Here is a 288,358-nt window from a genome sequence, read left to right as displayed (position 1 = left end):
CCCTAGTGCTAACCGGTTTAATAATCCCTAAAATAAAAGTAATTAAAAATAGCGGCCTTATTTCAACTTTAAGCATAATAAAAATAAAATAATCCAATTAAAGGCTAAACTTCTTTAAAATCGGCAATTAATCCTCATGGCCACTCTGAATCCCCTTGACTCCAAGTCCACCAATTCTAGGGCTCATCTGCAAGGATGGAAGAGGAAGGGGTGAGTTTGGGAAAACTCGGTGTATCTGAAACCCATCCAAAGCCCAATTCAGCTCGAGCCCATTGGGCTGAGCCCTATTCAGATAACAAGATACAGAGGTCAAGCCCTTTTAGAATCTGAGCAAGGCCTTAGCCCTTTTACATAACAGTGTGGCCCATAGGCCCGTTCAAGAACATGAGTAACATCGGTAATAATGAATGCAAGCCCATCCGGGAGACTACTCAACCCACCAACCGCTACACTGACCCGTACCAACCCTACACACCATGTGGGAATATCTCAACCCACCCAGCCCTACACACCACAGTTGCAGCAATGCTGCTCAAATTTCAGTCAGTTGAGGCAAAGCCTCCAGTACGTGGATGAACCACTTTCAGTACTTCCTCCATTAATACCCCAACCCCATGCAACAGATATTAATAAAAGCATATCATGTAAAATACAACATTGATCAATCATGCAGTTCAGACAATTTAAAACCCTAGGGGTATATCGGTAATTTTGCTCTTTAGGGGTAATTTCGTGATCTACGCTGCTACACAAGCTAATTCAGTAATTTTTATCAGTTTTATGCAATTTGATTCCACCATCTACCTAACAGGCTAATTTGCCCATCTCTTACCCATATTGGTCCGTAAGCCCATTGGGCCCAGTTTTGGCCCGTCGAGCCCCTTTTTCCGAAATACGCTAAAACGTCACGAGAACGTGCTTACCACCTTGCGGTGCCAGATCTAACAATTACCCTATGACTTGAGAGCATTCGCATACTCACATGACCATGAAATGCGGAATTTGGCATTTCGCTTTTTAATTGAACTAAGAAAGGGTGTTCGGTACACACCGATTTGCGATTTAACGCTTTTGAGATCCCTTTCGATGTCATACAATTTATTAGCACAGTTCTTATTTACAAACCATAATCACTAAACCCCCAAAACTTACTTATCCATGATCGAACCATATCCCTAAAAAGCCTTCAAAACCGATAGCTAGCTCCGAATCCGATTGCTCCAATGATTCACGCTTTTCACACACTCCTCGATTGGTAGCCTTTAATCCTCACTAGCACCAACAAACCAAATAACACCAAAAACCCTTTTAGCCTTAGTCGACAGAGGGGTTTTCAGCTTTTCTTAAACCACAAGATACAAATGGAAAGAAGGTTCGAATACTTACCAAGAGATCTACTCATTGAAGAACGTTCCAAATACCTTCCTACCCCATATCCGTTGTGAATCCAACTTAAACGTGCGTAGAAAATAGATCTAAATATTAATTCCCGAATCACTAAAATATGAAGCTTTCGGCTTTTCAGAAAATATTAATCTAAGCTATTTAGAGGGTTAGTACACACCTGTTATGGGTTGAAGTTGAAACATTTCCAAAATCAATCGCCTACGATAACCACCACCTGTCACTCAAACTTAACTAATCCAATATCAATATATGTAAATCCTAAGCACATCAGTCATACGGAACATAAGGGCATATTCGTCATTTTACCATACAGGGGTATTTTGGTAGTTTTACAAATTAAGGGTATTGCGGTAATTTCACAAACCAAGGGTATTTTAGTAATTTTGTAAATCGAGGTAAAACAAGAATTTCAGTAAATCAAGGGTAAAACAAGAATTACGTAAATCGAGGGTAAAATGGTAATTCTATAAACCGAGGGTAAAAGCAGTAATTACGTAAATTGAGGTAAAACGATAATTATGTAAATCGGGGTAAAATGGTAATTATGTAAATTAGGGATAAAGCGGTAATTCTATAAATCGAGGGTAAAATAGTAATTACGTAAACCGAGGGTAAAAGCAGTAATTCGTAAATCGAGGGTAAAAGCGGTAATTTTACAAATCGAGGTAAAGCAGTAATTCTATAAATCGAGGGTAAAACAAGTAATTTTGTAAATCAAGGGTAAAACAATAATTACGTAACCGAGGGTAAAATGGTAATTCAGAATCGAGGGTAAAGCGGTAATTTTACAAATCGAGGTAAAGCGGTAATTCTATAAATCGAGGGTAAAAGCGGTAATTTTACAAATCGAGGTAAAACAAGAATTCTATAAACCGAGGGTAAAAGCGGTAATTACGTAAATCGAGTACTTTGGTAATTTTACAAGTCGAGGGCATTTCAAGAATTGGTAAACTAAAGTATTCTAAACATGGATAACAATACGAATGGGCCTAAAGCCTATTCTCTACCCAAATGGGCCCACACTCGTGTGGCCCTTTTAGCCCAAACCTAGCCACGATATGCGATTCACCTAGCCTAGTCCAATATTTACTACACAATCAAACAACTTATCCAATTGGGCCGTGTAGGCCCATTGGGCCCATATGGCCCCTTTCACCCATCGCGCCCAAGTAGCCATCCAACAACAAGGGTAGTGATAAATACACACCGATAGGAGATGGAGTTAATCCACGCTCCGAGCACTCTTAGCCGACGCCCAACCCAAACGAGCACGCCATACAATGAAAGGGATCGACCAAGAAAGGTACATTTACTCTCCTCATGGTTCCTCTATTTAAAGCCGACTTTGTATCCACTCTTATATTAGCTTCGATGTGGGATCCTTCCAACATTAGAGTTTAAATTCAACACCAAGTCTTGCCACCGTTAGCAAAATAAATGCTCTTTGCTTGCCATGGGATTCAAACCTATGCCTCCCTTAAATGCTCCACACGCTACTTGCCACTAAGCCACAAGGCTTTTTGTGTCATTTATTTAACACAATAATTTAAAACCCTCATCCAAGCATCCGTGTTTTTTTTCACTTAATACCAAAATTTTTGCTAAAGCCCAAGTTTGAACCCAAGATTTCTCCAACACTTCTCAAAGCCATTAACCACTAATAGCAAACATTTAATTGTTTCATTTCATTGCACAATTAAATACCTATATACAACCTCCTTACGGACCCCCACTCAAGGCCCAATACTTCTAGGCCCAAATTCGGGGTGTTACAGACTCGGGGATCGTCAGCAACTAGTCACACTATCACTATCCACTGCTTGTTACTGTTATGTTTTGAATTATTTTATGGCATGTATAGAATAGACCGTTGGTCAAGAATATTTTGGTTAATGTATATAAGCCATGCGAAAATGGCATCTTTTGAATGTGTACTTATAGAAGTTTAAATTTGTATCCCTGACTGTCTTTAGTATTTATCTAAAGGAATGTTCTCAAAAAAAAAAATACTGTTCTGATATGAGTTTCAAGTTTGGTAATGCCCCTTCACCTATTCTTGCGATAGATACGGGATAGGGGTGTTACACCGGCATTTAGCCTGCTAGGTTTTAAACCCGAATTCATCACCGACACGAAGCCTGTTAACTTTAAGTCTGAACTCATTCACCAACATTTCGCCTGCTAGGCTTGAAGCCCGATATCATTTCACCGGCATTATAGCCTGCTAGGCCCAAAGCCCGATATTATCTCACTGGCATTATAGCCTGCTTGGCCCGAAGCCCGATAATATTATTCACCAGCTTAAAGCTTGCTAGGCCGAGGCCCAAATATCACATTTCGATAAACAATTCACCTATTCTTTCATACTTTCATAACTTATACTTCAATTACGTATAATGAAACACATATCTATGAACAAATATTTTCAACCTTTCAACCACATAGGGTTTAATTTCCACATTGGAACACATATCTTAGTACATCATTTTATATTATCAAAGTCGACTAGATATGCTAGTCACATACGGCTCATAACTTTAATTTAATATTCATTCAACACAAAGAACATATGTATATATATATACAATCAAACATCTTCTTAATTATGATTATTCAACTCTTAAGCATATAACATGATCAAACACAAAGACTTAAGAACTTACCTTAAATGTCGTCGGACAACTACGAATCGACTATTCCATTTGTTTCGCTTTTCCCTTTTCCGAGTTAAGTTCCTTTTTCTCTTGAGCTAGGTAAAATAAATTGGTTTGTTTAATTACTTAACTAATTTATTTAGATTCAGACATTAACAATTTTTCTTAATAAGAAACATACGACAACTCATTAACAACCATTCATTCACATCTTCATTCTTGATTACAATCGGCCATTATAACATATACAAATGCATATTAACCACTTTGACCGAGTGTCCATTAACCACTATGACCGAGTGTCCGTTAACCACTAATTCATATACATAAATTTTACAACTCAACTCATCCTTCTCCACATTATTTACCTTAATTCACATTCGGAAATCATAGAACACATACTAACGATTTAACGTTACAATTCAAATTTTCACACACCAATAAACACATTCGGCAAAACTTCATTTCAATTTACTTTAAAACACCAACAACTAAATTATTTCTTGGCACCTTTATCACATTTTCACAATCGGCATAACGATGTTACCAATCTAATACATCAAAATTTACTTATCCAAGACTACATTCAGCATATATATATATATATATATATATATATATTCACATAAATACAATAGCCGATTGTTATTTATCATCTAATTCGACTTTCAATAACCTCAAATTATAAACAATATTCAATTCCCTAATTAAGATATCAATTGAAAACTTCACAAACAAAGATTAACAAGCTTAGGGCTCATCTAATAACCATTTATAATTTAAAACTTCAGACATTCGAAATCTAACATTTTACTTACATGGCCGAATACATGCTTTGCCCCAACTAAGGAAATTTATACACTTACAACTCCATCAATTCATTTTCCACTTAATTACATCAATTCAAAGCTCAATTTAATAAGAACATGCTTAATTTAAATAAAAAAAAAACAAATTTCCTTTCCCAAAAGCATATATATACGACAACTTCAACTTCATACCTCTCAACAATGAATTCAACTTAATCATTCATTAACATTACACTTATTCGGCCATTATATAAGCAAATTTAACATGTAAACAACACCTTCCAAAAGCTATCAAATTATCACAATTTAACAAATTACCGAATGCACATATATTCAATAATTCATGAATTTAAACCATGGGTTAACTATACAATGCACTTATCAATTTAATTTCATAAACAATTACATAAAAATCACATTAACATACCTTTGATTTAAGAAATAACCATGGCCGAATGCCTTGGCTTCTTCTTCTATTTTTCTTTCACTAGTTACGGCAATGGGGAAAAGAAAGATGAACATACCTTGTTTTTATCACTCTTTCCTTATTTTAATTATTCTTTATTTCATAATATAAAGCCATTAACTATTATAATGCTAAAATAAAATGAATATATTATCTATCAACCATCATTATGGCCGGCCACTAAATTAAAAGTGGTCCATTTGACATGCAAGTCCCTCATGTCAATAATTCATGCATTATTTGGCCACTTTAAATTTCACCTATCACATTTTCAAGTCTTATCACATGAGTCCTTTCTTATAAATTAACACCTAATTGATAAAATCAAGGCACGAAATATTCACACATACAAATTCCACATACAATAAGCACAGAATATAACATCTAATTATTTTCGTGACTCAGTTTTGGGGTTTCGAAACCACTTTCTGACTAGGGTCAAATTAGGGCTGTCACACTTCAAATCTTTTGAAACCTTTTTGAAACAATTCTTTCGGAAATCCAATTTTAAAACTCATTCCACAGTCGAGTTTTACAACTTGGCTGTGATACCACTAAATGTAACACCCCAAACCAGGCCTAAATGCTATGGCCGAAATCTGGCGTGTCACATTGAAGTATTTTTCAAAATATCACGTTTCCGCAAAACTTTAAATTAAGCTTCCGCAGCAAATAAAGTGTTAAAGGTAATAATGTTTTACAAGAGAATGACTTTTAATAAACCAACGAAAACTGAGGTTTTCACAAGTTTTAAAATGGCCAGAGGTTTTAAATAGTAAGAAGGGTTTTCAATGAGAGGATGGTTTTCGAAAAATACTTCAATGTGACACGCCAGATTTCGGCTATAGCGTCTAGGCCGAGTTTGGGGTGTTACAAGTTTTCCATGAAAAAGATATGTGTATCTGTATGTTAAGAAGGGTATCTGTTATGATGATTTGTAAGTATGAAAAGTAAAGGGTATCACATCTTTTTCTAAATTTATTCTGAATCTGAAAGGGGTATCACATCTTTTTCTGAATTTATTCTGAATTTGAGTCAATATTATTTTGAATTATGAGATTCTATTATAGCATGATATGGAGTTCATCTAGATGTTATACACAGTGAATTATCAATTTGGAGATGTGTAGAGAACTGGATCAGGGTATGTTTGAGTGTGGACCAATAGTATGAAATTATGTGTAAGTATCTGCCATATATATGTATTTACCAAATATAATGTCAATTTTTTGAACTAAGAACATGGGTTAAAATATAGATGGTTAGAAGTAGTCTATAAGGGTATGTTCTATTAGGTAAGTATCATGCGATAAAAGATTCATGAAATGATTAGAAGGATTCCTCAGTTAACAAAATATGGAAGATTAAGTACGATAAGGCATGGCATATAAAAGAATGATAACACTGTGATGGTATCAACTGAAGTCAATGGTGCAGTTTATGGTTGACTCTTAAAAAATTCATACAAGATTGCAAAGTATCTATAAAGGTATGGTTATAGAGGGATTCACTAAGTACTCTTGTACTTACAAGGATTGTTATTGTTTTTCAGAGTTGTTTAAGAAGATTCACTTGAAGGGATAGTGCCAAGAGTACGCCAAGATGGTGGCGGAGTCGGCTATTATGCATACAATGGATATGTGGTGTAGTCTTGAATACGCCTTTGATTCTGTCTTAAAATAGCTTCTAAATTTTAAATATCTGTATCAAATTTGATGTAATGAGTTATTTATCATATATTCTATTTTCAATCTCCAAATGTTAAGTGTTTCTTTTGGAACTTCTAATAATAGGTTCAAAATAAATGAGAAAACATAAACTATTTTTGTTAAATGTTCTGTATCGATTAGTAACACTCGAGATCCGAAACCGGTGAATCTAGTCGAGTTGAAGGTGTTACATTTTTACCACTTATGTTCATTTGAACATAATTGTAAATTTATAAATTTGTTTTGATGGATACCTATATGTAATATTCTTTTATTTATTTGCTTTGTAATTTATTGAACTAACCTATCTAATTTTAGAAATTGTGAGTCAATTGTGTATCATGCTAGAGTTATATGTTTACTTACATTATCTTGTTAATATATTTCTTGTAACACCCCTAACCGTATCTGTCGCTGGATTACGGTTACAAGGCATTAGCTACCAAAATATAACTTAGAACAGTCTTTCAATTTAAATTATGCACAAAATTATATTAACTCAATCTGGAAATTTTTAAACTCGAATAGTAACCAGCAGCCCAATCATATAAATCACATTCGCACATATGGATCACTTAACCAACTAAAAACCAAACATGTTTTAAAATTTAAACATATTAATATTATTTATTTAATCACCTATTCGACCCAACTAATACACATCATATCATAATACATATACTTTATAACTCCAATAGCAGAATCTTATGACCAAATATCATGGCATTCGGACTCCTAAATAATCATCAAACATGTTTCCTTTTGTACACACAACATACATCAATCCATCCATTTGTAAACATCTAATTCATTAGTAAATTACCAAACATACCAACCTATGTACTTATGCACATTCACTCATTAAGTCAAAACAAGACATATCATTTAGCTTATTAAATATCCATACATGAAACATTAGCAAACATTACCAATTAGTCGAATAATATCTTGTTTCTTACCAATTCATATGCATTTTACTATAATATTATTAATCATATTCGGTCACAAATAGACAAATCATATTACACCCAACTCACATGCTCAATAACTGATCCAAAATTACCTGTACCTGACCATTCATGACTTCATCTATTCAGCTATCAAATTACCTATAAAATTTATACCCATTTCATTAAAATAAAATTTACCCTCTTGAACACAATTGACTATTCAAACATACCTATTTTGCATGCAAATTATCATGTTTAAACCTTATATGTCCAACCTATTCAGTCATCAAATCTAACCTCAATAGGACACGCCATTATCAAAATCACATGCTTATCAAAATGAACCAATTACCAAAGCCAAATTTACTACCACATATATAGCACATTTCGTAATCAATCATATTTACTTCACTTAAGCCGAATCATATCATACTTATCATTTCTCATTGCAAAATCATATAACCAAACAGCACAAACATATATACCATGAAACATACTTCCAAAATAAACTGAAGGCATGACCGAATACACACAAGCATTAACATTATGATCAAGCCATTTTTCGCATGGCTATATATATACAAATTCAAAACCAAACATATCAAAACTAGCTTATACATGCCATATGTCATATTTACATATTTCCAAAAGTACCGAATATTGGTCAATAGTGTGACGCTTTTTCTTGACGATCCCCGAGCTCGAAGCTAGCTTTATAAATCTATAAAATAGAGAAGGAATGCACAAAGTAAGCTTTTAAAGCTTAGTAAGCCATAAGCAAATAAATCATCACATAAACATATATATTTCAATTCGAATAGGCCAATTATAGCTAATCTCTTATACATAAACATTCAACTAGCTCATATAAATTCATATTACCACATTAAATATTACACATGCATTAATTCTTCATGAATATATATAAACTTTATACATACCTGATTAATTTAACTCACATTCACATTCGATTTTACTTTGACATTTCCCGTTGAACCGTTCGGAAGTGACAAGGATAGTAAGATAACACACATAGCTCGTACAATGCCATATCCCAGATATGGTCTTACATGTTATCATATATCGATGCCACTATCCCAGACAGGGTCTTACACGAGTCATATACGATGCCAATGTCCCAGACATGGTTTTGCACATTTTATCACTTTGATGCCAATGATCCAGACATGGTCTTACAGGAATTCACACATCGGAAGTCCAAATGTTATGACACCAGTATCCTGTACAATTCCTAAGGTTCGTTTGGAGCTTACGACTTCGTTATTCAATCAACTCAAGCTTGAAACAAATCATCAAATACCTAAATTAATTTGGCAATATGAATATAAATAGTAATCAATTCGGCAATAGATATAAACATATACAATTGAATTAAAAAATATTTATTTGCTTACGAACTTACCTCGTACGAAAACGAACGGATCGGAACGACTATTCAACAACTTTCGACTTCCCCCGATCCAAATCCAATTTCTTCCTTTCTTGATCTAAATTAATACAAATTTAACTTATTTAATGCCATATTCATTCAATCCAATCCACAAACACATAAATGGGCATTTTTCACTTTAGCCCCTAACATTTTACATTTTTTTCAATTTAGACCTTATTTCAAAATAACACAAAATACTCAAAATTTTAATAAACTCTAGTTAGGCCGAATTCTCCCTAGGTCCATAGCAGCCCATTAATTTCATTTATTTCACATTTTGACCCCTAACAATTTTTACAATTTAATCCTAAGTAAGCATTTTTATGAAAAATCACTTAATTAAACATAAAAATCTATCAAAAATATTTATTTTTCATCATCAAACCATAAAAACATCAAGCTATCAAAAATGGTAAATCATGAATACATCAATAAATTCAGAAAATCAAGCTTGGGCTAGCTAATATTCGAAGCAACCATCTCAAAAGCATAAAAATCATCAAAAACCGAACAAAATCCATACCTCAATTTGAGCTTCAAAGTGCCGAACTTTAAAAGCTTTCAAATGGTTCTTTTTATCTTCAATATTTGGCCAAAATATGAGCATGCATGGCCATTTCATGTTTTATTTTATTTTATTATCATTTATTAACATAATTACCATATGAACCTAAATATTTAAATTACAAAACACATAATGGTTGTCCATTACTGTCCATTAGCTTTAATAGTGGCCTAATTTCACTTTAAGGAATTGACAATTAAATAACCATAGTAAATTAGTACTTCAACAAATAGAATGTCACTTTTACATTTTACGTGATTAAGTCCTTTTTATCAAATTAAGCATACAAACAGTAAAATTAAATTATGAAATTCTCACACATATCAATTAACATGCTGTAAAAACCAAAAATAATATTAAAATAATTCTACGACTTCAGATTTGTGGTTCCAGAACCACTGTTCTGATTTAGCTAAAACCGGGCTATTACATTTCTATCTAATTTCATTCATCATACTAGTCCAAGTACATTTTTTTCTTGCATGTTTATTTCCTATTTTATATTTGTTTTTTTAGATTATTTTATTTTGTTTTTGTTTTTATTAGTTTGCTTGAGGGTATGCAAAGACTTAAGTGTGGGGGTATTTGATCTGTCGTCAAATGTAGTAGTCATTTTAGTATTTTTTGCATTTAAGGAGTTTTTTTTTCTAACCAATTTAGTATTAATTATTGTATTTTTAGTAGTAAGGTAGTAAAAGTTCATAAAATAAGTGTTTTTAAAATGTTTTTTAGTGTTACTGACCTATTAGGTCTACACGAGCCATAGGTAGTTCTAGTTTATTAATTTGAGTGTATAAGATGCTAAATTTAGGGCCCAATGGACATAGGAACTAGGAACAAACGTGGCACAAGCTTCCTAAGCTGCTAAAGTATGGCACAGACTCAAGAGCCCATAATTTTAGTGTTATGTCGTGCCATGCAATGTCTATGGTGCGACATAAGACCAACGTGGAGCCTAAGCTTTTCAGTTATATTTTTGTATGCATAATCAACCTTTTATGAAGATCTAGGATGCTCTAAAGACCTAATTCAAGCTGCTAACACTTCTATAAATAAAATCTTAAGGGTTTGATGTAACTAATTTGTCTTAGATGCATCCCAAAACCCTCGTATTTTAGTAGGATTTAGATTTAGTTATCTTTTCTTCTATTAAATGATTTTTTCTTTTCTCTTAGAATTGATTTCAATCCAATATTTCTTTTATAGTCGAAGTTATTCAGTTTACTTTCCTTTGCAAGCAATGAGATTGGTTTTCCCAATCAATAGATTTGTTTTTCCACTCTTAATCGATACAAATCAAGATTATTCTAAATCTCTTTTCTTTTTCATTTTATTCATGTTATTTACATGTTTATATCAATAGAGTTTGAGATTATAAATACCATGAGCAGCTAATTCCCTTAGAGCAGATTAACAAGTGGATGGGAGTGATTAATGGAGGATTAAGGGTTTCTTACTATAAACTCAAAATTATATAGGATTTTTCTATATATTTTACCACATTTTGACTTAATAATTATATTAATTTTGAGTAATTGCTAATAAATTAAGAGGATTTTGCTTAAATGTTAATATTGGACATGAATTTATGAAGTATGCGAAATAATGTTTTATTACATGATTTTTATGCATAATTTATATTATTTTCATGTTAATTATTAATATGTTAATTTTCACTATGCAATGAGACCATAGTAGATGAGATTAACATAAATGTTGCATGGACATGCACACATCCAATCTGTTTGGACAGTAAGACCATACAAAACTGGGTCATAAGGATGTTAATTTGACCCAGTAAAAGTACCGCTACATGATGGACATGTTTGATTAATTATTGGACTAAGAAACCATCCAACAAGGAGGATTCAAGCCCAATTTCAGTACAAGCATATGGCTACCCAAAAATTAACTTTGGGATATTTTATTGGAGGTCCCTGTAGTTGGAAAAATATTAGAAATCGACACACTAACTTTATCTTTGAAACCGTCCACTTCATGGCTAATAATAACAAGGATTTGAATTCAAAATGAGCAACCAAACCACCTCTTTCACCATAAATTGTGGTCGGACAAGCATGAGAGAAAATGAAGGATTTTCAAACTCTATTTTTAGTAAACTTTACCCTACCTTCACCTATAAATACCACACCTTTCACTTTTCAAAGCATCCTGTAATCTCTCATCACTCATCCATCATTCTCTCTTCATAACATCCTTTTATTCTCTCTTGCTCTTTTCATTTCGATTCATTTACCCTTTCGTTTTAGCCAACAAAACCCTTGTCAAGATCATCTCATGGCTAGCCATCTTAAGAAACCCTTAGCAAAGAAGCAACGGGTGGATCGGAGGAACACCTCAGTCACAAAGATCTGAAAGGCTGCTGAATTGAATTACAGTTTACTCTTTTCTCCTTGTTGTTTATTTTAAACATGTTTGCTAAGTTTTTATTGATCTTGCAATCAACAATGACAGCTTAATTCTATTTAGCTAGGATTATTATGTTAATTGAATAATATTTGTTTGATTCATGTTTTACGTGCTTATGCCTCAATTGATCATGTTTTTAATTAAAATCAAGATGTATTTCATTCATATGTGATTGGATGCATTCAGATTAGCTAAGCAATCCTAACCAGATGATGGCTAGTAGACACATAATTGAAATGTGCAATGCTCAATTTAGATCATTAAACCCGACTAAATTAGAGGTTCATAATATATTTAGTTAGGTCTATTATCTTGCATAGTTTTTTGGTTTATGTGAGAAAACTGTTTCAAACGTAAATGTCGCTGTTACCTCGCATAAATGCTAAGAAACCCTTAGTTTAATATGATCAGTAAAATGCATGTTTCACTAAGTAAAAGATTCTGAGAGGACTTAATTTGGTTTCCAAACTCATAAAAGATCGAGTTGCCATGGAATGTTTTCTGAACACTGTTAAGCATGATGAAAATGAATTGAGTTTATTAATATAATTATCTAAGCCTATTTTATGTTGATTGTTTTTGTTACTAAAGTCTATCCATTCATTCATTTAGATTGTTTGCATAGTTAGATTAAAATTGCATTAGGGATCAATTTTGCATCTAGATAATTTCATCATCACTATTCAATTTATTGTGTTTTTTACATCAAATTTGTTAACTATAATTTTACAAATAATCAATTAACATACACAGTCCCTATGCAAATGATAACTCATTTTACTAACTTATTACTTGAACGACTATGTACACTTGCATAAAAATCTCGTTACAAGTTTTTGGGGCTATTGTTGGGGACTGTTGGCTTAATCATTCTTTGTGAGATTACTCTTTGAAATTTCAATTTTTTTATTTAATTTCTAACTTTACTAATTAATTCTTTAATTTTTTCTTTATTCTTTAGTTTTTTTTGTGATTTTCTTTTTAGGTCTTTATAAGCATAGATCAAATCATCAATTTACTCCCTATAGACCCTGAAATAGAGCAGGCATTAGAAAAAGAAGATGAGAAAGACAAGCCACAGAAACGGACCTTGAAAATCAAGATGATGTTCAAGGGAATAAAACCGCAAATGCTCAAAACCCAATCCTTATTGCTGAGGATAGGGACCAACCCAAAAGACAGTATGTCATGCCACTTCTTAACGAACTAAATCCAAGAATTAGCAGATAGGAGATTGAGGCATCGCAGTTTGAATTGAAGCCTGTGATGTTTCAGATGCTTCAAACAATAGGCCAATTCAATGGAATGCCCAAAGAAGATCCAAATCTTCACCTTCGATTGTTTATAGAGGTGAGTGATTCCTTTAAAATAGCCAATGTAACTAAAGACGCACTGAGGTTGAAGTTGTTTCCATACATATTGCAAGATCAGGCATGAGTATGGATTAATTTGTTGCCATCCAACTCAATTTGTACTTGGAAAGAATTATTTGAATGCTTTCTAGTAAAGTATTTCCCACCAAGAAGCGAAATGAGATCACCACTTTTCAACAATTGGATGATAAGTCCTTATACGAGGGATAGGAAAGGTTCAAGGAGTTACTATGTAGATTCCCTCATCATGGGATTCCATATTGTATCCAATTGGAGACATTCTATAATGGTCTCAAAGCACACACAAGGTTGGTGATAGATGCTTCTATGAATGGTGCTCTCTTGTCGAAGTCTTATAATGAGGCTTATGAAACCATCAAGAGAATAGTCAGAAATAATTACTAGTGGTCGACAAATCAAGCAGCTTCAAGAAGATGAGTAGCCAGAATGCATGAAGTTAACTCCCTTACTTCACTCCCAGCTCAGTTATCTCATATATTTTCAATGTTGAAACAATTAACTACTAACGGTTTAAATTATGTTGTAACTCAGCCACCAATCCACTACTAAGGAGGTGGACCGAACAAAACTTACATGTAGTATAGATCAAATCAACCTCTTGGTTTCAATCAACAAGTTCAAAAACCACCATAAGTTGAACCTTCAAATAATTTGAAGAATTTTTTGAAGGCATACATTGCTAAAAATGATGCCTTGATTCAAGGCCAAGCAACAACATTGGAGAATCTGGAAAATCAAGTGGGACCATTAGCTAATGAGTTTAGAAATGGACTGTAAGGTGCTGTACCAAGCAACATAGAAAATCCTCTATCATTGAGTCTTCTAATCCTGAGAACTTATTAAGAGTATACATGGTGAAGAATGATACAACTTTGGGAAATTTGGAGAACCAGATGGAGCAGCTAGCCATCGAACTTCGAAATAGGCCACAATAAGCTTTGCCCAGTGACATAGAGAACCTAAGAAAATTGAGCAAGGAGAATTGCAAAGTGGTCAATTTACAAAGTGGAAGGACTTTTGAACCCAATGAGGTTGAGGTTGAAGATAAACCTCCCCAAAAATAGGAAAATCAACCAACAATTGAAATTCCTGCTCCAGAAAAGCCAAATTCTAAAAATTCTAAAAAGGTAAAATTTAAACTAGTGAATTCTGATAAGCTAACCTCTTCATTAGATATAGATATATTACCTCAGAAGAGCTGTCCAATCCAAGCCAAAGTTCCACAACCTCCATATCCTCAAAGACTCCAGTAACATAAATAGGATACACAATTTAGGAGAATGCTGGATGTGTTGAAACACCTATTTATCAACATTCCGTTGGTAGAAGCTTTGGAGAAAATGTTGAACTATGCTAAAGCTATAAAGGAATTTTTGTTTAAGAAGAGAAGGTTTGGGAAACTTGAAACTGTAGCCCTGACTATAGAATGTAGCCTATTTTTTCAGAATAAGTTGCCTCTTAAGTTGAAGGATCTAGGAAGTTTCATCATACCTTGCAATATTGGAGAATCCTATTGCGGTAAGGCTTTGTGCAATTTGAGATCGAGTATCAACTTAATGCCTACGTCTGTGTTTAGACGATAAGGTATTGGTAAGGCCAGACCGACTACAATTACACTCCAATTGGTAGATCAATCTTTTGCATGCCGAGAAGGAAAGATCGAGGATGTCTTAGTACATGTTGATAAATTCATATTTCATGTTGGCTTTATTATCTTAGATTTTGAAGCAGACGAAGAAGTATCAATCATCCTAAGAAGGCCTTTCCAAGAAACCGACAGGACGAGAATCGATGTACAGAAAGGTGAACCCACCATACAAGTTCAAGATGAACAAGTGACCTTTAATGTACTCAAGGCCCTAAGATCTCCTGATATGGTTAAAGATTGTTTTACCATCTTCAAGGAAGATTTGTTGGTTCCTATAAAATTAGAATACAATGATCCATTGGAAGGTATTTCATCTGACTCTTCACATCAAGATGAGGATGATAAATGTTTGGAAGCTTGTAACGCCCCAAATTTGGGCCTAGAAGTATTGGGCCTTGAGTATGGGTCTATAAGGAGGTTGTATATAAGTATTTAATTATGCAGGGAAATGACACAATTAAATGTCTGTTTTGGTGGTTAATGGCTCTAAGAATTGTTGGAGAAATCTTGGGTTCAAACCTGGGCTTTAGCAAAAATTTTAGTTTTAAGTGAATAAAACCCTGGGTGCTTGGATGAAGGCCTTTTAAATTTTTTTGGTAAATAAATGACATAAGGAAGCATGTGGTCTAGTGGTTGTGGCGTCATTAAGGTTGCAAGGGAGCTTGGGTTCAAGTATTGGCTCTTGCAATTTATTTTGGTTTTTCTTTTAAAGGAACCTAGACTTTGGCCTAAAGACCTTATAATTAATTAAGGCTAAAATGGTAACACAATGAGCCTTGTGCTGTAGTGGCAAGGTGGCGTGTTGTGTAACTATGAGGTCTAAGGTTCAAGTCTTGGGATACGGAATGGGGTATTTATTTTTCTGTTTGAGCTGTGTAGGAGGTGGAGTTGGAGGTGGAGTGTTGTGTAACTATGAGGTCTAAGGTTCAAGTCTTGGGATGCACAATGGGTATTTATTTTTCTGTTTGAGCTGTGTAGGAGGTGGAATTAGACTAGAACTTTGTGGTTGAAGTGGTCATATAAAAATGAGGAATTTTCCTAATGGTTGAAAGTAATCCCACATCGGGAAGCTAACATTGGAATTGGAGAGAAGCTGGCTTTAAAGAGAGCGAACAAGATGAGTTGGTGATCGTAGACTTCGACGCGTTCTCAATAACATGTGTGTATTCAAGCCCTTTTTTGTTGGAAGTCGAAAAAGGTCGAAAAGTCGAAACCTCAGCATTTGAGGCCTCACGAGTGTGCGAACGCACGTGGGGTGAACCAAGCCCACGAATCATGGGTGGTAGACTGTAGAGGTCGCCACGAGCATTCTTGTGTGCTGGGGCTATTCTGGGCCTTGATGGGCCTAATGGGCCCATGGGCCTACTTGTGTAAACTTCACTATTAAGTAGGATGTAGATAGACTTGTCATGTTGCGCACACGACTTAGGTAGTTCTCGGCCACATTAGGCCTAAATGGGCCGTGTGGGCCCAATAGGCTCATGGGCCCCACACGAATTGAATCTGCAACTTGTGATAATTATTGGACTGGGCTATGTAGGTCACATAGCCATATCTAAATTTGGGTTAATGGGCCACACGAGGGTGTGGGCCCACTTGGGCCGAGTAATGGGCCTTATGCCCATTTGCACCATTATGTCTGTTTAGGTTACTTAAGTCGCTCGAGGCGAAAGTGGACCTTCTATTGGGTCGTTAAGACCCTGATTTGTAAAATCACCGAAATACCCTTGTAGTGTAAAATAACCGTAATACCCCTATATGGTAGAATGACGATTATGCCCTTATGTTTCGTATGACTGATGTGCTTATGATTTACATATATGATTGTACTGAGTATGACTTTACATACACGTAATATTTATGACATGACATAATGTATGGGGTTGGGCTATTGTTGACGGAGGAAGTGTACGGCCTGTAGCCATTCTGTACAAGGCTTTCAGCCTTTCTACGATACTTATGACTTATAGCTGTTCTGTTAACTGCCATCGTTGCTGTGATATTTACGGTGTTGAGTCGTCCTGTCTACGGTGTTGAGCCGTCCTGTTGACTTAGTGCCACAACCGGTGCTAAGCTTGGTATGTTGGCTGGGTGGGTTGATTTTATCCCCACATGGGGTGTTGGTTGGTACGAGTGGTGTGTTGTTGGACTGGGCTGGGAATCTGTCTACATATCTACATCTGATACTGATTCTGTACTGGGCTTAGGCCCACCTGATTCTATTAGTGGGCTAGGCCCAACTGTTACTAGTTTTGAGAATGGGTTAGGCCCAATTTATTCTGATGAGGGCTGAAACCCAAGTGAAATTGTACTGGGCTTTGGCCCAAAAACATTGTTCTCGCTATCTTGTAAGGGCTCCAACCTGCATCGATTTCAGATTACATGCATTTACTAACTGTTTTAGTTTAGGAGGGGATTACACACTGAGTTTTCATAAACTCATCCCGTTTATTAACTGTGCAGGTAATCCCCAACATTAGGAGGATTGGTGCTGCGAGGGACTCGGAGGTGGCCACACAACTACTATTGTTTCCTATTTTCTTTTAAGTTAACTATTTACAAGTACTTATATTTGATCTGGGTTGTAACAAGGCCTCTTTTAATTTCTGGTTCTAAATTTGGAATTTTATATATTGTTTTATAACTGCTGGAGTAGAACACGGTTTTCTTTTCCAAAACAATAACTGTTTTTCAAAATATCACCTTTCCACAAAACTTTAAATTAAGCTTCTGCAGCAAATAAAGTGTTAAAGGTAATAATGTTTTACAAGAGAATGACTTTTAATAAACCAACAGAAACTGAGGTTTCCACAACTTTTAAAATGGCCAGAGGTTTTAAATGGTAAGAAGGGTTTTTAATGAGAACATGGTTTTCAAAAAACACTTCGATATGACACGTCAGATTTTGGCCATAGCGTCTAGGCCGAGTTTGGGGTGTTACAAAGCTAACTTGGAAGATTTCAATTCAAAAGTTTAGTTCAAGTCATTTGACCTATCATCACATGAGTACAAGCAACCCAATCCATCAAGAGAATAGCCATCCAAGTTAGACTTCACTATTTTGAAAAGGCTCAAGAAAGGAATCGAGTGGACTATTACAAATGCTGAAAAGGGATCTATCAAGGGAACAGAAGAGTTTGATTCATTCTCGAGTATTTGATCCTGGGAAACTCAAGTGTCAATGGTTAAAAGCAAGGATCATGGATCCCATCAATGACATTCAGTGGGTGGGACTTGTACCAGAGAAAGAAGGTATAACAGAAAATGAGTAGATTTCTTTAATGACCATCACGGGTAGGCAGATTTGCATGAATGACAGAAAGTCGAGCAAAATAAAATAGAAAAACCATTTCCTGCTGCTATGTTTCGAGCAAATATTAAATATAATTGCTGGGAAACATTACTTCTTCTTTCTAGATGGATACAATTGGTATGATAAATGGTCGTTAGACATTGCCTTTGTCAGTGACAATCATTAATAACATTGAGGGAGTCCTCTTCACACTCTCTATAGTTAACTTATTCTCATTTTTTCTCTCTCATTTGAATAAACGACTTGCTTTGTAACTCCTCGTACCCGAGACCGTTGCCGGAGTCGAACACGAGGTGTTAACGGACTTATTTCATTTACTTACACAGTTCATTTTTAAAATTTCCAGACAAGCTGGTTAACTGCATCACAGTCACTTTAAAAATCATATCTCGAGTTCCGAAGCTCGAAAATTGATTCCGTAAATTTTTCCTGAAACTAAACTCATTCATCTATCTTCAAATTTGTTTCTAGAATTTTTGGTCGGGCCAATTAGTACAGTTTATTAGTTAAAGTCTCCCCTGTTTCAGGGTTCAACTACTCTGACCTTCATGTATTACGACTTAGATATCTCCCTGTACAGGGCTTCAATACTTATGCCGTTTGTTTCTAAAGAAACTAGACTCGAAAAGGAATCTTTACATATAGGGAATGACTTCTAATTATCTCTGATTAATTTATATTGAATTTCCAAAAGTAAGAACAGGGGATCCAGAAATTGCTCTGGGCCTGTTTCACGAAAACTTAAACATCTCATAAAATACGGCTCATATGATCGTTTCATTACTTTCATATGAAATTAGATTCATCAAGGTTTGATTACATAATTTATTCACTATTTAATTCCATTCCTACTATTTTTATCGATTTTTCAAATTCACATCACTGCTGCTGTCAGCATCTTTTTTTTTTCTACCCATGACCGAAACCTCCAACAACACCAAATAAAAATATACTTCATGGGTTTAAGGTAGAACCAAGAAAGGAACTCATAAATATCAAGATATAAGCAAACTATCATTGTTCATCTAGATTTAGCATGAAACAACAACCATCACCCTTGTTAATTACCATAGCTGAAAACCTTACTCATTCCAAAATCAAAATTTCAACATGGATTACAAAAATAACTTGATATCTCACCCAAGATCAACTAAAATTTCAAGAACTAGTATAAACTCCTTACCTTAATATTAACCTAAGATGACCGAATGCTTCCCTCCCTTCTTCCTCTTTTCATTTCGGCCAAGAAGAACCGATTTCTCCTTTTCTTTTCATCACCCTTTCATTCTTCTTTTCTTTTATTATCCTTATTATTTCTTTTATTTATTTCCTTTCTTTTACATAAAATAATAACCATTTAATTAAGATTTTCTACATATTTTAATATATGTACCATCATGGCCGGCCACTATGTATATAAAAAAGGAGTATTTGACATGCAAAACCATTGTTTTCACTACATGCTTTAATAGATCCTTATAGATTAACCTATCACATTTCAAAAGTGTCACACATAAGTCCTATTAACTAAATTCACATGCAATCGACTAAATCGAAACTTAAAACTTTCACATATTCATATTCACATATTTTAGACAATAAATATCATATTCAAATACTTCGGTGACTTGGTTTAGCGGTCCCGAAACCACTTCCCGACTAGGGTCAATTTAGGGCTGTCACATGCTTAGAAATTATTTTTCTTGAATTAGTACTTCAAATTAATTTTGTCTAAGGAGATTGGAGCTTAAGCGGGACTATTTGTGACCCCTCCAACCTTTCCTGAGGATTTAATTTGATATAATTTTTCGAGAAAAATTTTTCTAAGTAGCCCAAAAGAATTTTTTCATTTTCATTTTCATTTTAATTTTAATTTTAATTTTAATTTTAATTTTAATTTTAATTTTAATTTTGTAATTTTAATTTTATTTTTCTGTTTCATAAGAGGGTCAAGCTGGCCCATTGTTTAGTTAAGCTTTATTTCAGTACAAGTAATAAAAAGCTTGTAGTTTTGGGCTCGAGGCTTAGAATAGTGATAAGGACAAAAATATCCAACACTTGCTACCCCTTTCCTTCGCCCTAGCATCATTTGCCTACATTGCAGCAATTTCGAAAAAAATGGGATGACACAAATTAATAAAAAGGGGAAATTTCTTTTCTTAAGTATCTAAATTTATCTTCTTAATTAGTATTTTTCTTTCGCATAATAAAAAAATTACAAGCATGAATAAATTAAGCTCAATGTCTCCTCTCTAATAAAAAGCTAAGTAGTGTGGTAATGTGAATGAACATGTCTATGATTGGATTGTTGAGGAAGACTTGGTAATTAAGCAGTCTTCATGACTCACATCTCCTTCTTGCTATGCTACCTGGTGTTTAGTTCCCATTCATTACTTTGCTTACACAACAAGGACATTGCTTCTTTTTAAGGTAGGGGTAAGGCAATATTTGCACGAATTTTAAATTTTTTTCTTAAGTATGCTTCAATGATTACACATAAGTATAAAATGATGTTCAAAGAAAATTTTTGTTCATAAGTTAGCTTACATGCAAGTATGATTTCTGATTTTATCTGAGTTTTTTATGTTATCTTTAGTTATGGAATGCTTGTATGTTCTTAGCTCTTATGCAACCTTTTGCCATGAAAATTGAATTTCCTTAGAAATAGACATGCATGAAGGTTTAAGTTCTTAGAATTGACTTAGTAACTTTCATGAGGAGAAATCCTAGGAGACATAAGAATCTAAACATGATTTAAGCACTTTTTTTTTGAATCGTTTGAGCCTTTCGAGCCTACCATATGAATTTGACCCTTGTAACCTAATTTGAGCCTTTGAGCCTATTTTTGCTATGTACCTACATGATATGCCATGCTAACATCTTTTTAAATTTTATCTTATTTTTTCACTTATCTTAACTATACTTGTTGTAACACTCTTTACCCGTATTCGACGCTGAAATTGGGTACGACGCATTACCGGACTTATCACACAAACATTCATATAATTTTGAGTCATCAATTTGCGTCCAAATTAAAACTTTTTGTATTTAATCATAAAGTCCCTAATACGAGCCTACGAGACCCAAAACATGCTTTGGAGATGGTTCGGGACTAAACCGAGAACTTTAGAAAATTTTACAAAACTTAGAAAATTTTTCACTCAACAGGGGTCACTCACCCGTATGGATATGGGACATGCCCGTGTGGGCAGGTCGTGTGGTTACACACGCCCGTGTCTCAAACCCTTGTAACTCACTATTTGTCACCCAAGAACAAATTGAAGGCACACGGCCAAGTCACACACCTGTGTGCTAGGCCGTGTAGTTGATTTAAAATTTATGATTTTTCATAAAATAGGTGCAGACTTCACATGCTCAGGACACACGACCGTGCCTGAGGCATTGTCATCCACACAGCTAAGACACACGCCCATGTCTCTGGTCGTGTTCTCAATTTTGAGCATTCTATTTCTCAAAATTTAGGGTGCAGAGGACACAAGGCCTAAGCACATGCTTGTGGGGCAAGCCGTGTGTCACACACGGCCTAGACACATGCCCGTGTGGACAAAATAAGGCTATTTACCAAGCCATTTTGCCACCCTTTGAGGCACACACCTACACAACACATCATAGTACCAATTCAAGCATTTACATACAACCAAATTAGCCACAACCAAGACATCAACTCATCATTCACATGCTACCATCCAGCATACACAAACATCACATACTTATCAACTCAAATCAAGTAAAATCCCACATCCATGAAAGGCATCATTGGAAACACAAAAATTTACACACTTTTTCATACCCTTTTTAACTTAAATTCATGCGAATTCAGTTAAATTCTTGTCGAAAAATAATTAGTTTTTATAAAATAATTAAAGTGCACTTAAATATGAACATGTTAAAATTTAGTTAATTTTATAATTATTTTTGATAAATTTTGGTTATTTTCAACAGATTTGCACAGAGGGTGAAAAATGGCTCGGCAGATACTGCCAAAAGCACAAAACCAAGAAGCAATTTGAAGTATCGAGATGAATTAATTTCCAGCCTAAGATGGTCCAATTATGTGTATTAATTCATAATATAATTAATTTTAATTTATACCTAATTTAATTTGGGCTAAATAAATTATTATTAATTAATTATGGAAAAAGTGGTCCAGTTGAACCGAACTGATTGAATTGAACCGACCAAGGATTGGGCATCCCAAAACCATCCATATGCTGACCCAAATCATCTTATTAGCTGATTAATTAATCTTGCAAAGAATCCCTTGAAGACTTGTCAAAGTTGCATTCAAGCCTCTCCACAATTGGTGGCTTTATGGATTTGCCCCAAGCCATATTTAGCAAAGTTGAAGCCATCAACTTTGCCACATAGATGGTCGGCCAATGGGTGGCTCTTTGGCTGATATTTTTAGCAAATTTTAGCTGCCATATTCAGCTATAAAATTGCCCCTTGGCTGATCATTCAAAGTACACCTTAATTCATTCACATCTCTTCTCTCCTCTCTCACTTTCTCCTCTCATTTTTCCATTTCAAGTCCCTTGCTCTTGTACCATTTCTCCCCTTGGAAAAAGGTTCTTCTTCAGAAATTTTGGAGCAGAAACTGAGTGTTCATAGAAGCCTTGATTGGCGAGGACAACAAAGAACGAAGAACGGAGCAACTTTGTCAAAGCCTCGAAAAAACACCAGATTTGATTCTTGTTCCCTATCTCTTTAATTTTTGTTGTTTTTATGATGAACATATCTATGAATATTTATGTTGTTGGAATGGTTACGTTAATCAGTTTAGCTTGAATTTAATTCGTGTTGGTTTTATTGCATTTCATCTGCTTAAATTATTAAATTTGTGTTTATGCTGTTATAGGCCTCGGTAAAATGCTTGATTAAGTAAAATCATGCCTAAGTTATTCTTGCATTACAATTGTGAGGTAGCTAATGAATTAATTATTTAAACGGATTGAAATTGTAATTAATGGACACAATACTTAATCAGTGCATGTTCATTCTCCTAACGTAACTGAAGGTTAAATTAGCAATGTATCTGGCGATACACTTGCCTTGTATAACTTGAAAGATTATTGTGATTAAACTGTTTCAAGGTAAGAATACCTTGTTACCTCACGTAGTCTTTTATATGCTCTTTAGATTTTATTAATCATTTGAATTGACATAGGGATATGCAAGAGATTAGTTCAATTTAATGAGTATGTATGTGCCATAACATGTTTGCTTATTAAAATCTATTTAATCGTTTGAATTAACATAGGGATATGTTAAGAGATGAATGGATTTGTGTAGGTGAATATGTTCATAAGTTAGCAAATTGCGGAGTTGCCGTGAATTTACTCGTAACAGCATAAGCATGAGCTTAATAATTCTATGTTAAAGAAATGTAATTAAATCAACACAATTATGTCATCTTGATTAAATCATATTTTGAAATCATACATTTGAGATTTATTTCTTTAGCTACTTAGTTTAAAATCTTAGTTTTTAATCACCCTCTTCAATAAAATATTATTCTTCACCAAAGTGTTTTAAATTGCATTCACAAACAATTCTTTTCGCAGTCCCTGTGGGCACGATAACTCGACATTTACTTGTCACTTTATTACTTGTTGCGATTGTGTACACTTGCACATTTTCGTCATTCCAATCATCGTATAAATTACTTATACCAATAGTAGCCAATTTCAAAATGAATTTTCAACCAATATAAGCCAACACCTTTGGCCAAATCAATTATGACACATAAAAACATGACCAAGTCCCCTATACATGCCATAATTCAAAATGTTGAAATCATTGATGCCAAAATAATTTTTGATAGTGTGAATGGATCATCGACGGTCTCCGATCCCCGAGCTAGCTTGGTGACACTATATGACAAGGGAAAGGAAGGGGAGTAAGCTATAAAGCTTAGTAAGCTCTTATGCAAATAATAAGCATCATAACCACACATTTAACATACAATTAACATGATGAAAATTGACATAAATGTTATTAAAATCTTAGAGTCCTAACTTACTCAATCACAACCTTACCAAAGGTTCATCACATATCAAGTTCATTACGTATGAGTTTTACATACATACCTGTACCAACTCGCAACATAACCATAGTCTTTCACAACTTTGACATTATCCTTGAACACTCGGAATACTAACAGATACTCGAAAATCTTGCACATAAGTGCCACATATGTAGCCAAAGCTACCTCATATCTCATAATACATATAGGCTTGTTTTCGAGCTATTCACGGGCCTGCTCACACAAGCTGTCAGTCAGGACATAGCTACACAGTGCTGCTCACACAAGCTGTTAGGTATCCGCAACTCATGCCGAACTACCCAGCCACTGGTAGGACATAGGAGAACAGCACCCGGATCACATGAACACATGGTTTCCTGGTGACATGTCACTCATATCCTATTCTATTCTTAAGGTTTAACCGAGATTTCTCGCTTGTCAAAATTTTGTCGTATACGCCCAAAGAGTCGATCACAATTCATACAATATCAAAGCATTTAAAACATTACTATAACAATGCATTATTTACATACGAACTTACCTCGATACAAAAATAGTAAAATTTGACCTAATCGTCAAACACTTTATTTTTCCCCCGATCTAGGTCCGAACCTCGTTTTTCTTGATCTATAATAACAAATTTAGCTCGTTCAATACTCACATTATTCAATTTTTCCAAAAAATCATATTATGGAAAAATTACATTTTTTCCCTAATGTTTCACATTTTTACAATTTAGTCCCTAGGCTCGTAAATTGAAATGGATTCAATTTCTTCAATACTCAAGCCTAGCCGAACCTTTTTCATACTTATACCAGCCCACATTTTTCATTTAGTCACACTTTTACTACTTATTTTTTGTAACTTTTACAAATAGGTCCTTTTTTACATTTTCACCAAAAATCACCTATCAAAAGTTGTTTATCTTACATCTAACATACATTTTCTACCATTAGGCATCAAAATACTCAAATATTTATCATGGGTAAAAATTTAGACTTTGATTATTTCTTAAATTAGTGGTAGAAATAGATAGATCGGGTTACAACGACTTCAAAAATGTAAAAAGCAATAAAAACAGAGCAAGAACAGACTTACAATCGAGCTTGGAAGATGAACAAACCCTAGCTATGTCCTCTCTTAAGAATTTCAGCCATGGGGTAGAAGATGAACAAGATTTTGGCTTGATTTTTCCTTTTTAATTCATTTAATTTCCAAATGACCTAAATGCCCCTAACTTAAAACATAAAAATTCTCTTACTTCATGTCCATTTTTGTCCACTAACTTAACAAATGGTTTAATTACCATCTAAGAACCTCCAATTTAAAATTTCATAGCAATTAGACACCTCTAGCTTATAGAACTCAAGTTTTGCACTTTTTGCAATTTAGTCCTTTTTGTTAAATTAAGTGCTCAAACGTCAAAATTTTTAAACGAAATTTTCACAGAATCATTCCTTAAAATTGCAGACCATAAAAATATGATAAAAGTAAGTCTTTCTACGTTGGATTCGTGGTCCTGAATCCACTGTTCTGACTAGACCCAAAATCGGGTTGTTACACTTGTCTTGGTAAGCAAAGATTGAGGAAAAATTCAAATAGATGTACATGTTCTTCGTAAATAAAAAAAGAAAAGCTCTACTCAAATATCAAAGAAAAAAGAGCAAAATAAATACTCAAGACATTGAGAAATCTTGTTAGGAATAAAGCTTCAAATTAAGTTTGGGGGTGGTAATGCTCGTTAGTAGGAAGGATGAACCTTGAAAAGATCCAAGGAAAAACTAGCGTTAAGATTACTAAACCTAAAAATTCACTTCTCTTTTATCCCTACCTTGAGCCTAGCCCCATTACAACCATATAAAATACCTATTAATTTGGATGATTGTGCCGACTACATTAGTAGAGAGGAATTGTTAAGTTCAACATATGAGGACCATTAATTAAACCTTGTAATTGTTTTGTTTGATTGATAAAGAGACTTTGATTGAATAGTGAATGGCATGTATGACCTTGAAAAGCATGCACTCTATGACTTATCCTAGCATTTTTCTGCACTTAGAATAAAGTTTTGAAATAACGTTTGCATATGAGTGACTTATCATTAAAAAGGGTTAGTGAGCATGATTTTGTTGATGTATGCTAATGTGCAAAAGTTGATGCCACTTAATGATGTTATTTAAACTTTTTGCAAGAATGTTCTATCTAAATTTGCATTACTTGGGACGAGCAATGGTTTAAGTCTGAGGGAGTGTAAAATCAAAATTATATAGCATTTTTCTACATATTTTTACCAGATTTTAACTTAATAATTATATTAATGTTGAGTAATTATTAATAAATTAAGTGGATTTTGCTTAAATGTTAATATTGGACATGAATTTATGAAGTATCATAATTATGCTTTATTACGAGATTTATTATGCATAATTTATATTATTTTCATGTTAATTATTAATATGATAATTTTCCCTCTGCAGTGGGACCATTAAAGATGAGATTAATATAAATATTGAATGGAAATGCACACATCTTGTAATAGCCCAAAATTGGGTCTAGTTGGAACAGAGGTTTCGGGACCACAAAATCCGAGATAGAAATAATTATTTTATGATTATTTTGAGGTCTATGATATGATTGCATGATTTTGTGAAAATTTCGTGAAGAAATTCTATGCATAAAGTGCTCAATTTGAAGTTAGGGACTAAATTGAATAAGTTGCAAAACTTGCATTCTAGAAGTTTCTAGTATGAAATTGCTTTGAAATATTCATTAGGAGGTATTAAATAGAAATTTGACCAATTTCTAAGCTATGGACAAAAATTGGACATGGATGGAATTTTTGAAAGTTTAGTAAGGAAGGGCATTTTGGTCATTTGGTAATTAAAAGAAATAAAAAGGGAAAATAAAGCCAAAATTGACTCATCCTTTTCATGGAGGCCGAAATTAGCATGGGGGAAGCCATGGCTATGGTTTTCAAGCTTTCCAAGCTCAATAGTAAGTCCGTTCTAACCCCATTTTCAAGTTCTTTACGTTTTTGGAATCCCGGTAATTTGATTAAGCTTATTCTAGCAATAATTTAAGCTAGGGTTCATATTTGGAAAAATACCCATAGGTGAAATGTGTTTATTTTGATGTTTTATGATAGAATATGAGGTTTTAAATTATGTTAGACAACTTGTGCTACTCAGTTTTGAGTGAAAACCAGTAAAAGGGCTTAATCGGTAAAAATACCTAATAGTCATAAGTATATGTTAGAGTGAGAATTTGATGTTTCCATGGGAGGGAAAAGTGATCAGCATGTCATAACACATAAGAATAAGGGATGAAGTTTAATTCCCGAGCCTGGGGGCAAAAGTGTAAATATGCAAAAGTTTAAAGGCAAAATTGTAATTTTCCAAAGTTTGAGTTAAGGACTGTTTTGAATAGTACATTAATTAAATAAGTAAAATATGATGTTTTAGATCTCAGAAAACGAGATTTGAACCTAGAATGAGAGAAAAATCGAAAATTGGGAAAGTTGGTAAAATGGCCGTTTTAGTATCGAGGTAAGTTCATATGTATAATAAGTATTAATTTATGCATGTTTCCATGTAAAATTGATATATTTACTATGATTGTCAAGGTGTTGAAAGTATGTAAGTTGGTGTGATAATAATACTGACAATAATGTTGTAATTTATATTTGAAAGTTAAATTTAGTGAATTAATTGAATTATGTTAAATTAAATGTTTATGGTGCCCGGTTTATGAATTGATTTAAAAATATGTCTATGGTACATGAAGTGCATTGAATTATCATACATAAATGTGATTTCTATGATTATGGATATTATGAGAAATTGTAAGTTCATATGATTTTTAATAAGGCAATGTGTAATTTAATGTTATTACCTTGATATTAAATGAGATGCAAGTTTATATGTAAGTAATACATCAATTTTACTTGTATTATGATATTTTATAATAATGTTGGAAATATGTTTGTTGATAATTACTTGATTGGTGAAATTGTTGGAAAAGAGAGAAATCCGGTTGAACCTTGGAAAGATTGGATGATCTGAGATGGTATGTAGCTAGGTCACATGTATGGTCTTGAGTGCACATCATGTGTACAAGAGAGCTACAAGACATTATGATGTAGCTAGGTCGCATGGGTGATACTATGTGTACACCATGTAGACAAGAGAGCTACGGATATATGTAGCTAGGTCGCATGTGTGGTTCGGTGAAGGACACCATGTAGACAAGAGAGCTACGAGATAAGCTAGCTAGGTCACATGGGTGGTACTAAGTGTTCACCATGTGTACAAGAGAGCCGAACTATATGATGGGTGGAGCTATGTGCTGAAACCACCAAGTATCGAGGATTGATCCGAAGTGTTCAACGGGAGACTCTCTATGTATTGCTTTATGAGTTTTGTGATGAATAAGTGCAGGAACTTGGTTATATGAATGATGTGTACATTAAGTGACCGGGATGTGGTAAGGTTATAAACAAGTAAATTATACATGAGGATGATTTTATGGTGACCTTGTAATCATGGACCTATACTTGTGATGTATGAAATGTGGTGAAAATGATTTGCGATATGTATGTTAAAATGAGGTTAATACAAAGAAAGTGTGAAAGAGTGAAAGAGTGAATTAGCAATAAAACTGTTTTAGACAGTAGCAGTAATGTGATTTTTAAAAATCACCAAAAATAGTATAAATTGAATCAGAGACTGAATGAGATATCAAATTAAAACCTGATGAGTCTATTTTCATATAAAGGAAACAGAGCAAGAAAAGGAGTTCTATATTGTGAGATATTTATGTTTTTGTGAGACTGGTTCAGAATGATTACGTGATCCCCTGTTCTGACTTTGGAAAATCACAAAAATTTGGAAAAAAATAATTAGAGGCTAAAAATTATATTTTTAAAATCCCTAATGAGTTTATTTTCAAGATAAATCAACAAAAACATTATCCGAGTTATGTACTATGAGATAATTAATTTTTAGTGAAGAGAGATCAGAACTGTCAGAAAGTGAAATAGAGGAAAATTTAATGAATAAACTGTACTAATTGGCTAAACCGAAAATTATGAAAATTTTAGGGTGGAAAGATATGTGAGTCTAGTTTCAGGGGAAATTTACGGATCTTAATTTGGAGCTCTGTAGCTCGAATTATAAATAAGTAAGTGACTATGGCTCGTGTGGATAGTTTGTTGTGAGCATTTATTAGTAAATTGTGAAATCGTACTTACAAGAATGCTATATACATTAAGGATGTGGAATGGAGAGGAGGAGGAGGAAAATAAATATATGTGGAATACATGGAAACTATGGTATATGAAATATTGATATAATGAAATAAATGATATGTGTTTATAAGAAAACAGAAAGAGAATGATATGTATCATGACATGTATATATATATATATATATGACTAGTCTCAAAGTAATGCTTGTTGGGTATGGAGTTGAATTGAAATGTTTGAGCAAACATGTTATTCTGCATGATCTGAATTGTGGTATTTTATAAAGATATGATCTAGCTTTAAATATGAATGCTTGATGATTAAGCTAAAGATATTTGGTAAGATGATAATCTTGGTATAAATGTATAAGTGTGTAAGAGATTAAGGTTGACCAAAGCTTGGAAAATAGCCTAGGTATATTCCACAGCAGAGACACGACCATGTGTCTCGGTAGTGTATGGAAATTTCGACTTTCGGACATGGGCGTGTGGAACCTTAAAGCATGAAATTTCCAAGATTTTTGTAAGTTCTCGGTTTAGTCCGAACCCTTTCTAAAGTATGTTTTGGGCTCCGTAGACTCAAATAAGGGACTATGTGTAAGTGAATGAACGTTTTGAAATATGAATGAAATTTTATGGCCTGTATTTTAGTTTAATGTTTGTATGTTTGTCCAGTAACGCCTCGTACCTTATCCCAGCCTCAGGTACGGGTAAGGGGTGTTACACATCCAATCTGTTTGGACGGCAAGACCATACAAAACTGGGTCATAAGGATGTTAATTTAACCCAGTAAAAGTATTGCTACATGATGGAAATGTCTGATTAATTATTGGACTAAGAAACCATTCAACAAAGAGGAGTCAAGCCCAATTTCAACACAAGCATGTGGCTGCCAAAAGGTTAGCTTTGGGATATTTTATTGGAAGTCCCTACAGTTGGAAAAATATCAGAAATCGACACACCAACTTTATCTTTGAAACCGTCCACTTCATGGCTAATAAGAGCAAGGATTTGAATTCAAAATGAGCAACCAAACCACCTCTTTATCCACAAATTGTGGTCGGCTAAGCATGAGAGAAAAGGAAGGATTTTCAAACTCTATTTTTAGTAAACATTACCCTTACCTTCACCTATAAATACCACACACCTTTCACCTTTCAAAACATCCCTTACTCCCTGATCATTCATCCATCATTCTCTCTTTATAACATCCTTTCATTCTCTCTTGTTCTTTTCATTTCCATTCCATTTCCCCTTCCATTTTAGCCAATAAAAACCCTGTCAAGATCATCTCTTGGCCAGCCACCTTGAGAAACCCTTAGCAAAGGAGCAACAAGAAAATCAGAGGAACACCTCAATTAGAAAGATCCAAAAGGCTGCTAAATTGAATTACAGTTTACTCTTTCCTCCTTGTTGTTTAATTTAAACATATTTGCTAAGTGTTTATTGATCTTGAAATCAACAATGATAGCTTAATTTTGTTTAGCTAGGATGATTATGTTAATTCAATAATATTTTTTTGATTCATGTTTTACGTGTTTGTGGCTCAATCAGTCATGTTTTCAATTAAAATCAAGATGTATTTCATTCATGCATGATTGGATGAATTCAGATTAGCTGAGCGATCCTAACCAGATGATGACTAGTAGACACATAATTAAAAAGTGCAATACTCAACTTAGATCATTAAGCCCAACTAAATTATAGGTTCACAATATCTTTAGTTAGCTCTATTATCTTCCATAGTTTTTAGGTTTATGTGATTCAACTGTTTCAAACGTAAGTTTCCTTGTTACCTCGTATAAATGCTAAGAAACCCTTAGTTTAATATGATTAATAAAATACATGTTTCACTAAGTAAAAAATTCCGAGAGGACTTAATTTGGTTTCCAAGCTCATGAAAGATTGAGTTGCCATGAAATGTTTTCCAAACACTGCTAAGCATGATGACTATGAATTTAATTGATTAATATAATTATCCTAACCTATTTTATGTTGCTTTTTTTGTTGCTAAAGTCCATCCATTCATTCATTTAGATAGTTTACATACTTAGATTAAATTTGCATTAGGGATCAATTTTGCATTTAGATAATTTAATCATCACCATTCAATTTTGTGTTTTTTTACATCAAATTTGTTAACTATAATTTTACAAATAATCGATTAACATACATAGTTCTTGTGGAGATGATAACTCATTTTACTTACTTATTAGTTAAACGACTGTGTACATTAGCACAAAAATCTCGTTACACCCACAAAATTAATTGGTATAAATTACGTGTTCCTAAACCATAGGCTTGACAACCCTAGGAAGTAATCAAAGGTTAAATGAGGTCAGGAGATAAGTTTGCTGAGAAAATCATAATTTTTCCTGGTCGAGAAAGTAAGGTCGAGAGATAAGTGACTTGCCGTCAAATGTAGCAGTTAATTAGGGCCAATTCTACACTTAAGGATCTTGTTCTCTATGTAATTTAATAGTTTATATTATGTTTTTAGTATTTAGAACTTAGGATTAAATATTTGTAAAATAAGTGTTTCTTAACACATTTAGAAGTGTTGTGACCTAATAGATGTTATGCTAATATGTTTAATTCAGGGTGTAGGATAAAGAATTAAAGGGCTAACTGATATGAAAGCAAAGGTCAAGTGATGCCCAAGCTTCAAAAGATGTCAAAGCACAAAACGAGTAACACAAGGAATATTTTGTAAGTCATTTTGCGCTATAGACATGATGTGGCGACCCCTTACCCATATTCAACACCGAAACAAGGTATGAGGCATTATTGGACTCACATAACCAGCAATCGTACAATTCCAACCCATAAATTTGCGTCCAAATTAAAACCATTTGTAATAAATCATAAAGTCCCTAATGCGATCCTACGAAGCCCAAAACATGCTTTGGAAGTGGTTCGGGACTAAACCGAGAACTTTAGAAATTTTTACAGAAATTAGAAAATTTTTCCACTATACAGGGATCACATGCCTGTGTGAATATGGGATACACCCGTGTGGGCAGGCCGTGAGGTCATACACATCTGTGTCCTAACCCTGTGTAACTATCTGACTTGTTGTGACAGCCCAAAATAGACCCTAGCCGGAATGTGGTTTCGGGACCACTAAACCGAGTCATAAAAATAATTAATTGTTATATTCTATGCTTACTATGTGTGTGCATGCATATGTGGAAATTTCATTCTCTAATTTTACCCATTTGTATGAGAAAGTATTAAATAGGGATCAAAGTGAAACATGGTGAAATATGATAGGCTAATTTTAAATGGCTTGTTAGTACATGTTAACAAAAGGTGGAGTTGCATGTCAAATAATCCCTTCCTAAGGAGGAGTGGCCGGCCATGACAAGGTTATGGGCAAGGAACATGTTTCCAACATGTTTTGCTAGTGGTGTATGTAGGAAGTCATAAAATAAAGACTAGCATTAAAGAAAAAAAAATTGTTCATCCATTCTAAACACTTTGGCCGAATGTCCTAAAGAAAGAAAAGAAAAATTTGTTCATCCTTTCTCATCTTCTTGGCGAAAATACTAAGGGAAAAGGGGAGGATTTTTGCTTCATGCTTGGGTTGGAAGAGACCTAGAAGGAGATTTGGCTAAGTTTGCATCAAGATTAAGGTATGTATGAGGTTGTGTTGGGAGTTTCATGCATGGTTTGGTTGCTAATTTGATGTGCATGTTAGCCATGGCTCAAATCCTTGTTATGCCATGGAAATGGTATTTGGCCAAAGTTGTTATGGTGATAAAGCCATTGCATGCTAAGTGTGAAGCTTGATGATGATGCATGCAATGATGGATTGTCTACTCTTGAGTAAGATTTTGAGTTTTCTTTTGTGTTTAACCATGATTGAAGTTGAATGGAGCATGATTGTCATATCCGCCATGATGCATTCATGAGCATGGTTCATGCTTCTTGCATGATAGTTAAAATTTGTATTTTGGATGGCTATGGACACCTTGAAATTGCCATGCTCATATTGTATATATATGTTTGCACATGATGTTTTGGCTATGAAGTAAGTGATGAATATATTGGTTTAAAGAAGAAGATGTGGAAGAATGCTTGTGAAATTGCAAGCACAATTGACCTAACACACATATAAGTGCTTGATGCTATATTATAAGTTTTGGGCCACAATGTGCAAAGCATTAACTAGTAAAATGCATGCTGTTTTGTGAGGTATTAAGTGCAAAATTGGCCTCAACATGTACATGAATATTCGCCTTGGGTAGCCTATTGAAGGCCTTAGCTTTTCCTTGATGCTCAAATAAATTGTATTGAATTGCTTGATGTAGTATAAAATGTGCATGACCATTGTGTATTCAAGCTAAAGAGTGGCCATATGACCATTTAAACTCCTTGTCATATTCGCCATAAGCAAGCACAATGAGGTTTTAATAAATTGAATTTGTTTGAATTAGCTCAAGAGCTAAGAGGGCCACAATTGGACAAGGGGAAGGAAAAGGTGATCGAATAGCCGAAAAAGCCGTTCGACAACATCCGAGGTAAGTCCTCAAGAAGTGACCTTACTTGAATTATGTGAGATGAAGTATGGATGTGTATGATTATCGATTTATGTGTGTATGAGAAATTGAATGATACGGGCTAAGTCCCAAGGCGAATATGCTTGTGAATATATGTGCGTTTGAGCCTTAGTAACGAAAATGAAATATGTATGTCCAATGATTATTGATGTATGTGTACATGAGAAATTGAATGATATCCGGGCTAAGCCCGAAGACAATTATGCTGGAAATTATATCCGGGTTAAGACCCGAAGGCAATTGTGCTAGTGGCTATATCCGGGCTAAGACCCGAAGGCATTCGTATGCGAGTTATTCTATCCGGGCTAAGACCGAAGGCATTTGTGCGTGATTATATCCGGTTATATTCGAAGAATCTTGGGCTGGAGGTGAGTGTTGGTTGCTGTAATGAATTCAATTAGTACACTCGAAAAGCCCAAAGGATAAGGTACGTTATATGTGCATTGGAAAGTCGACATGTTTGAGCAACATTCGCTCAATCGACTAATGAATTTCAGTTATTGAATTGATTGATACTTTGTGAAAGTATATAATGATGGAGTGTGAAGTAAGAATGTGTATTAATGAAATGATGCATTTGGCTATGTGAATTTATTGCTGTAATTAGAGTTGATTATATTCCTTGAGACTTACTAAGCATAAAAAAAATGCTTACCCCGTTACTTTGGCTCTCTGTTTTATAGATTTCGCTCGATAGCAATCGGATTCGGGATCAATAAAGTCGAAGTCATCCACACTATCCACGCCTCTATTTTGGTATAAATTTTGGTTGAACTTTGAAATGGCATGTATAGGACTACCCTTGTTGGTTGAATATGTTGTGATGTATATATATACGGCCATGCGAAAATGGCTCGTAAAAGTGAAGTATCGACTTAGACTAATTGTGGTTTGTATGTATATATTTGGTGTCATGATGTGGCCATGGCTTGGAAATGGGAATGTTGGTCATATGATCAGCCATTGGCATGGTTAAAATGATCATATATGAACCTATGTATGGCAAGACTAGTTGGTTCATGGAGACTACCAAATAGGTAAGACCTACCCTAAAAACAGATGCTGCCAGCTGCAGTGACGTGAATGTGAAAAATCACCAAAATTCGTAGGAATGGAATTAAATAGTGAATAAGCTATGTAAATGAACCTTGATGAGTCTATTTTCATATGGAAGAAACGAAATGGTCATAGGAGTTACATGTTAAGAGATATTAAAGCTATTGTGAGACAGGGCCAGAACGGTTTCTGGGTTCCCTGTCGCAACTTTAAAAATTTACTATAAATTATCCAAAAAGAAGTAGGAGACATACCTTATATGTACAGATTCCATTTTGAGTCTAGTTTCATTGGAAACAAACGGCACCAGCATTAAAGCCCTGTACAGAGAGATATTCAAGTTATACCGCGCTAAGGTCAGAGCAGTCGATCCCTGTAACATGGGTGACTTTAACTAATAAACTGTACCAATTGGCCCAACAAAAAATTCTATAAATAAATCCATGGATGGATATATGAGTCTAAATTCAGGGAAAATATACGAAACCAGTTTCCGAGTTTTGAAACTCGAGATATGATTTTTAAGGCGACAGTGACGCAGTTTTCCAGCCTGACTGGAAATGTCAAATGGATGGACAAAACAAGTGAACTTGGCTTGTTAACCCCTCGTGTCCGACACCGGCGATGGTATCGGGTTCGGGGTGTTACATTTTTATTGGTATCAGAGCCATGGTTTAGTTGATTCTAGGACTACCGTGATGTGTTTGGGGTCTAGCTATACATGCCATTAAATGATGAATCGATAGTGTGGTGATTTACGACAATTTGACTTTGTGTTTGTTTATAGCAATGGATCCGATCCCAACCGAAGCGATAGCTGATGATGTGGAGAGTGTGGCGCTGCTCCGCACAAGGGACAACGCCGCGGACTCTCAACCTATGGCCAGCAATCCTAATGACGAGGCTAGGCAAGCCTTTTATAGTGTGATGAGCGAATGGTTTAATCAATACATTCGAACCAACACGGTTGTTCCACAACCTCCATTCCCGACAAATGCAACCCCGCACCTACAATACCTCCGTTCTTGACCAAATAAGGTCAAGTAAGCCCCGATCGATAGGATTAGAAAACATGGGGCCACTGAATTTAAGGCTACGGATGATGATGATGCCGAAGCGAGCTGAATTTTGGTTAGATAACACTATCCGGGTGCTTGATGAGCTATCCTGTACACCCGATGAGTGCTTAAAGTGTACCATCTCCTTGCTACGCGAGTCCGCCTACTATTGGTGGAGTACTCGACTTGTGGTGCCTAGAGAGCAAGTGACTTGGGAATTCTTTCAAACCGAGTTCGAAAAAAGTATATCGATCGAGATTCATCGACCAAAAGCGGAGGAATTCCTTGATCTTAAGCAAGGTTCAATGTCGATTCGACTACGAACGAAAATTTGTGAGGCTTAGCAGATGCGCACGAGAATGCATTTCGTCCGAAGCTATTATGTGTATGGCGCCGAGGATGGGCTGAATGATGATATAAGGATGTTTGTTGGCATCCTCGAGATCGAGAGTTAAGTAGTACTTGTTGAGCGAGCTTGTAAAGTCGAAGAGCTTAGAAAGGAGAAACAAAAAGCTGATGTGGGGCTGGAGAATTCGAAAGAGGTCCTCGGAAAGTCTCTTCAACAAGCATCGAAGAGATTTTGAGATGATGTGAGCCGGACTAGAGGCGTTTGGGCTTTTCTAGGCGAGGACGCGATCGACCCCTGTGACCACACGAGTCATCTCGATCGCCGGTGGTGGAAATGATCACGAGAGAGGCGGAGTGTCCACATTGTGGCAAATGGCATTCGGGAGCTGTTGGTTTCGTGATCGCTCCTGCTATAAGTGTGGATCGGCCGACCACTTTATGAAGGATTGCGAGGATGCATGAGCAGAATGTAAGTCGAGTGCAAACCGGGTGCTACCATCGCTCGAGGTAGGCCACCTAGAAATATGGGCAATGTCGTTGGCGGTCGGAGAGGATCTAGAGATGCTACCATCGATCGAGGCTCGTGCTCTGCTAGGACTTATGCCATACGCGCACGCGAGGATCTTGCCTCTCCGGATGTTATTACGGTACTTTCACTCTTTTCAATACAAATGTGATTGCTTTGATTGACCTGGTTCTACCCATTCATATATATGTGAAACCTTAGCATCCAAGAAGACTTTTCCCATTGAGTCTCTGAGTTTGTAATTCGGTGTCAAACCCCTTGGGTCATTACGTGCTTGTCAACAAAGTGTGCAAGAAAAGTCCCTAGTGTTCCGAGGTTCTTGTTTTCCGCGGACTTGATGCTTTTGCCGTTCGATGAGTTCGACGTTATTCTTGGTTTGGATTGGTTGACCATGCGACGATGGTTGTAAATTGCAAGAGCAAGACTATCGATTTGAGGTGCGCGAATAATGAAATAATTCGGGTTGAGTCTACGGACTTAAAGGGGTTGCCGGTTGTAATATCGCGATGTTGGCCCGAAATATGTAAGAAAAGGGTGCGAAGCGTACCTTGCGTCGTGCTTTCGATGACAAGGAATCGAAAAGAAACCGAATCTGTGCCCGTGGTTTGTGAATACCGGATGTTTTCCCGAAGAATTGCGGGTTTACCACTGTTCGGAAATAGAATTTGGCATCGAATTGGTACCGGTACCACTCCAATTTCGATAGCTCCGTATCGTATGGCACCAAAGGAATTAAAGGAGTTAAGCTCGGTTGCAAGAATTGGTGGATAGAGGTTTTGCTCGCTTGAGTTTTTCGCCTTGGGGTGCGCCAAGATTGTTCGTGAAGAAGAAGGATGGAACCATGCGGTTGTGCATCGACTATCGTCGACAATAAGCGGCGATAAAGAACAAATATCCATTGCCACGTATTGATGACTTGTTCGATCAACTGAAGGAGCCTCGGTGTTCTCGAAAATAGATTTGAGATCGGGCTATTATCAATTGCGAATCCGAGATTGGACGTACCCAAGAGGCGCCTTGAGCGAGATATGGCCACTATGAGTTCCTAGTGATGCCGTTTGGGCTCACTAATGCCCTGCGGTATTTATGGATTTAATGAATCGGATCTTTAGACCATATTTGGATCGATTCGTAGTCGTGTTCATTGATGACATCTTGGTCTATTCAAGAAATGAGACCGAACATTTGAACACTGCGGTTAGTCTTGCAAATTTTACGGGATAAGCAATTATATGCTAAGTTCAGCAAGTGTGAGTTACGGTTAGAGAGGTTAGCTTCTTGGGTCATGTGGTATCTGCATCGGGTATTCGAGTCGACCGAATAAAATTTCAGCCATACTTAATTGGAAGCCTCAGAAATATTCTTGAGGTTCGACTTTTTGGGGCTTCTTAGGTTATTACCGACGATTTGTAAAGGCTTCTCAACGATAGCCACGCCGATGATGACGGCTACTCCAAAAGGATGTTAAGTTCGAATGGACGGAGAAATGCCAAAAAGTTTCGATCAATGAAAACTTATTTGTTGAAGCCCCAATTCTAGTGCAACCCGAGTCCGCAAGGAGTTTGTCATCTATAGCGACGCCTCTCTACTTGGGTTAGGTTGCGTATTAATGCAAGAAGGTCGAGTTGTGGCCTGTCGTCGAGGCAATTAAAGCCACATGAGAAAAATTATCCGACTCATGATCTCGAATTGGCGCCATCGTATTCGCCTTAAAGATTTGGCGGCATTACTTATTTGGTGAAAGGTGCCATGTATACTCGGATCACAAAAGTCTCAAATATTTGATGACCCAAAGAGACTTAAATCTGCGACAAAGACGTTGGCTCAAGTTGTTAAAGGATTATGAGTGATCATTGACTATCACCGGGAAAGGCGAATGTGGTTGCGGATGCCTTGAGTCGTAAATCGTTATTCACTTTACGAGCGATGAATGTGCACTTATGCGTCCGATCCGACGGTGTGTTAGTGGCTGAATTGAAAGCCAAACCATTATTGACACACCAAATTCGAGAAGCTCGAGAAAGTCGACGACGAGTTGGTTGCAAAAGCGGGCTGCGTGTGTTCGAACAAGGACTCGGAGTTTCAAATCGGCGATGACGATTGTTTGAGGTTCAAAAGTCGTCTGTGTGTCCCAAAGAATTGAACTCATTTCGATAATTTGAATGAAGCCCATTGTAGTCGAATGGCAATCCACCCGGGAGTCGAAGATGTACAATGATTTGAAACGACGGTTTTGGTGGCATGGTATGAAGTGAGACATCTCCGACTTTGTTTGAGATGTTTAATATGTCAACAAGTGAAAGCGGAACATCGGTGCCTTGAGATTACTTGACCAATCACGATACCCGAGTGGAAATGGGATCGAGTCACAATGGACTTTGTATCCGGACCGCCATTGTCGACAAGTAAGAAGGATGCGGTTTGGGTCGTGGTAGATCGATTGACTAAGTCGGCCCACTTTGTCCCCGTCGTCACGGATTTTCAATGGACAAATTAGCGGAATTGTACGTTTCTCAGTTGTGAGATTACACGGGTGCCTATTTCCATCGTGTCGGATAGAGATCCGAGATTTACCTCGCGATTTTGGAAAAAGTTGCAAGAAGCTTTGGGTACCAAGTTGCATTTCAGACCGCCTTTCACCCCCAAACCGATGGTCAATCCGAGCGGATAATTCGGATACTTGAGGATATGTTAAGATGTTGCGTCCTCGAGTTTAGTGGTTCATGGGAGCGGTATTTGCCGTTGATTGAATTCGCTTACAACAACGACTTTCAATCAAGTATTAAGATGGCACCCTACGAGGCCTTGTACGGTCGTAAATGCCGTACACCATTGTTTTGGACCGAGCTCGGTGAAAGCAAGATTTTCGGTGGATTTGATTAGGGATGCTGAGCGAAAGTGAAAGTAATCTGTGAAAGTCGAAGATAGCCTCCGATCGTCGGAAGTCGTGCGCGGATCTGAAGCGTAAGGATATCGAGTATCGGTGGGTGATAAAGTGTTTCTCAAGGTATCGCCTTGGAAAAAGATACTCGAGTTGGTAGTAAGGGCAAGTTGAGCCCGAGGTTCATTGGGCCATATGAGATATCGAGCGAGTCGGTCCGGTGGCATATCGCTTGATTTTGCCCCCGAACTCAAAAGGTTCACGATGTCTTTCACGTTTCGATGCTTGACGCTATAGATCCGATCCATCGCACGTGATTAGTCCATCGAAATTGAAATTCAAGCTAATATGAGTTATGAGGAAGAAGCGATTCGTATCCTATCACGAGAAGTGAAAGAGTTGAAACAAGTGGGTTCCGCTAGTGAAAGTGTTATGGCTCAAGCACGGGATAGAAGAAGCTACTTGGGAGACCGAGAACTCTATGAAAGAGCGATATCCAAACCTATTTACGGTAAGATTTTTGGGACGAAAATTTCTTAAGTGGGAGAGAGTTGTGACAGCCCAAAATAGACCCTAGCCGGAATGTGGTTTCGGGACCACTAAACCGAGTCATAAAAATAATTAATTGTTATATTCTATGCTTACTATGTGTGTGCATGCATATGTGGAAATTTCATTCTCTAATTTTACCCATTTGTATGAGAAAGTATTAAATAGGGATCAAAGTGAAACATGGTGAAATATGATAGGCTAATTTTAAATGGCTTGTTAGTACATGTTAACAAAAAGGTGGAGTTGCATGTCAAATAATCCCCTTCCTAAGGAGGAGTGGCCGGCCATGACAAGGTTATGGGCAAGGGAACATGTTTCCAACATGTTTTGCTAGTGGTGTATGTAGGAAGTCATAAAATAAAGACTAGCATTAAAGAAAAAAAATTGTTCATCCATTCTAAACACTTTGGCCGAATGTCCTAAAGAAAGAAAAGAAAAATTTGTTCATCCTTTCTCATCTTCTTGGCGAAAATACTAAGGGAAAAGGGGGAGGATTTTTGCTTCATGCTTGGGTTGGAAGAGACCTAGAAGGAGATTTGGCTAAGTTTGCATCAAGATTAAGGTATGTATGAGGTTGTGTTGGGAGTTTCATGCATGGTTTGGTTGCTAATTTGATGTGCATGTTAGCCATGGCTCAAATCCTTGTTATGCCATGGAAATGGTATTTGGCCAAAGTTGTTATGGTGATAAAGCCATTGCATGCTAAGTGTGAAGCTTGATGATGATGCATGCAATGATGGATTGTCTACTCTTGAGTAAGATTTTGAGTTTTCTTTTTGTGTTTAACCATGATTGAAGTTGAATGGAGCATGATTGTCATATCCGGCCATGATGCATTCATGAGCATGGTTCATGCTTCTTGCATGATAGTTAAAATTTGTATTTTTGGATGGCTATGGACACCTTGAAATTCGGCCATGCTCATATTGTATATATATGTTTGCACATGATGTTTTGGCTATGAAGTAAGTGATGAATATATTGGTTTAAAGAAGAAGATGTGGAAGAATGCTTGTGAAATTGCAAGCACAATTTGGCCTAGGACACATATAAGTGCTTGATGCTATATTATAAGTTTTGGGCCACAATGTGCAAAGCATTAACTAGTAAAATGCATGCTGTTTTTGTGAGGTATTAAGTGCAAAATTGGCCTCAACATGTACATGAATATTTGGCCTTGGGTAGCCTATTGAAGGCCTTAGCTTTTCCTTGATGCTCAAATAAATTGTATTGAATTGCTTGATGTAGTATAAAATGTGCATGACCATTGTGTATTCAAGCTAAAGAGTGGCCATATGACCATTTAAACTCCTTGTCATATTCGCCATAAGCAAGCACAATGAGGTTTTAATAAATTGAATTTGTTTGAATTAGCTCAAGAGCTAAGAGGGCCACAATTGGACAAGGGAAGGAAAAGGTGATCGAATAGCCAGAAAAAGCCGTTCGACAACATCCGAGGTAAGTCCTCAAGAAGTGACCTTACTTGAATTATGTGAGATGAAATATGGATGTGTATGATTATTGATTTATGTGTGTATGAGAAATTGAATGATACCGGGCTAAGTCCGGCGAATATGCTTGTGAATATATGTGCGTTTGAGCCTTAGTAACGAAAATGAAATATGTATGTCCAATGATTATTGATGTATGTGTACATGAGAAATTGAATGATATCCGGCTAAGCCCGAAGACAATTATGCTGGAAATTATATCCGGGTTAAGACCGAAGGCAATTGTGCTAGTGGCTATATCCGGCTAAGACCGAAGGCATTCGATGCGAGTTATTCTATCCGGCTAAGACCGAAGGCATTTGTGCGTGATTATATCCGGTTATATTCGAAGAATCTTGGGCTGGAGGTGAGTGTTGGTTGCTGTAATGAATTCAATTAGTACACTCGAAAAGCCCAAAGGATAAGGTACGTTATATGTGCATTGGAAAGTCGACATGTTTGAGCAACATTCGCTCAATCGACTAATGAATTTCAGTTATTGAATTGATTGATACTTTGTGAAAGTATATAATGATGGAGTGTGAAGTAAGAATGTGTATTAATGAAATGATGCATTTGGCTATGTGAATGTATTGCTGTAATTAGAGTTGATTATATTCCTTGAGACTTACTAAGCATAAAAAAATGCTTACCCGTTACTTTGGCTCTCTGTTTTATAGATTTCGCTCGATAGCAATCGGATTCGGGATCAATAAAGTCGAAGTCATCCACACTATCCACGCCTCTATTTTGGTATAAATTTTGGTTGAACTTTGAAATGGCATGTATAGGACTACCCTTGTTGGTTGAATATGTTGTGATGTATATATATACGGCCATGAGAAAATGGCTCGTAAAAGTGAAGTATCGACTTAGACTAATTGTGGTTTGTATGTATATATTTGGTGTCATGATGTGGCCATGGCTTGGAAATGGGAATGTTGGTCATATGATCAGCCATTGGCATGGTTAAAATGATCATATATGAACCTATGTATGGCAAGACTAGTTGGTTCATGGAGACTACCAAATAGGTAAGACCTACCCTAAAACAGATGCTGCCAGCTGCAGTGACGTGAATGTGAAAATCACCAAACTTCGTAGGAATGGAATTAAATAGTGAATAAGCTATGTAAATGAACCTTGATGAGTCTATTTTCATATGGAAGAAACGAAATGGTCATAGGAGTTACATGTTAAGAGATATTAAAGCTATTGTGAGACAGGGCCAGAACGGTTTCTGGGTTCCCTGTCGCAACTTTAAAAATTTACTATAAATTATCCAAAAATAATTAGGAGACATACCTTATATGTACAGATTCCATTTTGAGTCTAGTTTCATTAGAAATAAACGGCACCAGCATTAAAGCCCTGTACAGAGAGATATTCAAGTTATACCACGCGAAGGTCAGAGCAGTCGATCCCTGTAACATGGGTGACTTTAACTAATAAACTGTACCAATTGGCCCGACCAAAAATTCTAGAAATAAATCCATGGATGGATATATGAGTCTAAATTCAGGGAAAATTTACGAAACCAGTTTCCGAGTTTTGAAACTCGAGATATGATTTTTAAGGCGACAGTGACGCAGTTTTCCAGCCTGACTGGAAATGTCAAATGGATGGGCAAAACAAGTGAACTTGGCTTGTTAACCCCTCGTGTCCGACACCGGCGATGGTCTCGGGTTCGGGGTGTTACACTTGTAACTCATGAACAAATTAAGATCACACAGCCAAGTCACACGCCCATGTGCTAAGCCGTGTGGTTAATTAATTTAATTCAAATTAGGTGCAGGTTTCACACAACCAAGACACACGCCCATGTTCTAGGCCGTGTGGCACACACGGTTGAGACAAATGCTTGTGTCTCTGCCCGTGTGCCCAATTTTAAGCATTATGTTTCTCAAAATTAAGGTGCAGGGGACACATGGCCTAACCACATGCCTGTGCTACCAGGCCGTGTGTCACACACGGTCTAGACACATGCCCATGTGTCTGTCCGTGTGAACAAAATAAAGTCATTTCCTAGCTTCATTTCTCACCCAAAATCACCCAAAAAACCTGCACATGAAACACTCAACCATTTCCAACCATTTCAAGCATTAAATTTGGCAATTTCATCATTCATCAAGGCATACCATTTCATGCATACATGGTTACCAACTCACCTTAACTTAACTTAGGCATTAACAACATTTGATCACATGAACTTAGCATAACACATGTATATATATATCACAATAGCTTACTAAATAATACCCAAAATGAACCATCACTAGCCATTCCAATGGCTAGGTTACAAAATAACATATCAAGCCACCATTGGCCAAGTTGTCCTATACATGCCATTATACCAAAATGATTCTACTATATATACCGAAGATAGCTAGTTGATAGTGTAACGATGCTCCAACGATTGATACCTTGAGGAACTACAAGGATCAGTTGGGGAACAGGCGGGGGTGGAGGTTGTGGAATGGCTGAGTTCATACGTATGTACTGTGTGAACCACTCATTTAATATCTGAAAGAAGGCTTCTTTAACCTCACCCCTGTGGCTACTCGTCAAAGGTCTGGATTCAAAAGGCGTTATCCCTTGAGCGGGAGCTGGCACGTTACTTTCTACATCATCTGCTACAGCCCATTTAGGATCCAATACTATATAAAAACACATTTGGAAATGTCAGGAGTCATCACACTATCACAGTTTTATATATGGCATGTATAACTAGACTCACATACGCTATGTTAGTCCTAGAATCGACTAAACTGTAGCTCTGATACCAACAAATGTAACACTCCCTAACCCGTAACCGTCGTCGAAATAGGTTAAGAGGCATTACAGGACTTATAACTCAATTCAGAACAATAATTTATCAAGTAACATTACATTTCAGTAAATATCACTCATTCACATCCATTATATACTTAAATTAAGCATACAAAGCCTTAATCATGCATTTGGGATTGAAATGATAACATATAAAAATTTTAAAAACTTATAAAATTTTCAACATTTCAAATATCACACACTTATGTGAACAGGTTGTGTGCCTCACACAGTTAATAGAAACGCCCGTGTCTTAGACCGTGTGGAAATAGGGCATACATACTGACTTGTGTGCTAGGCCATGTGAAAACTGGAAAGGTTACAGAATTGGGTCACACGGCCAACCACATGCTCGTGTGTCGTTCGAAATGGCCTCACACACCTGTGTGCTAGGCCATGTGTCATTTAGGGGGTATACTGACTTATGTCACATGGTCAATCACACGCCCGAGTGTGAATCCATGTGACACACACGGCCAATAGACACGCCCGTATGTCTAAGCCATGTCAAACCTGTAGGGTATACTGACTTAATTTGTAGTGTACCCTAGGGGACACATGGCCGTGTAACTTAACCCTGTGTCACACACGGCTGAAACACACGCCCGTATCTCTGCCCGTGTGGACAAAAATAGGCCATTTGCAAAGTCATTTTCCATCCTATAACATAAGCATTTACAATCATTTTTTACCACATTTCATAACCATTTCATATACAATATGTACCAATTCAACTTGTTATGCAATTACCTATTTAATACCATGCAATATCCATTCATCTAAGAAATACATATCAATAACTTACTTGCATATTTTCATTCAAACATTTTCATACCAAAACTTATCATATTCAAACACACATATATACAACGAAAACATGATACCAAAATAAGCGACACATGGCTTAACTTATATACAAAATCATTCTCAAATCATGATACCAAAACATAACTACTTCTTTCAAACTAGCCTATACATGCCATATTTACATACATTTACAAGTTCAAAATACCAATTGGAATTTGGATAGTGTGATGTGCAACCTCGACTTGTCCGGAACGAGCGAGCTAACGAACCTCTATAAAACATAGAACAAGAAACAGAGTAAGCTTATAGCTTAGTAGGCCGTATAATTCAGAATTAAACTTACCATTTATACATAATCAAAATAATACAAATACGCAACTAATTCAATTAATCAACACCTAATCACAAGTAATCATCAAATGTTAGTCATTGTAAACATACATGAAATCATCTATTAATACAATGCTTCTCATCATTCTAGATTCAATTTTATGTATAACATTAATAACATTTAAAAACCGTAACTCGTCAATATAACATTATTTAGGCCCGTTGAACCTATTAGAACTTTAAAGGATAGTCGAGTGAACAATGTCAGTAATCCGTCAATTCATCATCATACATGCTCTTTCGAGTCATGGTCAGTAAGCTCTTCCTGAGCTAATAAACAGTAAGCTCTATTAAGCTGAAAAAGATAAGCTCTATTGAGCTGAATAGTAAGTTCTTTCGAGCTAAATCAGTAAGCTCCAATGAGTTGAAATAGTAAGCCCTTACGAGCTGTAGTGAGTCCGCAACAAATGCAGGAGCTCAACCACTACGGTAATCTCAGTAATACGTCACTAATCTCAGTAATACGACACTCGTATCCAATGAATTCATACAGTTCAAATGGGACTCGGTAATGAATGCAATATATCATTAAGACATTTTATATTTCAAGTATTTCAATTATATACATTCAATTCAACAATTACAAGTATAGAAAAGTTCGATTCTAATTATATAAACTTACCTCTTATTAACTCGTATAATTGTCCTCTACTCGTCTACCTTTTGTTTCCCCCGATCTAATTTTGGTAATTGTTTATCTTGATCTAAATTACACATTTGCCCCTATACTTTTGACTACTATGCAATTAAGTCTTTTTTACACAAAATGGCAAATTTATGCAATTTATCCTTAACCCATGTATAGCCAAATTTCTCTTAACCTCATAGCAGCCCATATTTTCATTTTATTCACATTTTCAACCACAACATTTCTATCTTTCATAATTTAATACCTAATTCTCATTTTTGTCAAAAATCACGTTATAAAACTTGTATATCTAATAAAAACCATCAATAATCTAACAATAAACTTCAAATTACCTAAGTATTCAACAATGGAATATCTCAAAATCTTTAGACATTTCAAAATCTAAGGTACGGGCTAGCTAGATTAAGCTGTAACAAGCTCGAAAACATAGAAATTATTAAAAATCGAGAAAAAATCGTACCTAGATGAGCACAAATAGCTTGGCCGAACCTTAAACTCTCCAATGGCTATTTTCTTTCTCTAATTTCGGTGATGAAGAGATAATGGAAGAAGATGATTCAATTTGTTTAATTAAAAATTAACCTTATTTACTAATTTACTATATTAACCTTTAATAAAACATTAGAAAACCAACTATAACATGTCCAAGATTGTCCACTTACATTATAAATGGACTAATTACATGATAAGGACTTCTATATTAATAAACTATAGCTATTTAATACTTTTACACAATAGAACTCAAATTTTACGCGTTATGCGATTTAGTCCTTTTTACCGAATTAAGCATTTAAATAGTAAAATTTCTTTACGAAACTTTCACATAATTAATCTATCATGCTGTAAACCTTATTAAAAAAATAAAATAAATATTTTAACTTTAGATTTGTGGGCCCAAAACCACTATTCTAATTTGACCTAAAAACGGCTGTTACACTATGATTACACCATCATCAGACAACAACAATCGAGTGTTCATTGCTCGCAGAACATATAGGGATTTTCTGCTTAAAGCATCTGCAACTACATTGGCTTTCCCCGGATGGTAGTCAATAACAAGATCATAATCTTTCAACAATTCAAGCCATCTACGCTGTCTCAGATTCAAATCTTTCTATGACATTAAATATTACAGACTTTTATGATCAATGAATACGTGACATTTTTCACTAAACAAGTAATGCTGCCAAATTTTCAATAAAAACACAATGCTGCTAATTCAAGATCATGTTTCGAGTAGTTCTTTTCATTTTGTTTTAGCTATCGTGAAGTATAGGCTACTACCTTACCATCTTGCATCAAAACATAGCTTAAACCATTCACTGACGCACCACTATACACTGTAAATTCCTTACTCGATTTAGGCTAGACTAACACAAGTGCATCTGTTAATAAAGTTTTTAATCTATAAAAACTCTGCTAGCACTTATTTTTCCACTCGAATTTCACATCTTTCTGCAACAATCGGGTTATCGGAGAAGCTATTATCGAAAAACTTTTTACAAATCTCCGATAGTAACTAGCTAGTCCCATAAAACTTTAGACTTCAGACACATTCTTCGATGGCTTCCAATTAACAATGTCTGAAATTTTGTTTAGGTCTACTCTGACACCTTCAGCAAATACTACATGCCTAAGGAAGCTAACTTCCTGTAACACCCCGAACCCGAGACCGTTGCCGGTGTCGGACACGAGGGGTTAACAAGCCAAAACCACTTATGGCACCGACCAATTTGACATTCCAGGCAAGCTGGAAAACTGCGTTGCTGTCGCCTTAAAAAGAATATCTCGAGTTTCACAACTCGGAAACTGATTCCGTAAATTTTCCCTGAATTTAGACTCATATATCCATCCATGGATTTATTTCTAGAATTTTTGGTCGGGCCAATTGGTACAGTTTATTAGTTAAAATCACCCATGTTACAGGGGTCGACTACACTGACCTTCGCGTATTACAACTTGAATATCTCTCTGTACAGGGTTTCAATACTGATGCCGTTTGTTTCTAATGAAACTAGACTCAAAAAGAAATCTGCACATATTAGGCATGACTTCTAATTCATTCTGGATAATTTATGGTAAATTTTCATAGTCGCGACAGGGGACCCAGAAACCGTTCTGGCCCTGTCTCACGATAACTTTAATATCTCTTAACACGTAACTCCTATGACCGTTTCGTTTCTTCCATATGAAAGTAGACTTATCAAGGTTCATTTACATAATTCTTTCACTATATAATACCATCCCTACAATTTTTGGTGATTTTTCACATTCCCGTCACTGCAGCTGGCAGCACCTGTTTTTAAGGTAGGTCTTACCTATTTTGTAGTCTCCATGAACCAACTAGTCTTGCCATACATAGGTTCACCTATGATCATTTTAGCCATTCAATGGCTGATCATGTGACCAGCACTCCCATTTCCAATCCATAATCACATCATGAAACCATATATATATACAAATCACAAATGGTCTAAGTTAGTACTTTACTTCTACGAGCCATTTTAGCATGGCCGTACACATGTACATCACAACACATTTGAACCAACAAGGGGTAGTCCTATACATGCCATCTCAAAGTTCAACCAAAATTATACCAAAATGGAGGCTTTGATAGTGTGGATGACTTGACTTCAATGATCCCGTATCCGATCGCTAACGAACAAAATCTATAAAGCAGAGAGCCAAAGCAGCGGGTAAGCATTTTTATGCTTAGTAAGTCTCAAGCAATAAAATCAGCTTTAACTAAAGCATTACATTCACATAGCCAAATGAATCATTTCATTAATACACATTCACATAATCATACTTACTTCACACTTCATCATTGTATACTTTCACAAGATATCAACCAATTCAATAGCTGAAAATTCGTTAGTCGATTGAGCGAATGTTACTCAAACATATCGACTTTTCCAATGCACATATAAACATACCTTATCCTTTGGGCTTTTCGAGCGTACTAATTAAATTTATTACAGCAACCAACGCTCACCTTCAACCCAAGCTTCTTGAATACAACCGGATATAACCACATGCACGAATGCCTTGGTCTTAGCCGGATAGAACGACTTGCACAAATGCCTTGGTATTAGCCGGATTTAACAACTTGCACGAATGCCTTGGTCTTAGCCGGATGTAGTCACTAGCACAATTGCCTTGGTCTTAACCGGATATAATTACTAGCATAAATGTCTTGGGACTTAGCCGGATATCATTCAATTGCTCATGCACACACATACATCAATAATCATTACACATCCATGTTTCATTTTCAGTTACTAAGGCTCAAACACAAACATATCACTAGCATAATTGCCTTGGGCCTTAGCCGGATATCATTCAAATACTCATACACACATAAATCAATAATCATTATACATCCATATTTCATTTCACATAATTGAGTAGGGTCATTTCTTGAGGACTTACCTCGGATGTTGTCGAACGGCTTCAACGGCTATTCGATCACTTTTTCCTTCCCTTTATCGGATTTAGCTCCCTTTTGCTCTTGAGCTTAACGAATACAAGTAGAAGTATTCAATATTTCTATCAATAATGTTTACTAGTAAATCACATTCGGCATCTCATATCATCTCACTTTATTATAATTTATCATTCAACCTTTGAACCAAAACGCCATTATATGGCCACATATACATACATCCATATATTTAAGCTCAAGAATTTTAACATAACATCAAGTGCTCAAATTACTCATGTGGCCGATTACACATGGTCATAAATACACAAAATCAAAAATAATTTCAAGGTTTTTCACACTATACATGTACTAGGCGAATGTACATGCAAATTTCACAACATTCTTCAACAAATTTCTTCTTTAAACAAACATATTTATCACTTTCTTCATAATCAAAATATCATGTGCAAACATATATACACATATAGGTGCATGGCGAATCTCAAGGTGTTCATAACCCTCTAAAACACAAATTTTACCAATCAAGTAACAAGCATAAATCATGCTCATGAATGCATCATGGCGAATACATCACAATCATACCCCATTGAACTTTGGTCATGGTTAAACAAAGAACTCAATGTCTTACTCAAGATTGCTACAAAGAAATTTCAAGAGTAGTCAATCCATCATTGCATGCATCATTAGCAAGCTTCACATTTAGCATGCAACGGCTTTAACACAATATCAACCTTGGCCAAATACCATTTTTCATGGCATAGCAAGGATTTGAACCATGGCTAACATGCACATCAAGTTAGCAACCAAAACAAGCATGAATCTCATGACACAACCTCATACATACCTTAATCTTGATGCAAGTTTAGCCAAATCTCCTTCTAGATCTCTTCTAAACAAAGAAAATGAAGCAAAAATCTCTTCTTCCTCTTAGGAATTTAGGCCAAAGGAAGGAGGGGAAAAGATGAACAATTTTTTTTGTTTTTCTTTCTTAGTCTTTGCTCAAAGAAAGGATGAATGACAACTTTTTTTCTTTCTTTCTCTCTAGCTACGGCACCATGAGGGGGCATCCATGCTCATTTTTTCTTTTTTTTTTCATTTCTTAATTCTTTCTACATAATGCACTAACTAAACATGTTGGAAACATGTCCCCTTGCCCATCATCTAGACATGGCCGGCCACTCATCCAAAATAAATGGAGTATTTGACATGCAACTCCATTTATTTTGCTTCATTTCTTTATTAACCTCTTAAAATTAGCTACATATTTTTAAATCCTTTCACATGAGTCCTTTTTCTTTCAATTCACAATCAAATTAACTAAATCAAAGAATTCAAAATTCACACATGCATTTTCCCATATTCTAGACAATAAATATTACGTTCGAGCATGTCGGTGACTCGGTTTAGCGGTCCCGAAACCACTTCCCGACTAGGGCCAATTTTGGGATGTCACACTTCCCTTAGCTAAAATTCACATTTACTGAATTTGGCGTATAGTTGTTTCTCTCATAGAGTTTGCAACACTATTCTCAAATGCTCAGCATGTTCATTTTCATTCCAAGAGTAAACCGAAATGTCATCTATAAATACCACTACAAATCTTATAAATATGGGCTGAAAATTCTATTCATCAAGTCCATAAACACTGCAGATGCATTTCTCAAGCCAAATGGCATCACAAGAAACTCATAGTGTCCATACCTAGTTCTCAAAGATATCTTTGGCACATCCGATTCTTTTACCTGTAGTTGTTAGTAACCAGAACAGATATCAATCATAAAAAATATGATGGCACATTTTAAATAGCCAAACAAGTCATCAATAGAGGCAATGGATACTTGTTCTTTATTGTAACTTTGTTGAGCTGTCTGTAATCAATACACAGCCTCAAGGACCCATCTTTCTTCTTTACAAATAGAACCAGTGCACCCGAAGGTGAGTAACTAGGTCGGACAAAACCTCTGTCAATAAATTCTTGCAACTATACCTTCAGCTCTTTCAACTCAGTAGGAGTCATTTTATAAGGTGCTATGGATATCAGTGTCGTTCCCAGAACAAGATGTATAGAGAACTCCACTTCTCTATCCAGGGGTAAACTAGATAATTCTTCTGGGAATACATTAGGAAATTCACATACTACTAGCATTTTAACATCCCTAACCTGTAACCGACATCGGATTATGGTTACGAGGCATTACCAGACAGATAGACAGAACATTTCAGACCAATTCAAAATCATAGATATCAAATAGCAGTAATAAATGAAAATCATTTCTTATGATGGTCTACGAGACCTAAAACATAATTTTAATGACAATCAGAATTAAACTGAACACATTCATAAATTTCAGAAATCAAAAAATTTTCAATTCTGTAGAAGTCACACGCCCGTGTGACCAGGCCGTGTGCCTCACACGGGCATCAAACACACCCATGTGAACCAGCCATGCCAAAACAGAGCATGTATACTGAATTTTAACCACGGCCAATAGACACGCCCGTGTTCTATAGCCGTGTGATACTTAGCTAGCTACTGACTTTCTTACACGGTCACAAGGCATGCCCGTGTCCCCTGACCGTGTGGCATAATGCAGGCTTGGTTTAAGCTAACTTGCCACCCTTATATGAGTCTTTCCTACTAGAAATGTTAAACAACATTCATACAAAAATTTTCAGCCAATTCCATGCTAAAAACATGCTTCATTACAACTAAATTATCATAATTCAATAACCCATTCAAAACCATATCAAAACTTAACACATTCATACCATTTACTAGCCAACTCTCATGGCATAACATATATTTACAAATCAAAAACTTAATACATAGACCTTCTAGCTTATACATGCCATACTTTAAAATATTTACACTTTCAAAAGTACCAAAATGAGTTCAATAGTATGGTGACGATCCTCGACTATCCCCGAGCCTTCAATAGCTACGATAATTGTAAAACGGGCAGGAATCACATAGAGTAAGCTATAAAGAGCTTAGTAAGCCAAATACAATTGGTCTAACCACTAAAGCATATAAGTATAATTCAACCATAAAGATTCATAGCCATTTTATTGAATAATTCATAAGCTTAACCGTGCTCCTTTGTTTGCATTTATGTCATGCTTCATTTCCAAATTCCATACATATTTCACAGAGACAGAGTCTTTCATATTCAGAATTCTAGTAGGATTCATACATACTTGTATAGGTTATACATTTCATAAACTCATTCTCATATTTCGTACTCTATCATCAGACAATTCAGAAATGATACAGATACTCGTAAACTACAATGCCGACGTCCCGAACATGGTCTTACATGTAATTCAATATCGATGCCTCTATCCCAGACAAGGTCTTATACGAAATCAGATACGATGCCGATGTCCCAGACATGGTCTTATACATAAATCTCAATCGAGGCCGATGTCCCAGACACGGTCTTACACGATATCTCAAATAGATGTCAATGTTCCTTTAGAAGTATACAGAGCTTTTCGGATACTAACATATTATCAGACTTTACTCAAAAGATATTCATCAGGCTCTCAAGGCCATCCAATATAGATTACAATTTATATATATGTAGAAATTAGTCAATTTAACACATAATTGTAATTTGACTTACCTCGTACGGATTTCAGATGAAACGAGTCGATTCTTTAACTATTTTGGACTTCCCTTGATCTAAGTCCGATTTTCTTTGTTCTTGATCTAATAAATTCAAATTCAACCATTCAATCATTCACTTCATTCAAAATAATCCATGAACACATATTTAGGGCACTTTGCATTTTAGCCCTTTTATTTCACACTTTGACAATTTAGTCCATTTTTCACAAAATCACAAATATGCAAAATTCACCAAAACTATAGCTTGGCCGAATTTACATAGCTTCCATACAAGCCCAAATAACATATTAAATTCACAATTTAGTCCTTCAAAACCTCATTTTCACAATTTAGCCTAAATAGCTCTATTTTATCAAAAATTCAAGAACAAAGCATGATAATCTCACACATATCTTTCATAATCCATATAAAAACATTACAAAGCTCAAATAATCATCAATGGAACATTTCATAATCTTCAAAAGAAACAGAAATTCAAACATGGGTTTTGAAGAACACGAAGCAACGATCACAGAAATGTAGAAATTATCAAAAACCGAACAAAATTCACTTACCAAATCAAGCTAACCTTGGCCGAAGATTCAACAAGCTTTCATCTTTTCCTTTCTTTTGATTTTCGGTAACAACATGCATGAAATGGCTAATTTCATGCTTTTAATTTTATTATAATAACTTTAATAATCATTTTCCCATTCTGCCCTTGGCATATATCATTAAAAATCCATGTAACATCTTGATTTTCGGATTTATTCGCGGTTTTCAATATTTTCTAAAGATTTTAAAATTTTGTATTTGGATGTGAAATTAATATTTTGAGTAGGTAAATGGGCTTATAGAAGGCCCATGTGTTGGCCAAAACCCGGTTGAATTTTTGAACTTTTGGACTTAGGAGTTAGGGGTTCTGGCTAGATGGCCCTTGTATAGAGATATGGGCAAATTGCATCACAAAAAGAGCCTTAGTAAAGTGGCAAGGGTGACGCCACTAGGCTCCTAAAAAGGTAGCGTGTGGAGCATTGGGGAAAGCATGGGATCGATTCCCTGTGTTGACAAATAGATGCATTTATTTTTAAGTGCTGGAGGGGTAAGTGTTGGAGTGTGTTGGAGTTCAGGTGGATTCTGCTAGAGGAGAGTTTGAATCAGTCTAAACGCTTGGATTAAGGAGTGATAAGGGGAGAGATTTAAGGGATTTGGAGAGAGGCTAGGAGTTGGCCGAATTAGGGGAATTAGAAAGGAGATTTCGGCAGAGGGGTATTAGGTTAGTATTTCGGCACTTAAGGTATTGAGTGGTGCCGTTTTCTTCTACTTAAACACCTTAGGGTTGTTCTTTTCTCTCTTTTTTCCTCTCTAGCCGAAACCACCATTCTCTCTATTCTTCTTTCTTCATTTTTCTTCTTCAAAACCGTTCATCAAACCTGCTGTTCATCAACACTTGTGCCGAAACCACAAAAGTCGAAACCTCGAAAAATACTTTAGTTGTGCCGATTTCTTCCAAGCCAAATCCTTCGATATTTTTGTGCCTAATAAACGACAATCATCTTTTCTAAACCCTAGATACCATCGCAATTCTACATCAAGGTTATAGCCCCACATTGTCATCTCCTTCATCACCCAAAAGCCGAAAAACCATAGATTTGGGGGCTTATAGCCGAAACTTCAAAACTCCAGGAGTCGATTTCTACCGTCGTTTGAAAGATAAATCTACACCAGATTGCGTGGAGATCAAAAAGGAGTAAGGGGTAAGTGTTCATCATCTCAGATCTGGTCCTATTTTACAAAGTTAGGAAAAGCCGAAGTCCCTAAAATCTAGGGAGGCTGTCCATTTGGGCATGTGGCTTTAAGGGTTTTTAACTGACATTTTCTGTCAATGCTTAGTGTCTTCTTAAGTGTTGGATTGAAGGCATGGGTTGTTGGAGCAATCGGATTCAGAGCTAGCTATCGATTTTGGCAAAAAGGTAAGGTTTCAAAGGCTTTTAGGGACATGGTTCGGTCATGGATAAGTAGGTTGTGGGTTTAGTGATTATGGTTTGTAAATAAGAACTGTGCTAATCAATTGTAGGACATCGAAAGAGATCTCAGTAGCAATCGTCGCGTATCAAGTGTGTACCGAACACCCTTTCTTAGTTCAATTTGGCAAAAGCCGAAATGCCGAAATTCTGGCATTTCATGGGCTTGTGAGTATGCGAATGCTCTCAATGTGACAACTCGAATTAGGGCCTAATCGGAATAGTGGTTTCGTGACCACAAATCCGAGATAGAAATAATTGTTTTATAAATATTTTGGGGTTTATGATATGATTGCATGATTGTGTGAAAATTTCGTGATGAAATTCTATGCCTAAAGTGTTTAAATTGAAAGTAGGGACTAAATCGAATAAGTTGCAAAATTTGCATACTAGAAATTTTTAGTATGAAATTGTTTTGAAATATTTATTAGGAGGTCTTAAATAGCAATTCTACCAATTTTAAGTTCATGGACAAATTTAGGACATGGAAGGAATTTTTGGAAAGTTTAGTAGTAAGGGTATTTTAGTCATTTTGATATTAAATGAAATAAAATGGGAAAAATAACACAAAATAGTCATCTTCCCATTTAGTTGCTGCGAAACTTCACTCTCTCCATAGCTAGGGATTCTTCAACTTTCAAGCTCCATAGTAAGTGATTCTAAGCCCGCTTTTAATGTTCTTTACGTTTTGGAATCCGGAAGCTCGATTAAGCTTATGCTAGTAATAATTTAACCTAGGGTTCATATTTGGAAAAATACCCATAGGTGAAATTTGTGTATTTTGATGTTTTATGATAGAATATGAGGTTTTAAATTGTGTTAAATAATTTGTGCTACTCGGTTTTAAGTGAAAGCGAGTAAAAGCAGATAATCGGTAAAAATACCTAATGTTCATAACTATATGATAGAGTGGGAATTTGATGTTGTTGTAGAAGAGAAAATGTTCAGCATATCATAAAACATAAGAATAAGGGCTGAAATTAAATTCCGAGCCTAGGGGCAAAATTGTAATTTTGTAAAAGTTAGGGGCAAAATGTAATTTTTCTACAATGTAATTTTTGGATTGAAATAAATAGTATGAGTATTAAATGAGCTAAATGTGTTATTATAGATCAAGAAAGGCGCTGAACCGACCTCGAGCAGGGGAAAGAAAAAGTTTTGGACTAAATTGCAAAATTTCAGATTTTGCACCAAGGTAAGTTGTATGTAAATATTACAATAATTTCATGTACATTCTTATATTTCAGCCTATTATATAAATATACTAGCTGATGTTAAAATATAAATTGACTATGGGAAGAATGGAAATAAATCAGAGAGAGAGATCCGGTTGAACATTGGAGAGATCGAATGAAATAGAGGAGTGTAGCTAGGTCACATGTATGATCTTGAGTGCACATCATGTGTACAAGAAAGCTACGAGACACCCTGTAGTAGCTAGGTCACATGCGTGATACGAGATGTATCCCATGTAGACAAGAGAGCTACGTGAAAGATAAATGTAGCTAGGTGCATGCGTGATTCCAAGTGAAGGACACCATGTAGACAAGAGAGCTACGTGAAAGATAAATGTAGCTAGGTCGCATGCGTGATTCCAAGTGAAGGACACCATGTAGACAAGAGAGCTACTGAGACAAATCGGCTAGGTCGCATGAGTGGTACTAAGTGTTCCCCATGTGTACAAGAGAGCCGAACTAAATGAAGTATGATGGTGGGTTGTGTCTTTGAAACCGTTAAATATCGAGGATTGATCCGAATTGTTCAACGGGATGGTTTTGTGGTGACATTGTGGTTTGGACCTACACTTATAGTGAATGAAATGTGGTGAAAATGAATTGTGGCATATACATATATACGATAAAATGAGGTTAGCATAAAGAATGTGTGAAAGAGTGAAATTAGTATTAAAACTGTTTTTAGATGGCAGCAGTGACGTGATTTTGAAAAATCACCAAAAATAGGAGGAATATAATTAGAGGTTGAATGAGATGTGAAATTAAAGCTTAATGAGTCTACTTTCATATAAAAGAAGCAGGAAAGCAAAGGAATTCTATATTTTGAGATATTTACAATTGTAACTGACTTGCTCAGGATGAATACGTGATCCCCTGTTTCCACTTTGAAAAATCATTAAAATTGTACAAAGCAAACTAAGAAATATAGTTTACATGCCTAAATTCCTTATTGAGACTAGTTTTAAATACAACAGACTTCAGGGTTGTTTTAGTTATGTACTGAGAGAAATTCAATTCGTAGTGGACAGAGGTCAGGCCAGTCGAGCTGTGTAACAGGGGAAACTTTAACTAATAAACTGTACTAATCTGCTGAACCAAAAATTATAAAAAAAATTTAGCAAGAAGCTTTATGAGTCTAGATTCAGGGAAATTTTACGGATATGAATTTCGAGTTTTGTAACTCGAGTTATGATTTATTTAGTGAATATGACACAGCAGAGACAACTTAATCGAAGTGGAATAAGTAGTGAAGTTAAAGTAGACATACTTGAATTGTTGTGTAAACATGTTAGATTCTTAAATTAGTATTTACATACTACTTACTAAGCTATAAGCTTACTTCGTTTTCTCTCTTTTGTCTTATAGTGTTCTCCAGCTTGCTCAGGAGTCAAGGATCGTGAAGATCTACCCGCACTATCATACTTTGGGTATTTGAACTAAATGTTTTGAATTATGGCATGTATAGTAGGCAAAAATTATTTTGTTATGTGTCATATTTGTCTAGGTTTAAAATATTAGTTACTGATTGCTCGACCAGTTACTTTGTACAAGCCATAAAAGTTGGCTAATATTGTTCAAGATATATGTTATCGATGCATTATCAAATGGGATGACATATTTCTATCTTGGTATATGTTATGTTCGGTAATACCTTGTATCTGTTAAACGATTTAACGGGTAAGGGGTGTTACACTCAAGACGTAGAGTAATTGTTAGATCTAGCACCGCAAGGTGGTGAGTAAGTTTGTGTGACGTCTTAACGTACTTCGGAAAAAGAGGGCCTCGATGGGCCAAAACTGGGCCCAATGGGCTTACGGACCAATATGGGTAAGAGATGGGCAAATTAGCCTGTTAGTTAGATGGTGGGACCAAACTGCATAAAACTGTTGAAAATTACTGAAGTAGCTTGTGTAGTTGCTAAGTTACGAAAATTACCCCTAAAGAGCAAAATTACCAATATACCCCTAGGGTTTAAATTGGCTAAACTGCATGATTGATTAATACTGTATTTTACATGATATGCTTTTATTAATATCTATTGCATGGGATTGGGGTATTGATGGAGGAAGTATTGAAAGTGGTTCATCCACGTACTGGAGGCTTTGCCTCAACTTATCGATATTTGAGTGCGTTCTTTGCAACTGTGGAGTGTAAATTTGGGTGGGTTGAGATATTCCCACATGGAGTGTAGGGCTGGTACGGGTGCAGTGTAGTGGTTGGTGGGTTGAGTAGTCTCCCCAGATGGGTTTGTATGCATTACTACTATTGTTACCTATGTTACTGAACTAGGCCTATGGGCCACACTGTTGTGTAAAAGGGGCTAAGGCCTTGCTACTGTATTCTGAAAAGGGCTTCAGTCCACTATGTACTGTTATCTGAATAAGGCTTAGGCCCAATGGGCTCGAGCTGATTTGGGCTTTGTGTAACGCCCCCACACCCGAGACCGTCGCCGGAGTCGAGTATGAGGTGTTACTAAGCTTAGTTTAACATTTTTAGAACTTTGAATTATTTGTTTCTACATTCACAGCTTTTAAGCTACTTGCGTCACAGTTACAAGAAAAATCATATCTCGAGTTACGAAACTCGAAATTAAGATCCGTAAATTTTCCCTGAATCTAGACTCATAAAACTATTTACTAATTTTTTTTCAAGAATTTTTGGTTGGGCCAATTAGTACAGTTTATTAGTTAAATTTACCCCTGTTTCAGGACTCGACTGGTCTGACCTCTGTTTACTACGAACCACATTTCTCTCTGTAAAAAATTCATATGACTATGAGGTTTGTTTATAATAAAACTAGACTCAATAAGGATTCTGAGGATATAAAATACACCACCTAATTATATCTTTACAATTTATGGTGAATTTCTAAAGTAGGAATAGGGGATTCAGAAACTGCTATGACTCTGTTTCACTAAAATTAAAATATCTTCTAACATATACTTCCTTTACTTGCTTCATTTGTTTCATGTGAAACTAGACATAATAAGCTTCAATTTTATATGTATTTCACCACCAAATTCAATTTCTATGATTTTTAGTAAATTTTCAAACTCGAATTAGTGTTGCTACGGTATTCTGTTTATGGTAAATTTCATCCTTTTTATGAGTTTTTATGCACTAAGTATCTTAATAGTTTTCCTTAACATCAAACATAATCTAAACTAACCATTTTCATAATTTATCATTATCAAGCATTTCCTCAACCATTTCACAACCATACCATAAGATCATTTACACAAAATGGGTATATTGCTATACATGCCATACTTAAATTTACAAGCCATTTACCAAAAATCTTACGGATAGTGTGGTGAGCCTTCGACCTATCCCGACTCTCGAGCTGGCTTGTCCAAAACTACAATGAGTAAGAAGGAGGAGTAAGCATAAATGCTTAGTAAGTTCATATGCAAATAATCAAGTAACATAACAAGCAGTTATACCAGTCAACATTAGCATACATCACTAAAACACATATCACATTTTAATCATTCTTCATCATCTTATTACCTTATCGTGGTTGTATCAATACTCAACCCGAGGGTTAAATACATACCTGTCCAAAATATCCATTTCATATCACTTACCAATCGTCTCTTTACATCTCGAAATTTTCCTCCATTTGAGTAGAACTTTACCCATTGAACACATCGAATATAATTTGGATACATGGATAACTTGCACATAAGTGCCACATATTCAATCAAGCAATCATGTAACCCGCCCATAGCGAACTCGGACTCAACTCAACGAGCTCAGCGTTCGCATCCATAAGTGAACTCGGACTCAACTCAAGCGAGTTCGGATGCCTAGTTACATCTCACGAACTCGGACTCAACTCAACGAGTTCGGACATTCGCATCCATAAGTGAACTCGAACTCAACTCAACGAGTTCGGATGCTCAACCATTCTAGTGACATGTCACTTGTATCCTAATCTATTCCTAAGGTTCAAAGCGGGATTTTTCTCGAACACTTATCCTTTAGTCTTCCGTAGAATGCCGAAATCAATACTCGGTAACAATTATATTTAACAAGTAGTTCACATAATTTACATATTATTTGAAATTAACCACAAAGCATACATTTCATAATAAAATTCAGCATAACATATAATTAACATCAATAACTTAAAATAACCATTATGCTACATTATTTACACATGAACTTACCTTGGTACCAAAATACAAAGATTTTGCAATTTAGTCCACAATCTTTTCTTTTCCTCGATTGAGGTCGATTCCACGTCTTTCTTGATCTAAAATAACACATTTAGCTTATTTAATACTCACATTATCAAATTAATCCTTAACTCAAATTTTGGCAAAATTATAATTTTACCCCTAAACTTTTGCATATTTACATTTTTGCCCCTAGGCTCTGGATTAAACTTTATTCCTTATTCTTATGTTTTACAACATGCTGATCACTTTTCTCTTCTATGGCAACAGCAAATTCTCACTCTAACATGTACTTGTGACTATTAGGTATTTTTACCGATTAAGCCTTTTACTCGTTTTTGCTTAAAATCGAGTAGTACAAGTTGTCTAACATAATTTAAAACTTCATATTCTATCATAAAACATCAAAATACACAAATTTCACCTATGGGTATTTTTCCAAATATAAACCCTAGGTTAAATTATTGCTAACATAAGCTTTATCGAGTTACGGATCTCAAAAACGTAAAAATCATTAAAAGCGGGCTTGGAATCACTTACTATGGAGCTTGGAAGCTTGAAACAAACCCTAGCTATGGATAACCCTTGAAATTTCGGCCTAATGAAGAAGATGGACAAAATTGGCTTTTAATTTTGTTTTTAATTCATTTTAATAACTAAATGACCAAAATACCCTTACTACTAAACTTTCCAAAATTCCTTCCATGTCCTAATTTTGTCCATGAACTTAAAATTGGTCAAATTGATATTTAAGACCTCCTCATTAATATTTCAAAACAATTTCATACTAAAAACTTCTAGAATGCAAGTTTTGCAACTTATTCGATTTAGTCCCTACTTTCAATTTAAGCACTTTAGGCATAGAATTTCATCACGAAATTTTCACACAATCATGCAATCATATCATAAACATCAAAATCATTGTAAAATAATTATTTCTATCTCGGATTTGTGGTCACGAAACCACTATTCCGATTAAGCCCTAATTTAGGATATTACACTTTGGATGGGTTTCTGTATGCACTGAGTTTCCCAAACTCACCCCTTCCTCTTCCATCCTTGCAGTTAGCCCTAGTTGGTGGACTTGGAGCTGGGCGAGATTCAGAGTGGCCATGAAGATTGATTGCCGGATTTAATAAGTTTAGCATTTAATCTGGATTATTTTTATTATGCTTAAAGTTGTAATAAGGCCGCTCTTTTTAATTAATTTTATTTTGGGGATTATTAAATTGGTTAGCACTAGGGTTCGTTTTATAAAAACTACTTGTTTTTAAAAGATCACGATGACGCGTAAAGTTTTCGGAAAGTAAATGTTTTTCCAAGAAAATAAATATTTTAAGCAGACTTAAACTTGTTTTAATGTTCGTAGACACGTTACCTGCTTAAAGTGTGGCAATGGATGTCTGCATGTCTAGGATTGGATCCGGGAAGAGCTTGGTACTTAAGCGGTCCTAAAAGCCTCACCTCCTCTTTTCTGGCTTCCTGCCTGGTGCACAGCTTCCATTTCACTTTAACTTAAAACAAGAACAGATTTTTGCTAAACTCTAAACAAAGAATTTAGATAAACACATGTTTTTTTGAAACATCTCCATGTGACATACTAAATTCGGCCGTAACGTCTGGGCCGAGTTTGGGGTGTTATATTTAGTGGTATCAGAGCCTGGTTGCAACAACTCGACTGTGGATTGGGTCTGAAAATCTTTTAAAAAAAAAGGGTTTTTCTATAAGTTTTCGAAGATGTTCAAAGTTTTTCTATGGTTAAACGGGGTTAAATCAATAGTTTTAAAATAAAAGTGTTTTCAAATCAAATCTTTTTATTTTCGGTAAAAGAAAACATGGGTATTAAAAAAAATTTTAAATGGACTGATAAGGAAGTGGCACACTGAATCCCCGGCACCAAGTCTGTAAGTGTTCTTTTTCTGCTTTAAATATTTATATAGAACTGGACTGGAAATAATATCGTAAATAATCTTGAGCCTTAGAGATAGTGCTATTGATAATGTAGTATTAGGGCTACAAAGCTGGGACCGTAGCTAAATTGTGATTGCTTGAAAATAACTCGAAACTCTATCATTCATAAGACATTACAGTAATAAGCAGTGAAACCAATAAACTAATGTCATAAAATTAAGTAAGCAGATAAGTCGTTATGAGTACAAGGGTTACTCGGGGAAGAGGCCGTGGTCGAGGCCGAGGTAGCACCATTTGGATCTGCATCATCGAACACATACCGGTTGGTGAGGCGCGTCCACCACCGGTTAATGAAAATGGGCCGTATGATCGGGCCGCAGAGGATGACGTTTTGTCTCAGGCCATGTTGAGGGTTTTGGAAAGGGTGGTCGGAGCTAACATCGGGCCCATGAATAGGGGGTCCATTTCTGAACGACTTCGTGCCAACGGATTTGAGATTTTAAGGCGTATCTAGAGTGGCCCCAAATGTGGTGAAATCTTGGTTGGAAGCCACAGAGCGGATCATGGATGACCTAGACCGCTCAAGAGAACGAAGTTGAAAAGGCGATGTCGTTCTTTGCGGGATGAAGAGTATCGTGGTGGATTACTGTGAGAGAGGGTACCCCAGCTGAGAGGGTAACATGGGAGCTGTTCAAGCAGACCTTTAAGGCAAAATATGTTGGAGCTAACTATGTGGATGCACGCAGAAAGGAGTTCTTGAATCTGACTTAGGGAAATAAGACCATTGCTGAATATGAGGCGGAGTTTCTACGATTGAGTCAGTATGCTAATGGCATCATTTCCACTGAATATGAGCGCAGCGTTCGTTTTGAGGATGGCCTCAGAGATGAGTTAAGGGTGCTCATAGCTCCGCAGAGAAAGCGAGATTTCGCTGCACTGGTAGAGAAGGCTAAGATAGCCGAGGAGGTGAAGCAAATCGAACGGAAGAATCGTGATAGGGATCGGAATCGGTTCGGAAGGGATCTTTGGACCGGTGGTCTTTGCAAATCAAAATGTTAAGAGAGCTAGGATGGAGGAACCGGTTCGAGCAGTTCCGGTGAACACAGGTAGACCGCAAGCTTGTGGGGATTGCGGCAGAATGCATCAAGGAAAGTGTTGGAAGCATTTTGGGGCTTGTCTTCGTTGTGGGTCTAAGGAGCATAGGATTAAGGATTGTCCTAGGAGGGCCACTCAGGCTCAGGGGGGCGAACAAGGGGTCAGGCGACGGCTCAACTCGTGAGGATGGACCGCCGCCAAGAGGTCGTGGACAAGGTCACGGTGGTAATGGCCGTGGGACGTGGGGCACCCCCATAGGGTATTGGTAACGCGGATGCTCGTCGGCCACTTTAGTGTATCTTGCTCGTCGCCATGAGGAGGGTGACTCACGATGTCATAAGCTGATACGTTTTTATATATGGTGTACCTTATCTTCGCTCGATTGATGTGGGATCAACCCATTCATATGTGGCATATAACATTTCTGGGGCACTGGGTGTGCACTTTGAGGAGACTGTATGTGGGGTGTCTGTGATAAGTCCTTTAGGTCATTCAGTTAAGGTAGAGAAACTCTTCAAGGAGGTGCCTTTGGATATTCAAAGCGGGGTTTTCTGTGGGGATTTGATGGAGTTACCGCTTAAAGAATTCGATTTGATAGTAGGGATGGATTGGTTGACCAAGCATAAGGCAACTTTGGATTGTCCAGCTAAGAGGATGGTGTTAAGGACTGTCAATGATAAAGAGGTAATGATGATTGGAGAACGGGGAGATTACTTATCCAATGTAATGTCGGCATTGAGGGCTGAGAAACTGATGCGCAAGGGGTGCGAGGCATATCTGGCTTTCGTAAGCCAAGCTAAAACTGAGGATCTGACTGTGGAGACCATCAGAACTGTTAGGGAATTCCGAGATGTTTTTTCGGAAAAGCTTCCTGGATTACCTCTGAATCGGGAAGTTGAGTTTGGAATCGATTTGTTGCCTAGAACAGCTCCAGTATCTATTACACCCTATAGGATGGCACCGAAGGAGTTAGTGGAACTGAAGGCTCAAATTCAAGAGTTGTTAGATAGAGGCTTCATTAGGCCTAGTGTGTCTCCTTGGGGAGCACCGGTCCTGTTTGTGAAGAAAAAGGACGGAACAATGCGCATGTGCATCGATTATCGCCGATTGAACAAAGCGACGATTAAGAATAAGTATCCACTACCAAGAATTGACGATCTGTTTGATCGCTTAGGGAGCTTCGGTATTCTCCAAAATCAATCTTCGATTCGGATACCATCGCTAAGGGTAAAGAAGGAGATATTCATAAGAATGACATTTCAAACTCGATATGGACATTATGAGTTTGTGGTCATCTTGTTTGGGTGATTTAACGCACTGCAGACTTTTATGGATCGATGAATCGAGTATTCCAACCTTGCTTGGATCGGTTCGTAGTCGTCTTTATCGACGATATCCTGGTATACTCTGAAACAAAGGCGAAGCATGATGTGCATCTCTGTATTGTGCTGCAAGTGTTAAGGGAGAAGGAGCTCTATGCAAAATTCAGCAAGTGCGAATTCTGGTTGAGGGAGGTAACCTTCCTAGGGCATGTGGTCTCTGCCGAGGGGATTAAGGTGGATCCTCGTAAAATTGAAGCGATTTTGGAATGGAAGCCACCGAGGTCAGTATCAGAAATTTAGAGTTTTCTAGGGTTAGCAGGTTACTACAGAAGGTTTGTGAAGGGTTTCTCGGTGATGGCGGCACCCTTGACAAAACTCATAAGGAAAGGAGTACCATTTGTCTGGACCGAGAAACAACAAAAAGCTTTTGATCGGTTGAAAAAGGTATTGACTGAAGTGCCAGTGTTGATTCAATCGGTGTCCAGGGAGGACTTTACTGTATACAGCGATGCGTCGCATGTGGGGTTAGGTTGCGTACTGATGCAAGAGGGCAAGGTGGTCGCTTATGCATCGCGACAGCTTAAGGCTTATGAGGTGAATTACCCTACGCATGATTTGGAGCTAGCAGCGGTGATTTTTGTGTTAAAAATTTGGAGACACTACCTATATGGGGAAAAGTGCATCATATACACAGATCATAAGAGCCTAAAGTATTTGTTGACTCAGAAGGAGTTGAACCTTAGGCAACGAAGATGGGTGGAGTTGCTTAAAGAATACGACTGTTCGATAGAGTACCACCCAAGAAAGGCTAATGTGGTGGCGGATGCGTTGAGTCAAAGGGTTGTTACTGATTTGAGAGCCTTGTTCGCATGATTAAGTCATGACGATGATGAAAGCTTGTTGGCGAAGCTGCAGTAAGGCCTACTTGGTGAAAGATTAAGGAAAAAGCAGTTGAAGGGCGATTCATTAGCTCTTGGTTCCGACAAGTTAAGAGTGGTGAGAACGAGGATTTTGGGTTAAACACTAAAGGAGTTACGTGCTTTCGTGGAAGGTTTATATTCCAAAGGACCACGAATTGAGGCGATTAATTCTAAAGAGGCTCATGGTGGACTCGTGCCATGTATCTTGGGGAATAAGTTATATCGAGACTTACGAGAGGTGTCTTGGTGGCGGATTAAAGCGAGAGGCTGAATTTGTTGGGAAATGTCGGCGTGCGGCGAGTTAAGGTGAGCACCAATTGCCTTCGGGATTACGCAACTTGTGAAAATTCCGTTATGGAAGTGGGAAAGAGTAACAATGGACTTTGTGAGTGGGTTACCTTTGACACCCACCAAGAAAGATTTGGTGTGGGTAGTTGTGGATAGGTTAACAAAATCTGCTCATTTCATACTGTTCGCACCGACTACTCCTTGCAAAAGTTGGCCAAGTTATATGTGGCGAAGGTAGTGCGTTGCATGGGGTGGCGATGTCGATAATTTCGATCGAGACCCTAGGTTTACATCTCGGTTTTGGCGAAAGTTGCGAGAAGCGTTGGGTACGATTGGATTTTAGCACCGCTTTTCACCCACGCGGATGGACAATGAAAGGGTTATTCGAGTTCGGAGGATATGTTGAGAGGTTGTATCGTTGATTTTCGTGGAAGTTGGGAGGACTACTTGCCACTGGCGGAGTTTGCTTACAATAACAGCTATCAAGCAAGTATTCAGATGGCACCATATGAAGCGCTCTATGGGTGAAGATGTCGTACGCCGACGTGTTGGACAGAGTTGGGTGAACGACAAGTGCTTGGACCGGAATTGTTGGCAGACACTGAAAGCAAGGTTAGGCTGATAAGGGATCGGTTAAAGGAGGCATCCAATAGACAGAAGTCGTATGCAGATCTGAAGTGCAAAGAGATTGAGTTCGCTATTGGGGATATGGTTTTCTTGAAGGTTTCCCCTTGGAAGAAAATTTTGAGATTTGGTAAGAAGGGTAAGTTGAGCCCACGGTTTATTGGGCCTTACCGAATTGTTAAGCGGGTTAGACCAGTGGCTTATCAGCTAGAGTTACCACTAGAACTACATCGTATCCACGACATTTTTCATGTATCCATGCTGAGGCGGTATCGATCTGACCCAACTCATATCATACCAGTTGCAGAAATCGAGGTAGAGTCAGATTTAACTTTCGAAGAGGAACCTGTGCAAATACTTGATCGTGACGTCAAGGTGTTGAGAAGGAAATCAGTTCCACTAGTGAAAGTACTTTGGAGGAACCATGGCAAAGAAGAAGCTACTTGGGAGACTGAGGAGGCTATGTGTCAACAGTACCCTCAACTGTTCTAATAAGGTAAAATTTCGAGGTCGAAATTTCTTTAAGGAGGGTAGAGTTGTAACATCCTGATTTTCGGATTTATTCGCGGTTTTCAATATTTTATAAAGATTTTAAAATTTTGTATTTGGATGTGAAATTAATATTTTGAGTAGGTAAATGGGCTTATAGAAGGCCCATGTGTTGGCCAAAACCCGGTTGAATTTTTGAACTTTTGGACTTAGGAGTTAGGGGTTCTGGCTAGATGGCCCTTGTATAGAGATATGGGCAAATTGCATCACAAAAAGAGCCTTAGTAAAGTGGAAAGGGTGACGCCACTAGGCTCCTAAAAAGGTGGCGTGTGGAGAATTGGGGAAAGCATGGGATCGATTCCTGTGTTGACAAATAGATGCATTTATTTTTAAGTCTTTGGAGGGTAAGTGTTGGAGTTCGGTGGATTACGCTAGAGGAGAGTTTGAATCGGTCTAAGCGCTTGGATTAAGGTGTGATAAGGGAGAGATTTAAGGGATTGGGAGAGAGGCTAGGAGTTGGCGAATTAGGGAATTAGAAAGGGATTTGGCGGAGGGTATTAGGTTAGTATTTGGCACTTAAGGTATTGAGTGGTGCCGTTTTCTTCTTAAACACCTTAGGGTTGTTCTTTTCTCTCTTTTTCCTCTCTAGTGAAACCACCATTCTCTCTATTCTTCTTTCTTTATTTTCTTCTTCAAAACCGTTCATCAAACCTGCTGTTCATCAACACTTGTGCCGAAACCACAAAAGCCGAAACCTCGAAAAATACATTTGTCGTGCCGATTTCTTTCAAGCCAAATACTTTGATATTTTTGTGCCTAATAAACGACAATCATCTTTTCTAAACCCTAGATACCTGTCGGCAATTCTACATCAAGGTTATAGCCCCACATTGTCATCTCCTTCATCACCCAAAAGCCGAAAAACCATAGATTTGGGGGCTTATAGCCAAAACTTCAAAACTCCGAGAGTTGAGTTCTACCGTCGTTTGAAAGATAAATCTGCACCAAATTGCGTGGAGATCAAAAAGGAGTAAGGGGTAAGTGTTCATCATCTCAGATCTGGTCCTATTTTACAAAGTTAGGAAAAGCCAAAGTCCCTAAAATCTAGGGAGGCTGTCGATTTGGGCATGTGGCTCTAAGGGTTTTTAACTGACGTTTTCTGTCAATGATTAGTGTCTTCTTAAGTGTTGGATTGAAGGCGTGGGTTGTTGGAGCAATTGGATTCGGAGCTAGCTATCAATTTTGGCAAAAAGGTAAGGTTTCAAAGGCTTTTAGGGACATGGTTCGGTCATGGATAAGTAGGTTGTGGGTTTAGTGATTATGGTTTGTAAATAAGAACTGTGCTAATCAATTGTAGGACATCGAAAGAGATCTCAGTAGCAATCGTCGCGTATCAGGTGTGTACCGAACACCCTTTCTTATTTCAATTTGGCAAAAGCCGAAATGCCGAAATTCCGGCATTTCATGGGCTTGTGAGTATGCGAATGCTCTCAAGACGTAGAGTAATTGTTAGATCTAGCACTACAAGGTGGTGAGTAAGTTTGTGTGACGTCTTAACGTACTTCGAAAAAAGAGGGCCTCGATGGGCCAAAACTGGGCCCAATGGGCTTACGGACCAATATGGGTAAGAGATGGGCAAATTAGCCTGTTAGTTAGATGGTGGAACCAAACTGCATAAAACTATTGAAAATTACTGAAGTAGCTTGTGTAGTTGCTAAGTTACGAAAATTACCCCTAAAGAGCAAAATTACCGATATACCCCTAGGGTTTAAATTGGCTAAACTGCATGATTGATTAATACTGTTTTTTACATGATATACTTTTATTAATATCTGTTGCATGGGATTGGGGTGTTGATGGAGGAAGTATTGAAAGTGGTTCATCCACGTCTTGGAGGCTTTGCCTCAACTTATCGATATTTGAGAGCGTTCTTTGCAACTGTGGAGTGTAGAAATTTGGGTGGGTTGAGATATTCCCCACATGGAGTGTAGGGTGGTACGGGTGCAGATGTAGCGGTTGGTGGGTTGAGTAGTCTCCCGGATGGGTTTGCATGCATTACTACTATTGTTACCTATGTTCTTGAAGCTGGGCTATGGGCCACTTTGTTGTGTAAAAGGGCTAAGGCCTTGCTCTGTATTCGAAAAGGCTTGATCCCTGTGTCTTGTTATCTGAATAGGGCTTAGGCCCAATGGGCTCGAGCTGATTTGGGCTTTGGATGGGTTTCAGATGCACTGAGTTTCCCAAACTCACCCCTTCCTCTTCCATCCTTGCGGTGAGCCCTAGTTGGTGGGCTTGGAGTCAAGGGATTCAGAGTGGCCATGAAGATTGATTCTTTGGATTTAATAAGTTTAGCATTTAATTTGGATTATTTTATTATGCTTAAAGTTGTAATAAGGCCGCTCTTTTAATTAATTTTATTTTGGGGATTATTAAACCTGGTTAGCACTAGGGTTCGTTTTATAAAACTACTTGTTTTTAAAAGATCACGATGACGCGCAAAGTTTCCGCAAAGTAAATGTTTTTCCAAGAAAATAAATATTTTAAGCAGACTTAAATTTGTTTTAATGTTCGTAGACATGTAACCTACTTAAAGTGTGGCAATGGATGTGTGCATGTCTAGGATTGGATCGGGAAGAGCTTGGTACTTAAGCAGTCCTATAAGACTCACCTCCTCTTTTCTGGCTTCCTACCTGGTGCACAGCTTCCATTCACTTTAACTTAAAACAATAACAAATTTTTGCTAAACTCTAAACAAAGAATTTAGATAAACACATGTTTTTCTGAAACATCTCTATGTGACATACTAAATTCGGCCGTAACGTCTGGGCCGAGTTTGGGGTGTTACTATCCACTTACCAATGCCCATATTTGTCCACCATTAAAACAAATGGTGAATTTGACATACAAGGACCTTCACTTCAATAAGCCAAATCAAATAGGTACTTTTAACATCTTTTACACAGCTTTTACACTTTATGCGATTTGGTTCTTTTTCATAATTAAGCACAGAAACAGAAAAATTAAATCATAGAAACTTTGCAGATATAAATTCACATATCACAAACACAAAAAAAATATTAAAATATTTTTCGAACTCAAATTTGTGGTCTCGAAACCATTGTTCCGACTAGGGTCAAAACCAGACTGTTACAATTCTCTCCCCTTAGGGCTTTTAGTCCCCGAAAATCTTACCATTAAACAGATTCAGATATTGTTGTTTCATAGCATCTTCAGACTCCCAGGTGGCCTCTTCAACACCGTGTCGATGCCACATCACTTTAACTAATGGAATTTTCTTGTTTCGCAACTCTTTAACCTCACGAGCTAAAATACGGATCGATTTTTCTTCATAAATCATATCGAACTGAATTTCAATCTCAAACGATTAAATTACATGCGAAGGATCAAATTTGTATCGTCGAAACATTTATATGTGAAACACATTATGAATCTTTTTTAACTCAGATGGTAGCCTCAATCTATAAGCAACCGACCCAACTCGTTCGATGATTTCATACGGTCCGATGAACCTCGGATTCAACTTGCCCTTTTTGCCAAATCGGAACAGTTTCTTCCACGGAAATACTTTCAAAAAAACTTTATCACCGATCTCAAATTTGATATCTTTTCATTTTAAATCTGCATAAGATTTCTAACTATCAGAGGCAGCTTTCAGACTTTTTCAGATTATTTTCACTTTCTCTTCTGTTTCTTTTGTCAGATCAATACCGTAAATCTTATTCTCACTGAGTTTAGTCCAGTATAACGGAGTTCTACAGTTTCTACCATATAAGGCTTCGTAAGGTGCCATTTTAATGCTCAATTGAAAGCTATTATTATAAGCGAATTCAATCAAAGGTAGATATTGTTCCCACGCACCTTCAAACTCAAGAATGCAACATCTCAACATAGCCTCGAGTATCTGAATAATCCATTCAGATTGACCATCGATTTGCAGATGAAAAGTAGTGCTAAAATGCAATTTAGTACCCAAAGCATCTTGCAACTTCTTCCAAAATCGCGAAGTAAATCTCGAGTCTCTATCTGACACTATTGACAATGGCACACCATGCAATCTCACAATATCAGAAATATATAACTCAGCCAATTTATCACGTGAGAAATCAGATCACACTAGAATAAAATGAGCTAACTTCGTTAATCTGTCAACTACAACCCAGATCGAATCTTTCTTTCTCGGAGATAGGGGTAAACCCAAAACAAAATCCATGGTCACTCGATCCCATTTCCACTCCGGAATCATAATTGGTTGTAATAACCCAGTTGGCACCTGATGCTTAGCTTTAACTTGCTGACAGATTAAACATTTAGAAAAAAAATCAGAGATATCACTTTTCATTCCGAACCACCAATAATGGTTCTTCAGATCATTATACATTTTCGTACTTCCCCGATGTACAGAAAATCTACTACTGTGAGCTTCACTCAAAATCATTTGAATCAACTCCAAATTTCTAGGAACACAAAGTCTATTTCTGAATCTCAAACAGTCATCAACATCAATTTGGAATTCAGAATGAGAATCAGAATTACACTGAGTTCGTTTAACTATAATCTTATTATCCCTTTTCTGAGCCTCACAGATCTGTTGTAAGAACAAAGGTCTCGCTTTTAATTAAGCTAAAACTGAACCATCATCAGACAGAACTAAAATGAGCATTCATCGTACTCAAAGCAAATAACAATTTTTGACTCAAAGCATCAGCAACAACATTTGCGTTTCCTGGGTGATAATCAATCACAAGTTCGTAGTCTTTTAGCAGTTCTAATCATCTTCTCTATCGCAGATTCAAATCTTTTTGCGTCATTAAATACTTCAGACTTTTATGATGAGAAAATACGTGACATTTCTCACCAAACAAATAGTGACGCCAGATCTTCAAGGCAAACACAATAGCAGTTAACTCAAGATCATTTGTCGGATAGTTCTTCTCATGTGGCTTCAACTATCTCGAAGCATAAGCAACAATTTTTCCTTCTTGCATTAAAACACAACCTAGTCCATTCAATGAAGCATCGCTGTAAACAACGAATTCTTTACCTGACTCAGCTTGTACCAACACCGAAGCTTTAATTAACAGAGCTTTTAACTGATCAAAACTTTTTTGACATTTCTCAGACCATTCAAATTTCACATCTTTCTGAAGCAATTTTGTCAACGGAGTTGTTGTCACAGAGATATCTTTTACAAATCATCTGTAGTAGCCGGCAAGTCCTAGAAAACTGCGAACTTCAAATATATTCCTCAGAGGCTTCCAATCCAGTATAGTTGAAATTTTTCTTGGATCAACTCGAATACCAGATGTTGATACAATATGACCCAAGAAACGAACTTCTCGCAACCAAAATTCACATTTACTGAACTTTGCATACAACTGTAGCGCCCCAATTTTCGAGATTTTTGGGATTTTTGTGTTTTAACTGTTTGATGTAGGTCTGAGTATGTTAGTGGGCCTTTAGAAGGCCCAAGAGTAAATTTAATTCGAGGCAATTTCTAAATTTTAAATTTTAGAGAGAGAGGGTTCTGGCATTATGGGCTTTTAAATTAAAGGTGGTAAAATAAGACACAAGAAGATCTATGGTAAAGTGGCATGTGACGCCACATAGGTGTTTGGGAAGTGGCGTGTGCATGTTTAGCGGGAGCCAATGTTCAAGTCACAAGGTAAGTTAAATAGGGTATTTATTTTTGTAAACAGAAAAGGTAGGTATTGGAACATAGGTGGAACTTTGTTAGGAAGAGTTTGAGCTGTTCAGGGGATTGGGTAAGGGAGAGATAAGGGAGGAAATTTAGGAGCTAATCAAGGAGCTTGGTGTTGGCTGAATGTTGGAGTCTTGAGAAGCAAGAGTTGGCCGGCCAAGGGTCTTTAGTATAGGCAAATATGGCTAGGTCATTTAGTATGGGGAATGTCGGCATTTGGACTTGTGGCTGCCGAATTCTTTTTGTATTTTCGGGACTAGGTTGGTCATTCTGCTGTTTTGCCGAAATAGGGTGGTGTACCTAGGGTTTTCTCTTTTTCTTTCTTTTGCTAGAAGCTGAACCTACACCCTACACTTGTGCCGACTTCTCTTATTCAAGAACCGAATTCTCTCATCTCCTCCCCTCTTCTTTTCTCTTTTCTTTTCTTGTCGACTCTCATCTTCTTTTCCTCTGTTTCCTCTCAAAATTAAGTACCTGCTGCCGATTACCCCTTGGCTGAACCTAAATCCTTCATATTTCTCTTCTTCTTTCCCCTCATAAACCCTTGTCAAGAATTGGTTAGCCGAAACTCCATTAAAGCCGAAACCTTCATACCTATGGTGTAGGAAGCCGAATCTTTGGCTACTTCAACCTTTTTCTTCTAATTACGAGAGATCAGGATTAATATCATAGATAGGAACACTCTTTTTGCTAGAACAACGATTAGTAAGTATTCGAATCACTTTCGCTAGTTACTCATGATTTAAAGTAAAAGCCGAAACCCCTTAAGGGTGGCTAACGTTGGGACTAAAGGCATTTTTGCCCCTTTCTTTTGGTTTTGTATACACTAGCATGGAAAAGGGGGTGTACAGTGAAGGGTTTGAAGGCTAACTCGGTTGGACATCTAGATCTAGTCCATATTTCGACAGAAAGGTAAGAATTTTAGGGTCCAAGGCAATGTTGGCCGAATATGGTAAGGGGACTAGTGCGTAGTTTGTTTTTGATATGTAGACTAACATTTTAGTAACCCAATTGTAGGAAACTTGGGTGTGGATCTCGCCAACGTATCATTACAGATTAGGTGTGTAAACGACACCCACTTGTAGACTAGATCGGCAAAAGCTGAAAAGCCAAAATGTCGAAGAGCCGGCATTTTGTGAACTTGCGAGTGTACGAGCACTTGTGAGATAGTTTGTTTGATAATCCTGGTAATGTCAAGCGGTCAGATTGTAGAGTGCACAATTTTATGCACTTCGGTATTTGGGCTTAATGGGCCGAAATCGAGTTAATGAGCCAACGGGCTCAATTCGGTAAAAACGCTCGATAAGTGTTTTTGTTAATACGTTAATGGCTGTAACATGCATGAAAACCCTAAAATAGTAAATTTACTAAAATACCCCTAAGAATGAAAATTACCATTATACCCATAGGTGCAAAATAACCATTATACCCCTAGGGTTAATTTTGACTGAAATGAATGATATTCTAATTCTGTTTGTTGTATGCCATAACATGTATATCTGTTGCATGGGATGCAGGTTATATTGATGGAGGAAGCTTTCTGGTGGCTATGCCACAAATATCTGTTTCTAGTGGCTACGCTACAAATATTTGTTCTAATGGCTCTGCCACAATATCTGTATCTAGTGACTCTGTCACAATATCTGTTCTGGCAGCCATGCTGCAAATTCTGTGGCATGTAACGGATGGGTGGGTTGGGTAGTCTCCTCACATGGTGTAAGCTTGGTACGGGGGTGTATACGGATGGATATGGGTTGGGTTTTGTGCATACATGATATATCTATTTTGTATCTGTTATGGGCCTATGGCCTTCATTCTGAATTCTGTATAGGGCTAAGGCCCAACTTAATCCGCTTCTGTGGTTTGACCTGATTTGGTCTATGGTTGGGTTATTTTACACACTGAGTTCCAAACTCACCCCTTAACTTCATCCATGCAGGAAATCCCCAACATAGTGGACTTGGAGCTGTGAGGGATTCGGAGTGGCCACATGTTCTGTAAATTTAGTTTTCTTTATGTGTTTTGATCAGCACTTATTTACTTTAATTGTTTTGGGTTTAAGTTGTAATAAATCCGCATTAATTATTTTTAATTGTTTTAGTATGTTTTGCTAGCTTAGGCATGATATTGCTTTAATTGTTTGAAAATGAATAGCTTTAGGGCGCATTTTAAAAAGGTTACTTGATTTCAAAATATCGTGATAACAAAGCAAAGCTTCCGTAACGAAAAAGTTTTCAAAATTAATAACCTTACTCAAATGGTTTTAAACGAACTGGTTTTACCCTTGAACAACCACTCAGTTAAAGTGTGGCAATGGTTGTGGGCATGTCTAGGATTGGATCCGTGGAGAGCTAGGTACTTAAGCAGTCTAATTGACTCATGTCCTCTTTTCCGGCATCCTACTTGGTGCACAGCTTCCATTAACTTTAATCTATAACGAAGATTTTTTTAAACACTAAGAAAGACTTTAGATAAAACATGAACTTTTTAGTAACGCTTCAATGTGGCACGCCGGATTCGGTCATAACATCTGGGCCGGGTTTAGGGGTTACATTTAGTGGTATCAGAGCCCGATTGCAACAACTCAGCTATGGAATAAATTTTTTTTTTCAAAAAAATATTTTTAAAAATTACTTTGGGAATTCGTTTTTCTTTTGATTTTCTTCCTACAATAAATGATTTCAAAGGTTGCATATCTGGGTTTTTTTTAATGTGGACTTTGAGAAGGTGGCACGCTGAATCTCTGTCCCAAGTCTGTAAGTATCATTCTGAATTTTTTTGAATGTTTCTGAATTATCAGCTATATGCCTGCACTGAAACCCTATTATGATACTCTAGTTAGGGTGATATTGGAACTGTAGGAATTTTGATAAGTAGACTAAGACTGTAATTAGGTTACAATTTCGTGAAAACCAATCTCTGAATTACTGCCTGTTCATAAAACATCTGTAATAAACACTGGAATATTTAATTGAAAAATAAAATTCGTAATCAGATAATATGACATGAGTACAAGAGCAGCTCGTGGAATGGGTCGTGGACGTGGCCAAGGTAGTACACGGGCTAGATCTTCGTCTTCAGGACATATGCCAGTGGCAGATGCACCGATACCACTGGCAGCAAAAGTGAAGTCTGATGATCGAGGTGCCGGAGATAACGCTCTACCTCAGGTAATGCTTCGTGTTCTAGAAAAGGTTGTCGGGGTAAGTACGGGAATAAAATTCGAGGATCCATTTCCGAGCGACTCCAGGCTAATGGAGCAGAGATCTTTAGGGGTGTTGTGGCTGAATATTGGTTAGAGGCCATGGAACGAATTATGGATGATTTGGACTGTTCCGTAGAGCAGAAGCTGAAGGGAGCCATATCATTGCTACGGGATGAGGCTTATCAGTGGTGGCTCACTGTGAGAGATGGGACCCCAACTGACAGGGTGACTTGGGAGCTATTTAAGACGGGCTTCAAGGGAAATTATGTTGGGGTGAGTTATGTGGATGCCCGCAATAAAGAATTTTTGAATCTGGTTCAAGGGGGTAAGACAGTTGCTGAGTGCGAGGCTGAGTTTCTGAGGCTGAGCCGATATGCCATTGGGATAGTCGTTACAGAGTATGAACATAGTGTGCGCTTCGAGGATGGTCTTAGGGATGAACTTAGGGTGCTAATTGCTCCGCAGAGGGAGCGTGACTTTGCTGCTTTGGTGGAGAAAGCTAAGATAGTTGAGAAGGTGAAGCGTATTGAAAGGCAGAATCGTGAAAAGGATCGGAACCATTTTTGGAGGGATTCGTGACCCTCGGCGGTGCAAGTAGGAATGTTAAAAGAGCAAGAGCAGAAGAGCCTATTCGAGCAGTTCTGGTGGCTGTTGTTAGACCACAAGTTTGTGGGGATTGTGGTAAGGTACATCTGGGCGAGTGTAGGAAACGTTATGGTGCTTATTTTCGGTGCGGATCAATAGAGCATAAAGTCAAGGACTATCCTCAAAAGACAGTTTAGGTGCAAGTTGTAGAGCAAAGGGTCGAGCAACCAGTGAGAGGTGGACCACAACCACCGAGAGGACGTGGGCAAGGTAGGGGCAGTAATGGAAATTTTCGGGGTTGAGGAGCACTTGGCAGGGGGGCCAAAAATGCTGAGGCTCGATAGCCAGTGTTGGTGTATGCAGCTCGTCATCGAGAGGAGGGTGATGCACCCGACTTCATAACTCGTACGTTCTTGATTTCTAGCATGCCGTACACTACTTTGATAGATGTTGGATCCATTTCGTAAGTTGCATGTGCCATATCTGGGTCGTTTGGTGTGCACTCTGAGGAGAATGTGAGTGGGGTTTCGGTACTGAGTCCTTTAGGTCACTCGTTAGGGTAGACAAACTGTATAGAGATGTGCCTTTAGAAACTCAAGGTAAGATTTTCTCTGGAGACTTGATGGAGTTACCGTTCAGAGAATTCGACCTCATTTTGGGAATGGATTAGCTTGTTAAGCATAGGGCAACTCTGGACTGTGTAGCTAAGTGAATGGTGTTAAAGACAGCAGAGGGTGAGGAGGTTATGATGATAGGTGGGCGAAGGGATTATTTGTCCAATGTGGTGTCGGTGTTGAGAGCTGAGAAGTGGATTCGTAAGGGTTGTGAGGCTTATTTGGCATTTGTAAGTCAGTTGGAGACTGAGGGTTTGGCGGTGGATAAAGTTAAAACCGTTAAGGAGTTCCAAGATGTTTTTTCAGAGGAGCTCTCGAGATTGCCTCTAAATCGAGGTGTCGAGTTTGGAATTAAGTTGTTGCCTGGAACGGCACCAGTTTCCATCGCACCATACAGGATGGCACCAAGGAGTTAGTGGAGCTGAAATCACAGATTCAAGAGTTGTTGGATAGAGGCCTTATTAGGCCGAGTGTGTCTCCGTGGGGAGCAACGGTGTTGTTTGTGAAAAAGAAGGATGGGACGATGCGGATGTGCATCGATTATCGGCAGTTGAATAAACTGACGATTAAGAATAAGTACCCTCTGCCGAGAATTGACGATCTATTTGACCAACTTGGAGGAGCTTTGGTATTCTCCAAGATTGATCTTCGATCCGAATATCATCAGTTAAGGGTCTAAGAGGTGGATATTCATAAAACGGCATTCAGGACTCGGTATGGTCATTATGAGTTTTTGGTTATGCCATTTGGACTGACGACCGCTCCTGTAGCATTCATGGATCTGATGAATCGTGTATTCCAACCAGTCATTTTTATTAACGATATTCTAGTATATTCTGAAACTGAAGAGAAGCATGTTGAGCATCTCCGCATTGTGCTGCAAGTGTTGAGAGAGAAGGAACTTTATGTGAAATTCAGTAACTGTGAATTCTGGTTGAGGGAGGTAACCTTCTTAGGTCATGTTGTCTCTGCTGTGGGGATCAAGGTGGACCCTCGAAAGATTGAAGCAATTCTAGAGTGGAAGCCACCTAGGTCGGTGTCGAAAATTCAGAGTTTCCTAGGTTTGGCAGGGTACTACAGAAGGTTTGTGGAAGGTTTTTCTGTGCTGGCAGCACCATTGACAAAGCTTATAAGGAAAGGATCATCGTTTGTTTAGACCGAGAAGCAACAGAAAGCTTTTGAGAAATTGAAGGAAGTTTTGACCGAGGCACCTGTATTAATTCAGCTAGAGTCTGGGAAGGATTTTATCGTGTATAGTGATGCATCGTATGTGGGTTTGGGCTGTGTGTTGATGCAAGAGGGTAAGGTGGTTGCTTATGCATCGCGACAGCTTAAGCCTCACGAAGTGAACTATCCTACTCACAATTTAGAATTGGTAGCAGTAATCTTTGCACTTAAGATTTGGAGAAACTACTTGTTCGGAGAAAGGTGTGTCATATACACGGATCATAAGAGTCTTAAGTACTTGCTGACTCAGAAGGAGTTGAACCTTAGGCAACGGAGATGGATAGAGTTGCTTAAGGATTATGACTGTTCGATTGAGTATCACCCAGGCAAGGCTAATGTGGTAGCCGATGCCCTAAGCTATAGAGCTGTATCTGATTTGAGAGCAACGTTTGCTCGTTTGAGTCTGTATGATGATGGCAGTCTGTTGGCTGAGTTGCAAGTAAGGCCAACCTGGGTGGACCAGATTCAGGGAAAGCAGTTGAAGGATAAGTCTTTAGTTTCTCGATTCCAACAAGTTAAGAAAGGGGAAACTTCTGAGTTTGGGTTGAATAGTAAAGGAGTTCTGTGTTTTTGATCTGAAGAACTCTGATTTAAGGCAGTCGATACTGAAAGAAGCTCATGGAGGACTTTGTGCTATGCATCCTGGAGGGAATAAGTTGTATCACGACTTGCGAGAATTGTATTGGTGGCCTGGGCTTAAGCGAGAAGTAACGTAGTTTGTGGAGAAATGTCTGACATGCCAGCAAGTGAAAGCTGAGCATCAGCTACCTTTCGAACTTTTTCAGCTAGTTAAAATACCACTTTGGAAGTAGGAGAGGGTAACCATGGACTTTGTGAGTGGGCTACCCTTGACACCGATGAAGAAGGACTCGATTTGGGTGATTGTGGATAGGTTGACCAAATCTGCACATTTCATACATGTCCGCACTGATTATTCACTTCAGAAGTTAGCCAAATTGTACGTGCCGGAGATTGTGCGACTTCATGGAGTGCCAGTATCGATTGTTTCTGATTGGGATCCTAGGTTCACATCTCGGTTCTGGCAAAAGTTACATGAGTCGTTGGGAATGCGTTTGAACTTTAGCACGGTTTTTCATCCTCAGACTGATGGTCAGTCGAAAAGGGTTATTCAGATTTTGGAAGACATGTTGAGGGGATGCGTTATTAACTTCCGAGGTAGTTGGGAAGATTACTTGCCGTTGGTAGAATTCGTGTATAAAAAAAGTTATCAGGCGAGTATCTGAATGGCACCATATGAAGCGCTGTATGGACGTAGGTATCGTACACCTAGTTGTTGGATTGAGTTGGGAGAACGATAGGTTCTTGGACCTGACTTGGTAGCAAATACTGAAGATAAGTCAGAATAAACAGAGATCGGTTAAAAGAAGCATATGATAGGGAAAAGTCGTATGTAGATTTGAAGCGTAAGGAGATTAAGTACTCAGTGGGTGATATGGTCTTCTTGAAGGTTTTACCTTGGAAGAAGATATTAAGGTTTGGTAAGAAGGGCAAGTTGGGTCCGCAGTTCATTTGGCCTTATCGGGTTCTTAAGTGAGTAGGTCCAGTGGCTAACCAATTGGAATTACCTCCGGAGTTAGACAAGATTCACGATGTTTTTCACGTCTCCATGTTAAGGCGTTATCGCTCTGACCCTACTCATGTCGTGCCAGTTGCAGAGATCGAAGTGTAGCCTGATTTGACTTTCGAGGAAAAGCCTGTGCAGATACTGGATCATGATGTTAAGTTTCTAAGAAGGAAGTTAGTTCCCTTGGTAAAAGTGCTTTGGCATAATCATGGCAGAGAGAAAGCTACTTGGGAGCCAGAAGAGGCGATGCGACAACAATACCCTTATCTTTCTGAAACAGGTAAATTTTGAGGATGAAATTTCTTTAAGGAGGGTAAAGTTGTAGCGCCCCAATTTTTGGGATATTTGGGATTTCTGTGATTTTCAATCAAATTTAAAATTTTTGTGTTTTGACTGTTTGATGTAGGTCTGAGTATGTTAGTGGGCCTTTAGAAAGCCCAAGAGTAAATTTAATTCGAGGCAATTTCTGAATTTTCAATTTTAGAGAGAGAGGGTTCTAACATTATGGGCTTTTAAATTAAAGGTGGTAAAATAAGACACAAGAAGATATGTGGTAAAGTGGCATGTAATGCCACATAGGTGTTTTGGAAATGGCGTGTGGATGTTTTGGGGGAGCCAAGGTTCAATTCGCAAGGTAAGTAAATAGGGTATTTATTTTTGTGAATAGAAAAGGTAGCTATTGGAACATAGGTGGAACTCTGTTAGGAAGAGTTTGAGCTGTTCAGGGGATCTGGTAAAGGAGAGATAAGGGAGGAAATTTAAGAGTTGATCAAGGAGCTTGGTGTTGGTCGAATGTTGGACTCTTAAGGAGCAAGAGTTGGCCGGCCAAGGGTCTTTAGTATCGGCAAATTCGGCTAGGTCATTTAGCATGGGGAATTTCGGCATTTGGACTTGTAGCTACTGAATTCTTTTTGTATTTTCGGGACTAGGTTGGTCATTCTATTATTTTGCCGAAATAGGGTGGTGTACCTAGGGTTTTCTCTTTTTCTTTCTTTAGCTAGAAGCCGAACCTACACCCTACACCTGTGCCGACTTCTCTTCTTCAAGAACCGAATTCTCTCATCTCCTCCCCTCTTCTTTTCTCTTTTCTTTTCTTGTCGACTCTCATCTTCTTTATCTTTCTTTCTTCTCAGAACAAGTACCTACTGCCGATGACCCCTTGGCTGAACCTAAATCCTTCATATTTCTCTTCTTCTTTTCCCTCATAAACCCTTGTCAAGAACTGGTTAGCCGAAACTCCATTAAAGCCGAAACCTTCATACCTGTGGTGTAGGAAGTCGAATCTTTGGCTACTTCAACCTGTTTCTTCTAACTACGGTAAATCGGGATTAATATCATAGATAAGAACACTCTTTTGGGCAGAACAACGATTGGTAAGTATTCGAATCACTTTCGCTAGTTAATCATTATTTAAGGTAAAAGCTGGAACCCCTTAAGGGTGGCTAACGTTGGGACTAAGGGCATTTTTGCCCCTTTCTTTTGGTTTTGTATGCACTAGCGTAGACAAGGGGGCATACAGTGAAGGGCTTGAAGGCTAACTTGGTTGGACATCTAGATCTAGTCCATATTTCGGCAGAAAGGTAAGAACTTTAAGGTCCAAGGCAATGTTGGCCGAATATGGTAAGGGGACTAGTGGGTAGTTTGTTTTTGATATGTAGACTGACGTTTTAGTAACTCGATTGTAGGCAACTCAGGTGTGGATCTCGCAAACGTATCGTTACAAATCAGGTGTGTAAACGACACCCGCTAGTAGACTAGATCGGCAAAAGCTGAAAAGCCAAAATGCCGAAGAGCCGACATTTTGTGAACTTGCGAGCGTGGGAGTGCTCATGCGATAGTTTGTTTGTTAATCTTGGTAATCTCAAGCGGTCAGATTACAGAATGCACAATTTCGTGCACTTCAGTATTTGGGCTTAATGGGCCGAAATCGGATTAATGGGCCAACGGGCCCAATTCGATAAAAATGCTCGGTCAGTGTTTCTGTTAATACGTTAATGGCTGTAACATGCATGAAAACCCTAAAATAGTAAATTTACTAAAATACCCCTAAGAATGAAAGTTACCATTATACCCCTAGGTGCAAAATGACCATTATACCCCTAAGGTTAATTTTGACTAAAATGCATGATATTCTGATTCTATTTGTTGTATGCCATAACATGTATATCTGTTGCATGGGATGTGGGTTATATTGATGGAGGAAACGTTCTGGTGGCTATGCCACAAATATCTTTTCTAGTGGCTACGCTACAAATATCTGTTTTGGTGGCTCTGCCACAATATCTGTATCTGGTGAGTCTGTCACAATATCTGTTCTGGCAGCCATGTGCAAATTCTGTTGCGTGTAGCGGATGGGTGGGTCGAGTAGTCTCCCCACATGGTGTAAGGTTCATCCGGGGGTGTATATGGATAGATATGGGTTGGGTTTTCTGTATACATGATATATCTGTTCTGTATCTGTTATGGGCCTATGGGCTTCATTCTGAATTCTGTATAGGGCTAAGGCCCAACTTAATCTGTTTCTGTGGTTTAACCTGATTTGGTCTATAGTTAGGTTATTTTACACACTGAGTTACCAAATTCACCCTTTAACTTCATCCATGCAGGAAATCCCCAACCATAGTGGACTTGGAGCCGTGAGGGATTCGGAGTGGCCACATGCTCTGCAAATTCAATTTTCTTCACGTGTTTTGATCAGCACTTATTTACTTTAATTGTTTTAGGTTTAAGTTGTAATAAGGCCGCTTTAATTATTTTTAATTGTTTTAGTATGTTTTGCTAGCTTAGGCATGATATTGCTTTAATTGTTTGAAAATGAATAGCTCTAGGGCGTGTTTTAAAAAGGTTACGTGATTTCAAGATATCGTGATAACAAAGCAAAGCTTCCGCAACGAAAACGTTTTCAAAATTAATAACCTTACTCAAATGGTTTTAAACGAACTGGTTTTACCCCTGAACAATCACTCAGTTAATGTGTGGCAATGGTTGTGGGCATGTCTAGGATTGGATCCGTGGAGAGCTAGGTACTTAAGTAGTCTAATTGACTCACCTCCTCTTTTCTGGCATCCTACCTAGTGCACAGCTTCCATTCACTTTAATCTATAACGAAGATTTTCTTTAAACACTAAGAAAGACTTTAGATAAAACATGACTTTTCTAGTAACGCTTCAATGTGACACGCCAGATTCAGTCGTAACGTCTGGGCCAGGTTTGAGGTGTTTTATTTAGTGGTATTAGAGCCCGATTGCAACAACTCGGCTATGGAATGGATTTTTCTTTTAAAAAAAAAGATTTTTGAAAATTGCTTTGGGAATTCGTTTTTCTTTTGATTTTCTTCCTACAATAAATGATTTCAAAGGTTGCATATCTGGATTTTTTTTTAATTTGGACTTTGAGAAGGTGGCACCCCGAATCTCCGTCCCAAGTCTGTAAGTATCATTCTGAATTTTTCTGAATGTTTCTAAATTATCAGCTATATGCCTATACTGAAACCCTATTATGATACTCTAGTTAGGGTGATATTGGAACTATAGGAATTTTGATAAGTAGACTAAGACTGTAGCTAGGCTATGATTTCGCAAAAACCAACCTCTGAATTACTGCCTGTTCATAAAACATATGTAATAAACACTGGAATATTTAATTGATGCATAAAATTCGTGATCAGATGATATGACATGAGTACAAGAGCAGCTCGTGGAAGGGGTCGTGGACGTGGCCGAGGTAGTACACGGGCTGGATCTTTGTCTTCAGGACATATGCCGGCAGCAGATGCACCAATACCACCGGCAACAGAAGTGGAGTCTCATGATCGAGGTGCTAGGGATGACGCTCTATCTCAGGCAATGCTTCGTGTTCTGGAAAGGGTTGTCAGGGCAAGTACGAGTAACAAAATTCGAGGATCTGTTTCCGAGCGACTCCGGGCTAATGCAACGGAGATCTTTAGGGGTGTATCTGGTATAGCCCCGAATGTGGCTGAATATTGGTTAGAGGCCACGGAATGAATTATGGATGATTTGGACTGTTCCGTAGAGCAGAAGCTGAAGGGAGCCATATCATTGCTACGGGATGAGGCTTATCAGTGGTGGCTCACTGTGAGAGATGGGACCCCAGTTGACAGGGTGACTTGGGAGCTGTTTAAGACGGCCTTCAAGGGAAAGTATGTTGGGGCGAGTTATATGGACGCCCGCAAGAAAGAATTTTTGAATCTGGTTCAAGGGGGTAAGACAGTTGATGAGTACGAGGCTGAGTTTCTAAGGCTGAGCCGATATGCCGTTGAGATAGTCGCTACATAGTATGAACGTAGTGTGCGCTTCGAGGATGGTCTTAGAGATGAACTTAGGGTGCTAATTGCTCCGCAGAGGGAGCGTGACTTTGCTGCTTTGGTGGAGAAAGCTAAGATAGCTGAGGAGGTGAAGCATACTGAAAGGCAGAATTGTGAAAAGGATCAGAACCATTTTCTGAAGGATTCTTGACCCTCAGCGGGGCAAGTAGGAATGTTAAAAGAGCAAGAGTAGAAGAGCCTGTTCGAGCAGTTTCGGTGGCTATTGTTAGACCACAAGTTTGTGGGGACTGTGCCAAGGTACATCTGGGCGAGTGTAAGAAACGTTCTGGTGCTTGTTTTCGGTGCGGATCTATGGAGCATAAAGTCAAGGACTGTCCTCAGAAGACAGATCAGGTGCAAGTTGTAGAGCAAAGGGTTGCGCAACCAGTGAGAGGTGGACCACAACCATCGAGAGGACGTAGGCAAGGTAGGGGTGGTAATGGAAATTGTCGGGGTCGAGCAGCACCTGGCAGGGGGGCCAGAAATGCTGAGGCTCGATAGCCATCATTAGTGTATGCAGGTCGTAGTCGAGAGGAGGGTGATGCACTCGACGTCATAACTGGTATGTTCTTGATTTCTAGCATGCTCAGATTCATCACGTGAATAAATCAATATATCATCAACGTATACAACAAAAAACTTATCTAGATATGGTCTGAAAATTCTATTCATTAAATCCATAAATACAGCAGGTGCATTCGTTAATCCAAAAGGCATAACTAAAAATTCATAATGCCCATACCTTGTTCTGCAAGCAATTTTTGGAATGTTAGAGTCCTTTACCTGCAACTGATAGTAACCCGATCTTAGATCAATCTTTGAAAATACAGTAACACCTTTCAACTGATCGAATAATTCATCAATTCTGGGTAGAGGATATTTATTCTTTATAGTCACTTTGTTAAGCTGACGCTAATCAATACACATTCTCATTGTGCCATCTTTCTTTTTCACAAATAGAACCGGAGCACCCCATGGTGAAAAACTCGGTCTAGCAAACCCTCGATCAGTCAATTCTTGCAACTAAGATTTTAATTCCTTTAAGTCGGTCGGAGCCATTCTATATGGAGCTATCGAAATTGGAGTAGTACCAGGTACTAATTCAATGCCAAACTCAACTTCTCGAATCGGAGGCAAACCAGGTAGTTCTTCAGGAAACACATCAGGGAATTCACAAACAACAGGCACAGATTCAACTTTCCTATCATGCATTTTCGAGTCTAACACATAAGCTAAGTAGGCTTCACTACCTTTCTTCACAAATTTCCGTGCTTTCATTGCAGATATCACAGCTAGTAATCCATTCAGATCGCTAGACTCAATTCGAATTATCTCATCATTCTTACACCTCAAATCAATGAATTTTCATTTACAATTCACAATAGCATCATGCAGAGTTAACCAATCGATTCCCAGAATTATATCAAATTCATCGAAAGGTAAAAGCATCAGATAGGCAGAAAAATAGATATCTCGAATCATTAATGGACAATTCTTGCAGACTTTATCAACCAAGACATTTTTGCCTAAGGGGTTCGATACTCTAATTGTGAATTTAGTAGACTCTACAGGCAAAGTCTTAATGTGTACTAAATTCATACAGATATAAGAATGCGTTGATCCAGGGTCTATCAATGCAATCACAGAAGTATCATAAAAAGTAAAAGTACTAGTAATCACGTCTGAAGACGAAGCTTCCTCACGAGCTTAGATAGCATAGGCTCTAGCAGGTGCTCTGGCCTCAGATCTAACAGCAATATCCCTAGAAGCTCTTTGATCACTACTAGCATTTCCCGTATTTCTGGAAGGTCTACCTCTAGTTGAGGTGTTATTCTGTCTTGGATTCTATACATTCTCTTGCTCAACTGGTTCAGAACAATCTCTTACAAAATGGTCCAGAGATCCACATCAAAAATAGGCTTGATCATTCAATCTACAATTTCCCGGATGTCTTTTACCACAGTGTTTACATTTAGGTCTCTTAGACCGAAAATTCTCGACACTTGCAACAAATGTAGCAAGAGCTCTGAAATTCAAATGCGATCTAGCTCGATCTCGGTTTGAATGTCTCACATCAGCTTTTGAACAGCTATGATCATCTCAGAATTTCTTTGACACAGATTGAAATGATCTACTTGAAGATCTCTTTCTAACATCTCTAGCTTCAGAATCTGCTTTTTTTTTTTCTTTACTTAATTCTTCAGCTTTACAAGCTCACTCAACGAGCACTGCCATTTCTTTAATCTCCAAAATCCAAACTAACAGACGAATATTTTCTTTTAGTCCATCTTTAAACCTTTTGCACATTATTTCTTCATTCGATACACATTCACAAGCATACTGGCTCAATCTCACAAATTCACGTTCGTATTCAGTAACAAACATACGACCTTGTTTAAGCTCAAGAAACTCTTTGCGTTTCTGATCATTGAATCTCTGACTGATATATTTCTTCTGAAATTCAGATTGGAAGAAATCCCACGTAACTCGTTCACTTGGAACCACAGATATTAAAGTTTTCCACCAATGATACGTTGTATCTCTCAGAAGTGAAGCGGCACATTTTATACATTCCTCAAGACTTAGAGACATTTCATCAAACACTCGTATTGTATTCTCTAACCAAAATTTGGCTCTTTCAGCATCATCATTTGTTGTAGCTTGGAACACTTCAGCCCCATACTTTCTAATCTTATCACCCGGTGGTCTACTCAACTGTACCAGATTCACTCGTGGCATATCATAAGTTTGAGAAGGATTAGCCGGGGGTAGAGGTTGTTGTATAGTTGAATTGGTTCTAATATACTGAGTGAACCAATCATTCATCATCTGATAGAAGGCTTACTTAGGCTCACAATCACGGCTACTAGTAGTCGATCTAGAATCAGCTTGCACCGTCCCTTACGTAGGAGCAAGCGCATTACTTTCTACATCGTCAGCTACAGCTCTATCGGGATCCATTTGCTATATAAAAGCACATTTCAATGTCAGGAGTCATCACACTATCATAGATTCAAATATATGGCATATATGGCTAGACTAACATACGCTATGGCAGTCCTAGAACCGACTAAACCATAGCTCTGAGACCAATAAAATGTAACAACCCTAACCCATAACCGACATCGGATTAGGGTTACGAGGCATTACCAGACAGATAGACAGAACATTTCAGACCAATTCAGAAACACAGATATCAAATAGTAGTAATAAATAACAATCATTTCTTTTGATGGTCTATGAGACCTAAAACATACTTTTAATGACAGTCGAAATTAAACTGAACACATTCATAAATTTCAGAACTCAGAAAATTTTCAATTCTGTTGAAGTCAATGTCCGTGTGACCAGGCTGTGTGCCTCACACGGGCATCAAACACACCCATGTGAACCAGCCGTGCCAAAATAGAGCATGCATATTGACTTTCACCAATGGCCAACAGACACGCCCGTGTGCTACAGCCATGTGATACATAGCTAGCTACTGACTTTCTTACACGGTCACAAGGCACGCCCGTTTCCCCTGACCATGTGGCACAATGCAGGCTTGGTTTAAGCCAACTTGCCACCCTTATATGAGTCTTTCCTACTAGCAATGTTAAACAACATTCACACAAAAACTTTCAGCCAATTCCATGCTCAAAACATGCTTCATTACAATTAAATTATCATCATTCAATAACCCATTCAAAACCATGTCAAAACTTAACACATTCATACCATTTGCTAGCCAACTCTCATGGCTTAACATATATTTACAAATCAAAACTTAATACATAGACCTTCTAGCCTATACATGCCATACTTTAAAATATTTACACTTTCAAAACTACCAAAATGAGTTCGATAGTGTGGTGACGATCCTCGACTATCCCCGAGCCTTCAGTAGCTATGATAACTGTAAAACAGGCAAGAATCACATAGAGTAAGTTACAAAGAGCTTAGTAAGCCAAATACAATTGGTCTAACTACTAAAGCATATAAGTACAATTTAACCATAAAGATTCATAGCCATTCCATAGAATAATTCATAAGCTTAACCGTGCTCCTTTGTTTTCATTTATGCCATGCTTCGTTTCCAAATTCCATACATATTTCACAGAGACAGAGTCTTTCATATTCAGAATTTTAGTACGATTCATACGTACCTGTATAGGTTATACATTTCATAAACTCATTCTCATATTTTGTACTCTATCATCAGGCGGTTCAGAAATGATACAGATACTTGTAAACAAGTACAACGCCGACGTCCCAGACATGGTCTTACATGTAATTCAATATCGATGCCTCTGTCCTAGACAAGGTCTTATATGAAATCAGATACGATGTCAATGTCCCAGGCATGGTCTTATACTTAAATCTCAATCGAGGCCGGTGTCCCAGACATGGTCTTACACGATATCTCAGATGGATGTCAATGTTACTTTAAAAGTATATAGAGCTTTTCGGATACTAACATATTATCAGACTTTACTCAAAAGATATTCATCAGGCTCTCAAGGCCATCCAATACAGATTACAATTTTTATATATATGTAGAAATTGGTCAATTTAACACATAATTGTAATTTTACTTACCTCGTACGGATTTCGAATGAAACGAGTCGATTATTCAACTATTTTGGACTTCCCTCGATCTAAGTCCGATTTTCTTTGTTCTTGATCTAATACAATTCAAATTCAACCATTCAATCATTCATTTCATTCAAAATAATCCATGAATACATATTTAGGGCACTTTACATTTTAGCCCTTTCATGTTCACACTTTGACAATTTAGTCTATTTTTCACAAAATCACAAATATGCAAAATTCACCAAGACTATAGCTTAGCCGAATTTACATAGCTTCCATACAAGCCCAAATAACATATTAAATTCACAATTCAGTCCTTCAAAACCTCATTTTAACAATTTAGCCCAAATAGCTCTATTTCATCAAAAATTCAAGAACAAAGCATGATAATCTCACACATATTTTTCATAATCCATATAAAAACATTACAAAACTCAAATAATCATCAATGGCACATTTCATAATCTTCAAAAGAAACAAAAATTTAGACATGGGTTTTGAAGAACACGAAGCAACGATCACAGAAACGTAGATTTTATCAAAAACCAAACAAAATTCACTTACCAAATTAAGCAAACCGTGGCCGAATATTCAACAAGCTTTCATCTTTTCCTTTCTTTTGATTTTCAACAACAACATGCATGAAATGGCTAATTTCATGCTTTTAATTTTATTATAATAACTTTAATAATCATTTTCCCATTTTGCCCTTGGCATATATCATTAAAAATCCACCTACCAATGCCCATATTTGTCCACCATTAAAACAAATGGTGAATTTGACATGCAAGGACCTTCACTTCAATAAGCCAAATCAAATAAGTACTTTTAACATCTAGCACACAACTTTTACACTTTATGCGATTTGGTTCTTTTTCATAATTAAGCATAGAAACTGACAAATTAAATCACAGAAACTTTACAGATATAAATTCACATATCACAGACACAGAAAAATATTAAAATATTTTTCAAACTCGGATTTGTGGTCTCGAAACCACTCTTTCGACTAGGGTCAAAACTAGACTGTTACAAGCATTGATTGAATCTTTGACTCAGTTACTTCTGTCTCCATCACATACGCAAGATAAGCGTCATACCCATTTCTGACAGATTTCTTTGCTGATATTGCAGAAATCACGTTAGGTAATCCATTCAGTTTATCATATTTAACATGAAGTAATTCACCATTTCTACTTACAACTCACCACTGCATCATATCCCAAAATCACATCAAATTCATCAAATGGAAATGACATCAAGTTAGCCAAAAAACAATTACCTTTTACCACCAATGGACAGTTCTTACAAACTTTGTCCACCATAACACACTGGCCCAAGGGGTTTGAAACTTTAACAACAAATTCAGTGAATTCAGCAAGTAAATTTTTAACAGACACTAGATTTGTGCATATATATGAGTGTGTTGAACCAGGGTCAATCAATACAGTAATATCAGTATCGGTTAGAGAAAATGTAACAGTAATGACGTCAGTGTAGAAGCATCTTCTCCAACATGAATAACATATGTCATCGCAGGCACTCCCGCCTTAGATCTAACTACCATATCCTTAGTAGTACCTCGACTATCACTAACATTATTAGGGTGACGGGGTGGTCTGCCTCTCGCAATAGGATTGCTCGGCTTTGGAGTTGGTTCTATCTTCTTTTCAACTCTTTCGGAACAATCCCTGAGAAAATGGTCAAGTGAACCACATCCAAAACAAGCTCCACGTCTAGACCGAATTCCCCATAATGAAACTTGTTACAATATTTACATTTTAGTTTGGGATTACCAACACTACCCACACTGGTCACAGATGGGGTTGAAGACCACAATTTAGATCATTGAGAACCCTGCTCCCTACCAAAATATCCCGTGAAAGTGGTCACACGATCATAATACTTCTTTAATTCTTAGAAGCAAATGATTGTGACTTACTTATTGCATTTTTTCCAGAAATCTGAGCCTCCCTTTTGGCTTGTTTCTTTTCTTTACTCAGTTCCTCAGCTTTGTGTGCTTGGTTGACTAAAGCCGCAAATTCTCTTATCTCGAGAATCCCAGTCAATAACTTGATATCTTCATTTAGGCCCTCTTTAAAACGTTTACACATTTCAGCCTCGGTTAAAACCCATTCTCTAGCATACTTACTCAGTCAAACAAATTCCTGCTCATATTCAGATACAATCATGTGTCCCTGCTTAAGTTTTAGAAATTATTTCTTTCTCTGATCCATGAATCTCTGACTAAGATATTTCTTTCTAAATTCAGTCTAGAAGAATTCCCATGTAATATTCTCTCTTAGTACAACTGAAGTTATGGTATTCCACCAATGATAAGTCGTATCATTTAGTAGATATACTGTACATTTCAGGCACTCAACAGGTGTACAGGATAATTCATCAAAAACCCGGATAGTGTTTTTAAGCCAGAACTTGGCCCTTTTCGGATTATTATTTGTAGTAGCCCTAAACTCTTCCGCCCCATGTTTACGGATCTTATCTATCAGAGGCTTACCAATCCTAATAGGTTCAGTACCCTACAGTACCTCAAGAACCGGTTGAGGAGTAAGTGGGGGAGGTCGTTGTACAACGGGGTTTGTTTTTAAGTATTGTGTAAACCATTCATTTATCATTTAAAAGAACCCTTGTTTTGCGTCCTCGCTTCGAACCTCAGACACAAGACTTTCACTACCAGACGCAGAGGTGACTCTTTGCAGTGAAGCTGAAGCATTGCTCTCAGCTTCCTCGGATTTAGCTCTAGCTCGGTTGGATGACATTACTATATGAAAACACATTTAAAAATGATCAGCAATCATCACACTATCACAATTTATATAATGGCATGTATAGCTATACTCGTATTTGCTATGTGAAATCTGAGAATTGACTAAATCGTAGCTCTAATACCACTAAATGTAACACCCATTACCTGTATTCGACACCAGAATAGGGTACGAGGCATTAACAGACTCACATAACCAGCAATCGTACAATTCCAACCCATAAATTTGCTTCCAAATTAAAACCATTTGTCATAAATCATAAAGTCCCTGATACGAGACTACAAGGCCCAAAACATGCTTTGGAAGTGGTTCGGGACTAAACTGAGAACTTTAGAAATTTTTACAGAACTTAGAAAATTTTTCCACTATACAGAGGTCACACGCCAATGTGAATATTGGACACGCCTGTTTGGGTAGGCCGTGAGGTCACACATGCCCGTGTACTAACCCCGTGTAACTCTCTAACTTGTAACTCATGAACAAATTGAGATCACACGACCAAGTCACACACCCTAGTGCTAGGTCGTGTGGTTAATTAATTCAATTCGAATTAGGTGTAGGTTTCACACGGCCAAGACACACGCCCATGTTCTAGGCCATGTGGCACACACGACTGAGACACAGATCCATGTCTCTGCCCGTGTGCCCAATTCTGAGCATTCTATTTCTCAAATTTAAGGTGCAAGGGACACACGGCCTAACCACATGCCCGTGTTACCAAGCCGTGTGTCTGCCCGTGTGGACAAAATAAAGCCATTTCCTAGCTTTATTTCTCACCCAAAATCACCCAAAAACCTTCACATGAAACACTCAACCAATTCCAACCATTTTCAAGCATTCAATTTGGCAATTTCATCATTCACCAAGGCATTCCATTTCATGCATATATGGTTACAAACTCACCATAGCTTAACTAAGGTATTAACAATATTTGATCACATGAACTTAGCATAACACATGTATATATATATCATAAGAGCTTACTAAATCATACCCAAAATGAATCATCACTAGCCATTCCAATGGCTAGGTTACAAAATAACATATCAAGCCACCATTGTCCAAGTTGTCCTATACATGCCATTACCAAAATGATTCAACTATATATACCCAAGATAGCTAGTTGATAGTGTGACGATGCTCCAACGATCTTCCAACCTTCATGAGCTTCCAAGCACTATAAGACAGGGGAAAAATAAAAGGAGTAATCATTACATGCTTAATAAGTTCGTATAACAAAAATTAAACTTACCCATCTTGATTATTAAATCTAAACATACAATATCATGTTTCCATCCATTTGGCTAAATTTGCCTAAGCACATACATTCAATCAACCATGTTAGTCACCAAAATCTTCATATAAATCGAGTAACATAGATGAGCTCATTAAGTAATATTCTATCTAGTCATTATTATTTCATCTCAAGGATTTCATGCCAAGTCAAAAGTTATATGTCCTTTGAATCATTGAATTCCAATGAATGCTCAAGTAGTATACTCAAAGTGTACGATTCAACAATTCGTCAATTTCTTATTCAAGGGTACTCATTAGGGCACTTAACCAAGAAACACTCTCTCAAGCCACACATGATTTAATAGGATTACCAATCCAGAATAAATCCTTTATATAACGTACGCTCAGGGGACCTCAATTACAATTATCAGTCTAGGCTAAACCCTAATCACAACGTATGCTTTAGAGGTATTACATTGGGATTACCCGTCTGGGCTAAATCATTTTTATAACAATGTCAATGGGAGTACTCATTCGAGCTAAATCCCGTCTGCAGCAAATGCGAGACCTTATTCATTTTGGGAGAGCGTATATATTCATCGGAATTCAACATTCAATCGGGACTAACCTCTTTGTCATCATTTCATGCACATATAAATTTTCCATCATAACATACATATAAGGCACATTATATAAATCACATTACATACAGTGTAACATTCAATTAACATAATTGCACACCCGATTAAGTTACACGAATTTACCTCGACACTTGTTCGTGTAAAAGTCTACTAATGCAAAATCTTTTCTTTTCCTTGATTTAGCCTCGAGTTTGTGTTTTTGAAATCTAAATAAATGAATTTTATCATAAATTTCATACATTTCATACTTAAAGGACTGAATTTACATCATAGGAAAAGTTATATTTTGCCCCTAACTTTTCCAAAAATTCCATTTTCGTCCCTAGGCTCGAAAAATGAAACATGTGCAAATTACTCCCTATTCCAAGCCTAACCAAAGCCCCATTACAAATTTTCCAACACATGTATACCTAAGATTTTAGAACTTTTCTTCAAATTTTACAAATTTTCATTTTAGTCCCTTATCAAATTTTCATCAAAAATCACCTTGTAAAAGTTGTTTATCTATCAATAATCTTTCATTTTCTACCATTAAAAATAAAAATAAAAACTTATTCATCATGGGTAAAATTTTATACTTTTTCTTTCTTTCAAATTAGTCCTTGAAGTAGCTTAATCAAGTTACAACATCTTAAAAAGATAAAAATCATTAAAAATAGGACAAGAACGGACTTACAATCTAGCTTGAAAGCTTGCCAAAACCCTAGCTATGGCTTCTCTTCAATTTTCGGCTAAGAGGGGACTAAATTGAGAAGATGGACACTTTTATTTGATTTATTTTGTTTTTATTTACCAAATGACCAAAATGCCCTTAATGCATAACCTTCAAATTTTGCCAAGCCATGTCCATTTTTGTCCATTATGAACTATAATGGTCTAATTATCATTTAAGAACCTCCAATTTAAAGTTTCATAACAATTAGACACCTTTAACTTATAGAATTCAAGTTTTGTACCTATTACAATTTAGTCCTTCTAGACAAATCGGACACTCAATCGATAAAATTTCATAACAAAATTTTCACAAAATTATTCTGTCATACTGTAGACATTAAAGAAATAATAAATTAAGTATTTTTACTTTAGATTTGTGGTCCAAAACCACTGTTCTTATTTTACTGAAAAATGGGATGTTACAACGACACATGTCGACTTCCTGCCTAAGTATTTTGGGGTTATTTTCATCTGTATAACAAAATTTATACGAAGGCCTAGGATGTTTTGAAGACCTACTTTGGGTTGTTAACACTTCTATAAATAAGACATTAGGGATTCGATCTAACAAAGTTGTCCTAAACACATTCAAAAACCCCAGTAGTTTAGGAGTAGATTAAATTTCTTTCGACTTTTCAATAACTTAGTTGTTTTTTTCTCTTGGAATAAATTTTGATCCAAGAGTTTATTTTTATTATTCAAGTATTTCAATTTATTTTCTTTTGCATTGGATTTAATTCTTTATTCCAATCAATCGATTTTCCAACTCTGTTCCCCATTCAATATTCAATCCACGATTATTTAATTCTTTTCTCTTTTTTGAATCAATCATGTTCTTCATATGATTTTTTCAATTTAGATTGAGATTATGAATAACATGAGTGGCTAAATTCCTTAGGGGAGATTAACAAGTGGATGATGAAGTGGTTAACAAAGGATTTAGGGTTTCTCGAGAGGGGTTAGTTGGTATGAATTACGTGTTCTTAAACCACTAGGATTGACAATCCAAGGAAGTTATCATAGGCTGGACGAGGTCAGGAGATAAGTTAAACCGAGTAAATCATAATTATCCTAGTTGAGAAAGTGAGGTTGGGAGATAAGTGAGTGTCAACCTATCGATTAGTTAATCAAAGGTCAGGAGGTAATAATTGGTTAATCAATAGCTAATCCACGATAAAACCCTAATCTAAAGTTAGTTACAAACCATGAAGTGAGTTAATTTTTCTAATTGGTTTATTGAATTAGTTCATTTTTTTATTTTTTTCTTGTTTATTTAGTTTAGTTATATAATTTTCTCTCAATTCTCTATTTTATGGTTCATTGTAATATAGGAATTAATTACTTCTAATTTTTTCCCGATTAGTCAAACCATTTAGTTGAGGCGAGAAATGGCCAACTTCAAACAATATGAAGTTGAATCATTATACGAGACATAAGAACATTTCAAGACAATGTTAAGAAAGTGCCAACATCATGGACTGCAAGCATGGCTCCAAATATAGATTTTCTATAACGGTGTTGACGAATACATTAAAGATTGTAACGCCCCAAAAATCTTGAAACCCAAAAATCCCGAAATCCCGAACTTTCTTTGTTTTCGGTTTTGATAAAAATTGTGTTTTATGTTCCTAGCCATGTGATAATTATAGTTGGTCTTAATTAAGGTTTGAATTTGAACTTAGGAATAAATGAAATTATAGTTTAATTATTAAAAGAATCAGGGTTGGCAAGTAGTTGGGCTTTTAAATAAAAATACGGGGAAAATAACATCAAAAAGCCTTGTGGAGGAGTGGCTAAGTGACGCCACTTAGGGAGTAGGGAGGTGGCGTTAGTACCTAGCAAGGAGATCCAAGGTTCAAATCCTAGCTTAGTATTTTTAGAAGTTTAATTTTGGCCTTCTAGAAGGATGGAAGTGGCATGAAGATGGACTCCAAGGGGAGTGCTCAGAAGAGAAAATTAAGGAAAAGATCAAGGGGTTATCAGGGAGAAAAACGAGGAGATGAGAAGGAAGAAGTGATGGAGCCGAATTGGGAAATGGGCAAGGAAAATTCAGCTATAAGGGTTATAAATAAGGGTCGAATCTTCACCTTGTTTCCAGAAACCCCTTTCTCCAAAAGCCGAAAACCCTTTTCTTTTCAAGATCCAAAAAGCCGAAAACTCTTTTGTTTTTCTTTCTTTTTTTCATACCGATTTCTATTCTTCTCTACACAATTTTCTTTGTTTCACTTAGCCAATTTCTTCTTGTACTCTTGTTCTTTAATCTGTACCAAATAAACCTTATTCACCATACTAAGTTTGAAAAGCCGAAAAGCCGAATCTCTCAAGGGCTGAATACTCTTTGACCAAATCTAGTGTAAGTGTTGCTCTTCCAATCAGTTTTCTTTGCTAGGTATCGATTATTGTCCCTCACTCTTTCAATCAAATTTGGTAGGGAATTAGTATCGAATCTCGGATCTTAGCTCTCTGCCAAATTGCTCTTTAGGTGTTTGTGGTTTTGGTAAGTATTCCTCATCCATTGGCTAAGGTTGGCCGAATAGCCATAGTAAGGTAAGGGGACCTATGTTGGATACGTGTCACCTATTATTATGGTTTTAATAGTTATGATTGGTGCAGATCTAGGAGTTGATCATGGTTAGTGAAAGGGTTGTTATACTTATCGCGCAAGGTAAGGTTAAAGTGAGATTCTGGCTTTTGGTAAAGTATTCGATAAGTATGTAAGATTATTCTTTGAGTGATATCGATTGTAGGTTTGGGCTAAGGAGATTGCATCACGCTTGCTTACCAGGTGTGTACATACACTGCACACACACTATGAATTGGCAAAAGCCGAAATACCGAAATGCCGAAAAGCCGAAATGCCAAAAAGCTGAAAGTTTGGCTACGGTAGACCTACGAGTGCGCAAACACTCGTAAGAGGGTGACCAATAAGTTTCCTGAGACCCATGGGCGATTTTGTGGACTTAGGTTGTGATTTGGCCATATAGGCCAGAATGGGCTAAATGGGCCCGATGGGCTGTTGGGCCCATAATAGGCAAAAACTGAATAATGATGCTATGTGATAGGAATTTGTATGTGAGCATGAATATGAATGTGACTGGGCCTAACGGGCCATATAAATGTGATTTGGGCCTAATGTGCCATATATAGGTGATTTGGGCCAAATGGGCCATATGAATATGATTGGGCTTAATGGGCCAGATACAGGTATGTGAAATTGTTTGGGCTTTGTAAGGGGTTTTGGGCCTAGTATATGATATCCGCATAAGACTTAATTAATATATTGCGATCGTGGACAAGTCGAAGGGTTAAGCTGTGGCAACAAGCATATGCATGTCTAGGATTAGATTTAGGGAGAGCTTGGTCCTTAAGCGGTCTTAATGACTCACCTCCTCTTCTCTAGAATCATACCTGGTGCATAGTGTTTGTTCATCTTAGCTCATGGGACTCGTTAACGGGCCAAGGTAAGTGAAAACCGTAATTAAGGGAAAATTATCGAAATACCCCTAAAGGCAAAAATGACCAAAATACCCCTAGGTGTAGAATGTAAGTTTTATGGATGTGACATGCATACATATGATATTCTGCTTAGGTTTCATATGGGTGGGAATTATGGAACGGAGGAAGTATACGAGGATCGCATAGTTGCTTGACAATCGTGGATTCACCGACGACTTTTAAAGCCCAATATGTAAATGAAGGTAGTTCCGCAACTGGGCTACCATGGTGTGTGGGCTGGTTGGGTCGATATTTATATCCCCACATGTTGTGACGGGGGACGGAGCTAGTGTGTAGCGGATGGATAATTTGGATGGGATTGCATTGCATGATTGATGAATGATGTTTTTTTTTAATGCTTGTTTTCCGTCGAGGGTTGTACACACTGAGTTTGTGAAAACTCACCCCCTCTTTTATTTTATTTTCAGGTGATGCTCAATAGAATGTTTGATGTTTGGAGGGACTCTAGGTGGCCGGCTAGTAAGATAATTCGGACTTGGTTTTCTTTTCTAAGCATTTAAGTTTTTATTTCTTTTTAAGTGTGTTTAGATCAGATTGTAATAAGGTTTTCATTATGTTTACTTGAATTATTGTTATTATTTTCATTGTAATCACACGAAGTTGAACATGGGTTTCCTAAATTATAGTATGCTTTCTACGTTTCTGCAATTAAACTTTTAAATGATAAGTTTTCTTAAATCAAATGTTTTAAAGAAGGTTTTCGCAACTGGAAGGGTTTTTTAGTTTCTTTTATTTTAAGAAGGGTTTTCAATGAAAATACGGTTTTAGCTAAAAACTTCAATGTAACACGCCAGATTCGGCCATAACGTCTAGGCCAGTTTTTGGGTGTTACATTTAGTGGTATCAGAGCCCAAGTTGCAAAACTCGAGCTGTGAAGTGGGCCTTATTACTTGGTTCTTTTTGTGTTTTAAAAAAAGTTCGAATTACAATGTTTTTGGAAAAGGGGAAATCTTGCTGAGTGGCGCATCGAGTCTCCGATGTCGAGCCAAGTAAGTACTTTTATTCTTAAATTTGTTTAAATTGTTATACAGTAGATAGTTAGAGGGCTACTTTAGATAATTTTGTTAGAGTGAAACTGAAGCCCGTAAGACCCTCAAACTGTAGAGGATTTTTGAAAATAATATTCTCTTTAAATACTTTCATAAAACATCGGGTTAATTATTGAAACTAACTAAAACTTCATAAAATTTTTTAATCCAGAAAATACGTGAAATAATGATGAGTGCTAGAAGAGGTGCGAGAGGCTGTGGCCGAGGCAGCGAAAGTGTTAGGGCTGAATCGTCGGTATCAGGCCATATGCCCGGTATTAGAGTAGAAGAGGCTCTGACTTCACCTGTGGCTAGTAATAGATAGTATGATCGGGCCGCAAGAGAAGATGCATTGTCCCAGGCAATGCTGAGGACTTTAGAAAGGGTTGATGGGCCCAATAATGGCAACGAAAATTAGGGGTCCATTCTAGAATGACTTCGATTGAACAGGGCTGAGATCTTTAAGGGCATGGCTGGCTTGGCTCCTAATGTGGTGGAATATTGGTTGGAGGCCATTGAAAGGAGAATGGAGGACCTGGACTGCTCACCTGAGCAAAAGTTGAAAGGAGCAATGTCATTGCTTAGGGAAGAAGCCTACTAGTGGTGGCTGACAGTGAAAGAGGGCACCCAACTGGAGTGGGTCACTTGGGAGTTTTTCAAAGCTGCATTCCAAAGGAAGTATGTGGGTGCAAGCTATGTGGATGCTAGAAGGAAAGAGTTCTTAAATTTGACCCAAGGGAACAAATCGGTGGTAGAGTATGAGGTGGAGTTTTTATGCCTTAGTAGGTATGCGAGAGTAATGATGGAAATGGAGTATAAGCGTTGCGCTAGGTTTGAGGATGGACTAAGAGATAGCCTCAAGGCTTTGGTAGCTCCACAAAGGGAGCGAGTTTTCTTGGAGTTGGTGGAGAAAGCAAAGATACCGAAGGAGGTGAAGCGTACGGAGTGCCTAAATCGAGAAAAAGAAAGGGGTAAGAATAAAAGGGAGGCTAAGACTCCAGGTGTAGGACAGATGCCTAGGGCTAGGGCCAGATAGAGCAGGGCCCCCTGCTGTTAATCCAGGTATGCCACTTTGTGCTGATTGTGGGAAAGGTCATGTAGGCCAGTGTTGGAAGAGGACGGGAGCTTGTCTAGCTTGTGGATCTATGGAGAATAGGATCAGGAATTGCCCTAGAATGTCAGCTCACGTGCCAGTCATGGACCGAAGTGGTGTACAACCACCGAGGGGTGGCCAGCTACCGCCGAGAGGCTGTGGTCAGGCCAGGGGTGGAAAAGATTTAGGTCGTGGAGCACCAGGCAGAGGTGTTGATCATGCTGAGGCAAGGCAGCTAGCTTTGGTCTATGCAGCACGTCGTCAAGAGGATGGAGACGCTCCAGAGGTGAATAATGGTACGTACTTACCCATAGTGTGCTATTTACCTAAGTTGGAATTAAAGTGCGCAACGGAAGTGTAGTGTGGTAGTCTGTGCTAGTAGTTGGAAATTTCGAAGACGATATTTCTTTTAGGGGGCAGAGTTGTAACGCCCTAAAAATTCTGAAACCCAAAATCTCGAAATCCCGAACTTTCTTTGTTTTCGGTTTTGATAAAAATTGTGTTTTATGTTCCTAGCCATGTGATAATTATAGTAGGTCTTAATTAAGGTTTGAGTTCGAACCTAGGAATAAATGAAATTATAGTTTAATTATTAAAAGAATCAGGGTTGGCAAGTAGTTGGGCTTTTAAATAAAAATAAGGGAAAATAGCATCAAAAAGCCTTGTAGAGGAGTGGCTAAGTGATGCCACTTAGGGAGTAGGGAGGTGGCGTCAGTAGCTAGCAAGGAGATCTAAGGTTTGAATCCTAGCTTAGTATTTTTAGAAGTTTAATTTTGGCCTTCTAGAAGGATGGAAGTGGAAGATGGACTTTAAGGGGAGTGCTCAGAAGAGAAAATTAAAGAAAAGATCAAAAGGTTATTAGGGAGAAAAACGATGAGATGAGAAAGGAGAAGTGATGGAGCCGAATTGGGAATTGGGCATGGAAAATTCAGCTATAAGGGCTATAAATAGGGGCCGAATACAGGGTTGCCAGGCTACTGACTAAATTCTTCTTCACCTTGTTGCCAGAAATCCCTTTCTCCAAAAGCCGAAAACCCTTTTCTTTTCAAGATCTAAAAAGTTGAAAACCCTTTTGTTTTTCTTTCTTTTCTTCTTGCCGATTTCTATTCTTCTCTACACAATTTTCTTTGTTTCACTTAGCCGATTTCTTCTTCTACTCTTCTTCTTTAATCTGTACCAAATAAACCTTATTCACCATACTATGTTTGAAAAGCCAAAAAGTCGAATCTCCCAAGGGCTAAATACTCTTTGATCGAATCTAGTGTAAGTGTTGCTCTTCCAATCGATTTTCTTTGCTAGGTATCAATTATTTTCTCTCACTCTTTTAATCAAATTTGGTATGGAATTAGTATCGGATCTTAGATCTTAGCTCTCTACCAAATTGCTCTTTAGGTGTTTACGGTTTTGGTAAGTATTCCTCATCCATTGGCTAAGGTTGGCCGAATAGCCATAGTAAGGTAAGGGGACTTGTGTTGGATACTAGTCACCTATTATTCTGATTTTAATAGTTACGATTGGTGCAGATCTAGGAGTTGATCGTGGTTAGTGAAGGGGTTGTTATACTTATCGCGCAAGGTAAGGTTAATGTGGTATTCTGGATTTTGGTAAAGTATTCGAGAAGTATGTAAGGTTAATATTTGAGTGATATCGATTGTAGGTTTGGGCTAAGGAGATCGCATCACGCTTGCTTACTAGGTGTGTACATACACTGCACACACACTATGAATCGGCAAAAGCCGAAATGCCGAAATGCAGAAAAGCTGAAATGCCAAAAAGCCGAAAGTTTGGCTACGGTAGTCCTGCGAGTGCGCAAACACTCATAAGGGGGAGACCAATAGGTTGTCTAAAACCCATGGGCGATTCCTTGGATTTGGGTTGTGGTTTAGCCATATGGGCCAGAATGGGCTAAATGGGCCCGATGGGCTGTTGGGCCCATAATAGGCAAAAACTAAATAATGATGCTATGTGATAGGAATTTGTATGTGAGCATGAATATGAATGTGACTGGGCCTAACGGGCCATATAAATGTGATTTGGGCCTAATGGGCCTTATACAGGTGATTTGGGCCAAATGGGCCATATAAATATGATTGGGCTTAATGGGTCAGATATAGGTATGTGAAATTGTTTGGCTTTGTAAGGGGTTTTGGGGCTAGTATATGATATCCACATAAGACTTAATTAATATATTGTGATCGTGGACAAGTCAAAGGGTTAAGATGTGGCAACGGGTATATGCATGTCTAGGATTGGATCTAGGGAGAGCTTGGTACTTAAGCGGTCTTAATGACTCACCTCCTCTTCTCTGGAATCCTACTTGGTGTATAGTGTTTGTTCATCTTAGCTCACGGAACTCGTTAAAGGGCCAAGGTAAGTGAAAACCATAATTAAGGGAAAATTACCGAAATGCCCGTAAGGGTGAAAATGACCAAAATGCCTTTAGGTGTAGAATGTAAGTTTTATGGATGTGACATGCATACATATGATATTCTGCTTAGGTTGCATATGGGTGGGAATTATGGAACGGAGGAAGTATATGAGGATCACATGGTTGCTTAACAACCGTGGATTCACCGACGGCTATTAAATCCCAATATGTAAATAAAGGTAGTTCCGCAACCGGGTTACCATGGTGTGTCGGCTGGGCGGGTCGATATTTATATCCCCACATGGTGTGACGGGGGACGGAGCTAGTGTGTAGCGGATGGATAATTTGGATGGGATTGCATTGCATGATTGATAAATGATTTTTTTTTTGAATGCTTGTTTTCCGTTGAGGGTTGTACACACTGAGTTTGCGAAAACTCACCCCCTCTTTTATTTTATTTTTAGGTGATGTTCAATAGAAGGTTCGATGTTTGGAGGGACTCTAGGTGGCCGGCTAGCAAGATAATTCGGACTTGGTTTTTTTCTAAGCATTTAAGTTTTTATTTCTTTTTAAGTGTGTTTAGATCAGATTGTAATAAGGTTTTCATTATGTTTACTTGAATTATTGTTATTACTTTCATTGTAATCACATGAAGTTGAACATGGGTTTCCTAAATTATAGTATGCTTTCTACGTTTTCACAATTAAATTTTTAAATGATAAGTTTTCTTAAATCAAATGTTTTAAACAAGGTTTTCGCAACTGTAAAGTTTTTTTTTAGTTTTTTTATTTTAAGAAGGGTTTTCAAGGAAAACACGGTTTTCGCTAAAGCACTTCAATGTAACACGCCAGATTCTGCCATAACGTCTGGGCCGGGTTTGGGGTGTCACATAGATAGAGCATCTGGCGGATCCCTCATGTTCCATGTGTATGAACGACCCTACAAAATAATTGAGGACATGGCCATGAATTCGTACATGTGGCCTAATGAGAGATTTATGTACCAATCCAAGCCTCCCACACTAAAAGTTATGAAGGAAGAGGATGACGATAATCGAATCCAATGAATCCTAGAAAAGCTTAACCGCTTAGAGACACCAATCAAACCGATGAGAGTGAAACCACATTATGAAATCCAAACGGAGGAAGCAAGCAACATAAATAATAGGGGTCAAGATCCTTATTCAAATATCTATAATCCTGGTTGGAGGGATCATCTAAATTTCAAATATGGAGGAAATCAGTGAGGTGCAGATCAAGCAAAAACCTGATCAAAACCTCCATACTAACCTCCACCATTGCAACAGACAGCCGTGGGGAACAATCATGTTTCTTGTGGTCAAAGATTCGATCGACTAGAGGGGGAGATGCAAACAATGAAAACAGACATTCAACAAGTCCAAGCTACATGTGGACAACTTGAATATCAAATGGATAACCTCTACGACCAAATGATCCAATTAATGTCTCTGTTCCAAAAACAAAATGGTCAAAATCTCCCTAGTAATATAGACAACAACCATCGAAGAAATGAGAAGGAGCATGTAAAGGCGATCGCATTACGATTGGACAAGGTATTGAAGTCGCCAACCACACCCATCTATGAAGAGTAGAAGCTTCTCGAAGATGTCGATGAACCCACGAAGAAGGAGGAAGAAATGAGCATCATGAGCCAACAAATGAGATAGTTGAATCTATGTCTAATACAGTAATCTCAACTCACAACATAATAAAAATACCCTCCGAAATTAAATGATTTGGGCAGCTGTACGATTTTTATAGAGATAGGGGATCAATATTGTACCAAAGGCCTTTGCGACTTAGGGGCTAGCATAAATTTGATGCCCTTATTGATCTATTAGAAACTCAGACTCAGGGAGTTAAAGAATACCTCAATAAAGCTACAATTAGCTGATAGATCCTTAGTACAACCAAAATGTGTACTTGAGGATGCATTGGTCAAGGTATAGGAATTCATAATCCCCGTAGACTTTGTAGTCCTCGACTCTGAGAAAGATCGACAAATCCCATTCTGTTGGGTAGGTCATTTCTGGACACTTCTAAATCAATTATCAATCTCGAGCGAAATGATTTAATTATAAAGATCGATGATGAAATAGAAGTGTTCAAATGTGGTTGTGATTCCCAAAGTAAGGGATTAGTTAGGGAGGAATATTATGTATTATTCAATTTAACCCCTAACAACCTCGACTGGAGGTATCGCTTTAGTTGTGTTAGTCTAAGAAACCAGATTACGAAGGAACAAGACAAATGGCGAGACTTCTATGGAAGAAGGAGAAATTGGAAGGGCCGAGATGGGTGAGACTGACATCTGAAGTACATGGTAAATTTCAAGGAATTATCGGACAAGTTATGTAGCATAGATTAAATTCTACCCATCGAACTTAATCAACTTGTAAATATTGTATATTTACTTTGTTTTGATTCGTTAGATGTAGAAATTAGACTTGTTGCTTTGTGTTAGAATTAGAAAGAGATATGTTTCCAATGACAACAAATGAGCTAGACATTAGTAGGGTGTACATACGGGCAACCAAAGACCTTCTACAAGTCCTGGAGACACCAAACTGAAGCCATGTTGTCACATAACAATCCAATGGAGTGACACAACCCCTATGAGCCTAAGAATGTCAAATTTTCTCATTGTGTCGCACCACATTCTACCTATGGTGCTACACATCATTAAATTTAATACAAATAGGGGAAAAATTAGCGTCGGGTCATGCCATGCAATCCTTGTGGCATGACATGCAAGTCATTTTTGGAAACTTTTCATTCTTGATTCAACATGACCTTCAGAGATTTTCACCGAGTTTGGACGACAAGTAAAGCCCTAAATGGCTTCTATATATTGCCCTTACCAGCTACTACACCCTTTAAGTTGTCATAGACACCTAAATCAACGATTGTAACCCTTTTCTTCAATATTTTACCAATCCCATGCCTCTTTTTTTCTTTTCAACCCCAAAACCATGACCAACTATCAGGACAACGAAGAATCAGTAGCTTATAATTTCTAAAATCTTTGAGAGCGGAAGAAGGAAACACACTTGATAAAGATTTAGCGGAAAACTCCACTTCAAGAGAGAGGTTTCAAACTCTTAGCATCTTTGATGAGTAAAACAACAGACATAATCAAATCACTTAGTTGGGAAAACACTTTTATGACCCCTAAAGAACCCACATGTATCCTAGTTTTCCAAGCATTTTACATCGCTATAAAAGAAGATAAGATGAATCAAGAATGGGACATGCCATGGCATTAAGTAATTATTCGAGGCAAAGAAGTTTTGATAACACCATTGAATATCAAGGTATTATGCCACTCACATATCTCTTTATGATTCTTTAAAAACAACGGATCTCATGAATTTCTAAGAGAGAGAAAAGGATGTGTAACAACCCTTATTTGTATTAAACATCGGAATAGGATACGAGGTATTACCAGACTTACAAAGCAAGCAAATATACAAATCGAGTCATAAATTTGCATCCAAATTAAAACCATTTGTATTCAATCATAAAGGTCCCTAATACGAGCTTACAACGTCCAAAACATGTTTTGGAAGTGGTTCGGGACTAAACAAGAACTTGGGTAATTTTCACAAAACTTAGAAAATTTTTGATATGAACAGGGGCCACACGTCCGTGTGGTTTGGGACACGCCCGTGTGGGCAAGTCGTGTGGTCACACACACCCGTCTCCCTAACCCGTGTAACTCTCTGTTTTGTAAAGCATAAACAAATAGAAGTCACACGGCCAAGTCACACACCCGTGTGCTAGGCCGTGTGGTTAATTTAATTTTCATAAAATAGGTGTAGACTTCACACGGTCAAGACATATGCCCGTGCTTGAGGCCATGTCCTTTACACGGCTGAGACACACTCCCGTGTCTTTGCCCGTGTGCTCAATTCTGAGCATTCTATTTCTCAAAATTAAGGTGCAGGGGACATACGGCCAAAACATATACCCATGGGGCAGACCGTGTGTCATACATGTCTAGACACACGTTCATGTGTCTACCCATGTGGACAAAATAAAGGCCATTTACAAAGCCATTTGTCAGCCTCATTTACACCTACACACACACAAGTTCAATGGCATAAATCATGGTATACTTAGGCAATGAAAACATCCATGATCATGGTTAGAACATGTCATTTCATTATCACACATAACATACTTACAACATCATATTCTACCAAGCCAAATCATACCAAATCCACATCCACAAGTACCACCACAAATACTTTTATCATGCATAATTCTTCTTAGATTTCCTAGCATACCAATGAGCCAATCTCAACCATTCAACAACAAAACCATTAAGTCACATTCAACCATTCACCAACCATTTATAGACCACATCATAAAGGAGATAATTGCACATGTACGAATATACTTAAGCTTACAACCAATTTAATCAAAATGATCCAATTTACATGGCCATATACCAAATCAAGCCTTTGACAATTACAAGCCAATACATTTGGCTAAAATCATGATGACACATATAACAAAATGACCAAGTCCCTATACATGCCATGTACTCAAAATGTTAAGATCATCAATACCCAAAATGACAGTTTGATAGTGTGATGTGATCTCCGACAATCTCCAATCTTACACACAAGGTGTCACATATGTAGCCATTGCTACCTCTATCTCATAACACATATATGCTCACTCTCGAGCCATCAACGGGCCTGCTCACACAAGCTGTCAGTCAAGACGTAGCTACCCGGTGCTGTTCACACAAGCTGTCAAATAACCGCAACATATTCTAGTATACTCAGCTACAGGTAGGACGTACAGGACCAGCACCCGAATCACATAACATAAAACCCTAGTGACATGTCACTTGTATCCTACTCTATTTCTAAGGTTCGACTGGGATTTCTCGCTTACCAGAACGTCGCCAAATGTGTCCTTAAAGTCGATTACACAATTCATGCATAAATAAAAGCAATTAAAAAACAATTTTAACAAAGCTTATTAACATACGAACATACATCGGTTCCAAAAACAACAAAAGGATCTATTCGTCAATTATTTTGTTTTCCCCCGATCTAGACCCGAACTTCGTTTTTCTTGATCTATAATACCACATTTAAATTATTTAATCATCACATTATTCAATTCAGCCCAAAAACACATTATAGCAAATTTTACATTTTTGCCCCTAACTTTTCAACATTTTACAATTTAGTCCTTAGGCTTGTAAAATGAATTTCTTTCAATTTCATCACAACGCAAGCCTAGCCAAATATTATTTGTACTGATAATAGCCCACATTTTTCATTAATTCACACTTTTTACACATTTTATAGACTTTTACAAATAAGTCCCTATTTAATGTTTTTATCGAAAATCACTTTACAAATGTTGTTTAACTAACAAAGAACATGCATTTTCTACTATCAAACATCAAAATACAAACATATTCAAAATGAGTAAAATTTTAGACTTTAACTTTCTTTCAAATTAGTCCTTGAAATAGCTAAATCAAGTTACAACGATCTCAAAAATATAAAAATCATTAAAACGGGACAAGAACGGACTTACAATCGAGCTTGAAAGCTTGAACAAAACCCTAGTTATGCCTTCCTTGTGAATTTCGGCTATGGGGGGATGAAATTGAGAAGATGAACATATTTTATTTAGTTAATTTTGTCCTTAATATCCAAATTACTAAAATACCCTTAATGCATAACTTTGAGATTTCACCTACCATGTTTGTCCTTATTAGCCAAATTACTAAAATACCCTTAATGCATAACTTTGAGATTTCACCTGCCATGTCCATTTTTGTCCATCCTATGGTATAATGGGATAATTTCCATTTAAGGACCTCGAATTAAAAGTTTATAACAATTAGACACCTTTAACTTATAGAATTCAAGTTTTGCACCTATTTCAATTTAGTCCTTCTAGTCAAATTGGGCACTCAATCGATAAAATTTCTTTACAAAATTTTCACACAATTATTCTATCATGCTGTAGACCTTAAAGAAATAATAAAATAAATTTTCTACTTTAGATTTGTGGTCCCGAAACCACTATTCTAATTTGACCCAAAAACGGGCTGTTACAACTCTCCCCCCTTAGGGATTTTCTTCCCCGAAAATATTACTGGAAAAAAGGTTTGGGTAGTATTTTCTCATAGCTTTCTCAAGTTCCCACGCAGCATCTTTGACCCCGTGTCGTTGCCACAAAAATTTCACTAGAGCTATACTTTTATTTCTCAACTGTTTAACCTCTCGAGCTAACACTTTGATCGGTTCTTCATCGTATGTCATATCGGTTCGAATCTCAATCTCTGATTATGAGATTACATGCGATGGATCTAATCGATATCATCACAACACCAACACATGAAATACATTGTGAATCCTTTCTAGCTCTGACGGCTAAGCTAATCGATATGCCATTGGCCCTATTCTTTCAATAATCTCATACGGCCCAATGAAACACAGACTCAACTTGCCTTTGTGACCAAATCTAAGAATTTTCTTTCATGGAGACACTTTCAGAAACACTTTATCGCCAACTTGAAATTCGATATCCTTCTGTTTCAAACCCGCGTACGATCTCTGTCGATCCGAAGCTGCTTTCAAACAATCACAAATTACTATCACTTTCTCTTTGATTTCTTTAACCAAATCAACCCCATGAATCTATTTCTCACTAAGCTTGGTCCAGTACAGCAGAGTTCAACACTTCCAACCGTACAATGCTTCATAAGGTGCCATATTTATACTTGATTGATAACTGTTGTTATAAGCAAATTCGACCAACGATAGATATTTCTCCCAACTACCTTCGAACTCTAACACACAATAGTGAAGCATATCTTCAAGAATTTGAATCACTCTCTTAGATTGACCATCGGTTTGCGGATGGAATGTGGTACTAAAATTCAACTTCGTACCCAATGCTTCTTGTAATTTCTTCCAAAATCACAACGTAAACCTCGGATCTCTATCCAAAATAACAGAAATAGGCACCCTATGCAATCTAACAATCTCAACAATGTACAATTCAACTACTTTATCAAGTGAATAATTAGTATGTACCAGAATGAAATGATTCAATTTTGTCAATCTATCAACAACGACCCAAACAACATCTTTCTTCTTTGGAGTCAGAGGTAACCCTAATTCGAAATCTATCGTAACTCTATCCCATTTCCACTCGGGTATAGTCACTGGCTAAAGTAAACCCTAAGGTACTTGATGTTCAGCTTTCACTTGTTGATAAATCAAACATCTCGTTACAAACTCTGAAATGTCTCGTTTCATGCCTGACCACCAATACAATTCCTTCAAATCATTATACATCTTTGTACTTCTAGGATGAATAGATAAACAAACATTATGTTCCTCATAATGAATTTTTTGAATCAGTTCAATACTTCTCGGTACACAAATCCTACATCAGAACCACAAACAATCATCCAATCCAATCTGATATTCTGAATCACTATTCGATTGGCACTAAAACTCTTTTAGCTTACAACTCATTGTCATCTTTCTGAGCTTTGCAAACTTGTTGAAGAAATACCGGTCTAGCTTTCAACTCTGCCAAAATTGATCCATCATCAGATAAGGTTAACCGTGTATTCATCGCCCTCAAAGAAAATAAAGTCTTTCTACTTAAAGCATCTATGACTACGTTTACTTTCTCCGGGTGATAGTCGATCACTAATTCATAATCTTTCAATAGCTCGAGCCATTTTCGTTTTCACAAATTCAAATTGTTTTGAGTCATCAAATACTTTAAACTCTTGTGATCAGTAAATATGTGACACTTCTCACCAAATAAATGTTGTATCCAAATTTTTAGAGCGAACACAATAGTAGCCAATTCCAAGTCGTGCATCGGATAATTCTTTTCGTGTGATTTCAACTGTCTCAAGGCATAAGCTATCACTTTACCCTCTTGCATCAACACACAACCAAGACCGTTCAAGGACACATCCTGAAAATCCCAAACTCTTTCCCCGACTCAGGTTGCACTAATACTGGTGCCTCAATCAACAATGCTTTCAACTATTCAAAACTCTTTTGACATTTCTCAGACCACTCAAATTTCACATCTTTTTGTAACAATCTGGTCATAGGTGTAGCAATCTTTGAAAATTCCTTAACAAAACATCGATAATAACAAGCCAAACCCAAAAAGCTTTTGACTTTGGATACATTTCTCGGTGGTTTCCAGTCAACAACTGCCGAAATCTTACTCAGATAAACCCGTATACGTTCTACTGAAATGATGTGTCCCAAAAATCTAACTTCTAGGAGCCAAAACTTACTTGTGCTGAATTTAGCAAACAATTTCGTATCTCTCAAAGTCTATAATACAATTTTTAAATGTTCAGCATGCTCAGACTCATTTCGTGAATAAATCAGGATGACATCAATAAATACAACCACAAACTTATCTAAATATAGTTGAAATTTGATTCATCAAGTCCATAAAAACTGCAAGAGCATTTGTTAATCCAAAAGGCATAATAAGAATTCATAATACTCGTACCTTGTTCTGAATGTGGTCTTCAGCACATCCGACTCTTTAACACTCAACTGATAATAGCCTAATCTCAAGTCTATCTTCAAGAACACTGTTGCCCCTTTCAACTGAACAAAAAAATCATCAATTCTTGGTAAAGGATAATTGTTCTTTATTGTAACCTTGTTAAGCTGACGATAATAAATACAAAGTCTCATGGATTCGTCTTTCTTCTTGATGAATAACACAAGTGCACCCAAGGTGTAACACCCCGAACCCGAGACCATCACCGGTGTCGGACACGAGGGGTTAACGAGACAAATCCTCTTAAAGTACCGACCAATTCGGCATTTCCAGACAGGCTGGAAAACTGCGTCACCGTTGCCTTAAAAATCATATCTTGAGTTTCAAAACTTGGAAACTGATTCCGTAAATTTTCCCTGAATTTAGACTCATATATCCATCCATGGATTTATTTCTAGAATTTTTTGTCGGGCCAATTGGTACAGTTTATTAGTTAAAGTCACCCATGTTACAGGGGTCGACTACGCTGACCTTTGCGCGTTACAACTTGAATATCTCTCTGTACAGGGCTTTAATACTGGTTCCGTTTGTTTCTAATGAAACTAGACTCAAAATAGAATCTTCACATATAATACATGACTTCTAATTCTTTCTGGATAATTTATAGCAAATTTTTAAAGTCGCGACAGGGGACCCAGAAACCGTTCTGGCCCTGTCTCACAATAACTTTAATATCTCTTAACAAGTAACTCCTATGACCGTTTCGTTTCTTCCATATGAAAGTAGACTCATCAAGGTTCATTTACATAACTTATTCACTATTTAATACCATTCCTAGAAATTTTGGTGATTTTTCAAAACCACACCACTGCTGCTACCAGAATCTGTTTTCAAGGTAACCTTTACCTATTTCATGATTTCCACGATTCAATTGGCCCTTTTCGCATACATAGCACAAGTGTGATCATGATTAACCATTCCAATGGCTAATCTTTTCAAAACCATTCCATACCCCATAATGATCATCATACAAACGATTATAGAATCATACTAACAACGTATATAAGCCATTTTCGCATGGCTATCCAAGCTTACATAAAACCGAAAGGTACATGACCTTCTACAATAGGGTAGTCCTATACATGCCATTTCAAAGTTCAACCAAAATTATACCCAAAATGGAGGCTTTGATAGTGTAGATGACTTCGACTTTAATGATCCCGAATCCGATCGCTAACGAGCAAAATCTATAAAACAGAGAGCCAAAGCAACGGGGTAAGCATTTTTATGCCTAGTAAGTCTCAAGCAATAAAATCAGCTTTAACTAAAGCATTACATTCACATAGCCAAATGAATCATTTCATTAATACACATTCACATACTCATACTTACTTCACACTTCATCATTGTATACTTTCACAAGATATCAACCAATTCAATAGCTGAAAATTCGTTAGTCGATTGAACGAATGTTACTCAAACATATCGACTTTTTCCAATGCACATATAAACATACCTTATCCTTTAGGCTTTTCGAGCGTACTAATTAAATTTATTACAGCAACCAACGCTCACCTTCGGCCCAAGCTTCTTCGGAATACAACTGGATATAACCACATGCACGAATGCCTTCGGGTCTTAGCCCGGATAGAACGACTTGCACAAATGCCTTCGGGTATTAGCCCGGATTTAACAACTTGCACGAATGCCTTCGGGTCTTAGCCCGGATGTGGTCACTAGCACAATGGCCTTCGGGTCTTAACCCGGATATAATTACTAGCATAAATGTCTTTGGGACTTAGCCCGGATATCATTCAATTGCTCATGCACACACATACATCAATAATCATTACACATCCATGTTTCATTTTCGTTACTAAGGCTCAAACACAAACATATCACTTGCATAATTGCCTTCGGGACTTAGCTCGGGTATCATTCTAATACTCATACACACATAAATCAATAATCATTACACATCCATATTTCATTTCACATAATTCGAGTAGGGTCATTTCTTGAGGACTTACCTCGGATGTTGTCGAACGGCTTCGACGGCTAATCGATCACTTTTTCCTTCCCCTTATCCAATTGTGGCCCTCTAAGCTCTTGAGCTAATTCAAACAAATTCAATTCATTAAAGTCTCGCTTGCTAGCCTTGGCGAATACACATATCATTGACTCAACATCACATAACTAAGCACTTTAGTCAATTTTCTTTAATTACGCACACATTCGGCCTTAGCTCACAACAAGGTAGCCGATTACCTAAGTCAAGAATAGGCATCATTAAGCTTGCCTCTAACCGAATGCATGCACAATAATTCCCCTCATGTGGCCGATTATACTTAGTCATACTTGCACAAAATCAACAATAAGTTGCAAGATTTTCACATCATATGTGTACTAGGCCGAATGTACATGCAAATTTCACAACATTCTTCAACAAATTTCTTCTTTAAACAACATATTTATCACTTTCTTCATAATCAAAATATCATGTGCAATCATATATACACATATAGGTGCAAGGCTGAATTTCAAGGTGTCCATAGCCATCCAAAACACAAATTTTAACTAACATGCAAGAGGCATGAACCATGCTCATGAATGCATCATGGCCGAATACATCACAATCATGCCCCTTTCAACTTCAATCATGGTTAAACAAAAAGAAAACTCAATGTCTTACTCAAGATGGCTACAAAGAAATTTCAAGAGTAGACAATCCATCATTGCATGCATCATCATCAAGCTTCACATTTAGCATGCAATGGCTTTATCACAATATCAACTTTGACCAAATACCACTTCCATGGCATAACAAGGATTTGAACCATGGCTAACATGAACATCAAGTTGGCAACTAAAACATGCATGAATCTCATGACACAACCTCATACATACCTTAATCTTGATGCAAGTTTAGCCAAATCTCCTTCTAGATCTCTTCTAAACAAAGAAAATGAAGCAAAAATCTCTTCTTCCTCTTAGTATTTTCGGCCAAAAAGGAGAGAACAAGGATGAACAAAATTTTTTGTTTTCTTTCTTAGTTACACGGCAATGGGGGGAATGCTACACTCTCACACACATTTTTTTTTTGTTTCTCTTCCCACATCTAATTATTAATCATTTCTTTCATGCTCCATTAACAAAACATGTTTCAACATGTTTTTTTGCCCATAAACCATGTCATGGCCGGCCACCACCTATAAAGGGGAATTTGACATGCAAGTCCATTATTTTGCATGCATGCTTTAATTAGTCATCACACATTTCCTATCGTACTTTCAAAGTTCACTACTAAGTCCTTTCTTGTGGAATTCACCTTTATAACACTAAATCAATCATCATAAAATGTCATACATGAGCACACACATATTATAGGCATCAAAATAAATTTTTAATTATTTTTATGCCTCGGTTTTGTGGTCCCGAAACCACATTCCGACTAGGGTCAATTTTGGGCTGTCACAACTCTCTCCCACTTAAGAAATTTTCGTCCCCGAAAATCTTACCGGTAAATAGGTTTGGATATCGCTCTTTCATAGAGTTCTCGTCTCCCAAGTAGCTTCTTCTATCCGTGCTTGAGCCATAACACTTTCACTAGCGGAACCCGCTTGTTTCGCAACTCTTTCACTTCTCGTGATAGGATACGAATCGGTTCTTCCTCATAACTCATATTGGCTTGAATTTCAACTTCTGATGGACTAATCACGTGCGATGGATCGATCTATAGCGTCAAGCATCGAAACATGAAAGACATCGTGAATCTTTTCGAGTTCAGGGGCAAAATCAAACGATATGCCACCGGACCGACTCGCTCGGATATCTCATATGGCCCAATGAACCTCGGGCTCAACTTGCCCTTACTACCGAATCGAGTATCTTTTCCAAGGCGAAACCTTGAGAAACACTTTATCTCCCACCGATACTCGATGTCCTTACGCTTCGGATCCGCGTCGACTTTCGACGATCGGAGGCTATCTTCGACTTTCACGGATTACTTTCACTTTCGCTTAGCATCTCTAATCAAATCCACCCGAAAATTTTGCTTTCACCGAGCTCGGTCCAAAACAATGGTGTACGGCATTTACGACCGTACAAAGCCTCGTAGGGTGCCATCTTAATACTTGATTGAAAGTGTTGTTGTGGCGAATTCAATCAAAGGCAAATACCGCTCCCATGAACCATCGAACTCGAGGATGCAACATCTCAACATATCCTCAAGTATCTGAATTATCCGCTCGGATTGACCATCGGTTTGGGGGTGAAAGGCGGTGCTGAAATGCAACTTGGTACCCAAAGCTTCTTGCAACTTTTTCCAAAATCGCGAGGTAAATCTCGGATCTCTATCCGACACGATGGAAATAGGCACCCCATGTAATCTCACAATCTGAGAAACGTACAGTTCGGCTAGTTTGTCCATTGAAAAGTCCGTACGTACGGGGACAAAGTGAGCCGACTTAGTCAATCTATCTACAACGACCCAAATCGCATCCTTCTTATTCACTGACAATGGCAGTCCGGATACGAAGTCCATTGTGACTCGATCCCATTTCCACTCGGGTATCGTGATCGGCTGAAGTAATCCTGAAGGCACATGATGTTCCGTTTTCACTTGTTGACATATTAAACATCTCGAAACAAAGTCGGAGATGTCTCGTTTCATACCATGCCACCAAAACCGACGTTTCAAATCGTTGTACATCTTCGTACTCCCCAGGTGGATTGCCATTCGGCTACAATGGGCTTCGTTCAGAATTATCGAAATAAGTTTCGAATTCTTTGGAACACACAGACGACTTCTGAACCTCAAACAATCGTCATCATCGATCTGAAACTCCGATTCCTTGTTCGGAACACACTCGGCCCGTTTTGCAGCCAACTCATCGTCGACCTTCTGAGCTTCACAAATTTGATGTATCAATAATGGTTTGGCTTTCAATTCAGCTACTAACACGTTGTCGAATCGAACGGACAAGTGCACATTCATCGCTCAGAAGCGAATAATGATTTACGACTCAAGGCATCCGCAACCACATTCGCCCTTCCGGGTGATAGTCAATGACCACTCATAATCCTTTAACAGCTCGAGCCAACGTCTTTGTCGAGATTTAAGTCTCTTTAGGTCATCAAATATTTGAGACTTTTGTGATCCGAGTACACATGGCACCTCTCACCAAATAAGTAATGTCGCCAAATCTTTAAGGCGAATCGATGGCGACCAATTCGAGATCATGGGTCGGATAATTTTCTCATGTGGCTTTAATTGCCTCGACGATAGGCCACAACTTGACCTTCTTGCATCAATACACAACCTAACCCAAGTAGGAGGCGTCACTATAGATGACAAACTCTTTGCAGATTCGGGTTGTACTAGAATTGGGGCTTCAGTCAAATAAGTTTTCGATTGATCGAAACTCTTGACATTTCTCCGTCCATTCGAACTTAACATCCTTTTGGAGTAAGCCGTCATTGGCGTGGCTATCGTTGAGAAACCTTTACAAATCGTCGGTAATAATTGGTAAGCCCCAAAAGCTCGAACCTCGGTAATATTTCTGAGGCTTCCAATTAAGTATGGCTGAAATTTTGTTCGGGTCAACTCGAATACCCGATGCAGATACCACATGCCCCAAGAAGCTAACCTCTCTTATCCAGAACTCACACTTGCTGAACTTAGCATATAACTGCTTATCCCGTAAAATTTGCAGCACTAACCTCAAGTGTTCAGCATGTTCGGTCTCATTTCTTGAATAGACCAAGATGTCATCAATGAATACGACTACGAACCGATCTAAATATGGTCTGAAGATCCGATTCATCAAATCCATAAATACCGCAGGGGCATTAGTAAGCCCAAACGGCATCACTAGGAACTCGTAGTGACCATATCTCATTCTGAAGGCAGTCTTGGGTACGTCCGAATCTCGAATTCGCAATTGGTAATAGCCCGATCTCAAATCTATTTTCGAGAACACTGAGGCTCCCTTCAGTTGATCGAACAAATCGTCGATACACGGTAACGGATATTTGTTCTTTATCGTCGCTTTATTAAGCTGACGATAGTCGATGCACAGCCTCATGGTTCCATCCTTCTTTTTCACAAACAACACTGGCGCACCCCAAGGCGAAAAACTCGGGCGAACAAAACCTCTGTCCACCAATTCTTGCAACTGAGCTTTCAACTCCTTTAATTCCGTTGGTGCCATACGATACGGAGCTATCGAAATTGGAGTGGTACCAGGTACCAATTCGATGCCAAATTCTATTTCCCGAACAGGTGGTAAACCCGGAAATTCTTCAGGGAAAACATCCGGGTATTCACAAACCACTGGCACTGATTCGGGTTTCTTTTCTGACTCCTTATCATCGAGCACATACGCAAGGTACGCTTCGCACCCTTTTCTTACATATTTCCGGGCCAACATTGCTGATATTACAGCTGGCAACCCCTTTAAGTCCGTAGACACAACCCGAATTATCTCGTTATTCGCGCACCTCAGATAGATAGTGTAACACCCCGAACCCGTGACCGTCGCCGGTGTCGGACACGAGGGGTTAACGGGCCAAATCCTCTCAAGGTACCAACCAATTTGGCATTTCCAGACAGGCTGGAAAACTGCATCACTGTCGCCTTAAAAATCATATCTCGAGTTCCAAAACTCGGAAACTGATTCCGTAAATTTTCCCTGAATTTAGACTCATATATCCATCCATGGATTTATTTCTAGAATTTTTGGTCGGGCCAATTGGTACAGTTTATTAGTTAAAGTCACCCATGTTACAGGGGTCGACTACACTGACCTTCGCGCGTTACAACTTGAATATCATCTCGTACAGAGCTCTAATGCTCATGCCGTTTGTTTCTAATGAAACTAGACTAAAAGGGGAATCTACTCATATAAGGCATGACTTCTAATTATTTCTGGATAATTTATGGTAAATTTTAAAAGTCGCGACAGGGGACCCAGAAACCGTTCTGGCCCTGTCTCACGAGAACTTTAATATTTCTCAGTATACTGCTCATATGGTCGTTTCGTTTCGTCCATATAAAAATAGATTCATCAAGGTTCAATTTCATAATTTACTCACTATTTAATTCTACTTCTACTATTTTTAGTGATTTTTCAATCTCATCTCACTGCTGCTGTCTGCAACAGTTACTGCAGTAGACTATGCCAATTTCATGAATCTTTCCTTGGCCTTAATCATCCATCATACATGACACAAATTATGGCCACCTTATCAAAATTAAAGTTTCTAAGACTCGTGGCTATAGGTTCTAGCATCCCACTCGACGACCACATAGGCCATTTTCACATGGCTTAAAGTTTACAACCCACAGTTCAACAAAATATAATAGTCTATACATGCCAAATGTTCTTCAACAACGAAGACAATACCAAAAGATTTCAGCCGGTGTGATGACTTCAACGACGGTTCCGATCACGCAAACAATACGAGTCCGAGAGACCTAAAATGGGTGACAAGAAAACACCGAGTGAGTTTATAACTCAGTAAGTCATAAGCATTCATCAATCCACTGATAAAGTTACTACAACATGAACAATAAACGAGGCTAGGTACTCATCCATATCGAATCTATACCATAATTCCTTGGACCTTTTGGTCCAATCTCATACCAAGTCATACATCCACATTTCATATTCTACACAACAAGATATTTGAAGCATTTTCACACACTAACTCATTTCCACCACAATCATACAATTTCAATCATCACATAGATTTAAGGCTTACCAAATTCAACCCCGAGCATGAACGTATTTTCTATTCGTCATGAGCTCGAGGTACTTACCGATCTGCTGTCCATACTCAACTCGATGGAGACACACCCTCCATATATATAGAGTACGCACACACGTGCTTAATACTCGATTTCGCACACTTAGTGCCACGCAATTTAAGCCCGCACACATAGTGCCATACCCTTCGAGCTCGCACACCCAAGGTCAGTATTTTTCCAGCATGCACACTTAGTGCCATATATTTCCAGCATGCACACTTAGTGCCAATCTCGTCACCGTATACACGTATTGTTCAAGACACTTAGTGCCGAAAGCAAACTTTCTACACATTTCACTATTTCTTTTACATTCAACAATTGTCATCACTCCATACACATACAATTTCATTTATATATATATATAGCATCTCATTAAATACAATTGCATAGATTTTACAATCATTTAAGCAATATCAAACATATGTGCTTAATGACTTACCTTGTGTTGGGCAAAATGGTTCCAACTCGGCTACTCGATGTTCTTTCCTTTGCCTTTGCTTGTTTCTCCACCTCGAGCTTCTTGAGCTTAGTCAATAAATTAACTAGTTTAACCGTCTTGCCAAATATTTATACATATATACATGACATCAACTATACTATCATCATTAATACATCAATTCACAAAATTTTATCTCATGAGCATATGACCCATTTTTACCCCATATGGCGAATGCTTCATTCATTACCCAACTAGCCATTCAACAATTTTCAACCTCATTACCACCCTTTTATGTCTAATTGTCTAAATGAGATTATCAACATGCCTATCTATAGCGAATGTGCTAAAATTGATCTAACATCACCTACACACTTGATTAAATGGCGAATACCTATACTATCAATTATGGCATCATTTTTTATTCTTTCAAACACTTAGTTTTCCTCCCATGAACACTTGGCGAATTTCTTTTCTCTTCTAGCATAGCTTCACACCTATTTGTAACATCCTATGAATCCACATACATCACATTTCTACATAAATTTCTTTTACTTTTCTTCTACTTCCATTCACAACATCAAAGACACCATACACATATATCATTACAAAGCTTGACACTTAGCATGCAAATGACATCCACACAAACCCACCTTAGCGAAACTTAACTCATCTTCATGCCTCACCACCACAACATCAAACATCAAACATCAATGATACCAAGAAGACAACACCCATGGTCGAATATCATCCCCATTTCATGGTAAAGGTTTAGACCATGGGTTAGGTGGAACTCAAACTATCAACTAAAACATGCATGAATCTCATGGATAACATCAACATACCTTAGTCTAGCAAACTCCCATGGCTGATTTTCTCAAGCTTTCCCCGCTTTCTTCTTAGTACGTTCGCCAAGCAAGGAGAAAATGAGAGAATGAACACTTTTTTTTCCTTTTCTTTGTTTTTCTTCATATTCTCTTTCTTTTTTTTTTCATTTCTTTATTCTTTCTACATAATCCACTAACTAAACATGTTGGCAACATGTTTCCACTCATAGCATGGCCGGCCATCATGCTTCATTTTGGCTAATTTGACATGCAAGGACAACACTTTCCACATGTATTAATAGGCCACCTTACATTTGCCTAGCACATTTCTAAATTTTCTCACATAAGTCCTATTTGATAAAAATTCACTTACAATTAACAAAATCCAAACATGAAATTTTCACACATGCATATATGCATATAATGAGCATCAATTATGATGGTTAATTATTATTATGACTCGGTTTAGTGGTCCCGAAACCACTTTCCGACTAGGGTCAATTTAGGGATGTCACAACTCTCCCCCACTTAAGAAATTTTCGTCCCCGAAAAATCTTATCGGTAAATAGGCTCGGGTATCGCTCTTTCATAGAGTCTTCAAGTTCCCAAGTGGCTTCTTCCATTCCGTGTTTATGCCACAACACCTTCACTAACGGGATTTTCCTATTGCGCAATTTTTTTACTTCACGCCTCATAATGCGAACCGGATCCTCTTCATAGCTCAAATTAGGCTGAATCTCAATCTCAGATGGAGCAATTACGTGCGATGGATCAGACCTATATCGTCGAAGCATCGAGACATGAAAAACGTTGTGAATCTTTTCGAGCTCAGGGGGCAAAATTAATCGATATCGATCGCCCAACTCGTTCGGATACTTCATATGGCCCGATGAACCTCGGACTCAATTTGCCCTTACGACCAAATCTAAGCACCTTCTTCCAAGGTGAAACTTTGAGAAAGACCTTGTCTCCAACTTGATATTCAATATCTTTTCTTTTCAAATCCGCATACGACTTTTGGCGATCTGAAGCAGCTTTCAAACTTTCACGAATTACTCGAACTTTTTGCTCGGCATCCTTAACCAAATCAACCCCGAAGAATTTACCTTCACTAAGTTCAGTCCAGAATAATGGGGTACGGCATTTACGACCGTATAAAGCCTCGTAAGGCGCCATCTTAATACTTGATTGAAAGCTATTGCTGTAAGCGAATTCAATCAAAGGCAAATATCTTTCCCATGAACCACTAAACTCAAGGATGCAACATCTCAACATATCCTCCAGATTTGAATTATCCGTTCGGATTGACCCTCGGTTTGGGGATGAAAAAGTGCTAAAATGCGACTTGGTACCCAAAGCCTCTTGCAATTTCTTCCAAAATCGCGATGTAAATCTTGGGTCTCTATCCGACACGATAGAAATAGGCACCCATGCAATCGAATAATTTGGGAGACGATAATTCGCCAATTTATCAGCGAAAAATCCGTGCGGATAGGAATAAAATGAGCGAGACTTGGTCGGTCTATCAACAATGACCCAGATCGCATCCTTCTTACTTGTCGACAATGGCGGTCCGGATACAAAGTCCATGGTGACTCGATCCCATTTCCACTCGGGTATCGTGATCGGTCAAGTAATCCCGATGGCACTTGATGCTCCGCTTTCACTTGTTGACATATTAAACATCTCAAACAAAGTCAGAGATGTCTCGTTTCATACCATGCCACCAAAACCGACGTTTCAGGTCATTGTACATTTTAGTACTACCCGGGTGGATTGACATTCGACTACTGTGAGCCTCGTTCAAAATCATCGAAACAAGTTTCGAATTCCTTGGAATACATAATCGACCCTTGAACGTCAAGCAATCATGGTCGTCAATCTGAAATTCTGATTCCTCCTTCGAAACACATTCGGCTCGCTTAGCGACCAATTCGGCGTCGACCTTCTGAGATTCAAGTACTTGTTGAATCAATAACGATTTGGTCTCTAATTCGACTACTAGCACCTCATCGGGTGAAACAGATAGATGAGCATCCATCGCTCTCAAAGCAAATAGTGCCTTGCGACTTAAAGCATTAGCCACCACGTTGGCCTTTCCCGGGTGATAATCAATGATGAGTTCGTAGTCTTTCAACAACTCAAGCTAACGTCTTTGTCGCAGGTTTAAATCTCTCTAAGTCATCAAATATTTTAGACTCTTGTGGTCCGAATAAATGTGACACCTTTCTCCAAACAAGTAATGCCGCCATATCTTCAAGGCGAACACTATGGCCGCTAGTTCAAGGTCATGGGTCGGATAGTTTCTCTCATGCGGCTTTAGTTGTCTCAACGCGTAAGCCACAATTCAACCTTCTTGCATCAACACACAACCTAACCCAAGCAAGGATGCGTCACTGTATATGACAAACTCTTTATCGGACTCTGGCTGTACTAGCACTGGGGCCTCGGTTAAACAAGTTTTTAGTCGATCGAAACTTTCTTGACAGCGTTTCGACCACTCGAACTTAACATCTTTTTGGAGTAGTTTCGTCATCGATACAGCTATCATCGAAAAACCTTTCACAAATCGTAGATAGTATCCAAGCAAGCCCCAAAAGCTCCTAACCGGTAACATTCCTTGAGGTTTCAATCGACTATGGTCGAAATTTTGTTCGGTCAACTCGAATACCGATCTGAGATATCACATGACCCAAGAAGCTAACCTCCTCAACCGAACTCACACTTGTGAACTTAGCATATAATCGCTTATCCCGTAAAATTCGCAACACTATCCTCGGTGTTCGCGTGTTCGGTCTCATTTTGCGAATAGACCAAAATGTCATCAATGAAGACAACTACGAACCGATCCAGATATGGTGCGAAGATCCGATTCATCAAATCCATAAATACCGCAGGGCATTAGTAAGCCAAATGGCATCACTAGGAACTCGTAGTGACCATATCTCGCTCAAGGCGTCTTGGGTACGTCCGAATCTCGAATTCAAGAATCGATAATAGCCCGATCTCGGATCTATTTTCGAAAACACCGAGGCTCTTCAGTTGATCGAACAAATCATCGATCTGTGTAACGGATATTTGTTCTTTATCGTCGCTTTATTAAGTCGACGATAGTCGATGCAACCTCATGGTTCCATCCTTCTTTTCACAAACAACACCGGCGCACCCCAAGGAGAAAAACTCAGGCGAGCAAAACCTCTATCCACCAATTCTTGCAACCGAGCTTTCAACTCCTTTAATTCGTTGGTGCCATACGATACGGAGCTATCGAAATTGGAGTGGTACCGGTACCAATTCGATGCCAAACTCTATTTCCGAACAGTGGCAAACCCGCAATTCTTCGTGGAAAACATCCGGGTATTCACAAACCATCGCATGATTCGGGTTTCTTTTCGACTCCTTGTCATCGAGCACATACGCAAGGTACGCCGCGCCCTTTTCTTACATATTTCGGGCCAACATTGCGATATTACGGTGGCAACCCTTTAAGTCCGTAGACTCAACCCGAATTATCTCGTTATTCGCGCACCTCGATCGATAGTCTTGCTTTTGCAATTTACAACCGCATCGTGCATGGTCAACCAATCCAACCCAAGAATAACGTCGAATTCGTCGAACGGCAAAAGCATCAAGTCCGCCGGAAAACAAGAACCTCAAACACTAGGGGACTTTTCTTACACACTTTGTTGACAAGCACGTAATGACCCAAGGGTTTGACACCGAATTACAAACTCAAGAGACTCAATAGGCAAAGTCTTCTTTGGATGCTAAGGTTTCGCATATATAAGAATGAGTAGAACCAGGTCAATCAAAACAATCACATTAGTATCGAAAAGAGTGAAAGTACCTGGGTGATAACGTCGGGGAGGATGCCTCCTCTCGTCTTGCGGATGGCATATGCTCTAGCAGAGCGCTGGTCTCGGATCGAACAACCAGTATCGGTGGCTCCTCTCGATTACCACCCCTACCTCCACGAAATCCTCGGGGTCTACCTCTAGTCTGTCGCCCCACTAGATCTTGCACCTTGCATCTTATTATTCTCATCTAGTTCCGTGCAATCTCTAATGAAGTGGTCCTTGAACCACATCCGTAATGTGAGGCAGGTTAACGGACTTACCCCAACATTCACCTAGGTGTCGTCTTCCACATTGGGGGCATTCAGTCGCTCTTGACGATTATTGCCCACACTAGCTACCGATGTAGCTCGGAGTCCGTCAATGGTCGGGCTCGATGGAAATTCCTTGATCGCCTCGACTTACTAGTGTCCTCCCCGAATTTCTTTACGATCGAGAACGGAGCTTTACTCACGATCTTTTACGATAATCTCTTGCTTCAAATTCAGCCTTCTTCTTCTCCTTTCCAAGTTCTTCCGCCTTGCGTGCTCGTTCGACTAGTGTTACGAACTCCTTTATCTCCAAAATACCCACTAGTAGCTTTAAATCTTCATTCAATCCTTCTTCAAATCTTTTGCACATAGCAACCTCATCAGCCACACACTCCCGAGCATACCGACTAAGTCTTACGAACTCATGTTCGTATTCAGATACTGTCATACGGCCTTGCTTGAGCTCTAAAAATTCCTTACGCTTCTGATCGATGAACCGTTGACTAATATATTTCTTCCGAAATTCGTTTGAAAGAAATCCCAAGTAACTTGTTCCTTTGGGACTATGGAAATCAAGGTCCTCCACCAATAGTAGGTGAGTCTCGTAACAAAGATATAGCACACTTAAGACATTCATCGGTGTGCATGATAGTTCATCAAACACTCTAATGGTGTTATCAAGCGAAATTGCCCTTTCGGCATCATCGGTAACTATGGCCTTAAACTCCCCCACGCTTCCTAATCAAGTCCACGGTGGTTTACTCAGCCTCACAGGATCGAATCGATGGCATCACGGGCTCTTGGGGTGGATTATTTAAATTCGGGAATGGTTGGACAGTAGGATTAGTTCGGGCATCTTCTGCGACCCACTCATTCATCATGGTGAAGAAGGCTTGTTTCGCCCTTCATTTTGATTATTCGCGAATGATCGAGGCTCAACAGCGGTGTCCCTAGCGCAGAGCAACCGCTACACTTTCAACGTCATCCGCCAAGGGTCTCTATCCGGGTTCCATCGCTAATCAAAACAAAAATTTCAACCGTCAAGTCATCACATTATTAAGCACTAACAATTTGGCATGTATAGCTAGACTCACACGCCTATGGTAGTCCTAGAACTGACTAAACCATAGCTCGATACCAATAAAATTGTAACACCCGAACCCGTGACCGTCGCCGATTGTCGGACACGAGGGGTTAACGGGCCAAATCCTCTCAAGGTACCAACCAATTTGGCATTTCCAGACAGGCTGGAAAACTGCGTCACTGTCGCCTTAAAAATCATATCTCGAGTTCCAAAACTCGGAAACTGATTCCGTAAATTTTCCCTGAATTTAGACTCATATATCCATCCATGGATTTATTTCTAGAATTTTTGGTTGGGCCAATTGGTACAGTTTATTAGTTAAAGTCACCCATGTTACAGGGGTCGACTACACTGACCTTTGCGCGTTACAACTTGAATATCATCTCGTACAGAGATCTAATGCTCATTCCGTTTCTTTCTAATGAAACTAGACTCAAAGAGGAATCTATTCATATAAGGCATGACTTCTAATTGTTTCTGGATAATTTATGGTAAATTTTAAAAGTCGCGACAGGGGACCCAGAAACTGTTCTGGCCCTGTCTCACGAGAACTTTAATATTTCTCAGTATACTCCTCATATGGTCGTTTCGTTTTGTTCATATAAAAATAGATTCATCAAGGTTCAATTTCATAATTTACTCACTATTTAATTATACTTCTACTATTTTTAGTGATTTTTCAATCTCATCTCACTGCTGCTGTCTGCAACAGTTACTGCAGTAGACTATGCCAATTTCTTGAATCTTTCCTTGGCCTTAATCATCCATCATACATGACACAAATTATGGCCACCTTATCAAAATTAAAGTTTCTAAGACTCGTGGCTATAGGTTCTAGCATCCCACTCGACGACCACATAGGCCATTTTCACATGGCTTAAAGTTTACAACCCACAGTTCAACAAAATATAATAGCCTATACATGCCAAATGTTCTTCAACAACGAAGACAATACCAAAAGATTTCAGCCGGTGTGATGACTTCAACGACGGTTCGATCACATAAACAATACGAGTCCGAGAGACCTAAAATGGGTGACAATAAAACACCGAGTGAGTTTATAACTCAGTAAGTCATAAGCATTCATCAATCCCCGATAAAGTTACTACAACATGAACAATAAACGAGGCTAGGTACTCATCCATATCGAATCTATACCATAATTCCTCGGACCTTTTGGTCCAATCTCATACCAAGTCATACATCCACATTTCATATTCTACACAACAAGATATTTGAAGCATTTTCACACACTAACTCATTTTCACCACAATCATACAATTTCAATCATCACATAGATTTAAGGCTTACCAAATTCAACCCCGAGCATGAACGTATTTTCTATTCGTCATGAGCTCGAGGTACTTACCGATCCGCTGTCCATACTCAACTCGATGGAGACACACCTCCATATATATAGAGTACGCACACACACAGTGCTTAATACTCGATTTCGCACACTTAGTGCCACGCATAATTTAAGCCCGCACACATAGTGCCATACCCTTCGAGCTCGCACACCCAAAGGTCGTATTTTTCCAGCATGCACACTTAGTGCCATATATTTCCAGCATGCACACTTAGTGCCAATCTCGTCACCGTACACACGTATTGCCAAGACACTTAGTGCCGAAAGCAAACTTTCTACACATTTCACTATTTCTTTTACATTCAACAATTGTCATCACTCCATACACATACAATTTCATTTATATATATATATAGCATCCCATTAAATACAATTGCATAGATTTTACAATCATTTAAGCAATATCAAACATATGTGCTTAATGACTTACCTTGTGTTGGGCAAAATGGTTCCAACTCGGCTACTCGATGTTCTTTCCTTTGCCTTTGCTTGTTTCTCCACCTCGAGCTTCTTGAGCTTAGTCAATAAATTAACTAGTTTAACCGTCTTGCCAAATATTTATACATATATACATGACATCAACTATACTATCATCATTAATACATCAATTCACAAAATTTTATCTCATGAGCATATGACCCATTTTACCCCATATGGCGAATGCTTCATTCATTACCCAACTAGCCATTCAACAATTTTCAACCTCATTACCACCCTTTTATGTCTAATTGTCTAAATGAGATTATCAACATGCCTATCTATAGCCGAATGTGCTAAAATTGATCTAACATCACCTACACACTTGATTAAATGGCGAATACCTATACTATCAATTATGGCATCATTTTTTTATTCTTTCAAACACTTAGTTTTCCTCCCATGAACACTTGGCAATTTCTTTTCTCTTCTAGCATAGCTTCACACCTATTTGTAACATCCTATGAATCCACATACATCACATTTCTACATAAATTTCTTTTACTTTTCTTCTACTTCCATTCACAACATCAAAGACACCATACACATATATCATTACAAAGCTTGACACTTAGCATGCAAATGACATCCACACAAACCCACCTTAGCGAAACTTAACTCATCTTCATGCCTCACCACCACAACATCAAACATCAAACATCAATGATACTAAGAAGACAACACCCATGGCGAATATCATCCCCATTTCATGGTAAAGGTTTAGACCATGGGTTAGGTGGAACTCAAACTATCAACTAAAAACATGCATGAATCTCATGGATAACATCAACATACCTTAGTCTAGCAAACTCCCATCGCTGATTTTCTCAAGCTTTCCCCCTTTCTTCTTAGTACATTCGGCCAAGCAAGGAGAAAATGAGAGAATGAACACTTTTTTTTCCTTTTCTTTGTTTTTCTTCATATTCTCTTTCTTTTTTTTTCATTTCTTTATTCTTTCTACATAATCCACTAACTAAACATGTTGGCAACATGTTTCCACTCATAGCATGGCCGGCCATCATGCTTCATTTTGGCTAATTTGACATGCAAGGACAACACTTTCCCACATGTATTAATAGGCCACCTTACATTTGCCTAGCACATTTCTAAATTTTCTCACATAAGTCCTATTTGATAAAAATTCACTTACAATTAACAAAATCCAAACATGAAATTTTCACACATGCATATATGCATATAATGAGCATCAATTATGATGGTTAATTATTATTATGACTCGGTTTAGTGGTCCCGAAACCACTTTCCGACTAGGGTCAATTTAGGGATGTCACAGATAGTCTTGCTTTTGCAATTTACAACCACATCGTGCATGGTCAACCAATCCAAACCAATAATAACGTCGAATTCATCGAACGGCAAAAGCATCAAGTCCGCCGGAAAACAAGAACCTCGGAATACTAGGGGACTTTTCTTGCACACTTTGTTGACAAGCACGTAATGACCCAAGGGTTTGACACCGAATTAAAAACTCAAGAGACTCAATAGGCGTAGTCTTCTTGGATGCTAAGGTTTCACATATATAAGAATGAGTAGAACCGGGGTCAATCAAAGTAATCACATTAGTATCGAAAAGAGTGAAAGTACCGGTAATAACATCCGGTGAGGCAGCATCCTCGGCGTCGCGTATGGCATAAGTCCTAGCAGAGTACGAGCCTCGGGTCTCGTTGTAGCATCTCTCGACCCTCTCGACCGCCACTAGCATTACCGCATTTGGATGGCCTACCTCGGCGGTGGTAGCACCCGGTTTCCACTTTGACTTACATTTTGTTCAAGCAACCTCGGCAGTCCTTGATAAAGTGGTCAGCCGATCCACACTTATAGTAGGAGCGATCACGGAACCTACAGCTCCTCGAATGCCATTTGCCACAATGCAGACACTCCGCTCTCTCGGCGATCATTTCCACCATCGGCGATCAAGTGACTCGTGTGGTCACAGGAGGTCGACGCGATCTCGTCTAGAAAGCCCGGCGCCTCTAGACCGGCTCACATTATCTCAAATCTCTTCGATGCTGTTGAAGAGACTTTCCCGAGGACCTTTTCGAATTCTCCGGTTCCCACATCAACTTTTTGTTTCTCCTTCCTAAGCTCTTGACTTTACAAGCTCGCTCAACAAGTACTACGAACTCTCGTATTTCAAGAATGCCAACGAACATCCTTATATCATCATTCAGCCCATCCTCAAGCATTTACACATAATAGCGGACGAAATGCATTCTCGCAGCATCGGCTAAGCCTCACAAATTTTCGTTCGTAGTCGATAATCGACATAGAGCCTTGCTTAAGATCAAGAAATTCCTTTCGCTTCGGTCGATGAATCTCGATCGATATACTTTTTTTGAACTCGGTTTGAAAGAACTCCCAAGTCACTTGCTCTCTAGGCACCATAGAAGTCAGAGTACTCCACCAATAGTAGGCGGAATCACGTAGCAAGGAGATGGTACACTTTAAGCACTCATCGGGTGTACAAGATAGCTCATCAAGCACCCGGATAGTGTTGTCCAACCAAAATTCAGCTTGCTCGGCATCATCATCATCCGTAGCTTTAAATTCAGTGGCCCCATGTTTTCGAATCCTATCGACTGGGGGCTTACTTGACCTTATTTGGTCAGTTACCGGAGGTATTGTAGGTGCGGGGGTTGCATTTGTCGGGAATGGAGGTTGTGGAACAGTCGTGTTAGTTCGAATGTATTGGTTAAACCAATCATTCATCACACTATAAAAGGCTTGCCTAGCCTCATCATTCGGATTGTTGGCCATAGGTTGAGAGTCCTTGGCGCTGTCCCTTGAGCGGAGCAGCGCCACACTCTCCACATCATCAGCTATTGCTCGGTTGGGATCGGGATCCATTGCTATAAACAAACACAAAGTCAAATTGTCGAAATCACCACACTATCAATTCATCATTTAATGGCATGTATAGCTAGACCCCAAACATATCACGGTAGTCCTAGAATCGACTAAACCGTAGCTCTGATACCAATAAAATTGTAACACCCTGAACCCGAGACCATCGCCGGTGTCGGACACGAGGGGTTAACGAGACAAATCCTCTTAAAGTACCGACCAATTCGGCATTTCCAGACAGGCTGGAAAACTGCGTCACCGTTGCCTTAAAAATCATATCTTGAGTTTCAAAACTCGGAAACTGATTTCGTAAATTTTCCCTGAATTTAGACTCATATATCCATCCATGGATTTATTTCTAGAATTTTTGGTCAGGCCAATTGGTACAGTTTATTAGTTAAAGTCACCCATGTTACAGGGGTCGACTATGCTGACCTTTGCGCGTTACAACTTGAATATCTCTCTGTACAGGGCTTTAATACTGGTGGTGTTTGTTTCAAATGAAACTAGACTCAAAATAGAATCTGCACATATAAGACATGACTTCTAATTCTTTCTGAATAATTTATAGAAAATTTTTAAAGTCGCAACAGGGGACCCAGAAACCGTTCTGGCCCTGTCTCACAATAACTTTAATATCTCTTAACAAGTAACTCCTATGACCGTTTCGTTTCTTCCATATGAAAGTAGACTCATCAAGGTTCATTTACATAACTTATTCACTATTTAATACCATTCCTAGAAATTTTGGTGATTTTTCAAAACCACACCACTGCTGCTGCCAGCATCTGTTTTCAAGGTAACCTTTACCTATTTCATGATTTCCACGATTCAATTGGCCCTTTTCGCATACATAGCACAAGTGTGATCATGATTAACCATTCCAATGGCTAATCTTTTCAAAACCATTCCATACCCCATAATGATCATCATACAAACGATTATAGAATCATACTAACAACGATATAAGCCGTTTAGCATGGCTATCCAAGCTTACATAAAACCGAAAGGTACATGACCTTCTACAATAGGGTAGTCCTATACATGCCATTTCAAAGTTCAACCAAAATTATACCCAAAATGGAGGCTTTGATAGTGTAGATGACTTCGACTTTAATGATCCCGAATCCGATCGCTAACGAGCAAAATCTATAAAACAGAGAGCCAAAGCAACGGGGTAAGCATTTTTATGCCTAGTAAGTCTCAAGCAATAAAATCAGCTTTAACTAAAGCATTACATTCACATAGCCAAATGAATCATTTCATTAATACACATTCACATACTCATACTTACTTCACACTTCATCATTGTATACTTTCACAAGATATCAACCAATTCAATAGCTGAAAATTCGTTAGTCGATTGAACGAATGTTACTCAAACATATCGACTTTTTCCAATGCACATATAAACATACCTTATCCTTTAGGCTTTTCGAGCGTACTAATTAAATTTATTACAGCAACCAACGCCACCTTCGCCCAAGCTTCTTGAATACAACTGGATATAACCACATGCACGAATGCCTTGGTCTTAGCCGGATAGAACGACTTGCACAAATGCCTTGGTATTAGCCGGATTTAACAACTTGCACGAATGCCTTGGTCTTAGCCCGGATGTGGTCACTAGCACAATGGCCTTGGTCTTAACCGGATATAATTACTAGCATAAATGTCTTTGGGACTTAGCCGGATATCATTCAATTGCTCATGCACACACATACATCAATAATCATTACACATCCATGTTTCATTTTCAGTTACTAAGGCTCAAACACAAACATATCACTTGCATAATCGCCTTGGGACTTAGCTCGGGTATCATTCTAATACTCATACACACATAAATCAATAATCATTACACATCCATATTTCATTTCACATAATTCGAGTAGGGTCATTTCTTGAGGACTTACCTCGGATGTTGTCGAACGGCTTCGACGGCTAATCGATCACTTTTTCCTTCCCCTTATCCAATTGTGGCCCTCTAAGCTCTTGAGCTAATTCAAACAAATTCAATTCATTAAAGTCTCGCTTGCTAGCCTTGGCCGAATACACATATCATTGACTCAAGATCACATAACTAAGCACTTTAGTCAATTTTCTTTAATTACGCACACATTCGGCCTTAGCTCACAACAAGGTAGCCGATTACCTAAGTCAAGAATAGGCATCATTAAGCTTGCCTCTAACCGAATGCATGCACAATAATTCCCTCATGTGGCCGATTATACTTAGTCATACTTGCACAAAATCAACAATAAGTTGCAAGATTTTCACATCATATGTGTACTAGGCCGAATGTACATGCAAATTTCACAACATTCTTCAACAAATTTCTTCTTTAAACAACATATTTATCACTTTCTTCATAATCAAAATATCATGTGCAATCATATATACACATATAGGTGCAAGGTCAATTTCAAGGTGTCCATAGCCATCCAAAACACAAATTTTAACTAACATGCAAGAGGCATGAACCATGCTCATGAATGCATCATGGCGAATACATCACAATCATGCCCTTTCAACTTCAATCATGGTTAAACAAAAGAAAACTCAATGTCTTACTCAAGATGGCTACAAAGAAATTTCAAGAGTAGACAATCCATCATTGCATGCATCATCATCAAGCTTCACATTTAGCATGCAATGGCTTTATCACAATATCAACTTTGACCAAATACCACTTCCATGGCATAACAAGGATTTGAACCATGGCTAACATGAACATCAAGTTGGCAACTAAAACATGCATGAATCTCATGACACAACCTCATACATACCTTAATCTTGATGCAAGTTTAGCCAAATCTCCTTCTAGATCTCTTCTAAACAAAGAAAATGAAGCAAAATCTCTTCTTCCTCTTAGTATTTTCGGCCAAAAGGAGAGAACAAGGATGAACAAAATTTTTTTGTTTTCTTTCTTAGTTGCACGGCAATGGGGGAATGCTACACTCTCACACACATTTTTTTTTTGTTTCTCTTCCCACATCTAATTATTAATCATTTCTTTCATGCTCCATTAACAAAACATGTTTCAACATGTTTTCTTTGCCCATAAACCATGTCATGGCCGGCCACCACCTATAAAAGGGGGAATTTGACATGCAAGTCCATTGTTTTGCATGCATGCTTTAATTAGTCATCACACATTTTCCTATCGTACTTTCAAAGTTCACTACTAAGTCCTTTCTAGTGGAATTCACCTTTATAACACTAAATCAATCATCAAAAAATGTCACACATGAGCACACACATATTATAGGCATCAAAATAAATTTTAAATTATTTTTATGCCTCGGTTTTGTGGTCCCGAAACCACATTCCGACTAGGGTCAATTTTGGGCTGTCACACAAGGGCGAAAAAATCAGTCTCGCAAAACCCTTATCTATCAATTCTTGCAACTAAGACTTCAATTCTTTCAATTCGGTCGGAGCCATTCTATACGGAGCTATCGATATCGATTAAGTTCTCGGTACTAAATCAATAGTAAATTCAACCTCTCTAATCGGTGGTAATCCAAGAAACTTTTCTAGAAACACATCCGGGTATTCACAAACTACCAACACAGATTCGATCTTCAATTCAGACATTTTTTTTATTCAGTACATACGCAAGATAAGCTTCACAAACTTTTTTTACATACCTCTGAGCTGACATCGACGAAATCACAATAGGCAACTCACCTGACTCATCCGGTTCAATTCGAAGAATTTCATTATTTTAACATTTCAATTCAATAATCTTTCATCTACACCTCACTACGACATCATGTAAAGTCAACTAATCTATTCCAAGAATTACATCAAACTTATGAAATGGTACAAGCATTAAGCCAGCCGAAAAACAGTGAACCCGAATCACTAAAGGATAATTCTTGCAAACTTTATCAACTAGAAAATATTTTCCTAAAGGGTTCGACATTTTAATCACATATTCAGTAGACTCAACAGGAAAATTCTTACTAGATACCAAATTCATGCAAATATAAGAATGAGTCGATCCAAGATCAATCAGTGCAACTACATTAGTATCATAGAGAGAAAATGTACCAATGATAACATCAGGGGATGACGTATCTTCCCGAGTGCGAATAACGTAAGTTCTAGTAGGTGCTCTAACCTCTAATCTCGCAGTTAAATCTTTCATTGCATCTCTGCTACTGTTCCCATTTCCAGTATTTCTCGGTGGCCTCCCTCTAGTGGCAGTGTTGCCCAGTCTTGCATTCTAAAAATTATCTTTCTCAACCATTTCAAGGTAATCTCGAATGAAGTAATCTGGGGAGCCACATTTAAAGTAAGCCCGGTTATTCATTCTGCATTAGAACCCGAATGTTGACATTCAGGTCTATTAGACCTAGCATTACCAACGCTCGCTATCGACGTAGTTTAGGCCTTAGAACCCGAATATTGCTTCCCACGATCTCTGTTGGGATATCCAACTGAAACATTCAAATGAGTATACAAATCTCTCGATTTCTTTGATGAATACTGAAATGACTTATTTAGTGGTCTTTTTCTTAGTTCTCTAGTCTCAAGCTTAACCTTTCTCTTTTCTTTGCTCAAATCTTCAGCTTTACAAGCTCGGTCGACTAGCACAACAATTTTTTTCAACTCTAAAATCCCAACTAACAGTGTGATATCCTCATTCAACCCATCTTTGAATCTCTTGCACATGATGGCCTCCGTGGAAACAGATTCCCGAGCATACTTACTGAGCCTAACAAACTCTCGCTCATATTCAGTCATAGACATACGGCCTTGTTTCAGCTCGAAAAACTCTTTGCGTTTCTGATCAATAAACCTTTGACAGATATATTTCTTTCTGAACTCATCTTGAAAGAATTCCCATATAACTCTTTCTCTCGGTACCATGAATACAAGATTATTCCACCACTAATATGTCAAGTCCTTCAGAAGTATTTTAAGCACTCATCTGGTGTGCAAGAAAGCTCATCAAATACCCTGATAGAGTTTTCAAGCCAAAACTCTGCTCTCTGGGGTCATCGTCGACATTGGCTCTAAATTCTTCAGCCCTTTGTTTCTGAATCTTATCAACTGGAGGCTTGTACAGTCTTAACAACTCCACACCTTGAGGAGCTAGGAGAACCGGTTGCGGGTTAGGTGGGGGTGCAGGATGTTGGGCAATTGGATTTGTTCGAAAAAACTCGGCAAACCACTCATTCATCCTTTGGAAGAAGGCTTCCCTAGCCTCTCCTCCCTGACTAACCATTACTGGTCTACTTTTCAGATGGTGCTGTCCCTTGGGCGGAACCGGTGCATTACTTTCTACATTGTCAGCTACATCTCGGTTGGGATCCATTTACTATATGAAAACACAATTTAAATTTTCAAGAGTCATCACACTATCACAAATAATATATGCCATGTATAGTTAGACTCTGACACACGATACGTTAGTCTAAGAATAGACTAAATCGTAGCTCTGATACCACTAAAAGTAATACCCTGTTCTGTATCCAACGTCAAAATAGAAAACGAGGCATTATCGGACTTAAATACAAGCAAACATACAAATCGAGACATAAATTTGTATCCAAATTAAAACCATTTGTATTCAATCATAAAGGTACCTAATACGAGCCTACGAAGCTCAAAACATGCTTTGGAAGTGGTTCGGGACTAAACCGAGAAATTGGGTAATTTTTACAAAACTTAGAATATTTTTGCTATGAACAGGGGTCACATCTCGTGTGATTTAGGACACGCCCGTGTGGGCAAGCCGTGTGATCACACACACCCATGTCCCTAACCCGTGTAACTCTTTATTTTGTAAAGCATGAACAAATTGAAGTCACACGGCCAAGTCAAACGCTCGCGTGCTAGTCCGTGTGGTTAATTTAATTTTCATAAAATAGGTGCAAACTTCACACGGTCAGGACACACGCCCGTGCTTGAGGCCATGTCCCTCACACAGCTTAGACGCAGGCCCATGTCTCTGCCCGTGTGCTCAATTCTGAGCATTCTGTTTCTCAAAATTAAGGTGCAGGGGATACACAGCCAAAACACATGCCCATGGGGAAAACCGTGTGTCACACACAGTCTAGACACACGCTTGTGTGTCTACCCGTGTGGACAAAATAAAGGTTATTTACAAGGCCATTTCTCACCGTCATTTACACCTACACACACAAGTTCAATGGCACAAATCATGGTATACTTAGGCAATGAAAACATCCATGATCATGGTTAGAACATGTCATTTCATTAACATACTTACAACATCATATTCTACCAAGCCAAATCATACCAAATCCACATCCACAATTACCAACACAAATACTTTTATCATGCATAATTCTTCTTAGATTTCCTAGCATACCAATGAGCCAATCTCAACCATTCAACAACAAAACAATTAAGTCACATTCAACCATTCACCAACCATTTATAGACCACATCATAAAGGAGATAATTGCACATGTACGGATATACTTAAGCTTACAACCAATTTAATCAAAATGAGTCAATTTACATGGCCAAATACCAAATCAAGCCTTTGACAATTACAAGCCAATACATTTGGCTAAAATCATGATGACACATATAACAAAATGACCAAGTCCCTAACATGCCATATACTCAAAATGTTAAGATCATCGATACCCAAAATGACAGTTTGATAGTGTGATGCAATCTCCGAAAATCTTCAATTCGAGCTTGCTTGGTGAGACTATAAAACATGGAAAGTAAAATGGAGTAAGCTATATAACTTAGTAAGCTTGTATGAAAGAAATAAGCAAGACTTACCATACACTCAAGTAATATAATATAAGGCGATGTAATTTACCTTAGCCTCATAACCATAATTCGTTCCATCACAAACTTACCTTGAATTCATCATTTTGTGAATTTAATAATCATAAGTTTTAAGTACTTACCTGTACCAACTCGTAATGGTTTCATACTTATTCTCATCTTTGGCATGCCCAATAAACCACTCAGAATAATAATGTCGGATACTCGGGAAATCTTACACACAAGGTGTCACATATGTAGCCATTGCTACCTCTATCTCATAACACATATATGCTCGCTCTCGAGCCATCAACGGGCCTGCTCACACAAGCTGTCAGTCAAGACGTAACTACCTGGTGCTGTTCACACAAGCTGTCAAATAACCGTAACATATGTCGATATACTCAGCCACCGGTAGGACGTACAGGACTAGCACCTGAATCACATAACATAATGACATGTCACTTGTATCCTAATCTATTTCTAAGGTTTGATTGGGATTTCTCGCTTGCCAGAACGTCGCCAAATGTGTCCGTAAAGTTGATTACACAATTCATGCATAAATTAAAGCATTTAAAATACAATTTTAACAAAGCTTATTAACAAACGAACCTACCTCGGTTCTAAAAATGACAAAAGGATCTGTTCATCAATTACTCTATTTTTCCCCTGATCTAGACCCGAACTTCGTTTTTCTTCATCTATAATACCACATTTAACTTATTTAGTCACCACATTATTCAATTCAACCGAAAAACACATTATGAAAAAATTTACATTTTTGCCCCTAACTTTTCAACATTTTACAATTTAGTCCCTAGGCTCGTAAATTGAATTTCTTTCAATTTCATCACAACCCAAGCCTAGCCAAATATTATTCGTACTCATAACAACCCACATTTTTCATTTATTCACACTGTCTACACATTTTATAGAATTTTACAAATAAGTCCCTATGTAACGCCCAAAAAACTCTCTTATATATTTATTTTTGTATGTTTGTAACATAAATATATGTCTGCCTCAATGGTTAAGTGTTCTAAGAAGTGTCTAAGAGGTCTCAAGTTCAAGCCTTGGCTTAGGCAAATTTTTGTTTTCTAAATGAATAAACCCCTATCTCTAATCAGTAGGCTTATAAATAAATGTTGGTAAAATGTCAGAATGGGTCTGCTGGTCTTGTGGTTAAGTGGACTGTTAAGTGGCTGGAGGTCTAGGGTTCGAACCTCTATGCGATCAAGGGCATTTATTCTACTGCTGGTGTCGTGTGAGTGTTGTAGTTTGACCGGAATTCTGAGTGTTTGAGGAGTGTGGGGATGTTGTGTCTGATTTTTAGGAGGATAATAAGGGCGGTTTCAGTAGTTGTGGGATTGGTGGAGGAAAATAAGGAATTTAAGGTGTATTGTAATGCCCCCATACCCGAGACCGTTGCCGGAGTCGAGCACGAGGTGTTAACGGACTTAATTCATTAATTGAACAGCTCAAACAATCTATTTTAGAATTTCCAGACAAGCTGGCTAATTGCATCACAGTCGCTAAAAAATCCATATCTTGAGTTACGAAACTCAAAATCCAATTCCGTAAATTTTCCCTGAAACTAGACTCATATATCTACTTACTAATTGTTTTCTATATTTTTTTGTCAGGCAAATTAGTACAGTTTATTAGTTAAAGTCTCCCCTATTTTAGGGTTCAGCTACTCTAACCCCTGTGTATTACGAATTAGATATCTACCTGTACAGAGTTTAAATGACTATGCCATTTCTTTCAGATAAAACTAGACTCAATAAGGATTTCATACATGTAAGCTAAAACTCCTAATTGTTTTTGTACAATTTATGGTGAATTTTTAAATTCACAACAGGGGATTCAGATATTGCTCTGATCTTGTTCCACCAAAACTTAAATATCTCATAAAGTATAACTAATTTACCTGTTTCGTTTCTTCCAAATGAAAATAGACTCATCAAGCTTCAATTCCATAACTTATTCATCATTTAATTCCATTTCTACTATTTTTAGTGATTTGTCAAATTCACATCACTGCAGCTGTCTGATTCTGTTTTGTGGCAAATTTTACCTTTCCAAGGATTTTCATGGTTTAGTTAAGACATAAAGCATACATGTTATCATATATAAAATTGATTAGCCATTCCAATAGCTAATCATTCTCAAACATTTCCATTCCATTGATGGGCTATATCGTAAGATTATAGACACAAAATGATTGGAATGTTATACATGCCATATTTCAAAAAATTACAAGTCATTATACCGCGATTGTACAATGATAGTGTGAACGTGCCTCCGACCGTCCCGATCTCCAAATTGACTTGTCAAAACTACAAAGAATGAAAAGGAGGGAGTAAGGATAGATGCTTAGTAAGTCCACATGCAAATAACAAATAACTTAACAAAGCAATTATACCAACCAACATTAGCATAATATCACCAAAGCATATATCACATTTCTATTCATAATTCATCATCTTACCATATTATTGTTGTCGTGTCAAGTCTCAACCCGAGGGTTAAGTACATACCTGTCCAAAGTGCCCATTCCACAACACTTACCTATACGTCACTTGCATCTTGAGTATTCTTCCATTTCACTAGAATTTTACCCATTGAACACATCGGAATATAACTCAGATATATGGAAAGTTTGCACATAAGTGCCACATATGTAGCCAAGCTACCATGTAACCCGCCCATAAGCGAACTCGGACTCAACTGAACAAGCTCGGGCATTCGCATCCACAAGTGAACTCGGACTCAACTCAATGAGTTCGGATGCCTAGTTACATCTCACGAACTCGGACTCAACTCAACGAGCTCGGACATTCGCATCCATAAGTGAACTCAAACTCAACTCAACAAGTTCGAATTCCTAGTTACATCTCACGAACTCAGACTCAACTCAACGAGTTCGTATGCCCAAATATCCTAATCTATTCCTAAGGTTCAACGGGATTTTCCTCGTTTGTACTCCTTTTCCATTCTCCTTGGAATACCAATGATGATACTTCGGTTACCATTCTCCTTGGAATTCCAATGACGATACTTCGGTAGTCTTTCACATTTTTCACATAATTCATAAAATTTTTGCATGTTGTCCAACAATGACCACAAAGCATTGAATTACATGATAACAATCATAATATCGTATAAATAGCATTAAATGATTTAAAATAACGGTTATATTACAATATTTGCATATGAACTTACCTCGATACAAAATGAGAATAGTCGAGCCTATTCCTCGTAAACTTTATTTTTCCCCCGATCTCGACTCAAATCTCTTTTCTCTTGATCTATTATACCAAATTAATTTATTTAATACACAACATTCATCAAAACAGCCTCTAGTACGAACTTTGGAAAAATTACCATTTTGCCCTTAAACTTTTACATATTTACACTTTTGCCCCAAGGCTCGTAAATTAAACCTCATCCTATTTTCTTATGTTTTATGACATGCTGATCATTTTTCCCTTCTATAGCAGCATCAAATTCACACTCTAACATGTACTTATGAATATTAGGTATTTTACCGATTATGTCATTTTACTGCTTTTACTGAAAAATCACTTAGCAAAAGTTGTTTAACACAATCTCAAACTTCATATTCTACCATAAAACATCAAAATTCATACATATCATCCATGGGTAAAATTTTAAATATAAACCCTAGCTCAAAATATTGGTAGAAATAGGTAAACCGAGCTACGAGGATTTCAAAAATGTAAAGAACATTAAAAACGGGCATAGAAATCACTTACAATCAAGGCTTAAAAGTGTTGAAACCCTAGCTATGGTGGAGAGAAAAATTCAGCAGAAACTTATGGAGAAGATGATCATTTTTTTGTTATTTTTCCCATTTTATTTCATTTAATATCCAAATGACCAAAATGCCCTTCCTTACTAAACTTTCAAAAATTCCATCCATGTCCAATTTTTGTCCATAAACTTAGAAATTGGTCAAATTTATATTTAAGACCTCCTAATTAGTATTTCAAAGCAATTTCATACTAGAAACTTCTAGAATGCATTTTTGCAACTTATTCAATTTAGTCCCTAACTTCAAATTAAGCACTTTATGCATGGAATTTCTTCACGAAATTTTCACACGATCATGCAATCATATCATAGACCTCAAAATAATCATAAAATAATTATTTCTATCTCGAATTTTGTGGTCCCGAAACCACTATTCTGATTAGACCCTAATTCAGGTTATCACATGTAGTGGGGAAGTGGACGGTTGGTAGTGAGGATTTTGAGGAGAGGATTAAGGGAAGTGATCAGAGTTGTGCCGAACTTGATCTCTCCATCTCAAAATTTTGGCCGTTCTACTCCTTTTGACTTTATGAATCCATTTTCTCTGCTGTTCTTTTTCCTGCTTCACAGCTGCCAATTTGCTCTTCTGGCTTTTCTCTTCTTCTCCTTTTATTTATTGTCGATTGTTGCTGGAAAACTTCCTTCTTCTACTACTTTGGCTTCTCCATTAATCCATTCTTTCTCTAAACTCTTTTACGTGCCACAACTTGTCTTCTCTGTTGTGCTGTTGTGTGTTTGGTAAGTAGTGTTTTCACCTCTTGCTAATTGATTCTTGGTTGGTGACTAAGGAGTTTGTTTTTACTTGAAGTAGGTGGAAGGCAGTGATCGGTTAGTGTTGCTGCTAAGGTTGGAGCGTTAAGGACAGGGTTGTCATTGGTAAGTGGATCATGTTTATTGAACTTCCCTAGGTATTGGGGTCTTGATTAAATGGTTGTTTTTTGACTAATAAGGATGTTTTAATATTCGATTTTTAAGTTGGTATTTGGGGAACCTTTGTTAATTGTGATGACAGCCGAAAGTCTGGAGCTAAAGGCTATGCTAGTGTCGAATAATAGAGGGAAACATCCGATTTTCGTAAGGTAAGAGTTTGATTAAGATGTTAGAAGTACGTCTGTCGATTTTAGTAAATTGTTTATTGATTGAGGTATATAATAAAAGTGATATACTGTCAATTGATAGGTCTTGGGTGCTCAGGAGTGCTTTTGTAAAGAATTGAAATCAGGTGTGTAATCACAGCACTGAAAATCGGTAATTGACAAAAAGCCAAATAATGGAACTGTCGATGCCACAAGGGCGTGTGGCCGCCCGTGTGGTAGGTCGTGTGATCGAACACGGGCGTGTAATCAATGAGGCTGGCTATGTGCGATACATGGGCTGGACCGTATTCGGCCGTGTGGGCCCACACAGGTGAACCACATGGGCGTGTGGGATTTTTGGTTCAGGTCGTGTGATCCACACGGCCAAGGCCATTTTGGGCCATGTTGGCCACACGGGCAAACAACATGGGCTTCTGGGCCCATTTTCACTGTTAGACTGCGAAGGTTGCACAGGTCGCCCGAGTAGACTGTGGACCTACGATAGGGTCGGTAAACCTACCTAAACCCCTATTTGACTGAAATGACTGTATGACCGGCATGAAAAAGTATGATGTTGTTCCAATGATGAGTGGATTTGATATTGTATGCCTTGATTACATTCGTGATATTATGTCATAGCATGTCATATTTGTATATTGCATTGCATTGGGTTGGGGGCTTATATTATCCAGAGGAAGTGTACTGAAAGGCCTTGAGCCTAATTTACTAGCAGCTCAGCTATAAATTACTGTTTAGTGCCGCATTCGGTACTTTTTGAAGTGTAGGGATGGGTGGGTTGATTATATGCCCACATTAAGTGTAGGGTTGAATGGAGTTGGAGTGTAGAGGCTGGCTGGGTAGGAATTTGGTACTGTATATCTGTTACTATACTAAATATTGATACTGTAATGCGCCAAGGCCCAAGTGCATGACTTCTTCTATATTCTGATGGGCTAAGGCCATAACTGAAACTGAAACTATTACTGAAATGGGCTTAGGCCCAAACTATGATTGCATTCTGTTTGATTGTTTATATGGGAATTACACTCTGAGTTTTCGTAAACTCACCCTTCTATTTTATTTGTACAGGTAATCCCAAGACTTCGGTGGATCGGTGCGGCAGAGGACTCAGCGGTGGCCATGCAACCTATTTCATTATATTTAGTACTTAATTATGATCTTCATTTTATTGTAGGGTATTTTATTGTATCATGGCCTCTTTGGATTTTTATTTTTAATTTGGGAATTTTATTGTTTTGGTTTATAACTACTAGTACTAGGGAAAACTCGAGTTTTCAAAAGAAAAAACATTTTAACAAAATACTCACAAGTACGCAAACGATTTTATAAGCTTCCGCAGTAAATAAACATTTTGAAAACTTTCGACTGAATAAATAACACGATTGTGGAATTAATAAGTAAAAATGCAAAGTTTCTGAATGGAAATTGGTTTAAGCAAAACTACGAGTTTTCAAACACACTACCAAGTGACATCTCCTGATCTGACCATAACGTCCAGGCTGGGTTTAGGGTGTTACACCCTATTTAACATTTTTTATCAAAAATCACTTTACAAATGTTGTTTAACTAATAACAAAATGCAATTTCTACCATCAAACATCAAAATAAAAACATATTCAACATTGGTAAAATTTTAGACTTTAACTTTCTTTCAAATTAGTCCTTGAAATAGCTAAATCAAGTTACAACGATCTTAAAAATATAAAAATTATTAAAAACGGGACAAGAACGGACTTACAATCGAGCTTGAAAGCTTGGCTGAAACCCTAGCTATGTCTTCCTTGTGAATTTCAGCTATAGGGGGATGAAATTAAGAAGATGGACATCTTTTATTTAGTTAATTTTGTCCTTATTAGCCAAATTACTAAAATACCCTTAATGCATATCTTTGAAATTTCACCTAACCATGTCCATTTTTGTCCATCCTATAGTATAATGGTCTAATTTCCATTTAAGAACCTCTAATTAAAAGTTTATAACAATTAGTCACCTTTAGCTTATAGAATTCAAGTTTTACACCTATTGCAACTTAGTCCTTCTAGTCAAATTGGGCACTTAATCGATAAAATTTCTTAACAAAATTTTCACACAATTATTCTATCATGCTGTAGACCTTAAAGAAATAATAAAATAAATATTTCTACTTCGGATTTGTGCTCCTAAAACCACAGTTTCGATTTTACCTAAAAACGGGTTGTTAAAGGATGATAGTCAATCTCCTAACGAATGGACAAGGTGCACAGGAACTACATCCTGGAACAAATATTCCAACATCAATCCTGCAAGATCAGCTAACTCTATAAACAAGAATATGGCTACAGTTTATTAGTACTCGAGTTTACCCAAACGCTAACATGTGCAACATAGATACACTCTGTCACATCCCAAAACCCGACCTAATAGTTTTGGGTTAGTAGAATCGAGTCATTTTCAATGAGTGGAGTCATATATCGAAAAATAGGGTCGTAAGTGAGTTTTTAGGGATGTGAGTATCTTGATCAAATATTTATTTTATTTGTTACCTAAAAAAATTTCCAATTTTGAGGTTTAATTTGAAAAAAAGGATGGATTTTAATTGATTTTGGGCCTAACTAGAAAAGGGAAAAATTAAGGGTGATCAAAAGGGTAAATTGCCCAATTTTTGAAAGTTGGTCTTCTACATCAAGCCATTCACGTCTTCTTCTTGTTTAAAAACACCCAATCATCCAAAATTTCCCAAAACCTAAAATCAGAGAGTTTCTCTAAAAATGATTCATTCCTTCAGATTTATTAACTCCCCAAACACCAAAACAACCCTCAATTTCAAATGAAAAATGTGTTTTTTTCCCCAAATTCGTCATTATTCTTCTTAACTTCATATCCCGAATTAGAGTTGTATATTTTTGTTTTCATCAAATGAATATAATATTTTGACTTTATATGGTTAAATAAAAAGTGTTGTTAATTCAAATCAAGTTTTAAACGATTATATTTAGATTTGGTATTTTTAAAGTTTGTTAGGATTCAAAAATAAAAAATCTCGAAATCGTATGTAAACATGTGTTTTCAAAGTGATTTTTGATTCACTCTAACCTAATTATAAGCTATTTCACTTTAATTTGATAGTTCATAACCGGGTTTTTAAGAATCAAGTGTTTTCCCCTTTTTCATGTTTTTCAAAGCTTGAATTTTTCAGAAAATTTAGGACCATGGATTTAGGTAAAATTAATTCTTTAGATATGAAATTAAATTATATTTAGGATGTTTGAAATCAAAATCGAGGATTAGAAATGATATTAGGATGTCGAAACTTCAATTTCGACAAAACTAGCCAGTTGTTAGTAGTTAAAACGGAGAGGCTTGAATTGTGTATTTCTTGTTGTTTGGTTGTGTTAAAGGTTGTTTTTAATGAGTTTTGAATGTGTTTGTTATGTTTTTTAATTTTTGAATCAATCGGGAGCCACTATAAGCAAGTCTAAAGGTAAGGAAAAACTTGTTTGAGCTTTCAACTTGTAAGTGGAAGCGTAATTAGTGAGTGTCCGGAGTCGCTACTAGTACGCACAATTCATAGCATTAAACGAAAGCTTATGAATAGCCTAAACCTCTATCCTAAGTTTCGATTGTAAGCCTTTCTTATACTTTTTTCCTTGTGTTAGCTCAGAAGAATCAACTCGAAATTGCCGATAGGGAGGTTGAATTGGCTTTTGAGAAATGGTGGTGGAAGCAATGAAAAATATGCAATAAAGAACACAAGGATTTATAATGTTTCAGCCCCAATTGCCTTCTCCACCGCCTTAGCTTACAACAACTAAGGATTTTCCCAAACTCACTAATTTGGAAACCTTTAAGGAAAAGGTTTAACTTTACAATCTCTCTTAAGATTTATGCTCCAAAATCTTAAGATACAACTCCCTTAAGGTTTCTACCCAAATCTTAAGAATTAACCCTCTCTAGGAGAAACAAATAAGCAAAAAAGAAACAATCCTTACAAGATTAGGATGTTTGCTAATTAAGCAGAAATACAAAGAATAACACTTGAGCTAAATGAGTATAATGAAAACTCATAAGTGTTTACAAGAAAAGGTATGAAAGAATTAAGCTCTAGGTTGTTTCGATTGATCTTTAAGCTTTGCACATGTTGCTTTTTGTTGCTAAACCTTTGGAAGATGGTATTTATACCCTCTAATTGATTTCCAACTGTTGTGGTTGTTGTAGAAGTGAATGTAGCCGTTGGGGATGAAATACTAGGTCATTAACTTCACCTGCAGCAACGAGTATCGATACCTACTAAAAGGGTATCAATATTTTTGTAATTAATGCTGATTTCAGTGACCGTTGAAGTAGGAATATCTATACCTTAGGAAATATATTGATATCTTAAGACAAGTATCAATACTAGATTGATACCTACTAGAGTTTGAAAATGGTAAAATGTCAATTTGGTATCGATTATCAGAGGGGTATCGATATCTTGTAAAATTTTGATACCTAGAGTAATTCTAACTTGTTTGAAAATAATTAAAACATATTTCAAAATGTTTGACTCAATTGAAACCATTTCAACTTGATTTTGTGAAGTTGCTCAACTTTACTTTTATTCATAAACACTTTAATTTGTTATATCAAAACATATTATCCAATAAGACTTAGTTTAACACCTTGTTGTGAAAATATGTTTAATGTATGATGAGTTATGGAATGTGATCATATTGTGACAGGTAATGTGCCTATGAATACTTATATGTGATTTGTGATAATTTGATTTTTAATGTACGCCTATATGGTCGAATATGTGATGGCTCAATGAGCATAGTTGTGGCACTTAAAATGCAATTTTATATGAATATGATAAGCATGTATTGTGTACAAGTTGTGATGTGAATTGATATTTATGAATAAGAATTATGTGCATTAAAATAGTAATTAAATGTGTGAATTTTATGGATATTTTGGCCTTGTGATCTCTTGAAACCATTGGATATAGTTGGCATGCCATAGGATTGTGAGTACTCACCTTTCTATTTTGTGACTTGGGTGCTGAAGCCCCGGGACAGATTGGAGAGATAAGGGAATGTTGAGCTAGACTCCATTCATCGGGATATATTTATGTGTTGGAGAGTGTTTAGCTTTATGCTAACACTTATGGGATTTGTTGTACTCTTTGAGTCATTGGTGTGATGGAGATCCGTGTATCCAATGTGTGGTGATAAAGCCCACTTTTATGTTTCATGTTTCCAAGTTGCCAAATTATCATTACTTGATTAATACATGCAAATGTTGTGTATAAATTCATATGAATATATAAGCTAGACTTGTGGGTCATTAAAGCATGAATACGTTGTTTTGTCTTGATGAATTATCGATAATTTATATATATATATGAGTTATATGTAATTGCATGTGAGAGTATATGCTGGATTTATGAATTATATAAATGTGATAGGTGATATTGCAAACCAGACTGGCAGATCACGAGAAAACATATTTGGTTGAACAGAAATGATATCAGGAGTTAAAGGGGTGTATGTATATGAATAAGACTGAATGATTTTCTTCTAATTCTGAATTCTGGGTATAAGGCTAGCATAAGGATGGGTTGTGTGTAAGTTATGGTTATGTTGGCAGATAGTAACCACCCATATGTTGTGTTAAGTTGGCATATTGAAACTGTCTATATTCTGTAAATGCCATTTGCCGTATTATAATCATTGTGTTGCACTTCTCTGAAAGGTTTGGTACCATCTTAGGTATTAATGCGTATGTTTTATATGTGCTTTCTTTATCATTGGAGGAACCAGGTTTTTGCTGGGGATTCATTAAACTAATTATACTCGATTGTCAAGCTAAGGCAGCTTGGCCACTAAACATGTCTTCTAGTATCTCTAGAATCACTTAGGCAATCTTACAGCTTTCCAGTTGCTTATAAAAGGTGTTGGCCACACTTGTCAGCATTTAGCAACAAGTTATCTCGTCAGACTCCTCCCAACATTTTTTAGCCTCAGCTTGAATGGTTGGTGGCCATTTATTATCAAGAACTGTTTTCAGTTTCCTATAGCTTAGGATAATTATAAGCTTCCTTTTCCATTCCTTATAGTTATTTTTGTTTAGTTTATTCTTAGTAAATATCTTTAGTAAGGGAGTAGGTGTCATTTTTTGAATTGAAAATAAAGCATCCATTAATTAATGTATTTTTATTAAGAAAATATTGAAACCTATTGCAAAAAAAGATATGCATTAAGATAATTCATGTGTATTACAATAAACCTTGAAAACATTTGTAAGTCGATGCAACGATAATTCTTACACCCATTGAATTAAGTCAACTTGCAAGCTTAATAAACTAGTAAGAAAATGGATTTCCATCCATTTAATACGTGAAACTAACTTCTTAAGTATTCATACGTACTAATAATCATTTCATGTTTGGCCATCATTCAAACTTAAGCATAGCTTATTAGGAAGTTATTTAACTAGAATAATCTTGAGTGTACAACCATCAACTCAACATCTTATCATTCTATGTACCATGAATGAGTCACCTTGGGACAATTTCAATGAGTAACATGTATGACTAGGTGTCCTCAATTAAAAAAAAAACTTTTTCAATGAATTCCATATGATAATACCTACCTTAGGGCCAACAAAATATCATATGCTATCACAAGATAGTTATCTCTTTTAAGGAAATCTCAGCAGTGAAATTGCAACACCCTTAACGCATATTCATCACAGAATTAGGATTACAGAACATTACCGTAAAATCAAAAACATTTTAATATAGTATCATACAATAATAAAATCACATCATAAACCAATCATATACACACATATCATCCCTAAATAGAGCCTTCAAAGCCCTAAACGTATCTTAAAAGTAAACCAAGACTAATTTGAAACAGTTTGAAAAGCTTAGAAAAATTTGCAAAAATTTGCAAAACAGGGGTCACATGGTCGTGTGGCCCAGCCGTGTGCCTCACACAGTTGAGACACACGCCCATGTCTCAAGCCATGTAACCTTCAAACTAGGGGCACACAGTCGTGTCCCAGCCCTTGTCCACACCCATGTAACTCTCTGATTAGGGTCACACTACTGTGTCACATGGCCGTGTGCTAGACTATGTAACTACCTGAGTTGCAACCTAAGAAAAAATCACCAGATGGCATACGGTCATGTTGCCAAGCCATATGCCTCACACAGCTGAGTCTTACGCTTATGTCTCAGGCCATGTAGACCTAAATTTACCTAAAACAAAGCCGTTTCAAATTCATTACATGTATAACCAAATATACTACTTAATCTCCCTTTAAAAGGGACCTAAACAACATCAAAACACAATTTAAACATGCTCAAAAACATACCAAAACAACCATCTTAAGTGCCTAACCAATATGCCCTCGTTGACACCTCATTTGATTCATCCATTTACAACCAATATACCATTTATAGATACCTCAAGTAAATTTCAAACATTCAAATAATTGAATATGGTAAATGCATAACCTATACCAATCATTTCCAACCAATTATCAACCAAAAAGGCTCAACAAATAAGCTTTCTTTGTAACAGCTGGATTTAGACCCTATTTGGAATGGTAGTTTCGAGACCACGAATTCGAGTCAAAAAATATTTTAATATTATTTTCTGTGTTTATAATGTGTGAATTTATATCTGTGAAATTTTCGTGCTTTAATTTTGTTGTTTGAGTGTCAATTTAATTAAAAGGGCTTAATCCCGTAAAATGAAAATTTGATGGATTAATTTCTAAAGGGTTGAATTGTTGTTGTCTTAAAAAATGGAGGCATTTATAATGAAATATTACCATGTTAGCTTAAGGTGGACGATTATAGTTATTAGATATAATGGTTTTATATTAATTGTTAAACGTTAAAATGTAAAATGTGTAATAATATATGTAATAATAAAACATAAAAATTAAAACAAGCTTTCATAATACTTTTTTCTTGCTGAAACATAAAAGAAAAGAAAATAAATAAAGAGTTTGGGCCCTTTGTTAAGCTCAATCAAGGTATGTAACTAGCTCGATTTTGATAATTTTTACGTTTTTGAGATCATTGCAGTGTAATGTACAAAGTGTAATATCCTGAATTAGGGCTTAATCGTAATAGTGGTTTCGTGACCACAAATCTGAGATAGAAATAATTATTTTACAATGATTTTGATGCTTATGATATGATTGCATGATTGTGTGAAAATTTCGTGATGAAATTCTATGCCTAAAGTGCTTAAATTGAAAGTAGGGACTAAATCGAATAAGTTGCAAAACTTGCATTCTAGAAGTTTTTAGTATGAAATTGTTTTGGAATATTAATGAGGAGGTCTTAAATAGCAATTTGACCAATTTTAAGTTCATGGACAAAATTAGGACATGGAAGGATTTTTTGGAAAGTTTAGTAGTAAGGGTATTTTGGTCATTTAGTTATTAAAATGAATTAAAACAAAATTAAAAGCCAATTTTGTCCATCTTCTTCATTAGGCCAAAATTTCAAGGTTTCTCCATAGCTAGGGTTTGTTTCAAGCTTCCAACCTCCATAGTAAGTGATTCCAAGCCCGCTTTTAATGTTCTTTACGCTTTTGGAATCCTTAAGCTCGATTAAGCTTATGCTAGCAATAATTCAACCTAGGGTTTATATTTGGAAAAATACCCATAGGTGAAATTTGTGTATTTTGATGTTTTATGATATAATATGGGGTTTTAAATTATGTTAGACAACTTGTGCTACTCGGTTTTAGTGAAAACGAGTAAAAGGGCTTAATCGGCAAAAATACCTAATAGTCACAAGTATATGTTAGAGAGAGAATTTGATGTTGCCATAGAAGGAAAAGTGATCAGCATGTTATAAAACATATGAATAAGGAATAAAGTTTAATTCCGAGCCTAGGGCAAAAGTGTAATTATGCAAAAGTTTAGGGGCAAAAGTGTAATTTTTTAAAGTTCAGATTAAATGCTGTTTTGATAAATGTATGTATTAAATAAGATTAATTTGGTATTATAGATCAAGAAAACGAGATTCAAGTCGTGATCGAGGAAAAGAAAAGATTGTGGACTAAATTGCAAAATCTTTATATTTTGGTACCAAGGTAAGTTCATGTGTAAATAATGTAGCATAAATGTTATTTTTAAGTTATTAATGTTAATTATATGATATGCTGATTTTAATTGTGAAATATTATGCTTTGTGGTTAATGTTGAGTAATATGCAAATTATGTTTACTACTTGATAAATATGAATTGCTACCGAGTATCGGTTCCGATATTCCATGGAAGACGGCAAATGTGAGATTGAGGGAAAAAGCCCGTTTGAACGTTAGGAATAGATTAGGATACAAGTGACATGTCACTAGGATGGTTGAGCATCCGAACTCGTTGAGTTGAGTCCGAGTTCACTTATGGATGCAAATGTCCGAACTCGTTGAGTTGAGTCCGAGTTCGTGAGATATAACTAGGCATCCGAACTCGTTGAGTTGAGTCCGAGTTCATTTATGGATGTGAACGCCCGAGCTCGTTGAGTTGAGTCCGAGTTCACTTAGGGGCGGGTTACATGATTTCTTGATTACATATGTGGCACTTATGTGCAAATTATCCATGTATCCGAGTTATATTCCGATGTGTTCAACGGGTGAAATTTCTAGTTTAATGGAAGAGCACTTAAGATATAAGTGACGTTTTGGGTAAGTGTTGTGAAATGGACACTTTGGACAGGTATGTTCTTAACCCTAGGGTTGAAAATAGATACAACAACGATAAGGTGGTAAGATGATGAATGATGTTTAAAGATGTGATATATGTTTTAGTGGTACCATGCTAAAGTTATTTGGTATATTTGTATTGTTATGTTACTTGTTATTTACATATGAACTTACTAAGCATTTATGCTTACTCCTTCCTTTTCATTCACTGTAGTTTTGAACAAGCCGGCTCAGGAATCGGGACAGGTCGAAAGTTCGATCACACTATCGAAAGGACTTTTATCTTGGTAAATGGCTTGTACAACTACTTAAGTATGGCAATATACCTATTTTGTGTAAATAATTTTATGATATGGTCATGTTTGGTTGAGAAAATGTTTGATATTGATAAGTCATGGTGATGGCTAATTTAGATCATGTTTGATATCATGGAAGTTTAACAGGTTATCTAGTTCATAAAAATTCATGGAAAGATCAAACTTGCCTTAAAACAGAATATTGCTGCAGCAATAACATGAATTTGAAAAATCACTAAAAATAGTATAAATAGAACTAAATGATGAGTAAGTGATGAAATTGAATCTTAATAAGTCTATTTTCATATGGATTGAACAAAACAGGAATATAAATTATATTTTATGAGATATTTAAACTTTTGTAAAACAGGGCCAGAGTGATTTCTAGATCCCCTGTTCTAACTTTAAAAATTCATAATAAATTTTACTAAAATAATTAGAATTTGTTATTTATATGTACATATTTCTTATTGAGTCTAGTTTTAAAGGAAACAAACCTCATAGTCATTTAAATTTTGTATAAAGATATATTTGATTTGTAATACACAGAGGTCAGAGCAGTCAAACCCTAAAATAGGGGATACTTTAATTAATAAACTGTACTAATTGGCCCAATAAAAAATTATAGAAAACAATTAGTAAATAGATATATGAGTTTATATTCAGGGAAAATTTACGGATCTTGATTTCGAGTTTCGTAACTCGAGATATTATTTTTCTTGTAACTGTAATGCGAGTAGCTAGAAAGCTGTGAATGTAGAAACAAATGATTTGAAGTTCTTAAATTGATAAATTATGTTCGGTAACCCCTCAAGCTCGACTCCAGTGATGGTCTCAGGCGTGGGGGCGTTACATTTAGTGGTATCAGAGCAGGTTTAGTCAGTTCTCGGACTACGTGTTGTATGTACGGATTTTGCTATACTTGCCATATGTATGAATTGTGATAGTGTGACGACTTCTGAACTTTTTAAATGATTTTTATATAGTAAATGGATCCTGATCCAGCTGTGGCAGATGAAGTAGAGAGTAATGCACCAGCTTCAGCTGAAGGGGTAGCGCCGACTGAAAATTCTTCAACCTATGCCTCCAATGCCTCAAGGAGTGGATATGATAAAATTTCACAGAACCCCCGTTGATAGAATTCGTAAACAAGGGGTGAAGAATTTAGAGAAAATATTGATGATGATGCGAGAAAGCGAGTTCGGCTTGAAAATTCTATCCGGTATTTGATGAATTATCTTGTACACCGAAGAATGTTTGAAATGTGCTACATCTTTGTTGAGTGATTCAACCTATAATTGGTGGAAGACTTTGATTTGGTGGTACCGAAAGAGAGGGTAACTCGGGAATTCTTTCAAGAAGAGTTTCAAAGAAATATATTAGTGAAAGATTTATTGATCGAAATGTAAAGAGTTTCTTGAGTGAAGCAAGGTAATATGATGATCTCGAATATGAAAGAGAGTTTGTTCGATTGAGTAAGTATGCGGGAATATGTTCCTCTGAAGCCAAGATGTGCCGACGATTTGAAGACGGGCTCAACGAAGACATTAAAGTATTTGTCGGGATCCTTGAACTGAAAGAAATGGTAGTCCTAGTTGATCGAGTTTGTAAGGCTGAAGAACTACTTAAAGAGAAGAGGAAGGTAGAGGCTAAGACACGAAATTGGAAGGAAAGGCCAATGAGTAAGGCACCTTCACAGTAACCCGGAAAGTCAAGAAATATGAATCCTCGTTCCCAAGTTTCAGCTGGGCAATCATATGGAAATTTTAAGAAGCAGAATGTGGGTCCTAAATCTCGAATATCTGCAGGTGTAGGGAACTCGAGATTTGTTAAACCCGAGTGCCGTGGTGTGGTAGAAATCGTTTTGGTCCGTGCAGAACAAATGAATGTTTTCGATGTGGTTCTCCGGATCATTTTATTAGAGACTGCCCAGAGAGAGTTGGGAAAGAAAAATTTGAGTGTAAAAGCTAGTGGTGCAAACTCGAAGGAAGGTATCCGAGAAAAGTGGAAGTGAAACAAGCAAGAAGAATGTAGCCAGAGATGCGCAGATTAGATCGAGGGAAGAGCTCGGCTAGAACTTATGCTATTAAAGCGCGTGAAGATGCTTCCTCACCCGATGTGATTACCGTACATTTTCTCTTTCGATATTAATGTTATTGCTTTGATTGATCCTGGTTCTACTCATTCATATGTATGCATTAAACTGGTGTCTAGTATGAATATACCGTTGAGAACACGAATTTATGATTAGAGTGTCGAACCCGTTAGGCAAATGCGTGATAGTTGATAAAGTAAGCAAGAAATGCCCTTTAATGATTCGGGTCATTACTTTCGCCGACTTGATGTTGTTGCCGTTTGATGAATTTGATGTTATTTTGGGTATGGATTGGTTGACATTGCATGATGCTATAATAAATTGCAAAGAAAAGGTTATAGAATTAAAGTGTGAAAGTGGTGAAATTCTGGGTTGAGCCGCACAAATCAGAGGCATTATCTAATATGATTTCTTCGATGTCGGCTCAGAGATATTTGAGAAAGGGTTATGAAGCGTATTTGGCGTATGTAATTAATACAAAAGAAGTTGAAAAGAAAGTTGAATCAGTGCCGGTTGTATGTGAATTTGCGGACGTATTTCCAGAAGAATTGCCGGGTTTGCCTCCAGTCAGGGAAGTAGAATTTGGTATTGATTTAATACCGAGAACAGCTCCGATCTCGATTGCTCCATATAGAATGGCACCAACAGAGTTGAAAGAATTAAAGTCGCAGATTGCAAGAGTTGGTGATAAAGGCTTTGTGAGATCGAGTTTTCACCTTGGGGTGCTCCGTGTTATTTGTGAAAAGAAGGATGGTTCTATGAGATTATGTGTTGATTATCGGAAGTTAAACAAGGTGACAATCAAAAACAAGTATCCGCTGTCGAGAATTGATGATTTGTTTGATCACCTAAAAGGAGCGACATGGTTTTCAAAGATTGACTTGAGATCCGGGTATTATCATTTGCGAGTAAAAGAGTCGATGTGCCTAAAACCGCTTTTAGAACAAGGTACGGTCATTATGAATTTTAGTTATGCCATTCGGGTTGACAAATGCTCCTCTTGTGTTTATGGATTTAATGAATCGCATATTCGCCATACTTGGACAGATTTGTTGTGGTGTTTATAGATGATATTTTAATTTATTCAAAAGATGAGACAGAGCATCTTGAGCATTTGAGGATAGTTTTGCAAACTTTGAGAGATAAGCAATCTGTATGCTAAGTTTAGTAAAAGTGAATTTTGGCTCCGGAAGTTGGATTTTGGGTCATATTGTTTCAGATTGATGGTATACGGGTTGATCCTAGTAAAATTTCAGCCATTGTTGATTGAAACCACCAAAAACGAATCGAAGTTAGAAGTTTCTTGGGGCTAGCTGGCTATTATCGGCAGTTCAGTAAATGGATTTCTATAATTGCTGCTCCTATGACTAGACTACTCGAAAGGATGTTAAATTTGAATGGACGGAAGAATGTCAACAGAGTTTCAAGAATTGAAAAGTTATTAATCAAGCACCGGTGTTGATACAACCCGAATCAGGTAAAGAATTTGTGGTGTATAGTGATGCTTCTCTAAATGGTTTGGGGTGTGTACTCATGCAAGAAGGAAAAGTGGTGGCTTATGCTTCAAGACAGTTAAAACCTCATGAGAAGAATTATCCTACTCAAGATTTGGAATTGGCTGCGGTGGTATTTGCTTTGAAGATTTGGCGACATTATTTGTATGGTGAAAAGTGCCGAGTATATACCGATCACAAAAGTCTTAAATACTTGATGTCACAAAAGGACTTGAATTTGAGACAGCGAAGATGGTTGGATTTATTGAAAGATTACGAGCTTGTTATCGATTATCATCCAGGAAAAGCGAATGTGGTTGCCAATGCTTTAAGTAGAAAGTTGTTGTTTGCTTTGAGAGTTATGAACACTCAGTTGAAAATTTCAGATGACGGTTCGATTCTAGCAGAGTTAAGAGCAAGACCGATGTTTTTACAAGAGATTTCAAGCTCAAAAAATGATCAAGATTTGCTAGCCAAAAGAAAACAAGGTGAAGTCGACACGGATTAGATTTCGAATCGGTTCGATGGTTGTTTGATGTTTAAAATCGGATTTGTGTCCGAAAAATGATGAGTTGATTCAAAAGATTTTGCATGAAGCACATAATGGTTGTTTAGCGGTTCATCCGGGCAGTACGAAGATGTATAATGACTTGAAGAAAATGTACTAGTGGAGTGGAATGAAAAGAGATATTTCCGAGTTTGTATCAAAGTGCTTAGTTTGCCAACAAGTGAAAGCTAAACACCAAGTACCTTCGGGATTACTCCAGCCTATTATGGTTCCTGAATGGAAATGGGATCGGATTACTATGGATTTTATATCAGGGTTGCCGTTAACTCTAGGGAAGAAAAATGCCATCTGGGCAATAGTTGACAGACTGACTAAATCGGCTCATTTTATTCCGGAACGTACAGATTATTCTCTTAATAAGTTGGCTGAATTGTATATCCGAGAGATTGTTAGACTTCATGGGATACCTTTGTCAATCATTTCGGATAGAGATCCGAGGTTTACCTCACGGTTTTGGCAAAAGTTGCAAGAAGCATTAGGTACAAAGTTAAATTTCAGCACTGCCTTTCATCCACAAACTGATGGACAATCAGAGAGAGTAATTCAGATTCTTGAAGACATGCTCAGATGTTGTGTATTGGAATTTCAAGGTAGTTGGGAAAAGTATTTACCGTTGGTAGAATTTGCTTATAATAATAGTTATCAGACAAGTTTGAAGATGGCACCTTATGAAGCATTATATGGTCGTAAATGTCCGGACGCCATTGTATTGGACCTGAACTCAAGGAAAATCAGATTTATGGAGTTGATTTAATAAAAGAAACCGAAGAAAAGATGAAAGTGATTCGAGATTGTTTGAAAGTCGCTTTAGATAGATGTAAATCTTATGCGGATTTGAAACGAAAGGAAATGGAATTTCAAGTTGGTGATAAGGTATTTTGAAAGTGTCTCCATGGAAGAAAGTCCTTAGATTTGGACAAAAGGGCAAGTTAAGTCCGCGTTTTATTGGACCGTATGAAATAATTGAAAAGTTGGACCGGTAGCATACCTAGCTAGCGTTACCACCGAATTAGAGAAGATTCATGATGTGTTTCACGTATCTATGTTACGTCAAGATCGTTCGGATCCTTCACATATAATTTCACCGATGAAATTGAACAATGACCGGATATGACTTTTGAAGAAGAACCGATTAAGATTTTAGCTCGAGAAGTCAAACAACTAAGAAATAAAAGTATTGCACTTGTAAAAGTGTTGTGGCAAAAGCATGGGGTAGAAGAGACTACATGGGAACCTGAAGAAACTATGAGAAACCAATACCCACACTGTTTTCGGTAAGATTTTCGAGGACGAAAATCCTTAAAAGGGGAGAGTTGTAATATCCTGAATTAGGGCTTAATCGGAATAGTGGTTTTGTGACTACAAATCCGAGATAGAAATAATTATTTTACAATGATTTTGATGTTTATGATATGATTGCATGATTGTGTGAAAATTTCGTGATGAAATTCTATGCCTAAAGTGCTTAAATTGAAAGTAGGGACTAAATCGAATAAGTTGCAAAACTTGCATTCTAGAAGTTTTTAGTATGAAATTGTTTTGGAATATTAATGAGGAGGTCTTAAATAGCAATTTTACCAATTTTAAGTTCATGGACAAAATTAGGACATGGAAGGAATTTTTGGAAAGTTTAGTAGTAAGGGTATTTTGGTCATCTAGTTATTAAAATGAATTAAAAACAAAATTAAAAGCCAATTTTTGTCCATCTTCTTCTTTAGGCCGAAATTTCAAGGGTTCTCCATAGCTAGGGTTTGTTTCAAGCTTCCAACCTTCATAGTAAGTGATTCCAAGCCCCGTTTTTAATGTTCTTTACGTTTTCGGAATCCCGGAAGCTCGATTAAGCTTATGCTAGCAATAATTCAACCTAGGGTTTACATTTGGAAAAATACCCATAGGTGAAATTTGTGTATTTTGATGTTTTATGATAGAATATGGGGTTTTAAATTATGTTAGACAACTTGTGCTACTCGGTTTTTAGTGAAAACGAGTAAAAGGGCTTAATCGGCAAAAATACCTAACAATCACAAGTATATGTTAAAGAGAGAATTTGATGTTGCCATAGAAGGGAAAAGTGATCAGCATGTTATAAAACATAAGAATAAGGAATAAAGTTTAATTCCGAGCCTAGGGAAAAAGTGTAATTATGCAAAAGTTTAGGGCAAAAGTGTAATTTTTTAAAGTTCGTATTAAATGCTGTTTTGATAAATGTATGTATTAAATAAGATTAATTTGGTATTATTGATCAAGAAAAACGAGATTCAAGTCGTGATCGAGGAAAAGAAAATATTGTGGACTAAATTGCAAAATCTTTATATTTTGGTACCAAGGTTAGTTCATGTGTAAATAATGTAGCATAAATGTTATTTTAAGTTATTAATGTTAATTATATAATATGCTGATTTTTAATCGTGAAATATTATGCTTTGTGGTTAATGTTGAGTAATATGCAAATTACGTTTACTACTTGATAAATATGAATTGCTACCGAGTATCGGCCCGATATTCCATGGAAGACGGCAAATGTGAGATCGAGGAAAAGCCCGCTTGAACCTTAGGAATAGATTAGGATACAAGTGACATGTCACTAGGATGGTTGAGCATCCGAACTCGTTGAGTTGAGTCCGAGTTCACTTATGGATGCAAATGTCCGAACTCGTTGAGTTGAGTCCGAGTTCGTGAGATGTAACTAGGCATCCGAACTCGTTGAGTTGAGTCCGAGTTCATTTATGGATGGGAGCGCTCGAGCTCGTTGAGTTGAGTCCGAGTTCACTTAGGGGCGGGTTACATGATTTCTTGATTACATATGTGGCACTTATGTGCAAATTATCCATGTATCCGAGTTATATTCCGATGTGTTCAACGGGTGAAATTTCTAGTTTAATGGAAGAGCACTTAAGATATAAGTGACGTTTTGGGTAAGTGTTGTGAAATGGACACTTTGGACAGGTATGTTCTTAACCCTAAAGGTTGAAAATAGATACAACAACGATAAGGTGGTAAGATGATGAATGATGTTTAAAGATGTGATATATGTTTTGGTGGTACCATGCTAAAGTTGTTTGGTATATTTGTATTGTTATGTTACTTGTTATTTACATATGAACTTACTAAGCATTTATGCTTACTCCTTCCTTTTCATTCACTGTAGTTTTGAACAAGCCGGCTCAGGAATTGGGATAGGTCGAAAGTTCGATCACACTATCCAAAGGACTTTTATCTTGGTAAATGGCTTGTACAACTACTTAAGTATGGCATGTATAGCAATATACCTATTTTGTGTAAATAATTTTATGATATGGCCATGTTTGGTTGAGAAAATGTTTGATATTGATAAGTCATGGTGATGGCTAATTTAGATCATGTTTGATATCATGGAAGTTTAACAGTTATCTAATTCATAAAAATTCATGGAAAGATGAAACTTGCCTTAAAATGTAATATTCTTTAAAGAATGACATGAATTTGAAAATCACTAAAAATAGTAAATAGAACTAAATGATGAGTAAGTTATTAAATTGAAGCTTAATGAGTTTATTTTCATATGGATTGAACAAAACAGAATATAAATTATATTTTATGAGATATTTAAACTTTTGCAAAACAGGGCGAGTGATTTGGATCCCTGCTCGACTTTAAAATTCATAATAAATTTTACTAAAATAATTAGAAGTTGTTATTTATATTTACAGATTCCTTATTGAGTCTGGTTTTAATAGAAACAAACCTCATAGTCATTGAAATTTTTATAGATATATATCTGATTAAGTAATACACGAGGTCGAGCAAATGAACCTCAAACAGGGATACTTTAATTAATAAGTTGTCTTGATTGGCCCAATAAAAATTATAGAAAACAATTAGTAAATATATATATGAGTCTAGATTCAGGGAAAATTTACGGATCTTGATTTCGAGTGTCGAACTTGAGATATGATTTTTCTTGTAACTGTAACGAGAGTAGCTAGAAAGCTGTGAATGTAGAAACAAATGATTTGAAGTTCTTAAATTGATAAATTATGTTCGGTAACCCCTCAAGCTCGACTCTGGTGATGGTCTCGGGCGTGGGAGCATTACACAAAGCCCATGCTTGAATTTTTTATTTTGATGAATATTCTGAGTTATGCCATTGACAAATATTTGAGCTTTGTGATGTTAGTTGATGAAATATGAAAGATATATTTTGGATTAACATGTTTTGTATTGGAATTTTTGATGATTTTGAGTAATTAGGACTAAATTGAAAAAATGATAATTTAAGGGACTTGTAACACCCCAAACCCGAGACCATCGCCGGTGTCGGACACGAGGGGTTAACAAGCCAAGTTCACATGTTTTGCCCACCAATTTGACATTTCCAGTCAGGCTGGAAAACTGCGTCACTGTCGCCTTAAAAATCATATCTCGAGTTTCAAAACTCAGAAACTGGTTTCGTAAATTTTTCCTGAATTTAGACTCATATATCCATCCATGGATTTATTTCTAGAATTTTTGGTCGGGCCAATTGGTACAGTTTATTAGTTAAAGTCACCCATGTTACAGGGATCGACTGCTCTGACCTTCGCGGGTTATAACTTGAATATCTCTCTGTACAGGGCTTTAACACTGGTACCGTTTGTTCCAAATGAAACTAGACTCAAAATGGAATCTGTACATATAAGGCATGACTCCTAATTCTTTCTGGATAATTTATAGTAAATTTTTAAAGTTGCGACAGGGGACCCAGAAACCGTTCTGGCCCTGTCTCACAGTAGCCTTAATATCTCTTAACATGTAACTCCTATGACCATTTCGTTTCTTCCATATGAAAATAGACTCATCAAGGTTCATTTACATAGCTTATTCACTATTTAATACCATTGCTACAAATTTTGGTGATTTTTCACATTCACGTCACTGCAGCTGGCAGCATCTGTTTTTAAGGTAGGTCTTACCTATTTGGTAGTCTCCATGAACCAACTAATCTTGCCATACATAGGTTCATATATGATCATTTTAACCATGCCAATGGCTGATCATGTGACCAACATTCCCATTTCCAATCCATAGCCACATCATGACACCAATATATACATACAAACCACAAATAGTCTAAGTTCATGCTTCCTTTTTCGAGCCATTTTCGCATGGCCGTATATATATACATCACAACATATTTAACCAACAAGGGGTAGTCCTATACATGCCATCTCAAGTTCAACCAAAATTTATACCAAAATGGAGGCTTGATAGTGTGGATGACTTCGACTTCAACGATCCCAAATCCGATTGCTTGAGCGAAATCTAGAAAACCGAGAGCCAAAGCAACGGGTAAGCATTTTATGCTTAGTAAGTCTCAAGGAATATAATCAACTCTAATTACAGCAATACATTCACATAACCAAATGCATCATTTCATTAATACACATTCTTACTTCACACTTCATCATTATATAATTTCACAAAGTATCAATCAATTCAATAACTGAAATTCATTAGTCGATTGAGCGAATGTTGCTCAAACATGTCGACTTTCCAATGCACATATAAACGTACCTCATTCTTTGGGCTTTTGAGTGTACTCATTGAATTTATTACAGCAACCAACACTCACCTCCAGCCCAAGATTCTTCGAATATAACCGGATATAACCATGTGCACAAATGCCTTGGTCTTAGCCCGGATAGAATGTCTCGCACGAATGCCTTGGTCTTAGCCCGGATGTAGCCACTAGCACAATTGCCTTCGGTCTTAACCGGATATAATTTCCAGCATAATTGTCTTGATTTAGCCGGATATCATTCAATTTCCCATGAACACATACATCAATTATCATTGGACATACATAATTCATTTTCGTTACTAAGGCTCAAACGCAATTATAGTCACAAGCATATTCGCCGGGACTTAGCCCGGTAGAATTCAAATACTCATGCACACATAATCAATAATCAATACACATCCATACTTTATTTCACACAATTCAAGTAGGGTCACTTCTTGAGGACTTACCTCGGATGTTGTCGAACGGCTTTTTCGGCTATTCGATCACTTTCTCCTTCCCTTGTCCAATTGTGGCCCTCTAAGCTCTTGAGCTAATTCAAACAAATTCAATTTATTAAATCCTCATTGTGCTAGCTTATGGCGAATATGACAAGGAGTTTAAATGGTCATATGGCCACCCTTTAGCTTGAATACACAATGGTCATGCACATTTTATACTACATCAAGCAATTCAATACAATTTATTCGAGCATCAAGGAAATGCTAAGGCCTTCAATAGGCTACCCAAGGCCGAATATTCATGTACATGTTGAGGTCAATTTTGCACTTAATACCTCACAAAACAGCATGCAATTTACTAATTAATGCTTTGCACATTGTGGCCCAAAACTTATAATATAGCATCAAGCACTTATATGTGTGCTAGGAATAATTGTGCTTGCAATTTCACAAGCATTCTTCCACATCTTCTTCTTTAAACCAATATATTCATCACTTAGTTCATAACCAAAACATCATGTGCAAACATATATATACATATATGAGCATGGCCGAATTTCAAGGTGTCCATAGCCATCCAAAACACAAATTTTAACTAACAGGCAAGAAGCATGAACCATGCTCATGAATGCATCATGGACGAATATGACAATCATGCCCCTTTTCAACTTCAATCATGGTAAAATAAAAAGAAAAATCAAAATCTTACTCAAGAGTAGACAATCCATCATTGCATGCATCATCATCAAGCTTCACACTTAGCATGCAATGGCTTTATCACCATAACAACTTTGGCCAAATGCCATTTCCATGGCATAACAAAGATTTGAGCCATGGCTAACGTGCACATCAAATTAGCAACCAAAACATGCATGAAACTCCCAACACAACCTCATACATACCTTACTCTTGTTGCAAGTTTAGCCAAATTTCCTTCTAGATCTCTTCTAAACAAAGAAAATGAAGCAAAAATCCTTCCTTCTTCCTTAGTATTTTCGCCAAAGAAGAGAAAAATAGGTGAACAAAATTTTTTCTTTGCTTCTCTTTCACTCACGGCAAAAGGGGGAAGGATGAGCAAATTTTGATTTTTTGTTTCTCTTCCTACATGCTTAATTTTTTATCATTTATCACATCATGCATTAACAAAACATGTCATAACATGTTTTCCTTGCCCATATTCCCTTGTCATGGCGGCCACTATACCATCTTTGGGGAAATTTGACATGCAAATCCCTTATTTTTGCATGCATGCTCAACTAGTCATCACACATTTCCCCATCATACTTTCAAAGTTTACTACTAGGTCCTTTCTAGTGAAATTCACATTTATAATTCTAAATTGAAACATCAAAATGTCATACACAATTTAACACATATCATAGGCATCAAAATAAATTTTTAATTATTTTTATGCCTCGGTTTTGTGGTCCCGAAACCACATTCCGACTAGGGTCAATTTTGGGCTGTCACAGGACTAAAATGTGAAATAAATGAAATGTATGGACTTTTATGAACATAATTAAGATTTGGCCTAAGCATGGTGTAATAAAATTTTGCATGTTCTGTGTTTTGTACAATAGGGACTAAATTGTAAAAAGTGTAAAATGTTAGGGGTAAAATGGTAATTTGCCCATTTATGTGTTTTTGGACTAAATTGAGTGAAAATATATTTGAATAATTTTAATTTGAATATGTTTAGATCAAGAACCAAATAAATCAGATTTGGATCGGGGGAAAACAAAAGTTGTCGATTAGCCGTCCCATTCTGATTTTCATTGTCTGATGTAAGTTTATAAGCAAATAAATGCTATTAATTTTGAATATATGTGAATTTAAAATGCTGAATTGAATTTTATGAGTATATATATATGATGGTCGAATGGTTATATACATGGGAGCAATGTGTACAAGTTCGTTCCAACCGAGTTACGACGTTCGAAAGCCCCGTACGAACCTTAGGAATAGCTAGGATACATATGTCATGACATAGGATTTCTTGTAACACCCCGAACCCGAGACCGTCGCCGGAGTCGAACACGAGGTGTTAACAGACTTCAAACCACTTATTAGAAATTTCCCAGACAAGCTGCCAATCTGCGTATGAGTCGCATTAAAAATCATATCTTGAGTTCTGAAACTCGAAATCCAGTTCCGTAAATTTTCCCTGGAACTAGACTCATATATCTATATGGTAGAATTTTTGGCCGGGCCAATTGGTACAGTTTATTGGTTAAAGTCATCCCTGTTCCTGGGTTCGACTACTCTGACCCTTGTGCATTACAACTTAGATATCTCCCTTTACAGAGCTCCAATACTTATGCTGTTGGTTTCTAATGAAACTAGACTCAAAAGGGAATCTATACATATAAAACATGACTTCTAATTGTCTCTGATTAATTTAGGGTGAATTTCTAAAGTCGGGACAGGGGATCCAGAAATCGCTCTGGCCCTGTTTCACAAGAGTTTAATTATCTCCTAACATACAGCTCATATGGTCGTTTCGTTTCTTCTATATGAAAATAGACTCATCGAGCTTCGATTACATAATTTATTCATTATTTAATTCCATTCCTACTATTTTTAGTGATTTTTCAATCTCACGTCACTGCTGCTGCCAGCATCTGTTACTAAAGCAACTATGCCTATTTCGTGATTTCTCATTGATCTAACTAGTAATTCATCATACATATCACAAATTATGATCATGACTAGCCATGCCAAAGGCTAATCATTGTCAAACATCTCCCTACTACACTATTGCCATATCATGAATTTTAACACCAAAAATAATCAACCATGACATATGGCATAAAAATCGAATTACCAAGACTTGCGACCTAACATTATAGAACCAAATCCAACCAAACATTTATGCCATTTTCGCATGGCTAAAAGTTTACATACCAAATTTCAACAAAACATATTAGCCTATACATGCTGAAATGTTCTCCTAGACCGACTAAAAAGAAGATACCAAAAGTTGCTAGCCGGTGTGATGACTTCAATGACAGTCTCGAGCACGCAAAAAGACGAGTCCAAGAAACCTAAAGTAGGTGACAAGCAAACACCGAGTGAGTATATAACTCAAGAAGTCATAAGCATTACATTGCCGTTCAGTAATAATATATCATAAGAGAAAATAAATAATGCGGATTAAAATCCTCCATCCATACCCAAACTATGCTATAATTCCTTAGGCATTTCGGTTCGATCTCATACCAAGCCCTACTTTGATATTTCATACATTACACCATATGACATTGGATGCATTTATCTTCAAGTATAATCACCACATAGGTTCAAGACTTACCAAGCTCAATCCCAAATATAAATAAAATGTCTATTCCTCATGAGCTCAAGGTGTTTACTGCATCTGCTGTCCATGATTGACTCGATAAGGCCGCACACTTAAAGCATGTATATTTATTAGAGAATGTATAATAAGCCCGCACACTTAGTGCTTAACAGTCGAACTCGCACACTTAGTGCTATAAAATCAAACTCGCACACTTAGTGCTATACAATTTGAACCCGCACACTTAGTGCCAATCTCATGATCATGAATGTTTACACCCGCACACTTAGTGCCGAAACCAACAACTCAATACATCTCACCTCTTTTCTTTTTCATTCAATACTTTCATCACCCCATGCATACATGTATATATATATATATTTATCATTCCATTCAGCATCATTACATAGACGTTATGACCATTTAAATTAATACAAAATATATGCTTAATGACTTACCTTGTGTTGGGTAAGACGATTCCAACTCGGCTACTCGATGATCTTTTCTTTGCCTTTGCTTGATTCTCCTCCTTTAACTCCTTGAGCTTAATCAATAAATCAACTAGTTTAACCACCTTGCTAAATATTTATAATCCAATTACACATGCATATGTATGTTAGTATATTCGGCAACCATCCTCACTAATTACCCATTTAGTCGATTATACACATAATCAAAGCTAACCTCACGAATGGGCATACTTATGTATATATATATATATACACTTCCGAATGGGCATCACAATTAGATTTAACACCACCTTCATACTCAATTAGATGGCCGAATGTATGTACAATGTCAACTATAACATCATTTAAACATCTAATTTCATCTCATGAACACTTGATCGAATTTTCGTAATCTAGCATATTTTCACATCTATTTGTAACATCATGTAAACCCACATATAACTACATTTCTTAAGTTCCACATCTTAATGCCCATTATAGCCATTCTCATAGTCTAAATCTAAAAAAAAATTGGCACATCCACCTTTCAACCATGTTAGCCGAATACTCATTCTCTTCTTAGTCCTAAATTCGGCACCTCCAACAAAGTGACTTAACAACTTCAACTTTCATGCTAACATAACAAGCAATTTAACACATACATATAACTAACATGTTAATAGCATCAAGGTATCAACTAAAATTTTTAAGCTTCTTAGTCAAAGCCTAACTCTCCGACAACCCCAAATCCAACCATGGGATAGATAGAATTTAGACTCATCACCCAAAGGTTGTGTAAACTTCCAAAAGTATCATTGAACATACCTTGATCTAAAGGACCACCTTGGCCGAATCTTGCTTCCTCTTCTTCCTCTAGTTACGACAATTGCAAAAGAAAGAAAACATGAACACTCCTTCTTCCCTCCTTATTAAGCATTCAAACTCCTTCATTTTCATGCCACAACATCAAACACTCCTCCTAGATACAAGCAATGGCCGAACTTCTTCAAAATTTTTCTCCCTTTCTTTTTCTTGGTTTTTCGGCTAGGAGATGGGAAGTATGAACACCCCTTTTTTTTTTGTTCACTTTCCTATTATTATTCCCATCATTTGTTAACTAAAAAAAAAAAAAACATATTAAATTAGAATGAGTGGAGCATCATCACTCCTTGGCCGGCCACCATGTATTTTATGGATAATTTGACATGCAAAGCCATGCTTCCTCTCCCTATTATTAATTACTCCTTATAATTCATCTATCATCTTTTCTAACTTCGTCAACTAGGTCCTTTTCGAATTAATTCACATTCTTAAAGCTAACATTAAGCATTTAATTTCTCATATATTCACTGTCACACAAAAATTTATGTAATTAAAACACAAAAATAAATTTTTGGCTCGGTAATGTGGTCTCGAAACCACATTCCGACCAGGGTCTAATTAGGGTTGTCACATTTCTAATATGTGTTCTCGTGTAACACTACGTCTGGGACGTCGGCATCGATATTTGTGGTTACTTGTAAGACCATGTCTGGGACATTAGTATCGTATTTGATTCATGTAAGACCCTGTCTGGGACAGTGGCATCGATATGAGATAACATGTAAGACCACATCTGGGACATTGGCATTGTACGATATATGTGATTATCCGAGTATCCTATTCAATTCCGAATGATTCAACATGCAATGATAGTTGTGATTGAATATGTAAAACGAGCTAAAGAGATCAGGTACATGATAGCTTATTACCTATTTGAAATAAGGTAAGTAAGTTACTTAATATGTGTTTCAAATCATGTATGATGTAAATGAAAAATGTATGTATATATGGAAAGTGTACTCGGCCTTTTGATTATATAATGTGAATATTTATGAAATGATTCATGAATTTATGTATATGAGTTTATGGATATTGGGTTATATAATGGTACTATGGTTTTGAAATTGAATGTTACTTTGATAATAGAAACATGCATATTCGGCCAAGGTATAGTTTGTATACGGAAGTATATGTTATATATGAAATCTTGATCTTGAAATTAAATGTGATTATGATAGCATAAATTAGTTTGGTTAAGTTGAGTTGATATTAACATTGAATTATTTATTTGCTTATGACTTACTGAGCTATGATAGCTTACTATGTGTGTTTTTGTTTGCCTCTGCTTTATAGATTTTGAAGTCAAATACGAGCTCGAGGATCATCAGTAAAGTCTATCACACTATCAACTATTTTTGGTACATTATAAGTTTAAACCTGATATTATGGCATGTATAAGCTAGGTTTTATTTAATTAAGTTTGAAGTTGTGTATATATTAATCCATGAGAAAAAATGGCTAGTATGATAAGTGATTACATGAAACTTTAGTCATGTTTATATGTGCTACATGCATTGAAAGTGGTTGGTGATTTTGGGTGTGTATGTTTGGTTGCTTCGGCTAAGGTACATGCATAGATAAAAATATATCAGAATTTTGGTTGTTGAGTTTGGTTAAGGCGTCACAAATAGCTTATGATTAGTTCATCTTTGGTAAGTTTTATGCATGATATGCTATGTTTTTGTGAATGGATTTATAAATCAGCTAGTAATGAAGTACAATAACAATTATATATCTGACTATGTATTGGTTATTTTGGATCGGTTTGTCAAGGCAATGTATGTGCATATGTTATGCTTGAATGGTTGGTAGAAGCAAATAATGAATATGTTATATGATAATTTTGGTGGATATGTTTTGTTTGAGGTTCGGTAATGAAAGATTAAAATGTTAGGTTAAATATTTGAGTTGGAAATGTACCATATTATAAATTATAATTTGGTATGTGATAGATAGGTACTTTGGTATGATTTGTTTCGATACTAGTGTATATAATAAATTAAATGATATTTGTATGTGGTTAAATGAATATGTTTGTTTATGTGTATTATATATGCATGCCTATTTATATCGTGAGGTTGTTTAAATTTAGACAATTATGCATAATATGTGATTTGGTATAATTAAGATTTAATTAATAGAATAGGTTAAAATATATTCGGTAATTACAAAATAAAAGGTTAAATTTAGAGTAAAAATATGTATATTTGAATGACATTAAAGTTATGTACAGCCATATTGTAATGTTATTGATGTCATATATACGTGTTTGGACAATAAGTTGTATGTATATTGGTTGATTGGTTTCATCATATACATATATATGTTCGATGCTTAACTAATGAGATTATGTACTTATATATTGTCTACATATGGAAAGTGAGATGATATGCTTGAATTTGGTTTAATGGCAAAAATGCCATTAATGTATTGTATTCAGGGAATCGAATGATGAAAGTGTTAAATATGTGCACATGACTTTGATGTTTAAATGTTTGATAATGTTATAAACATATTGTTATTCTATAAAGCATGAAAAGTGATAAATAACAGTATTGATTTGTGACTTGTCCGATAATACCTCGTAACCCCATTCCAACGATGGATACGGGTTAGGGGTGTTACATTTGATTGGTATTAGAGCTACGTTTTAGTCGATTCTAAGACTAACATAGCGCGTGTGAGTCTATCTATACTTGTCATATTTTATACTGTGATAGTGTGATGACTTCTAACATTTGAAAATGTGTTTTCGTATAGTAAATGGATCCCGATAGAGCAATAGCAGATGATGTCGAGAGTATAGCACCTGCTCCTGCGCAAGGGACAATGCCGATTGATTCTCGACTGACTTCGAGTAACCAAGAGGGAGAGGCTAAACAAGCCTTTTACCAAAGGATGAATGATTGGTTTACTCAGTATATCCAGACTAATCCGATTGCACAACAACCTCCACCCCCGATTAATCCTTCTTCGATACCTGCTATACCTCAAGTGAGTGATCCATTGGGATTACATAAGCCTCTTGTTGATAAAATCAGAAAACACGAGGCTAAAGAATTCAGAGCCACTGATGACGATGATGCTGAGTGAGCTGAATTTTGGCTTGATAATACTATCTGTGTGTTTGATGAGCTATCTTGTACTCTGAATGAATGTTTGAAAATGCGCCATATCTTTGCTACGAGACACCACATATCACTGGTGGAATACACTAGTATCGGTGGTTCCGAAAGAGTGGGTGACCTGGGAGTTCTTTCAGACTGAGTTCCGTAAAAAATATATCAATTAGAGATTTATCGACCAGAAGCGTAAAGAATTTCTGGAATTGAAACAAGGTCGCATGACTGTTACAGAATATGAGCAAAAATTTGTGAGACTCAGTTGATATGCCCGAGAGTGTGTTTCGACCAAAACCATAATGTGTAAAAGATTCGAAGAAGGGTTGAATGAAGATATTAAACTGCTAATTGGCATACTTGAAATAAAAGAGTCCGTAGTACTGGTTGAGCGAGTGTGCAAAGCCGAAGAGTTAGGGAAAGAGAAAAAAAAGATGACTTTGAAGCTAGACATTTACGTAAAAGATCGTCAGGTAAAACATTTTAGTCGGCATCAAAGAGATTCTGGGATGATTCTAGCTGTTCAAAGGCTACTGCGGGTTATACTAGACTTGATCGAGATAGACCACCTGTGAGCTCGAGAGCTACCTCAGTAGCTAGTGTTGGTAATGCTAGATTAAATCAACCCAAGTGTAAACATTGTGGTAAACGACATCTTGGTAGCTATAGATTGCATGATCGGGCCTGTTTTAAATGTGGATCGACGGATCATTTCGTTCATGAATGCCCTGAGTTAGGTGAACAAAATCCACTACCGAATGCAAGACCGAGTAACATGTCAGCTCGAGGTAGACTGCCTAAAAATACGGGTAATATGAGTAGTAGTCAGAGAGCAACTAAAGACATAGAAGTTCGATCTGAATTTTGCGCACCTGCCAGAGCTTATGCCATATGTGCTCGCGAAGAGGCTTCATCCCCAGATGTTATTACTGGTACATTCACTCTCTATGATACTAGTGTAATTGCATTGATTGATCCTAGATCGATTCATTCTTATATGTGTGAGACTTTAGTATTCAGTAAAACTTTGTCTGTTGAGTCTACTGAGTTTGTGATTAGAGTATCAAATTGTCCTTTGATTCAAGATTCGTGTTTTTTGGCTTATTTGATGTTGTTACCATTCGACGAGTTCGATATAATTCTGGGTATGGACTGGTTGACTTTGCACGATTCTGTCGTAAATTGCAAAAGAAAGACTATTGATTTACGGTGTCAAAATGATGAGATTATTCGGATTGAATCTAATAATCTAAATGGTTTACCAGCAGTGATATCTTCGATGTTAGCTCAAAAGTATGGGAGAAAGGGTTGTGAAGCTTACTTTGCATATGTGCTTGATAGTAAAGTGGCCGAAAGAAAGATCGAATCAGTACCAATTGTGTGCGAGTATCCGGATGTGTTTCCTGAAGAATTGCCAGGTTTGCCACCTATTCGAGAAGTAGAATTTGGTATTGAGTTAACGCTGAGGATGACTCTGATATCAATAACTCCGTAAAGAATGGCACCTGCTGAATTAAAAGAATTAAAAGCTCAGTTGCAAGAGTTGACAGATAAAGGTTTCACGCGACTTAGTTTCTCTCCCTAGGGTGCACTAGTTTTATTTGTGAAAAAGAAAAACGGAACTATGAGAATGTGTATCAACTATAGACAACTTAATAAGGTGACTATAAAGAATAAATATCCATTGCCACGAATTGACGACATGTTCGATCAACTGAAAGGGGCTATAGTGTTTTCAAAGATAGATTTGAGATCAGGCTACTATTAGTTACGAGTTAAAGACTCCGATGTGCCAAAGACTGCTTTCCGAACGAGGTACAGACACTATGATTTTTTGGTTATGCCTTTTAGAATCACTAATGCACCTGCTATTTTCATAGATTTGATGAATCGGATTAGACAGTTTCTGGATCATTTTGTGGTTGTGTTCATAGAAGACATTTTTATCTATTCTCGTGATGAAACCGAGCATGCCGAACATCTGAGACTTGTGTTACAGACTTTGCGAGATAAATAGTTCTATGCAAAGTTTAGTAAATGTGAGTTCTGGTTACGTGAAGTCAATTTTCTAGGACATGTTGTATCAGCATCGGGTATTTGGTTTGATCCAAGTAAAATTTTGGCTGTACTTGATTGGAAACCTCCGAGAAATGTTTCTGAAGTCTGAAGTTTTCTGGGACTTGTTGGTTACTATAGACGGTTCGTGAAAGGTTTCTCTATGATTGCAACCCCGATGACAAAACTATTACAGAAAGATGTTAAATTCGAATGGTAGGAAAAGTGTCAGAAAAGTTTTGATCAGTTGAAAGCACTTTTGACTGAAGCTCCAGTCCTAATGCAGCCAGAATCGGGTAAAGAATTTTTTATCTATAGTGATGCATCTTTAAATGGTTTAGGTTATGTTTTGATGCAGGAAGGTAAAGTTATAGCTTATGCCTCGAGATAGTTAAAGTCGCATGAAAAGAACTATCCGACACACAATCTAGAATTGGAAACTATTGTGTTTGTAATGAATATATTACGTCACTATCTGTTTGGTGAGAAATGTCATGTTTATTCTGATCACAAGAGCCTGAAATATTTGATGACTCAGAAAGGTTTGAATTTGAGACAACGTCGATGGTTAGAACTGTTAAAATATTACAAGCTTGTGATTGACTACCACCCAAGAAAGGTAATGTTGTTGCTGATGCTCTAAGCCGAAAATTACTGTTTGCTTTACGTACGATGAATGCGCATATGGCTATGTCTGATGATGGTTCGATAATAGCTGAATTAAAAGCAAGACCATTATTTATTCAAAAATTTTGTGATGCTTTGATAATGATTTGTTAGCAAAATAGGTCCAATGTGATTCGAATGTTGATTCAGAGTTTCAAGCTGATGTTGAAGGTTGTCTGAGGTTCAAAAACCGAATATGTGTTCCGAGAAATCCAAATTTAATTCAGATGATTTTGAATGAAGCTCACAGCAGTCGGTTATCTGTTCACCCGGGTAGTACAAAAAAGTATAATGATTTGAAACAACTTTATTGGTGACATGGCATGAAACGAGACATTTCTGACTTTGTTTCGAAATGTTTAGTCTATCAGCAAGTAAAAGCTGAGCATCAGGTACCTTCTAGATTGCTTCAGCCAATCATGATACCTGAGTGGAAATGGGACAGAGTCACGATGGATTTTGTATTCGGTTTACTGTTGACACCGAGCAAGAAAGATGCAATCTAGGTTATTGTGGATAGATTGACTAAATCGGCTCATTTTGTTCCAGTTCGCACAGATTTCTCACTTGATAAGCTAGTTGAATTGTATGTTTCTTAGATTGTGAGGTTACACGGAGTACCTATTTCTATTGTTTCGGATAGAGATCCGAGGTTTACATCGCGGTTTTGGAAGAAACTGCAAGATGCTTTAGGTATGAAATTACATTTCAGCACTGCTTTCCATCCACAAACAGATAGTCAGTCCAAACGAATCATTCAGATACTTGAGGATATGTTGAGATGTTACATTCTTGAGTTTGAAGGTACGTGGGAACGATACTTACCTCTAATTGAATTTGCGTACAATAATAGCTTTCAATCAAGTATCAAAATGGCACCTTATGAGGCTTTGTATTGTCTTAAATGTCGTACACCATTGTATTGGATCGAGCTCAGTGAAAATAAGATACACGGGGTCGATTTGATTAAAGAGACTGAACAGAAAGTAAAAGTGATCCGCAAAAGTTTAAAAACAGCACCAGATCATTAGAAATTGTACGCAGACTTGAAACGAAAAGATATAGAATTTCAGATCGGGAACAAAGTCTTTTTGAAAGTCTCACCGTGGAAGAAAATACCCAGATTGGTCGTAAAGGCAAATTAAGTCTAAGATTTATTGGGCCCGTATGAGATTGGAGAGCGTATCGGGCCGGTTGCTTATAGACTGTTGTTGCCACTTGAGTTATAAAAGATCCATAATGTATTCCATGTTTTGATGCTTCGTAGATATCGATCTGATCCCTCACATGTGATTAATCCCTCAAAGATTGACATTAAGTTTGATTTGAAATATGAGGAAAAACCGATTCGTATTCTGGCTCGTGAAGTTAAAGAGTTGAGAAATAAGAAAATTTCATTACTGAAAGTGCTGTGGCATAAACACAAAGTTGAAGAGGCAACGTGGGAATCATAGGATGCAATGAAAGAATGATATCCAAACCTATTCACAGGTAAGATTTTCGGGGACGAAAATCCCTAAGGGGGAGAGTTCTAATAGCCTGATTTAGACACTATTCGGATTGATAGTTTCAGGACCACGAATCCGAGTTAGAAAAATATTTTAATATTATTTTCTGTGTCTATAAGTGTGAATTTATATCTGTGAAATTTTCGTGTTTTAATTTTGCTGTTTGAGTGTTGATTTAATTAAAAGGGCTTAGTCGCGTAAAATGAAAATTTGATGGATTAAGGGCTAAATTGTTGTTGTCTTTAAAAATGGAGGCATTTATAATGCAATATTACAATGTTAGCTTAAGGTGGACGATTATAGTCATTAGATATAATGGTTTTATATTAATTGTTAAACGTTAAAAATGTAAAATGTGTAATAATATATGTAATAATAAAACATAAAAATTAAAATAAGCTTTCATAATACTTTGCTCTTACCGAAACATAAAAGAAAAGAAAATAAATAAAGATTTTGAGGTTCGGCCCTTTGTTAAGCTCAATCAAGGTATGTAACTAGCTCGATTTTGATAATTTTTACATTTTTTAGATCATTGCAGTGTAATGTACAAAGCCCATGCTTGAATTTTTTATTTTGAAGAATATTTTGAGTTATGCCATTGATGAATATTTGAGCTTTGTGATGTTAGTTGATGAAATATGAAAGATATATTTTGGATTAACATGTTTTATATTGGAATTTTTGATAATTTTGAGTAATTAGGACTAAATTGCAAAAATGATAATTTGAGGGGCTAAAATGTGAAATAAATGAAATTTATGGACTTGTATGGACATAATAAAGATTCGGCCTAAGCATGGTCTACTCAAATTTTGCATGTTTTGTGTTTTGTGCAATAGGGACTAAATTATAAAAAGTGTAAAATGTTAGGTGTAAAATGGTAATTTGCCCATTTATGTGTTTTTGGACTAAATTGATTGAAAATATATTTGAATAAGTTTAATTTGAATATGCTTAGATCAAGAACCAAAGAAATCAGATTTGGATCGGGGTGAAACCAAAGTTGTCGATTAGTCGTCCCGTTCCGATTTTCATTGTCCGAGGTCAGTTTATAAGCAAATAAATGTTGTTAATTTTGAATATATGTGAATTTAAAATGCTGAATTAAATTTTATTAGTATATATATATGATGGTCGAATGGTTATATACATGGGAGCAATGTGTACAAGTTCGTTTCAACCGAGTTACGACGTCTGAAAGCCCCGTACGAACCTTAGGAATAGCTAGGATACATATGTCATGACACAGGATTTCTGATATGTGTTCTCGTGTAAGACCACGTCTGGGACGTTGGCATTGATATATGTTGTTACGTGTAAGGCCATGTCTGGGACATTGGCATTGTATTTGATTCGTGTAAGACCCTGTATGGGACAATGGCATCGATATGATATAGCATGTAAGACCATGTCTGGGACGTTGGCATTGTACGATATGTGATTATCCGAGTATCCTATTCAATTCTGAATGATTCAACGGGCAATGATAGTTGTGATTGAATGTGTAAAATGAGCTAAAGAGATCAGGTACGTGATAGCTTATTACCTATTTGAAATAAGGTAAGTAAGTTACTTAATATGTGTTTTAAATCATGTAAGATATAGATGAAAAATATATGTGTATATGGAAAGTGTACTCAGCCTTTTGATTATATAATGTGAATATTTATGAAATGATTCATGAATTTATGTATATGAGTTTATGGATATTCGATTATAGTACCATGTTCTATGGTTGAAATTGAATGTTACTTTGATAATAGAAACATGCATATTCGGCCAAGGTATAGTTTGTATATGGAAGTATATGTTATATATGAAATCTTGATCTTGAAATTAAATGTGATTATGATAGCATAAATTAGTTTGGTTAAGTTGAGTTGATATTAACATTGAATTATTTATTTTCTGATGACTTACTAAGCTATGATAGCTTACTATGTGTGTTAATGTTTGCCTTTGTTTTATAGATTTTGAAGTGAGATACGAGCTCGAGGATCGTCAACAAAATCTATCACACTATCGACTATTTTTGGTACATTTTAAGTTTAAGCCTGATATTATGGCAAGTATGAGCTAGGTTTTATTTAATTAAGTTTGAAGTTGTGTATATATTAAGCCATGCAAAAATGGCTAATATGATAATTGATTATATGAAACTTTAGTCATGTTTATATGTGTTACATGCATTGAAAATGGTTGGTGATTTTGGATGTGTATGTTTGGTTGATTCGACTAAGGTACATGCATAGATAAAAATATATGAGAATTTTGGTTGTTAAGTTTGGTTAAGGTGTCACAAATAGCTTATGATTAGTTCATCTTTGGTAAGTTTTATGCATGATATGCTATGTTTTTGTGAATGGATTTATAAATCAGCTAGTGATGAAGTGAAATAACAATTATATATCAGACTATGTATTGGTTATTTTGGATCAGTCTATCAAGGCAGTGTATGTGCATATGTTATGCTTGAATGGTTAGTAGAAGCAAATAATGAATATGTTATATGATAACTTTGGTGGATATGTTTTGTTTGAGGTTCGGTAATGAAAGATTAAAATGTTAGGTTAAATATTTGAGTTGGAAATGTACCATATTATGAATTATAATTTGGTATTTGATAGATAGGTACTTTGGTATGATTTGTTTCAAAGACTAGTGTATATAATTAATTAAATGATATTTGTATGTGGTTAAATGAATATGTTTGTTTATGTGTATTATATATGCATGTCTATTATATCGTGAGGTTGTTTAAATTTAGACAATTATGCATAATATGTGATTTGGTATAATTAAGATTTAATTAATGGAATAGGATAAAATATATTCGGTAATTACAAAATAAAAAGGTTACATTTAGAGTAAAAATGTGTATATTTGAATGACATCAAAGGTATGTACAACCATATTGTAATGTTACTGATGTCGCATATATGTTTTTGGACAATAAGTTGTATGCATATTGGTTGATTGGTTTCATCATACACATATATAGAAATTGTAAAATAATATGTCTGATGCTTAACTAATGATAGTATGTACTTATATATTGTCTACATATGAAAAGTGAGACGATATGCTTGAATTTGGTTTAATGGCAAAAATGTCATTAATGTATTGTATTTAGGGAATTGAATGATGAAAGTGTTAAATATGTGCAGATGACTTTAATGTTTAATTGTTTGATAATGTTATAAGCGTATTGTTATTCTATAAAGCATGAAAAGTGATAAATAACAGTACTGATTTGTGACTTGTCCGATAATACCTCGTAACCCCATACCGGGAACGGATACGGGTTAGGGGTGTTACATTCTTCATTTACTAATCAAGCACCTCAAGTATAATACCAAAATGACCAAATCCTTAAAGCAAACACTAAGTAAAAGCACATAGCAACTCCAAACATGTATTTAGAATCATTTAGAACTTATAGAACTATATTTTCTAGGATTTACTAAACAAATGGACATTATCTTAATATTGACATCCTAGGTACATGCCAAGACTCAAAAAGAAATACATTACCAATTTTGACTACGGGATTTTTTGTGGATGCTGAGACATAGAACAACAGTAATACCTAACCTGTAGTCAAATAAAAATTCAAGCAGTAAGTAACTAATGACCTCAATAGATCCCATTTTCAACTATTAATCAGAACTTCACATTTCACAACATATAATTCATCTCATGAATTCGGTTACCTTACCAAAATTTATAAACCATCAAATGACACCCGGTGCCTAAGAGTTAGACCGTAAATCTTTGCGCCCAGTGCTAGTCTTTAAGTCAACATGATCAATGATGTGCCCAGCACTAGTCAAACGAGTCGACAAATTATTGCACCCAACACTAGTCAGTTTGTTCCTTTATTTATGTTACAATTTCATTTAATTAATATTATTCCATCACTTTAAGAAATACATTTATACAATTAAATCCTTCGATTATTTATTACAAAAGTTATCCCAACATCTTATCACTTGCACAATCTAATCACCAACACCGTAGATAGAATTTGGCCACGTTCTATCATTAACTTCAACATTTAACTAAATCACATCTTCATTAAATTTCCATAGCTAACCAATAATTTCCAGCCAAATAATAAGCTAAAAATAGTCCCTATACTTATCATAATTTATCCATTTAATCCATCAATTAGCTAATTTTTCTATAAATTAATTCTTAAATGCAAAATTTCATAAATACATCTCTAAATTTTAAGCTAATCAAGAATCATTCAACAAAAATATCTATTTAATTACTAAACACAATCTCCACAAACTTCCTTAAATCTAAAAAATTCCAACTTGGGTAAATTAGTTAATGACTTTAAGGTTTTAAAACTATAAAATTTAAGTGAAAAGAATCAAAACTTACCAACCAATTTAAGCTCACAATTGAACAAGAATGGCTGAAATGCTCTTTCTCCCTACCCCAAACGGCATGCAAAGAAGAAGAAAAAATAAAGCTTTTCAATTTTATTTTCTCCCTCCCCCAACTAATATATTTGTTTTCCTTTATTATATTCCTATTTTCATTTCATTTTCCATATATTATAACTTAATGTAAATTACTAATTAAGTATTATAACTCCACTAACACATGCATATATTATTTATATACATAATTTCCTCATAATCTTCTACTAACAAAACTCATCTAAATAATAGTCTATTTATTTAAATAGTCTTTTACTCTAGTCCTAATTAAAATTTAATATCAATTACTACTTTTATCACTCACTTAATTTAGTCCTTATACTGAATTTAAATTCTAATAATTAAAAATTATCTAATTAACACTAAACTCAGTTCTTATTAGAATTAAATGACCGAACTCCTTATTTAAATAAAATATAGTGGTAAAATGAAATAAAATTAAAGTCCATATAGAACTACACTTCTTTTATTTTATTTTAGAATAAGGTTTTTAAACTTTATTAAACTCCATCTATTTTATATTGATTAGAATAAGGTGTTTCAATCTTATTAGAACATGGCTTTACAAGCCTATAAATAGACATAGTCTATTCCTCTTGTAATTATACAAATTCGACATAGTGAATTTTCTTTTCCTCTGCTCGTGATTTTTTTCCCAAAAGGGTTTTCACGTAAACTATGTGTGTTCTTTTTATTTTTTATTTTACTTTATTTTATTTTATTTTATTTTATTTTCTCAAATTGGTATCAGAGCTTCCGGGTAGTTCATCTCGATTACGGTAATGGCATCTTTGAAGTATGAAATCCCGCTGTTGGATCACAACACTAGATTTGCGTTGTGGCAGATTAAGATGCAAGCAGTTCTTGCGTAGATGGATCTGAAGGATGCCCTGCTAGGGATAGATAAGATGCCTTCGACATTAACAGATGAAGAGAAGAAGCGTAAGGATCGAAAGCCGTTAACACAATTACATCTGCATTTGTCCAACAAAATTTTGCAGGATGGGATGAAGGAGAAGACTGTCGCTGTATTATGGAAGAAGTTGGAACAAATATGTATGTTGAAAACTCTAATAAGCAAGTTGTATATGAAGCACCGTCTTTATGCTCATCGTTTGGAGGAAGGTGCGTCTATACACGAATACTTAACAGTGTTTAAAGAAATTCTCTCAAACTTGGAGGCCATGGAGGTTCAGTATGATAAGGAAGATCTAGGGTTGATTCTACTTTGTTCATTGGCCCCATCTTATTCAACCTTTAAAGACACGATTTTATATAGCTGCGAGTCTCTCATAGTTGATGAGGTTTATGATTCTTTGACCTCGTATGATAAGATGAAGCATCTTGTGGTTAAACCCGACTCTCAGGAAGAGGGTCTCATTGTTCGTGACAGGCAAGATCAGAATATTGATGATAATCGTGGAAAGACATAGGAATGAAATCCTCATGGTAAATCTAAGGGTAGATCGAAGTCTTCAAACAGAGGTAAAACTTGTAACTTCTACAAGAAGAAAGGGCGTATTAAATCTGAGTGCTATAAGCTACCGAATAAGATTAAAAAGGAGGCTACGAATCAAAAGGGAAAACAACCAAAAAATTCTGATGAAGCTGATGTTGTAGAAGACTACAGTGATGGTGAACTTCTAGTCGCTTCTGTCAACAATTCTAAAGTGAGCGAGGAGTGGATACTTGATTCAAGCTACACCTTCCACATGAATCTCAATCAGGATTGATTTACAACTTACGAAACAGTGTCTGAAAGTGTTGTTTTGATGGGAAATAATGCTTCATGTAAAATCACAGGTGTTGGAACAATTAAAGTTAAGATGTTTGATGGAGTTTTCAAAACACTTAGTGACGTACGAATGTTCCAGAATTGAAAAGAAATTTAATTTCGTTGAGTACTATTGATTCAAAAGGGTATAGATACACAGCTGAAAGTGGAGTTTTAAAGATTTCCAAAGGTTCCCTTGTTGTGATGAAAGGGTAGAGAAAGACTACCAAGTTATATATTTTGCAGGGTTCTACTGTTACTGGTGATGCAGCTGTCACTTCCTCTTCCTTGTCAGATGATGATGTTACTAAAATTTTCCATATGCGCCTAGGGCATATGAGTGAGAATGGCATGGCAGAATTGAGCAAAAGAGGACTTCTTGATGGGCAAGGAATTTGCAAACTAAAGTTCTGTGAGCACTATATTTTTGGGAAGAAAAAGAGAGTTTGATTCACCAGAGGGATCCATAACACGAAGGGAATGTTGGAGTATATTCATTCTGATCTATGGGGGCCATCCAAAGTGCCTTCTAGAGGTGGAGCTAATTATATGCTAACTTTTATAGATGATTTTTCCAGAAAAGTTTGGGCGTTTTTCCTGAAGTAGAAAAGAGATGTGTTTTCCGCATTTAAGTCTTGGAAAATTATGATTGAAAAATAGAAGGGAAAAGAAATAAAATACCTTCTCACAAACAATGGCTTAGAGTTTTGTTCTGATGAATTTAATAGACTGTGCAAGTCAGAAGGGATCGTGAGACACTTGATAGTTCGTCATACTCCACAGCAAAACGGCATTGCAGAACGAATGAATAGAATGATCATGGAGAAGGTTCGATGTATGTTGTCAAATGCCAACTTACCAAAGTCGTTTTGGGCAGAAGCAGCCTCTACTACATGTTTTTTGATCAACCGAACTCCATCCGTTGCCATTAAGAAAAAGACTCCACAAGGGGTATGGTCTGGTAATCCTGCTAATTAGTCTGACTTAAAGATTTTTAGGTGTCCTGCGTATGCTCATGTTGATAATGGAAAATTGGAACCAAGATCCATTAAATGTGTTTTTCTTGGTTATAAATCCGATGTAAAAAGGTATAAGTTATGGTGTCCTAAAAATAGAAAAGTTATGATTAGCAGAGAAGTCATTTTTGATCAAACTGCTATGCTACGTGACTTATCTCTTAAAGACTCTTCCAATAAAGAAAATCAAAAGTAGGTGGAGCATCAGATTAATACAAAGTCAACTCCTCAAACTAATACAATACTCTATTGCCAAAAACAGAACTAAAAGAGAAATTAAACCTCCAAAGAAGTATGTTGAAGTTGATCTAGTTGCTTATCCTTTAAATGTGGCTGAAGATATAGATGCAAACTGAGAGCCATCTAATTATTCTGAGGCAATTAGCTGTGAAGACTCAAAAAAGTGGATGTTTGCTATGCAAGAGGAGATGGAATCACTCTACAAAAACAGAACATAGGATCTTGTGAAACTTCCTAAAGGTAAAAAGGTTGTTCGTTGTAAATGGGTGTTTAAAAAGAAAGAAGGGACTCCAGGAGTTGAAGAACCCAGATATAAAGCAAGGCTTGCTGCAATGGGTTACAGTCAAATTACAGGAGTGGACTTCACAGATGTGTTCTCCCTAATTGTGAAGTATAGTTCGATTCGAGCTTTGCTTGGTATGGCCATGCATGATTTGGAGCTTGAGCAGTTAGATGTAAAAACTGCATTTTTGCATGGAGAACTTGAGAAGGGCATTTACATGCAACAACCAAAGGGTTTTACAGTCTTAGAAAAAGAGGACAATGTTTGCTTGCTGAAAAAGTCCCTTTACGGTTTGAAACAGTCACCAAGACAGTGGTATAAGAGGTTTCATTCCTTTATGACTTCTCATGATTTCAAAAGAAGTAGTTTTGACAGTTGTGTTTACTTTAAGAAAAATAGTGATGGTTCTTTCGTGTATCTATTTCTTTATGTTGATGACATGTTAATAGCAGTAAAAGATAAAGGAGAGATAAGAAAGGTCAAAGCCCAACTAAGTGAAGAATTTGAGATGAAAGATTTGGGACCAGCAAAGAAGATACTTGGTATGGAGATTCTTAGAGATAGAAAAGCAAGTAAATTATACCTAAGTCAGAAGGGGTACATTGAGAAAGTTCTTTGCAGGTTCAATATGCAGAGTGCTAAGCTTGTTAGTACTCCTTTAGTAGCCCAGTTCAGACTCTCATCGGCTTTCTCTCCACAATCAGACAATGAGATTGAGTACATTTCACATGTTCCATACTCTAGAGCAGTGGGATCTCTCACATATGCTATGATTTGTTCACGTCCAGATTTATCATATGCAGTCAGTGCAATTAGCAGATACATGATGAATCTCAGTAAAGAACATCGGAAAGCAATTCAATGGATTTTAAGATACTTACAAGGTACTACTGATGTCTACTTACAGTTTGGAAGAACTAGAGATGGAGTCATTGGGTATGTTGATGCTGATTTTGCTGGAGACCTTGATAGAAGAAGATCTCTCACAGGTTATGTCTTTATAATTGGAGGTTGTGCAATCAGTTGGAAAGCAACTTTGCAAACTACAGTCACTTTATCTACCACTGAAGCTGAGTACATGGCGATTACTGAGGCTTTTAAAGAAGCTATTTGGTTGAAGGGAGTCTTTAGTGAACTCAATGAACACCTTCAAATCAGTATAGTATTTTGTGGTGGTCAAAGTGCAATCTTCCTTACAAAGACATTCTCTTACTCAATCTTTTAAAAACATGCAACATTTTTGTTTTCAATTTTAATCATGAATGATTAAAATGTCATGACAAGTACACGTGGCATTCTTTTCTTTAGGGCTGAGCGTTCGATCGAATCGAATCGAATCAAATGATAAAATTTTAAGTTAATCGGGTTTACGAATCATATTTTATCATCCTAACTCGATTTGAAATTTTCTCGAATCGATTCGAGTGAGATGAAATTCAAATCGAATCAAATATATTTGTTCGAGTTAAATTTTAAAAATTGACTTTAGGTCCTTGTAACCACTGTCACCTATCATTATCAAATTTGCCCACCGTAATCAAATTTGTTATTAACTTTCATCTCCTCATAATTATATATTAATATTTTATATACGGGTTAGCTTCTTTGCTTGCATAGTTGCTTTAATTATCTTCTTATTTTTGTCACTATATATTTTGAAATTAAAAATATATTAAATATAAAAAATATTTTTAATAAAAGTTATCTTGAAAGATAAAATGTGAAATTGATATAAACATAAAATTTTAACAAGAATATTTTATGGCATCATCAATAATTCAATTTTAACATAAATTTATAAAGACTTAATATGATTAAACAATTTGATAATATAAATAGTACAATATGTGAAATTTAATTTAATAATATAAATAGTACATATAAATAAAATTATACTATTTAAGTTTATAGATTTTTGGATGATTTTTATTTGGGGGTAAAGGGTGAAAATTTAGGAGAAAATAAAAAGTTTTGAGGATTAGGAGAGAAAAATTTTGGGGGAAAGTAAATGAGGGGGAAAATATTAGAAACAATTAGGGGGAAATGGGTTTTCGATAGACAGGTGGTGGGATGAGATGGGAGTATGTAACACCCCAAACCTGGCCTAGACGTTATGGCCAAATTTGGCGATGTCACATTGGAGTTCTTTTCAAAAACTTGTTCTTACTGATGAAAACCCGTTTGGAAATTTAAAGCCTCTTTGTTAGAACTCAAATCATTATAGCTATTCGTTATTCATCTTAATTTGTTATTTCTTTTAAAACTCGGTTTGTTATGAAAGTATTTCTCATGTGTCGCGAAAACGTAGTGCTTTGAAAACAGTTATCGTTTTGGAAATTCGCTTTCTACTTTTATCATATATAAATCATAATAAACAAAAAAAAAACCCAAATTAAAAGTTGGAAAATTTAGAGAGGCCTTATTACATAATTCAAAACCCAAACCAAAATCTAATAGCAAATAAACGCCAAATAAAAGAAAATAGAACCAGTAGTTTGGCCATCTCCGAGTCCCTCACAGCACTGATCCGCCTAAGGATTACCTGTACAGTATAAACAGTTGGGTGAGTTTACGAAAACTCAGTGTGTAATCCCAATAATAAACAAATAGTGAACATCACAGTCTAGTCTTGAGCCCTATTTAGAAATAGTACAGAGTGGGCCTTAGCCCAATGCATTAACAATGCAACACAATCATACAACCCATCCCAATCCAACCAACACACCACTCTGTACCACCAACACACCATGTGGGCAAAAAGTCGACTCACCTAGCCAACACACTAAAATCGCAGCAAAGCTGCCAGCAATAATATCACAGCAAAGCTTCCAATAACAATAACGCAGCAAAGCTGCCAGTATCAGGCTTAAAGCCATCAGTAGGTCCAGAGTCGTTTTGCGCAACCCGTGTGACCATATCAGTACAATAGACTTCCTCCATAACAGTATCCCAATCCCCATGTAGAATGATATGTTATAAATCATACGTGTACGTAAAATGTCATACTCGGTACAGTCAAATCATAGCACAAATCAGTCATTTACCCTCGAGGGGTAAAATAGTCATTTTACCCAATAGGGGTATTTTGGTCATTTTACCTGCCTTGGGGGTCTAGGTACTCTTATCGATCTATCATAAGGTCTATAGTTGCCTCGAGCGACTCGTGAAACTTAAACAATCCTAACAATGCAAAAGGGTCCAAGGCCTATTATGCAGCCCAAGTAGGCCCACACGCCCGTGTGGCCCATCAAGCCCAAAAATTACCACGACCATGCGAACTATACAGCCCGGTCTAGTAATTACCATGTATATTGGAAAATATCCGTGTAGAGCTCACAAGCCCGTTAGGCCCACATGGCCCAAACCCGAGGAAACGCCCATTGTGGCCTCTACAGTCTTACGCCCACGATTCGTGGGCTTGTCCTACCACATGTGTGTTCACACACCCATGTGGCCAAAAGGCCATTCTTTCGGCTTTTCAACTTTTCAGCTTTTCTCGTTCTACAGTCTATTCGGTGTGTGAATACACACCTGCTTGCAAAAAAAGCGCAGTTCCCTCGAACACCAACCTATATTCAACCATATCCCCAACGTCAGTCCTTTAACAAATGGGTAACTAACCCCTTAATAGTACTTATCCAAATCATGATTCGACACTTACCTTAATCAAACACTTAAGGTTCCTCAGCCCTTAGACGCCGCCGAAGATCGATTATAGATTGCTACAGATTGACTGCATTCAGATCGGAATTCTATTATCCTCTAATAGAAAATTTGCATAAATCATTGAACCAACAATAACACTTACCAAAGATAATTGTGAAACCGATTCTAAGGGATGGAAAACAATTGATTCATAATCTCCACAAGATAGCCCTACGATGAGGAAAAACTAGCGCCACCACTCCCTTAACAACGTCCATCAAAAAGAGAAGGTTAAAAGAGAACCATAGATATGGCAGAAGAGAAAAGAATGAGCAGAGACTACATCCGAAAACACAGCACTTACCACCAAGATCGACAAATAAGGACAAAAGCAAGAATCAGTTTACAAGGGTCAATGCAGGAGCACTATTCGACCAACAAAGATTAGGTTGCACTGAAGAGAAGGATGAAGAAAAACAAAGAATGGATCGGTCACCACAGGCTAAAACCAAAAAAGGCAAAGAGGTAGGCAGACCATAGATATTCGACCAAGAAGGAAGTCATTTGAGAAAATGTGCGCAGGAAAAGAAAATCGTGGACAAGAAGTTTTGGTGAAAGAAGTAAATTCACAGCAACTATGACCAAAAAGGTACTTCCAAACAGCACAAGTCGGCTTCAGAAACAAAAGAAAAGAACCCCAATTACCCAAAAACCATTAAGAAGAAAAAAGCGGAAGAACAAAAAGAGTTGACAAGCCTTAAGTTTTTGGGAAAAGCAACTTCAGTTGAAATGTTGTGTGCCTACAGTCCAATTTCGGCACCACACCTTCAAACACTCAATTTCCTTCTTTTTCTCCTAAAATCTCTGTATAATCGTCTCCTTGATTTCCTCCATATAACACTCCCTGACCAAGTCAAACTCCATTCAATAGAATCTCAAACCTCATCTGCTTCGTACACGGTAAGAGTAGCAAAATTAATACTCTATTACATTGCCATGACTTGAACCTCAGACCTCCAGCAACTACCACACACCACTTACCATAGGTCCACAAGCTCATTTGTGTCAAATATTACCTAATTTAATTAAAGAAGCCTACTATCTAGAACCAAGGGCCCTATTCACTTAAAATTAATTTTTTTGCTAAAGCCCAAGTTTGAACCTAGGACTTCTCAGAACACTTAACTACTAAAACAAACATGCATTTGTGTCCTATTCTTATACAACTAAATACTTACGTGTAGTCTCCTAGCTATTCCCATGCTCAAGGTCTATTCCTTCTAGGCCTAAATTCAGGGCGATACAATTCACCCGTCCTTGAAGAAATTTCGTCCTCGGAATTTCCAACTATCATAACAATTGCACAACCTAGACTACACCACTACGTTTTTGTTGTGCACTCTGATCCTAATAACACTAACACATTTTAACTTGAACTTAAAACCTCTTACACACACCCAAAACATCTAACCATTGGAGCAGATAGATATCACCCGCATACAATTTCTATATCCCAATCATCACACCCAAATAAAACATACCTGACTTAAAAGTGACTTGGCAATCCCGAACCCGATGCTCCTTCGATCTGAATCTGAGACATGCTCTTGAATTCCTCTGATATTTACCCAAATGATTCCTTTTACAGTGCTCGCAAGCAGGTAGGTTCGGATGCATTTTAACATGTTTCACAAAATGAGTGTCCGCCTTGAAGAACTGTGATCTCTCTTCTTCTTACAACCTAAACACCCAGCCTCAAGTGTTTCACTAATTTCCTTAACTCTGGCCCCAAACACCTCCTCTAGCACCTCTCTTATTAACCGAGTCAGTGCCTTAGTACCAAGCTCCAGGTTATCACTACCTAAAGTTGACGAACTTACCTTGACCTCCGTCTATTGAACAATCTTATGATCTGGTGAAACAGGCAACCCCTTGTGACCTTACTTACCTTTGGAATCCATATCAGTATTGTCGTTAACCTAACAGTCTACATTTCCAGAACACACAGAAAACAAATACAAAATCTAAATTCCAGCGTTTCAGTTTACTCTAACTAGAGTGTCACAGTACAGTCTCATACTTAAAGTAATCTCAGTATTGAATTTCAGTCTAATCAATCCATCAGTTATCAATAAACTTACAGATTTGACACCAGAGACTCGGTGTGCCACACCTACAAATCCTCTAAAATATTTCAAGAATAGTTTTCTAAAAAAATTCAAACATTTCAAAACCTATTCCACTGCCAAGTTTTGTAACCTGGCTCTGATAACACTAAATGTAACACCCCAAACTTGGCCTAGATGTTATGGCTGAATCTGGCGGTGTCACATTGGAGTGCTTTACAAAAACTTGCTCTTGCTGATGAAAACCCATTTGAAAATTTAAAGCCTCTTTGTTAGAACTCAAATCATTATAGCTATTCGTTATTCATCTTAAATTTTTATTACTTTTAAAACTCTATTTGTTACGGAAGAATTTCTCAAGTGTCTTGAAAATATAGCGTTTTGAAAACAGTTATCGTTTTGGAAAACTGCTTTCTGCTTTTATTAGATATAAACCATAATAAACAAAAAAAAAAACCAAAATTAAAAGATGGAAAATTTATAAAGGCCTTAATACATAATTCAAAACCCAAACCAAAATCTAATAGTAAATAAACATCAAATAAAAGAAAACAGAAGAAGTAGTGTGCCCATCTCCGAGTCCCTCTGTAACACCCCGAACCCGAGACCGTCGCCGGAGTCGAACGCGAGGTGTTAACAGACTTCAACCCACTTATTGACAATTTTCAGACAAGCTGCCAATCTGAGTACTAGTCGCTCCAAAATTCATAACTTGAGTTTTACAACTCGAAAATCAGTTCCGTAAATTTTTCCTGAAACTAGACTCATATGTCCATCTACATATTTTTTCTAGAATTTTGGTCGAGCCAATTAGTACAGTTTATTAGTTAAAGTCTCGCCTGTTGTAGGGATCGACTACACTGACCTTTGTGCGTTACGAATTGGATATCTCCTGTACAGGGCTTCAATACTAATGCCGTTTGTTTATATAGAAACTAGACTCAGAGAGGAATCTACACATATATGGAATGACTCCTAATTATCTCTGGTTAATTTACAATGATTTTCCAAAGTTGGAACAGGGGATCCAGAAACCGTTCTGGCCCTATTTCACAAGAACTTTAAAATCTGTTAACTTATAACTCATATGACCATTTCGTTTCTTCCATATGAAAGTAGATTCATCAAGGTACACTTACATAATTTATTTGCTATTTAATACCATTCCTACTATTTTTAGTGATTTTCACATCCACGTCACTGCTGCTGTCAGCATCTGCCTTTAGTAGGCTTTACCTATTTCATACTTTCCATGATTCAATTGGCCCTTTTACATACATAGCACAAAGCGTGATCATGATTAACCATTCCAATGGCTAATCGTTTCAAAATAATTCCATACCTCATAAGGGTCAACATACAAACGATTATAGTTCTATGCTAAAAGCGTATATAAGCCATTTTCGCATGGCTATCCAAGTTTACACAAACCGGAAGGTACATGACCTTCAACAAAGGATGGTCCTATACATGCCATTTCAAAGTTCAACCAAAATTTGTACCAAAATGGGGCTTCGATAGTGTGGATGACTTGACTTCTTTGATCCCGAATCCGATAGCTAACGAGCGAAACCTATAAAACAGAGAGCCAAAGCAACGGGTAAGCATTTTAATGCTTAGTAAGTCTCAAGCAATGAAATCAGCTTTGACTAAGGTATTTTATTCACATGGCTAATTAAACCACTTTACTAATTCACATTCCCATACTCATACTTATTTCACATCACCGACCCTTATGTTCATACACAAAAGAACAACTTAGCCCAAGGCCGGTAGCTCGTTTATCAACTTAGCGATACTTACTTGTAAGAATTCAATTAGTACAAGCACATACAAACATACCTCATTGCTGGAATTTTCACAAGTGTATAAGCTGAAATTTTCACAGCAAGATTGCTCACTTCGAATCACATACTTTCGGATTTAACCGGATATAGCGACTCATACGATTGCCTTTGGTCATAACCGGATTTGGTGACTCGCACAAAGGCCTTCGGTCTTAGCCGGATATATCAACTTCATACGAATGCCTTGGTCTTAGCCGGATATATCAACTCGCATACGAATGCCTTGGTCTTAGCCGGATATATCAACTTCGCACGAATGCCTTGGGTCTTAGCCGGATATATTTCCAATGTTCACTTACATATATATCAATATTCAAGACACGTCCATAGTTCATTTTCGTTACTAAAGCTCTAACACAAAATATCTATCAACCTTTACTATTTCGGCTCAATGGCCACACAAACAAGGAGCATAATTTTGATATAATTCAAGTAGGGTCATCACTCGAAGACTTACCTTGGATGTTGTCGAGCGATTTCGACGGCTATTCAACTACTTTTTCCTTCCCTTTATCGGATTTAGCTCCCTTTGCTCTTGAGCTAATTTACACAAATTTAACTTATTAAAATCTCATCATGATAGCTTATGGCGAATATGACAAGGAGTGTAAATGGTCATATGGCCATCCTTTAGCTCAAATACACAATGGTCATGCACATTTTACATCACAACAAGCAATTCAATACATTCAAACATCAACGTGAAGTTCAAAGTACTTGGCCCTTATATACATTAGGCATCAAAGTTGTATATGTACGAAATCATAAATCGAACTCAACACATTAGTTAATATTCCTCTTAGTCAATTTTCTAAGCCAAGAATAGGCATCAATATGCTTGCCTCAAACCGAATGCATGCACACTAATTACCCCTCATGTGGCGAATATACACTTAATACCACACAAAAAAAACAGCATACATTTTACTACTAACACATTACATATCGTAATTCATTGCACATCTCTTATTTACTTCATAATCAACACATCATCACAAGCAAATATACACTTTGAATTAGTATATATGTCATACCAATCCATCATGTGCAAACATATATTCATGTAGGTGCAATGGCGAATTCTCAAGTGGCTTATATCCAAATATATACACATTTCCAAAGCTTAAATCTTACTTACCATGCAACATGCATGAATTATACTTATGGATATATCATGGCGAATACCACAACACCACACCATTTCAATTTGGTCATGGTGAAACAAAGAACTTAGTATCTCATTCAAAAAAAATGCTAAAAGAAAATCTAAGAATCTTCAATCCTCCATCACATGTATCACTTTCAAGCTTGTTATTTAACATGCAATGGCATTAACACCACATTCACTTTGGCGAATTTCATTCCCATGACATAACAAGGATTTGAACCATGGGCTAACAAGAACATTAAGCTAGCAACTAAAACATGCATGAACCTCAAACATACCTTAATCTTGATGCAAGTTTAGCCAACCTCTTCCTAATCCTCTTCCAAACCAAGTATGAAGCAAAACTCCTTCCTTAACCTTAGTATTTTCGCCAACAAGAGAGTGAAAAGAGATGAACAAAATTTTTCTTTCTTCCTTTAGGACATTCGGCCAAGCTATGGAGGAAGATGGACACTTTTTTTTTTTTGTTTCTCATCTACTAACATTAATTGTTTATTCCATACCCTTATTTTATTCTTTCCATCATAACCCATTTACCAAACATGTTTCATGACATGATTTTTGCCCATAAATCCTTGTCATGGCCGGCCACTAGCTATGGGGAAATTTGACATGCAAGTCCATTGTTTTGCATACATCCTTTAATTAGTCATCACACATTTCCCTCATACTTTCAAAGTTTATTACTAGGTCCTTTCTAGTGAAATTCACATCTATAATTCTAAATCAAAGCATAAAAATATCACACATGAGTTAACACACATTATAGGCAATAAAATAAATATTAAATTATTTTTATGCCTTGGTTTTGTGGTCCCGAAACCACATTTCGACTAGGGTCGTTTTAAAGGTGTCACAACTCTCCCCACTTTAGAAATTTTCGTCCCGAAAATCTTACCGTAAATAGGTTTGGATATTGCTCTTTCATAGAGTTCTCGGGTTCCCAAGTAGCTTCTTCTATCCGTGTTTGAGCCATAACACTTTCACTAGCGGAACCCTTTTGTTTCGCAACTCTTTCATTTCACGAGCTAGGATACGAATCGGTTCTTCTTCATAACTCATATCGGCTTGAATTTCAACCTCGATGGACTAATTACGTGCGACGGATCAGATCTATAGCGTCGAAGCATTGAAACATGGAAGACGTTGTGAATCTTTTCAAGTTCGGGGCAAGATCAAGCGATACATAATCGGGCCAACTCGTTCGGAGATTTAAATGCGGCCCAATGAATCTCGGCTCAACTTGCCCTTACGGTAGAATCTGAGTATCTTTTTCCACGGCGAAACTTTAAGAAACACTTTATCTCCCACGATACTCAATGTCCTTTCGTTTCAAATCCGCATACGATTTACGACGATCGGAGGCTATCTTGATTTTCACGGATTACTTTTACTTTCTGCTCAAACATCTTTAATCAAATCCACTCCAAAAATTTTGTTCTCACCGAGCTCGGTCCAAAACAATGGTGTACGGCATTTACGCCTGTACAAAGCCTCGTAAAGCGCCATCTTAATACTTGATTGAAAACTATTGTTGTAAGCGAATTCAATCAAAGGTAGGTACCGTTCCCACGAACCATCGAACTCGAGGATGCAACATCTCAACATATCCTCAAGTATCTGAATTATCGCTCGGATTGACCATCGGTTTGGGGGTGAAAGGCGGTCTTTGAAATGCAACTTGGTGCCCAATGCTTCTTGTAATTTCTTCCAAAATCGCGAGGTGAACCTCGGATCTCTATCCGACACAATGTAAATCGGTACCCGTGTAATCTCACAATCGAGAAACATACAATTCAGCTAGTTTATCCAATGAAAATCCATACATACAGGATAAAGTGAGCCGACTTAGTCGATCTATCAATAATAACCCAAATTGCATCCTTCTTACTTGTCGACAACGGCGGTCCGGACATAAAGTCCATTGTGACTCGATCCCATTTCCACTCGGGTATCGTGATCGGTGAAGTAACCTGAAGGCACTTGATGCTCCGCTTTCACTTGTTGACATATTAAACATCTTGCAACAAAGTCGGAGATGTCTCGTTTCACACCATGCCACCAAAACCGACGTTTCAACTCATTGTACATCTTCGTACTCCCGGGTGGATTGCCATTCGGCTACAATGAGCTTCGTTCGAATTATCGAAATAAGTTCAATTCTTTGGAACACACAAACGACTTCGAACCTCAAACAATCGTCATCATCGGTTTGAAACTCCGATTCCTTGTTCGAACACACTCGGCCCGTTTTGCACGCAACTCCTCATCAACTTTACGAGCTTCACGAATTTGATGAGTCAACAATGGTTTGGTCATTAATTCGGCTACTAACACATTGTCGGGTAGGATAGACAAGTGTACATTCATCGCTCGTAAAGCAAGCGGTGATTTCGGCTTAAGGCATCCGCAACCACATTAGCCTTTCCGGGTGATAGTCAATGACCAGCTCATAATCCTTTAACACTCGAGCCAACGTCTTTGTCGCAGATTTAAGTCTCTTTGAGTCATCAAATATTTGAGACTTTTGTGATCCGAATACACATGGCACTTCTCACCAAATAAGTAATGTCGCCATATCTTTAAGGCGAATACGATGGCGACCAATTCGAGATCATGGGTCGGATAATTTTTCTCATGTGGCTTTAATTGTCTCGACGCATAGGCCACAACTCGACCTTCTTGCATCAATCGCAACCTAACCCAAGTAGGGAGGCGTCACTATAGATGACAAACTCTTTGCCGATTCGGTCGTACTAGTCTTCGAGCTTAGTCAAATGAGTTTTCAATTGGTCAAAACTTTTCGACACTTTTCCGTCCATTCAAACTTGACATCTTTACAAGCGGCTTCGTCATGGGTGTGGCTATCATCGAGAATCCTTTACAAACCGTCGGTAATGTAAGCAAGTCCCAAAAAGCTCGAACCTCGGTAATATTTCTTGGAGGTTTCGATTAAGTATGGCTGAAATTTTGCTTGGGTCGACTCGAATACCGATCACGATACCACGTGACCCAAGAAGCTAACCTCTCTTAACCGAACTCACACTTGCTAAACTTAGCATATAACCGCTTATCCGTAAAATTTGCAACACTAATCTCGGTGCTCGCATGTTCGGTCTCATCTCTTGAATAGACCAAGATGTCGTCGATGAACACAACTACGAACCGATCCAAATATGATCCAAGATCCGATTCATCAAATCCATAAATACCGCAGGGCATTAGTGAGCCCAAACGGCATCACTAAGAACTCGTAGTGACCATATCTCGATTCGAAGGCGGTTTTGGGTATGTCCGAATCTCGGATTCAAGAATCGATAATAGCCCGATCTCAAATCTATTTTTGAGAACACCGAGGCTCCTTCAGTTGATCGAACAAATCATCGATACGTGGTAGCGGATACTTGTTCTTTATTGTCACTTTATTAAGTCGACGATAGTCGATGCACAACCTCATGGTTCCGTCCTTCTTTTCACAAACAACACCGGTGCACCCCAAGGTGAAAAACTCGGCGAGCAAAACCTCTATCCATCAACTCTTGCAACCGAGCTTTCAACTCCTTTAATTCCGTTGGTGCCATACAATATGGAGCTATCGAAATCGGTGTGGTCCCAGGTACAAGCTCAATGCCAAACTCTATCTCCCGAACAGGTGGCAAACCCGGCAATTCTTCGGGAAAAACATCCGGTATTCACAAACCACCGCATGATTTGGGTTCTATTCCTAACTCCTTATCATCAAGTACATACGCAAGGTATGCTTCACACCCTTTTCTTACATATTTACGGGCCAACATTGATGATATTACAGTTGGCAACCCCTTCAAGTTCAGAGACTCAACTCGGATCATCTCGTTGTTTTGCATCTCAAATCAATAGTCTTGCTTTTGCAATTCACAACCGCATCATGCACGGTCAACCAATCCAACCCAAGAATAACATCAAATTCATCGAACGGCAAAAGCATCAAGTCCGTGGGAAAAGCAGTACCTCGAATTACTAGGGGCATTTCTTACACACTTTGTCGACCAGCACATAACGACCCAAAGGATTTGACACCGAATTACGAACTCGAGAGACTCAATAGGCAAAGTCTTCTTGGATGCTAAGGTTTCGCATATATAAGAATGAGTAGAACCGAGGTCAATCAAAGCAATCACATTAGTATCAAAGAGAGTGAAAGTACCGTAATAACATCCGGCGAGGAGGCATCCTCGCGTCGGCGATAGCATAAGTCCTAGCTGGAGCGCGAGCCTCGGATCTGGTCGCATGACATCTCTAGATCCTCTCGACCACCACTAGCCTTGCCCGTATTTCCGGATGGTCTACCTCGGCGGTGGTAGTACCGGTTTCCACTCCGATCTACATTCATTCGAGACAACCTCGGGCAATCTTTAATGAAGTGGTCAACTGATCCACACTTGTAACAGAGCGGTCACGGAATCTACAGACTTCAAAATGCCATTTGCCACAATATCGCACTCAGTCCTCTCTCGTCGATCATTCCCTCTGGCGATCAAGTGATTCGTGTGGTCACAGGGGTCGATCGCGATCTCGTCTAGAAAAGCCCGAAGTGTCTCTAGATCGGCCTAAGCCATCTCTCGAGTTTCTTTGATGATGTTGGAAGGGCTTCCCGAATACCTCTTCTGAAACTCCCTTGCTCCGCTTCGCTTTCCTTTTCTCCATACTAAACTCCTCGGCTTTTGCGCTTCGCTCGACGAGAGTCACAAACTCTCGGATTTCCAAAATGCCAACATACGACTTTATCTCATCATTCATCCATCTTGAGCGTTTACATCACGACTTCGAAGAAATGCATTCTCGCGCGTCTGGCTAAGCCTCACAATTTTCGTTCATAGTCGGTAACCGACATGGAACCTTGTTTAAGTTAGAAATTCCTTTCGTTTTTGGTCCATAAATCTCGGTGATATACTTTTTCCAAACTTCGGTTTGGAAGAACTCCCAAGTTACTTGTTCGCATGGGCACTGTGAAGTCGAGTACTCCACCAATAGTAGGCGTAATCACGTAGCAAGGAGATGGTACACTTTAGGCATTCATCGGGTGTACAAGATAGCTCATCGAGTGCGGATCGTGTTGTCCAACCAAAATTGACTTGCTCGGCATCATCACTATCCGTAGCTTTAAATTCAGTAGCCCCATGTTTTGGATTCTATCAACTGGGGCTTATTCGACCTTATTTGGTCAATTCTAGGAGGCATTGTATGTCTTGGGGTGTGTTTGTTGGGAATGGAGGTTGTGGAACAGTAGTATTAGTTCGAATGTATTGGTTGAACCAATCATTCATCACGCTATAAAAGGCTTGTCTAGCCTCGTCATTCGGATTACTAGCAACAGGTTGAGAGTCCATGGCGCTGTCCCTTGTCTTGCGGAGCAGCGCCACACTCTCCACATCATCGCTATCTTTCGGTTGGGATCGGGATCCATTACTATAAATAAACACAAGTTCAAACGTCGAAATCACCACACTATCATATAATCACATAAAATGGCATGTATAGCTAGACCCCAAACGCATTACGGTAGTCCTAGAATCGACTAAACCGTAGCTCGATACCAATAAAATTGTAACACCCCGAACCCGAGACCGTCGCCGGAGTCGAACGCGAGGTGTTAACAGACTTCAACCCACTTATTGACAATTTTCAGACAAGCTGCCAATCTGAGTACTAGTCGCTCCAAAATTCATAACTTGAGTTTTACAACTCGAAAATCAGTTCCGTAAATTTTCCTGAAACTAGACTCATATGTCCATCTACATATTTTTTTCTAGAATTTTTGGTCGAGCCAATTAGTACAGTTTATTAGTTAAAGTCTCGCCTGTTGTAGGGATCGACTACACTGACCTTTGTGCGTTACGAATTGGATATCTCCCTGTACAGGGCTTCAATACTAATGCCGTTTGTTTCTATAGAAACTAGACTCAGAGAGGAATCTACACATATATGGAATGACTCCTAATTATCTCTGGTTAATTTACAATGATTTTCCAAAGTTGGAACAGGGATCCAGAAACCGTTCTGGCCCTATTTCACAAGAACTTTAAAATCTGTTAACTTATAACTCATATGACCATTTCGTTTCTTCCATATGAAAGTAGATTCATCAAGGTACACTTACATAATTTATTTGCTATTTAATACCATTCCTACTATTTTAGTGATTTTTCACATCCACGTCACTGCTGCTGTCAGCATCTGCCTTTAGTAGGCTTTACCTATTTCATACTTTCCATGATTCAATTGGCCCTTTTTACATACATAGCACAAAGCGTGATCATGATTAACCATTCCAATGGCTAATCGTTTCAAAATAATTCCATACCTCATAAGGGTCAACATACAAACGATTATAGTTCTATGCTAAAACGTATATAAGCCATTTTCGCATGGCTATCCAAGTTTACACAAACCGGAAGGTACATGACCTTCAACAAAGGATGGTCCTATACATGCCATTTCAAAGTTCAACCAAAATTTGTACCAAAATGGGGCTTCGATAGTGTGGATGACTTGACTTCTTTGATCCCGAATCCGATAGCTAACGATGAAACCTATAAAACAGAGAGCCAAAGCAGCGGGTAAGCATTTTAATGCTTAGTAAGTCTCAAGCAATGAAATCAGCTTTGACTAAGGTATTTTATTCACATGGCTAATTAAACCACTTTACTAATTCACATTCCCATACTCATACTTATTTCACATCACCGACCCTTATGTTCATACACAAAAGAACAACTTAGCCCAAGGCGGTAGCTCGTTTATCAACTTAGCGCATACTTACTTGTAAGAATTCAATTAGTACAAGCACATACAAACATACCTCATTGCTGGAATTTTCACAAGTGTATAAGCTGAAATTTTCACAGCAAGATTGCTCACTTCGAATCACATACTTTGAGTTTAACCGGATATAGCGACTTCAGACGATTGCCTTGGTCATAACCCGATTTGGTGACTTCGCACAAAGGCCTTGGTCTTAGCCGGATATATCAACTTCATACGAATGCCTTGGTCTTAGCCGGATATATCAACTCATACGAATGCCTTGGTCTTAGCCGGATATATCAACTTCATACGAATGCCTTGGTCTTAGCCCGGATATATTTCCAATGTTCACTTACATATATATCAATATTCAAGACACGTCCATAGTTCATTTTCGTTACTAAAGCTCTAACACAAAATATCTATCAACCTTTACTATTTCGGCTCAATGGCCACACAAACAAGGAGCATAATTTTGATATAATTCAAGTAGGGTCATCACTCAAGACTTACCTTGGATGTTGTCGAGCGATTTCGACGGCTATTCAACTACTTTTTCCTTCCCTTTATCGGATTTAGCTCCCTTTGCTCTTGAGCTAATTTACACAAATTTAACTTATTAAAATCTCATCATGATAGCTTATGGCGAATATGACAAGGAGTGTAAATGGTCATATGGCCATCCTTTAGCTCAAATACACAATGGTCATGCACATTTTTACATCACAACAAGCAATTCAATACATTCAAACATCAACGTGAAGTTCAAAGTACTTGGCCCTTATATACATTAGGCATCAAAGTTGTATATGTACGAAATCATAAATCGAACTCAACACATTAGTTAATATTCCTCTTAGCGAATTTTCTAAGCCAAGAATAGGCATCAATATGCTTGCCTCAAACCGAATGCATGCACACTAATTACCCCTCATGTGGCGAATATACACTTAATACCACACAAAAAAAAACAGCATACATTTTACTACTAACACATTACATATCGTAATTCATTGCACATCTCTTATTTACTTCATAATCAACACATCATCACAAGCAAATATACACTTTGAATTAGTATATATGTCATACCAATCCATCATGTGCAAACATATATTCATGTAGGTGCAAGGGCAATTCTCAAGTGGCTTATATCCAAATATATACACATTTCCAAAGCTTAAATCTTACTTACCATGCAACATGCATGAATTATACTTATGGATATATCATGGCGAATACCACAACACCACACCATTTCAATTTGGTCATGGTGAAACAAAGAACTTAGTATCTCATTCAAAAAAATGCTAAAAGAAAATCTAAGAATCTTCAATCCTCCATCACATGTATCACTTTCAAGCTTGTTATTTAACATGCAATGGCATTAACACCACATTCACTTTGGCGAATTTCATTCCCATGACATAACAAGGATTTGAACCATGGGCTAACAAGAACATTAAGCTAGCAACTAAAAACATGCATGAACCTCAAACATACCTTAATCTTGATGCAAGTTTAGCCAACCTCTTCCTAATCCTCTTCCAAACCAAGTATGAAGCAAAACTCCTTCCTTAACCTTAGTATTTTCGGCCAACAAGAGAGTGAAAAGAGATGAACAAAATTTTTCTTTCTTCCTTTAGGACATTCGGCCAAGCTATGGAGGAAGATGGACACTTTTTTTTTTTTGTTTCTCATCTACTAACATTAATTGTTTATTCCATACCCTTATTTTATTCTTTCCATCATAACCCATTTACCAAACATGTTTCATGACATGATTTTTGCCCATAAATCCTTGTCATGGCGGCCACTAACTATGGGGAAATTTGACATGCAAGTCCATTGTTTTGCATGCATCCTTTAATTAGTCATCACACATTTCCCTCATACTTTCAAAGTTTATTACTAGGTCCTTTCTAGTGAAATTCACATCTATAATTCTAAATCAAAGCATAAAAAATATCACACATGAGTTAACACACATTATAGGCAATAAAATAAATATTAAATTATTTTTATGCCTTGGTTTTGTGGTCCCGAAACCACATTTCGACTAGGGTCGTTTTAAGGCTGTCACACCCTCGCAGCACCGATCCGCTTAAGGATTACCTGTACAGTATAAACAGTTGGGTGAGTTTATGAAAACTCAGTGTGTAGTCCAATAATAAACAAACAGTGAACATCACAGCCTGGTCTTGAGCCCTATTTAGAAACAGTACAAAGTGAGTCTTAGCCCAATGCAGTAACAATACAACACCATAATACAACCCATCCCAATCCGGCCAACACACCACTTCGTACCACCAACACACCATGTGGGACAAATTCGACCCACCCATCCAACACACCAAAATCGCAGCAAAGCTACCAGTAATAATATCGCAGCAATGCTACGAGTAACAATAATGGAGCAAAGTGTAATATCCTGAAATAGGGCTTAACCGGAATAGTAGTTTCGTGACCACAAATCCGAGATAGAAATAATTATTTTATAATTATTTTGATGATTATGATATGATTGCATGATTGTGTGAAAATTTCGTGATGAAATTTATGCCTAAAGTGCTTAAATTGAAAGTAGGGACTAAATCGAATAAGTTGCAAAATTTCATTCTAGAAGTTTTTAGTATGAAATTGCATTGAAACATTAATTAGGAGGTATTAAATAGCAATTTGACCAATTTTAAGTTTATGGAAAAAATTAGGACATGGAAGGAATTTTTGAAAGTTTAGTAAGGAGGGGCATTTTGGTCATTTGGATATTAAATGAAATAAAATGGGAAAAATAACACAAAATTGGTCATCATCATCCTTAGTTTCTATCAAATTCTCCCTCTCTCCATAGCTAGGGTTTCTTCAACTTTCAAGCTCCATATTAAGTGATTCCAAGCCCCGTTTTTAATGTTCTTTACGTTTTTGGAAGCCCGGAAGCTCGATTAAGCTTATGCTAGCAATAATTCAACCTAGGGTTTATATTTGGAAAAATACCCATAGGTGAAATTTGTGTATTTTGATATTTTATGATAGAATATGGGGTTTTAAATTATGTTAGACAACTTGTGCTACTCGATTTTGAGTGAAAACGAGTAAAAGGGCTTAATCGACAAAAATACCTAATAGTCACAAGTATATGTTAGAGTGAGAATTTGATGTTGCCATAGAAGGGAAAAGTGATCAGCATGTTATAAAACATAAGAATAAGAAATAAAGTTTAATTCCAGAGCCTAGGGGCAAAAGTGTAATTATGCAAAAGTTTAGGGGCAAAAGTGTAATTTTCCAAAGTTTGTATTAAATGCTGCTTTGATGAATGTATGTATTAAATAAGATTAATTTGGTATTATAGATCAAGAGAAACGAGATTCAAGTCGCGATCGAGGAAAAGAAAAGATTGTGGACTAAATTGCAAAATCTTTATATTTTGGTACCAAGGTAAGTTCATGTGTAAATAATGTAGCATAATTGTTATTTTTAAGTTATTGATGTTAATTATATGATACGCTAATTTTTAATCGTGAAATATTATGCTTTGTGGTTAATGTTGAGTAATATGCAAATTATGTTTCCTACTTATAAATATGAATTGCTACCGAGTATCGGTTCCGATATTCCATGGAAGACGACAAATGTGAGATCGAGGGATAAAGCCCGTTTGAACCTTAGGAATAGATTAGGATACAAGTGACATGTCACTAGGATGGTTGAGCATTCAAACTCGTTGAGTTGAGTCCGAGTTCACTTATGGATGCGAATGTCCGAACTCGTTGAGTTGAGTCTGAGTTCGTGAGATGTAACTGGGCATCTGAACTCGTTGAGTTGAGTCCGAGTTCACTTATGGATGCGAACGCCCGAGCTCCTTGAGTTGAGTTCGAGTTCACTTAGGGGCGGGTTACATGATTTCTTGATTACATATGATGTGACAGCCTAAATTGACCCTAGTCGGAAAGTGGTTTTGGGACCACTAAACCGAGTCATAAAAATAATTAGCCGTCATAGTGGATGCTCATTATATGTACATATGCATGTGTGAAAATTTCATGTTTGAATTTTGTTAATTGTAAGTGAATTTTATCAAATAGGACTTATGTGAGAAAATTTAGAAATGTGCTAGGCAAATGTAAAGTGGCCTGTTAATGCATGTTGTGAAAATGATGGGCTTGCATGTCAAATTTCCCTAAATTAAAGCCTAGTGGCCGGCCATGACAAAGGGTGATGGGCAAAACATGTCATAAAACATGTTGTGTAAATGGGTTATGTTGGAATAAATAAAATAAGGAGTATGGGTAATAAAGAAATGGAAAAAGGAAAGAAGGTGTGTGATCCCCCCCCATTGCCGTGAGTTGAGGGAAAGGAAACCAAAAAAAAGTGTGTTCATCCTTTTCATTTCTTTTGGCCAAAAATTCTAAGGAAGAAAGAAGGAGTTCTTGCTCCATGTTTGGTTTATAAGAGGACTAGGAGGAGGTTCGGCCATACTTGTATCAAGATTAAGGTATGTTTGATGTTGTGCCATGAGATTCATGCATGTTTTTTTTAGTTGCTAGCTTGATGTTCTTATTAGCCCATGGTTCAAATCTTTGCTATGTCATGGGGATGGTATTCGGCCAAGGTGGATTTTGTGTTGATATCATTGCATGCTAAATGTGAAGCTTGTTAATGATGCATGTGATGGTGGATTGATAACTCTTGAATCTCCTTTTTAGCATCCTTGAGTGTGACATTAAGTTCCTTGTTCAACCATGACCAAAAATTGAAATGGTAAGGTGTTGTGATGCATTCGGCTATGGTAGGATATAGAAGAGAAATAAGGTTGTTGTTAGATGAAGTAGAGTCTAACAAATGAGCTCGTATGTGCATTAGTTGCTAGATGGATAAGAATCGGCTAGCAAGTTGTGTGCTAAGGCCGAATGTAATTTGGTATATTATGGGTAATGCATGTGTTGAATTAGTGTAAAGGGAGAGGATGCTTTAATAGTGTATATATGTGTATTAGCCAAGTTTTGAACTTGAAACAAATGGTGTTTAGTCAACACAAGTGACCATACTTGTAGAATGTATTAAGTGTTGCAATCGGCCTTAGCATAGATGTGTATGTTCGGCCATTGGTAGCCTATTGATGGCTTTAGCTTGACTTAGAAAATTGGCTAAGGGAAATATTAGCTAGTATGTTGAATTCGATTCGTGATTTCGTACATATGTGACTCTAATGTCTAATGTATATATATGGGCTAAGTACCTTGAGCTTCTCTTTTGATGTTGAATAAATTGTATTAAATTGTTGATGTGATTAAAAATGCGTATGATCATTGTGTATTTGAGCTAAAAGGTGGCCATATGACCTATCAAACTCCTTGTCATATTCGCCATAAGCTAGCAAAATGAGACTTTGATAAGTTAAATTTGTTTGAATTAGCTCAAGAGCTTAGGGGACCACAGTTGGATAAGGAAAGGAAAAAGTGATCGAATAGCCGTTGAAGCCGTTCGACAACATCCGAGGTAAGTTTTCGAGTAATGGAACTTAAATTATGATTCGATTAGATTATGTCTTAAGTAAATCAAAATCATGCTCTTTGTATGTGGCTATTGAGCCGAAATTGTAAATATGATAAGTGTCTTGTGTTGAGCTTTGGTAATGAAAATGAAATATGGATGTGTCATGATTTATTGATATATGTGTGCATGGTTCTTCGAATGATGTCCGGGCTAAGTCCCGAAGGCTTTGTGCTAAGTGACTAAATTCGGACTAAGATCCGAAGGCATTTGTGCGAGTTACTAAATCCGAACTAAGATCCGAAGGCATTTGTGCGAGTTACTAAATCCGGACTAAGATCCGAAGGCATTTGTGCGAGTTACTAAATCTGGGTTAAGTCCCAAAGGCATTTGTGCGAGCTACTATAACCGGGCTATGTCCCGAAGGTATTTGAACGAGTAGCTATATCCGGTTAAACTCCGAAGGTACGTGATTCGGGAATGAATGAACTTCTTGTAAAAAATTTCAGTTAATACGCTTGTGAAATCCCAACAATGAGGTATGTTTCAGTATGTGCTTTGAATTAGTTGAGCCCTTACAAATAAGTATTCGCTCGGTTGATAAACGAGCTACCGCCTTTAGCTAAGTTGATCTTTTGTGTATGAACATAAGGGTTGGTAATGTGAAGTAAGTATGATATTGAGAATTTGTGCATATGAAATTATCCGTTTAGCTATATGAATGCTATGCTTTTGTTGTCTTGGAATCCTTGCTCAAAACTTACTAAGCATAAATTGCTTACTCGTTTCTTTGTTTCTCTGTTTTATAGATTTTGGCTCGTCACCATCGGACTCGGGATTTTTGGAAGTCGAAGTCTCCCACACTATCAAAGCCCCTTTTGGTACAATTTTGGTTGAACTTTGAAATGGCATGTATGTGATGACCTTAAAACGACCCTAGTCGAATGTGGTTTTGGGACCACAAAACCGAGGCATAAAAATAATTTAATATTTATTTTATTGCCTATAATATGTGCTAACTCATGTGTGACATTTTGATGTTTGATTTAGAGTTATAAATGTGAATTTCACTAGAAAGGACCTAGTAGAAAACTTTGAAAATATGATGGGAAATGTGTGATGACTAATTGAAGCATGCATGCAAAACAATGGCCTTGCATGTCAAATATCCCTCTTTTATAGGAGGTGGCGGCCATGACAAGGAGGATGGGCAAAACATGTCATAGACATGTTTTGTTGGTGCATTAGGGAGAAACATTAAACTAAGGGTATGGGTAATAAAAAATGAAAAAAAAATGTGTGTGAAGGCTTCTCCCTCCCCATTGCCTTGTATTGAAGAAAAGAAAAGAAAAAAAAATTTGCTCATCCATTTCATTCTCTCTTGACCGAAAATACTAAAGAGGAAGGAAGGAATTTTTGCTTCATGTTTGGTTTGGAAGGGGATTAGGAAGAGATTTGGCTATACTTGCATCAAGATTAAGGTATGTTTGAGGTTGTGCCATGAGATTCATGCATGTTTTTAGTTGCTAGCTTGATGTTCTTATTAGCCCATGGTTCAAATCTTTGCTATGTCATGGAATGATATTCGCCAAAGGGATGTGGTGTTAATTCCATTGCATGCTAAATATCAAGCTTGATAATGATACATGCGATGGGGATTGAGGACTCTTAGATTTTCTTTTAGCATTTTGAATGAGATACTAAGTTCTTTGTTTAACCATGACCAAATTGAAACGGTATGGTGTTGTGGTGTATTCGGCCATGGTATATCCATAAGTATGATTCATGCATGTTGCATGGTAGGTAAGATTTGAGCTTTGGATATGTGTTTATATTTGGATATAAGCAACTTGGGATTCAGCCCTTGCACCTACATGAATATATGTTTGCACATGATGTATTGGTATGACATATATACTATTTCAAGGTGTATATTTGCTTGTGATGATGTTTGGTTATGAAGTAAATGAGAGATGTGTATTGAGCTACAATATGTAATCGTTAGTTAGTAAAATGTATGCTGTTTTGTGTGGTATTAAGTGTATAATTGGCCTCAACATGGACATGCATATCGGCCACATGAGGGAGTTGGTGTGCATGCATTCGGTTAGAGGCAAGCATATTGATGCCTATTCTTGGCTTGGAAAATTGGCTAAGGAGAGTACTAACTAATGTGTTGAATTGATTCGTGATTTCATACACATGTGACTCTAATGTCTAATGTATATAAGGGCTAAGTACCTTGAGCTTCACTTTGATGATTGAATGAATTGTATTGAATTGCTTGTTGTGATTAAAAATTGTGCATGACCATTGTGTATTTGAGCTAAAGGATGGCCAAGGCCATAGGACCATTTAAATTTCCTTGTCATATTCTACCATAAGCTATCATAATAAGATTTTAATAAGTTAAATTTGTGTGAATTAGCTCAAGAGCTTAGAGGACCACCGTTGGATAAGGGAAAGGAAAAAGTGATCGAATAGCCGTCGAAATCGTTCGACAACATCCGAGGTAAGTCTTCGAGTAATGACCCTACTTGAATTATATTGAAATCATGCTCCTTGTGTGTTGCTATTGAGCCGAAATTGTAAAGGTTTGATAAATATTTTGTGTTTGAGCCTTAGTAACGAAAATGAAATATGGATGTGTCGTGATTATTGATATATGTGTACATGAGCATTTGAATGATATCCGGGCTAAGTCCCGAAGGCATTTATGCTAGTGATTATATCCGGCTAAGACCGAAGGCATTCAGACGAGTTGTTATATCCGGGCTAAGACCCGAAGGCAATTGTGCAAGTTACCAAATCCGGGTTAAGACACAAGGCAATTGTGCTTGTGGTTATATCCAGTTAAATCCAAGGTACGTGAATTCGAAATGAGCAATCTTGCTGTAAAACTTCAGTTTATACACTTGTGAAAATTCCAGCAATGAGGTATGTTCGTATGTGCTTGAATTAGTTGAGTCCTTACAAGTAAGAATTCGCTTAGTTGATAAACGAGCTACCGGCCTTTGGCTGAGTTGTTCTTTTGTGTATAAACATAAGGGTCGGTAATGTGAAGTAAGTATGATTATGAGAATGTGTATTAATAAAGTGATTCATTTAGTTATGTAAACGTAATACTTTAGTCAAAGCTGATTTCATTACTTGAGACGTACTAAGCATTAAAATGCTTACCCCGTTGCTTTGGCTCTCTGTTTTATAGATTTTGCTCGTTAGCTATCGAATTCGGGATCATCGAAGTCGAAGTCATCCACACTATCAAAGCCCCCATTTTGGTACAATTTTGGTTGAACTTTGAAATGGCATGTATAGGACTACCCTTTTGTTGTAGGTCATGCACCTTTCAGTTTTGTGTAAACTTGGATAGCCATGCGAAAATGGCTTATATACGTTTTTAGCATAGTACTATAATCGTTTGTATGTTGGTCATTATGAGGTATGGAATTGTTTTGAAACGATTAGCCATTGGAATGGTTAATCATGATCACACTTTGTGCTATGTATGCAAAAAGGGCCAATTGAATCATGGAAATCATGAAATTGGTAAGGCCTACCTTAAAGGCAGACGCTGACAGCAGCAGTGATGTGGATGTGAAAAATCACTAAAAATAGTAAGAATGGTATTAAATAGTGAATAAATTATGTAAATGAACCTTGATGAATCTACTTTCATATGGAAGAAACGAAATGGTCATATGAGTTGTATGTTAAGAGATATTAAAGTTCTCGTGAAGTAGGGCCAGAACGGTTTCTGGATCCCCTGTTCCGACTTTGGAAATTCATTGTAAATTAACCAGAGAGAATTAAGAGTCATGCCATATATGTATAGATTCCTCTCTGAGTCTAGTTTCTATAGAAACAAACGGCATCAGTATTGAAGCCCTGTACAGGGAGATATCCAATTCGTAATGCGTGAAGGTCAGTGTAGTCGAACCCTGGATTAGCGGAGACTTTAACTAATAAACTGTACTAATTGGCCCAACCAAAAATTCTAGAAAAAAATTTTTTGATGGAATTATGAGTCTAGTTTCAGGGAAAATTTACGAAACTGATTTTCGAGCATTAAAACTCAAGATATGATTTTCGAGGCGACAGTGACGCAGTAACCAGCTAGTCTGGAAAATTTTTTTTTTATGGACTATGAAAACAATTAAGTTAAGTCTGTGTGCACCTCGTGTTCGACTCCGGTAACGGACTCGGGTACGGGGTGTTACAATGTATAGGACTACCCTTTTTGTTGTTGGTCATGTACCCATGGATTTTGTGTAAATTTGGATAGCCATGCGAAAATGGCTTATATACGTTTTTAGCATAGTACTATAATCGTTTTGTATGTTGATCACTAAGAGGTATGGAAATGTTTGGAAACGATTAGCCATTGGAATGGTTAGTCATGATTATACTTTGTGCTATGTATGCATAAAGGGCTAATTGAATCATGGAAACTATGAAATAGGTAAAGTCTACCTTAAAGGCAGATGCTGACAGCAGCAGCGATGTGGATGTGAAAAATCACTAAAAATAGTAGGAATGGAATTAAATAGTGAATAAATTATTTAAATGAACCTTGATGAATCTACTTTCATATGGAAGAAACGAAACGGTCATATGAGTTGTATGTTAAGAGATATTTAGGTTTTCGTGAAACAGGGCCAGAACGGTTTCTGGATTCCCTGTTCCGACTTTGGAAATTCATTATAAATTAACCAGAGATAATTAGGAGTCATTCCATATATGTATAGATCCCTCTTTGAGTCTAGTTTCTATAGAAACAAACGGCATCAGTATTGAAGCCCTGTACAGGGAGATATCCAAGTCGTAATGCGCGAAGGTCAGTGTAGTCGATCCCTGTAACATGGGAGACTTTAACTAATAAACTGTACTAATTGGCCCGACCAAAAATTCTAGAAAAAATTTGTAGATGAATATATGAGTCTAGTTTCAGGGAAAAATCACGAAACTGATTTTCGAGTTGTGGAACCCAAGATACGATTTTTAAGGTGACAGTGACACAGTTAGCCAGCTGTCTGGAAATTTTTAAATGGACTGTGAAAATAAATATATTATGTCTGTTAGCACCTCGTGTTCGACTCCGGCCACGGTCTCGGGTATGGGGTGTTACATATGAGGCACTTATGTGCAAATTATCTATGTATCCGAGTTGTATTCCGATGTGTTCAACGGGTGAAATTTCTAGTTTAATGGAAGAGCACTTAAGATATAAGTGACGTTTTGGGTAAGCGTTGTGAAATGGACACTTTGGACAGGTATGTTCTTAACCCTTGGGTTGGAAAAAGATACAACAACGATAAGATCGTAAGATGATGAATGATATTTAGAAATGTGATAAATGTTTTGGTGATACCATGTTAAGGTTGTTTGGTATGATTGTATTGTTATGTTACTTGTTATTTGCATATGAACTTACTAAGCATTTATGCTTACTCCTTCCTTTTCATTTACTATAGTTTTGAACAAGCCGGCTCAGGAATCGGGACAGGTCGAAAGTTCGATCACACTATCCAAAGGACTTTTATCTTGGTAAATGGCTTGTACAACTACTTAAGTATGGCATGTATAGCAATATACCTATTTTGTGTAAATAATTTTATGATATGGCCATGTTTGGTTGAGAAAATGTTTGATATTGATAAGTCATGGTGATGGCTAATTTAGATCATGTTTGATATCATGGAAGTTTAATAGGTTATCTAGTTCATAAAAATTCATGGAAAGATGAAACTTGCCTTAAAACAGAATATTGCTGCAGCAATGACATGAATTTGAAAAATCACTAAAAATAGTATAAGTGGAAATAAATGATGAGTAAGTTATGAAATTGAAGCTTAATGAGTCTAGTTTCATGTGGATTGAACAAAACAGGCATATAAATTATATTTTATGAGATGTTTAAACTTTTGTGCAACAGGGCTAGAGTGATTTCTAGATCCCCTATTCTGTCCTTAAAAATTCATAATAAATTTTAAAAAAATAATTAGAAGTTTTTATTTATATTTAAAGATTCCTTATTGAGTCTAGTTTTAATAGAAACAAACCTCATAGTCATTGAAATTCTGTCTGGAGAGATATCTGATTCGTAATACACATAGGTCAGAGCAGTCGAACCCTGAAACAGGGGAGACTTTAACTAATAAACTGTACTAATTGGCCCAACCAAAAATTCTAGAATAAAATTAGTAAATATGTATATGAGTCTAGATTTAGGGAAAATTTACGGATCTTAATTTCTAGTTTCGTAACTCGAGATATGATTTTTCTTGTAACTGTGACGCGAGTAGCTAGAAAGCTGTGAATGTAGAAACAAATGATTTGAAGTTCTTAATTTGATAAATTATGTTCGGTAACCCCTCAAGCTCGACTCCGGCAATGGTTTCGGGCGTGGGGGCGTTACACAAAGCTACCAGTATCAGGCTTAAAGCCATCAGTAGGTCCACAGTCGTCTTGCGCGACCCATGCGACCATATCAGTACAGTACACTTCCTCCATAATAGTATACCAATCCCCATGTAGAAAGATATGTTATAAATCATACGTGTATGCAAAATGTCATACTCGATACAGTCAAATTATAGCACAAATCAGTCATTACCCTCGAGGGATAAAATAGTCACTTTACCCTATAGGGGTATTTTAGTCATTTTACCTGCCTTGGGGGTCTAGGTACTCTTATCAACCTATCAGAAGGTCTACAGTTTCCTCTAGCGACTCGTGTAACCTTAACGATCCTAATAGTGCAAATTAGCCCAAGGCCCATTATGCGACCCAAGTAGGCCCACACGCCCGTGTGGCCCATCAAGTCCAAAAATTACCACGACCATATGAACTACACAGCCTGATCCAGTAATTACCATTTATAGTGGAATATATTCGTGTGGTGCCCACGAGCCCATTGGGCCCACATGGTCACTTTTGGCCCATCGTGGCCCAGAACAGCCCATACCCAAGGGAACACCCATGGTGGCTTCTACAGTAATACACCCATGATTCATGGGCTTGGCCTACCACATGTGTGTTCGCACACCCATGTGGCCAAAAGGCCATTCTTTCAGCTTTTCAGCTTTTACCGTTCTACAGTCTATTCAGTGTGTGAATACGCACTTGCTTGTGAAAGGAGCACAGTTCCCTCGAACACCAACCTATATTCAACCCTATCCCCAACGTTAGTCCTTTAACAAATGGGTAACTAACCCCTTAATAGTACTTATCCAAATCATGATTCGACACTTACCTTGCTCGAACACTTAAGGTTCCTCACTCCTTAGACGCCACCGAAGATCGATTATAGATTGCTACAGATCGACTGCATTCAGACCGGAATTCCATTATCATCTAATAGAAAATTTGCATAAATCATTGAACCCACAATAACACTTACCAAAGATAATTGTGAAACCGATTCTAAGGGATGGAAAACAATTGATTCATAATCTCCACAAATTAGCCCTACGATGAGGCAAAACTAGCGCCACCACTCCCCTAACAACGTCGATCAAAAAGAGAAGGTTAAAAGGGAACCATTGATATGGCAGAAGAGAAAAGAATGAACAGAGACTACATCAAAAAACACGGCACTTACCACCAAGATCGACAGAGAAGGACAAAAGCAAGAATCAATTTACAAGGTCAATGCAGGAGCACTATTCGGCCAACAAAGATTAGGTTGCACTGAAGAGAAGGATGAAGAAAAACAAAGAATGTATCGGTCACCACAGGCTAAAACCGAAAAAGGCAAAGAGGTAAGCAGACCATAGATATTCGGCCAAGAAGGAAGTTGTTTGAGAAAAGGTGCACAGGAAAAGAAAATCGTGGACAAGAAGTTTTGGTGAAAGAAGTAAATTCATAGCAACTATAACCAAAAAGGTACTTCCAAACAACACAAGTTGGCTTCAGAAACAAAAGAAAAGAACCCCAATTACCCAAAAACCCATAAGAAGAAAAAAGAGGAAGAACAAAAAGAGTTGACAAGCCTTAAGTTTTTTGGAAAGGCAACATCAGCCGAAATTCTGCATGCCTACAGTCCAATTTCGGCACCACACCTTCAAACACTCAATTTCCTTCTTTTTCTCCTAAAATCTCTACATAATCCTCTCCTTGATTTCCTCTACATAACACTCCCTGACCAAGTCAAACTTCACTCAACAGAGTCTCAAACCCTATCTGCTTCTTACATAGCCAGAGTAACAAAATAAATACTCTATTACATTGCCATGACTTGAACCTCAGACCTCCTGCAACTACCACACACCACTTACCACAGGACCACAAGCTCATTTGTGTCAAATATTACCTAATTTAATTAAAGAAGCCTACTATCTAGAATCAAGGGCCCCATTCACTTAAAATTAATTTTTTTGCTAAAGCCCAAGTTTGAACCCAGGACTTCTCAGACACTTCCCAGAACACTTAACTACTGAAACAAACATGCGTTTGTGTCATTTTCTTGTAAACTAAATACTTACATGTAGTCTCCTAGTTGTTCCAATGCTCAAGGCCTATTCTTTCTAGGCCCAAATTCGGGGCGTTACAAAGTAAAAGTTTTGGGGAGAAAGTGGGAGGGAGTAAAAGTATTGGGGAAAAGTAAAAAGGTTTGGGGGTTTGGGATAAAAATGTAAAATATTATAGTTTGGTATTTAGTTTATTCAAATTATTCGAGTTATTCAAATTTGAAAATTAAACTTGATTCGAACTCGAAATTTGAAAAAAAATTCGAGTTGACTCGAATAACTCGATTTTATTAACTTGAAATTAGAAAAAAATTTGATTTTTTTAGTTAAATCAAGTTTTGCTCACCCCTACTTTTCCTGAACTATATGGCATGCTTATCATACATATGCATGAACATACTTTTCAGTCAATTTGAATATTACTATTCTATCACATTAAGTTTTCATGATTCAATCCTAGAAAAACATATAACAAAAAATTACATTTATTACCCCAAAGCATTCTTTGGGTCTTTTGAGTGAAAGCAAACCTAAAACCCAAAACTTTGAAAAAACACCAAAAGGATCTACCATCGAACTGTCATTACTACCACGAGTTACTTCTGTCGTCGTTGATGATGCCACTATCTTCGTTGATGCCACTATCTTCGTTGATGCCACCGTCTTCAGCAAACCATCTAAACACCACTCGCTACTACCAACCTTTTTTTTTATCTCAATCAGTTTTGGATACATCTCGGTTCTCCAAGATTCACCAAAAATTTTGATTACAAAAAACTTAAGCCTGTTTACAACTCACATGAATTGTTCTAAAATAAATCAAAATAAAGCCTTTGCAGAGTTGATAGTCCATGACTTAATTACAAATATTAAAATTTTAATAAAACTTAAATTTTCACTCAATCTAATTTCTAGGAATCATAACTTTGACAAAATTACTTTATCATATATATAATAAAATATATTTATTCACATACATAACCTAAAACATGCACATAATTACAAGAATGTCACATCTTGTTAAAATAAACAAAACATGAAGAAGAGATAAAATTTGGTAACTATTTATACTATACATATCTCAAGTTAGCTATGATACCAAATTGTTGGAAAAAAATTGATTTAGAAAACGGTTTTCAGTCACAACAAAAGTTTAAAAAAAATTAAAAATCTAGTTTTTTTGTGATATATAAAGTAATAAAATTTTCCCAAAAAGTATTTATGCTTTGTGCGAGACGAATTTAAAATGTTCTTGACTTTCAACCGAACAACCTTCTCCACTATCCTTGTACCCCAATTTGTGTTGAATGTGGGCTCAAACTACATGAGTCAAACACAGAGAAAGAAATGATTTAATTACTTTTAGTAGGAAAGTAATTCTCTCAAATAGAAACAAGTAGAAATTGTAATTCCTAGAAAATATAATTTATTCTTAGAAAATTAATTCTCACTAATTTCTAGCAAAACAACAATATATGAAACTTGTGCATAAATAGCTCTAATAGTATCATTTATTTAGAGAAAGAGATAGGAGAATTCCGGTTAAATAAGAATAACAGAAATAATATTTATTTAATAGAAAACGCTATCCTAATCTAACTAGAAGAGAGGGGAGCAACATAACCTAGATAATAACACTAGGGTTGCCACCCCTCACATGTAATATAAGGGGTTTTGGGCCTCTCTTATAATGGATCCAATTATACTCAGCACTTTATAATTTAATCCAATCAAATATTTGTTTTCTATATTTCAAAATAAGTTTTATTTAATTAATTAATTTAATTAATCAAATTAACTAAATTAATTTCTCATGACAATTTTATTGTAAAAGAATCTATAAGGAAATACATTTAATTTTCACATTCAATGTATTCATAATAACTAATTAATTTAATTTTTTTAACTTTAACTATTTAATTATAATTAAATAAATAATAATTTGAAATTTTAAATTAATTCTCAAGTCATTTCTATAACATCTCGGAATCTGGGGTTAAAAGTTTTGAGGTTTGTGGTTAAGGTCAATGAGTAGGTTGAACATTTGGGTTCAATTTCATGTTTTAATGTTAGAATGGGCCTGTTGGTATGGTGGTTAGTTGTGTGTTAGTGAATCTCTGGGTCTGGTGTTTGAATCCCTGTGAATGTTTTTGATATATATTTGTTTTCATGTTGTTTTATTTTATTTTTAAGAAGGGAAGTTCACTTTAAAATCAAAAACAAGTTTCAAGTTCTTTATTTTTTTTTCTTTTCTTTTTCTTCCCCTCGTTCCTCTTTTTCTTTCCAATGTTAATTGTGTTTGTTTTTGCTTCTTCTGTTTTACATAATTTGTTTGTTGTTCCGTCAAAAGAGATTACTCTTCTATGTTTCGCGTAATCAGATGTGAGTCAGAATAGTTTTGTGGATACGAAGCGATCAGTCTTGGTTGTTTGCAATTTTGATTTAAGGTGTGTTTCCTAAACTGTTGTTTTTAAGTGTTAAAGTTGTTGATGGATTGCTTGATATTCGACATATTTTCGTATATTTCCAAATTTCTAAGGGATGGGGACTGTTTTGGTGTCAAAAACACAAATTTTAGGTTGTTTCGGTGTGGTTTCATGAGCACACGAGTGGCCACACTGGCGTGTGCCCCACATGAGCAGCTCACACGGCCGTGTGAAATTAGGAATTAGGGTTTTTGGGCGAATTTTGAAGCCACACGACCTGGCCACACGGGCATGTATCCCACACAGGCGTGTGAGATCTCCATATGACCGTGTCTCCTCTACTCTTTATTTTTGGCATTTTTGGACAATGAGTTACATGGGCTACTCACACGAGCGTGTGTCCCCTACACATGGGAGTGTGTGGGCTCCACATGGGCATATAGACCCCCACATGGCTTGGGCACTTCCACACGGTCGAGGCACACGACCATGTGGCCCTATTTTGCAGAATTTTTATTTTGAGTCATAAATTGTTTGTTTTATGTTTCTATGTAATTTGACCCTCAGTCAAGCCTCAATAAGTGTGTTTGGGACACAATTTAGTTTGGTTCGTGTATATATGTACGATTATGGGCTTTAATCTTATTGCTCGTTTATGTGATGAATAAGTATGAGCTTATTATTATTGTCGTAACTGATTATTAGAATACAAGTGTAATCAAATATGAATCTGTTCAACTGGAACTGTTAATGTTCGTTTCTGTATAATGTCTGCGTAATGTGTGCATTGCTGCATAGCATGAAAATTTTGGGATCTGGTTATGAAAAGAAGGGAGATAGACTTAGCAGTTCTAACTACGATACTTTTCTATAGAGGTTTACTGCACTATCCTATACGTATATCAACTCAGTTGTATACAGTTACTCAAGTGGCATAGTTCCACGTTGTGGCGTGTTGGGTGGATGAACCTATTATGGTTCTATGTGGTGTGCATGGTGGACGAGCCTACCATAACCCTTATATGGTGTGCTAAATGGACGAAGTGATGTTTGGTTGGTGGGTGGGATTTTGACTTGTGCATATGTTCGCATCTGAATATACGTTGTTTGTCAAAATATTTTGTCTGTTTGTGTGAACTTCTGGTTATTGACAGTGTAGTTAATGTCATGAAATATGATATGATTATTGTGTATGGCTGGAAAATCATTTTTTTGGTTTAATATTATATTTGACATGCTGATTGAGACTTTCGTAAGTGATATTTTTATGCACATGCTTGTCTGAAGTATTTATTATGTCACACTGTCTTTTGCTATCTGTTTATGTTTTGGACTCACATTGAGCTCGTGCAGCTCATCTCTATAGTGTCTTTTCTTTCAGGTACTTTTTGTGTTTTGAAGCTGGACTCGGTATATCGGAGGTCTTAGAAAGATACGATTTGATTTGGCTTAAGTAAATTCTCTTAAGTTTTATATGGTTAATTTTAAGTTGGTTTGAAAAACAACTATATAAATTGTGGTACAAGTTTTTATGTTGGACTTTCGTAAGGTGTTATTTGGACTGAACTTTAGAAATTGTGGATGTTATTTCTGAATGTTTGATGCCGGTTTAATAGTATCAAACATAACGAACAAAAAGGTTTTCTTGGTTTGAATTAAAGTTTTTATTTCCACCACTTTTGGTGGCTAATGTAACCTCTAAGATTCGGTCCAAAATTCTAGGCTGGGTGTTGGGGCATTACAATTTCTATACATAGTGAGAAAACACATTCATTTGTGAATGTGACCCATTTCTCCAATTTCATTCATTTCTGTTCATTTGATTGTACATTCAGCTAGCAAAGGAATCGATTGGACATATATAATTAGAGCTCAAATGATTTATAATTAAGTTTCAGCTTTTCACCTATTAACACTACAACAAAATTATCAATTAGTGGCAAATTTTCTATGTGGCCCTTAAAATAATGGCACGTAATACACTCCAAATATGACGAAAACAACAAATGGTCATGTTTAATGATTGACAAAAAGTTTTATATGAAAATTTTAAATAAAAAAATCATAAATTTATGTCATTATATGTTTGGCGTCAAAATTTGCATCCTACATAATTTGGTGGGAAATGTTTTAATAACTTCTCAAGAAAATTGTGACAATTTTCATCATCTCTAATGTAAGTTATTTTTAGTGATGAATTATTATTTTATTTTAAAAAGTTTTTATCTATATATTACTAATTATTAATAAACTTTATTCGTGATAATTAGTTCCTTGTATTAACAATATATAAAAGGTGGTGCATTGTTTTTGTCATAAAATTAGGTTTAACGTGACAAGCACAATAATTTATCACTGTTTGTTATTTCTTTTATATTTTATATGACGATTTTCAACATCATACAATTGTGTCATTTAATTTTTGACGTTAATAATTATAATAAAAAAATAGTGAGAAACATTATTAGTAACTTTTGCCTTCAATTTGACTTCTTCTTTTTTGTCACTAAATCTTATGTCATCATCGAAAATAAATTTTATAAATGACACTTTTGATTTATTATTTGAACGAAACAAAGATAGCAGCATGCACTCTTACAATAATTTATTAATATTTAATATACGTACTGTTGATTAATTAGAATGCGACAATATTAAATTTATATTTAAAAATATAAACTACAATTTGACGTAGAAAGTAACAAAATTTTAAGTCATGTCATTAACCTAGTAGGAAGTCATGATCATAAAATGATGGTACAATTTCATCACGGCCACTTTGTGGTGAAATTTTTATTAAATAATTATATTTAAAAATACTTTTTAATTAAAAATTATTTTGATAGATAATTGTTACTAAAAATTCTAAATACCCTTAATTATATTTTATTTTTGCAATTTTAAATTGTTTTTATATCACTTCATATCACTTTTTTCTATGTAAAAAAACTTAACTAAGCAAATTACCTAAACTTAATATTCTGCTACCTTATTATTCCAGTCTCGTCCTAAAATAACTTCAGGTTCTACCGAACTTTCTCCTATTGGGATCATCCTTTGTGCTATGCTATATTGCTTAGCCCAACTTAGAGATATTTGTTTCCATGAAATTCCAAGATAATACTTAAAACACAAAGATATTTTTGTTTTTCCATATGCGCAATATTAGCAAACCAAAAAGAGTAGACCAAGGGATCCCATCTGTCATCATCCCTCCAGAATTACCCAAACTTGTCCTTATCCATTCTGGGAGATTGCTAGAGAAAAATTGTGGCTGGTAATTTCTTAGCACAAAGTACTTCCATACATTGCTACTAGTTGAACAATCCCGAAGAACATCCAGAATATCTCTGTCTCATGATGACAAACTAGGCATGCCATGCTTTGTCTAATACCCCTCCATACACGTTCCTGATTAGTAAGCAACCTTTGTTTATAAACAAGCCACAGGAAAAAAACAAACATGATGTGGTCCTTGATATTTCCAAACTACCTTCCATTTAGTCTCCTTTTCGTTCCACGTAGTCGCTTTCAACATATGATACGCACTTTTAACTAAAAAGCTACCATTAACGGTGTTTTTCCAATAGATTTTATTAGGGTCAGCTAGGGGTGCGGTGGGGGAATGCTTGCAATCTTTTTAATAATATCTTTCGGAAGTTGTTCTTTAAAAGCTTCTATATTCCCATGCTCCATCTAATGCTATCATATCCTTAAGAAAACAGTCTGTGATTGGCCTATATGTGCGTGATACATACATTTTTAATGGCCCTAACTTTGGGATCCAAGGATCATCCCAACATCGTATCGATGTTCATGTTTCTATCGTCCAATATAAGTTTTCTTTCAGAAGTGGCCAAGCCTTAGCAATTCCTCTCCAAATACTCGAACAACTTTGTCTCTTAATATCCTCGGGAATCCTTTCTATTATCCCATACTTTGAACGCAGAACCCTAACCCATAGATCTTCCCCTTTGGTGACGAGGATATACCATAACTTTAGCAAAAAGGAGGGGTTTTGATCTTTCAAGTGTCGAAGGCCTAAACCACCATTTAGACAAGGCCAACTATTGTATGGCCCAAACCAGCCTCTATCTTGAATCCTTGCATCTAACAGTCTTCTACCCTTGTTAGTGTTTCCAAAGCATGAAACCACGACGTGCTTGAGACCCCGGAAACTTCATCGTCATTCCCCTTCATATCCCGTGGTGGTCTTTGACTTATCCTTTCCACTAACATCGAGAGCCCATATTTTTTAGATTCTTTCCTCGAATCATTCTCTATTGTGCAGAAGTCATTCGTTGCTCTCCTTTCCCATTCGCATCGCTTCCCTCCAACATCTTTTGCCCACTCTCCTTTTTAGTAAAAAGCTCCTTAACATGGCCATAATGCACACACAAAAAGCATACAGTGGGTAAATACCCATACTCTACTCGTTGTAGAACCTCGTTAATTAAAACCTGCGATATCAAAGCCTTATCTAAGTTTACATATACCGCCATTCTCGCAAACCGTCCCCTAACCCCAATTTTTTGTGTTGAAGTCCAATTTGGCAACTTTCCCTATCAACTCCTATCTCCCACAGGACCTTTCGTTTGTACAGGTGCCCAGGCAGACCTGGGAGTTGAATCCACACCATGACCATGCTTAGATAGGCTTGTGTTGTGTTGAAGTCTACAGTCCAAGGTTGTACTGTTAGGTACTGGTCATACACGATCCACAGCCCTTCGCACAAAACTTTTTCAAAGTCCTCCGAGTTCTGGAAATTCGCCAAGAAATATCCATTTTCGACATCCATTAACTGGAATGGTTGGGTCAACTTCAAGAGAGAACATACTTTATTATGGAATGCAGAGGACTCGATATTTCTACCCAGGAGCTTGACAACTTTTGTAACATCCCGAATTAGGGCCTAATCAGAATAGAGGTTTCGAGACCATAAATCTGAGAAAGAAATAATTATTATATGATTCTTATGAGGTTTATGTTATGAATGCATGCTTTATGAAAGTTTCATGAAGAAATTCTAAGCATAAAATGTTCAATTGCATTTTAGGGACCAAATTGAATAAAGTGCAAAACTTGCATTCTAGAAGCTTTTAGCATGAAATTTCTTTAGATTATGAATTAGGGGGTTCCAATTAGCAATTTGACTAATTTATATAATTTTGGACAAAAATGGACATGCATAGGAAAAATTGGAAAGAGAAATCCTAAGGGCATTTTAGTCATTAGGTAATTAAAAGAATAAAAAGGGAAAATAAAACCAAAAATGTGTCCATCTTCCTCCTTGGCTGTCGAAAATCAAAAAACACCATAGCTAGGGTTTTGTTCAACATTTCCAAGCTCAATAGTAAATGTTCCCTAACCCCATTTTTAATATTCTTTGTATTTTTAAAGTCCCGTTAACATGATCTACTCATTTCTAAATATATTTTGAGCTAGGGTTCATGTATGAAAATTGACCCATGCATGAAATTCTTGTATTTTAATGATTTATGAAGGAATATGAATGTTTGATGCATGGTGAACATATTTTATTAGGTGATTTTTAGTGAAAACACCTAAACAAGGGACTTATTTGTAAAAGTGTGAATGTGAGTAGAAATAATGTGAAATAAAAGAAAATATGGGCTGATATGAGCATAGAAAAGGTTCAGCCAAGCTTGGGTAATTAAGAAAATGCATGCATTTCATTTTACGAGCCTAAGGGCTAAATCGTAAATATGTGAAAGTTTAGGGATCAAAATGTAAATTTGCAAAAGTATGATTTATGGACCCGTTTGAATAATGTGAATAATAAATAAGTTAAATGTGGCATTATAGATCAAGAAAAACGTGAATCGGGACTTGATCGAGGAAATAATAAAGTATACGACGACTAGGCTCGATTACCACTGTTTTGTACCGAGGTAAGTACATATACAAATAATGTGGTATGGTAGTATGTTTTAAATGCATTAATATAATGTGATAAATGCTTTATTTTAATTATGAGTTATATGCTTATTGATTGTTATGAAAGCATGAATGTTGTTATGGTCGTGATTTATGATGTTACGAGCAAGTACGATGGAGATACTATATACAAGTGAGAAAAATTCCAGTTTGAACCTTAGGAGTAGTTTAGGATACAAGTGACATGTCACTAGGAACTAAGAGGTTATAACTCATTGAGTGGTCCAAGTTTGTGAGATATGTAGCATCTGAGCTCGTTGAGAGGTCCAAGTTCATGGTGGATGTGATTCATGTAACATCTGAGCTCGTTGAGAGGTACGAGTTCATTATGGATGTGTTACATGTTATGTGGTATCTTCAGCTATGTTTGTATATGAGGCACTTATGTGCAAGGTTTTCGTGTATCCAATAGTATTCTGAATGTTCAACGGGTATTGTAAAGAATGTAATAAGAGTCCAGAGAAAGACATATGAAAGAGGTATGGTTATGGATACTTATGATGAGTACAGGTATGTATACTAAACCTATGAGTAATGCCTTAATAAAGATCGGTTTACGATGAGCAAGTATATAGATGTGCATATGATGAGTAAACAATGAAGTTTGAATGGAAAAATAATCTTTATGTATATATTATCATGTTTTCGCATATTAATTGTTTACCACTATTGCATATTATTTGCATGTGGACTTATTAAGCTTTAATGCTTACTCCCCTCTCTTTTTTCATCATTTGTAGTTCCGCCAAGCTAGCTCGGGGATCGAAAGTTATCGAAGTATTCGATCATACTATCAAAAGACTATTGGGTTAGTGAAATTATTATTTTGAGTATGGCATGTATAGGAAACTTGGTTATTTTGTGATATGTGTCATGCTATTTGCCAAATTGTGAAGGCCTATGATAATGATGATTCATTTTGTAATAGTCATGTGATATGGCTCATATTTGATCATTTGGGTTGTAATCTAATTACCTATGCATGCATGTGTTAGTGTTTTTAATAGTAAGATATATTATTGCTTTGTGAGTGCATGATAATGATGTGATATGTTTTTGATCGATGACGTATGGTAAAGTATTAATTGGGTGCTAAAGGATAAGAGATGACCTAATGGCTTAAAATGACCATAAGTATGAATGCACAAATTGAAGTCATGATAACAAGTTTAATAATGCATGAAATTGGTGTGGAATGTCTCTAAATACTGTAACAAATGAATATACATTAGGAATACTTTATGAATATGTTAGAGTGCCATGATGTGGAATGTTTGAGTGCACAAATATGTCATGTTGCATGTCATAAAGTGTGGTTGAATGTATGAGTGATTGAGGGTGACGATTGGCTTGGAAAATAGGCTCCAAAAAGGTCCACACGGGCATGTGCCTAGGCCGTGTGTGACACACGGTCTGCCCCATGGGCGTGTTGAATGGTTGTGTGTCCCCTGAACCAAAAATTTCTAAGTCAGTATGCATGGTAGTAAATACGTGGGCAGAGTCACGGCTGTGTGTCTCAGCCGTGTGGAGGACACGGCCTAGCGCACGAGCGTGTGCCTTGGCCATGTGCCCCTAAATGAATGATTACATCATAAATAGAATGTCTAGGTTTTTGGACACAGGTGATGACACGGGTGTGTCTAGGCCGTGTAAGGGACACAGGCGTGTGTTCAGCCATGTGAAAACCCCTGTAAGTTCGAAATGAAAAATATATTCTAAAAATTCCACATGGGTAAGGGACACGGGCGTGTCTCCAAAGCACACGGGCGTGCACATTGCCTCCACACGGACGTGTGAGGCTTAAACCTAGAAACTTTCTTAGAATTTTCTTAAGTTCTCAGTTTAGTTTCAGGTTACTTTTAATTATGTTTTGGACCTCGTAGGTCCATGATAAGGACAAAATGATTTTGTCTGATCGATTTTAATTTGGAATGAAATTTTATGACCTGTATTTTCCGAAAATACCCTGTTTATGTTCTGTAATGCCTCGTACCTTGTCCCGATCTCGGGTACGGGTAAGGGGTGTTACATTTAGTGGCATCAGACCTATGGTTTAGTCGATTCTCAGACTAACCTAGCGTATTTGAGTCTAGTTATACATGCCATACGTATATATATATAAGTAATGATAGTGTGACGACTCTTGACAATATTAAAATGTGTTTTCATATAGAAAATGGACCCGATAGGGCAGTGGCGGATGATGTAAAAAATAATGCGCCTACTCCAGCTGAAGGAGCAATGCCATCTAAAAGTAGGCCCGAAATTGTAAGTAGAGGAGAAAGAGGCAGAGAGGCCTTTCTCCACATGATGAATGCATGGTACACGGAGTTCGTTCGAACAAACTCGAATGCTCAACCTCCCCAAAATCCTCAACCCACACCTGTGATGCCTCAATATATGGATTTCATGAGATTTGCTAGAACACCTGTTGATAGAATTCAGAAACAAGGTGCTGAGGAATTTAGGGTAAATGCCAATGGTGACCCTAAAAGAGCAAAGTTCGGGTTAGAGAACTCGATACAGATATTTGAAAAATTTTCATGTACACCCGATGAGTGCTTGAAATGTGCCATATCCCTGTTGAGAGATGCGGCGTATCATTGGTGGAGGACCTTGATATCTGTAGTACCACCAGAGAGGGTTACTTGGGAATTCTTTTAAGAGGAATTTTTAAAGAAATATATTAGCGAATGGTTCATTGAACAGAAGCGGAAGGAATTCCTGGAATTGAAACAGGGTCGTATCACAGTTAGCGAATATGAGAAAGAATTCGTCAGGCTTAGTAAATATGCTCGGGAGTGTGTACCCTCTGAAGCTAAGATGTGTAGAAGATTTGAAGATCAGCTCAATGAGGATATTAAGACATTAGTGGGTATTCTTGAGTTGAAAGAATTTGTGGTACTTGTTGAACGGGCTTGTAAATCTGAAGACTTGGTTAAAGAGAGGAAGAAGGTCGAGTTTGATGCAAGAGATACAAGAAAGAGGTACATGAGTAAGTCGTTTCCATCCCAGTCTAAGAAATCTAAAAAGATGTATTCTCGTTCACATGTGTTAGCTGGACATTCATACGGGAATCGTAGAAAGCAGAATTTGAGTTTCAGATCTCAGGCTACATATGTGGCAAGCGTGGGTAACGCTAAACCTTTCAAGGCTAAATGTTCGCAGTGTGGCAGGCATCATTCTGGCAACTGTAAAGTAAGTGAAGGATCTTATTTTAAATGTGGTTCTCTAGACACTTTATTAAGGATTGTCCCTAGAGGATAGAGAAAGAAAGAATTTATAGTCCAAGACCAAGTGGTGCAGCTTCTAGGGGAAGACCCTAGAGAAAAGCCAAGAATGATTTCCGGTAGTAAGAATGTGATGCGAGATACAGCAATGAGGTCTGAAGCTAGGGCTCTGGCTAGATCCTATGCCATATGTGCACGCGAGGATGCAACTTCACATGATGTGATCACTGGTAAATTTTCTCTCTATGATACTAATGTTATTGCTTTGATAGACCCTGGCTCCATTCATTCTTATGTGTGTATGAAGTTGGCATCTAGTATGAATATACCTGTTGAGTCTACAGAATTTGTAATTAAAGTGTCTAACCCGTTAGGAAAGCATGTGATAGTTGATAAAGTATGTAAGAAATGTCCTTTAACGGTTAAAGATCATTATTTTCCGACCGACTTGATGTTACTGCCGTTTGACGAATTTGATGTAATACTGGGTATAGATTGGTTGACACTACATGAGGCTATAGTGAATTGTAGACAGAAAGTTATAAAATTCAAATATGAAAATGGTGAAATTCTTCAGGTTGAATCAGATGATACAGATAAGTCGTCAATGATGATTTCTTCAATGATTGCTCAGAGATACTTGAGAAAGGGGTATGAAGCTTATTTGGCATATATATTGAATACAAAAGAATCAGAATTGAAAATCAAATCAGTGCCAGTTGTGTGCGAGTTTGTGGATGTATTTCTGGAGGAATTGTCGGGTTTACCTCTAGTTAGAGAAGTTGAATTCAGTATTGAGCTAATCCCAGGAACGACACCCATCTCTATTGCCCCATATAGAATGGCCCCGGCTGAACTGAAAGAATTGAAGTCACAGTTGCAAGAGCTGACCAACAAAGGTTTCGCGAGACCAAGCTTTTCACCGTGGGGTACTCCAGTTGATAAACCATAATATATACATATTTTTATCCCATGCTTGGCATATTTTTGTATGATTTATCATAAGATTTAGTGAACTTGATGCTCTTAATCCTTTAAACTCATGTTTTATACTTATGTGAGCATAGGAAGGTGAAAAGAGCAAGAAACGGGCCAAAAACTGACAAAATGGGCTTATCACAGTATTTCACATTGCCTAGGCACTTCCACACGGGTAAACCACATGCCCGTGTGAGGCACACGGGCAGGCTGTATGTCTATGTGTCATGGCCGTGTCAACTAAAAACCAACTCAGAATTACACACGGTTTGAGCACCTTCACACGGGCGTGACACACGACCGTGTCCTTGTCGAGCCCAAGTTTAATTCTACTCGGAAAAGGCTAATTTCGAGGGTTTTGAAGCATTCCAAAGTCTATTTAAACACCCTAGAAGAGGATTAAAAGGGACACAGAGAGCAAAAGGTAGAAAATACTCGAAAACAGCCATTGGAATCAACTCGGAAGCAGGAATTACTTCAAGACTGAAGATCTCCATTCAATTTCTACCGAAGTCTTTGGGTTTCTTTATGTTTTGTTATTTTCCCAATTTTGAGATGTTTTCCCCATTGTTATGAACTAAACTCCTTAAATACCTAAGGGAGATGAAGCCTAAGACAGGTCTTATTACTATTTGAATTATATGATAAATACATGTTCTTATTCTTAATTGTAAGTTTTAATCCTTCTTTTAATATTTTAGGATATTAATTTAGATTCTAATGTGCTTATTCAGTGGAGCAAAAGTCCCTGTTTAAGAGTAGATCCCCCATAATTAAGCGGAGTCGCATGCAATCCTCGAGATAGGACGACATAAATCTGCCAAATTAGAGTCAAATCTAATAAGGGAGTCCATAGAACGGGTTAATACGACAATAGGGGCTTTAATTAGAAAGAGATTTCAGTTAATAAACCTAGAGTCAGTTGTTTTTCATCTTGAGAGAGATAATAACATAAATCGAGGATTTCTATGGATTAAGTCAAGCAAATAAATCGTCTAATTCAAAAGTAATAAGTGAAGTCTAGGTGGATTCTTCCTTGGGTATTGTCTTCTCCAAAGGTTTTCCAAAAGTATTTTCCAACTTTAATCTCTATCGTGTTCTTAGTTAATTAGATAATTAGTCTTAGTTTAAAAACATACCTTTAATTTTTAGGCTAGATAATAAAAAGATAGTAATTACTAGTACTGTTAGTCCTTGTGGATATGAAATTTTCGGTCTCACCATAACTATACTACTGTTCGATGGTGCGCTTGCCTTAGTCGAATTTTTAGTTAGTTTAGCGACCATCAAGTTTTTGGCACCGTTGTCGGGGCTAAGATATTAGGAACGCTTAATTTTTATTACTTTAGCCATTTTTATTTTTATTGCAATTCAATTTTGTTTTATTTTTACTAATTTTTCTTTTATTTGTTTCTGGCAGGTTTTTATAGTTTATGACTAAGAGAAACCCGTCAGGACCCCTACTTTTTGACAGTGAAATCGAAAGCACAACTCGCAGAAATCGTAGAGAAATAAGGCAAAGTTTACAGTATATAGAAGAAGAGCATGAGGACGACACCACTAATACCGAGGAGATGGCTGAAAATCAAAATAATCCGCTGCCTCCTGTGGTTGCTGTAAATCCAGTAAGTCAGAATCCTACTCCTCATACTATGTATGATTAAGCTAAGCCTACTTTAACAAGAACTGAATCGAGTATTGTTCAACCTGTTGTTGCTGCAAATAATTTTGAACTAAAACCTAACACTATTCAAATGATACAACAATTTGTTCAGTTTGATGGTTTGCAGGACAAGGATCCAAACACTCATTTAGCAAATTTTCTGGAATTCTACGACACCTTTAAGATGAATGGCTTTTCTGAAAATGTTATTCGCCTTTGGTTGTTTCCCTTTTCATTAAGGAATAAGGCTAAACAGTGGTTGAACTCGTTACCACAAGGGTCAATCACTACTTGGGAACAAATGACTGAAAAATTTTTACTTAAATATTTCCCGCCGGCTAAAATGGCTAAATTGAGGAATGATATCTCTTCTTTTATGCAGATAGATTTAGAAACTCTTTATGATGCATGGGAGAGATACAAGGACTTATTGAGAAGGTACCCTCACCATGGGTTACCTCTATGGCTACAGGTTCAGACTTTTTACAATGGTGTGAACACCTCAACAAGGCAACTGATCGATGCAGCAGCTGGTGGAACTTTAAACAATAAAAAACCAAATGAGGTTTATGAATTTATTGAAGAGATGTCACTGAATAACTATCAGTGGCAAGTCATGCAAACAAAACCAATGAATTCAGCCGGTGTTTTCCACCTAGATGTAGTCACCATGTTATCAAATCAGGTAGAACTCTTAAATAAAATGATTGATGGTTTGTATGGTTCTACTCAGGTACATCCAGTGATGCAGTGTGATACAAATGAAGGAGGGATAAATAATCCAGAATGCCTAACCTACGACCATAGTACTACGAACGAACAAGTCAACTATATGGGTAATAATCCTCGACCTCAAAATAATCCTTATAGTAACACTTACAATGCAGGTTGGAGGAACCATCCCAACTTTTCTTGGGGTGGTCACAGCAATCAAATACCACAAAACTGTTCAGGCTTCCAATCGCCTTACCAGCAGGAAAAGAAGCTGAACCTTGAGGAGATATAGACGAAATTCATCTCAGTGTCAGAAACACGTTCCCAAAACACCGAAATAGTGTTTAAAAATTAGCAAGTGTCGATTCAAGGTCTTGAGACTCAAATAGGTCAGCTTGCTAAGCTGATCTCAGAAAGACCACAAGGTAGCTTGCCCAGCAACACTGAGGCTAACCCAAGAGAGCAACTTCATGCGATTACCATTCAATATGAAGAAGAGTTAGTTGAGTCCACACCAGAACCAAGGCAAGAAACTATGGTAAGCCAAAATAAGGTGGACGAAATCCAGAACAAACAAAAATCGATAAGCAGAGAATACACACCTCAGATGCCCTACCTTAAAGCGACAAACAAATATCGCACAAACGAACAATTCGGTAAGTTTCTTAACATCTTAAAAAAGTTACATATTAACTTACCATTTATTAAAGCTCTTTCGCAGATGCCCAATTCAGTGAAATTTTTAAAGGAGCTCCTAGCAAACAAATGGAAGTTAGATGATTCATCGCATGTGGAATTAAATGCAATTTGCTCAGCAATTCTACAAAATAAACTACCCAATAAGTTAAAGGATCCAGGGAGTTTTACTATTCCTTGTTTAATCTGTAGTTTAAATATTGATAATGCTCTAGTATATTTAAGGGCAAGTATAAATGTCATGCCCTATAAAATGTTTAGACAACTAGGTATTGGGAAACCTAAACAAACTAGGATGAGTATACAACTGGCAGATAAAACTATTAGATTACCTTGAGGTATTGTTAAGGACGTACTCGTCAAGATTGATAAATTTATATTCCTAATAGACTTTGTTGTTTTAGACATGGAAGAGGATGGTGATGTTCCTTTAATCTTAGGACGACCTTTTTTAGCGACTGTTAAGACTATTATTAACGTTGGTACAGGTGAACTGACACTTCGTGCAGGTGATGAAATGGCTATTCTTCAGGCTGTGATTCAATTGAGATACCAAGTAATGAAGATAACCTTATAAATCTGGTTAATAAGACTAATCATGGATTCAACCTTCCTTGTAGGAAAAATTTTTGAGTAACATAAATGAGCCACGTTTTAGTTTCTTCACTAACAATGGAACCATCCATGAACGATGAATGCTACAGATAAATGAACTACACGAATGGCGGACTCATGGCAAGGAGGAGCAAATGCAACACCATGACGAGTTCAATGAGAGGACCAATCAATTTAAGGTTGGGACCAAGTCTGGCTAGATAAAAAAGACTCTCAAATTACCACTACAGATCTCAACGCAAACGGAGCGACTCCTTTTACGGTACTCAAAGTCTTTCCACACAGTACAGTTGAGGTAACCCATTCGCATTTTGGCACTTTTAAGGTAAATAGTACATGACTTAAACCTTATTTAATTAAAGGATTTGATAGCGAGAAAGAGGAGTTTCGACTCCGTGATCCACCGTGACCATGTGAATGCAAGGTAAGTCGAGCTTAGACTCTAAATAAGCACTTCTTGAGAGGTAACCCGAGCACTAACAGCACTAACTAGTTTATTTTAGCTATTTTTCGTATTTTAATGCAGGTACAGTGACCCGCATGGCCTGGACACACGGGCGTGTCCTTGGCCATGTGGAAACAGGGTTTAAATCACCCAAAATCGATAGACACGGGCTAAAAGAGGCCACACCTGGACACACGGGCGTGTCATAGGCTGTATGAAAACTGCAGCTAAATTTTCAAATTTTAAACAAGTCAGAGAGCTCCACGAGCAGGAAACACAGCCGTGTGTTCGGACACACAGGCGTGTGAGATACCACACGCGGGAGAAGCGAACAACATTTCACACAGCCGTGCGATACAGTCGTGTGACGAAAGGTCATTCAATTTTTGCTATAAACACGGGCTGGACACAAGCCACACCGGTGTATGACAAGGCCGTGTGGCCCAACACGGGGCTCACACGACCGTGTCCCCATAAAACCCCCCAAACCCTAATTACCCTTTACCTCTTTTGTCTTTTTCCTCCTAAAGTTCCAAGAGCCCTAGCTGCCACCGTGACCTACCCTTCGGCCACTGCCGCACCACCTAGCTCCCTCCTCTTCTCCTTTACTTTCTCCTATTTTCCCCTCCCTCAGCCGAACTCCCTTCCCTCTCCCAATCAATCCTTTATCTTCCTCCCCTTCTTCTCCCCTTTCCTCTTCTTCCTCTACCCCGACCCTTTCACGCCCCTTAACCTCTCTCACTTCCCTCCGCCAACCAGCCACCACCGCAGCAACCCTACGCCGTTTGTACCTCCAACCACCGAAATTCGGTTCTCCCTTCCCTTTCCTTTACTTCTATTTATTAATTTATCCCTGATTTTTATTTATTATTATTCTTAGTATATTATTTTCCCTTATTATTATTGTTTTCTTATTATTTCTTTCATCATTTTTATGAGTTTATTGAATTACTGATTTTGATTGTTAATTTCTCGAATTTTTATTCTTAATATCTGGCCATGTCTTAACTTTCTTTCATATTTTCTCTATTTTTTTCCCTCTTATTTAATGATATTTTCTTCTATTCTTATAGTTAGATAGCTACTGTTCTCATGTATACTTTTGATTGGCTGAATTATATTATTTGAGTCTTGTTGCTAGTTTTTATTTGATTTTTCTTGTTAGTATGTTTCTTTTGAGTCTTATTATTAGTACTCCTTAGGATTTAGCATATTGTTTCTTAGTTTGTTTATTATCCTCATTCAATAATTATTATTATTTTCTATTTATTCTGTTAGTTTATTTCTTTATTATTTTTTTGTTCGCTCTTTATCAGGTACATTCTGACGAACACTCAAGGTAGATCCAAAGTTGCCATTCTCGCTTCGAAAAAACGGAAAGGTCCTGGCACAACCTCCTTAAACACCTCAACCGAAGCTTGTCACCCTCTGCTTCGATTTTCATCAGGCCCACAAGATGACTTGTTTCAGCTTCTTTGAGTACGACAATTAGGAGTGGGCCGTTGTATTGACTAGGCCACATTGGAGCAGGTCAGACTAGCTGATGAGGTCCGTGCTTTCATTGCCACTGCCCTATGGGATTGGTTCTTTGTGATTATCAAGCCCACTATTTAGAGCTTGCCTTGGAGTTTTATACTACTTTCCATCTACAGCATGTGATGAATACCCATGACGAGGCTGGTACTATCACTTTCTGACTTGGTGGCTTAGTGCGACATATAAGCGTCCCTAAGTTTGGTGCATCTTTGGGCATCTACACCGATGAGTTTATAGGTGCCGATAACTTTCTTCACCTCTACCGTCACATCCATTACTCACTTCATGCTGTTGGACCGATCTCACAGCTAGTCAGATCCATTATGACGTGAGTCGCTCGAAGGCGACATCTCTTTCTCTAGCTCTACGATACATCCACACTTTATTAGCTCACACATTGACTGGCAGGAGAGAGAGCACAAGAGTTGTAAGCACTACTGACGCATACTATCTTTGGAGCATGGCGACTGGTCACGTCTTTGGTTTGGCATACTTCATAGCACTGGCTTTTTGCCATCAGACGGACCACCATAGGAGGTGTCACATCTGTCTTGATCCCTATGTGACTTGTCTCGCTCGACATTTCGGCCTCTTCGATACTCCATATATGTCATCGACACTCACACTAGTAGGCCAGATGGCTCATCAGGGAATTTCTAGTATGATCCACATGAGGATGATAGAGCAACGTTGTGGATTCGACCCCCCTCAGTACAGACTCGATCACTCTGATGACCAGGATAAGCCAGAGGACATACTGATGATGTCCCTGCCCCTCACGAGGACCTACACCCACCGCCACCACCGAGTCACCGACTTCCTGCTGCCACCATGACTGATATATCTGAGCGACTCACTCGCTTCGAGCAACAGTGTTTTGCAAGTTTCAACAGTATCGAGGCAACTCTGCAGCAAATCTGGCAGCACTTCCACATCTCGCCTCCACCACCACCACCTCATGACGCTGACGCTTCTGATGATGAGGACCTCTAAGTCCATTTATTTTTTATTTTTCTTTTATTTATTTTTTAAGCCTTCTATTTTATATTTTGAACTATGTTTATCTTTATGGTTATTATCAAGTAATCCCTTAATTCTCTTCCATAGTGGTGTTTATTTTCTTATTAGTAACTCAGAATCATGCCTTTCATTAGCCTTATCTACAACTCTAGCTGTCACTATTCCAAGGATTTCATCAAAAAAAAATTCAGGACAGTTTCGCTTCTCTCCCTCCCTTCTGATTTTATGCTTATATCATTATTATCTATCTTTGTACATTGAGGATAATGTACATTTAAGTGTGGGGAGATTATTTATATGTTTATTAGAAAATCCCTGAATTTTTATCTCGTTCTCAAATAATTTTCTCATATTATTATTAGAGTGAATTCTGATTGATTTATAATTTTTGTTGATATGTTTTGAATTAAATCATAGGTAATTGTACTTTGATTGTTTAACCTTAAGACATTAGAGAATCAAGCATGATAAGTTGACTTTTGAGAATTAAAATTGCTAAGTTGTTTCCCTGAATTGAGGTATTATCTAGAATTTCTGAATTCACAGGATTGACATCAAAAGCCATAATTTTTGTGAGATTTTGAGTCTTTAGAGCATATATCCTTTCTTGCTTACTTTTATTGTTACTTATGAGTGTGTCAATACTGATTTGTTAATCTAAAACTTGCTTTGATTATACATGTCGAGACCACACCATTGATTTGATATACTGAGATGATAAAGGCACTTAGGTTTTAACCCACTTACCCCATAAAAAGCCTACCCACATAATTGACCCTTAGTGAACCTCTTTGAGCCTTAACCATTCTTTCTTGATTTTCCCCTTAATGTTAACCCACAACTTAACCCTTTTTCATTCGTTAAGAATTTCTTCCTTTTTATTCACTCCTTTTTATCGAGATTTGATTTGATTAGTTACCTAACTAATGTTCGTTCATTCCAGTTGCTAAATTATTTCTTATTATGTACTTTCCATTATTGTACTTGTTCTTATTCTTAAAAAAATCGTATATTTATATTCATATAATTACATATTGTTATAAAGAGCTTGGATAAGTTAAAGTTATTATTTCTAGAAAAGAAAGCTCATTTCTTTAGTTTTGGGTAGTCTTAATTCTGGAAATTGTTTGTAATTCAGTAATTAGCTTTATTATTCTAAGTTTGGTAACTTATTAAACCCTCTTTTTCAACCTTTATCCACATCTTTAACTCACGCCCCATTACAACCCTGCTAAAGACCTTTTAATTTGTGTATCATTTCATTTATAGTGGTGGAGATTTTATTTTCATGCAAGCTTATGGCTATAACTTTTCATGTTTGACTATTGAATGCTTAATTATTGAACCTTAAACACTTTGAGTGACTTGAGTGAATCTTTAGAGAGGATGCCAACTCTTGTCAATTTGGAATTAAAGGTAATTATTTAGATAAGGGGAGATACCTATGATTTTTATGATTAAAACGCTCAACTTGGATTGTTTGAAACTTTGATGTTCTTTTAGTTGAATTCTCAATGTATGATTATTTGCAGATCATTTCGAATCATTATTAATGAGAATTATAAGTTGAGAAGAATTTATTTTGATTATGAGTTGAGAATTTTGCTTGAGGACAAGCAAATGCTTAAGTGTGGGGATATTTGATAAACCATAATATATACATATTTTTATCCTATGCTTGGCATATTTTTGGATGATTTATCATAAGATTTGGTGAATTTTATGCTCCTAATCCTTTAAATTCATGTTTTATACTTAGTGAACATAGGAAGGTGAAAAGAGCAAGAAAAGGGCCAAAAACAGACAAAATGGACTTATCTCAGTATTTCAAATGGCCTAGGCACCTCCAGACGGGTAAACCACACACCCGTGTAAGGCACACGGGTAGGCCACACGCCTATTTGTCATGGCCGTGTCAACTAAAAACCAACTCAGAATTACACACGATTTGAGCACCTTCACACGGGAGTGGCACACAGCAGTGTCCCTGTCGAGCTCAAGTCTAATTCTACTAAAAAAAGGCTAATTTAAAGGTTTTAAAGCATTCCAAAGTCTATATAAACACCCTAGAAGAGGATTAAAAGAGACACAGAGAGTAGAAGGTAGAAAATACTCGAAGACAGCCATTGGAATCAACTCGAAAGCAGGAATTACTTCAAGACTGAAGATCTCCATTAAATTTCTACCGAAGTTTTTGGGTTTCTTTATGTTTTGTTATTTTCCCAATTTTGAGATGTTTTCTCCCATTTTTATGAACTAAATTCCTTAAATACCTAAGGGAGATGAAGCCTAAGACAAATTTTCTTACTATTTGAATTTTATGATAAATACTTGTTCTTATTCTTAATTATGAGTTTTAATCCTTATTTTAATATTTTAGGATATTAATTCAAGTTCTGATGTGCTTATTCAGTGGAGCAAAGGTCCCTGTTTAAGAGTAGATCCCCATATTTAAGCAGAGTTGTATGCAATCCTAGAGATAGGATGACATAAATCTACTTTAGAGTCAAATCTAATAAGGGAGTCCATAGAACGAGATAATGAGATAATAGGGGTTTTAATTAGAAAGAGATTTCAGTTAATCAACCTAGATTCAGTTGTTTTTAGTCTCAAGAGAGATAATAACATAAATCAGGGATTTCTACGGATTAAGTCAAGCGAATAAATCGTCTAATTCAAAAGTAATAAATAAAGTCTAGGTGGATTCTTCCTTGGGTATTGTCTTCTCCATCAGTTTTCCAAAAGTATTTTCCAACTTTAATCTCTGTCGTTTTCTTAGTTAATTAGATAATTAGTCTTAGTTTAAAAACATACCTTTAATTTTTAAGCTCGATAATAAAAAGACAGTAATTATTGGTACTGTTAGTCCTTTTGGATACGATATTTCCAGTCTCACCATAACTATCCTACTGTTCTATAGGTGCGCTTGCCTTAGTCAAAATTTTTAGTTAGTTTAGTGACCATCACCCATACTATTCGTGAAAAAGAAGGATGGCTCTATGAGATTATGCATTGATTATCAGCAACTCAGTAAGGTGACAATCAAAAATAAGTATCCTCTTCCAAGGATTGATGACTTGTTTGATCAGCTGAAGGGAGTGACGTGGTTCTCTAAGATAGACTTGAGGTCCAGATACTACCAGCTACGAGTGAAAGAGTCTGATGTGCCTAAGACTGCGTTTAGAATGAGGTACAGTCACTATAAGTTCCTTGTTATGCCATTTGGACTAACGAATGCTCCTGTCGTGTTTCTGGATTTAATGAACCATATTTTTTGGCCATATTTAGAAGAGTTTGTTGTGGTGTTTATCAATGATATTCTGATTTATTCTAGAGATGAGGCAGAGCATGCCGAGCATTTGAGAACTATTTTACAAACTCTGAGGGATAAACAACTATATGCCAAGTTTAGTAAAAGTGAGTTTTGGCTTCAAGAGGTTGGATTTTTAGGCTACATTGTTTCAAGAGATGGTATACGAGTTGATTCCAGTAAGATTTCTGCTATTGTCGAATGGAAGCCACCGAGGAATGTAACCGAAGTCAGGAGCTTTTGGGGTTTAGCAGGTTATTATAGACAGTTTGTGAAAGGATTTTTGATGATAGCCACCCCAATGATGAGGTTATTGCAAAAGAATGTTAAGTTCTAATGGATAGAGAAGTGCCAACAGAGCTTTAAGAAATTGAAAGCATTGTTAACCGAGGCACCAGTGTTAGTACAACTGGAATCAGGGAAAAAATTTGTGATTTATAGTGATGCATCCTTGAATGGATTGGGTTGTGTTCTTATGCAAAAAGGTAAGGTAGTAGCTTATTTTTTGAAGCAACTGAAGCCCCATGAGAAGAACTATCCTACACATGATTTAGAATTAGTCACTATTGTATTTGCTTTGAAGATTTGGCGGCATTACCTATTTGGGGAGAGATGCCATGTCTATTCAGACCATAAAAGTCTTAAATATCTGATGACTCAAAAGGACTTAAACTTGAGGCAACGAAGATAGCTTGAATTATTAAAAGATTATGAGCTTGTGATAGATTATCACCCCGGCAAGGCAAATGTGGTTACTGATGCTTTGAGCAAAAAGTCTTTATTTTCTTTGAGAGCTATGAACGTACGGCTAGTCCTATCTCATGATGATGCTATTCTTGCAGAGTTAAAAGCTAGACCAACTTTTCTTCAACAAATTTGTGATGCTCAGGAAGCTGACAAAGAATTACAAGCTAAGAAAGCTCAGTGTGAGTCGAGAAATGAATCAGATTTCCAAAGAGATCCTGATGGTTGTCTAAGGTTCCACGGAAGGATTTGTATTCTAAAGAATGTTGAGTTGATTTGGGATATTTTGCATGAGTCTCATAATAGAAATATGTCAATTTACCCTGGTAGCACAAAGATGTACAATGATTTAAAGAAAATGTATTGGTGGAATGGCATGAAAAAAGATATATCTAAATTTGTATCGAGATGCTTGATATGCCAACAAGTAAAGGCTGAACACCAGGCACCTTCAGGTTTACTTCAGCCTAACTTAGTTCCTGAATGGGAATGGGACAGAATTACTATGGACTTTGTGACAGGCTTACCATTGACACCAAGAAAGAAAGATGTTGTATGGGTAGTGGTTGACAAACTAACTAAGTCTGCTCCTTTTATACTGGTACGCATTGATTATTCACTTGATAAGTTAGCCGAACTGTATATTTCTGAGATTGTGAGACTTCATGGAGTACCTTTTTTGATTATTTCGGATAGGGATCCGAGATTTACTTCACGATTTTAGAAGAAGTTACAAGAAGCTTTGGGTACAAAGCTGAATTTTAACACCACTTTTCATCCACAATCTAATGGACAATCCGAGAGAGTAATTCAGACACTTGAAGATATGCTTAGATGTTATGTTCTTGAATTCCAAGTTAGTTGGGAAAAGTACCTACCTTTGGTTGAATTTACCTATAACAATAACCATCAGACGAGTTTGAAGATGGCACCTTATGAAGATTTGTATGGCCGTAAATGTCGTACACTATTGTATTGGACTGAGCTTAAGGAGAATAAATTCATGGGATAGATTTGATTAAGGAAATCGAGGAAAAAGTGAAAGTAATTCGTGATTGTTTAAAAGTGGCGTCGGATAGGTAAAATTCGTATGTAGATTTAAAAAGGAAAGAAATTGAATATCAGGTTGGTGATAAGGTATTCTTGAAAGTATCTCCATGGAAGAAGGTTTTGAGATTCGGTAATAAAGGCAAGTTGAATCCTCGTTTTATAGGACCGTATGAGGTTACCGAGAGGATAGGGCCTATTGCTTATCGATTGGCTTTGCCGACTGCATTAGAAAAGATTCACAATGTGTTTCATGTGTCCATATTGTGCCAATATAGATCTGACCCTTCACATATGATTATACCGATAGAGGTTGAAATCAGACCGGATATAACTTACAGTGAGGAACTTGTTAAGATCTTGGCTCAGGAAGTTAAGCAATTGCAAAACAAAAGTGTTGCTCTTGTGAAAGTTTTATGGCAAAGACATGGGGTTGAAGAGGCTACATGGGAGCCCGATGAGGCCATGAGGAAACAATACCGAAACCTTTTTACCGGTAAGATTTTCGGGGACGAAAATCCTAAAGGGGGGAGAGTTGTAACATCCCGAATTAGGGCCTAATCGGAATAGTGGTTTTGAGACCACAAATCTGAGATAGAAATAATTATTATATGATTCTTATAAGGTTTATTTTATGAATGCATGCTTGTGTGAAAGTTTCATGAAGAAATTCTAAGCATAAAATGTTCAATTGCATTTCAGGGACCAAATTGAACAAAGTGCAAAACTTGCATTCTAGAAGCTTTTAGCATGAAATTGCTTTATATTATGAATTAGAGGGTCCCAATTAGCAATTTGACTAATTTTTATAGTTTTGGACAAATATCGACATGCATAGGAAAAATTGGAAAGAGAAACCCTAAGGGCATTTTGGTCATTAGGTAATTAAAAGAATAAAAAGGAAAAATCAAAACAAAAATGTGTCCATCTTCCTCCTTGGCTGCCGAAAATCAAAAAACACCATATCTAGGGTTTTGTTCAACATTTCCAAGCTCAATAGTAAGTGTTCCCTAACCCCGTTTTTAATGTTCTTTGTATTTTTGAAGTCCTGGTAACATGATCTACTCATTTCTAGCTATATATTGAGCTAGGGTTCATATATGAAAATTGACCCATGTATGAAATGCTTGTATTTTAATTATTTATGGAGGAATATGAATGTTTGATACATGGTGAACATCTTTTATTGGGTGATTTTTAGTGAAAACACCTAAACAAGGGACTTGTTTGTAAAAGTGTGAAAAGGAGTAGTAATAATGTGAAATAAAGGAAAATATAGGTTGATATGAGCATAGAAAAGGTTCGGCAAAGCTTGGGTAGTAAAGAAAATACATGCATTTCATTTTACGAGCCTAAGGGCTAAATCGTAAATATGTAAAAGTTTAGGGATCAAAATGTAAATTTGCAAAAGTATGATTTATGGACCCATTTGAATAATGTGAATAATAAATAAGTTAAATGTGGCATTATAGATCAAGAAAAACGTGAATCGGGACTTGATCGAGGAAAGAATAAAGTATACGACGACTAGGCTCGATTACCACCGTTTTGTACCGAGGTAAGTACATATGCAAATAATGTGGTATAGTAGTATGTCTTAAATGCGTTAATATAATGTGATAAATGCTTTATTGTAATTATGAGTTATATGCTTATTGATTGTTATAAAAGCATGAATGTTATTATGGTCGTGATTTATGACGTTACGACCAAGTACGATGGAGATACTATATACAAGTCAGAAAAAAATATCGTTTGAACCTTAGGAATAGTTTAGGATACAAGTGACATGTCACTAGGAACTAAGAGGTCCGAACTCGTTGAGTGGTCCGGGTTCATGAGATATGTGGCATCCGAGCTCGTTGAGAGGTCCGAGTTCATTATGGATGTAAGCATCCGAGCTCATTGAAAGGTTCGAGTTCATGGTGGATGCGATTCTTGTAACATCCAAGCTCGTTGAGAGGTCCGAGTTCATTATGGATGTGTTACATGTTATGTGGTAGCTTCGGCTACGTTTGTATATGAGGCACTTATGTGGAAGGTTTCCGCGTATCCAATAGTATTCCAAATGTTCAATGGGTATTGTAAAGAATGTAATGAAAGTCCCGAGAAGGACAGATGAAAGAGGTATGGTTATGGATACTTAAGATGAGTACAGGTATGTATGCTAAACCTATGAGTAATGCCTTAATAAAGATCGGTTTACGATGAGCAAGTATATAGATGTGCATATGATGAGTAAGCAAAGAGGTTTGAATGAAAGAATAATCTTTATGTATATATTATCATGTTTTCGCATGTTAATTATTTACCACTATTGCATATTATTTGCATGTGGACTTACTAAGCTTTAATGCTTACTCCCCTCTTTTTTTCCATCCTTTGTGGTTCTGCCAAGCTAGCTCGGGGATCGGAAGCTGTCGGAGTATTCGATCACACTATCAAAAGACTATTGGGTATAGTAAAATTATTATTTTAAGTATGGCATGTATAGGAAACTTAGTCATTTTGTGATATGTGTCATGCTATTTGGCCAAATTGTGAAGGCCTATGATAATGATGATTCATTTTGTAATGGCCATGTGATATGGCTCATATTTGATCATTTGGGTTGTAATCTAATTACCCATGCATGCATGTGTTAGCATTTTTAATGGTAGGATATATTATTGCTTGGTGAGTGCATGATAATGATGTGATATGTTGTTAATCAATGAATGTATAGTAAAGTATGAATTAAGTGCTAAAGGATAAGAGATGACCTAATGGCATAAAATGACCATAAGGATGAATGCACAAATTTAAGTCATGATAACAAGTTTAATAATGCATGAAATTGGTGTGGAATGTCTCTAAATAGTGTAACAAATGAATATGCATTAGGATGACTTTATGAAGATGTAAGAGTGCCATGGTGTGGAATGTTTGAGTGCACAAATATGTCATGTTGCATGTTATAAAGTGTGGTTGAATGTATGAGTGATTGAGGTTGACCATTGGCTTGGAAAATAGCCTCCAAAAAGGTCACACAGGTAGACACACGGGCATGTGTCTATGCCGTGTGTTACACACGATCTGCCCCATGGGCATGTTGAATGGCCGTGTGTCCCCTGCACCAAAAATTTCTAAGTCAATATGCATGGTAGTAAACACACGGGCAGAGACACGGCCGTGTATCTCAGCCGTGTGGAGGACATGGCCTAGTGCACGGGCGTGTGCATTGGTCATGTGCCCCTAAATGAATGATGACATCATAAACAGAATGTCCAGATTTTTGGACACGGGTGTGTCTAGGTCGTGTGAGGGACACGGGCTAGGGACACAGGCGTGTGCTCGGCCATGTGAAAACCCCTGTAGGTTCGAAATGAAAAATAAATTCTAAAAATTCCACACAGGTAAGGGACATGGGCGTGTCCCCAAAGCACACGGGCGTGTGCATTTCCTCCACACGGGTGTGTAAGGCTTAAACCTAGAAACTTTCTTAGAATTTTCTTAATTTGTTGGTTTAGTTCCGGGTTACTTTTAATATATGTTCTGGACCTCGTAGGTCCATGATAAGGACAAAATGATTCTGTCTGATTGATTTTAATTTGGAATGAAATTTTATGACTCGTATTTTCTGAAAATACCCTGTTTATGTTCTGCAATGGCTTGTACCTTGTCCCAATCTCGGGTACGGGTAAGGGGTGTTACAACTATTGTACAAGCCATATCTTTAATGAGGATTTGGTTCACCCACTCAGAAAAATTAATTGACGGAGTTCCATCCACCGATGAACGTACTATATCTGCTTCCAAAAGATCGAGATCTCCTTCTCCATTGAAGTCTCTAGTAACTTTTGGACGCTCCTCTGCCCTAAGCCCCAAATGCACCAAACAATCTCTCCACAATCTAATTGTTCTTGCAATCGAAGGAAATTCCATGACCACATCCGGGTCTCCCTCTACCTCCCTAGTACGGGCCTTTTTGGTCGGCCGAATCATAGAATCCCCTTCATCACTACTCTCACGTTCCATTGATAATATATATATTCATTTCATATCACTTTAAAAAATACGAAATATGAAAATTTTTAAATATATTTATTTAAAGAAATTAAAATTAATGAAAATGTAGTCTTAACAAGGAAATATTAAAAATTTGAAATTTTTATTTTACAAAATGACGTGAATTATCTTAGTAGTTTTCGGAAAATAAATTATGGAGTCAAGAAGTAATAGACTCACCTTAGGTGTTAGGAGTGACACCAAAAGTTATTCGCTTTCATTATAAATAGTATAGATATATACAATATAATGCACGTGAAAATTAAAAATGAAATTAAAAGTTTATATGAAATAATAACAAATATTGGTTGAAATGATAAAATTTAAAATTTAAAAAATATTTAATGGTTGAAATTTAAAAATTTTAGTACCAAAAGCAAGAAGTATCTTCCTCCTTCAATCCCCACCTTCAATTTTTTTTCTCTTTACAAAGAACATAATCACACCATACATATTCATAAAGACTACATAAAAGCACATAAATATGAAATGAAAGGTTGAGATGTTGGAATCATGAGCTCCTACCTTGAAACACAGTCTTTTACTTTACTAAAACTTCCACACACTTAACAATTAAAACCTAAGGGCATGGGTGTTGAAGATGAAGAAGAAGAATGACGTTGAAGAGTGGGAGAAATTAGAGACGAAAATTAAAGAAAATAAAATAATGGTTTTCTCCTTTTTCTCAAGCTATGGCCGATCAAGGTAAAAGAAGTCTATTATATGGTATTTAAAAAAATGAGATCAAAAGTCGAAAGCTCAAAGCAAATTTAAGTTATGTGGTCCAAATTAAATTATGGTATCAAAATATGATGCAAAGTTTCAAATTTCATCTCATCACCACAAATATTTATATATTCCAATATTTTAACATGTGTACGTGTAAAACGTATAAAATATCTTTTGGGGAAAATTTATCATTTTACCCTTCTAATGAAATTTGTATTCGATTAAGTTGGAATGCTTATAAATGCATCACTACACTATCTCATCACCCCGTAAATGCTCAAATTCTGATAATTTTAATGAAATCATGATTCTCGCACCAAATTATGGATAGAATCGTACAACAAACCGAAAATTTTTGAGGCATTACTTGCCTAGTGGTTTAGTGTAGTTATGGTCTTCTAATATGCACACTTGAACCAAGTGAATTTACATGAGTTCTAAGTAATTTACTTAACATGGTATTGTTTTCTTTGCACGTAGATTTTAAACATAAATCGTGAAGTTTAGTTCAGCTTTTTGATCTCATCAAAGTTGAAGTCTTGACATGTACTTAGAGTTTCATATTATATAAGGATCTAACTGTTGAATGTCACTAATGCTTGGTTTTGAAACTAAGAGTTGAAGGATTATGTGATTTGGCCCTGACGCTATCTTTGAACAATGGAATATTTGAGTTGCATGTATGCACTCTAACTAATTGGCTCATTGAATTGGCATAATAAATTATCAGCTTTATTGTCTTTAAATCCTTTGAAATGAAGCGTTATATGTTAGTATTGTTTGGATTGCCAACTGTACAGATGTTTGAATAATGGAATATTTGAGATGCATATATGCACTACAATTAATTGGTTCATTGAATTGGCATGATAAATTATCAGCTTTAATTTGTGGTTTGTTTATGTGTTTAATGTTGGAAAAATGGGTTTGGAAAACGCATCGGTAAAAAAATTAGGGAAAACAAAGTTTTTCAAAATAAGATATTGGTTGTGATATCTAAAGTATTAAAAACTTAATCAAAATTATACTTTTTCGATTTGCCTAGGATGAGCACTTCAACCAAGTAGTTTTCTCCGCTATCTCAAGCTCACGTCACTCGAATGTGAGCTCGATTCAAATAAGAAAAGTTTTCACAAAAATTACCAATGGGGTAATTTTATAATTTCTCTAAACTTTTGGGTCAAGTTGTAAATTAAAAAATATCTCTAAAAATTTTATGAAATAATCTCTTCCAATAATTTTCTCTTTACAACTTTGTCTTCAATTCAGGTGTGTATGAATAACGACCCAACACTTCTTTATAAAGGAGAGTTTAGAGAATTCAACAATAATTAAAATTAATCACTTTAATAATAAATTAATAAAATATTTATTAAGATAAATATTAGATTAAATTTAATATTAAATCTTATTAAAATAATAGAAGGTTTATCTACAAGATAAACATTAAATTAAATTTAATAATAAGATAATCACTTTAATATTAAATTAATAAAATATTATTGAGATAAGTATTAAATTTAATTTAATATTAAACTATTAAAATAATATTATTTTTAAATAGTTAACCTAAAATCAAATTCCCTGGTAGAGTCTCAATAGGAGTGTAACTCTTCCACTACTCAACCATTGATAACCAACCACCACCTGCCACCGGGACGCCACCGTCGCAGTCACCAGCACTGTCATGTCTAATGATGCAGGTGCGACACCCTTACAGCACCCCGAGCCAATTCGACTACTATCGGTTCAGTCCGGGTCAATGATGACTTGACCAATCTGATCTAGCCACCCGTTGGATCGTCAGCCCAGTTTCACATACCGGGCCCGGTTCAACCAATTTTTGGGTATTGGTCTCAGTTTTGGGCTTCTAGGCCCAATTTACGATCTCAAATCCAATTTTCAATTTCAATTACTCATTGGGTCAATTGTCTGACTTGAAAATTAACTTCCAACAATATCATATTAATTTAAGTATTTTATTAATTTAATTTTTGTAACATCCTAATTTTCGGGTTTTTTCGTGATTCACGAGATTTTGGTAAATTTTTAAAATTTGGTATATGGTTGTGAAATTCATAATTGGAGTGTGTAAATGGGCTTATGGAAGGCCCTTGTGATGGCCAAAACCCGGTAGAATTTTTGAATTTTGGACTTAAGAAGTTAGAGGCTTTGGATAGGTGGTCTTATTAAAAATTGTGGGTAAAATGTATCACAAGAGAGCCTCTGGTAAAGTGGCTAAGTGACGCCACTAATGAGCTAAAAAGGTGGCGTGTAAGTGGTAGGAGGAAAGCCTGGGTTCGATTCCCTGTGATGGCAAGTGTGATGTTAATTTTTATGCTTTGAGCATGCTGGAGTTGTAGCCGAATGGAACTCTGTGGGAGAGAGTTTGAATCAGTCAAACGCATGGATTAAGGAGGGATAAGGGGAGAGATTTTAGGGATTTGAGAGGGAGATAGAGTTAACCAAATAGAGGGGATTAGAGAGGGGATTTCGGCAAAGGGGTATTAGGTAAGTATTTTTGGCATTAGGGACTTAGGTTGTGCCGTTTCTTTCTTTAGGATTACTCTTTTCTTTTTCTTTCTTCTTCTCTAGCCGAATCTACCACCCTTACATCCAACATTCCTTCCTTTTCTTTTCTCCAAAACCAGCCCACTACTCCCTTCCGTTCACCTACTACTTCTTTCCTTACCTCCACATCTGCCGAAAAGCCGCAAAAAGCCGAACCTGTGAAGCTTGGTGGTGCCGGTTCTTTATTGACCAGCAACCTTCTTTTTCCCTTCATGTTTTGGTGGCCAATCCCTTTACCTTCTAATTTTTAAACGGTTCAAGGAGGGAGACTATGGTAAGTATTCGTACTCTAAACCGATTCAGTAGTAACTGTTGACAAAAGCCAAAACCCCTATAGTTTAGGGAGGTGGCCGATTAGAGATATAAGCCTTATTGGGCTTTTTATTTTGACTTTTTATGGTTTGTATAGTGGAGTAGATACATTGGAGGAGCAGCAAGACGTGGGATGTCGATTTGGATAGGCTTGGATCATATCGTTAGACCCTGTGAAGGTAAGTGAACTATGGCCATTAGGGGTCTTTGGCCGAATGTGGTAAGGTAGATTTTGGGTTTGATAAGTATAATTTGTACACTAAAAATGGAGGTGTATAATTGTAGGTTGCCGTGGGAGATCTCGTCAAGGAATATCACAAATCAGGTGTGTAACGAACCCTCTTTCGTAGCTTAACTCGATATTTGCCGAAAAGTCGAAATGCCGAAATTCTGGCATTTCGAGGACTCGTGAGCATGCGAATGCTCATAGGTTAGTTAGATTCACTAAGTTAGATGATCGGGATCGTTGGAATAGGTAAGAGCATGATTTTCGATATCATGGTAAGTTGGGCCTTGAGGGGCTGAAATCGGGCCCAATGGGCTTCCGGGCCTATTTGGGTAAATTTGGTAGAAAATGGAATCCTGTCAGATTGTGCGTTAATACGGCTAAGACCATTATGGAAGATGGGCTAAATGGGCCTAGGTGACAAATTCGGCTATGTAGGGCCCATTAGGGGTTTTTGGCCCAATAACTCGGTTTCGCTAAGAATGGGCTAGAATCGCTGTCAAAACACATGAAATTGTTAGTAACTGATAATGAACATGGAAAACCCTAATATTTGGTAAAATTGCGAAATCACCCTTATAATATGAAAATGACTGATTTGCCCCTAGGTAAAAATGACCATTTTACCCCTAGGGTTTAATTATGAGTTTGATGCATGAGATTTTGATATATATATATATAATTTGATATGATATGCACATGATATGTATGATTTGCACATGATGTATTCATTTATGCATGGGTTAGGTTTATATGGATGGAGGAAGTGCAAAAGGGCTATGCCCCAGTTTACCGAAAAGGGCTTTTGCCCCAGTTTATCAAAAAGGTCTTTGCCCCAGTTATTAAAAGAGGCTAGGCCTCCAGTTATATGTTAAAGCAACTATGCTGCCAGTGGAGAGTTTGGTTGGGTGGGTTGAGTTATTCCCCACATGGAGAGCTTGGTTGGTACGGGTGGAGAGTAGCGGTTGGTGGGTTGAGTAGTCTCCCCAAATGGGCTTGCATATGTTCATTGATGCTGCATGTATTATTGAAATGGGCCTATGGGCCATATTATTCTGAAAGAAAGGCTTGCCCGATGATATGAATAATGAAAAGGCTTCGGCTAGTGATACGAATAATGTAAAGGCTTGACCAAAGATATCTTTGAGATTGAATTTAGCCTTAGGCCCAAGAGGTGATATTGTTTTGGGCTCTGAAGGGCTTGTTGCACATCGAGTTTCCAAACTCACCCTTCCTTAACCTTGCGGTGAGCCTTGATGTGGGGCTTGGAGCCGAGGGATTCAGAGTGGCCACGGTGATCGCTTTGGGCTTTTGAAATAAGTGATTGGTTTTCTTTAGTTTACCTTATTTATTATTTATTTTTGGGTTGTAATAAGGCCATTTTAACTTTATTTTCTTTTCTAGGATTATTTTATTTTTAATAACTTTAAACTGGTTGATAATAAATCAAATGGGCTAGACTCAGGACGTGTTTTCAAAACGATACTTGTTTTCAAAATAACACAATGTCACGATTATTAGATTTATCAAAGATATCTACTCAAAGAGATTTCAACTCGTTATAACCAAGTGTGGCAATGGTTGTGGGCATGTCTAGGATTGGATCCAATAGAAGAGCTTGGTACTTAAGCAGCCTTCATGGCTCACCTCCTCTGTTACGGATTCCTACCTGGTGCCCAGCTTCCATTCACTTGGTTAAGCTTAACAAAAGTTGGTTTTAAAGCGCTAAAACGAAACGTGGATTTTTAACTTCAATGTGGCACGTCGGATTCAGCCGTAACGTCTGGGCCGGGTTTGGGGTGTTACAATTTTACTTGATAAAAATTAATTTTTCCAAAAATCACTTAGATTTTCCAAATTAATTTTTCAAGAAAATTCTTTAATCAAATTCTCTAGTTGAACAATTCTTACAACCACCTAATTTAGTTCCACATCGAATAAATCAACTCAATTAAATTATTTCCAAAGTCGTAGAATTTTCTTCTAATTCAAATACAGTCCGATCGAGCTTTTGTTGAGCTAGCGGAGGAACCAATCAGACATATACAATTAGGCTCTAGTGACTGCAATTATGTTCAAAAGCATCGTTTTACTTAATCATGCAGTCAATCCAAAATAAATACCATGATTGAAAACTCCTTATTGTATACTCTTTACGAAAGCAATTTATCCAACTGCTTTGTCTAATAACCTCGTCATATGTGTGTTACCCTTATAAGATATCCTTGATTCCTTTGAGTTAAATATGTTCACTCAATTCAATCCTATTTTGTCTCATTGTCACCATTGTGTCTTCTTAATGATTAATATCATCACTGTAAACAAATGATAGTGATAAATTGCAAGTTCAAGAACAAACAACCCGTGGCCATGTTCCATATTTACCAATCCATATAATGCCAATGAGAAGATATCATTAACTCTTTAATTGAACTATGAATTCCACTATTGCTAATAAATCCATGCCATACACCAAGTCATTTACCCAATGTAACACCCCAAAACCCTTTACTGTTGCCGGTACAAGATTACAGAGTATTATTGGTCAGTACAGTTCAAACATGAAAAATACAAAAATAATTATTAAGAAATTCAAGAATTTGCCCTACTGTCTCTGTAATGGGCCTTTAAGACCCGAATTAGAAAATAAAAATAAACCGAGACTCAATTGGGAGCTTATAAGATTTTTTGTAAAATTTTAAAATTTCCTTAATAAACAGTACCACACTCTCGTGTGGTCTAGATGACACACCCGTGTGGGCACACCGTGTGGCTCACACGACTTGGACACGCCCGTGTCCTCTACCCGTGGAGCTCTCTAACTTGTTACCCATGAATAAATTGATTTCACACGGCCAAGCCACACGCCCGTGTACTTAGCCAGTGAAGATTTATTTCAAATTCGAATCTAGGGCAATTTTCACACGGCCGTATCGCACGCCCGTGTTTAAGACCGTGTCATCTACAAGGCTGAGACACACGCCCTTGCCTCTACTAGTGGGGAAAAACTGGACATACTGAATTGTAACATTTTAGATGCAGGGGACACATGGCCTAACAACATGCCCATGTGCAAGCCATGTGTCTCACACGGTATGGTCATACGCCCATGTGTCAGGCCGTATAGACTCAATAATAAGTTTTTCACACTTTACTAGCTAACCTTGCAAATTTCAAACCACAACCAATACAAATACCAATACTAAACCAATCCAAACACATTTTATATATTATCCTATACTTGACTTAAAACACTTTTCATGTATCATTATCAATTATCAATTTACTTATTTCACTATTATAAACACAATGAAAAATAACACAATTAAGACATCCTAGGTACATGCCACTATCAACAATTAACATGCTTTACCTTATTGAGTTTGGGATCGGCCTAAGATGCTGATTCAATAGTCTGGCCTTAACCTAACCTGCGCACGGAAATAAACCGCACGCTGAGTATGAACTCAGTGGTATTTCTATAAACCGGTACTTAAATCAATAATAAATCATATGCCAATGAACTTTGAGATTTCAATCTAATAATCTTAATAGTTCAATCATTTGTTTTCATTTTATAATACTAAGGTCTTAACTTATTAATCAATTTCAATGAAATATATACAGTTTCAGTGTTTGTTCAATAGCAATCGATTTTTCATTATCATTCAACCAATATTCAGTATCATTTAGACATTTAGTAACTGTCAAATATTCAGTAACAATCAATTGATCTTTATTGTTCAGTAATAGTCAGTCATCAGTAATAATCAATTATTCAGTAACAGTCATTGATTCAGTAAAGTCGATTATTCAGTAGCGGACAATTTTTAGTACTTTTATTTACCCCTATTAACATGACTCGAACCAGGACGGATACGCGAATCCAACCCACACACCGGGATAGCACACAGTGTTTCATCATGAAGCCGAATACACGCGTCAAGAATAATAACATTATACTTGATATGATAAAGAATAAAGAATAATGAAGAGATGACGGTACACAGAGTACCTCATCGGAATGAATCCGAAACAGTAACAATAACAGTAAGGTACGGAGTACCTCTTCGGAGCAAATTCGGAACAGTAACAATAAGGCGACACTTATAGTGTCTCATCGACATAAGGTCGGAATATCCTTGAACACTTTCAATCCTATGGCATGCCAACTATATCCGACTTACCCCGATACTGTTAATAGGGTATTTAACCAATTTTCGGTTTTCAATTAATATGTATATATCTCAATTAATCACATAATTTAATAAATCAATACAATTCAATATAATTCAATTCACTTTTCATTAACATATAATCAAATTCCACAATAAACACTTATTCATAATTATTTCACCACATTTTCAAATCAATTCATTTCAATAATAAGCACAATATCAACACTTCACACTTTAATTATTTACCATAACATTCATTCAAAATATAACAATTAATAATAAAATTCACTCTTTAATTCTAATCAAAATTTATTCCTACTCAAATATTTACCTTTAAATACTTACTATACTTATCAAGTAATAAATTCAACAATTAAGTATTAAATTTGGATTATAGAAATACAAACCGTAATTTTCGAGCTATCCCTCATCTACTTTATCTTTTCCTTGCCTAGCCAAGATTTTCCTGCACAACGCTAGCTACGGAAATTAATTAAATATTATCAATACATTACCATTCAATTTTCATATTGAATATTTCAATTTCTATCCAACTTTTGCCTAAATTCCAATTTAGTCCCTAAACCGAGACTAACTTTTATCCTTTACATTTAACTCAATATTTTCATTTAATTTTCACTTTAAATTAATTTCAACTCTTTAATTTCATCATAAATCCATAATTTCAAAATTCTTTCAATTTAGTCCTTACTATTCAAAACTTATGATTTACTTTACAATTCAATCTTATTTCACTTCTAACTTGAATTTCTATCAATTTAGCCCTTAATTCATCATTTTATTCATCATGAACAATATTTAGAAATCTAATAATTTTCAAAATTTCCACTTAATTTCATCAAAACCTTGTTCCAAGGCTTCCAAAACATCAAAATTAAGTAAAAAGGGCTAAATTGACTTACCTATTAAAGTTTGAAGCTTTCAAATCCTAATTCTCCCTTTTCTTTTTCTTTCCTCTTTTCTTCCTTCTTTTCCCGTTTGCTATTTTGTTTCTTTCTCTTTTGTTTCCTTTCTTTCTTTTATTTCATTTACTATGTATATATATAATAACTTAATAATATACTTATTTAATAAGTAAATATACATGTATTTTACAAATGTGTATATATATATATATATTAATATTGCATGTCACCATATATACCATACATTTGTCAACTTTTAATTTCAGTTATCACATAAAATCTTATAATATAATTATTTAATTAATAAATATCTTTTGTTTAATAATAAATATCTATTAATAATTAAATACATGTATTACAAATGTATATATTTTTATTTCTACACTTGTATCAAATCATTGCCATACACTTGTCTTTATTTAATTTATTCATCATATAATAAAAATTTAATAATAAAAATCATAACAATAAATTAATCAATTAATCTAAGAAAAATCTTAGATTTTTCATTCATTCTCCTCAATTAATACATTAGGCATAATTCCCTATTTGGTCATTTTTATTTTCTTTTAATCTATAATTAAAATTTCATATTTTATTCAATTTAGTCCTTTTTCCTAATCACTCTTAATTAAGTTAAATTCACTTAATTAAACTCTAATTAACCACTCATTTTACTTGGTAAATATTTTTAATAAATATTTACGAATCCATTTTTAGAAACGGAGACCCGAAAATTCACTTTCCTATAACAAGAAAATTTGGGTCATTACATTTCTCCCCCATTTAATAAATCTTGTCCTCGAAATTTACCTGAAAGAGAAGTGGAGGTTCAGTGATCTCACTGTTTCTTTCGGTTCCCATGCTGCTTCCTTAGTGTTATAACTTTACCTTTCAATCTAGTATACAATGAATCAGTTTAAGTTTCAATATCCTTTGTCGAGGTAACATGTGGAAGATCTGATCTATATCTTTTGAGTACCAAATCCTGAAAAATCTCATAAATTTTCTGTAATTTTAGAGGCGATACCAACCAATACGTTACCGGACCGACTTTTCTACAATTTCACATAGCCCAACAGAATGAAAGCTCAATTCCCCTTTTTCATCCAGTCCTCAAAGTTTTCTTCCACTGTGAAACTTTTAAAAAAAATACCTTATCATTAGCAGAATACTCGATATCTTGACATTTCAAATTCACATATGATTTTCTTCTGTCAAATGCTACTTATCTTGAATTTCCTTGACAGTATTCCCTGTTTCCTGAATCAATTCTAGCTCATTCGTTTTTCTTTCACTCAATACCCATATAGAATTTCTGAAAATCAAATACCGTCTTTAAACTATCTCAAATCACTTCCGCTTTTCCTCGGTTTCTCGAATCAAACAACTCTGCATATTCCTTTTTTTCACTATATTCAATCAAATACTGTGCAATTTTTCATTCATAATCATACGAAGCCTTATACAGTGCTAAAAACTGTTATCGCATACCCAGAACTTCTTATACTCGTTCTAGAATCAGAATGTAAACCATGTATCTCAATCAGAAATAATAAAAACTGACATACCATGAAATTTGACAATTTCAGAAACATATATTTTAGACAATTATTAAGTAAGAAACTTATTCATACTGAGATAAAATATGCAGATTTTTCCATACCTTCGATGATTATTCAAATATTATTTTTCCTCTTTTTTTTTTTGCAGATAAAGATAATTCCAATTCAATCCCATAAGAACCCTATCCCATTTCCATCCTGATATCATCACTGACTGTAACAGTTATGAATTCTTCAGTACAGCTTCTATTTCTAAATAGTAGACAATCATCAAATCCAATCTAAAATTTTAATCAAAAGTCATCTGTATCCTATACACATTTAACCGGTAACTCATTATCATGTTTTTGAACTTTGCAGATCTGCTGTAGAGAAGTCTGTTTAACTTTTATCTCAACTAAAATCTGTTTAACTTTTATCTCAACTAAAATTGAGCCATCTTCAAATGATAACAGTCAGATGTTCATAACTCATACCACAAAATAAAGCTTTCAGTTCTGAATATACATACCTTCATTTATCTTTCTCAGATGATAATTAATTATCATATCTTGATCCTTTAATGCAAGAACAGTAACTACCACTTCCGAATCAGGTATCAAATAATTCTTCCTGTGTGATTCTAACCTTTCGTAACATAAACTATTAGTTCACTTTCTTGTATCAAAACACTGCTATCCCTATAAATTACAAGTTCCTTCACTGGATTTCAGGCTAAACCAAAACTAGTGCTTTAGTTAATCGAGCTCTTAACTAATCAAAACATTGCTAACATTTATCAGATCATTCCAATGCCATATCTTTCTATAGTAATCATATCATCCAAAATCCTTTTTTCAAATTTCTGGTAATAACCGACTAGTTTCAGGAAACTTCTGATTTCAGATATATTTTTCAATATCATTTCAAGCACAAATCTATACCACATTCAGCTTCTTCAATCAACAGTAGTTCGGGTAACTTTTCTAGAAACACATCAGAATTATCTCGTACTATTGCCACTGATTTAAACTTTAACTTGAATACTTTAATATCCAATACATAAGCAAAGTAAGTACCATAACCCTTTTTTCTAGCACATTTCTATTTTGACATGATCAATATCTCAATAGGTAAATCATTCAATCTTCTCTGATTCAAAACAAAACATTTCATCATCCTGACTTCCCAAAATAATATATTTCTGCTTATAATTTACCACAGCATCGTGCAGAATTAACCATTCCATTCTCAAGATCAAATCAAACAGTAATAACATCAAATCGAATAGAAAACAGTATCCTAGTATCATTATCAGACAGTTCCTGCAGATCTTATAAGCCAATAAATACTGATCCGAAAAATTGGATACTTCCACCATAATTCAGTGAACTCAACAGGCAAGTCTTTAAATACTGAACTCATGCAATCATAGGAATAAGTCAAACCAAGATCAATTTAGAATAATCATATCAGTGTCAATAAAGAAGAAAGTACCTGTAATGACATCCAGTAGAGATAAATCTTTTTATATACAATTAACATATGCCCTGGCTGATGTTCGTTCTCTAAATTTTTTAGTGAAGTCCTTTGTCACGCTTCGACTATCGCTCGTATTTTCGGACTTACAGAGTAATCTACCTCTGGCAGCTGTGTTACTCAGTCTTGAAATTTAAATAATATCTTTTTCAACTTTCTTCAAGCAATCACGAAGATAATAATCAAAAGAATCATATCCAACACATATTCTACTTCTTATTCTACATTCTTCGGCTTTATGTCTTCATTTAAACCATCTCCAAACCATTCTGTCAAAATACTTCCTCTAATATATGTAATCAAACAAATTCCCTTCATACACAGTTACAGTCATATGACTCTGTTTAAGCTTCAAGAGTTCTTCACCTCTCTTATCAAGAAATCTCTAGCTGATATATATATATATATATTTCTTTCAGAACTCATTTTGAAAAATCTCCAAATAACCATTTCTTAATCACAACATAAATTAGTATCTCCAACCACTGGTAAGCTGGGTCTTTTAATAGAAATATCATACATTTCTAACATTTATTCGGTGAACAAAACAATTCATTCAAAACCCTGATAATGTTCTTTAACCAAATTTTAGTTCTTTTAAGATTATTTTTAGCTGAAATTCTCAATTCTTCCACACAATATTTACGGAGTATTAACAACAGATAACTTTCCCGTTCAGACAGGCTCTGTACCTTGAAGCACTTCGGGAACTGATTGAGAAACATGAAGGGAAGATGTCGTAGCAGATATAGTTTCTTCTACTCACTAAAAAGCATCAGTTAGAGTTCTAAATAATTATATTTTATCCCTTTCTCTATTGGTTCATCAGTCAACATTCAGTAATTAATTACTCATTCAATTAATACTCAATATTACCGATTCAGTTTCCATCTAATTCACGAGACTATTCGTCTCCAATATACATCTCATAATCAATACCATTGATATGTTAATCTAACATTTTTAAATTTAAAACAGAAACAAACAAATATATCAGCTTCCGATCCCGACTCAATTTTGACTTAACTATGGCATGTACCTCTAGACTCAATTTCGAGCTCAATTTATTTTGAGAATGACTAAACTTAAATAGCTCTGATACCACTAAATGTAACACCCCCTAACCCTTTACCGTCGCCGGTACAGGATTACGGAGTATTACCGGTCAGTACAGTTCAAACATGAATAATACAGAAATAACTATTAAGCAATTCAATAATTTGACCTACTATCTCTGTAATGGGCCCTCGAGACTCGAATTAGAAAATAAAAATAAACCGGGACTCAATTGGGAGCTTATAAGATTTTTTGTAAAATTTTAAAATTTCCTTTAATGAACAGTGCCACACGCCCGTGGGTTCCATAACACACCCGTGTGGGCACACCGTGTGGCTCACACGGCCTGGACACGCCCGTGTCCTCTACCCATAGAGCTCTCTGACTTGTTACCCATGAATAAATTGATTTCACACTGCCAAGTCACACGCTCGTGTACTTAGCCTGTGAGGATTTATTTCAAATTCGAATCTAGTGCAGTTTTCACATGGCCGTATCGCACGCCCGTGTTTAAAACCGTGTCATCCACAAGGTTGAGACACACACCTGTACCTCTACTAGTGGGGGAAAACCTGGACATAATGAATTGTAACATTTTAGATGTAGGGGACACATGGCCTAACAACATGCCCGTGTGCAAGCCGTGTGTCTCACACTGTCTGATCACACGCCCGTGTGCCAAGCCGTGTAGACTCAATAATAAGCCTTTCACACTTTACTAGCTAACACTGTAAATTTCAAACCACAACCAATACAAATACCAATATTAAACCAATTCAAACACATTTTATATATTATCCAATACTTGACTTAAAACACTTTTCATGTATCATTATCAATTATCAATTTACTCATTTCACTATTATAAACACAATGCAAAATAACACAATTAAGACATCCTAGGTACATGTCATTATCAAAAATTAACATGCTTTACCTTATTGAGTTCGGGATCTCCCCAAGATGCTGATTCAATAGTCTGGCCTTAACCTAACCTGCGCACGGAAACAAACTGCACGCTGAGTATGAACTTAGTGGTATTTCTATAAACCCATACTTAAATCAATAATAAATCATATGCCAATGAACTTTGAGATTTCAATCTAATAATCTTAATAGTTCAATCATTTATTTTCATTTTATAGTACTAAGGTCTTAACTTATTAATCAATTTCAATGAAATATATACAGTTTCAATGTTTGTTCAGTATCAATCGATTTTTCATTATCATTCAACCAATATTCAGTAGCATTTAGACATTTAGTAACTGTCCAATATTCAGTAACAATCAATTGATCTTTATTGCTCAATAACGATATCATCGAATAATCGTTATTCAAGAATCATTGATTCAGTAAAGTCGATTATTCAGTAGCGGTCAATTTTCAGTACCTTTATTTACCCCTATTAACATGACTCGGACTTGGACAGATACGCTTATCCAGCCCACACATCGGGATAGCACACAGTGTTTCGTCAACCGAAGCCAAAATACACCGCGTCAATAAGGGTAATAAAGAATAAAGAATAAGAATAATGATAAAGAGCGAGACAAAGACACAAAGTACCTCATCGAACGAATCTAAAAGCAAGAATAAGAATAAAGAAGGTACGGAGTACCTCTTCAGAGCAAATCCGGAACAATAACAGTAAGGCGACACTTATAGTGTCTCATCGACACAAAGTCAGAATATCCCTAAACACTTTCAATCTATGGCATGCCAACTATATCCGACTTACCTCGATACTGTTAATAGGGTATTTAACCAATTTTCGGTTTTCAATTAATATGTATATATCTCAATTAATCACATAATTTAATAAATCAATACAATTCAATATAATTCAATTCACTTTTCATTAACATATAATCAAATTCCACAATAAACACTTATTCATAATTATTTCACCTCATTTTCAAATCAATTCATTTCAATGATAAGCACAATATCAATAATTCACACTTTAATTATTTACCATAACATTCATTCAAAATATAACAATTAATAATAAAATTCACTCTTTAATTCCAATCAAAATTTATTCCTACTCAAATATTTACCTTTAAATACTTACTATACTTATCAAGTAATAAATTCTACAATTAAGTATTAAATTTGGATTATAAAAATACAAACCGTAGTTTCTGAGCTATCCCTCGTGTGCTTTGTCTTTTCCTTGCCTAGCCGAGATTTTCTGGCACAACGCTAGCTACGGAAATTAATTAAATATTATCAATACATTACCATTCAATTTTCATATTGAATATTTCAATTTCTATCCAACTTTTTCCTAAATTCCAATTTAGTCCCTAAATCGAGACTAACTTTTATCCTTTACATTTAACTCAATATTTTCATTTAATTTTCACTTTAAACAAATTTCAACTCTTTAATTTCATCATAAATTCATAATTTCGAAATTCTTTCAATTTAGTCCTTACTATTCAAAACTTATGATTTACTTTACAATTCAATCCTTATTTCACTTCTAACTTGAATTTCTATCAATTTAGCCCTTAATTCATCATTTTATTCATCATGAACAATATTTAGAAATCTAATAATTTTCAAAATATCCACTTAATTTCATCAAAACCTTGTTCCAAAACATCAAAATTAAGTAAAAAGGGCTAAATTGACTTACCTATTAAAGTTTGAAGCTTCCAAATCCTAATTCTCCCTTTTCTTTTTCTTTCCTCTTTTCTTCCTTCTTTTCCCGTTTGCTATTTTGTTTCTTTCTCTTTGTTTCCTTTCTTTCTTTTATTTCATTTACTATGTATATATATATAATAACTTAATAATATAGTTATATAATAAGTAAACATACATGTATTTTACAAATGTATATATATATTAATATTGCACATGTCACCATATATACCATACATTTGTCAACTTTTAATTTAGTTATCACATAAAATCTTATAATATAATTATTTAATTAATAAATATCTTTTGTTTAATAATAAATATCTATTAATAATTAAATACATGTATTACAAATGTATGTATTTTTATTTATACACTTGTATCAAATCATTGCCATACACTTGTCTTTATTTAATTTATTCATCATATAATATAAATTTAATAATAAAAATCATAATAATCAATTAATCAATTAATCTAAGAAAAATCTTAGATTTTTCATTCATTGCCGCCTCAATTAATACATTAGGCATAATTGCCTATTTGGTCCTTTTTATTTTCTTTTAATCTATAATTAAACTTTCACACTTCATTCAATTTAGTCCTTTTTTCCTAATCACTCTTAATTAAGTTAAATTCACTTAATTAAACTCTAATTAACCACTCATTTTAATTTGTAAATATTTTTAATAAATATTTACGAATCCATTTTTCAGAAATGGAGACCCGAAAATTTACTTTCCGATAACGGTAAATTTTGGGTTATTACACCCAATATACCGGCTATGGGCTCGATCATCTTTAGAGCATAAGCCTCCACTTATATCAAAGCACATGAGTTGTGTATGTATGGTCAGTGACTAACTTAAGATTTAGGTAAATCACACCATGAACATCAAATGTGAATTAGTTCACAAACGGATTCAGAATTAATTCATCTTGCGTCCAATCCAATGTATCATTCTACCAATGAATACATCTATGTCTCTACTCATGGAGTCAACTACTCTGATAGCCAAGACTAGCCATCTCCCCAATTGGAATTGTAGACGATATAATAATCTTTCTCAGTATTTGAATCAAATGCTCATTTTGATTCTTTTACAGGATTACGGGCTCATTTAGATTATCTACTAAAATAAGTTGTCTTTCTTGCAATGTAAACGTTCTTTACAATGCAACTTCTTTTCAATTTGAACTTTAGACGAAATTCTCACACAAAGTTACATTATTGGATTTGTATCATTAAGTCAAAAACTTGATTCCTCCCAAAATCGATCACTCTAGCCCCCCTAACCACTTTCAAACACCAATACTAGACCAAATAAATATATACTAAGCATCAATTTCACATTTAAATCAATTTCACAAAAATCTAAAAAATCGGTTCATAAAGATGACGAAATTTGAATTTCTTTAAATTACCTTACAAAACATGTTTAATCTAAATAAATAAGATTGTTAGAATTAAGTGACCCAAATTCTTATTTAAATAAAATACGATGGAAAATAAAATAAAAGTAAAATCCATATAGAACTAGACTTCTTTTATTTTTTTTAGAATAAGGTTTTAAACCTTATTAAACTCCATCTATTTTATATTGATTAGGATAAGGTGTTTCAATCCTACTAGAATATGGCTTTGCAAGCCTATAAATAGACATAGTCTATTCCTCTTGTATTTGATGCAAATTTTTCGACATAGTGAATTTTCTTCTCCTCTGCCCGTGGTTTTTTCCCGAAAGGGTTTCCACGTAAAATTTGTGTGTTCTTTATTTTATTTATTTTATTTATTTTATTATATTTATTTTTTCACAAATTGGTATCCGAGCTTCCGGGTTATTCATCTCGATCACGGTAATGGCGTCTTTGAAGTATGAAATTCCGCTGTTGGATCGCAACACCAGATTTGCGTTGTGGCAAATTAAGATGCAAGCAGTTCTTGCATAGATGGATCTGGAGGATGCCCTGCTAGGGATAGATAAGATGCCTTCGACATTAACAGATGAAGAGAAGAAGCGTAAGGATCGAAAGGCATTAACACAATTACATCTGTATTTGTCCAACGAAATTTTGCAGGATGTGATAAAAGAGAAAACTGCCACTGCATTATGGAAGAGGCTAGAACAAATATGTATGTCAAAAACTCTAACAAGGAAGTTGCATATGAAGCAGCGTCTTTATACTCATCGTTTGGAGGAAGGTGCGTCTGTACACGAACACTTAACAATGTTTAAAGAAATTCTCTCAAACTTGGAGGCCATGGAGGTTCAGTATGATAAGGAAGATCTAGGGTTGATTCTACTTTGTTCGTTGTCCCCGTCTTATTCGACCTTTAGAGACACGATTTTATATAGCCGCGAGTCTCTCACAGTTGATGAGGTTTGTAACGCCCCGCACCCGAGATCGTTGCCGGAGTCGAACACGAGGTGTTAACGAACTTAATTCATTTATTTACACAGTTCATTTTAAAATTTCCAGACAAGCTGGCTAACTGCATCACTGTCACCTTAAAAATCATATCTCTAGTTCCAGAACTCGAAAACTGATTCCGTAAATTTTCCATGAAACTAGACTCATATATCCATCTACATATTTTTTTCTAGAATTTTTGGTCGGGCCAATTAGTACAGTTTATTAGTTAAATTCTCCCCTGTCTCAGGGTTCGACTACTCTGACCTTCATGCATTACGACTTAGATATCTCCCTGTACAGGGCTTCAATACATATGCCATTTGTTTCTAATGAAACTAGACTCAAAAAGGAATCTGTACATATAAAGCATGACTTCTAATTATTTCTGGTTAATTTATGGTAAATTTCCAAATTCAGAACAGGGGATCCAGTAACCGTTCTGGCCCTGTTTCACGAAAACTTAAACATCTCATAAAATACGGCTCATATAGTCGTTTTGCTTCTTCCATATGAAAATAGACTCATCAAGGTTCGATTACATTATTTATTCATTATTTAATTACATTCCTACTATTTTTAGTGAATTTTCAAACTCACATCACTGCTGCTGTCAGCATCTATTTTAAGGTAAATTTCACCTATTTCATAGTTTCCATGATTCAACTAGCCATTGGACATACATAGCACCAAATATGATCGTGATTAACCATTCCAATGGCTAATCATTGCCAAGCATTTCCACACCTCTCAATAACCATATATATACAAAATGATTTTTAATACTATGCTCAAAATATTTAATCCATTTTCGCATAGCTATCCGAATATATACACATTACCAAAGGTACTTGATTAACAACAAAGGTTAGTCCTATACATGCCATTATCAACGTTTAACTAAAAGAGTACCAAAAGGGCTTAGATAGTGTGGACGACTTCGACTTCGACAATCCCAAGTCCGATAGCTGACGAACAAAAATCTATAAAACAGAGAATTAAAGAAACGGAATAAGCATTTAATGCTTAGTAAGTTTTGAGTAACGAAATTATTTACGACTAAAGTATAGCGTTCATATGACTAAATGAATAATTTCATATATGCACATTCTCAAAATCATAATTTCTTTACGCTTCAACCAATATATTCATACACAGGGTATCAAACCTAACTAGAGGCCGGAAGCTCGTTAATCAATTGAGCGAGTACTATTTGAAAGGAATCAACCTTTTCGATGCATATACGAAACATACCTTATCGTTTGTATTTTATAAGCGTATTAATTGAATTTATTACAGCAAGATCGCTAGCTTCCAAACCCAAGTATCTTCGAGATTTAGCCGGATATAGCAACTCGCACAAATGCCTTCGATTCTTAGCCCAGATATAGTCACTAGCATAAATGCCTTCGGGACTTAGCCCGGGTATAGCAACTACTCGCACAAATGCCTTCGGGACTTCGCCCGGATATAGTCACTAGCACAAATGCCTTCGGGACTTAGCCCGGATATAGGAACTCGCACAAATGCCTTCGGGACTTAGCCCGGATATCATCCGAATAATCAAGCACATATATCAATGAATCATGACACATCTATATTTCATTTTCATAACTAGAATTCAAACACAAGACACTTATCAACCATTACCATTTTCGGCTCAATAGCCACATACAAAGAGCATGATTTGATTTGCTTTATAACATAATCTCTATACACATTCGGCTACCCGTCATAGGTATAAACTAATCACCTCAATATACAATTCAAGTAGAATCATTATATCACCGTTTATTTGTTATGCTTATATGTCATGACTTAATCAAATCATAAACTAAGTTTCATTACTTGAAAACTTACCTCGGATGTTGTCGAACGATTTCGAATGACTATTCGATCACTTTTCCTTTCCCTTATCCAACTTTGATCCTCTAGGCTCTTGAGCTAAATCAAACAATTTACTTCCCAAATCAAACATAGTCATACGACATCCATATACATTTTATCCTAGCCGAAATGTACCATCAAGATATACTTTACTCAAATAATTTACCTTGGCCGAACATGTATAATGTTTTGTAGCTTAATAAATTTAACATACACTATGTATTTATAATATGTGTGCAGCCAATTATCCATGGTCATACACACACACAATCAAAAATAAATACCAAAATTTTCATATCCTTTATGCCCTAAGCCGAATACACTTGTCATGTTCACCTACATTTTTCAAATACAACATTCTCATATTCGGCATTAGTATCAAGCATAATAGCCAATTCTTCCCACCTTGAATCTATGCATCTATTTAATCATAGTTTGTTCAAGAACTCATACAACAAGATACATCCAATTTAACAAGAAACAAAACCTTATTTCTCCATAGCTACTATGGCGAAAGTTCTAGGCATCTCAATACCGAAATTTTTAACATGGGTTGCCTAAAGAACTTGGTGATGAGTTCAAATTAATCTAACATTTCAAGCAACTTAACACATCCATATAACTAAAAATTCTAAGTTTAAACACAATACAACATTTTAGCACCATGGCCGAATACTTCATGAAGTTGTCAAGACCCATCCTTTTCAAATTCTCACACACACTCACATCCAATCCTTTTTATTAAGCACTCAAACTCAATCATCTTCATGCCTCATCACCACAACATCAAACACCAACCAAGAAGACAACACCCATGGCCGAGTATCATCTCCATCAAATAGCAAAAAGAATTTAAACCATGGGCTAGGTAGAATTCAAACTAACATCTAAAAATATGCATGAACTTCATGGAATAACATCAAACATACCTCTTCCTAAGCATCAACCAGCCGAACATGAAGCAAGAGAATCCTCTTCTTCTTCCTTCCTCAAGTCACGGCAATAGGGGAGCATGGATGAGACAACTTTGTTTTCATCACCCCTCCCTTTTCATTACTTTATTACTAACCTTTTATTTTATTATTTCTAACATAAAACATTAACACAAAATGTTTATAATATGCTTAAACCCATAGCATGGCCGGCCACCATCTAGATTTTGGTCAATTTGACATGCAAACCCATCATTTTTATAACATGTATTAATAGGTTCTTATAGATTAACCTATCACCTTTTAAAAGTGTCACACATAAGTCCTATTAATTAAATTCACATGCAATCGACTAAATCGAAGCTTAAAACTTTCACACATTCATATTCACATATTTTAGACAATAAATATCATATTCAAATACTTCGGTGACTCAGTTTAGCGGTCCTGAAACCACTTTTCGACTAGGGTCAATTTAGGGCTGTCACAAGGTTTATGATTCTTTAACCTCGTATGATAAGATGAAACATCTTGTGGTTAAACCCTACTCTCAGGGAGAGGGTCTCATTGTTCGTGGGAGACAAGATCGAATCTTGATGATGATCGTGGTAGGACACAGAACGGAATCCTCGTGGTAAATCTAAGGGTAGATCGAAGTCTTCAAACGAAGTAAAACTTGCAACTTCGCAAGAAGAAAGGGCACATTAAATCTCGAGTGCTATAAGCTACAAAATAAGATTAAAAGGGAGGTCGTGAATCAAAGGAAAACAACCGAAAATTCGGTGAAGGCGATGTTGTAGAAGACTACGGTGATGGTGAACTTCTAGTCGCTCATCAATGATTCTAAAGTAAGCGAGAGTGGATACTTGATTCAAGCTGCACCTTCCACATGAGTCCCAATCGAGATTGGTTTACAACTTACTAAACAAAGATCTCAAGGTGTTGTTTTGATGAGAAATAATACTTCATGTAAAATCGCAGTGTTGGAACAATTAAAGTTAAGATGTTTGATGCAGTTGTCGAACACTTAGTGACGTGCGGCATGTTCCGAATTGAAAAGAAATTTAATTTGAGTACTCTTGATTCAAAGGGTGCAGATACACGGTGAAAGTGGGGTTTTAAAGATTTCAAAGGGTCCCTTGTTGTGATGAAAGGCGAGAAAGATTGCCAAGTTATATGTTTTCTGTGGTTCTATCATATCTTGGTGATGCATTGTCGCTTCCTCTTCCTTGTCGATGATGATATTACTAAACTTTGGCATATGCGCCTAGGGCATATGAGTGAGAATGGCATGGCAGAATTAAGCAAAAGAGGACTTCTTAATAGGCAAGGAATTTGCAAACTGAATTTCTGTGAGCATTGTGTTTTTAGGAAGCAAAAGAGAGTTCGATTCACTAGAGGAATCCATAACACGAAGGGAACATTGGAGTATATTCATTCTGATCTATAGGGGCCATCCAGAGTGTCTTCTAGAGGTGGAGCTAATTAGATGCTAACCTTTATTGATGATTTTTCCAGAAAAGTTTGGGCATTTTTCCTGAAGCAGAAAAGTGATGTGTTTTCTGCATTTAAGTCTTGAAAAATTATGATTGAAAAACAGAAGGGAAAATAGATAAAATACCTCCACACAGACAATGGTTTAAAGTTTTGTTCTGATAAGTTTAATAGATTGTGCAAGTTAGAAGGGATCATGAGACACTTGACAGTTCGTCATACTCCACAGCAAAACGGCGTTGCAGAACGAATGAACTGAACGATCATGGAGAAGGTTCGATGTATGTTGTCAAATGCCAACTTACCGAAGGCATTTTGGGCAGAAGCGGCCTCTACTGCATGTTTTTTGATCAACCGATCTCCATCCGTTGCCATTGAGAAAAAGACTCTACAAGAGGTATGGTCTGGTAATCCTGCTAATTATTCTGATTTAAAGATTTTTGGGTCTCCTGTGTATGCTCATGTTGATAATGGAAAATTGGAACCGAGATCTATTAAATGCATTTTTCTTGGTTATAAAGCTGGTGTAAAAGGGTATAAGTTATGGTGTCCTGAAAATAGAAAAGTTGTGATTAGCAGAGATGTTGTTTTTGATGAAACTGCTATGCTACCTAACTTATCTCTTAAAGACTTTTCCAATAAAGAAAATTAAAAGCAGGTGGAGCATCAGATTAATACAGAGTCAACTCCTCAAGCCAGAACAAAAATTGAGAATAGAGTTGCTTCTTCACTACAATACTCTATCGCCAAAAACAGAACTAGAAGAGAAATTAAACCTTCAAAGAAGTATGCTGAGGTTGATCTAGTTGCTTATGCTTTAAATGTGGCTGAAGATATAGATTTGAATCAAGAGCCATCTATCTAATTATTCTGAGGCGGTTAGCTGTGAAGACTCAGAAAAGTGGATGTTTGCTATGCAAGAAGAGATGGAATCACTCCACAAAAACAGAACATGGGACCTTGTGAAACTTCCTAAAGGTAAAAAGGTTGTTCGTTGTAAATGGGTGTTTAAAAAGAAAGAAGGGACTCTAGGAGTTGAAGAAACCAGATATAAAGCAAGGCTTGTTGCAAAGGGTTACAGTCAAATTCCAGGAGTAGACTTCACAGATGTGTTCTCTCCAGTTGTTAAGCATAGTTCAATTCGAGCTTTGCTTGGTATTGTGGCCATGCATGATTTGGAGCTTGAGTGGTTAGATGTAAAAACTGCATTTCTGCATGGAGAACTTGAGGAAGATATTTACATGCAACAACCAGAGGGTTTTATAGTCTCAGAAAAAGAGGACTATGTTTGCTTGCTGAGAAAGTCTCTTTACGGTTTGAAACAGTCACCAAGACAGTGGTACAAGAGGTTTGATTCCTTTATGACTTCTCATGATTTCAAAAGAAGTAGTTTAGATAGTTGTGTTTACTTTAAGAAAAACAGTGATGGTTCTTTTGTGTATCTACTTCTTTATGTTGATGACATGTTGATAACAACAAAAGATAAAGGAGAGATAAGAAAGGTTAAAGCCCAACTAAGTGAAGAATTTGAGATGAAAGATTTAGGACCAGCAAAGAAGATACTTGGTATGGAGATTCTCAGAGATAGAAAAGTAAGTAAATTGTACCTAAGTCAGAAGGGGTACATTGAGAAAGTTCTTTGCAGGTTCAATATGCAGAGTGCTAATCCTGTTAGTACTCCTTTAGCAGCCCATTTCAGACTTTCATCGGCCTTGTCTCCTTAATCAGATGATGAGATTGAGTACATGTCACATGTTCCATAATCTAGTGCAGTGGGATCTCTCATGTATGCTATGGTTTGTTCACGTCTAGATTTATCATATGCAGTCAGTGCAGTTAGCAGATATATGGCAAATCCCGGTAAATAACATTGGAAAGCAGTTCAGTGGATTTTAAGATACTTACGAGGCACTACTAATGTTTGCTTACAGTTTGGAAGAACTAAAGATGGAGTTATAGGGTATGTTGATGCTGATTTTGCTGGAGACCTTGATAGAAGAAGATCTCTCACAGGTTACGTCTTTACAATCGGAGGTTGTGCAATTAGTTGGAAAGCCACTTTGCAAACTACAGTCGCTTTGTCTACCAATGAAGCTGGGTACATGGTGATTACTGAGGCTTGTAAAGAAGCTATTTGGTTGAAGGGACTATTTAGTGAACTCAATGAAGACCTTCAAATCAGCACAGTATTTTGTGACAGTCAGAGTGCCATCTTTCTTACAAAAGATCAAATGTTTCATGAGAGAACAAAACACATTGATATTCGGTATCATTTTGTTCGTGATATTATTGCTCGTGGTGATATTGTTGTGAGCAAAATTAGTACTCATGAAAATCCTGCAGATATGATGACTAAGTCACTTCCTATAAGCAAGTTTGAGCATTGCTTAGACTTGGTTGGTGTTCATTGTTGAAGTTAAACCCTTAAGGGGTTTTATGGAAGAGGTGGAGAACTTGTTTATTGAAAGTTTGCGATGAAGAACTTGTTCATTGAGAATTTGTGTCAAGGTGGAGATTGTTAGAATTAAGTGACCCAAATTCTTATTTAAATGAAATACGATGGAAAATAAAATAAAAGTAAAATCCATATAGAACTAGACTTCTTTTATTTTATTTTAGAATAGGGTTTTTAAACCTTATTAAACTCCATCTATTTTATATTGATTAGGATAAGGTGTTTCAATCCTACTAGAATATGGCTTTGCAAGCCTATAAATAGACATAGTATATTCTTCTTGTATTTGATTCAAATTTTTTGACATAATGAATTTCCTTCTCCTCTGCCCGTGGTTTTTTTCCCGAAAGGGTTTCCACGTAAAATTTGTGTGTTCTTTATTTTATTTATTTTATTATATTTTATTTTTTCACAAAGATCAAAAACATTTTAATAAATCCATTTTAAGCTTTTGAAGAAGATGACATTGATAAAAAATCATGTAATTATCTGTCAAATCATATAAATATGCTTCTAATCATCATAAAATTAAGTTTAGAAATAATTATTACCTTTGATTCATTCTAAATCCTTTGATTGAAAGTATTGATTCAAGAATCTTAAGAAATTTCATAATATTTTTTGCTACTTTGTGAATAATTTCGGGTGAAAAGAGAGTATTTTGAGAAGGAAATTTGTTGAATCTATCATTGATGATAGATCTTTAAAACCATGCAAAGAAAACAAATTTTATAGCTCTCTAATCTGATGTAAATGGTGTGAAAAGTAGGCTAGATGCATTATGTTTAAAACTAAAACATTTTCCCAATGGCCACTCCCACAAATTTAAAAAATGGGAAATTTTCCCAATGGCCACTCCCACATTTTCCCTACTTTACCAATTAAATTCAATTTAATTAATATTTAAATTTAACTAAAATCAACCCCCAATAAAAATTATTTTAAAATTCTTTTTCAACCCAAATTAATTATTTTCACTAATAATTATTTAATTACTTTAAAATTAATTTTTCCAAAAATTATTTTTAAATTTTTTAGATTATTGTTTAATCGATTTTAGATGAAATTAAACTCCTAAATTAAATTAAAATTACTATTAACCTGATAAATTATTAAATTCACGCTCGGAACCCGAAAAATATACCCGAAACTATTAGACTCGGTTAGGGATATTACAGGCTCCATGACCTAGAACGAATACATTTCCCGACATCAATTTCATCAAATCTATACAAGATTGGAAGTCTAACTTTGTGTATCCAACAGAAGTAAGATCCTCCCTAGAATACACAAGCTTATAATCCCTAGTTCTTTTAAGATACCTTAATATATGCTTTACAATTTGCCAATGCCTGATACTTAAATTCACCTGATATCGACTAACCATTCCTACTGCGAAATAGATATCTGAACGTATGCTAAGCATCGAATACATAAGGCTTTCAATTGCCGAAGCATATACAACCTTACTCATATGCTCTCTTTCTTCCGTTGTCTTAAGATAGTCATTTAAAGAAAGATGAAAACCTGGCAGTCGGTTGAACGTCTGCCTTCACATCGGTCATTGCAAAAATTTTCAGTACCTTATATTTGTGTGAAGCTTGAGATAGAGTTATTGTTTTATTCTTTCAATCACTAAGGATTCGAATTTTCAAGAATATAACTAGCTTCACCCAAGTCCATCATGCTAATCTGTTAAGTTAACCGCAGTTTAACTGATGATAGTTCTTCTACATTGTTTCCGATAAGTAGAATATCATCGACATACAAAATGAGGAAAACCACCTTTTTGTCCTTTATACACTTATAAATACAAGGTTCATTAGCACTTTTCTGAAATCCAAAAGTCTTGTTCGTTTGATCAAATCTTTTATTCCATAAGCGAAACGCCTGCTTGAGTCTATAAATGGATCTTAGCAGTTTGCAAACTTTCTGCTCCTTTCCTTTGACAACATAGCCAGTGGGTTGAGCCATGTAAATGGTCTCATCAGGATAGCCATTCAAGAATTTTGTCTTGACATACATTTGCCAAATCCCGTAATTGAGAGCAGCGGCAATGGGTAAGAGTATGCAGATAGACTTGAGCATGGCCATCGGAGAAAAGGTCCCATCATAATCAATGCCTTCTTTCTGTGTGTAGCATTTCCCTGCAAGTCTAGCTTTGTGTTTTTTCACTTTCCCTTCTGCATTTCTCTTCTTTTTGTAGATCCACTTACACCCTATGGGTTTAATCCGAATCAGTAAGTCTACAATTTCCCACACCATATTGGATTTCATAGAATCCATCTCGGCATCCACGGTCTGTTTCCAGAGCTTGGAATCAACGTCCTGCATAGCCTCCTCATAAGTGAGTGGATCATCCTCATGATTCGATTCTGTCTTATAAATACTACCATCATAGATGAAGAAGTCCAATTTCTTAGAAACTTTCCCACTACGATGGATTCCCTTATGTTGTTGATCGTTTGCAGCTATTTTTACAACTTTCTCGAGAATTGAACTTAGTGATTGTTCTATCACTCCTGAAAGTTCCTCGAGTACCACTTTACTTTGAGGCTTAAAGTTATCCATGTAGCTTTCCTTGAAAAAAGTAGCATGAGTAGAAACTTTAATCATATTATCTTTCGAATTGTCGAATAATCCTCCATTTGTTCCTTTTGGATATCCTACAAACATACACAATTCTGTTGTGCATCTAACTTCTTTGCATCCTTATCCAGAACTTGTGCTGACAACCCTATTTTCTAAAGTGATTTAGAACAGGTTTCTTTCCATGCGTAGTTCATAAGGTGTCTTACAATAAGACTTGGTTGGCACGTCATTCAAAATATGGCAAGTCGTTTGTATCGCATATCACCAGAAAAAAGTAAGAAGTTTTGAATACCTTAACATTGAACTAACCATGTCAAGCAAGGTTTTATTCCTTCCTTCAGTTGTGTCGTTCTACTGTGGAGAACCCAGCACAGTCAATTGGGATAAAATCTCATGCTCTATGAGGTATCCTAATAACTCATCGGATAAATATTCCCCACTTCAGTCAGACTAAAGATTCTTTATAGATAAACCTAATTGCTTTTCCACTTTCACACGAAACTCTCAAAATTTATTAAAGGTTATGCTTGCGGTGTATTAGATACACATATCCATATCGAGAAGTCATCGATAAAAGTCTAGTAATAATCGTAACTTCCTGGGGCATTAATGCTCATGGGACCACATACATCAGTGTACACAAGTTCTAAAGGTTGGTTAGCCCTTGTACCATTTCCATTAAAAGTCCTCTTAGTTATTTTACCTTCCAAGCAAAATTCACATCGTGGAAGACTAACTTCCTTAAACATACTTAAAGGACCATCTTTCACGAGTCTAATGATTCTTTCCTGGTTAATATGACCAAGTCTTAAATGTCATAGGTGCCCCTCATTAGAGTGAGAAGTTTTAAGCTTTTTATTCACTAATTAATTTTCATAAAATACAGATTATTTTCCATCCATCCATTACAGATTAAAGAACGATTTCTATGAATATCAATCCTTTTATTGCATGTCACAGTATAACCGTCATAAAATAAACAAGCTACAGAAATTAAATACCTCTTAAAATGAGGTACATAAAACATGTTCTTTAAAACAATCTTCCTAAAATTATCAAAGTGTAAAATAACTTCTCTCATTGCTTCAACTAAAACATAAATCCAATCTCTGGTCTGTAACAAGAGGCTCTTGTCTCGTAGACTTCTCATTTTGCTAAACCCCTATAAAGAAACACACACATGATTAGTGGCTTCAGAATAAATAACCCAATTGCCAATTGATTCTTTCACTAAACAAGCTTCAACCAAAAAGAGTTCCATACCTTTGCCCTTTTCGGTTAGGTAATCCAAATACTCCTTACAGTTTGATTTGACATGCCATTTTCTATGGTAGAAGAAACATTTGATCTTTTTAGGATATTTTGACTTCTTATCCTTCTTCCTATCCATATGAAGTGGAACAGAAGACTTAATCAGTTTCTTCTTTCCCTTAGCTTTATGTTTCCCCTTAGAGGACAAGGGGCCCATAGCTAAGTTTGCCTCAGTTTTCTCCTGAACCAGCTCACTACCAATCAACATCAACGCATATGATTGTAGTTCCTTTATGAGCTGAGTCCAGGTAAACGCCTTATTCCCCAAGTTGTAAGAGGGCCTAAAACCAACAAACTCTTGGTTAAGGATTTGAACACTATTTCAATTTGTGTATTCACATCTAGTTCAACCCCATTTTCCTCCACTTCAACAAAGAATCCCATAAGCTTAAGCATATGTTCTTTGACCGAAGTGCCAGTTTTCTACTGAGAATTCATCAAATTTGTAATAGCGGATTGTTGAGCAATGCGACTTGGACTCTGAGCAAATCCTCCAAATTTGTCATGATCTCTTTGGCAATAAGAAATTCTCGTGTTTCTTTTGCAACACACTACTCATCCTCGATAACATATAACATCAAGCAATCGAGTCAGAATCTCTCCAGTGATTTCTCGCTTTGGGCTGAGCTTCAAGATGGCACATTTCGTCAAGAATGAATTTGTGTTTCTCATAGCTGAAAATTATCAGCAAGTTCCATTTCCATTCTCGAAAGTTATTCCCATTTAATTTATTCTCAGTAAGAATGCTAATAAGAGGAGTAGCAGATATATTTGAATTGAAAAAATAAAGATTTCACTAATTACTATCTTTGTATTAAGCAAATATTTTTCATCTCAACAACATACCAAGAATTCAGTATGATGCATGCGGTTTGTATTAAAACCTTGAAAAAAATACGTTGCTACGATCATTCTCACACCCATCAACCATGTCACAATGGTGTTACATGATTAACTAGCAAGAACATGGATTACTTCCAATCAGTTCATGAAGCTTAACTCTAAGACTCCATAGGAACTAATAACCATTTATTGTTTGGCCATTATCTCTAGCTTAAATATTGTTTTGTAACAGCTTGATTTTAGACCCTATTTGGAACGGCGGTTTCGAGACCACAAATTCGGGTCAAAAAAATTTTAATATTATTTTTTGTGTTTATTTTGTGTGAAATTTTCATGAATTAATTTTGTTGTTTGAGTGCTCGATTAAATAAAATGGCTAAATTGCGTAAAATGAAAATTTGAAGGTTAAATGTGGAAGTGCCTAATTGTTGTTGTCTTTATAATATGAAGCATTTATAACGCAATTAAACCATAATTATATGTAGTGGACGGTTGTAACCTTATGATATAATGGTTTCATAATTATAATAAAGGTTAAATATGTAAGTTAAATAATATGTTAATATATGTTATAATATAAAATAAAATACAAAAGCCATGCATCATTCTTCTTTAAGTGCCGAAACTTCAAATAAAAAGAAAGAAAAAGAGTTTGAGACATTCAACCATTTGAAAGCTAAATCAAGGTATGTTTTATTTTCAATTTTTGATATTTTTTACGTTTATGAGATCGTTGCTTCGAATACTACCCGACTTATGCTTCAATTTCTTATTTTGATGAATAATTTGAGTTATGCCATTGATGAATAATTGTGTTTTGTGATGTTTGTTGATGAATTATTGAAGATATGTTTTGGGTTAGAATGTTTTGTATTGGAAATTTTGATGAATTTGAGTAATTAGGGCTAAATTACAAAATAATAAATTGAGGGACTAAAATGTGAAATAAATGAATTGTGTGGGCTTGTATGGGCATAATGAAGATCCGGCCAAAGCTTGATATGTGTAAATTTTGTATGTTTTGTGTTTTATGTAAATTGGACTAAATTGTAAAAAGTATGAAATGTCAGGGGTAAAATAGTAATTTGCCTATTTATGTTTTTTTGGACTAAATTGAATGAAATTATATTGAATTAGTTTATTTTGAATACATTTAGTTCAAGAACCAAAGAAATTGAATTTGGATCGGAGGAAAAATAAAATCATCGATTAATCATCCTGTTCCGATTACCGTTGTCCGAGGTAAGTTTATAAGCAAATAAATGTAGTTATTTTTTTAAATGAAAAAAGTTACATGTGCTGAATTGATATATTGGAGAATGTATAAATGATAGCCAAATATGTGTACACTTGGGAACTATGTTTACGATTCGATTCGACCAAGATTCGACGTCCGAAAAGCCCCGTACGAACCTTAGGAATAGCTAGGATACATATGTCATGACATAGGATTTTCGATATGTGTTCTCGCGTAAGACCACGTCTGGGATGTTGGCATCGATATATGATTTTGAGTAAGACCATGTCTGGGACATCGGCATCGTAATTGTGATTCGTGTAAGACCCTATATAGGACAGTGGCATCGACATGTGATTACATGTAAGACCACGTCTAGGACGTTGGCATTGTACAATATGTGTTATAATCCAAGTATCCTTTTTAATTCCTAATGGTTCAACGGGCAAGGATAAGTTACGAATAAATGTGGAAGCAAGTTAAAGTGAACAGGTATGTGACAATTTATTACCTTTTCAGAAATAAGGTAAGTTGATTATTTGATAGGTGAATACAAGTTATAAATGGCATTAATGGTAGTGATTGTGTATATGAAAATCTATATGTGGATTAATGTATAAGTATGTGATATTAATGTTTGATTTTTGAGCTTATATTCGGCCTAATGTTACATGAGGAATAAATTAAAATGTGAAATTCATATTGATATTAAAGGATTTATGTGCATTCGATTAGTAGGTATTTGAAATGTGAAACTTAAACGTGTTTATAGGGAAGTATATATATTCGGAAAAATAAGGTCTATGTAATATTAAATATGTTAATGAATCACAGTGTGTTTTGAAATGTTATAATTTATGTATAGATAAATGTTTGGTAATTAAATTTCATAAGTATGGCTTGGTTATGCCTTAATAAATTATCAATGCCATTGAGATAATATTTGAATTTAGAATTGAGCTATGAATGAAGTGAATGAAACCATATGTTTAAGTATATGATTGGTCATATTCGGTTTAATGATATATATATATATATGTATGATATTGAAATGTGAATTTCATACTCATGCCAAAGTTTATATGTGCATTTGTCTATATGGTAATTGAATGTGAAATTATGACTAAGGAAATGTGAATTGTATAAATGTATTATGATAGTATGTATTCGGTCAACTGAAATTTTTATTGATATTGTGTATGAAAGATGATTTTGGATAAAGAACAAATGCATATTTGGACAAAACTTAATTCATGTTTAGTTATATGTGGATATTTGAATTTACAAGTATGGTTTGGTTATGTCTTATTAAATTATTATTGTTATTGAGTTAATATTTTCTTATGACTTACTAAGCTAAGATAGCTTACTCCGTGTGTGTATTTTTACTTCTATTTATAGATTTTTGGAGACTAGTTGCAAGCGCGGGGATCGTCAATGAAGTCTATCACACTATCGACTGCTTTCGGTACTTTTAAAAGTTGAATTAGAAACCTATGGCATGTATAGGCTATACTACTTTTCGAATATGGTTGAAGTTGTATATATATGTATAAGCCATGCAAAAATGGCTTGTCCAATTTGTTAATCTTGGAATTTATGCTTTGGCTTGATGATTATGTTTTGTTGTGGTTTTGGTTGATTTGGTTTTGGTATATATAAGTATGGTCTTGTTTGATATTTTACTCATGAGTTTATTGATTCAAATATGTCTTGTATTTGGTTTTATTGAGAAATGGGACTTTGTGCATATATGGGTAAAACTTTGGTTTTATAATGATAGGTATAGAATTTGATTTATAATGTACTTTCATTGAATAGCCGAATATAAAATGACTTAACATGGTCTTGTGATTTGGAAAAAAGTATAATTCCTATATGTATTTTAAAGCATATGAATTTAACTTGTTTATATTCGGCAATTGTATTTGGGTTTTGACCATTTGAATAGTAAATTTGGATGCTTTGTTGTGTGTTTTCAAATTATGTTAGTTTATTAATAATTATTTCAGCGTAAAGATATATGTTTAAGACATGATATTTATATATAACGGATGTATTAGCTTATTAAAATTCTTTCATTAAGTAAACAAATGGATAAGAATTATGTTGGTAAATTAATCACGATTTGGTATTTATATATATATATTTACATATAAGTATATGAAGTGATGGGTTGATTTATATATAATTGTATGTGCTTAGTTGAATATGTATTTGTTGAATTGGTCTGAATATGAAGTTTTTACATTGCAAGTACATAATTCTAATGTTCTTAATGTGATATGAAAATTTTGGATAATGTTTGGAATTAGTTCTATGTAAGAATATACGCTTGTAAAGGGATTTATTAAGTTAAAAGTGGACATTGAAATATGCATTACTATATTCGGCTGAGGTTTTGTAAAGTGACTAAATGAATAGTACTTTAAGTTATAAGGAATTAAGTTTGTTATTTTTCTAAATGGTGCCAAATGAAACTTGTCAAAAATGAGATGTGTTTGAATATCTTTATTTATTATGTCTTATATATGTGTTTATAGATTGTAGTATTATATTATATTTATGGTATCAACAAATGCAATGTGATAAAATGATATGTTCAGTGCTTCTTGCTTATGAATTATAAATCTAATTATGTGTTTAGAAAGTACCACAATATGATTTGCAAAGAGATTAATTTAGTTTTATTTATATTAATAGTTATCTGTTTTAAGAGTTTCAATAAAATTATGCATATGATTATTCGGAAGTTATGTTTCGTCTGGTAATACCTCGTAACCCCTTTCCGGCGACGGATACGGGTTAGGGGTGTTACATGTTTCTTTGGAAACTATTTAATAAGAGATGATCTTGAGTGTGTAACCATTAACTCAACAGCAATCATGAACATGCTCTAATTTGTGAGTCATCTTGGGACAATATCTCTGAAAATCATCCATGACTAGTTGTCCTTAAAAGGAAAACCCATTTAGTGAACCCAAACGACAAAATTTATCTTGAGGTGCAGCCAGAGTAGGAACCGGCTCGAAACTTTATCATGCTATGACTTAGGGACCATCAATAGAGGTCGTAGGCCTTGTTCAAAGACCTTCTCCCACTTAATTTTTTAAAAACATGCAAGGTTTTTTATCCCAAATTTCAAGAATGATCATACAATAGTCCTAGTGGCATTCTTACCTAATCTAAATGACATGCTTCCAATATATGCACAGCATGCTATAGCAATAATATCCATTCATAATAATCAATCAATCTTAAAACAAACAATTTTGATTTTCCATAATTTTTCTTTTAAGGGAAAAATCGAAAAAGTAAATGCGAACTGTGCACCAAGTAGGGTCCCAAGAAAGGAAGGTGAGCCAAATTTGACCTCTTAAAAACCAAGTCTTTCCTAGCCAAAGCCAATCCTAAACATGTACCTTCTTATTACCACACTTTTCACAGTTACCGAATAACTTAAAGAAGTGAATAAAACAATACAACACATATATTTTCTCATTACCACACTTCTTATTTTAATCGATCAACTATGGATCATCTCATATATATCACAATTATAACATTACATAATATAAATATTATAAAAAAATATAAAATATATATATAATGAGATAGGTAATTAAAATAAAATTATCAGCCAAGGTTTTCATGGTTCTATTTCTAGAAAAATAAATGATACAATAAAATTACATAATTTTTTGCCACAAGGCATTCCTTGGGTCTTCAACTACCATCACATCTTTTCCTCGTCATGGACTCCTATTAGAAAAATTACATTTAAGTCCTATTTCTAGTTCCAACTCACAAAAATTCTAAGAATTTTAAAAAGTATAGCCCTACGTGGAGATGATAGTCCACAGTCTAGTTCCTAATAACCACAACCTCAACAATAAAAAAAAATTATATAACAAATATATAATATCGCATTCATTCCCATATATAACTCAAAACATGTATAAGATCTAAAGAATGTCACTTTCATGTAATCAAATCATTCAAGAAGAAGATAAATTTATTTTAATATTAAATTAATAAAATACTATTAAGATAAGTATTAAATTTAATTTAATATTAAAATAATATTATTTTTGAAATAGCTAATCTGAAATCAAATTCTCTGGTAAAGTCCTAGTAGGAGTGTAACTCTTCCACTGCTCAACCACCGATAACCAACAGTCGCCGACCACCGGGACACCACCGTTATAGCCACCGACACCGTCGTGTCCAATGATGTAGGTGTGACACCCTTACAACACCCTGAGCCAGTTCGACTACTGTCGATTCGATCTGGGTCAATGACGACCTAACCGTTCTGATCTAACCACCAGTTGGACTGTCAACCCGATTTCACATATCGAGCCTGGTACGACCAATTTTTGCGTTTTGATCTTGATTTTGGGCTCTCGGGCCCATTTTACGATCTGAGGTCCCATTTTCAAGTTCAATTTCCCATTGGACCAATTGTCTGACTTGAAAATTAACTTCTAAAAATATCATATTAATTTTAATTCATTCGAAATTAATTTTTCCAAAAATAACTTAAATTTCCCAAATTAATTTTTCAAAAAAATTCTTTAATCAAATTCTCTAGTTGAACAATTCTTACGCCACCTAATTTAATTCTACATTGAATTAATTGACTCAATTAAATTATTCCCTAAGTTGTAGAATTTTTTTTGACTCAAATGCAATCTGATCGAGCTTTTGTTGAGCTAGTGAAGGGACTAATCGAACATATACAATTAGGCTCTAGTAATGGCAATTATATCCAGAAGCATCATTCTGATAATTCACAATTACTTAATCATGTAGTTAGTCCACAAGAAGTACGACGATTAAAAAATCATTATTGTATACTATTTACGAAAGTAATTCATCCAACTGCTTTGTCCAATGACCTCGTCATGTGTGTGTTACCTCATATGATATCCTTGATTCCTTTGAGTAAATCCATTCACTCAAGACAATCTTATCTCATTGTCACCATTGTGTCTTTTAATTAATATCATCACTATCAACAAATGACTGTGATAAATTGCTCATTCGAAAACAAGCAACCCGTGGTCATGTTCCATATTTATCAATTCACATAATGCCAATAAGAGGATATCATTGACTTTTTAATTGAGCTATGAATTTCATTGTTGCCATACAAAACTCATGTACCCAACATACCGATTATGGGCTCAATCATCTTTAGAGCATAAGCCTCCACTTATATCAAAGAACATGAGTTGTATACGCATGGCTAGTGACTAACTTAGGATTTAGGTAAATCACACCATGAACGTCAGAAATGAATTAATTCACAAATGGATTCAGAATTAATTCATCTTGTGTCCAACCCAATGTATCATTCTACCAATGAATACATTTATGTCTCTACTCGTGGAGTCAAATGCTCCAATAGCCAAGACTAGCTATCTCCTCAATTGGAATTGTAGACGATATAATAATCCTTCTCAGTATTTGAATCAAATGCCCATTTTGATTCTTTTACGGGATTGCGGACTCATTTAGATTATCTACTGAAGTAAGTTGCCTGCCTTTCTCACAATGTAAACGTTCTTTACGATGCCACTTATCTTTAGTTTGAACTTTAGACAATCAATGAGCTAATATTTGCTTGTCACAATATCGCTATGCATGCAAAATATAAAAAACAAAAAATACAAAAGACATAGTAGTGAAATGTAAAATTAACTTTATTATTTATTCATCGTTCAAATAAGTAAAAAACAGTTACATGTTTATTACAACATGGGCACATTTTCCAATATTTTAATGATTTCCATATGTCTTTAAATATTTTGAAATGAAGTGTTATATGTTGGTATTGTATGGATTAGAAAATGTAGAGCCATTCAAATGGAAAAATTTAGTCGTTTGGATGGATAACAAACTATCTTAGTATGTAATTTTTGTTAGAATGCCATTTAGATGGGAAAAAAATATCTATTTGGATGGAATTAGGATGAAAATGTAGAAGTGTGTTGGCTGCATTTTGGGTTATCAAAAGTTCATTCTATATATTTTCCATGTCCAAACACCTAGGAGATTATTTAATATGATTTTTAAAATGTGTTTGAGCCTATGAAAATGTTGGAAATTATATTAGTGGATTATTAAATTGTTCAAAGGATGATTCTATTAAAATAAATTTAGAAATGTAAGTAATAGGTCAATGTGACATTGCCAATAAGTACAGGACCTCAGATCTAGTAAGGGAGTGTTACAGGATCAATTAAACCATATTTTCTAAATTGAAGTTTAATATAAAAAAATAATTCATCTCACCAAATTAATGCATAATTGATAAATTCAACAATGATTTGTTTTAATTTTTTTTTCTTCCTCGAAATACTTGTGGCATTTAAAAACAAATTCTACATGTCTTTTCCATTCAAGGTAAGTCTCGAGATCATTTTTAACTGGAAACAAAGGATTTCTTCAATTTGATAAAGTTGATATTATTATCCCTTATCTCTTCTCTTGGTTGAGCTTTAGTATAAATGAAGTTTTACTGTTCAAACCCTTAATCATAGTCCACCTCTTTCTAAACGAACAATCTTTAGAAACGGATTGATTCAGATTTTTAATAATAAAACCTTTAGAATAGTTTTTTTAATTCCTCTTCTAGATTGATGTTGTATTCTTTTTAATCCATAATTATTATTGTGAAGTAGTCTTTTTACTTTTGCATTGCCCTTTCAAAGCGTTAGTACAAATCTCCAGTGAAGAAACTCTCAAACACAAGAACAGAACTCAAATAGAAAATGAATAAATAGGACAAGGGTCCAAGACGTGTATCAATCCACTATCTTTAAGGTTACATTCATCCCCACCTATCTTCGACGAGCAAAAGAGTTTCAAAAAAATTAACCTCAAGGATACAATGAAGCCCATGACTATTTGTGTTTTGCACTGACGAGAATAGTCCACTAAGCACTAAGCATTATATAACAAAAAACTCAATTTCTACAAAGGATTTTTGCAGTAATACTTTATAAAATAATCTAATAATACTAGAAAATAGAGGATGGAAAGAAAAAAATTTAGAATTTTTTGGTGTGATTTCCAAATGAAATCTCATTCCTATTTATAGGAATTTTCATGTCTCTTTATAAAGACTTCTTTCAATAGGTATTTTTTGAATAAAAAATATAATTATTCATCTAATTTTATAACTATCCAAGTAATATTATTTGAATAGTTATAATTCTTTTCAAAAATCAAATGATATAACTTTTAAACAATAACCAAAAGATTTATCTTTTGATTAATTACACCCATTTATTTATAGTTATTGGAACACTATAAATATGTGAAAATGTTCCAACAATCTCCCCATTTTCAAAATATTTTAGATTTTGATATTTTTGGATCAATTTGCATAAATGAAGATGTCTTACAATTGAACCTTCACTTATTGAAACCATGTTAAAGTTAATTGAAATTGCATGGTAGACTAAGCTTTGAACCAACTATTCCATTTGATTAACATAACACATCTCACACAATGATTTCAACATCCATCAATGCATAAAATCCAGTGACACTATTATGGCCATGTGTTTGTGTCCTCTTTTCATGAATGTTGTCAAAGCCAAGCCCTTGAACTCCTAGAAGCAGCCACACTTCCACTCACATAGGTAGATCCCATCAAGAGTGTTCCCATAATTATAACACTCTAGCATATTTACATTTTGGGTCCATTAAGAGTACATTACTCATTTTTCCCTTATCATTACGGGTACCTAGCACTTTAATCTTAGGATGGATTTATTTATAGTACTAACAGTCACATACTAATGATGTATTTTGTCTCATTGAACTCAAGACTTGACGTTATAGCAAGCGTTAAATCAAGTTTCCATCATGGGTGACTCTAATTAATGGGCTTGAGTCTCATCCCTTTTGAGGTCTTATTGACTATATCTCTAGAAATACTTTTTGTCAAAGGATCTGTCAAATTTTCACTTAACCTCAGATAATTAATAGTGATCACTCCATCAGAGATTAAATGTCGGACATAGCTATGTCTTAATCCAATATGTCTAGAGTTTCCATTATATACTTAGCTATATACATTTGCTAGAGTAGCCCTATTATCACAACGGATAGAAATAGGTGAAATTCGCTTAAGCCATAGAGGTACATCATAAAGCAAATTTCTTAACCAGTATACTTCTTTAGATGCAACGGCTAATGTAATAAATTTTGTTGTCATAATGGAATCAGTATTACATGTTTGTTTATTGGAATCCCAAAAAATGGCTCATCCACCAAGAATGAAGATCCATCCACTAGTAGATGCATGATCTTCCAAACTTGTAATCTGACTAGCATCTGAATACCCTTTTAAAACTGAAGGATATCCATTATAACACAATCCATAGTTAATAGTTTTCTTTCAGTACCTAAGTACTCTATTCAAAACTTAACAATGCAAACTACTTGGATTACTTGTGTAACTATTTAATTTCCCGACAGCATATGCAATATTTGGTCTTGTACAAGTCATTATGTACATAAGATAACCAATTAGACTTGCATATTTCAATTGATCAATTTTCCTACCAGTATTAAATACTACTTTTATTTGAGGATCCATGGGTATAGATGCTGGTATACAGTTGAAAAGACCAAACTTTTTAAGCACATTTTTAATGTAATGTGATTGTGATAAAGCTATAGTGCTTTCATCTTGGGTTATTTTAATCCCAAGAATAACATTTTCTACACTCATATCGTTCATAGCAAAGTTGTTTAACAAGAATTTCTTTGTGTTTTCTATTTGTTCCTGATCTGTGCCAAAAATGAGCATGTCATCTACATATAAGAAAATTATAACACCTTTTCCATTTTCAAACTTGTTATATATGCACTTATCGAGTTCATTTATTTTATAGCCATTAGCTAAAACAACATTATCAAACTTTTGGTGTCATTGCTTTGGTGCTTATTTAAGTCTAAATAGAGATTTAACAAGCTTACATACCTTATGCTCCTATCCTAGAACAACAAATCCTTTTGATTGTTCCATGTACACTTCCTCTTCCAATTCACCATTTAAAAATGTAGTTTTAACATCCATTTGGTGAACAACCAAATTATATATTGAGATAGTGATATTAAAAGTTTAATTGTAGCAATTCTTGCTACTAGAGCATAGGTATCAAAGTAACAATACCTTATTTTTGTATAAAACCTTTGGCTACAAACCTTGCTTTAAATTTATCAATGGTTCCATCAACCTTCATTTTCTTTTTGAAGATTCATTTACAACCTATTGGTATGGAACACGTTGGAAGATCAACTAAGATCCAAGTTTGATTTCTGATTATTGAATCATACTCATCATTTATTCCTTCTTTCCAAAAAAATAGAGTTTTGAGATTTCATTGCCTCTTCAAATGTAATAGGATCAGATTCCATATTATAATAATAAGGTATCTTATTGCATATACTTTCACCTTTTCCTTTTGCAGGAAACATAATGAAATCTGGTCCAAAATCTTTGACCTTTTTAATCATTTTACTTCTTAATTCTAGACAAGATTCATCATTATCATCAATTTATTCCAATGCAATCTCATTCTCATTTGAAGAATGAATCAATTGTTATGGCTGTAATTTTCTTGAAATAGAATTAAATCTATTTTCATCAAAAATAGCATCCCTTGATTTAATAACAGTATTAATTGAAATTGAATCATTTGGTTCAATTACTATGAAACTATATGTCTTACTATGGATATCCTATAAATATTCATTCAATTCCTCTTTCACCTAACTTTTTACGTTTAGGTGTTGGAACTTTGGCAATAGCTCTACAGCCCTAAACCTTCAAATAATTAAGGTTTGGTTTCCTTTTCTTCCATTGTTCATAAGGGGTTATTTTAGTTTCCTTAATAGGAACTTTATTCAGTATATGCAAGATGTTAGAATAGCTTCTCCCCAAAAACCTTATCCAATACCTGAATATGATAACATTAAATTTACCATTTCAGTCAAGACTCTATTTTTTCTTTCAACTATACTGTTTTGTTATGGTGTGTAAGGGGTTGAAACTTGATGGACAATTCCAATGGATTCAAAATAACTTGGATTATAGTATTCTCCACCTCTATCCGATCTTAAGCACTTGATAAATTATTCACACTAAAGTTCAACTTTAGATTTATAAACTTTAAATTTATCAAGTGTTTCATCTTTTGAATGCAATAAATATGCAAAGGAATATCTAGAACAATCATCAATAGAAGTAACAAAATGTTTCTTTCCACCTAATGTAGGAGTATTATGTATGTCACAAAATCACTATGTATCAAATCAAGCAACTTTGTTTTCCTTTTAACCTTAGGGAAAGGGTTTTTGGCAATTTTAGTCAACATACAAGTATCGCATTTTTCAATATTATTATTAAAAATAGGAATTATATCTAACTTATGCATGTCTTTCAATTTTCTATAATTCAAATGGCCTAATCTATAATGCCATAAACAAAAACATTCAACCATATTAGCAGAAATAGTATTTTTATTCTTATTAATAATATCGAGTTTGAACATGCTCTCATACATATATCATTTCCCTACAAAAATTCCTCCCTTAGACAAAATAAACTTATCTACCTCAAGAACAAGTTTGAAGCCAAACTTATGCAACAGACTTCCAGACATTAAATTCTTCCTAACTTCTAGAACATAAAGTACATCATTCAAAGTTAAAACCATTCCAGAAGTGAATTGTAGTTCAACAGACCCTTTGCCTTTGATTGTCGTGGAGGAAAAATTTCCCATGTACAATACATTGTCATTTTCATGTTGTGTGAACTTTGTGAATATGCTTTTTTCTTTGCACACATGTTTGGTTGCTCCAATATCAATCCACCGTGCATTATTATCTTGTGCCATATTAATTTCAGATATTATTACAATGAACTTTTTATTATTATTAGCCTTAGAATATGATTTCTTCTTTAAAAATCGATATTCATTCTTACAATGTCTCGGCTTACCACAATGATAGTATGAGCCCTTTTGTTTGTTTTTTTTTATCTTAGGTGCTCTATTAGTCTGTTTGAACTTTCTCTTGAATGGTTTAGTAGTTTGTACTTCCTCCGTAACATGCACTTTGGCATTTTCAGAATTTAGGTTCTGATATTGATTTCGATATTCTTCTTTAATACGAAGATGATTTGCCAAAGTCTCAAGAGATATTTCCTTTTTCTTATGTTTTAGACTTCTTTTAAAGTCTTTCCAAGGTAGAAGAAGTTTGTCTATTATAGAGGATACAACAATCATTTCATCCATTTTCATATCATATTGCTTAAATTGATTCAACGTTTTTTTAATATCACGAAATTATTCCATAACAAAACGACCATCAACCATTTGATAATTATTGAAATGACTAATAAAAAATTTCTTACTTGTAGCATCTTCACTCATATATCTTGTCTCCAATTTGTCACATAATTCTTTAGCAGTGACCTCGTTCTGTAGGTATCGAATAAACCATCGGATAAACCATTCAATATGTGGCCTATGCACATGCAATTAAATTGTCTCATTTTTACCTTTCTCGGGTTGCAGCAATAGATTCTTTTTCATTCTCTTCTAGTCTTAGAGTATCCAAAACATAGGCAATCTTCAAAGTTGTTAATAAGAAATGCATCTTTTTCTACCATCGTCAAAAATTTCCACCATCAAACCGATCAAGTTTGACAAAGTTGGAAGTCAAGTCCCTTAGTATTCCACTTTCATGTGTTGTATTAGTCATCATGAATTATAACCTTAAAATTGTTAGTACAAATCTCCAGTAAGGAAACTCTCGAACATATGAATGGAACTCAAATAGAAAATGAAGAAATAGGATAAGGCTCCAAGGCGTGTATCAAGCCACTATCTTTAAGGTCATATTTGCCCTCACCTTTCTTCGATGTGCAAAAGAGTTTCAAGTAAATTAACCTCAAGGATACAATGAAGCCGATGGCTATTTGTGTTTTACATTGACGAGAATAGTCCACTAAGCACTATATAACAAGAAACTCAATTTCTACAAAGGATTTCGCAATAATACTTTATAAAATAATCTAATAATATTAGAAAATGGAGGAAGGAAAGTAAAAAATTTAGAATTTATTAGTGTCATTTCCAAATGAAATCTCATTCATATTTATAGGAATTTTCATGTCTCTTTATAGAGACATCTTTCAATAGGTGTCTTTCTAAATAAAATATATATAATTATTCATCTAATTTTATACCTATTCAAGTAATATTGTTTGAATAGTTATAATTATTTTCAAAAATCAAATGATATAACTTTTGACCAATGACCAAAAATTTATCTTTTGATTAATTACACATATTCATTTATAATTATTGGAACAATATATCTCCCATCTCTATGTTAACTTATTTTTCACTCAAACTAGCTTTTAACAAAAATATAAATTACTTTAACCTTTTCCACTTAATAAGAATCCAAAACATATTAATGCTTCAATGTAACAAGCAAAAATAAATTGAGTTGTGGTATTTCAAATAACAATGAACCCTAAGACAATCTAAGAGAGTAATAAAGGCTGAGTAATTTGTAGCACAAGTCACGCAAAAGAAAAAATTGTGACAAACAAATGCAATAAATCAAAAATCAAGTAAAAAATTATAAAGTTTAAAGCAATCAAAAATAAAGATTCAAGAAAATGATAAATAAAATCATATTCAAAGTGTTTTGATGTCTCTTTGAATTCAACAAAGCAATCCAAAAACTCTAACCAATCCGATATCCTAACAAAGTATAGTGTGAAGAAGAAACAATTAAAGTTGCTACAACTTTGTAGAAGAAACAAGAATTGAATCTTATAGATAACCTCACAAAAGAGTAAATTTTAGTAATTGTCAAAATTATGTTAAAGTACAAAGCATAATAACTTATATGTAGATTTTAACTACTTCAACAAGCCTTCCTTTGCTCCAAGAAAAAAAATTCGGTCTTGACTTAGTCAAAAGCTTATTTCTTAAGTAAAAATATGATATGTTATGGTGATATTATCCTTAAGTCAATTAAGTCAAATAATAGTCACATGCATGTCGTCCCCACACAAATAATAAGCATTCAATAATAAATTAAACACCTAACTTAGCTCATTAATAATACTAAGGCTGATCTATGTGTCTTCTCTAATATTGTCGTTTCCATGCATGGTTTCTTAGACATCAAGTTTCAACTCAATTAATTAGTTAATGGAGGGTTGCCCAACTCCATTTAATTTGCACCGTATTTCCTTAGATTTTATTCTTGTAATTGATCCACCTGAAATCTTCGAGTCTTTTAAGTACATCCACTCATTGTCCGTGAGCTTGATCCTTCAGTGTCTTGCTTGCTATTAGAACATGCATAAAAAAGGGGGGCACTGGTGTTTTAAGAACTAAGCTACTTAGCAATCTGTGAATCTCAGCCTCCATGCTATAATCTTCAAGACATTTCAAGACTGGAACAAACTCAAGCAACTTCTTAACCTTTCGAAGTCAGCTCTACTCTACGCTCTACACGTAGCTGTGGATCTTTCTAACGTTGTTAGGACTTGCTGCTACTAGAAAGTGTTTTCAAGGAGTGCTAGACTAAGTGTCAAGGAGCACTGCACTGTGTGCCAAGGACCACTCCTACAGGCACTACTACTAGCCAGTATGTATCGTTGCTAACAAGCGTTGCCAGGAGGACAAAGTGCTCAGAAGCATTCGTGCAAGATGTGTTAGTACAGGAGAGCGATATTTATAAAATTTATATTAGCTTGCTAGTTATTGACCAAAAACAAGGGTCTACAATAGGAAACTATTAATGATTTGTAAAACCAAAAAATCAACTAGCATTGGTATTTTGAGGAATATGTTTTAATCTTGTTATGTTTGGAAGAAGCATTTATAGTTATAGCAGGAAGAGAAAAGCATCATGTAACGAGGCATGACAGAAATCCCAACCAAACCTCCTATTTACAAATATAGTACAATTGATTTGTGGTAGAAACTATCCCTATTTAATCTGCCAACACGTCCTTCGATTGCCCCCTCATCTTGGTGTTCGAGTCATCTTCATTTGTTGTAAGAATAAAGGACTTGGTGAAGTGTATATCATTTGCAGGCAGGCCATGGCTACTTGTAGGAAAAGTGAGAAGAGGATTTGAAAGCTAGTGTCTTGGCTTACTGTCAATTTTTTTCTCGGCAATAGGTTAGATTTTTTTATTTTTTATTTTTTACTTTTTTTACTCTCAAATTGTTTATTCTATAAGGATCCGCTTTATCATGCATGGATTTTCCTAACATTTATTTATGGACAAATTACTTACTCTGAGACCTAAAACAGTTGCAGAGCCAATTGATACACTCATTAATCATCTATTTTCAATATGATAAACATGAAAGTATGGGTATTTAATCAACTAGATCCCATCCTAAATTTGATATTACAGATAAGCCAATAATATCTGCTTGTTGCTCTGAATGACCTTGCTTTTTGAAGTTCATTGAGATCTTGTAGATTATCATTCATTCATGGAGGTGTCTATATACTATACAATAATCCAAAGCTCAAAAAGCATCAATCTTGTAATAAACCAGCCCTATACAAATGCAAAAGCATTGGCTATAAATCATAATAATCAAAAGCAGCAGCTTATATAGTAAGGGGAGTAGAGTAATGCAGGGGGTTCGGGGGGCAAAGCCTTGAGAAAGTCTGAGGCTCTAAATATAATTAACTAAATACAGATGGAAATTCATTTATTGGGAAAGAAATCAATCGACTAATTAGTTTTTCCGTCCAAAGGAAACAAGGAAAATATCACTAGTTTGAGGAATGGACACATCTAAAACCGAGACATTGACCACAACCCTTTCATGGCAATTACCATTGAGTGGTAGCTAGGAAAATGGCACAAAATGTTATGTTATGTTACCCTTTTCCTTCTTTGAAAGGAAAAGAGCATTGAGCAAAACTAAAATAGAAAATTTGACTTGACTCAGTCCTAGCATGCTCAAATTATAACACCTGTACTAGAAAGACCAATGAATAAGAGAAACTCCTCCATCCAAATCAATGATGAATACATAAGTTTGCAGTTCCTGCAAAACTAACACCAAACAATGTTTATGTATCATTCATAAATGAAACAGGAGTTGAGGAGAAAAGGTTTTACTTGCAATCTATTTTTCTAGCATCTCAATTCTTCCAACCTAAGCACCAAAGTACTGTATCAAGTCATCATCAAGTAGTTCATCTAGTGAACTTGTACCATCAAATGGAAGTTCAAAGGGGCTATGAAATCCACCAAAGAATGATGGATCACTTGTTGGAGAACTGAAGGGATTATGGACAGCTCTATCTTGCTCATTATGCAATAGGTCTTTCACATAATGATGCAATTCTCCCCCAGCAATTTCATGTCCATTTCCACCAGGTGCTGATGCATCAACACCATTTTCTGGCCTAACATGCAGGACATTCATGTCCATCAGAGTTTGTTGACTATCATGACCAGGCCTTAATTCAGCTGATTGATTATAAAATTCATATGCAGCACCTTGGTGCAGCTCATGTTGCTCTAATGTATAAAGCATAGGCCTCTGTGTGGAAATTTCAGTAGCAGTAGGGATGGCAGGATAATGGCAGTATTCACTCGCAGGTAGATGTGGCTGAACATCTAAACCGTCCTCCACATGTCTTAATTCTGTGCTTGCATAATTTTCCTGCTGAGTGACAGGCATATGATATTCCATAAAAGATAAATCAGTTTGGTTGATGTCAGGCAAAGTGCTTATTGACTCAGCATTTTCACGTTCATAATGCCGTGGTCCAGGTTGTTGATCACCATGGCTTGGTACAGATTGTTGATCACTGTGGTTTGACATAGGTTGTTGATCACCATGGCTTAGTACAGATTGTTGATCACCATGAATCGGCAAAAGTTGTTGATGACCATGGCTTGATCTTAAACGAGGTCTCTTCCTCCTAGGTAGTTTTGCCACTCGCTCATTGATTTGTACTGGATGGGGATCATAGTTGGTAATATGGTTTGACATAGGTTGTTGATCACCATGGCTTGGTACAGATTGTTGATCACCATGGATCGGCAAAGGTTGTTGATCACCATGGCTTGATCTTAAATTAGGTCTCTTCCTCCTAGGTTGTTTTGCCACTCGCTCATTGATTTGTACTGGATGGGAATCATAGTTGGTAATATAAGCCACAGGCTCTGCTGAAACAACTCCATCATCAACACCGTCGACATCATAATCACTGTCAGTACTGACAGCAGGTTGTTTCTTATCACTACATCCAAGTCGAGGCAATTCAGTTACACCAGATGTTCCATTATCACTGCTAGGTTGCTGAATCAGAGCTTCCTCACGGGCCAACACTCCCAACCATATTGCACTCTCCTTTGCTGTCATCTTATCCTGTAAACATTTCGACTGGCGTACATGCCTCCGAATCTTTGCAGTATCAGGTGACATGTGCTTTATCACAGATGTTAATACTCCAACTTTCCACATCTTTTTAAGATCATGTGGCTTCTTATAAGGAGGACTTTGACCCTGTTGTAGCCCTAGTTTTACCCACCAATCCTCGTTACCAGTAGGCCACCAAGGTGGAGGAATTCTCTTTTCTAAAGGATACTTCCTCTGAGGAGGATCACAGTGCTGCATCAAAGAAGACAAGAGAGAACCAAGAGTAGCATCTTGCAGGTCTTTGAGACTGCTCTGCAGGTTTCCATTTCTACCGTTATCCGACTCAATCATAGCTA

At 36.3% G+C, this 288,358-nt stretch overlaps 1 protein-coding gene and 2 non-coding genes across 3 annotated transcripts in view; all 3 read right to left on the bottom strand.

Annotated features, from left to right (window-relative positions):
- Window positions 1-13,966: 13,966 nt before the first annotated feature.
- Window positions 13,967-14,070, bottom strand: LOC128294865 (small nucleolar RNA R71). The gene has a single exon (XR_008285172.1). It is a non-coding gene; the product is annotated as a small nucleolar RNA R71 (small nucleolar RNA).
- A 212,754-nt stretch (window positions 14,071-226,824) lies between these two features.
- Window positions 226,825-226,931, bottom strand: LOC128294296 (small nucleolar RNA R71). The gene has a single exon (XR_008284610.1). It is a non-coding gene; the product is annotated as a small nucleolar RNA R71 (small nucleolar RNA).
- A 59,146-nt stretch (window positions 226,932-286,077) lies between these two features.
- LOC108486736 (ETHYLENE INSENSITIVE 3-like 3 protein) overlaps window positions 286,078-288,358 on the bottom strand; it is a 3,495-nt gene continuing 1,214 nt past the window's right edge. Inside the window, exon 2 of the mRNA XM_053029217.1 lies at window positions 286,078-288,358. This exon is cut by the window's right edge and continues 416 nt beyond it. Within this exon, the coding sequence (XP_052885177.1) occupies window positions 286,788-288,358 (1,571 nt within the window). The 3' untranslated portion in view covers window positions 286,078-286,787.

Source organism: Gossypium arboreum, chromosome 6, assembly GCF_025698485.1.
Source record: "Gossypium arboreum isolate Shixiya-1 chromosome 6, ASM2569848v2, whole genome shotgun sequence".
In the NCBI taxonomy this organism is placed as follows: domain Eukaryota; kingdom Viridiplantae; phylum Streptophyta; class Magnoliopsida; order Malvales; family Malvaceae; genus Gossypium; species Gossypium arboreum.
Note: the sequence above shows the minus strand (reverse complement) of the source record. Positions and strands in the feature narration are given on the sequence as shown.